The sequence below is a fragment of the Ochlerotatus camptorhynchus genome, unplaced genomic scaffold (genome assembly GCF_037179485.1).
Source record: "Ochlerotatus camptorhynchus isolate MF236.1 unplaced genomic scaffold, CSIRO-AGI_Acam_v1.1 ptg000357l, whole genome shotgun sequence".
Classification (NCBI taxonomy): Eukaryota; Metazoa; Arthropoda; class Insecta; order Diptera; family Culicidae; genus Ochlerotatus; species Ochlerotatus camptorhynchus.
Window position 1 is genome coordinate 5,972,793 of NW_027040845.1, and position 236,237 is coordinate 6,209,029.

At 39.8% G+C, this 236,237-nt stretch overlaps 4 protein-coding genes and 1 pseudogene across 4 annotated transcripts; 1 reads left to right on the forward strand and 4 right to left on the reverse strand.

Annotated features, from left to right (window-relative positions):
* Nucleotides 1-2,663: 2,663 nt before the first annotated feature.
* Nucleotides 2,664-3,468, reverse strand: LOC135709309 (protein DPCD). Its single transcript, XM_065231619.1, has 2 exons — nucleotides 2,868-3,468; nucleotides 2,664-2,805 (listed from the first exon to the last, which is right to left on the reverse strand). The coding sequence occupies exons 1-2, from the start codon at nucleotides 3,369-3,371 to the stop codon at nucleotides 2,680-2,682; spliced, it is 630 nt and encodes a 209-aa protein (XP_065087691.1). The 5' UTR covers nucleotides 3,372-3,468; the 3' UTR covers nucleotides 2,664-2,679.
* Nucleotides 3,469-4,171: 703 nt separating this feature from the next.
* On the forward strand, nucleotides 4,172-52,971 carry Cep164 (centrosomal protein 164). The gene is made up of 6 exons (XM_065231460.1): nucleotides 4,172-4,240; nucleotides 17,428-17,890; nucleotides 18,177-18,288; nucleotides 48,717-51,366; nucleotides 51,428-51,761; nucleotides 51,825-52,971. Exons 2-6 carry the CDS (start codon nucleotides 17,815-17,817, stop codon nucleotides 52,103-52,105), a joined length of 3,453 nt encoding a protein of 1,150 aa, XP_065087532.1. The 5' UTR covers nucleotides 4,172-4,240; nucleotides 17,428-17,814; the 3' UTR covers nucleotides 52,106-52,971.
* On the reverse strand, nucleotides 5,262-6,650 carry LOC135709314 (uncharacterized; annotated as a pseudogene).
* Nucleotides 52,972-89,122: 36,151 nt separating the features above from the next.
* On the reverse strand, nucleotides 89,123-190,073 carry l(1)G0289 (lethal (1) G0289). Its single transcript, XM_065231517.1, has 8 exons — nucleotides 189,547-190,073; nucleotides 118,699-119,360; nucleotides 104,424-104,616; nucleotides 104,139-104,348; nucleotides 103,914-104,068; nucleotides 103,776-103,848; nucleotides 103,338-103,711; nucleotides 89,123-90,846 (listed from the first exon to the last, which is right to left on the reverse strand). Exons 1-8 carry the CDS (start codon nucleotides 189,632-189,634, stop codon nucleotides 90,778-90,780), a joined length of 1,824 nt encoding a protein of 607 aa, XP_065087589.1. The 5' UTR covers nucleotides 189,635-190,073; the 3' UTR covers nucleotides 89,123-90,777.
* Nucleotides 190,074-208,355: 18,282 nt separating this feature from the next.
* Nucleotides 208,356-214,972, reverse strand: LOC135709315 (uncharacterized). The gene is made up of 3 exons (XM_065231624.1): nucleotides 211,346-214,972; nucleotides 209,732-210,391; nucleotides 208,356-208,994 (listed from the first exon to the last, which is right to left on the reverse strand). Exons 1-3 carry the CDS (start codon nucleotides 214,970-214,972, stop codon nucleotides 208,356-208,358), a joined length of 4,926 nt encoding a protein of 1,641 aa, XP_065087696.1.
* Nucleotides 214,973-236,237: the final 21,265 nt, after the last annotated feature.

Consider the following 236,237-nt stretch of genomic DNA (forward strand, 5'->3'; position numbering starts at 1 on the left):
TTGGTGAGCTCTACCGCATTGCGAATCACTTCTGCGTAAGCTCCATAGACGTAGGCGCGTTGATTCCGACAGCCGCGAAAAGTTAAACATGCATCAATACCACATAAGGAAAGATCGATTTTACGTATGGTTTAGTTCATAGATTAACATTGACTGCTGTTTACAAATGTAAGTACTTGAATACCAAGAAATAAGTTAACTCAAATGCTTTAACCGCATATATAAGAGATTTCGCGTATTGAGAGAATAATATAGTAATCGAGTACAACATACAACGAGTACAATACCTCCAAAAGTTTAAAAGCTATTAATTGTCACCTACCTCTACTTTTACTTATTTCCTAAACTATTCCTCTCCTTGTTAATCTGCTTAAGGCTATTGGTCTGCCTGCGTTTTTTTTTAAAGTTCAAGACTAAATAAGAAGATTTATTCTACAACTTTAAAGGTTAGTTGCCTCCCCAAGCGGACCCCCCGCATCCTAATTCTTTTGTTAATCTACTTAATGTCATTAGACTTTCTGAAGTTTCTTATTTAAGTTCATTTGATGATTATGATATCTCATTAGTCTAATTTAATAAATTATTAAAAGCTCTAATTCACCTAATCAATCATAACCCATGCTTTATTAAGTACCTGCACTTGTGCTTGTAATCTAAAATTAAACGTGTTTCAAGTACTTTTGATTTAAGCCTATGCCTATTTATTATATCTTAGTTCGACCCAGGTAACACCTTCATGTGACTAAAATGCTTCATTTTGAAATTAGTTTCCTAGCTGATTTTTAAATTATATAGGGTATATGTTCCAACTACGCTCTCACGTTTCCACTATGTCGCACCACAAAAATACATATGGGTATGTCACAATAGAAGCACACCACAGTGGAAATCCCGAGCCATAGTTCTAACACTTATCCCAAATCAAAATAAAGCACATATAAGATTAGTTACAATACCATGTACAAAAATGATGTTTAACATTGTTTCCTGAGAAATACTTCAATGAAAACAACAATGAAAGCTTGTCACGCAAATAGAATGAGCACCGTTAGGCACTTTCTGAAATATTTCAATTGTATAATTCCCTTGCAAACCCAAATAAATCTATCTGCGTAAAAATAAATAAAATAAGAGTGATTTGCGGCAAAACCAGCCAGTATCACACCCAACGTCAGTGCCTATACGTAAGCGTACTACGACGCGGCTCTCAATTAAAGGAGTAACAAGTGTGATACTATCACTGCTGGATTAGATCTTTGGTTCTCTCATGCAGTGGTTTATCAGAGAGGGGAAGCTTAGTAATCTCCATTGCCTGCCGTTGACGCCATTCTATCGCGGCATGAGTCAACAACGCCGACCATAAACCTACCGTCTCCAACACTTCACTATAAAGCATGAAATTAAGCCCGCCCACCAACTGCAAGGTGCAAAAACTAGCCAAGGGGAAAGAGGGCTGTTCTATCATTTGATTTCAGGACTATTTTGGCATTCTCATGCAATTTTTGCTATTTCAATGTCATTTTGGAAAATCTTGGATTTTTTTGAGCACACACCTCACCTCACTCGTGGCGCAGAATAGGCCTCATTATTCGAAGAAAAATTGAAGAACGTGGCATTTTATAGATGGGCCTAATGGATAAATACAAAGAAATTCCACAAGGAGTCTAGAATTGTGAACTAATTTTGAGGAGGAGGATTGCAAGTTAATTCTAAGGAGGATTCCAATGTTGTTAGTAGAATTCCAAGGCAACGAAGAGAAATCAAAGGAAATTCTGAAAGGATTTTTAAATGAAAATGGAACGGAATTTCTATAGGAGTGTAATTCTGTGGATAGTATGAAGGAAATTGCAAGAGAATTCAATTCCAAGAAAAAACCTGTTGAATGCTTATGTCTATACTGAAACTAGTCTATTAGAACACAAAACTGAAGAAGTCTGCACATTGTAGACAAAATATGCGTATCTGTCAAGGATAAGCAGTTGTGATAATGGAATTAATTGTAAGATACTAAATTCTATTTTTTTTTTTTCAATTACTAAATTTTGGGAAAACATTCAAGGAAATAAGGGACTGTTCATTAACTACGTAGACGGTTTTTTAGGATTATTGACCCTCCCCCTCCCTAGACAATTGTCCATACAATTTTAATTTTGTATGGGCCGTGGATCAAATAGAAAAGGAATCACCTTTATTTGTCGCGTGCTTCTCAAATTCAACTAGTTTTCAGAATCAAAAATAATATTCTAACTCTATTGATTATTTGATCTTTGTTGGTTAATTAATGGCTCCAACAAATGTGTAAAATATTGCTATGCACTGAATTATTATTTTGCACCGACATCGAATCGAAAAGTCATGTGAAGTGCTAGCTTCTAGCAAGGGTTGCAATATTATTCACATACAAAACCCTGCTACCGAATTGTATATTTTGTATTCTCCGCCCATCTCTTCCCTCTGAGTATTTCTAATGAACATAGGTGACTATAATACCTGTCCCATTTGAATAGGAAATCAAGCAAAGATGTGACTGTTTTGCTCTAATTGGCAGTATAGCACCCTCCTTAATCAAGCGTTACCTTATAAAATCAAGTAGGTATATCGGGAAGTTTCGGAAACAAGGTTGATCTGTACCAAAGGATCAATAAATCTAAAAAGATACCCACTTCTTAAAGCATATATTTACTGACCGATCAGTTCCTTCAGTAGATCCTCACATCGAATACCTTCGCACTCCATGGTTTCCACATTTTGCAGCTCCACCAAAACTGCTTTCTCCATTTCGACCAAAATGGGTGGTTTCTTATACTGAAATGATAGTAAATGCTTGATTCAAAGTAACACAACAAATTAAACTTATTCAAGTTTACCGATATGATCAACGTGTTGTGCTGATGCTTCACCGTCAAATCCTCCACCTTCGGCGGAAAGTTACACCTCTGAAACTCGTGAACGACAATCTTCTTGAAGTACTTCTTGTTGGAAGTCCGCACCGTGATGGTCCGGTCGTCACCCTCGCACGTAATCGCGTAGGTAGACAATGGGTAGGGCAAATTTCTGATTCGCCACTCGATGCAATTCCGCGTCACCCGTTTCGAGAGGACCGGTTCCGTTGGGGCTTCCTGCAGCACCAAGCCATCGTTCTTAATCGCCTTCGGTATCGGTTCACCGAGCTCGACTTCCCAGTCATCCTTCCGCAGTAAATCAATCCGCACTTTCCAGGCCCGTCGAAGGACACAACCCGTTTCGGTGCTGTACTCCTCGGCCATCTCGTTGCCATCAGCGAAGTTGTAGTGCACTTTCCGGACCGTGCCCTGGATTGCCGATGACTTATCGGCAGCACGAATCTTGGTCAACCACTCGACGTACGACATTTTGTTTCGCTGTCCGGATAATCGTTCCAAATTGTTCCAAACAGATTTTAGAACATTGCCATGGCGATAATGACGATTGACTTTTATGTACCACCAAGTTGTTTAACGCTTTGAAAACAAAACAACGTGTGGAAGCCACCGGTTTGTGTATATGAAACAATGTTGCCAAGATTAGCCAAAATTCGTGAAATGGATATTTTAATTTGTAATTTTAATAAAAACTTGTTTGTTATCGAACTAATACATCAAGCATAAGCCTAATATATGTCATTCTACAAAAATATACTAGCTAGTTATACTTTATTGTTTTCTGGAGTCCGTGTCGTCCGCGTACAAACATTATTAAAATTTACAAATTTGTTCGCAGTACATCAGACTGGCAACACGCGAACCACGTGCATTTCGGACGAGAGAGGAAACTTCCCGCAGAAAGGCATCAGAAGAGAGAACTGTCAAAAAAGTGCATCGCTGTTTGTTCGAGTTTCTCTGCGGTGGGAGAGAGATGAGAGGTCACAAGCTCAAACAAACCGCTTGCGAGAGTGAGTGCTCTCCTTTCCTGTTCCCAAGTTGCTCCTTTTGTTTTGCGTGGCCATGTGTAGTACGCGGAAAACGGCGATCGGAAGGGCAGATCCTGCCTGCGGAAATTGTCCACGGAAAACGAAGAAACATTGATCTAAAATATCATGCAGTGATTTATATGGGAAGTGCTTCTAGTGCTAGCGATGAAGAATATGTGTTGAAGTTGTGAAATGTGACGAAAATGAACGTTCTGCAGTTAAAAGTTTTCCCGGAGTGGGTGGTATGGCAACGGAACTCACTTCGTTTTTCTCACCCATCCTTGTGAGTGGGGTGTGTGAAAGCTCGCCGATGTAAGCTTAATATTAGTCCTCTCTGATGTGACAGTATACAGATGTGTATGTATGTATGTACGTTTCGATTCTGTTGTTGTTTTTGTTATGAGCTGCAATAGCCGAAGGGATGGTTGAACTTTCCGGGAAGAGCTTTCGATGGGGAAGTGCTCGTTGCGTCGGTTCAGGCTCGGTGATGGATATTGGCCTGTCGCCTTTTGTGGTCAACATTGGCCAGGGCAGGTGTTCAAATGGTACCTTAAAACTGTACCTACCTGTACAATTTTTGCATCAGTATAATTGCTTGGCAAGTACAATCCTACTCTTTGACCAGGGAAGCCGAGAAATTATCCAACCCGAAAAATCCTTAGGATCGGGAATCGAACCCAGCCACCACCAGCATGGTCTTGCTTTGTAGCTGTGCCTTTGCCGACTGAGCTAAGGGAGGCCCCTATCTTTACTCAACATCTATACAAGCAAATCTAGCGAACTTAGTCAGCTACTTATGGCTGTTGGGACGGTTGTGACAAGCTCTTATTGCAAATCCATTTACGCTTATATACAGCTGTTATTCTGCTGTTTAGTTACGTGTGCACTTGAAAGGCGCTCATTCAACTTGTTTACGAATTTCCAATAATCACTACACAGCTTTATCTTGAAACCGGTTTAAATATTCTTTGGATGAATTTATTGATTTTATTTTACTGCGAATCAAATCAATCGAAATTAATTATAAGCAACACCACCAAATTATTACCCTGCACCCAGAGGGTTGGTCACTCAGCACAGTATGCCAAAAACACAGTAGGGCACACCATGGCACACTCATTGGCACTGTTTGGCACCCATTGTAGGTAATTTTTATGATCTTTAAAATAACTCATGCTGAACATTGCATTAAGTCCTAAGTAACATTGACAGATTCGAAGAAGAAGAAGAAGCTTTTATCTAGCATCTGATATGACAAACACATTAAGAAACGGTTCCGTGATCAAGTTATTAACGAAAGAGAAAGTCGACGAAGAGAATCGATCAATGTTACTTAGGACCTAATGCAATGTTCAGCTTGAACTGGTATCACTTCACTATTTCTGTGCCTGCGCAGTGCGGATGGGTCAAAATTGGATTGTTGACACAAACAATTTTGGGTATCACCCTTACTGGCCATGATCCGCAACTGGAGAACGGAAGATGCCGACATCACGACGACGACCGGATGGTTCGTTTCCCAATCACGCTTTCGTCGCTGTTGTTCCTGCTGCCGCCTCTGACGGTTACTTTTGCCCGGCGAAGTGTATAGACTGGCGGTGCCACCAACGCAACCCGGTTGTCAGCAGCAGCACCACCAGCAGTATCTCACTATCTTCTACATCACAATTGTCTACTAGCAGTAATAAAGCTCCTGTTGTTGATTGTTGGCCAATCCAATCGCCATAGACCAGACTGATGTACGTTCCGTCCGGTTCCCTCAGAGACAGACTGGTGAGACCCGTGGAAAGAACATTCATCTCTCTGCCGGAGATATCGTCATCTAGATCAATCTCATAATCGTGCGACAGAGGACAAATATCATCCATGTGAGCATGCTCATCGTCATCTTCATCATCCAGGCTGTGCGGCTACGTCGACAGTCCCGTCTGGCTGGAGCATATTCGCATCTACGAAGCACTTCTACGGATTGGTTTCACGGTTCGCAGTGGTCGATTTTGGCAAAATTGAACTGTGACTAATCGATTTCCTGCTTCATACATTCCGTCTCTAGTAGCTCCTGGATGGTGACCGAGTTTTGGGATTCTTGCATAATAGCGAAAACACACGTACTCCAATTCTTTGCTGATTTCGTGCGGAATGATCAGTTCGAATTGCAGGATTTCCTCAACGTCCACGAATGGGTTCTTGAAGAACATAAACACGTACAGTGTTACACCGAGAGCCCACATTTTCAGTTCCAGGCCAGAGTAGTGCCAACACGTCCAGACTGCAGTACTCGGTAGAAAAAAGTTGCCCCGAAGGCAATCAGCTTGATATGGAAATTGTGATCGATGATAAAGTTCTCGTCTTTGATGTCCCGGTGCAGAATGTTCAACGAGTGCAGGAAATCAGCCGTATTAGCAAACTGTCGAAAAATTCAACAACCCAGCTCCGACATCACGGGTCTTCAATCGATAAGCTCGAACAGATCCATCCCGGAGCCGTTGATTTCCATCCCAACCTCGAAGAAATTGTCGTTTTCGGACCAATCGAACATGTTGACAATGTTCGGATGCTTCAAGTGCGTCAACAGGTACACTTCTGTCGAAATTTCCCGCTTCTCCTCGGTCTTAATCATAAACGGCGGCACGAGCTTCTCCTTCAGTATGAACTTCGATATCACCAGCGTGTAATTTTGGATGGACTCGCCATGGATCAAATCTACAGCGCACTGCGACATACGAGAGACGGATCTGGACGGACCTCCATCAATCAGGGAAGCGTCTGATTTGAATTGATTTGGTGTACAGTATGTCAATCACGTTGCCATCGAAGTGAATTGCTTCCCCGCGGTACTTCCCATCTGAATAGATCAACCTGTGCGCTCCACAAGGAATCGAAAGCGTTCTAACGGTCGAATGTCGTTTCTGTTGATCTGGCGTCGACAGCTCGTACGGTTTGACATACCAAAAACAAAACATTGGATGGCCAAACATACAATTATTTACAAACACTGAGAAAAACGTTGGCGCAAAATAAGTGTATAGTGTGACCACCCCTTGCCTGCACCAGAACCGATGTCAATCATACAAGGTTAGGAACAACAGGCAGTTTGCTCAACCGGTGGAAACTACGATTTTAAATTGGCTCACTACTTGACTAGCCTATTGGTACCAAGCAAATCGATTAACGTACCCCATTCTAGTCGATATTCTAGTACTACAATATGTTTGTTTTGATTCGCTATGAAAGTTTGACAGATAAAATGAGGGGCTCGTGGATTTTCCTATGTTTTGAGGGGTGCATCGATTAGCTTGGGACCGAAGAGAGTACCAGAGCTGAGCCAAAAAGTTGAGCACGTTTCTTCGGAACCTTCTAGTCTTAGAGTTACCTCTATGGTTTGCTGGTGTTAGAAGCAAAAATGTTGTAAAAATTGCTGAGCAAGCGAAAGACGATGTTACCAACAATCAATACGAAACTAACGATTTTAAATTGGCTCACCACTTTAGTAGCCTATTGGTCCCAAGCAAACGATTAACGTACCCTATTCTAGTTGAAATTCTATTACTACACTATGTTTGTTTTGATTCGCTATGAAAGTTTGACAGATAACATCAGGGGTGTGTGGATTCATGCAGAACATGCAGGGGTGAGTGAAATAGCTTGGGACTGCTTGGGACCGTTGTTCTGGTACTGAGTGAGCCAAAAATAATAATGATTTTCTTCGGGACCCAGTGGTCTTAGAGTTACCTCTATGATGTTACGGCATCACAACTGCCATACTGCGATTGGTAGAGGTGTTGTCACAGAAAACAGCTGTTTCGTGTAAAAAGATAAACATTGCGATGAAATACGAACACCACTAAACATTTCCACATTTCACTAATACCAATAAGCCGGATGGGCCGCACCAGAACGTGGACTCGAACTCGAGACGACCTTGGCAAACCTTGACACTACCAACCACAAACAAAGTGACAGACGGAGCTGCTCGAAAACTTTGGTGACTAACCTGCTATTGCAATTTTTCAGTGTACCACATGGCAACACTACTACTGGATTGTAATAGCATTTTCACCAAATGTGCTAGAATATTTTGGTTCTATCTCTCTCACCCTACACAAAACGGAAATGCATGAAAAATGACAAAATGATACACTCTTTGCACACTGTCAAAGATCATTGAACACAAAATCAACTTTGTTCAAATCAAAACAAAAATACTAGCCCATCTGGTGGCTGATGACACAAGCTTCTAAGAAGATTCTACTACAGCAAACCACATTATTTTAATTGATTTCTTCGCCAGTTAGTCGTCTGTCACTTCGTTTGTGCTACCAACTTAGCTACGCCAACACTTTAAACTGTCGTAAAAATATCTACAACAAGATTTCTGAGTAGAGGCTTAATAATAGTGCACATGAATCACTTTTCTCGACTAGTTAGTTCAGCTTTGTAAAGGAGCGTAAAATTGCACAAGTCTAACTGGGAAAAATATGGCTTATACAGCTGAAAATGTTAGTTGGGTATGCTCTCTCGATAGTCACAACAAGCAAGCACGTGATCGGTTGATTTCGGCCAAATCGGATCGGAAATTCGGATAAATTTTCAATAATTTTCTAATAACAAACTACTATAATCTTTATAAAAATGAATCTTACATCAAATCTGAATCCAATGGGGTGATAAAAATTGAAATCCATCCATAAATGGCTAAGTTATAAGCGTCTAAAACCTGACATAATTTCGTCACACCATTTTTTTGATTTGCACCCCAGTATATTCCACAAAGACGTAATCCTACGTAAAAAAAACAAACAAACTTCCATTAGCACTAGAGAGGGTCTAGTATAAGAGAGGAGCGGATTCAAAACAAACTGACTTGGCAGCCTATGCCTAGGTCATTTCTAGCAACACTGCCAATGCAATCAAGATAGTACGTTTGGCTCAAAACCAGCCAGTCCGCTCCTCTCTCATACTAGACCTTCTCTATAATTAGCACCACACAGGAAAATATCTGCACGGCGAATGAGAACGACTCAAATTTGAGTTTAGTTCACTCATAATCGCCAAAAGTGCAGGAACTCAGCGATGAGTAAATTTGCCTCATGTTTTCCCAGGTTTTTCCAGGATTTTCCAGGGAAAAATTCCTGAATTTGAGAAAAGTAAAGATTGCATTCACTCAGTCTATTGGTACTACTAGGAGACTGAATAAAATTTTCGTCAATTTCCTCATTTTCCGGCAGATTTTTTAGGTTTTCCACAGGAAACCATGAGACAAATTTTACTCAAAAAATATCGCTCGTTGATGTCCCGAAAGTGAAGCCTTTGAACAGTCCTTTCACAAATCGCTTCGATTTCTAAAAGCAGACTTTGATTCACGTTATGCCAAGTCCTGCGGCAACAAGCGTTTGTTTTTCCAAAAATATACAAAATGACTGGATTCCCACTTCAAAGTTCAGGACGATAGCCCAAAGAAAAATGTAGGTGGAAGACCAAAAAAATCTTTTTGTGAAGATAGTCAAAGAACAAGTTAAAAAGCCCAATCAAGTGCCAAACCAGAGATCGAACGATTTACAGCTGACGATGCTTTGCGATTTTTTGTGCGAAAATGATCTTACAATAAAAGAAGAGTTCAAGAAAATAGGACTGAGAATAAGTTAATCGTTGCCATCTGGAGGTAATTTAATTTTATCGTCTTGTTACCTTACATTACGAATACATTTTCATTTCATCAGGTAATAGTAATGATGGCAACAAAGCTAGAAGATTATTTCAGAATCCAGAAATAACGGCAAGAATTACAGGAATTGAGAAGGATATCCTTCGTTGATTCGTTACAATTCTGTGTGCGCTATCTAGCAAGCTTGAAATCGACGTAAAGGCATACGAAACCAACGCAGAAGAGACTAGAAGGTTGTTTGTCCATTACACAGGATCTTGGTGCATGGACCGAAAATCATAAGCCATTGTGATATTCCGATTGGTTTATTATCCAAAGAGGCGCAAGAGTGACAGTCGTCTTGCAAAAATCGAGGACGTATTCCATCGACTTTTGCTGACCTCTGACCCGGTGATGACAGTGCAGAGACAGTTTTCTCAAACCAAGAAAGAGCAATTTCCAGGACCCGTGCAAATGCTGTTGCAATAATCGACAATGCAAGATTACAGGTAGTTGTTAGAATTAAAGCACACATGTTCGAGAATGAACATGAACATGAAGAAGCTTTGTGCATACATTAGTACAGCGTTCGCCAACGTGCAGCTAGCGAAGCATAAGAGACATATTCCATCGTTTCCATCGCATGCAGCCAGTAAGCCGTGCGTTGGCGAACGCTGCTTGAATAAACATTGTAGTCTATGAATTCAGATATCTCAAATATGTAAAATTATATGTCCGGCAAACTTTCACCTTTGATTGATGATAAATGGTACATTTCAGAAAGTAAATTACTTTTTGCTAAAACTTGCTACTATTCGAGAAACCGGATTATGAAAATCATGGTAACTTTCACTTTTTTGGCTATTATTTCGCTTATATCGACCCAAAACATTGGGAATTCTTCCTTAAAACTTTCAAATTATCCGACTTAAAAGATACACGGCGTTAAAAATGAAGGGTTTGTCGTTTGTATGGAAAATAGTACAAAAAACGTAAATTTCAGAGAGAAGGATTAGTATTTTCCATTTAATTCCACTACTTTATTTGCTTATCCTTGACAGATACGCGTATTTCGTCTACAATGTGCAGACTTCTTCAGTGTCTTGTACTAATACTCGACTGCCAGTGTCTTGTACTAATACTCGACCAGTCGAGTATTAGTACAAGACACTGAAGAAGTCTGCACATTGTAGACGAAATACGCGTATCTGTCAAGGATAAGCAAATAAAGTAGTGGAATTAAATGGAAAATACTAATCCTTCTCTCTCTCATTATACAGGTATTCCACTAAGACGCCCACATTCATCAGGATTCGTAAATTTCAGTTAAATCACAGACAAACAGACATAACACATTGAATATTTATCACTGTAAAACATCGTTGCTAAAACATTACCGCCATCTGTTGAATACACTGTGGTGGGTAGTACGCTGAACAGATGGCGGTAGTGTGTAAACGTCAAGCGCAAGGGAATTGACTATGCACGCCACAGGTGGCGGTACTACCAACTACGATACTTTTAAATTTACCGTTAAATGCTTGTTCGATGAACAACTTGCGAGTGTTATGTCTGTTTGTCTGTGGTTAAATTTTACAATATTCACTATATCTTTGTTATTTGAAGACCTAAAAGTTTGAGTCCTCCGGCATTTTTTTTATATTTTTTAATGTTCTACAACTTTGCCCAAGACATAAAACCTCTAGCATGTGAAATAAGAAAGTTAGTATCGCAGCACCATCTATGCGGAGAAAATTGGAACTAATGTCCATTGCCAGATGAAGGCGCATGTTAAATCGAGAAACTTTGCCAAAGACACCATTTCAATATAATGCAAACCCAATGCGCTAGAGGTTTTGTCTTGCTAATTTCGGTTCCTGGCCCAGTGTGCAATGTCGCATTTATGGTCATTGTAGACAGCTTTAGTCCGGGAGTTAGAAGGTGATAGCTCTATTGCAGATTCAGCAACCCATTTCAGAATGTCTAGAGAGTCACGCCCATTTCGAGGTTACTTTCACTCACAATAAGCCCCGCAAGTATGCATCACCGTTATCAAATTGATATTGGTGATACATACATGCTTCTAGGTTCGAAAATATTCTTTTCAACCCTGGCATGTATTTAGTTTAATTTTGATATTTAATTTGTAAACAAACATTTGGACAGCTCTTACCATATTCTGCTCTTCCGCCGCCGTTAATTGCTTCCTTTGGAATCCCTTGAACTTGTTCTTTAACGCTTCGTATTTCATTCCGTGCTTCACCGGCAATTTCCTTCCGTAGATCGTCCTTGGTTGGTTGGTTCTAATATGATACCGCCTTTTTTGGTCGGTTCGATGTCCACCATATGTTATTGAATTGCCATGGTGATCTGGGACGAGGCTCACGTCCAAAGTCGCTGGTCCACCGAGCGCTCCGTGTGCGAAAGGAGAATGAAAGAAATACGAAAGGGATTAGTTTCAAGAAGTGACGTGAAGTGGGATCAGTTTCAAGAAGAAGTGAAGTGAAGTTAATCAGATTCCCCAACTAACCATACTCAAGCAAAGTAAGAATATACAAGCTATATTGTGACTATATCGTTACTTGGGTACTCATATGGCCGTCAGAATGGTTCATCGGTTGCGAAGTGAAGTATTTCTGAAAGTTATGCGTAATATTTCTCAATGTTTTGATTTTATCCTAACGTTACCTCAATGTTATATCACTGACAAGCAGACACAACACATTGAACATTTATCATTGTAAACCCTACCGCCATCTGTCGTATACACTATGATGGGAAATACACTCCACAGATGGTTGTAGTGTGTAAACGTCAAACGCTAAGGAATTGATTATGTGCACCACAAGTGTCAGTACTACTAAAGGAATACGGTGCGGATGAGGCGGACAGGAAATAACCAGGACAACACTTAACAATGAACAAGTTTTATTAACGATAAAGTTATCTTGGTATGACTGCTCTCTTCAGTGTCTTGATATGGAATGACGCTAGAAAATTGATTGGAGTGTTCAAGACAGCAATCCAACGCCTACTTTGTTAACACCCCCTCTCGTTTGGATACTCCTAGCTTCGTCCTTAATTCCTCGAATCGGCCAGCGTCCAAGGACTTGGTAAAGAAGTCAGCTAATTGGTTCTCACTTGCAATTGGTTCTATCTGCAGCTTCCCAGCGGTGACAAGATCCCGAAGAAAATGATGTTTGATATCAATATGCTTCACTCTCTTGCTCTCCACGTTCTTAGCCATGCCGATGCACCCCCGATTGTCTTCATATATGGCAACTGGCTCGATCTGCTTTTCACCCAAATCGCCTAGGACACCAATCAACCATATTGCTTCCGATGCTGCAGCGCTTAACGCCACATACTCTGCTTCACTTGATGAAGTGGCGACCGTCGTTTGTTTTTTACTAGACCAGGCAACAGTCGATCCAAACACCTGGAAGACAAATCCGCTCACTGACTTCCTGTCCTCGGTATCGGTAGCCCAGTCTGCATCCGCGAACCCAACTAGTGGTTTTGCTTGAACATCCCGGGTTAAAGTCAAGCAATGATCCATCGTCCCTCTCAGGTAACGCACTACTCGCTTGAGCGCGGTCCAGTGCTGTTGTCCGGGTTGAGCTTGGAATCTCCCCAGGTACCCGACAGGATAGCAAATGTCCGATCTCGTTGATATCATCACGTACATTAAACTTCCCAGTAGCTCACGATACGGTACTCCATTAGCTTCGGAAACTTGACGATAAAGCTGCAACCCTTTCTCCATCGGGGTCCTTGTAGGATTGCATTCCAACTTGCCAAACTTCTGGAAGATCTTTTCTAGGCTTGCTTCTTGAGACAGCATCATCTTTCCGTCTTGTCGATTGTAGCGTATCTTCATGCCAAGGAAATGGCTAAGCTCTCCACAGTCGGTCATGGCGAACATCCGGGATAATTCGTTCTTCAATTTCAAAATTGTTGACAGCTTCGCTCCCGCTATGAGAAGGTCATCAACATATAGTACGACGAAAATGGCATCTTCCCCCCTCTCGTCGGTACGGGTGTACAGGCAATAATGGTGCTTGGAACGAATAAAACCTAACTTCAGCAGCGCTTGATTGAACTTCTCGTTCCAGCAGCGAGGGGACTGCTTCAAGCCATACAGACTCTTTTTCAATTTGCACACCGTGCCAGCTCTCGCCTTGACGCCGTACGGAACCGCCATGAATATTTTCTCTTGCAGCTCACCGTGAAGAAACGCCGTCTTCACATCCATTTGGTGGAAATGGAACCCTTTTTGAACACCGACAGCCAGCACAATACGGATTGTCGTCAGCTTCGCCACAGGTGCGTAGATTTCGTTGTAGTCCAAACCGGCTTTCTGCAAGAAACCTTTGACGACCAACCTTGCTTTATAGCGCACAGGGTTTCCTTCTTCATCCTCTTTCGTGCGGAAGATCCACTTTGACTGCAGCGGTTTGACGCCGGTTGGGCATGGCACCAATTCCCATACCTTGTTGGCCTCCAGGGATTTCAGTTCTTCATCGATTGCATCCAGCCACAGTTTTTGGTCATTCCGCGCGTTGATTTCATCGTACGAATCCGGGAAATCTGGGAATGTTGAAATTTTTCCAGCAGACGTTGCTCTGAACCCAGTTAGAAAGTCAAGAAACTTACCTGGGAGCCTGCGCTCCCGTTCACCACGCCTAGTGTTTGACTCTGAACAGTCTTCACCTCTTGATTGTGAAGGGAGCGCCCCAGGTTTTTCAAGTTGCTCCTCAGGTTGTTCGTCTAGTTCAACCTCATCCTCGTCATCACTTAGCACAGGCATCGCGTCTTCGAACTCAACTTGCTGGTCATCTGGCTGCTCTTCCAATTAAGCTTGCTGGTCATCTTTGACGGCCGGATACAGCATTGGAATCACCAACGGTACCCTCGAATCTTGACTGTCTTCAAAAGCGTACGGTAATGAATTCTCGTCAAATTTGATGTCACGGGCTACGAGGATTTTTCTTGACGTTCTATCCCAAAAGCGGTATCCGTTGGGAGCATAGCCCACCATCACCGCCTCGCGACTCTTGTTGTCCAGCTTTTTCCGGAGTTGACCTGGCACCCATGCAAATGCTTTGCATCCGAAAATCCTCAATTTCGATAGATCAGGTTTCACACCGGTCCAATACTCAGCAGGCGTACGGTTGTCCGATAGAGCAGCAGTAGGGCAACGATTTAATATATACGTACCGGTAAGCACTGCTTCCGACCACATGTACTTGGGCATATTCGAGTCGATCAGCATTGTCCTTACCTTCTCAATTAGCGTTCGATTGAACCTCTCGGCAACTCCGTTCTGTTGCGGAGAATATGCTACGGTTGGCTGGATTTGAATCCCCTTTCGCTTGTAGAATGCTTCTTGTTCCTTAGAGCCGTACTCACGCCCTTGATCCACGGTTAGCTTGCTGATTCGTTTTTCGAACTGGGCGGTCACCATCGCTTCGTATTCTTGAAAACGACCAAAAACCTCGGACTTCTTCTTCATCACATAGATACACGCAAAGTGACTATAATCGTCGATGAATGAAACAAAATACTTCGATCCATCCCAGGCCGGAGGATTGATTGGTCCACCCACACACGTCCGAGTGAATCCGCTCTAGTAGACGACTAGCTCTTTCACGAGTTCCGTCGAAGGGTTCTCTGCATTGCTTACCGAGCACGCAAGTGTCACAGAACCCGATAGCATTGACCTTCGGACCAAATCCTTCCGCCACACTATACCGGGCCAACGTGTTCATCGTGGTCTGACTGGCGTGACCCAAACGACGATGCCAGAGTTTTCCAGCGTCCGATGCGCATAGATTTGCGGTAGCTCCTGACACGTCCAAGTTTAAATCCAATTCGTACAAATTACCTTGTAGATGCGCTACTCCAATTACTGAGTCATTCTTTTTCATCATCGCTTGATGCTTTCCACCACGGCTTGTGAATAGTACGTCGATTCCCGCTTGGGACATCTTCTTCACGGATAGCAGGTTTCCTCTCAGCTCGGGCACGAAAATCACATTTTTCATTTCAAACTTCACACCTTCTCTTGATAGTCCAGTAACTTCACCTTCGTAGTTTCCGATAATTGAAACACCATCTTTGGCTACATCGATCACGAACAGTTGTTTGAGTTTCCTCACCGACTGCATGCATTCCAAAGTGTTCACCAGATGGTCGCTGCATCCAGAATCCACAACGAAAACTGACCTCTTATGTTCCGTCTTCGTCGGCATCTTGTTCACCATGAATGAAACTGATTTGCTGTTAACGGCCGCATTCACCTTACCTTCTGGCTTCTTAACATAGCAATCTTTTTGCATATGTCCCACCTTTCCGCAACGATGGCATTTTCCGGTAAACTTTTTGGTCTTCTTATTTCGTCCTCCGACAAACGCTGCACTCCTATCTTCACAAGAATCTTCCATCCGATCAGACCGCTTGGATTCCTCCGCCAACAATCGTTGCTTCACGGTTTCCAACGTCAGGTCCTTTTCGTTTATATTCTCTAAAGCTGTTACCATGGAGTCGTAGCTGTCGGGAAGGGTCAAAAATAACTGTGATACCGTATCGTTCTCCTCCAATTTCGCACCAGCGGTCTTGAGCTGCCGTACGATGTCGTCGAACTGCTGGAAATGATGCCGCATTGAAGTACCCTCCTTCATCCGAAGTCTTGCCAGTTGCTTCCGTAACAGAGTCTGACTTGCCACAGACTTCTTCGCGAAGGTGTCTTCGAGTGCCTTCCACATATCGCGAGCCGTCTCCTTGTCCCGTACTATGCCAAGACATTCATCGGAAAGGAATCCGACCAGTAGTGACTTCGCTTTCCGATCTGTCTGCATAAACTTCGCTCTTCCAGCATCCGTTGCACCAGGAACTTGCCCCGTAAGCGCTTCTGAAACTTCCGCCGCAACCAGGTAGAGTTGAACGCGAAAACGCCAGTTCTCAAAGTTCGATCCGTTTAGCTGCGGAATTCCAGAGCCTTCCTTCGTAGACGAGCCCATAACCTAAAGGAATACGGTGCGGATGGGGCGGACAGGAAATAACCAGGACAACACTTAACAATGAACAAGTTTTATTAACGATAAAGTTATCTTGGTATGACTGCTCTCTTCAGTGTCTTGATATGGAATGACGCTAGAAAATTGATTGGAGTGTTCAAGAAAGCAATCCAACGCCTACTTTGTTAACAACTACCAACTAAGAAACATTTAAATTTACCGTTAAAACAATTTTGATGAATGTTTTAAGAGTGTTATGTCTGCTTGCCTGTGATCATACCTTCACTATCGCCACTTCGGGTAATCTGCGAAAGTACTTGCATTTTTCTCAGGCACTTTTGATCTAACTGCAATTAGTCTCTCATACTCGAAATGTGCCACGACCAAATTGGCACAACGACGCCCTATACGCTCTCTGACCGAAGCGCAGGGTACTAAACATTTTGGCAAAATTTGTTTAAAATTCATGACATCGACCTTAGGTGGTGTATACACTTGAGCTGGAATGACCCATATTTATATCAAGACCGGTTCGCTTAACATTCGCTGTAGTGAGAACGTTGAATATCTAATACAACCTAATGTTAAATTAGGAATGCTAACCCTGTAGAGGCCAAATATTGTAAGCCCTTTGAAATGATTTCTTGACGTAATGTTATGTGTTAATGGAAATTCTTCCATGAAAGCTCAACGGCTTCCCGAGAACCATTACCTTTTCTGTTGCTGTCCCATATGTTTCCGGCACATGCGCACCCATTTCGTTGGTTTTTGCGACGAGTGAACTCGAATATGTCCTCTATCCTACGTAAATTTTGCTCTGCTATTTTCTTCCGCAGCTTTCATAAATTCCTCAGCACTAGGCCAGACAGGGCACGCTTTTGGCACGTTCTATCCTTTCAGTAGGTACCTGCCTACAGCTAGACATTAAGAAAAAAGTTGGAGTGGAAAAAAGTGTAGAAAATTTGTATCATTTCGGTCTTTTCCAGTTTGACCAGTGTACTTTAGTGAAAATTGATTTTGTGAAGAAAATTTGTAGAAGTGGCAGGACTATTCAGTTAGAAGAAAGGGGTTGTGGCTCTTGAGCAGAAAAAAAGAAGTTCGATATGGAGTGCAGTGAAGTGTGAGAAGCGAAATTGACCCGAAAGTCGGCAATCGAAGTTGAAGAGCTCGGGAAAAGTGTGAAAGTGACTGCGGATCGTTCGAGGTCCTCTAGTAGGTGGATTATGTCTTCGCATCCTGCATACGACAGTGGCAACCCGGAGGAAGTTTTCTACTCAACCTATGAACCGTCAAAGGAAGGTACGAACGGTCACCAGCAGCGCCAGCTCAGTAGAGTGTTGGGCGAGAACCGAGAAAAGGATCTGCGGAAAAATCAATGACATAAGGATGCTTCTTTTGTGTGGCCTTTTTTCTGTTCGTCATTTCTGCCCTTTTGATGATGAGATTTTTCTGGTCTTTTCTGTGCGTTTGTCCTGCGGTGGAGGCTTTTTCTTGCCTATTTGTGATGAAAAATCTCAACATTCATTGTCTTGGTATTTTTTTGTCTTTTCGATTTCTCGCTGTGCTTTCGTGGATGAAAATGCAGAAATACTTGAGTATGCAGTCAAGATTGGCATCGATCCGGAGAAGGAAACCAACCTGATTTATCTCGCCCGACAGGGATTGCTGCATCCACTGCCGGAAAATTGGAAACCCTGGTAAGTATTGTTCTAGTTTTTTTTATGATTTTCAATCGCTTAATTTCGATTGAATCAATACTTTAGACAACGGGCTTTCCGGTCAGAAATCTCCATATACGAAGTCGGAAAAAACATAATCTAAACTTTTGCCATCCCCACGGAGATCGGCTGGCACCGGATGCATTGAAAATCTAAAATTGCCACCGGTCGTCACCTTCTCCACCGGAGAGATGCGAGAGAAGATGAGTTCATAAATGTCAGAGAGCCATTTGCCACCGCATCTTCCTTTCTCTAATGTGTCAAATAGTCTGCCAGAGGACGAGACTTGGACGGCAAGCAAGGATGATCTATTTGTTGCCAGTTGTTGTTGTTGTCCTCACACCCCGTTACCATAATTAGATTTATGATGAGTTTTCTTTATTTTTTTATTTTTTAAGATGGGAAACAGTAGCATCAGTAGTAGTGACAGATGGTGTATGGTAAAGACATTGAAAGGATGCGATTTTTTTTTATCACGCTCACGCTTTTGGATTTGACGGGACCGATATTTGTATTATGAGCTTTTTGCTACAATGTCATTCTTCAGAAGTGCTGCTGATGACGGTGAAATATTATATAATATTGGATCAAATGTACGATGGCAATTGGGGAAAGGAGATGAATGATTAGGTGATCTATCATTAACAAAATATCTTCTTCAAATAAGCAACTCTTTGCTATGGAGTATTTATAACTTATAAATATGTACGTATTAGCTTCGATAAAATCCTAAGGATTAGCCATGCCTTAAATTTCGATAATTTATAATGTTTCAGGAAAATTTGATTAAGTAAAAAATGATATGGAGTTCATAAACCACCATCCGTCATCGCAACTTATACTTTTTTTTTCTATTTAGCAAAAAAAAAACATTACCTGATCAAAAAGCTGAATAAGTTATTTTTAGCTGAATAAGCATATCCCAACTAACCAAACGTTCTGATCAGGCACGGAAAATCATTTACATTCATTTCATGCATTCATTTACATTCATTTGCCTCTAACTTTTTTCATCAACAGTATTCCGCAAAATGATGTATAAAGGGCGAACACGAAATTATTGCGACACCGAAAATGTCATGCCAATTTTCTTATAATGTTTAGAATCAAACCAAAATTTTAGGGTAGTTTTATACATATATTTACTTCAAAAATCAAAAGAAAAGTTAATCGATGGAGCCTTGAGTGTAAAATTGAACGCATTTTCGCTTGATGCCCTCCATCAAAGTCTTTACAGTGTCATCCGGTACCAGTTTCTCAGTTTTTTCCATTTTCTTAACATGTCCTTCTCGTCTTTGACTGTCTTCTTGCTCTTCCGAAGTTCCCGCTTCATTATTGCCCAGTACTGCTCCACCGGGCGCAGCTCCGGACAGTTTGGCGGATTCATGTCCTTTGGAACAAAATGGACAGAATTGGCCTCATACCACTCCAGGACACTTTTAGAATAGTGGCATGATGCCAAATCTGGCCAAAATAGCGGAGCTTCGTTGTGCTGCTGCAAGAACGGCAAAAGGCGCTTCTCGAGGCACTCAGATTTGTAGATCTCGCCATTTACTGTGCCCTTTGTCACGAAAGGCTCACTCCTCAGTCCGCAAGAGCAGATGGCCTGCCAAATGAGATATTTGGAGGCGAACTTCGACATTTTCTTCTTCTTAAATTTGTCGTCCACATCGAACTTGCTCTTGCCGGTGAAAAACTCCAACCCCGGAATTTGCTTAAAATCGGCTTTTATATATGTTTCGTCGTCCATCACACAGCAGCCATATTTTGTCAGCATCTTCTCGTAGAGCTTCCGTGCCCGAGTTTTAGCCGTCGATTGTTGCCGCTCATCGCGGTTTGGGAAGTTCTGTACCTTGTATGTATGTAGTCCAGCTCTCTTCTTTGCATTCTGGACGTAGCTCTGCGACATGCCGATCTTTTTAGCCAAATCACGGCTTGAGACGTTGGGATTTGCTTTAATCATCCGCTTCACCTTTCCCTCCGTCTTTTTGTTCTCCGGTCCCGGTTTTCTTCCAGCTCCTTTGCCGTGGTCCAACGTTTGGAAAGAATTTGTTCTCTCAACTCGCGTTGGTTCACCTCCATTTTCGTTGAATCGAACTATTTGAACTTTATGGAACTTGAAAGTTCTGTCAGAACTTTATTCGAACTTTTTGGAACTTGATGGTTCTGTCGAAACTTTATTTGAACTTGGGGGCGACCCCGGCGTAGTGGTTAACATCCATACCTCTCACGCCAAAGTCACGAGTTCAAATCTCACCCCCGGACAAGTCACGAATGACCCAAGAGTGTTAAAGTGACCATAATAAAAAAAAAAAAAAAAAGAAAAAAAATATTTGAACTTTATGGAACTTAAAAGTGAGTTTTATCCAAGGGGTAGGTCACTCCACACACCAATCTTGGATCATCCTTTTTGTCACTGTGCCGCAAGCAAGTGTGTCGATTGTGCCGGTCATAGAGCAAGCCACGATTGTTTGTAAAACATCCATCCCGGCAACGCGGTATTTCTGACACCTTGAATGTTTTGGTTTGAATCGCAAGGATAAATCGGATTGAGGATGACGCGGGAAGTGGCGGGTGTGTGAAATTTTGGTATTTTGTGTCGTAGGATAATATTTTTTTTTATTATAGTCACTTTAACACTCACGCGTGACTTGTCCGGGGGTGAGATTTGAACTCGTGACTTTTGCGTGAGAGGTATGGATGTTAACCACTACGCCGGGGTCGCCCCCATATTGAAGGATAATAAAAGTCCTGTGGTTTTTAATGCCCTCAAAGGCAGACTAGAAACCTAGCCTTTCGTGATGTGAAAAGCAACGGTCTATCAGCGACCGGAAAGAGTTGGAACCGGTGGGAAACATTGTAGGAGACCGACCATTGAGGATGATGAATAAACTTCTGTAATTTGTTTTGTATGAGTTGCAGCATTATTTGAATTAAGGGTACTAATGGGGTTTGATTAATTGCCTCTTTCTCTTGAGCTCCCTCTAGAACCTACATTTCGTATTTAGGTCTAGATGGTGAGCATGATGTCGCGCACACAAAATTTCTAGGTCCGAAAGGTTATTATAGAAGCCATTCATGTTCCATTGGATTGCCAGAGTAGATCCTTCGGGGCTTCCGAAAGTCGGGTGTCGAGTATTAAGTGATGAATAATCATCTTTTGGCGAAATGTTAGCAGTCGACGATTGTGCTGGACAGGGACTGGAATCAGCTCGCATACCGGAGGGAGGCATTAAAGAGAACTCGCATGCAATGGGATAGCCTTCTTGATTCGTGATCTGACTGATATTGGCGTCGGTGCTTTCAGCTTAGATGCGGACCCCAGTAGAGCTCCACTGGCAGAAGCAGTCGGTGGTGACCCCGCTGTCGGCAGAGATACCGCAGTCGCTAAGTAATGGGTAATGGTAATGATGAGCTGAGAAGTGAACTGCTGGTCTAAGTTCCTCTGGTATATTCAATTAGAGGATTTTCCTGAATGTACAGTCAATCAGCACGTAATTTGTATTTGTATTTGAATTTGTATTTAAAATAATTCTTGTCAGAGTCTTAATGAATAAAATTAAAGATAATTCAACACAGACCTAATCCGATTTGTAAAACGTCCAATTGGTTCATTGAACTCGAAAAGCTCTTTGACAGCCGTAAACGCACGAATACACACGAATACATAATGTTGTGAACAACTTCAATGACAGTTGTCTTGCAGTGCTACCATTTTATTTACAACAATCCAATGCATACGAGATTGTGCCGAAGGTGTGCCGATAGATGTGCCCAAGTTGTGCCGAATCTAATTTTGCACAATGTGCTGAGTGAATTACCCCTTGGTTTTATCGTTGAATGCGGAACTTTTGGTTGCTTGGGATGTTAATATGAATAAGCTACTATTCAGCTTCAGATCACAGTGGGCCGGAAAATAAATCTAGTACGATTACATTATTAACGCTCTGGAATTGCATGTAATTAAGTTGACGTCTTCAGCAACTTCAGCTTCTTGGCTTGATTTGAACTAAAATAAATTGGAGATAAAAAAGTTTTATTTTTGCCTCCGTATTTTCGACCGTGTGGTCGCAAGTTGCAACCAAAGCTAATGCACCTTTTTTCAACAGTTCTGGAAATAATTATAAGAAAATGTGGTTATAATAATTTCTATACTTCATCCAATCAAAATTTTGTATATTTCGATCTCTAGAGATTTGCCATCTTGGGCAAAGTTGTAGATCGTAAAAATTAATGAAAAGTTGCTGAAGACACTTGCTCTACGTTGTTCTCCTATTACTTTATTTATTAAGGCTCAAATATTTTAAAGGACTCGATTCCAATCGATTTTCCTTCCACAGCGCCAGCCGCTTGGCCGTCTCTTCGTCCTTTATCCGCTCCTTCTCGGTATAGACTTCTCTGACGGTTGTGAATTGCACATATATTAGTGCAGAACTTTGGGTATATTCAAAGGTTTTCTTGCACTAATACCTATAATTTACCCCGAGTTCTGCACTAATACTTGTGCATTTCACAAACGTCAGAGAAGTCTATAGCCCACTATCCCGAATCTGTAGAAATAATACGCGTAAAGGCCCAAGCGCAATGACAGCGGAAGCAAAAGAGTCCAATCTGAGTAAGCCTACTTGTCGGATTGAAAACTAGTTAGAACTATAGTCGCTATAGTTATAGTCTGGCGGGCAGAATTTCGTTCTATCAAAAAGTAGAATCAATTCAATATATTGTAGACCAACAACTGAAAATTTACTATCAACTTTTATATGCCAAAGTTTGAAAGTTCCTTTCTCGCCAACCGAACGCAAATTAACATCATCATCGGATAGGGGAAACTTTCCCCAACCCGATGATAGCATAGAGGTAACTCTAAGACCAGAAGGTCCCGAAGAAACGTGCTCAACTTTTTGGCTCAGCTCTGGTACTATCTTCGGCCCCAACCTAATCGATGCACCCCTCGAAACATAGGAAAATCCACGAACCCCTCATTTCATCTGTCAAACTTTCATAGCGAATCAAAACAAACATAGTATAGTACTAGAATTTCGACTAGAATGGGATACGTTAATCGATTTGATTGGGACCAATAGGCTAGTCAAGTAGTGAGCCAATTTTAAATCGTTAGTTTCCACCGGTTGATGATAGTGTTGGTTTGCGTAGACGAGCCCTTAGTCATGGGAACAGGGTTTCCAAAGTTTTGTTTGCTAAAGCAGATGGGCTCTTTTCTGTTGTTGATCGTGATATGCTCGATTGGTTCCGTTATTTGACAGCTCAATTGGTTCCCGAGATTCTATCCGCCAGACTATAAATATAGAGATTGCTAAAGTATGATTGTGTCAGTGATTTGTTTTTATCATTAAATTTTTTTCCCGATGAAAACAATTTGCGTATACGCATTCGTGACGTAGCTATAGTATTCGTATACGCATTCGTGTATATCGACTATAGTTAAAACCTGTCAAAACCAAATCGACTTTGGTTGGGCATCTTGAGGTCATTTGTGACAACTGTCAAACTTGCCGTTTCTGTTCCGCTTCCTTCCTCATTGCGTTTGGGCCAATATATTATAGGGGAAATTACTCTAATGTTGGCCTATGGATCTAAGCTTGGGCCGATCGCTAAAAATCTGCTATTTATCAATAAAATCTAGATGTACGCGTCATTGGGACGGTATTAATGGATGTTTTTGGTCGCTATTGAAAATTTAGTCGATTGCTGAATTTCTGTATGGGCCCAAATTAGGTGCATTTAGGCCGACATTACATCCATTTCCTCTATTAGCGATATTTTGTAGAAATGTTATAGAACAAAGGGCAAATTATTGGTATTTTAATAAAAATTTAATTTGACCATACATTCTCAAGTCGGTTTTTCCACCAGCCAAAACATTTGAAAACTGCTCGCTCTCAATTAGAAGCCAAATGCCGGGAATCCTCAGCTGACCAGTCAACCATTCAATAGATTTTGTCCATCTGAGCAACTTTGCCGAAAACAGTCACCATCTATGTATTTAATCAGATTTACGATATTGGTACGAGTTTACGGCGTCGAACGATGTGACAGTGTTCGAACTTAAACAAAACGTACAGGTACGCCATTTTATAACCTTTCAATCGGTTCGTCTCTCTCTATGTTCTTTCGATAGTCATAGCAAGCAAACACGTGATTGATTGCGGTAAACTAGTTTGATCAATTTCCAATAGTTTTCTAAGGATTTACTACTATATTCTTTATACCAAACGAATCTTACATAAAATCTGAATCAAATGGTGTGATAAAATTTGCAATCCATCAATAAATGGCGCAGTTATAAGCGTTTAAAACTTGACACTATTTCGTTACACATTTTTTTATATGCACCCTCAGTATAGTCCACAAATACGTAGTCCTAAGTCAAAAGTTACACTAGATGGAAGACGAGAAAAGAAAAAGTTGAAAATTGCCGTTTTTACCCTGGGAGATGTTCTCAAGCGGTTCCGTGATCGCAAGAGTGTGGTCTGGAAGGTTCAAAGCAAACATCGTGCTGGAACTTTGGATCGGCAGAAACCCAGGGCTCTCAGATGGGGGTCACAAAAAAAAAATACGGTGCCAGCCTTAGTAGAATCTAGTAGCTAGAACACGCGCCCGGAGGTTGTACGACCGGGTTTTTGATGAAGTACAGAGGGTGCCTTCTCATGGACGACGAAACCTATGTCAAGATGGATTACAGGCAGGTTCGCGGACAATCGGGGGTCACATTGCGCATCTCGAAACGAAAGACTTTTTGTACGATCGCTTATATGCAAAAGTTTTTCGTTTCGAGATGCGCAATGTGGCCCCGGTTTATCTGGCCAAAACTGAGGATCTGTCAAGGAATTTGCAGCTGCGGACTCAAAATCAAGCTTTTCATCACCAACAAAACGGTGGGCAGGATCAAATTTTTCGTCTTCCATATAGTACAACTTTTTTAAGACTGCACGTATCGAGACGAAACTTTCACCGCTGAAACACTTGCAATTTCAAAACAAATCACTGTGAAAATATTCCAAATCCATCCGAACACTAGAGGTGCTGCTATAGAATACGGATTCTAAAGGCTCAAGCGCAATGACAGCGGAAGCGGAACGGCAGTGGCAGTGGAAAATCCCGATCTGAGTAGGCCTACTTGTCGGATTGAAAACAAGTTAGAACCAAACCGACTTCGGTTAGGGATCTTGATGCCATTTGTGACAACTGTCAAACTTTCCGTTTCCGTTCCGCTTCCACCCACATTGCGTTTGGACCTTAAGTGTACCAGACTTTATAGAGCAATTTCAGGCAAAATTGCGAAAATGAATTTTTTTTTTGAATCAACCTTCTCCTATTTGCATGATTTTTTTCACAATTGTTTGTTATGGACAATAAATAACATTTTTGATAAAATTCGGCCATTTTGGATTTTGTAAAATGTCAAAATAACTTTTTAGATTTTTTTTTCAAAAAATTGTAGCATGGAAACGGCACTTTTGATTGAAATGACGCCTGAGACGAGGGGGGCGACTCTATCTACGATGCAAAAAAGATTGTGTTTTGCAGTGGCTAGCTGCGCGCACGCTGAGTAGATAAAAAGAAGATTGATGACGATTCTGAAGATTTCCTGCAAAAAGATGATGAGCGATGCAAGTAGATGCGACAAATGAAAGAAGATTTTTCGAAGATTGATTCGCTAGTGTGAGATTTGTTGAGCATCTAAACTTGAGATTTAGATGTGTCGCCCCCTCGGCCTGAGACAAAGTTTAAAAGAAAACAATGTTTTTTTTTGGAAAAATATACAAAAAAGATTGTGGTAATATTTAAAAAAAAAACACTCCCAGACTTAGAAATTCACAAGTTTGCCTCAGACGTCATTACGATCAGAAATGCCGTTTCCGTGCTACAATTTTTTTTAAAAATTTCAAGGACGTCATATTGAAAATTATACAAGATCCAAAATGGTAAGAATTGGAGTTCAGCAAAGTTTCAGCCAAATCGCTGAGACTGGAGTGGATCAACGCAGTTTAGCGCAGAACTCTCTTGCAGAGGGCCTATGACCAAAATGTAAACAAACAAGAAAATGAATTGTAAATTGTTTCGCCACCACTGTAATTCATGTATAGGAAAATTGAATGCATAATAATATTGTTCAGAATAACAATAATATCTGTATCTCTGTCCACAACATCGAAAATATCCGAAAAGTTTTCAAAAATACCTACATGAAAATCGATAACAATTTATTTTCATAAATTATAAATAAATTGTGAATCTTTCAATGGTTAGGCCCTTTTTGTTAAGCCGTTGTGCCTGTCATCAGAAATGGTAGCCCCTTTACTAAGCCTTTTCATGACGTCAAAATTTGATATTTAATAAATAATGCAAAATAAATCATCGGCCCTACCTCAACCACGAAGCAGCAGTAGGGCCTAGCTTTGATTAGAAAATTTTCAATCATCGGCCGTTATACGTCACTATGTTAGGCCGTTTTAGCGTGTGTATCAGGTGGACCATGAATGATTCGAAAAAATCATTGTTCGGCCGTTTTGAAAATCAAGATATTTTTAATGATTTTTAACGATAATGCGGAACATTCCTATTGGCGAATCGAAGCAAAGCTAAAAATGGCCATGCGACACCTAGTTTTAAGATCCACAATTACAAAAACGATGATGAACTAAAATAAAAAATGTCATGCAATTTGACATATATCAAAACGTCATTACCATTTTCACCCACTCGCCATCTGTGAGTCAATCGTCACTTTAATTCTTCAATGCTATTGGTAGCTGAGCGGTTCCATATCATTAAAGCAACGAGTAATTTTCATCTTTTTTGATTTGCATGAAACGTTGCATACAAGTTTTTGGGGAAGAAAAACGCCGTTTTGCATACTTGGTTCGCCATTTTGAATCTAGCCTTACTTATGAGAAGGGCCTATGAAAAATGCACATGATATCTTCAAAAAATTGTATCTCGGAAACGGTTTCTCCGATTGGTTTGGTGTCTTAGGCGAAGTTTTAGACAATTGTTGGTGTTATATGGAGAAAATATGCACGGTAAAAAAAAAGTTTGGTATTTGTGTTTTGAACTAAAATATAAATTTTCCCTTTAAAGTGACATGTCAATAATTTTTTTATTATCCTTATGTTATAGCTGACTGAAAATGCTATCTAGTGCACAGTAGGTTGTTCTGGAGAAAAATAGGTTACAATGAAAAAAAATTGTTTTTTAAAAAAATACAATTTTCAAAAAAGCTATTAAGAAAAGTCAAAAAAGTTTGTCACCCTAATTTTATGAAAGTACATCAAATTTGCAAACAAAAAGTACTTCGGTTACATTTTTCTAAGATACACCGTTTAGAAGATATTACTGATTTAATATTGTTTTTTTTTGATAACTTAATAAGTTTTGGCCCTTTTCGGATGTACTCCGTGTTTTTCCAGTTTCAAAAGTATTTTTTTCGGAAAGATTGAAAAATTTTGAGTTTAAATGACACTGACAGCTTAAAGATTCGAGTGAAATTCTCTGCCTTAAAAGTATTTTGAAAAACAAGTTACAAAATCCCACTATCAGGAACAATGATTTCTTCAAGTGATTTTTGGTGCGTTGTGCTGAAAATGTGCATTCAACTCTTGCATATCGCCTAACAGTTTAATCCATTTAAACTGGATGTGTTTATACTGTGCATATTTTCTCTCTATTGCCGAACATCGCCACAGACATCAAACCGATGAGACAACTCGATTTCGAGATACACCTGTTTGAGAACTGCAAATGTAAGCTCCTCAATTAGCAAGATTCAAAAGAGCGAATTAAGCTTATTTTTCAGGGATGGTGATTGTGCGCAATAAAAAATAACATTATATGTTGGATATCATCAGTTTATTTTTATTCCTGTATTTTTATAAAATTATTGTTTACACAACTTTCTTAACAATATTGAATATTTTGGCATCATTGTCAGGACAGTTTGAATAAAGCTTTGCCTTTATTGTATTTTCTGATAGAGGAAGAAATGAGTGGAATTTTAGAGTTCCTTGAATTGTTTTTGCATTATTATATTGATTATTTAGCTGCAAAGACATATTTTCGTATTCTTCTGTAGTAGAATAACAAAATGACAACTTTGTAAGTTCTTCTTCTTTTCGTTTGTTTGCCCAATTAAACAACTCTCTTGCAGTCTTTATCGGGTGTTCGCGTTCTTTGGCTAAACTTGCTCTGGTAGCCATGCGTTTTATCGTACCTCCAATAGCATCGCATGGTCCTTTTCCGTGCGATGTTGCGAAGAAATGCCATTCAGCGTCAATACCATACTTTGACTTAAATTTACAAAGGCTAGAAAAGTTTTTTCGGTTTTTATACTGTGAAGCAGCACCATCTGACATAAAATAATTTTTTTTTATGTTTTTATTTTGATCAATTTGTAAAAAGTTTATCATTTTATCAATAAACAAATTGACAGCGACTGAATCATGTCTTAGTTCTTCAGAAATTATAATGAAGCTAAAATGTTTAATTTGCATATTTTCAGTATAATATATTACGAAAGGATGGATTGTGGCCTGTTGCACGTTCCAATGGTGTGATTGAACTTCATCCTGCAAAACGAAGCTGTAATTTTCAGAAAAGTCACAAATAGCTAAAAATTCAACCATCTTGCAAGTTTTGTTTTGTAGTTTTCAAAAAATTGGATTGTTCGGTTTTTACAAAATCATGCGGAATCAAACTTTCTAATTTTGAGCTGAAAAATGAAACAAACTCATCGGTTTGCTTTACAATAGTTTCTAAATTACATCTGTCAGTGGTAGCCCATTGTTCGAATGAAAGCTTTTCAACAAAGTTTTCTTCCAGTTGTTTCAATAAACTGTCTTCTAAAACTGAGGTATCTGGGCAGTTTTTACATCTTCGTAGATGGCAATGAGTTGTCTTATTTTCGCAAAGTAATCTATTCGTCAATGTTTTTAGATCATTCAAGACATTGTATTTTTTTTAAGCTATGTAGAATTAAATTGACATTTTCATGCGTAGTGCAAACGCAAACATTATGTGTTCCTGTGATAGTCAATAGTTTACATTGCCTTGGCCGGAGGCTTGCAAATGATGAAAACCCTATTTTTACATTGACGTACATTTCATTAAAGCGATTAAAAGCTTCTCTCAATGTCATCATTAACAATCTTTTCTGAACAGCTAATCTCTTATTTCCTGTCTTTACGCTAACAAAATCTCTTTGGCCTGGCATTGCACGGCTTATATCATCGTCCTCAAAAAAATTCAAAACCAGTTCTTTTGTTTCATTACTCAAAGCTTTTCCAGAGCTTGAACCTTGAGATGAATCAAATACATTATCTCTTTCCTTTCTTGCATCTGATGCCATATTTCTACTGGTTTTAAATTCGTCTACAATTTTTTGTACTGACCATGATTTTGGCAACAATGATAAAATTGATAGTTTTTCTTGCCTTGTGGCTGAATTTAAAAATTTAATTTTCATATTTTCTATGACTTCATCAAACTCGTTTGCTTTTTCTGTTTTAGCGTCTAATTTAAAAAGATTTCTTCGTACACCTTCGACGATTTCAGCGCACTTTTTTTCAGGATAGTGAACATTTTTAACCTTACCTAAATCTATAGGCGAAACACGAATAGCTGCTATTCCTCGGTTGAATATTTCGACGTCTACAGGCATCGTGAAGTCTTCATTTGATTTAATTGTGCTTAGCGTTGACTCTGATGGTATCACCAAACTTTCATAGCTTTGCGAATCAGGTACATCAGGTATGGTCTGAACAATTGGCATCCTTGAGCCGCCGGCTACGCTTTGTTCCTCGTTTTGGGTGAGGTGAGCCCTTGAATCAATATGTAGACGGCAAGACGAACAAACACGAAAATCCTTGGTGTTCAGTGTGGATACCTTGGAAAATCCAATTGATTTTAGTTTTTGGATGATACCATCCGTGAGATATCGCAGCTCTTTCGAACACTGAATGTCTTTGAATGGGCGAATACATCTTATTTTACTCATTTTGTAATCTGTAACATAGAAAATATTTTCCAATTGTTAGTTTTGTACGAAAATATCACAAAACATATAATTAAAATGTGTATTTAAAACTTACCTTTGCACCAAAACGTGTTACACTTTCCTTTACAATTATTATGTTATCAAACAACACTGGATCTCGATCAAAAACACAGGATTATGAGCTGAAATTACTATAATCATTATGCTACTAGCAACCTTTCTGCATTTACTGTTTGGTTTTCCCTAGTAGATACTGGATGAATTCAGAACCGAGTCAGACATTATTATACAGCTCACGGGTAGAAATCATAGAATGCTGGGTAAAGACTGTTGGAAGATAGGTAGAGTTGAACGCTCAGGTATCGTCGAAACTTCAGGTACGAGTTTGGAGAGTTGGAGCGAGGTAGATTTGCTGGCGTAGGTATATTGTTATTGAAGAAGATTGTAAATTGTATATACCTGGAATGAATAAAGAGTGCGGCGGTTGTTGATTGAGGTATCAGTCGGCAGCCCTCTAGTTTGATGGAAGGTGACTACTGCGTTCTTTTTATTTATTATTAAGGAACGGTCAACGACGGAGCTAGCCTCGTTATGGCCAGCGTGGCCATGGTGGACTAGTTCCAACAAAGACCATGTTTACAATCACCAACTGTACGTAGTACAGCTAACTGGTATCTGATTACCTGTATCTTATACTTGTTAGCACGTTTTCAGCACAACGCACCAAAAATCATTTGAAGAAATCATTGTTGCTGATAGTGGGATTTTGTAACTTGTTTTTCAAAATACTTTTAAGGCAGAGAATTTCACTCGAATCTTTAAGCTGTCAGTGTCATTTAAACTCAAAATTTTCCAATCTTTCCGAAAAAAATACTTTTGAAACTGGAAAAACACGGAGTACATCCGAAAAGGGCCAAAACTTATTAAGTTATCAAAAAAAAACAATATTAAATCAGTAATATCTTCTAAACGGTGTATCTTAGAAAAATGTAACCGAAGTACTTTTTGTTTGCAAATTTGATGTACTTTCATAAAATTAGGGTGACAAACTTTTTTGACTTTTCTTAATAGCTTTTTTGAAAATTGTATTTTTTTAAAAAACATTTTTTTTCATTGTAACCTATTTTTCTCCAGAACAACCTACTGTGCACTAGATAGCATTTTCAGTCAGCTATAACATAAGGATAATAAAAAAATTATTGACATGTCACTTTAAAGGGAAAATTTATATTTTAGTTCAAAACACAAATACCAAACTTTTTTTTTACCGTGCATATTTTCTCCATATAACACCAACAATTGTCTAAAACTTCGCCCAAGACACCAAACCAATCGGACAAACCGTTTCCGAGATACAATTTTTTGAAAATATCATGTGCATTTTTCATAGGCCCTTCTCATAAGTAAGGCTAGATTCAAAATGGCGAACCAAGTATGCAAAACGGCGTTTTTCTTCCCCAAAAACTTTTATGTAAGGTTTCATGCAAATCAAAAAATACAAAAAATAAAAACTGGAAAAATTTCCCACTTGTTCGTGGAACCGCTCAGCTATTAAGCGATGCAATAGAATGGTATCAAAAAACGATTAGTTAGACCCTTTTCAAATGTTACGTGAGAACTGTATGATCTTTAATGCGACTTATGGAAATCATCCAGCACACAACTTTTCATTATTAGTCTTAAAAATCGCTGCTGGTGTATCGCTCTTTTCATAGCTCACATGCAGCTGCTGGTTGACTTGGCCGTTTGATGCTGCATTTAAAATGTATGCACCAATTTGTGATCGTTATATCTGTGTACGTGTACATTTGTTGCAGTTGAGTTCAGTATTTCCATTTTTTTTTTCATCTCCGGTATTCTGTTTGCTATGTACCTACTTTTCTTTTTTTGTGCTTTATTCGAAACCGGGTGTGCCCCTGTCAGAGTATAAATTGTGCCTTGGTCATACCCGTACACGGTGAATGAGAACGACCCAAATTTGAGTTTAGTTCACTCATAATGGCCAAAAGTGCAGGAACTGAGCGATGCGTAAATTTACCTCATGGTTTCCTGTGGAAAACCTCAAAAATCTGCCGGAAAATGAGGAAAATTGACGAAAATTTTAATCAGCCTAGGAGTAGTATCAATATACTGAGGGAACCCAATCTTTACTTTTCTCATATTCGGGAAGTTTTTTCTGGACAAACTTGGAAAAACACGAGGTAAATTTATTCCTCACAGAGTTCTTGCACTTTGTGATTTATGAGTTAACTAAACTCAAATTTGGGTCGTTCTCGTTCGCCATGTAGGGCCAAATTAGGGCAGTCAAGCAACTTTTCTGAAATCCCGATCAACTTTTGGAATTATAATGTGATACGAAAACGACAAAAAAAAGACCGGCCAACACTGAACAGAGTATTGATTACCTCCGGTTCATTACGTAGCACAACCACATAAAGTTGGATGACTTCTTCGCACGGCGTTTTCTACAGCGACCGAGAGAAAAACTGCCCTTAATATGTACAATGTACATGCTGCAACTAGGTGGAACGGGCAATTGAGTGTAAAGTCAATATTTGCTTTTGGAAGATCTCTCTCGAGTTTTCTTCTTCTACCAAGTTGGAAGGATCTGTTTACAACCGGCAGTACGGTACACCGGTTATATCTCTATCTATGATATTCAAACAGCTAGATCTCTTTATACAGCAGCTCACTGCCACTATAGGGTGAAATTCATATGGAGTAGATTATGCAATATGAAATGTGCCTCACTCGAAACATCTTCATCTCGTGGGGCCGTGGATACAAACACAACCTACTTTAGTAGAATTTAAAGGATAATGCGTCTCCATCAAGTCATAGGTGACTAATGCCGCGCCCGGCTATGTTGAGTAGGTATACGTATACAGAAGGGAGCAAACAAAATGAGAATGAGCTCACTTTGAAAAAAAAATGAAACTGTAATCTAAAACCTGTGCCACATTCCATTGTGTTGAATAAATAGGGGTGAGGCCTGAACGAAAGAAAAATAAAATGCATACGACCGGGCGTGACAAACCCTAATGGAGCGAAGAAAGGTCTCCACGGTATCGAATAACCGACCCCCCAACTCAGTCCAGTGATGATAGAAGGATGTGATGACGGTGGTGATGCAATAGAATGAGAAGTTTGTTGGGAAAAAAATTGCCTAAAAAAAGGAAAGCTCATGCAAATATGTAATCGCTAATTGAAAGTGAAAACAATGAAAATAACGGCACATGGGATTTTTTGATGCTGATAATGATATAATCTAATGATGCTTGCAAACCAAACTGTGCTGAACTAGACACATTTTCTAGAGTAAATATTCTCGTGCAAAATTTGCCTTATATCATTTTTCCTAGATCCAATATATTGGTGACCTTGATTCATAGATAATATTTACTAAAAATAATTGAAAAACAACAAAACTAGACAGTTTGCACAGACAAACAGACACTACTCTGTGAATATAATTGATTGTAATTAATACATTGTTTATAAAACACTATCAACAGACGGCTACCACACTGTGGAGTGCACTTCACTCAACAGATGGCGGTAGTGTTCAAACGTCTAACTCCATAACAGATAAATCTGCGCGCCACCGGTGGCTTCACTACCAACTAACAACAATTTGAAGTAACCATTAAGTCAGTAAACGACGAACATGTGCATGTGAAGTAGAGCAATGCAAAATTTGAAATCTTCGCTCCACAGTAACCAAACGGCTCCTAATCGGGTCGTGATCATCCTCCAAAATTTGTTTTTATTCAGTAAGTGCACAAACCATTTGAAGTCTATATGGCAATAACTATGGGAAAGCAAGATTTTTATTCATATACAGTTCGCCAAAATAATCTACAAAATTTGTTCATAAAGCTCGATTCACTTAAAATCTGGATGCACTGCTTATTTTTTTACAGCGGTCCTACACTGATAAATTGAACTATTCCCATTTTGCTTGAAATTTAATCAATTTGACATTCAACTCAGTTAAATCATATCGAATGATTAAAAATTAATCCTCTCTTTCTAAAAAATAAGCATCTGATATTAATCCCAGTTTAATCATGGTTGATTAGATTGTAGATAATCTTTTTTTTTTTAATAAATTTTAATCATTTTTGATTCTATTTTAATATTTTTTGATAGAATTTTAATTTATTTTGATGAGTCAGTATTGAAAAAGAATAAAATTTAATACTGGAAAGATTGTTTCGATTTTAATCATGCATGACTACTGCCGAAGTAATCATGGCTCGGAGCTTTTTTTATTTTAATTTATCTTTGAGTGTAGTGGTCAATTCTTGAATGTTTTGACAGCAGATTGTGTGGTAAGCTCTCCTCTTTTAGTGGAAAAAGTTTTGTTATGATTCATTAAGCTTTAAAAAAGGTGTGACAGATAGAAGCCGAAAGAAGGAAATTATTTTTGAACACCCACGTTGAAATTCCAACGTGGTTAGGTTAAAAAATTGCGAAATTTGGCTAAATCTACCGTGTGCAGCGTCCTCAAACGTTTCCGTGAGCGGAAAGCTATTCTTCGGAAGGGTCACATTAGGCTTTGTAGTGGAACTTACGCGATCGGGACTGATGGCGACATTGCCATAAAAACAAAAGCACCGTCCGGAGGATCCGTCTACGCGAAGGCTATCGTTCTTATCGTGCCAGTTAGCAGCCAAACCTCGGAGGTTATGTAGAAAGGTTCTCACAAGGAACCCAGGATGCATACTGATGGAAGACCAAACCTATGTAAAGATGGACTTTGGGCAGCTTCCCGGGCAAACATTTTATGTGGCCACAGCTCGAGGAGATGTTTCCAACAAATATGAATTCGTTTTCGCTGATAAGTTTGCTAGAACATTTCTGATTTGGCAATTTGCAGTTTTCGTTACAAATGAGTCTATGAACTCGAAGCTCTATAAAGAAGGATGCCTGAAAAACGCATTCTACCATTCATCACAGGACACAAAGGCCCTGTTAAGTTTTGGCTTAGAGAAATAATTATAATAGAGAGCTCATTTCGAAGGAAACTTCGCATCACTGAAACAGCGCCCCTTTCATTTATGATAGCCAATGGGTGAACTAATTCACAGCAAGCGTGCGCATTTTACATGTACGATGAACTGAAAGCTGTCAACATATCAAACAAGTAATTATTTATTGATATATTTGAAAACACTCCGGCTAAAATGGTCTACAAATGGTATGAAGTACGCGAATGTAAAATTGTTTCAACGAGACCATGCTCGAAATCTTTTTTCAAAATATTATTGAAAAACAGGTGTACTTTGATTTAGTTTACAGAATGAATGCGTTTCGAAGATTTTGTTTCTTCCAGCAGTACGAGAGATTTGGATGCATGGAAATCATAGATGGATGGATGCGTAGAACAATTTTCTTCCAAAAGCTACTTAGTGTTCTGATCATTTCTGCGATGAGGATTTTGCAAATCCTCTTAATAAGAGCCAAGGGTAGTATGTTGGAAACGCTATAAAACGATTAAAACAAAAAATACATGTCCTAAAAATATGCTTTTATAGACTCAGAACAACAGCATTTCCTTCATATCCCGTTAAAAATGCTTCTAATGCAGGAACAGGCACTATTTTTGATGTGGATACTCGAGAAGTTCCTGATATCGTTGGAGAAAATTTAGAGGGCCTCGGAGAAGTTGTAATCACAGAAACAACATGCGACCCCTAGGGGCATCCCACTCTAAACTTTGTATTTTCCTAATATACATATAAAAATCTTAGTGACATCTAAGATACCCAAAAATACTTAAAAATACTTAAGAAATATCTAGCGTTAGTTTATTTGCTTGGTTGCTATGTCAATGTGATTTGCTTGTTTATCCAATGTCAGGCGTTTTGTGTGGATATTGGTTAATTTGTTAAACAATTAGCATTAATTTGATTAGGAGCGTGAACAGCTAAAGGTGTTCCGGACCATTTTCGGTGTAATCTGTTCACCATGTACCAGAAAAAATTAATTCTGATAGGCATTGAAACCATTTGTTGTTATTCGTTCGAGTTCCATCATTTGTATAACCAATCCAATAGTGAATTTTGTGTTCTTTTTCCGCTCGGTTGTTGGCTGTGTGACTATGGCAATGCCTGATAAGAACATAATTGGATGTACGAAACCATGTGACCATACTATCACCCATATTCTCGTTTACGTCCGGACAGTATTTTAAACGAGAATATGGGCGTATTGCGGAAACGCAGATCTCGTAGCTTTCCACCTTCTAAACGCAGGACATGCTTATTACAGTAGATAATAAACCATAAAGGCCACTGGACACAGCATAAACAACAAAGTCAGAATTATTTAAATTAATGGGTTTAGTTTTCTTTATTTTCCTACGTACAATTTAAACAAGTAAAACGTTGTATTCAATGTCATATAATAATTGCATTAATTTTTCAAAATAATCAATATAGTAGTTTATTCAAAAGGAGAGTCAAAAGGGCCAAAAGCGTCCGGTCAGAAACGAATTACGATCATTCCCATTCAACACCCGGTAGATCGACAAACTTTTCTTCCTGCATTTGCTCAGGCCTGCAACACGTTTTCACGGCTTCAGATCCTCGAAACTGCAAAAACAAAATCGTAGTCAGATGATTCGCTGCTAGGTAGGTCAACGGTAATTAACATGTTTAGAAATAAGGTGAATTCCGTCCTGAGCGATGTTTCACGCGCAAGGCAAGATTTTGCGAAAGTACGAAAGGGGGAGAGAAAGGTACTAGTACTCATGCCAATACTCATGAAAAGTAGAAGTAACTCATGCCATCGCAAATTTTGCTCCGGTCAGCTAATGCACGCATATATCTGAATATACCAATACACATTATCGCAGGATCTTTGTGCACCGAGAGGGTATATGAGAACCAATACACACTTTGAGTTCAGTCGATCGGTAAATACCGTTAAACTTCTACTGAAAACATCATTATTTGTAACCAGCCATTGAAGCATTTTTACAAACTGAATCGCTAAAAATATAACTTAAATAATACTAATTTATACTCATAATGAAAATACTGAACACTCCTATTTGTATAAATACAAGACGACCGAAAACAACAAGTCAACAACAAACACATGCACTAGCAACCGGTCATCAAAAAATAAGTGTTACTTCGATGGAAATTTTTAGCCATGGTTTAAAATAATTAAAAATACCTAAGAATACTAACGGGGGATTTACAAATATTTTATTGATATTAGGTATGAAGTTTAGAGTGGGATGCCCCTAGTGCGACCCTGTGATTCCTCTTCAGCAGCGCAGAATCAACCAGAATAAAAAAAATGAACAGCATTGAGCATGATCATACTAATCTCGCAGACCCTGTGAGTTACGTACTTATGGCAGAATTGTGGAATTGAAAAAGCAAAATCTCAAGTTGAAGCAAGAATTGAGGAAGACTAAACAAAGCATGTGCAAAACCAGAACCATAGTAACCCACCTATGCAAGGAGCATGAAATGCTTAAGAAGATAACTGGATGCTCATCTAATACTCTAAGCGATCCTATTTTGGTAGATATTCCGATTAAATGAAAAATGCATTCAAACACACTTCAAGCTGAACATTGCATTAGGTCCTAAGTGACATTGACAGATTCTCTTCGTCGACTTTCTCTTTGCATCCTCACGGCCATGTCAAGACATTCCCAGCTATTTTCAGCTCACAGATCGATGAAAGAAGTTATTATCTATCTTCTAATACGACAAACATGACAAGAATGGTTCTATAACCAAGTTATTAACGAAAGTGAAAGTTGATGAAAAGAATCGATCAATGTTACTTAGGACCTAATGCAATGTTCAGCTTGACTTTATTACGTAGAAGCAAAGCTATTTTTGCATCAATAATTACCAAATAATTCTCGATGAACATTTCAAATGCTCCTATCTGCTTTGATAGATTCTCTTAATCGACTTTCTCTTTTGATAACCACTGCTCTGCAAACAGATTTCGCGCTAATTTCAACACATAATTTGATAAAGAAGGTTCTTACTAAAGTCCAAAACGTCAAATACAACAGGGAAAAGTTTTGCAGCAGAGTTATTAATGAAAGAGAAAGTCGATGAAGAGACTCGATCAATGCAGATAGGACCCTTTGACATGTTTATCTAGAATTAATCAAATAAGGAAACAGTCCAAAATTTAGGTTATTTTTAAAACTGTGGTATAGACCTTTTTGACGTTTAATCGTCTTTCTCTATCCAGCACACAGGGATTACTTGATGGTTTGCTGTGATGTTGCATTAGTGTGCGCTGATTAAACGTCAAATCGCTTTATATATGGACGATAAAATTTTTGTTACTTCCAGCTGATCGAGTTGTCATCTCGGTTTTCACTAGTGTTTTCATGGTCCAAGAAAATGCACCGGTAATTAATATGCGTGCCCACGGTACGAACACAAAATACACAGGGCAGGAACAAAAAGCTTTATCCGTTTATCAATAGATTGCGCTCATGACAGTGTTGAAATTATTTTGTTCGGGAAATGATTTACTGAGCTCTCTATTATAATTATTTCTCTAAGGTTTTGGCCATATTTGGTTAGCTGCATCTACAGTCGAGAGCCATTTCAATGGTACCGTGACAACAGGGTGGATTTCATCGAAAAAGACCTCAATCCACCCAATTTCCCTTAATTTCACCCAATCGAGAAATATCGGGTAATTGTTAAGTGGAAGCTGAAAAAAACTGAAAAAGTGACTCGGCATGCTGCAGAGATGAAGCCATGGAGGATTAAAATAACCACTCAAGTTGACGAATATTTAGGGTGTCCAAAAGATGATGCGAGGTATTTCAAGATAAGTTCTTCATTCCATCAAACGCAAATCGGAGTAAGACTTTTGATATTGTTTTTCAGAAAGTGCAATAAAAATCCTTTATTTTGACTGCTGTACTGTTTTATATCCTCGAAACAATCCCGAGATATAACTGATTTTTTGAGTTCAGATATTAAGTGAATCGAGCTGTAGCTATGCTTAATGAAATTGTATCTTTACTTTACTAAAGATATCTTTTCGATCAACTTGGTGATTAATTGCCTATAGCATCCAACTTTATGTTTGATATCACTGAGCTCTCCTGTTTCGTTAGAACAATAATGTTTACCTTATGTTACCCATACATATAATGATCCATCATCCAAGAAAAATTCTAGTAAACTTTCCCAGCTTAATGCCAAGAAGGAAAAGATACCCCCTATTGTGATAACCACTTCCGATTTCCATACTCTTCGCATGGAACTTTTGAACTTCGTGAAAGTTAAGTTTTCTCTACAAATTGAACGTCGGGGTGAATGCCGTGTATTGGCTGAAACCTTGGACGGATTTAAATGTCTTCTCAAGTATCTTACTGAGAAGAAGCACAAATTTTTTACTTACGACACCAAAACTGAACGTGTGTTCAAGGTTGTCGTGAAAGGACTGCCCAGTGGTGAATCCCTGGATCAGATCAAAGATGAACTGGCAAAATTACTTGGAGTTGTGCCACTCCAAGTAATCAAAATGAAAATAAAATCCCGTCCTGGCGATTCGCGCAACGGGATTTCTAATGATTTTTATTTAGTTCACTTCAAATCTAGTGAACTAAACAACCTTAAGGCCTTAGAAAAAGCTAGCCTTATGCTCCATGTCCGAGTGAAGTGGGAACACTTCAGGAAGACTGGAAAAAAAATTCCAAAACCTCACTCAGTGCCGTAAGTGCCAGGGATGGGGTCACGGAACTAAAAATTGCTACATGCCAGCTAAATGCATGAATTGTGGTGATTCCTCTCACGCAAAGGACGACTGTCCTGTGAAGGAAGATCCTAAGAAAATTAAATGTTCAAATTGTGGTGAAAACCACAAATCCAATTTTTGGGAATGTAAGACTCGCAAAGCGATCCTACAATCTCGTTCTAATCGACAGGTAAGAAACGCTCCACGTTTCCGACCAGGTACAAATTCCTCTGCTGTTAACAACGGTCAGCGAGGAACAAATTCTACATTCGTACCCGTAGGTACAAATATCACCCCTGCTTCAAATGTTTCATCTGTACCTACTCCCCTCGCTGCTAACAATGTTCAGCGAGTTAATGGAGCTACCTATGCTGCTATTACAGCGGGTAGAAATCAAAATACTAACCAACGTAATTCTAACGGAAATTTTGACAATTTTGACTTAGGAAGCATTACTGCCCCTAAAATGGAATTTTTACAGAAATCATTAATTGACATGATTTCTGATATGCTTAAATCTAACTCCATGTTTGATGCTATTCAAACTGGAGTAAAATTTGCAAATAATATTGTCATGACTTTAAAATTCAGTAATGTATTTTAAAGCATTAAATATTGTAAATTGGAATGCTATTTAACTTTTTGAGAGTTCATAACGTGCATATTGCCGTTATAACTGAAACGTTCCTTAAACCTGACCATAAGGTTAAGAAGGACGCAAATTACTTGATTTATAGAAATGATCGTCTTGATGGACCCTGTGGTGGCGTTGCCATCATTATTCATAGACGAATCAAACATAAAATTCTTTCTTCATTTGAAACCAAAGTTTTTGAAACTTTGGGAGTTTCTGTTGAAACAAAATTTGGACAACTTACGTTTATAGCTGCCTATTAGCCATTCCAATGCGTAGGCCAGAAAAAGAATTTTCTCAAGGGTGACCTCCAGAAACTTACCCGTCATAGGTCTAAATTCTTCATTATTGGTGATTTTAATTCAAAACACCGCTCATGGAATAATGCTCAAAGCAATTCCAATGGTAATATTCTGTTTGATGATTGTTCTGCAGGTTATTACACTATTCAATATCCAAACAGCCCAACATGCTTTTCTTCTGCAAGAAATCCCTCCACTATTGATTTGGTCTTAACTGATTCATGTCAACTTTGTAGCCAATTGGTTACCCATGCTGACTTCGGTTCTGATCACCTTCCAGTAACTTTTGAAATATCCCAAGAAATAATTTTTAATCCCAACAGCTCTACTTTCAATTACCATAGAGCTGATTGGGAGCAGTATCGAACATTTATGGAATATAACTTCGATCCAAACATTCCTTTGCAAACCAAAGATGAAATTAATTATGCTCTTGAATCTCTGACTACTTCTATAGTTGCAGCAAGAGCTGCCTCAGTACCAAAATGCGAGGTTAAATTCGATTCAATTATAATAGACGACGATCTTCAGCTCTTGATCCGTCTTAAAAATGTCCGTAGGAGACAATATCAAAGAACACGCGATCCTGCCATGAAGGTTATCTGGCGGGATTTGCAAAAACAAATTAAAAAGCGATGCTCTGCCCTGAGGAACAAAACTTTTGAAAATAATATTTCTAAATTAGACCCGAGTTCCAAACCCTTTTGGAAACTCACAAAAATTTTGAAAAAACCTCAAAAGCCTATTCCAGCGCTTAAAGAAGGTGGTAAAATTTTGATCACAAATTTGGAAAAAGCTCAGAAACTTGCTAAGCAATTCGAGAGTTCCCATAATTTCAGTTTGGGTCTTACTAGTCCTATTGAGAATCAGGTTGCTCGGGATTTTCTGAATATTTTCTCTCGGGAAAATATTTTTGATGATTCCTGGGGGACTGATTTGGACGAAGTAATGTCTATAACTAAAAAGTTTCAAAATATGAAAGCTCCAGGTGATGATGGAATTTTCTATATCCTCATCAAAAAACTCCCAGAGAGTACCTTGTCTTTCTTGGTAAAGTTATTTAACAGATGTTTCCATTTGGCATACTTTCTTGATAAATGGAAAAATGCAAAAGTTGTTCCAATTTTAAAACCGGATAAAAATCCAGCTGAAGCTTCTAGCTACCGTCCAATAAGTTTGCTTTCTTCAATAAGTAAACTTTTTGAAAAGATAATTTTAAATAGAATGATGCTTCACATCAATACGAACTCAATTTTTGCAGATGAGCAGTTTGGATTTCGCCATGGGCATTCAACTACTCATCAACTCTTGAGAGTTACCAATTTAATTCGTTCAAACAAATTGGAAGGCCACTCAACTGGAGTTGCTCTTCTAGACATAGAAAAAGCATTCGACAGTGTTTGGCATGAAGGTTTTATTGCTAAATTGAAAAAGTTTAATTTTCCACTTTATATTATGAAATTAGTTCAAAATTATTTAACTGACAGAACTCTGCAGGTAAATTATCAAAATTCCAAATCTAATCGACTACCTGTTAGAGCAGGAGTTCCTCAGGGTAGCATTCTTTTGCCTATATTGTATAACATTTTCACTTCGGACCTCCCTGATTTGCCTCAGGGTTGCCACAAATCTTTGTTCGCTGATGACACAGGCATTTCCGCTAAAGGAAGAAGTCTTCGTGTTATTTGCAGCAGACTTCAGAAAAGTTTAGATATTTTCTCTTCTTATTTACAAAAATGGAAGATTTCTCCCAACGCTTCCAAAACTCAACTTATAATATTTCCACACAAGCCTAGAGCTTCGTTTTTGAAACCTAGTAGTAGTCACATAGTCACTATGAACGGAGTTCCAATTTCCTGGTCAAACCAAGTGAAATATCTTGGATTAATACTTGACCAAAAATTAACTTTTAAAGATCACATTGAGGGCATTCAAGCTAAATGTAACAAATATATTAAATGTTTGTATCCTCTTATAAACAGGAAATCCAAACTTTGCCTGACGAATAAACTTCTAATATTTAAACAAGTTTTTAGACCGGCCATGCTTTACGCTGTGCCAATATGGTCTAGTTGTTGCACTACCAGGAAAAAAGCACTTCAAAGGATTCAGAACAAAGTTCTGAAAATGATTTTGAAGTTGCCTCCCTGGTACAGTACTACTGAGGTACATAGAATTTCGAATGTTGAGACTTTAGAACAAATGTCCAACAAAATAATGAATAATTTCAGGCAAAAATCGTTGCAATCCTCAATTGCAACGATTAATTCTCTTTATACTTAGATAAGATTTAGTTTTAGTTTTTAGTTTTAAGATATCAATTGTTATACTGACATGCAGGTATAAAAAAACCTGTTTAAAATACTTAATTGCCAAGACATGAACAATGTAAAAACACTTAGATATACATCATAACAATTAAGGCTGGTACGTTACTGCAGTAACTGGAGCACCTAAGTTAAAAATGAAATGTAATTTATTTTGAATTTGGAACAAATAAAGAGTTAAAAAAAAATGCAACCAAACATATCATGGTACCGCTGACAACGTTGCAGATGTTCGGTACGCAGCAAACTTAAGCGATATGACAGCCATTTCCATCCCCTGCGAAAACCTTAATTGCGATTAATGGGATTGTGAGAGTTATGTATGTTTATCTGTGCCCTCACAACGTCTGATTTTATCTATCTATCTATCTATCCGTCTATCTAGGTTTTTTTTTTAAATCCTTATTTGAGAAATTTTTAGCCGAAGGCTAGTTCATCTCTTCTATCTATCTAGGAATATATAATAAATGAATTTCTGTCTGTCTGTCTGTCTGTCTATCTGACCCTTATAGACTCCGAAACTACTGAACCGATCGGCGTGAAAATTTGTATGCAGGGGTTTTGGGGCCGGGAAAGGTTCTTATGATGGTTCGAGACCCCCTCTGTAAGAGGGGACAAATGAAACAGACATTTCTGCATAACTCGAGAACTAATCAAGCAACTGGACCTAAATTTGGCATGAGGAGGTATAAGGAGATGGTCATAGGGGGTAGCCCCTCAGATAAGAGGGGGGAGGGGGCTACGTACAATACAGCATGCTTTTTTTTAATCGGCACATAAATTCCAGCTAATATTGAATCTCGAGCAAGGCCGGGCACACTCAGCTAGTATTTAAATATTTAAATAAATATACAAAATTGTAATTTCTGACCGATTTTTGATTGCGGTCTTCTTGTTTTGATATGTTCCAGAAGAGCTGGAATTGGTCACTTTGTTCCGGCGTTATTCCAGATTTAAATGGGGTATATTTTTTTTTCCGGAAGTGGTGGATCACAATGATTTCTTGAAAACAAAGGCGTTCAATAATTTCATAGTATTTTAGAATAAAACGACAAAATAACCTGTCCAAAGATCATTGGGATCTTCTACTGCCTCTTAGCTCACATACTGGATTTTCCGAAATCCGGTTACGACACATCAATTGATGCTAATTTTCAATGCTGAGTACGGTAGTGTATCAGAGATCTCTCCTGGATATAATCTAGCCACAGTGCATAGTGGGCCAGGAATTAAATCTAGCAGGATCACTCTGAAATTGCATCCAATTAAGTTGACGTTCACAGTGAAGTTTTTTGGATTAATTAGGACTACAATTTGGCACAGAGAACAGACGTTGAGGCTCGAACAAAATTTCCATAAAAACTTGTGTAAAGGTTCCTATTTGACTTAAGCGCCACTAACGGCGACTTCCCCACTTAAAAACCTCTTTGGCAACATGATGGCGTTGGCGTTGCAAAACTTACACTAGACACTAAGTGCTGGTAGCGCCAAGTGGCAATTTTCAACAGATAATTTATCGATACTAGCGCCAAATTGGTCGAAAGTGATACATTTATAGAGGAAATCAGGAGATGCTAGCGCTAGGTAACGGCGACGTTTCCACTTAACTTTACACAAGTTTCTGACCGAGCTTGGACGTCTGTTCTCTGTGAATTTGGTAAATAAAAATAGTTCAAGTTTTTGCCACAAAGATGGCACAGCAATAAAAACTTTTTTATTTGGCAAGATAGAGGTTTGCTGCCCTGAGCAAAGTTGTAGAACAAAGAGTTTTATGAAAAGTTGTCCAAGACATAAAAGCTGTACATCTTTAAACAACTGAGGTTTACGAAGTTTTATAAAATTTGCCTGTAATTCACGTTTTTAGTATTACTTTTTGAACAGTCGTTAAAAGAATACTTTTTTATTATTTTTACTCGATCGGTACTGATCAATCCAATCTTTTCCATATTAATGTTTTAATTTTTAAAATACTAAAAATAGGGTAAATGTCGGCTTAGGCACCCATTGACTATTTTCGGCAACCGAAATTTAAACGTTAATTTCACTACGTTTTACCATCAACACACTTCCCGGAATGTATCCAAACGATTATTTAGTCTTTCAGTTCCAATCTGATTACATTTGTACGCCCTAGCAATCCTGTTATGCCAGATTTTTCTTCAAATGAAGCATACGTACTACAAAATGGGGCTGATTTCGAGTTGCCGATAATAGAACAGCTGGTTAACACGCAGTTTTATAGGGAAGGTTGCCGAAGAAAAAGAGACGGCCGACAATAGTCACACTCACCTGAGAAGTTTGGAGCGTTGTAAAAACGTTTTCAAACAGTTTTGAAGAATTCTGTCGATTGGAATGGATAGAGAAGCAAGCAGCAGATGAATTTAAACAAACAGACACGTCATATATGAGCATGACGCTGAGAAAATGCTAATAGAAGTGCGGAAGCTGCTTAGATTGACGAGAATGCGTAAATTCCCCTATATATTTCACAAGAAATTTGAAAAAAACACATGATTTCCGGAATGAATTTTCTAAAAAAATATATTCTTTGCCGAGGACTGCAAACCTTTATCTTGTGAAAAAAAAAAAAAAAAATTGTATCGCTGCGCCATCTTTGTGGTAAAAACATGAACTATTCACCAAAATACTTCACTGAAGACGTCAACTCAATTGGATGCAATACCAGAGCGTTATTTTTTTTTTCCTGCTAGATTTAATTCTTGGCCCACTGTGCAGTGGCCAGTATCGGGATCTTCCAAAATCCGGTTCCGAGGACCCTTGTTCTCCCCGCCAGAACATGAGCATGCGACGTCAATTACGCACAGTAGCTTGATCTTCCGAAATCCGTTCGATGGGGTACCCGAGAAACCTCTTTGACGTATTCTGGCCACAATTGCCTGTATCCGTATGTTCCATAAGCCGGTTCCGACGTCCAAATTTCAATGACGAGTACGATAGTGTACCAGAGATCTGTCTTGGATATAAACTAGTCACAGTGGCCAGTATCAGGTTCTTCCAAAATCTGGTTCCGATGACCCTTGTTCTCCCCGCCAGAACATGGGCTGCCACAGATCAATTTACGCAAAATTTCAAAAGAAAGTATGTGCCAGAAATCCCTCCTGTACGTAATCTGGCCACAGTGATCTGTATCCAGATCTTCTGAAAACCGGTTCCGAAGACCACTTTTCGCTCAGACATGGACATGTAATACATCAATTTACGTTAATTTTCAATGACAAATACGATGGAGCACCAGAGAATCTTCTTAGACGTAATCTGGCCTCAGTGGCCATCCACTAAAATAAAGCTACAATGTAACAGCATTCGATCCTCAAAGATTATTCAAAATGCGTAGCCGGCGCCGGTGGTGTAGTGGTAAGCCTGACTGCTTTCTCACCCCAATGGGTCTGGGTTCAATCACAGCCGAGGTCGGTGGGATTTTTTTGTGGCATAACAATCTCTGGTCACGTCGTCCCTACGGAAGGGAAGTAAAGCCGTTGGTCCCGGCTCATGTGTGTTGAATGGGCGTGATATACTACGCAGGTGTGGAAGCTGCCTTCCTGCACATTCGATTGCCGTCAATGGATGGCAATCGATGTCCGTCGGTGATTGGCACTAGATTGCGGAACAGAGACCGACGTTAAATAAAAGGAAGGAGAAGAAGAAGATTCAAAATGCGTAAACAGATAACCTTTTCTAAGATTATATCTTGGATTTTATCACAAAATTAATACGGCTCACAGATTTAACATTTCGTGAATTCATATTCATATAATTCTCCACGATGAAACGCAAATAAATCACAACACATTTCGACGCAATGCATCACACCAGCCAACCTCGGAAGTTGGCATGGAAGTCAATTTCTCGGCACATCCCGTCCCCGGAACGGAATGCAATTCATCTGGAAATGTTAATGAATTGCATTTGCCTGCTCACTGGTGCTGCTGTGCTGGTTGCCTACCTTCTACCTTCCGACAGTGTGTATCCTGTTTCGTCGCCGTCGACGTTGCCTCGTTGTTCTATTGGCATTTTCCCGGTGGCAAATTACAACGATATGTAGGTACCTAGCACACTATTCACTGGCCCTGGCGAGAACATCTCATCCCATTTGGTTGGTGTGTATGCAGTTGCATATTTTTGCCTTGTTCCACTTGGACTAGAGAAAATGCACGGGGATTATGTAAAAAATATGTATCGTCATACGAATGTAGGTTGGAGACATGCCAGTGCATTTGTGGGAATGGGCATGGAAAATATGTTGCCACTGGCGCACTGGTGATGGCTGCCATCAGGCTGAAGTACATGATGTTGACAGCATCCCACCGTACGTGAACAGTGGAGCACCGTCCCTTTCTCCACATCTTTGGAGCACTTGAGCCCACACAACAGGCTACAGCTATCGGAAAAGGATCAACCGTGTGTGGGTGGCTGTGGGTTGTCCTTCCTCTCTTACTACAGAAAATGTGTATATTTTTATAACGCTTAAATTATGTGAAGTGTGGGTGTTGCGGTTGAATTGAAATCGTCGATTAGTACCTTACTGTGCGTTCGGCAGATGAGATTTTATTTTTATTAAATTCTTGCGTTGACTATATAGAATTTTTAGTAAATCTGCCAAGGAATAGCATTCACTGTAACATTCAGAACATATTTTAATTTATATTTGTCATCTTGTCATCAATTTCCACAAGTCACTGTTCAGCACATGTGTTGTTGTGGCATGAAGCTCCGTATCGGTTGTAATCCTCTAAGGCTGTGAACCATTTGCCGAGTTAAATTTAACTCGTGGTTAAAAGTGACATTTCGAAAGTTATTTTTTATGTTCGAAAATCCCTGTGCTGTCGATCGACCGGTTTTCGAGCAGAACTTAGCCAAGGTTGTCAAAATTTAACTTCTTGTCTGTCAGAAATAACCACGCTCGGATAGCAGGGTTAATCGATAACTTTCCATCTGTCAAATTTTAACCAAAAGTTAAAATAATCCACCAAATGGTTCAGAGCCTAAGTAAAATTATCGACGACTGTCAAAAGTTGTTCCAATCGAACTGTCAAAATGCACTGCCTTACTCGATTGAAACAACTTTTTCAGTTTCAGTCGTCCATACTTTTAGTGGAGTGCGTTACCAAATAACAGTAAAGTGATCCGATTCCAGCGATGAGGTGGTGGATTCGCTAAATTATTAATATTTAAAATGAACGTTAAATGCGTGTACGACGATTGGGGAGAAAGAGTAACGTCTATTTGTCTGTGCTTATTAACTCATCTTCTATATAATAAGACTCCCAAAAAACTAATATCATACATTACGGAAAGCTTCTGCAATTTAACTTTTTCAGCCAAACAAATGAGTTTCTAACAAATGTTTCGTTTTCCCATTCCAGCTACAGCAAACAGGTCAAAGCGTACTACTACTACGACCGCTACACCCGAAAGTCCCAGTGGGAACATCCGATTGACGTCCTATATCGGCAAAAGGTGGTCGACGCTCGGAAGGCTCTGTCACTGGATCGATCGGACTCGACATCTTTGGCCGACTCCGGTTTCCGTAGCTTGAAATCGGCCGCCAGCAATAATAGCAACAACAGCAGTGGAAGTGGAAGTGCCGGCAGTGCCAGTGGATGTGAGAAGTGTGAAATCGAATCACCGGCACCGGCTGCGGTTGTTGAGGAAGAAGCTGATGGAAGCGACTGCGCTGCGGGCGCTATCAGAAAGGAGTCCTATGAACAGGATCGGATTTTTGGGATCGTGGGATCGGGATCGGTGGAGTCCGACCGGGAGAATAGTGTGAAGGAGGTTGAAATTAAGAAGGATCAGGCGGAAAAGGATCCGAGTGTTGTAGTGGAAGAAGAGGACGAGATCGAGGTGGGTGAAGAAGTTGGCAACGAGGAGGACGAAGAGGAAAGTGGAGATTCGAATAAGGAAAACAACAGTCAACGGTTGGAGTTGGCGGTTCCGGAGAGGAAGATTGATGAGGGTGGAGGAGCGATGGCGCTGTCACCGAAAATATCGTTTAATTTGGGTGCGAGCCTGAGGGATCGATCGGAGAACAGCTTGTCTCGCGGGTCTTTTCAGGGGTTCTCCATTACCGGTACGGGGTCACAGTTTTTGAAATCGAATAAAAAACCAGAGTTTGACAGTTTGGAATTTGGGAGGAAGGAGGAAGTGAAGGGAATTTTAAGGGACTCAAGTCTGACGTATATTAAGAGCAAAGGAACACCGAATGAGGATTCCTCGGATGAGAGGAAGAGTGTTCGGTTTGATATCGATTTGAATGCAGAGTTGAAATCGAATAAACTAGAAGCGGTGAGAGACGATTCCTTGATAAATTTTGAGGAGATTGCCGAGGGCTATGATAACGATGCTGAAGAAGAAGCGGAGGAGGAAGAAGCAGTGGAAGGTTCGGAGAAGAAGTCTCCAAGCTCAACGGAGTCATCCGAGGAAGAATCGGTTGCGAGCGCAGTGATAGACAGTAAGGCAGAGATGGTTAAGGACGTGGGAAGAAGATTTTCCGTTGAAAGGGTTAGTGATGATTCAATAAGACATCTAAAGGATTCAATTGCGGATGAGAAGGCGCGATATAAGGCGAAACTGGAGGAGGAGCTGCAGAGTCTGAGAGTTTTGGAGGAAGCGAACATACAGAATGAGTTGACAAAGGAAAAGAACTGTTTCGAAGAATTGTTGGCCAAAGAGAAGGACAAACTAAACGATTCTCATCAGAAGAATATTGAGGAGATTAAAGAGTTCTATCAGGTAAAACTTAATGAGATGAAGGCTGATTATGAGGAGGAAAATGAAAAAGAGTATCGGATCTATAGGGAAACGCTACAGGAAGAGTTCGACAGGAAGGTTAAAGAGGTTACTGATGAGCATAAAGCCACGATGGCAACTCTTCAGAAGAATCACGATGAAATTGTAGAAGAACTGGAGCGTGATTTGAAAATGGAAGAGGAGCTTCTCAAAAAAGAGCATGCTACCAACCTGACGGAGATGAAGATTAAGATGGCCCATGAATTGGAGGTCGAACGACAACGTATGCGGGAAACTGGCGAAGACCGGTTGTACGAGAAGATTCGCTGCGAGAAGCGACTGCTCGAAGACAAGTACAAATGTTTGAAAGAGAAATATACTCGTCTGAAGACAGACGTTAGGATTTCTCTCGAAAGGCGTAAGAAACGGCGTGAACAACAGCAGCAAAGTCTGCTCAGTAACAGTTACGAAACGGATGATCGCACCCACTCGAAGCCTACCTCTCATTATCCGTACGAAGCTAGGTCGAGCACCGCCGGACCTCCGTCTCTCATGATGAACTCGGAGAAATCTTCAATCAGCACTCCTCCTCCATCGGCTGCTTCGAAGCGTTTCCCGGTCAAGAACAATTATCTAGCCGAGAACAAGAACAAACTACTTCACTACAATGGTAACACCCATAAACAACAGGTGGCTTCTTCCGCTCCAACTGAACCTCGCAAACCATTTATCCTGAATAATAACCGAGTACAGAACACCGAAGATACAAGTCACAGCGAAACGACCTATTCTAAGAACTACTTCCAGATTCGTAGCATCTTTGCTAACGTTCGTGACGACAATTTCAGTTCGGATTCCGAGTTTGACAAGAACCACGATAAGAATAGCGTTCCGATGACTCGACAGAAGCGAAAGCTCTTCACGAAAACCAAATCGGCATCCACCTCGAAGCTGAACTCGTCCAAGCATGACCGAGAGCGGCCTTGCACTCCGGTGGAAAATCTACGAATCCAGCTCAAGAAGCTTGAGGAACTGGAGGATCAGATTCCGGACTGTAACATGGATACGCCCTACCATCTGCGGTACCCATTTAGTGACCTGGCAAACAACGGTGGCAGTACGGAGCTTGACTTCTTCAAGCACCGTATTTTGCTCGAACGGGACTCGGTAATGCGGGCCAAGGAGTCACTGCGGGCACAGAAGAATCTGTTCAAATCGAAACAGCGGGACATTTCGGTGAAGCACACGATGAAGAACAAGCACACCGTGGATCAGATCTTCAATGTAAGTCTTGACAATTTAGGTTCTGTTTAATGGACATTTGATAAATTATGCATATTTTCAGGAGGAGAAAGAGCTAACGGAGATGGAGGTGACATTGCATCGTACTCGTGCCCTCCTGGGCGAGAAGGTTATTCGGTTGCGCCATCTAGAGCGCTCGTTGCAAAAACTGTCGGAGAAGGATCGTCCCACACTAACGGAGAGTATCGAAATCAAAATGAAACCGAAGGAGGCGTTGAGTGATCTGTCGTCTTACTCGAGTTCCGGTTTCAGCAGCACTGATGTCCCCACGGAACATGGCAACATTCGACGGCCATTCGCTGGGCACGAATCGAACGAAACATTCAAATACCTGGAAAATTTGCACAGTGAGATTCAAGATATCTGGAATATTTTGAGTAAGTACGAGTGACGCTGCCGCTTAGGGGGCACCTATTGCAGTTGCATTATATCTCTTCTAGACCCCAATCATCAAGCAAGCGGATACGAGGAGCTAGACTACCTGAATAATCCTTCGCAGCACTTTTGCGATATCGTGATGTCCCCGAAGCCGGGAACCCTGGGCCTAGGAGGAAATACGTCTTCTCATCAGCAGGGACAGCAGCACCAATATCACCACCAGCAGCAGCAGCAGCACCATCAGTATACCGTAAATCTGCTGGAGAAGACACGGGATCTGAAGAATTGGCTACGGCAAGCAAAATCCGAACACGAGCTTCTGAAGAAGAAGTCCTTTGGGTAAGGTTTTAAAATTTTGAACGGTAATTTCAATACTGTTGTGATAGACTTCAATTTTGATTGAAGGTGTGCTTGTTTATGTTAGGTAAGTTTTGTGCTGTTTCAAATTATGATTTTAGCATTTATGGTTGAATTTTTATGTTGGGCGTGTACAAGTACCTGAGAAGATCGTCCACGTCGACCATGTCATTAAGCAATGCTTTGTTCTGCAACTCTAAGGTGGCCCCACTGTTTGCACAAAAATCATATATCGTAGTATATTGTAGTATATCCTTTCTCCTCATACGAGTAAAAAAAACTTCTATCGTCGTGTTATCACAAACGACAAACCGACATGACACTTCATTCTGACTTATGCCCGAAAATCGTAATCGGCCGATTTAAATGTGCAGGGATTCGAACTGTCAAAACCACAGGATTTATTGATCTAGATAAAAATAATTTGTCGAGAATAGATCAGACACGAACCAATTCATAACTTTTGCATGCGGGTTCATGGCTTAGCTAAATATTTCCCGCAAACACGGAGCCAGATGTCAGTAGTGTGCTTTGGTCAGAATTTTTATTGTTTTTGCTATGCTCATTCATGTCGGTTTGTCGGTGGTGTTATGATGCAAACACACTGATGATAGCTTTAAGCGTCTTGTTGGCCTCTACTTAACCTTTGCGTTATTGCTTTTAGGAAGCGGGTCATCTCTGCTAGAATATGTTAGGGAATAAGGAAGAATGCTTCAGAATGCTTTGTTCTGAACATAGCATAACGATAGATGTACCGAGTGAAAAGTAATTCCTATAGCCATAATTGGAACACATATAGAAGCGGTAGGTAGGTCATTTGGCATGATGCAGTTTGACATAATGGTCATCTGGCCTAATGGCCTAATGGCCTAATTAAAATGAAAACTTGACAAATCATAAAGGTTCCATTCGTAAAGATATAGGGGAAATGGTTCTTATGTTGGCCTATGGATCTAAAGATTGGGCCCATCGATAAAAATCTCCTTCTTAGAACAAAGTGCTAAAATTTTGCTGGTTTTTTATTGGTCCTAAATAACTCCTCTCTCTAGCAGTTGACTCCTTCAGAATGAACAGCTTTTAGATAGATAAAAACTATTGAGCAATCCTGAAAATACTTATAAACTATTTCCCCTTTGTTGGAGTTGACTCTTTCTTTAAAACATGAGCAGCACTTTGATAGATAAAGGTTATTGAGCAATGCAGCTGAAAATACTCAAATTAAACTTCGACAGTGAGCTTGCATAAGGGCCTAACTGCGATGATCGATTCTCTTCATTGATTTTCTCTTTAAATTGCTACAGCTAAGGGAAGAAATTTTCTGAAATTTAACCAATATAGTGCTGTAACAGGGTATATTGACCATCAAAAGCAACAACAAACGCACCGATAAATGTGAATCCAAGCGAAAAGCTAGAAGAAAAGCAGCAGTCATTGGGGGTTTCCTTTTTTAATGTCTTTAAGAAGAAGTAGAGATCTGAACGATTTGTACACGCCCGTTATATTACACTGATATCGCATTTATATACATTTATATGCCTTACTGCTCTTGAGTTACCTGTTTTTGTCACTTCTCTTTTATCGAAGACAACAAATCAAAAAGACTGTCAACTCTGTCTTAATCCAGAATCAGAATAAAGTCAGCAGAAATCTCACTTTCTGTTGAATCTACGTCGAATCCGACATCTTGCTGTCATCAAACACATTGCATATCTGATGTTTGTAATACAATTTTCAGCACTTATGAATTAGTAGATTTGCCAGCGTTCCCCAATTGGTCCATGTGTGTTGAATGGGTGCGATGAAGAAGAAGATCATTGATATCCCATGTTTTAATTACTCGATTAATAATCGATTACTTTCTGTTCGTTGTGCTGTCATTTGTCCAGCAATGAGAATGTAGAACATGCTTGAAACGATGGCTGATGATCCTGCCATAAATAATTGATTTTTTGGTTCGTTAATCGATCAATCGATTTTTCGAATATAAATTGGACACCACTACACGGAACGATAAAAGTACCTAATATTGAGTTCCATCCACCCAGGTCAAAGATTGCGTGCGGGAAGTTTTTTTTAACTTTATTATTTAGATTTTCATTCAGCTGGCTAGTTCATCTCATGCGTGCGAAAAGTTAATTTTGAGTTAAAAGGCTTGAAGTAGTTGTCATACGCGCACATGTAAACATACAACTTACTACTAAGTTGTTTTCACCCAACGTCAACTTCAAACTACTTAATATTAAGTTGTGCATCACTCACTTACTCACCTCGATGGTGAAACAAAAAGTTGAGTAGGCTGTGCGTTCGAACAAATATGACGTTCAATTTTTCTTCGGAATTTGTTTTCACATAGGATTTTCAGTTGCTGATCCGGTCAAAATTGCTGAAACTAATTTAATAACTGAAAGTTTAGAGAGAGTGATATACTTACGACGAGTGCTGCATACCGTCCCGAACGCATACTGGTTTTACGTCCTTGCGACTTGCCGTTGACAAGCGGTTTCGAAAGTGAGGAAGAACCTCCATCGGACGTCTCATCGTTCTACGTGTTCGCGTCAAGGAGATGCAAGATGCAAGTTGCAGTGCTGAACCTAAAACTTTGTCACTTACACCACTTGGAGCAATCGACTATTTCCGACCAGACGATTGATTCTCGATGATCGGCACTGCTAAACGTGACAGACCTGCTTGCTAGGGGTTCACTTGGACTTGTAACGATTCTGTTTGTTACGTTCAGTTGACGACTTAAGCGCCACCTTCTTTACTCAGAAGGACCGTCAGCTGTGATTTAATCCCGGCACGAGATTACTTCCACTCAGGGCAGGTTTACTGTACTTTAAGTACAATAAATCTAACAATCTGAACCGACCAACACGTGACCCTCAAAACTCATTATATTCCCCGATGATAATTCAATCACTGAAAACTACAAACTCAAGCATAATTTTTCAAAAGGACGTAAGTCGCAAAAATAAACAAATGGATATTTTGCATCTAACAGAATATAAAATACATGCTTTTCCTACGAGTTAATGAAAAACAAGGTTTGAAATTGTAATGCATTATGGAAAATATATTTAATGAACGCCCTATGTGACCTTCTTTCATTGTTTTTAAAATTGTGTTGATACACCCTTTTATTGTCAACATGACTTAACTGTTAAAATTTGATGATAACACAAAAACTGCAGATACGCTCACAGTGAAGCGTCGTATGTGAAAAAAACAAAGCAACCACTATCAATCAGCAAATGCGTCAAGTTTGTATGTTTGTTTTTGTATTTGCGTATTCTAATAAAATTGCATTTTAATCTTGACTTTAATATTGAGCTTCAGATACAAATCTCACCAGCGCTTTCTTAATACGAAAAACACAAAACGTATAACATCTGACAGCAGATAATGCGGTGACCCTCTCATCTCCGCTCGATTATTTCACAACTCTGGGTAGTTATGTAAATAAACCAACCAACCGACAATTCCTCAATGCTTTTCGAGCTGCCGACGTATCTTCACTGCAAAACAAAAACCGGTGTATCTGATTTGACGTATGTGAAAGCCCTTCTGTAAAATAGACGAATCATGCAGGGTGTATGTAAAAATCAAGGTGTGATACCGACGAATCAATCAGGGTGTATGTGAGTAGTACACAAGTAAAAGGTGTATGATTTTGTTTTATCAAAAGTCTTGTCCGTGTTTGCAAAACTCGACATTTTTCACAATTCTCTTAAACGCTATCGCTTTATCCAACTAATAGCAGAAACAGATTTAAAAAAATAGCATTAACTTTTAAATAGCATTTAATAATCTCATATAGACATTGCTATCCAATGTTTCTAATTTCCTATCCAATGTTACATACGTCCATTTGAAAAGTTCTGCTTGAACTCATCTAAACACATTCAAGTCGTCAATAAAAGTGTCTCGGCAAAACGCCACCCAATTCGTTCGTCACAAAAAAATATTCGAACGCGATCTTGGCACAGAGAATAGATGTTGAGGCTCGAACAAAATTTCTCTAAAAACTAGTGTAAAGATTCCTATTCGTCTAAAGCGCCACTAACGGTGACCTTCCCCACTTAAAAACCCTCTTTGACAACCTGATGGCGCTGGGGTTGCACAATTCACACTAGACACTAAGTGATGGTAGCGCCAAGTGGCAATTTTCAATTGATCTATTGTAGTATATCCCGTGTCCTTAGTTTAGTGAATGTCGTATTACTTCATCACTATTGAAAAATGATGAAGTATTCGGTTTTGATACAGCTGTCATTCTTGCCTTCATTGCAAGGAATCGATTCTAATTGAAAGGTCCCGCTATTTATACCCTTCGGAGTGTTGGAACACCCTCCTAAGGCGCGCCCCTTTGTCAGTCAAAATTGGATTCCTTAGCAACAAAATTAAAGAATGACACCGATAGTGACCATGCATCAGAACCCTAGTCTTGACCACTTCAAACTAGGGAACAACGAATAGAAGATTAGGAATCACATAGATGAAGACTAACTAACTAATTTTTTTCCTTGTTTCAATATCATCCTCGGTCCAGGAATCCCGAGGGACTTATCACTATCAACAAGGCATAAAAAGTAACAAGGACTAAGATTTGTTCCTTGGATTACTGAAAAATCCTGTACCCCTAGTTTGAAGTAGTCAAGACAAGGAATCGGTGGTAGATCTTACATCTTACATCTTATACCACGAAAAGGTCAACTACCCACGTTATGGGGTATGTTTCCACTTATCTTTACACATGTTTCTGACCGAAGTTGGACGTCTGTTCTCTGTGATCTTGGTGAAGCCTCAAACTAAATTGGAAGTAATTATTTCACTTTTTATGAGTTTAACAATAGTCTATTTGAGGATGCTAATAGTTGAAGAGGGTCGAATTTACTCAAAACATCCTATGAGAACAAACTCGAGTGTGACATCACGACTAATTCCAAAATTTAATATCTACGAGTTCTTCGTTTTTTCCTTCGAACAAGGGTGTTCAAATTGAAGCAAAATACGTATGGATCTGACCTTAATCAACGACGCAGCCCACGGTGTCCAACGAAGCTGTAGCTGTTGTCGATCTCGACTACACACGTGGTCGTACTGACGGAGAAGTAGTGCCGATGAACATTTCCGGCGACCAACTTCAGGGTAAATAAGTCCCCGGAAAGGATGGAGGGTAGAGCTCGATTGGTACTGCTCGACGTCGTGTACTGGCTTCAGAACTCAAGCGGTGGAAATCTAACGTACAGCTGCTCGAATTTCGTTGCATGCGCGGGGGCTGACTCAAAACAGCGTCACGTCCGCTAGCGCACAATACTCCCCGCCAAATGATCCGATACCAATGGATCGGTATAAACCGCCCACGCCGTTGATAGGCTGAGCCTAAACATCGTGATAATTTCATATCTGTAGGTCAAAATTGGCTAGCACTAATCTTATCTTAATTTGGTTAATGCTTTTGCACGAATTCAAGTGTTCTCTAAATCTCAAAATTTCCTACCCAACTCACAAAAAGAATTCAATAATAAAAAAAAACTTTTGAAATTAGTATTTCAGTATTTGTTGATATTACACTCGCGGAATTACTTCGAGTTTAGTTGGAAATAAATTCCTTTTTTCCAACAATGAATCACTTTTTCAACTTTTAAACTTGGAAGATCACTTCTGCTATAGATCGAAATTTGATCTACTCTCACTTCGAGCACTCCACCACTTATAATGAATCGATCCCGCATCAAATTGGGTCGGAGTTAAAACCAACTATGCAATTAAATCGGCATCCTGTGCGAGCTGAATATAAACTTTTCTGTGATTGGAAAATTCAAGGCCAGAGAGTTTTTCTAAAGTCATAATAGCTCGTTTGATCAATTCAAATATCATTTTATCAAATTAAATTGCGCATTCGAGTTTGGTCATGCGCCTAACATTATACTTACGACTATGCCAAGCTATTCGAAGCAATCTTATGTCGGAGCTTTTACACAGTTTCAGATTTTGACACACAGGTGGCTAAATTATCCATACACACATTATGGTCACAGAGAACAGACGTTCAAGCTCGGTCAGAAACTTGTGTAAAATAAGTGGGAGCGTCGCCGTTACGTGGTGTTAGCATCTCCTGATTTTCTCTATAAATTTTCCACTTTCGACCAATTTGGCGCTAGTATCGATAAATTTTCTGTTGAAAATTGCCACTTGGCGCTACTAGCACTTAGTGTCTAGTGTAATTTGTGCAACGCCAGCGCCATCATGTTGTCAAAGAGGGTTTTTTAAGTGGGGAAGTCGCCGTTAGTGCTTAAGTCAAATAGGAATCTTTACACAAGTTTTTAGAGAAATTTTGTTCGAGCCTCCATGTCTGTTCTCTGTGTTATGGTTACCAAATAAGTTGTATTGACCAGAGCGTAAAATTATTGACTGCTTAGGCTGAGTGTGAAAGCACTGCACTATTCAATCCATTGGCGTTGACGGCACCGTCGAAAAATTTGCTCTTCCAGCAAATTTAGACAGTTTCTTATGGGAATTTTCGGTGGAGTGAAAGGATAGTACAAAGTCCGCCATGTTTCACGCACAGTCTGACGTTTGCTTATGGATTTTCTCATAGGAGTAAAGAGCTACAGAGTCGCCGTCAACACCAATTGCTCTGTGCAGACCGTTTGTACCAAACGATAAAGGACGAGGCAATGAAAGCGCCAACAAAAACATTCAGTCACTCACGAACAGGCGACTCACACCGGTTGCCTTCGCTCACACAGCATGTAATTGAGGCATTTTTCCATAGAAAATGTACGCTCAGTCATTCAAAACAAGTATTTATTGGGTACCATCACGGAAGAATAAACGTGCGGACTGAGCTACTAACTGAGTGCTCGGCTGTCAGTAACTCGTTTACCTCTCAATCATTCAGACTCTCACGAGGCAGTGAATGATGAGGCAGATGGCAGTTCATATTCTTATGAAAATGACTCATTGAACCTGACGGATTTGTGCACTGGTATTGACTAGAGTCGGTGTATAATGAGTCACGCCAAGAGTGAAGCCAAGTCTACCTATTGAACTGTCAAACCGGCTACCTATCGTGCAAAGTAAATAAACATTACGATGCTATGAAAAGTCCACGAAAGGTATTGCAATAAAATATAAAATATAATCAAAGAAATGAGCATAAACACGCAGTGAGCGTTAAATTGTCATGGGATACGCTCGGTATTGATTAGTAATGTGAATTTCTACAATTTTTTGTTAAGATAATTTGACAAAATCACTGATATAATGATTTACTACAGCCGCAATATTTTTTCTCTCGCTAGAAGTCATTTGAAGTTGTTGTAGAAGTCCTCTGTTGCCAAGTGAAAAGAATGAGAATCTTTCGAAAACCGTGATGCGAGTTCAACTGTTTTTCTCTTGGCGTGACTCATTATACACCGACTCTAGTATTGACCTTTCTGACGTTTATTGATGAATTTACGCAAAGGTAAAACCTCGGGTAAAACTGGTCATGCGACACCTAGTTTTCAGATTTGCAATCACATTAACTGATGACGCCACTGGAACTATTTTAAATAAATGTGATTAGGGGTAAGAGGGGCATAGTGAACAGGTGGGGCATAGTGAGCATCCCGTGCACCAGCTTGGACTTCCGGCCGTTTAGAACAAATTGGTTGGTGGTAGGATCAACACCATGACACTTAATTTGACTCATGCCCGAAAATCATAAACGGCCGATTTAAATGAGCAGTGATCTGAACTGTCAAAACCATACGATTTTTTGATCTAGATAAAAATAATTTGTCCAGAATAGATCAGGCACGAACCAAGTCATAACTTTTGCATGCGGGTTTCTTGGGTTAGCTAAATATTTCCCGCGAACACGGAGCCAGATGTCAGTAGTGTGCTTTGATCAGAAATTTTATTGTTTTTGTTATGGTCATTCATGTCGGTTTGTCGGTGGGATCAATATCGTAATGGTATTGAACCTACTACCAGTTGATTTGTTTCATGCAGCTGAAGATTCAGAGCCAAACTGCGGGATGCTCACTATGCCCCACCTGTTCGCTGTGCCCCTCTTCCCCCTACATTAACAAAAATCACTATCTTAGCGCCGCTCGGTGGTACTTTGTATGGGAGCAAGCGGTCGATTTGTGAGTTTTGTGTCAAACAGTGAAGTGGTTATTTTGCTTTATATCTTGATTTACAAATCGAGATGGTAGCACAGAGAACAGACGTTCAAGCTCGGTTAGAAACTTGTGTAAAATAAGTGGGAACGTCGCCGTTGCGTGGTGTTAGCATCTCCTGATTTTCTCTATAAATTTTCCACTTTCGACCAATTTGGCGCTAGTATCGATAAATTTTCTGTTGAAAATTGCCACTTGGCGCTACTAGCACTTAGTGTCTAGTGTAATTTGTGCAACGCCAGCGCCATCATGTTGTCAAAGAGGATTTTTAAGTGGGGAAGTCGCCGTTAATGGCGCTTAAGTCAAATAGGAATCTTTACACAAGTTTTTAGAGAAATTTTGTTCCAGCCTCCATGTCTGTTCTCTGTGATGGTAGTAAGTGATCGAAACAAATATCGTTGTGCTCAGAAAACGAAGCTCCTTCAGATGATGTATAGTACCTAACTGATATATTTTTCAAAATTTAAAAACCTAATTTCTATGGTCGCATTGCCTGCTTAAGCGAATCCTGACCCTCTCCTACCCAACTTTCCAACTCCGTATGATCTATGGAGGGGTCGGTGAGTCGATGACCTCCCGTTAAGTAGATTTTACATCAACAATATCCTTTCCCCGTAACGGAGAAGATGGGCGTGACCGGCAATGGTAACTGTCATACTTCTCTCCCACATAGTTCTCCTCAAGCAATCAGAATCAGAACGTTAAAGTAGATGCATTACTGTTGCCAGTATGCAATCTACGAATTAATCCGTTATAAACGCAACGCAACTTCCTGCATCTAAAGAGCTCTAGTGAGTGGTTTTCTGTTACTTTTTTGACAACAAACGTGAGAGCGAATGAAAGGCACTATTCAATAGTAAGTTTAAAGAACTCAACCGTTGGGTAGTTTTGTTTTCTCATGTAGATAAATGTGAACCATCCTTTTGACATCCACCATTAATGTCAAATATACGAGCCGTTCATAAGTAATGAGATAATTCGAATGGGACCGGGGTTAATCACAAATGACGCCCCCACGGTAACTGAAAAAAAAACGTGTGCTGACCGGTAGAATTGCGCTTAAGCAAATATGAGCAAAAGTGAGCAAATACGCAAATCTTTCTTTCGAGGTTCGCAATTAAATTCGTTCGAAGCTAGTACCTTTAAATATTACATGAGAGATTGTGTCGACGTTTCTTCGAGAAAGCGTGAGAGTGAGCAGTCTTATTGATATGTTGTCTTCACCTTTATGTTATCATAATTGGAATATTTGGTGCTGATAAGTAGAACAGACACAAAAGTTGATACAATAAGTACGTAGCAAGAAACTAATGTTCGGTGAATAACTTGAGGTTCGAACACAACCGGAGCTTACGATCGATTGTGTTGGAATCATCGTTCTCCTTAAGGGAGAACACCTTTTGAGATCTCTAAAAAAAAAGGTGACGGCATCTGTCTGGTTGCAGGGCAAATTAATATTTCTGGCTGAAAATTTTCAATAATTAAGCTGAAATGTTCCTTAATAACATACTGAAAACCCGAAGTTATGACATTTATTCTAATGTTCTAAAAAATCTAACAAAACATACCCTTTTTTAGAGATCTCAACAGGTGTCCGTCCCCTCTTAAGTTATCCGCAATTCGATAAAAAAAATAGAAACCTTTTACGGAATGCTGTAAAACCATAAATTTTACAATCAAATAAAGCATTACAAAATAAAGCTAATAGATGCCCGCACTCTCAAAAATGTATGTAAACTAATCAACTATAGTGTGATATTAAATTTTAGATAAATTTGATGTTAGCAGTTTCGATTCTCGGAAGTTGGGATATGATTTGCGAAACAAAAAGTAACGGCACAAGTTTACGGAACTGAAGCAGAAACTGTGTATCCAAATGCAAATATTTTAGATAAAGATGCAAATTTAAAATTTGAGTTATGTTTTAAAAGCTCAAACTTAATAACTAAGAATGCATATTTTCTCCTTTCTTTAGTTTGCTATTTTATTCCATCGTAATTTCCATCAATTGAAGTCGTAAACTTTGAACCTAGATTTTAATGTAATTGTGATTTTCCTTGTCGTAGTGATATGTAAAAAGAGAATAAACGTATATTTAAATCCATCCAATACGTCAATAATTAATGATTTTCAATCATTTTACCAATTCGTCCCTAATTTTAATTTATCTGTTGTGTATGTTTGAGACATGAAGATTGCTGTAAACAAGAATATTTACTGATAAAAATAAATAAACTGTCTGGGTTAGGAACCGAACAAAAAAGTGAAAGCTGGTCCAAAAATTTTCGTCGAATGTTTTTTTATCGAAATAAAAAAAAAAACAAATAAAAAATATGCAATTATAAATATGACAATGATTATTTTAATGTTAGAAATTGGAATCATATATCCGTAAAAGCCTGAATCAAAAACGATCCAAAAATGATCTGTTCAAAATTAAATGCACAGTGTTTACGTAACGTAGATAAAGATAAAGATTTTTTTTAAGGACAAATTTTAACGAAGCCTCATCTGCTCCACCACCTCGCATTGTTAGGGACACAAATCTCATCCTCTATAAATCGGGTAGGTTTGAAAATTTAACTCTTAACTTGCTTATCTACAACAAACACTGAGTACCATTTGTAGCTTCGAACATTAGGCAGATCGTCAGTTGTGAACCCGATGCAATGCGATGTGGTTAAATAAATTGTATGCAAAAAGACTTCTTGAATCATGTCCTAAAACGTATCTTCACACCTAATACGCTGATATAATTGGATAGTTATTAATTCAATATTTAAAAAATCACAGATTTTCTGAACCGCAAACATGTTCCGTTTTACTTGATAACAATACTGTCCGCCAGTGAGACGTGAAGAAAAAAAAAAGCAACACGGTGACAAAAAAAAGGTGGAACACTAACCACTACAAACAAAACTGAAAATTGTCTAAACTAAATAATAACTAAACAAAACTGAAATGCAAAATAGAGTGAATGAAACAAAATTAATCTTCATAAAAAAAATGTTAAGAATTCCTAATGCGATACACACAAACTAACAAATGTTTTAAATACCCAACCAATTCGAATATAAACAGAGATACTACAAATAGAAGAACCCAGTTTCACGGAATAATGTTACAGGAAAATTTAAGTAAAATCTTCTCGGTTGCTTGCGAAAGAAATCCTTATACAATTGACTGAAATTGTTTCTTCTACATACAAATCGTGCACCATCAACATAAGTAGATCAATAAAACCACCAAATTGTTTTCAGTTATCCTGGTTAGTTCGTATTAGCAAACGAGCAGCTCCACTCCAAATGACAAATGGATCAGACTCGGCATTGTCCGATTTCCATGAAACTTTGCATAATTGTTTGGAAATCATTCGCATTTGTTCAAAAATTTGGCCATTTTGAATCTTCCCTTTTTCAAAATGGCAGATTTGACATTTTCCAATACATCGTAGCACAAAAACGTAAGTTCTAATCAAATTGATAAAGTTGCAGGGTAAAATAAATTCTTTCTAGGTAAAAGATACTCGGTAATTTTTTTTTGTAATTTGGAGTAAAACATAAAAAAAAATGTTGAAAACTTTAATTATAAGAAAATCCTTGTTCAGTTTTACTAACAATAAACCTTATGAAAAATTACATCTTATTAAAACATTGGAAACTTTGGAAATTAAAAAAAAAATAAAAAAAATCGAAGAACAACATCTTTAAAATTTGACCAAAAGCTGTTCTCATACGATTTTTGTCAATTTTAAAATGTCGAAAGTTTTCAAAATTATGAAATTTGCATTATTCATAAATTTTTTTTATAAAATTTTTCTAAAATTTACAAACAGAAATTTTTTGATTCTTAAGTTTGTAACATATTTTAGGATTTTTTCTACAAAATAAATACTACATTACCGTAGATATTTTTCTATGATATTGCCTCAAACGTCATTTCAAACGTCGACCAAGTAGAAGGTGACCTGTGGACCCTACGCAGACTACAAGGCTGGCGAAGTGTGGCCATGGATCGAGTTGAGTGGAAACGACTTCTTCGGACAGCAGAGGACAATAAGACCTTAGCCTGATTGGTAAGGTAGGTATGTCAAACGTCATTTCAAAAACATTTTCGAGCCAACATTTATTGAAATATGTCGAATACGCCATTGTGAAAAAAGTTATGACTCTAAATGGCCGAATTTTAGCACAAATCTCGATTCATTTTCGAATAGGTCCTTATATCAATTTGTCAATCAAATAATCAATTAACTGGATTTGCTTTCTAACGTGACCAGCGTGGTATTTTTGCAATAATGATACGTACAATCTTTAACTTGAACATTTGATTGTATGCCTCAATATTGCAAATCCACCGCTCAGGTCGCGGTAGAAAGCGAATCAATGTGTAATAGATTTTTTGATCCACACATGGATTTTTTTTTTAGCTCGTAACTACTTTAGACATGCCACTGGAGCATTTAGTTTGTCCGCAATTCGATTTGTCAAATGAGCGATTCGATCTGTCGAACGAGGTGAGAAGCAAACCAAGACAATATAAATTTCACGTGTGTTCGTGTCCTTGCTCACGATATGACGCGATCGGATAAGTAGATGGCGGTAGTGTTCAACGTATTTTGAATATGGCGTCTTAGGCAAGAATTTGATTGCAGCTTCTATGAGCTGTCATGTCGGTTCGTCGGTGGTGAATAGCATAGAGGTCTCTAGTCAAAGAATTTTGCACTTCTATTGAACAGAGCTGCAGTACAGAACAGAACAGTAAGTGCCCTAATAAAAAATATCACAAACCAACGATAACCCAAATAATAGAACTATTCTACAAATTGTTTGGATGATACCCCGATACCCTAGCAAAATAACCATAACAATTTTATTGTGGTGTTCCGATGTTTCGACTTCCTTGTCACAAAAATGACAAGAATCATCATCGCCTTTTTCAATTAAAGCTTTAGTCATTTAATATTTGGACATAAAAAACGGATGTATTTTGGAACCATCTTATTGGAATGAAAATGTTGAGTACTCAAAATGAAGGTAATTTATTGAAAAATAGCGAAAAAAAATTATTCCGATCTGGTTTTGATAAAATCTTGAACTTTTCTTCGAATACCACCCCTTATTCAGCGCCGCGAGTGAGGTGAGGTGACTCGTTATCACTAAAGGGTGATACGGTCAAAATTTGGTCAATATCAACTTGACGTATTTCTTTCAATTTTGCATTTAAAAAACCTGAACACCCCTCATTTTGAAGGTGTGTGTGTGTGTAGAATATTGCTCCTATTTTGGTTTTTGGAATTCACTCTTCAGTTGTCAAAATGCCGTCCAAGCAAGAAGAGCAGCGTATCAAAATTTTGCTCGCGCATCGGGAAAATCCGAGCTACTCGCACGCAAAGTTGGCAAAATCGCTAAAAGTTGCCAAATCAACCGTTACAAATGTAATTAAAGTGTTTGGGGAACGTTTGTCGACAGCCAGGAAGTCTGGATCGGGGGGAAATCGAAAACCGGAAGCCGCTGAGGCGACAAAGAGAGTTGCCGGTAGTTTCAAGCGAAACCCTAACCTCTCTCTCCGAGATGCCGCAAATAAGCTGGGTGTATCGTCTACAACCGTGCATCGAGCCAAAAAACGAGCCGGACTATCGACTTACAAGAAGGTAGTGACTCCAAATCGCGATGATAAACAAAATACGACGGCCAAAGCGCGATCCCGGAGGCTGTACACGACGATGCTGACGAAGTTTGACTGCGTGGTAATGAACGACGAAACCTACGTCAAAGCCGACTACAAGCAGCTTCCGGGACAGGAGTTTTATACGGCAAAAGGAAGGGGAAAGGTAGCAGATGTTTTCAAGCACATGAAACTGTCAAAGTTCGCAAAGAAATATCTGGTTTGGCAAGCCATCTGTACCTGGGGCTTGAAAAGCAGCATTTTCATAGCTTCCGGGACTGCAACCAAGAAATTTACGTGAAAGAGTGTTTGAATAAACGTCTGCTGCCTTTCCTGAAGAAACACGGTTGTTCCGTACTGTTTTGGCCGGATTTGGCATCTTGCCATTACGGTAAAAAGGCCATGGAGTGGTACGCCGCCAACAACGTGCAGGTGGTTCCCAAGGACAATAACCCTCCCAACACGCCAGAGCTCCGCCCAATTGAGAAATACTGGGCTATTGTTAAGCGGAACCTAAAGAAGACCAAAAAAACTGCTAAGGGCGAGCAGCAGTTCAAGGCAAACTGGCTTTCTGCGGCGAAGAAGGTGGACAAGGTGGCTGTACGAAATCTGATGGCAGGGGTCAAGCGTAAGGCCCGGCAATTCGGATTTGGAAAAGCGGAAGCCTAACTGAATATTTTTCCTGAATTTTATACTAATTGAACTTGAAAAAGAAATTTAATTTGATTTTTTAAATAAACGATTTCACCGATTTACACGCGTTTTCCCTTGACCAAATTTTGACCGTATCACCCTTTAGTGAGGTGACAACAGTCACCGCAAGTGAGCTGACTCTCCATTCATGGTGGGTATATAAATGGTGATACAGCTTTGTCACTATATAGGCGAGGAGGTCGCGGGGGGGGGGGGGGAGTGCGGTTTTAGAGCAAATTGAAAACAAACTCGGTCGCTGTCCCATACAAAAATCCAACAAGGCTGAATCATGAATTTGACACATTAGAACACCTATATGTAGTCACCTTGTCTCTATTTGGTTTGCATGGAGAGTCACCTCACTAGTGACAGCGAGTCAGCTCACCTCACTCACGGCGCAGAATAAGAAAGATTTTGGACACTCTGTTGGCTGACCTGAGCGGCCGTTTTTTTTTCACCATCTCTTCATCTCTGTCGCATCCCGAGTCACCTTTCTACTCTTCTTCAACTTCTGTTTGACAATTGCCCAATATGTCTCAATAGGGCTTTGGATTGATGTCCTTTTCGAATTAATCTTCCCTGATGTCTCGATACCACTGTATAAGTTCTCCGCTGTAGTGGCAGCTTTCCAAATCTACAGGTCGTTGTGAGCCTTAATGTACGGAAGAATACGTTTTTCAGGTACTCTTGCTTGTACATTTTGGAATGCATAGTCTTATTTGTCACGAAAACCTGGGTTTTTGTCCGCAGCTGCAGCTGCAAAAAACGAATTTGACCTTGCTAGGGACATCACAATATGAAGAAAGTATCATAATGGTTAATAATCATTAATTTACAGGCAACCTATTCGCGAAATATTCCACATAAAGTTGATGTTACAAAACCATCCATGGACCTTACTGGCTACCATAACCATTACCATTAAAATTATCAAGCCATAAGTAAAAAGGTTCTAATATAGTTTTCTTTCCGAAAATGTATGGAGAAAACAAAATTTTTGAATGGTAATGGTTCTTAACCCTCCGTTACTCGCGCTGTTGTACTTTGTACAACACACATGCGTTTTCCATTGCCATTTTGTTGCTGAGTTACCAATCGATCTGAAACCAACAAGTATTCCTCAAAAAACTTGTTTTTATCTATACAAGCTAAACATTGATTACAGTAAACACCTAAAAAAATGCGGATAATAGAGAAAATGTAAATGGAAACCGCGTAAACTTTACTGTGACCATACTACGTGGGATTTGACTTAATTGATTATTATTATTATTATTATTATTATTATTATTATTATTATTATTATTATTATTATTATTATTATTATAGTCCATCTGACTTGATCGTCTCAATGAAACACTTAAATCTAAATGTAGTCACTCATTAAAAATTTAAAATTGGCCAACAGCAAATGATGACGAAACATCGAGGCTCTGATGTCAAAGTCAAATAGGTCAGAGGCTTCGTTGAATTGATGAATCATGGCGACAAAGGAACTGTTTGCAGCATAGTTGGGGGGATTACAACATGGAATAGAATAGAAAGGTACTGTCTTCGGCATAGTTGTTCAGGAGGTCAAGGCTTTTTCGCAGGTGGCCAGTAGCTCAGAGTTTTCTCACTTTGCGGCGCTACTATACATATGAAACTTTTGCATATAAAATATCTCTAGAACCTGACCAGATAGAAAGTAAATATATTCGACAAAGTTTTTCAGGAAGTCAAGATCAGTTTAGTTCAGAATGTTCTCACTATGCGGCGCTGAAATACGTGCCCTTCTCACATATTCAATAGCTCAAGATCTTCATCAGCTAGAAAGTTGCTGTCTTCGGCAAAGTTGTTTAGGGGGTCAAGACTATTTGGCTGGTAAACAGTAGTTAAGAATTTTCTCACCACGCGGCGTTAGTATACATGTACACTTCTCGCATATGCTATATCTCGAGATCCTGATTAGAGAGAAAGTTACTGTCTACGACAGAGTTGTTCAAGACGTCAAGGTCTTCTGGCTGGTGGACTGTAGTTCAATTTTTTTTCACTTCATGGTGCTAGTACACATGTGAAATTCTCCCATATAAAATATCTCAAGTTCTTGACCAGAAAAAAAAATTACTGTCGTCGGCAAAGTTGTTCAGGATATCACAAATTTTTTGCTCGTGGACAGTTGTTCAAAATTTTCTCACTACGAGCGCTAGTGAAATGTGAAATTCTCGTCTGTGATATATCTCGAGATCCTGACCAGATAGAAAGTTACTGTCTTGAACAAAGTTGTTCAGGAGGTTAAAGCCTATCTGCACAAAGTTTCATAATTTTCTCACTACGTGGCGCTAGTATACATGTTAAATTGTCACGTATAAAATATCTCGAGATCCTGATCAAATAGAAAGTTACTGTCTTCGGCAAAGTGGTTCAGGAGGTCAAGGTCTTTTGGCTGGTGAACAGTAGTTCAAAATTTTCTCACTGCGTTGCGCCAGCAAACACGTGCAATCCTCATATATGCTACAGCTCGAGATCCCGAACAGCTAGAAAATTACTGTCTTCGGCAAAGTTGTTTAGGAGATCGAAGCTTTTTTACTGGTGAACAGTAAATAGTTCATAATATTTTCGGTATGCGACGCTAGTGTGTATGTAAAATATTTGTATATGCTATAACTTAAGGTCAGGAAGTAACTGTCATTGTCAAAGTTGTACATGCAGCAAAGTTCTTCCGGATGGTGAACATGCAAAGATGGTTTGTTCAAAGCTCTCTCATTTTACGTCTAATTTTTAATCTCCTTAGGTTATTTGAATGGCATGAATAGTATAGCATAAGGGTTCTACTAATACTTTTAATTTCATTTTTTTTTTCAAGTCGATTATGAGAAAATCAATCATGATTTTTCAGAGTAAATTTTGGAAAAATAGTGTAACTTTGGGTGAACCTTTGGTATACAAAATTTTAAAATGATATTGAGCAATTTGCCTCTTCGTATTTCCATTCAAAATCTTTCAAATGTTCTAAAAAGAACGAACATTGGAAGTTTTTAGGTTTTTAAACTTATGATCGGAAGTGTACGGTTTTATAAATTTCTCCATTCAACTCAGCAAAAGTGCCTCACTCTCTGAGTTAGTCTCGTTGTTTGTGCACACTTAAATACAGGGATTTTTTTTTTTGTTCTAGACCCCTCGATAAGACATTTTGAAATTAGCCTCGAATGAAAGGGAGACTCTAAACATTCATTTGGTGGAAGTTTCAGCGATATTGATCTTTTAAGATAATGTTTTCCATCTGAGATACGTTTTATCACTAATTTATCAGAGGTATACAAGTGGAAGACTCTCCCCAATTTATGTATCCACAAATTTGCATGAAAATCTTCACCAGTAAAAGAAATCTAGAATATATTTGTCTTATCCCACTTAGGATGAGGTAAATTGTATTTTTATTTTATGATATTTGATATGCGAGAATTGCCCGCCAAGTTTTGAGCTCGGCTGCAAAATGGCAATGGAAAACTTACACTGTTGTACAAAGTACAACGCGCGAGTACTCGTGTTACAAAAGTTGGCGCGAGTAACGGAGGGTTAACAAACCATTATTTGTAAGATTCACTTCCAAAAAACCATAATACATAAGGTTGAAACTTTATCACACAAACGTTCATGTAAAGTTCCATAACCATTTCAGTTAAAGTTTAGTAAGGATTATAAACAATTTTTAACCATTTTCGGTAAGGTCAAGACACAGGTCGGTTTGTCTGTGGTCAAGATATGGTTCACGTTTATGCAGGATCCCCGTTAATCTGAACGACACTTCGTGCATATTAATGAGGTTCATTTTTTATTTGAACTTCTAGTAGCCCTATGACCATCAGGAAAGCGAGTTTCTGGTAACCTTATATGCTGTTTTGTTTTGATTTTGCGTTCCGTTTCTGATCGTTCCCTTTCACTTTACTCCATTCCATGTGCTAAATGATGTTTGATCAAGCTTAAACTAAAAAGTGTTTAGATTAAAAACGGTTAGATTGCCGGGGGTCCACGGTTTTGCTCAAATATCACCAAATTTCGGAAATAGATTGAGAATACTATGTAGAATCACAAGACTGCAAATCGATTAGAGTTCTGAGAAAAATGTTATTATTTATTATATTAATTTAGACCTATTGCTACGCGCATACCTACAGGCGTGTATACGAGCTTGTAGGTACATGTGGAACGGTCTTAAGTGAAAGATTAGTAACTTATTGTGCAAAGATTCGTACAACAGTATTCATGTTTGGTACAACGGTACAACTTCGTCCAGTTTCGTCTTCGAACGTAACGTGGGTAAATCACCTTTTCTTGGTACGTTACGGGATATAAGATCTACCACCGATTCCTAGGCTGACTACTTTAAACTAGGGGAACAGGATTTTTCAGTAATCAAAGGAACACATCTAAGTCCATGTTACTTTTTATGCCTTGCTGATAGTGATAAGACTCAGCTTTGTCCACCGAAGATGATCTTGAAACAAGGAAAAATGTGTTAATTAGTCTTCATATATGTGATTCCTAATTTTCTATTCGTTGTTCCATAGTTTGAAGTGGTTAAGATTAGGCTTGATGCATGGTCATTATCGGTATCATTCCTTACTTTTGTTGCTAAAGAATACAATTTTGACTGACAAAGGGGCGCGCCTTTGGACGGTGTTTCAGCACTCCGAAGGGTATAAATAGCGGGACCTTTCAATTGGAGTCGGATCCTTGCGATAAATGCAAGAGTGGCTACTGTAAAAAAATCGAATACTTCATCATTTCTCAATAGTGATGGAGTAATACGACATGCACTAAACTAAGGACACGGTACTACAAAAGAAGAAACATTATAGAAGATATCAAAATGCTACACTCAATAGTTTCGTTGCAAATGACCATGTCCCACTATTTTTGATTTCGCCCCACTTATACAAATTTTCCTGATCTTCTTAAAGTTTCCTGAAGTTGTACTAAACATCATGAAGGTCTACGAAGTTCCTTGAAGTTGTACCTTTAAACCAGCGCACCTGGTACAACCATAGAGGTAACTCTAAGACTAGTAGGTCCCGAAGAAATGTGCTCAACTTTTTGGCTCAGCTCTGGTACTATCTTCGGTCCCAAGCTAATCGATTCACCCCTCGAAACATAGGAAAATCGAATAACCCCTCATTTTATCTGTCAAACTTTCATAGCGAATCAAAACAAACATTGTGTAGTACTAGAATTTTGACTAGAATGGGGTGCGTTAATCGATTTGCTTGGGACCAATAGGCTAGTCAAGTAGTGAGCCAATTTTTAAAATCGTTAGTTTCGTATTGATTGTTGGTACAACTTCAAGGTAGATCTTTATTAAGTTTCTTACAACTTCAGGAAACTTCTAAGAAGATAAGGAAACTTTCTATAAGTGCAGCCAATTTTTCGAAGTTCAGGCGATTTTGTAGAAGCTCAGTGAATTTTGCAGAAGTTTTGCGAATTTCGTAAAACTTAAGTGAACTTCTTGTAAATGCAGATAATTATGTAGAAGTTCTGAAATTTTTGTAAAAGTTCAGATAACTTTGTAGAACTTTATCAAACTTAGTTGAAATTTAGCAAACTTTTAATGAATTTCGAACAAATTTGGGGGAGTTCTAGTTAAGTTCAGGGATTTTAAATTTAACTTTAGAAACCTTTGTAGCCCTTCAGGGACTTAATCGATATTCAGGGAACATCCTAGTAATACAGAAAACATTACCGGGGAACTCGTATAGATTCAGATAATTTCCTTGAAATTCAAGAAACTTTTAAAAAATCAAGGAGCTTTGTAACAATCCGGTAAAACTTGGCAGAAGCTGGAACTTTTTAGAAGTTTGGGGAAATTCATAGAAATTAAGGGAACATTGTTTAACTTCAGGGAACTTCATAAAAGTGGAAGAAACCGAACGTAGTTTTTGCTGAGATCTCAGTAAAATGGGAAAATAAAACTGACTGTGTTGTTGAAGATGCTAATTTCAAATAACAGACTAAAGCGGTAATTTTTATACGATAGATGAGGAGATGAAAGTAGAATAATTGATAGTTCCGGCAGAGTACGGCAGTGTGAAAATGATCAAACCGATTTGTACCTTCCTAAAGTTGTCCTTGCTCGTTTTCTACTCTCTACACGAAACGAAAATCAATTATTTAATTCATGTTTTTCACTTATACATTATTGCCAAAGCATCAGCCTTATACATTCCATAAAACAAACCACATAGGTCCTATTAGAATGCATAAAAGGTATGTGTGACCGCTTATACATTTCATTTGACACATGATCTTTATTAACTTTTTGCAAGGCGTCTGTTTATTAGTTGACTTATACATTTTATGAATAATCAGCAATGGAAATTTGCCAAAAGGTATAAGGAGATTTCTATCCGTGTATGCAATTTTCACACTGCCGTTCTGACGGAACTATCAATTCTACACTGATAAAATTTCAAAGATTGTTTTTATGTGTCCCACACATGAATTTTTGCAATGTGATAAACAAATGATATATATGTGTCGGACACATACTTCTTATGTGAACACATAAAATTCATGTGTAACCACACATACTATTCATTTGACTCATAAATGTCATATGTACTTCTGAGTGGATTCTGTTAAAATGTAGAATTTTACATGGAAATTCTCCAATAAAAATGTGTCGAATTTTATGAGTGTATACTTTCATCTTCTCATCTATCGTATAAAAATTACCACTATAATATGTTATTTGAAATTAACATCTTCAACTCAGGCTCTTTAGTGCAATCCACACACATTCAAAACATTCAAATACACACAAGTTTTCACCTTTCCACATTAAATCCTTGGTTGTTATGCTTTGGTTGACAGACAGACAGTCAGGCAGTTAGCGCCAGTAGAAAGTTTGTTGTTGTTACAAGCGGAGCGAAAAAAAAAAGACGCGGACCTGGATACGCTGTACAAATTATTCCGTCAATCTCCTATAAATTAATTTGTTATTAAACAAGCTGCTTTTTGAAATAGATAATGTTATCTTCGCAAAATGGCAGCCATCGTCGATTCTGAAGCTTGGCGGGATTTCTTCGCAGCGTACCGAAATCTTCCCGAGTTATGGAATATCAATTGTGCGGATTACAAGAATCGAGACAAAAAACGCAAAAGTTGGCCTTTGCTGCTGGACAAATACAAGGCTATAGACAAGGATGCGACGCTTGATGGGTTAAAATCCAAACTGAACAACATCCGGTATTGCTACCGTCGTGAACTGCGTAAGGTAACAAAAAGTGAAAGAGCTGGAGCCAGTTTCGACGAGGTCCACGTACCAACTCTATGGTATTTCAACTTGCTGGACTTTGTTAAGGACCAGGAAATAGCATTTATAACCACAGAGTCTGATGACGATGATAGTACATCATTCAGCATACCACCATCGAAAAAGAAATGTCCTAATTTCAAGGAACAAATATTGCTACAGGAAATCGATCCATTAGATATACCACGAAACCAGCCAAGTCCAATCATCCCGCCAGCCAATACTCGGGATGACGCAGCTGTGTATGCGGAAGGATGGGCTTATACATACCGGAAGCTCTCTGTGGAACAGCAACTCAAGGCGAAGAAAGCTATCGACGAGATATTACTTCTAGGTATTCTTGGAAAGTTGACGTTCAATAGCGTTGATTTTTCCGCGGCACTATCCCCATGTGAACACAGTACGAGCCATATCGCTCAACCACAGCAAGTTGCTCGTCCATCTTCGTCGGCTTATTCAACCAACATCAGCCATCCCAAGTTAGAAATATATGATAACGGTGAACTACCGTGAGTAACAACACTGTTGCTTGTAATTGCGTGACAATTTAAATCTCAAAACGTCCTTTTCAGGACGGCCCAAATAGGTGTGGAAAGAGTTTTTGAATTGTTCTTAATAGGTATGTAATAAGGTTGCCTTCACAAAAAATATACATTTTATAGAAAAAATACACTAGTCTTGTAAATCGCTCGAAACATTAATGAAGGTAACCTAATCGTTCGGTTTTAGTGTGTATATATCGTAGCATCAATTTATTCTTATTCTAATTTTATTCATTATTTTAAACTTTGCCATTCATAATGTATATAATTAAAATTCAATCTATTTTTTGTACATTCATGCATAATAAATCGTCAATATTGAATTTACACAAGTTGTACGCAACACATGCTGTTCACGAACTCTGCCTTAATTAATAAACAGCCCCAAATTTTACCTCATCCAAGCGTGTGCATATTATTTACACAAAGCTGAAACTCCATTTCAAGCCATTTGCAGACTTGCCCATAATTGCTGCCACCAGCTGTCCAACCATTGTGCAACAGTTGTCAGTGAAGAAAAGAAAATGAATCATTCTGATACAAGCAACAAGTACCCCCGGTAATCTGCCACCTCTTTAAGGTGGTTCGTTTAAAAGGACGTTAACAAATGGAAGTACAGCCCGGTAATCCGATCGGTTTTAATTTGAACCCCGCGTGCAGATGCCATGCAAACTAAAAATGGTTCAAACATCATTTAGCTCATGGAATGGAGCAAAGTGAACATTGGCGTAGCTACCCCCTCCAGATTATCTAGCCCTCCCCCAGATTTTTTGGTGTTTTTTTTTTATTCACCGGTATTTAGTCAAGCTTGTCAAGTTCGTTGTTACACGTCAAGTCAATTCCTTAATGTTGACTAATTTCGAAGACAACAAATCAAATGTGTTGCTTCCACCTTCACTCAAGCGCAGCGCTAGTGTATCTGTCGCTTGAATTCTGGAAAAGTTGCCTGTCTTCTTGATATGATGATGTCTTCGCTAATTTTCTTATGTACTGGACTAGAAGAAACAATTTTGATAAATTATATTATATCGATATTTAATCGATGTCAAAATAAAACGTCGTCAGGCTCTATTCATAGGCCACGAGCCCAGGGATTTTTCCTTAACTTCTGGGAACTTCGTAAAACTTCAAGGACTTCTAAACATAACTTCTAAAGGGAACATCGTATAAATTGAGGAAACTTAGTAGAAATTCTGGGAAATTCATAGATCTTCAAAAAGATTCGTAGAAACAAGGAACTAGGAAAATTTCTGAAAACTGCGTAGAAGTGGAAAATTTATTGAAGTTTGAGGAGCTTCGTAGAAGTTAAGGGAACATTATTTTATTTCAGGGAAGCTCATTATTGATCGGGAGCCTCTATATAATTTCAGGGCTCGTTTTTGGAAGCCTCATGGACTTCCATAGTTGTAGAAATTACGTAAAAATTCAAGAAATTTCGTTCCTGTAACTTCGCGGAAAATCAACGAGGAACGTTGAAGTGCAGGAAACTTTGTAGAAGTTTTTCGAATTTTGTAGCATTTTGAGGAGCTGCGTATAACTTCATATAAGTGTAAGGAATTTTGTAAAAGTTCAGGAATTTTTGTAGAAGATCTAAAAATAGTTCAATCAACTTCTAAGAACTAGGATTTCCAGCTAATTGAATCTGATGGAATCTTGAATGAAGAATCTAGATTTTACGGACATGTTTGTACATTCTCTATAGGGAAGACCCGAGCCTTGATGATTTCGCTTAATTGTCAAGAATTAGCACTCCAGCAGCTGAATTCCGGGCATAAATCACAACGAAGAGATGGACATTTCTTCATATACATAGATGAAAGTTATGCCCGGAATTCAGCTGCAGTATATATGCTATAGTTTAAATGGCTTAGCACATAAAAAACTTGTTTTTTATTTGTATTTTTATATTAAATAAATTAAAAACACTTGTTAAGCTCTTACTCGTATAACGTACGTGTAAATAATAAATTGGTACCGAATGGGTTCAACCAAAACTAACTCGATTACAAAAATAAATATATCCCAATACTTTTTTTTTTAAATAAATTCAATTATTATTTAGTGACAATCATTCAAGTATCGAGTTCATTCTTTTCGATCAGAATTAAAGTTATATCTTGATTTTATATATGACTCCGAATGTTAGATAGTCCGGATGCATCGAATAAAAAAATGTTACGGATAAACTATTTTTATTATTATTATTATTATTATTATTATTATTATTATTATTATTATAGTCACTTTAATACTCTTGGGTCATTCTTGACTTGTCCGGGGGTGAGATTTGAACTCGTGACTTTGGCGTGAGAGGTATGGATGCTAACCACTACGCCGGGGTCACTCCCTTGTGTGTGTGTGTGTGTGTTTGTGTGTGTGTGTTTGTGTGTGTATGTGTGTGTGTGTGTGTGTGTGTGTGTGTGTGTGTGTGTGTGTGTGTGTGTGTGTGTGTGTGTGTGTGTGTGTGTGTGTGTGTGTGTGTGTGTGCGTGTGTGTGTGTGTATTCCCTCTAACCCCCATTGGCCGGCAGTGTTATTATGGAAGAACTCTCTCTACAATGTCGCATTTATGGTCATTGTAGACAACTTTAGTCCGGGAGTTAGAAGGTGATAGCTTTATTGCAGATCCAGCAACCCATTTAAGAATGTCTGGAGAGTCACGCCCATTCCGAGGTTACTTTCACTTACAATAAGCCCCGCGTGTAGTATTACCTCTAGCAATTGGATATTAGTATTACATACACACTTCCAGTTTCTTTTGAATCCTGGCACGTATTTAGTTTATTTATTTATTTTATTGTGAAAAGTATTTGGGCTGATCTCACCATGTTAATTTGATCCTCTAATCCATGGGTTCCATAGTTTTATTTTTCTCTACGCTTTGCATTTCATTTCGTGATTCACCTACGGAACTTGCAGAAACTCAAACGCAGCGTACGCCATCAGCGCCGCAACAGAAACACAAAAGGAAAATTAAATCCTTCCTCTAGTTGTCGCGGTCAAGTTATTAGTGTTGTGCTTTTTTCTATGGTGCATTTAATCTGGGGATGGGGAGTACTTCAAAGTGCGTGGGAGATGGTGCTGTCCACCCACCACTGTTTCCCTACTGTTTAATTTAGCTCATTTTATTTATTTTTTGCTCCGGTGGTGGTTAATCTTCTTCAATGCAAACTGCGGAAATTGGCAATTTAATCGCATCGACGATGATGAACCGTCCCAAAGTACCGTCAGTCGGGGTGACAGAAATTGATGCCGAACATTCAACATGTTTTAAAGATGATATAAAAGACAAACCCGAATTTATTGCAACGCACATAAACAGCTGTAACTTTTTAACCACGGTAACAAATGACTTGAAATTTCCAGAGAAGATTCTTAGGCGAATTTTTAGTATGACAACCCCAACAAACAATTCAGAGTCACAAATAAGCATATATATTGAATAAATGCTTTATAACAGTGTACAATGCTGAATAAAACGGGTTGTCAGAGAGATGGAGAGGTAACATTGGTCTCATGTAAAACAACTACATATGAATGAATTAATCATTTTCACTTCTCCTTGAACTAGCTAGAGTTACGGCTGGGAGTGCTGATAGGTATTCAGATTCAAGCTTTTATTGCTTATTTAGCTGCCCATATGATGTATTCTAGGATAGCTCAGATGGCAAGGCAAGCGGCTGGTGATCGGAAGGTCATGGTTCGAATCCCATCTAACAACATGTGTGTGTATGTATGTACACACTTAATTTTTTTCGCCGAGATTCCAACAGCCGAGCGATTCTGCAATTTATTTTGCTGAGATTGAGTAAAACAATTGCCGAGCCTCAGCTAACAAATAACATTTTGCTGAGATATCAGCTAACAAACAGATATTTTGCAGAGATATCAGGAAAATTAAATGCCGAGGTAATCGGCTGTTGGAGATTTTACCGAGCTAGATTAAGTGTGTATGCAATAAATTTTCTAGTATCTGTGTGGTGGGTGCGTGCTTCGACAGAAATAATGACACAACAATCACCAACGAGAACAACACAACCCTGCTCTGTGCCGTACTTATTTTCGGATTAATTATCCCGTAGTTGAATAATTGTTTAATAAATGTAAAATAGTGTCTAATTTAACATTATTTCATCAAGCGTCTATATATGTACTCCTTTTATACCATCGCTGTTTAAGGAAGTAATGATGTCTAATAGACGCAAAATAATCAAAAATTTGAACGAATAAAGCTCTGTTACAACTCTTGTAAGTCGAATAAGGCAATAATCAAGTCGTACGATAATACGATACGATAATAAAGTTCCGACAGAACCTTCAAGTTCCATAAAGTTCAAATTAAGTTCCGACAGCAGTTTCAAGTTCCATAAAGTTCAAATAAAGTTCAGACAGAACTTTCAAGTTCCATAAAGTTCAAATTAAGTTCCGACAGCAGTTTCAAGTTCCATAAAGTTCAAATAAAGTTCCGACAGAACCTTCAAGTTCCATAAAGTTCAAATTAAGTTCCGACAGCAGTTTCAAGTTCCATAAAGTTCAAATAAAGTTCAGACAGAACTTTCAAGTTCCATAAAGTTCAAATAAAGTTCCAACCAAGCCTTCAAGTTCCATAAAGTTCAAATAAAGTTCCGACAGAACTTTCAAGCCACATAAAGCAATCCGCACAAGTCTTTATTAGTAACAAAATTGTACGTAAATATTAAATGATCAGTGGCCCGAGAAATCATAATTCTTATACATCAACATAACATAAAAAAAAATTAAAAAGTAATTTCCTGGATTCGAACCCGTGTATTCGGGCATGCGATCTACTAACGCTAACCACTGCGCCACAAATGTGTTGGAATACCATGCGGGCAAATACCAATTTAAAATTCATCAAGGTGTTGTGTTTCGTATGCAAGTCAGTCAGCTGGCACTGAAAACTCCAACAGTAGGCGGGACAACAGCTCACTTTAATATATTTCAGATGACGCAGCGGTTCGTGCTGGGGCTCTCACGCAGAAGGACTAGGTTTAATTCTTCAAACAGCTCCAATTCTACTACTAATGCTGATAAATCAATACACATTAATACCTGCCTTTAGAACTTTCATAAAAGTGCGAACTAAACATAGAATTGGTGTAGAGGACAAACACCTTTTTTAATTTATTTTCTAAAAGTTCCGTTCAAGTTCCGCCAGAAGCTGCTTAGAATGCTCTTCAATGATGATACCGGAACTTTCAAGTTCTTATAACGACTTAAAAATGAGGCTGCTTAGAATTCTAAAGACCATCACCAACTAAGCTGCTTAAGCCACAAATGGCCTTTTATCAGAACTTTTGGTTACTTGGGGTGTAAGTCGAATAAGGCAATGCACCATTTTTATCCGTGGGTAAAAATTGATGAAAATCTGGGTATAACTAGTTTAGAGTGAATTGTTTACATGTGCAAAATTTCATAACAATCGGTTCTGTGGTTATTGAGATGTCATCGAAACAAGAAGAAAATTGCCGGAGAATTTTGCGCGCCGTCATGGCAAATCCGACAACTGGGAATCACCCATACAACTGTGTCTCGGGTGATAAAATCGTTTAAGGAGTCCCAGACGACCGAGCGGCGGGCTGGAAGTGGAAGAAAATCGAAGACAGCTGACCCTGTGAAGGTCCGGAAGGTGTTTGATTATTTCAAGCGTAAGCCGAACCTTTCGATTCGCGACGCGGTTCTGAAGGCAAAGTGTTCCGCTTGGTTCGTTCAGCAAACCATGAAACGAGCTGTTTAAGAACGAGTTGGAGTTGAAGAAAGAATGGATGAAAGTGACCAAAAAGGTCGGCTCCACCATTGCACAAAATGTAATGAGGGGTCTTAAGGGAAAGGTGCGGGCTTTCAGCGATGGAAAGGAAATTGAATAAAGTAATTATGCCGAAACATAATCCATATGTATTAGTTCATTCCCTGAAAGTTTCAAAAAAATCCGTCTTAAAATAAATTTTTCGCGAACACTTTTGTCTGGTGCATTTTTTTTCGAGTACAGGCCTTAATTAATTTTTTTAAAGCTTTATTAAAGAGATTTTTAGCCTTAGGCTGGTTCATCTCTAACAGGCCTTAAAAGCTTCTCGACATACCTTATTCAACACCAAATATTTCGATGTTGTGGTTGAATAAATTCTCCAGATTTGTGTGAACAAAGCCTGAACAGAAGTTATTATTCAAAATAGTACAAGTATTATTAAGCATCCAGTTGAATAAAATCGTCAAGAAGTCGTTTCTAAAGTCTGTTTGTTGGGAATAGACCAAGGTTCAATGTCAAACTAATACCCACTTTTCAATTAGGGAATGCAAAAGCTGTCTTTAAACTTTGTACAGTTGCGAAAAATTCCATCCTCAGAATTCCTTGAGGTTCTTTTGAAATTGTTCTCAGAAGTCCACTGGAATTATATTTATAATTCTTCATGATTTTTCTCAGAACACATTGGAATTGAATGAGCTAGATTTTTTTTTAAAACATTATTAGAGAGATTTTTAGCCGTTGGCTAGTTTATCTCTATAGATGAACAAGCTCTAATGAGCTAGAAATTATCCTCGGAATTCGCTTGAAATTTTGCTTAAAACTGGATTACACTCAAAATTGGATTTTCTCGGTATTCTTTTCGAAATTGTCTTGGAACTATCAGCAAAATGGACCAAAAAATATCCTTGAGATTCTTCTCGGAATATGTTAGAACTTTTTTTCTAAGTTTCAGAAGAATTTCCTCTGCATTCTCCAGAAAGTCTTCCCAGAATGAGCTTGAAATTATCCTCGGAACTCCATTGAAATGTTCAACAGAAAATGTCTCGATACTAGCGCCAAATTGGTCGAAAGTGGAACATTTATAGAAGAAATCAGGAGATGCTAGCGCCACGTAACGGTGATGTTCCCACTTATTTTACACAAGTTTCTGACTGAAGTTGGACGTCTGTTCTCTGTGATTAGGCCCTAAGTAACATTGATCGATTCTCTTAGTCGACTTTCTCTTTCATCAATAAGTTGAGCACATAACCGTTTCTTGTTGTGGTTCAAGCTCGGTCAGAAACTTGTGTAAAGTTAAGTGGAAACGTCGCCGTTACGTAGCGCTAGCATCTCCTGATTACCTCTATAAATTTTGCACTTTCGGCCAATTTGGTGCTAGTATCGATAAATTTTCTGTTGAAAATTGCCACTTGGCGCTACCAGCACTTAGTGTCTAGTGTAAGTTGTGCAACGCCAGCGCCATCAGGTTGTCAAAGAGGGGTTTTTAAGTGGGGAAATCGCCGTTAGCGGCGCTTAAGTCGAATAGGAATCTTTACACAAGTTTTTACAGAAATTTAGTTCGAGCCTCAACGTATGTTCTCTGTGACAAAACTGAAAAAAGCTGTTCCAATCGAGCAAAGCGGCGCATTTTGACGGTTCGGTTGGAATAACTTTTGACAGACGTCCATACACTGAAAATAACTTTGTTGTCAAAATTACCATATTAGAGGTTTGAATTGACTATCTAGCATCAACGATTTTGAACTGAAAATACTGGTAGTAGTGTTGCCATGTGGTACAATCCAGTAGTAGTGGTGTTGCCATGTGGTACACTGAAAAATAGAAATAGCAGGTTAGTCACCAAAGTTTTCGAGCCGCTCCGTCTGTCACTTCGTTTGTGGTTGTACCACTTTTAGTATTACTTTTCGAGAATAATTTCAAATGAAGAAAATGTTTTTCTGTAGAAGTATTGTCTTTTATTATTATTTTTCTCACTTTTTAAGTTAAGCTAAATACAAATGCTCATACAAAGTACTTCTTCAATCTATAAACTTATTTTCGCCTACCGTATAAAGGTGAATTGCTGGACCATCCAAATTATCAGCGTTAATTAGAACAAATTTTTCTTTGGAATTGCCAACTACAAATGCAGCAAAGTGGTTCGAGTATTCCACAACTTCCCATTCTTGGCAAACTATGAACAGTTCTTCGTTACTTATCAATAAATCTTGAATCTCATACAACTCCAAATGTTGCATGTTGATTGAAGATCGCGTCACAAAGTAACCTTTTTTGTAATCTACGCGTCTGTATTGGACTCTACTGACTGCTCTAAAAGATAATGTTAGTTGTGTACAGAGGGGTGCTTCTTGTTGGTAGAACTGTCGCGTGGATTATAGTACGTTATCTGCGATGACAAAGAAGACATACTTTAACATAAAATCATGAAAACTTTTATTTCCCGTACGGTAATCTCGGCTGGAAATCGATCGGTTATCAATTCAGCAAATCGTGCCATATCCGGTAAAGAAAAGTATAGCTGATTTGCAATGTAGTAATCCACGATTGTGTGAGCCAGAATCTTCCTGTGAGTTTTATCTAGATGCTGGTGCAGCTGATGATACTTGGATACGATTTTCCCTTTCTCATTGCGCTCCAAAATTGTGTCCAATAGTGCCTTTGTTACCGTAGTCGGAATTAGTTTTCGATGAGTCGTTTCAGGTACACCTACTTGGCCATTTCTCCTTTCAACATCAAATGGCCCGATTTCCGCAACTGTCTTCTGGAAAAGCACACTTTCCTCCCAAAACATAAGTTTTTGGCGAAGAGCGTATTTATGCCCTGTCCATTTCGCAACTGAGAAAACGTCATTTAACGCCTTCTCATCAAGTATCTTAAGATACTCTGCTGTGTATCCATGAGCTGAAATCAAGATGTGGGAAAATAGATATGATGAAAAAATAATTACACTACACCCTAATAAAAATTGTATGGTTAATTTGCTTAACGACGTGTTCTGGGTATCATCCAAACCATTTGTGGAATAGTTCAATGATTTGGGTTATCGTTCGTTTATGGTTATTTTTTATTAGGGCATACCGATCAAAATAGCATAAATAGCATAATCCAGCCTCCAAAATTCAGTTGAGTTGTCGAAGTCCGGGATTCTCGTCAGCTTCTACAAAAAAAAAAGAAGGAGAAAATAACAATATTCCGAATGTTTTGGCAGTTAAGTTAACGGTTTTATTTACTTACCATCAATGTATTCAGGATTGCGTCAACGATAATTTCTTCTTTAGAATCCATTAAATGTAATGTCCTTTAACAAAAATAATTTACAAAACCGCGGAGAAAAAACACGAGCGTCTGTTTACGCCGAACAAGCTTGTTTATGAAATGGTGGTTTTAGCATGAGCAAACACTGAACGAAATGACTATGATCATGTTATTGTTTTTACTGCATAATCCCTTCAGTCGAATTTCGTTGGTAGGATGATGTTAATAATACCATGTTCGTGGTAAATTTGAGAACAACAGTAATTAGAACCTACACAGTCTGCTAAAATAGAAAATTATCATGGTTAATTTTACTATGTTAGGATACTACAAGAACATTATTTTTAAGCACAGATCATAGTCAAATTCACCATGGGTTATTTTTCAGCGACATGGTAATTAGAACTATAATACAGTGATTATAATTGACAATGTAGTTATTTTGAGCAAATTTTAAAATAGTAAATTTAACCATCGTATTGTTGTCAATTTTGCAATGCTTTTAATTTCAGTGTAGTTTTACTGTAGGGCTTTACACTTAAAAAAAATCACACGTTTCCTCTATGTGTTCCACACTTCAATTTGCGCAAATCGCGAAACACATCCATTTCATCTGTGAATCTTGTAATATAAATTATACCCGAACACTATAAGTTCAATTGTGATACACTTGGATTTCATGTGTCTCTCATTTTGTTATCGACAGTCTGACACTTAATCATCAAATTTCCTTCTTTAAAAAGTTTATTCTCGAACATATCTGGTTCGTATATCTTACTTTTGATAATGGATCAAAACTTATCCCATCAATATTGCATTTCATTTAATGATTATTATTTTCATTAATAATACATAAACGATAAGTAAAAAAACACTACAGCTCTCTCCAATCGCGTCACTACACCAGGACCTAGGAGCCCCAGGATACTGTAAAAGACAGGTATGGAGATATAAAGTTTTTCACCTTTTGTCTTTCAATAGGATTTACTTACCATTCCTGATCAGTTTTATGTTTTAAAGATGATCCAGCCAAGGCCTGAAAATCTCTCTAATGAAGCCAAAAATAAAGTTTTCTGTCAGATAGAACTGACTAACTACTTCACACCGGCTGAAAAACTGATCGCTACTGGGAAAAATAATTATTGTCAGTAGATTAAAGCGTAAATTAATATTGTGTTGTACCTGGAAACTCCCGTAAGGGTCATAACTGTAGCAGCAACATACATGCGCATTGATTGTCACTTTGTTTAATACTTCTTTTGACACTCGTCCTGCTACTGATTAGATCCATGTGCCATGCACGTTAAATGCAATACATAGTAGAAAACAGTTGCGCAGATCCTATACTGAGATCCCATGAATTTCAATAAGTAAACAAACGAAATTGTGGTGTGGTTTGTTTTGATTTCACCGACAGCTGGGACGTATGATTTTTTAACATTGATAACATAAAATCCGAATGAAATTCACATGATATCATGGTGACTGCCAATTGGCAAAATTCATATTTGAAAACACATGAATGGAACGTGTGGATTTTTTTGAGTGTAGATTTTCCAGGTTTTTTTTTCTACACTCAAAAAACTACACACGTCTGATCTAACTGTTTGAACACTTGATATTTTATATGCACAATCACATTTATTTTAAGTGTATTTCACCATGGTTCAATGTGTTCTACACGTTAATTTCTTGTGTTTCAAACTTTGAAATGTTGACAATCTTTCTCTATAAATTCAAGTGTATTGCACATTGAATCGCACTACTGTTCAAAACAGATGGATTTGAAGTGTTTTGCATTTCAATGCGGTGTGAAATGCTTGTTCTGCAAGGTAAACATTGAAAACATGAGTTGTGACTTCATACTTGCCAACCAGCTTCATATATGAGAACAACCATGGACCAGTAAGATCGAATGAAGACAGCTGCAGCAGCACACCCCAACAGTTCAGGATCAATTCCCAAATCTGACCCATTAATTAAAAGGCATGTGTATGCTCTACCCTTTGGCAGTTTTGTTTATATATTTGTCGATTTAATATTGAGTCGGTAAAGTAGAAGTCGATAAAGTAGAATATTGTAGAGCATTGAACTATGATGTACAAAGCTATTGATATCATCATGTGAGGCACATAGAATCCAAGTGCGTCACAATTCGAACCAATAGTTTCGAGGCATGGTTCAAAGCATAAGATTCACACATGAAATGGATGTGTTTCACAATAAGCGCAAAATTAAGTGTGAGGCACATGATGATGACGTGTGAAATTTTTTGAGTGTACGCTCCTGTTGCATGGTGACTGTCTCCAAAACAAGAGCGTTTTATGAACTGAAAAAATACACTGCTATTGTTATTGTTGTTGTCAACAAATAGACGTCAAAAGCTTCCGAAAACGTCCATTAGAAACGCTGTAATAAGCAAAAGAGCTTGTTCCATTACGAAGTAGGCCATGGTTTATGGTTTTATGGGCAGTACACAGCAAAAAAAAATGTAAAATCGATCAATGTAATCCAAGCTGATGTATGAAATAATGATGTAATAGCAAAAAGCAGATACAATATTACAACAATGGATGTAAAATCGATGTACATCGTACAACGTTATATTACACAACCGATGGATTGACCTGGTTGCAGCAGTTTGGATGTAATATTCAACAACTTTTTTTTCTGTGTAAATTAGAATAAAAAAAATTAAACAAAGATGAAGAACCCTAGGGTAAATCAATTGAGAGGGTTACAGGGCTGGTAGTGAGTCACTTTTTAGTGAATTGTTCACTTTTTTCAAGCAAGTCACTAAAGTCACTTTTTTTTGTAATAAGGCACTTTTTTTTAACTTTTTCAAACGTGAAAAACGCCTATCTTCTGGATAGGCCTACATTTTGTTCTATTTTTGAACAATTCGAAGTTGACGACCTTGTATAGAGATTTTTTTCTCGTTTAATCGTTCTTCTCTATCTACAGGGTGTCAACTCATTTGGCTAAATAAAGTTCCCTGAGTTTTTCAGGTTTTTTCCATAATTTTAGCGGATAATTTCCAGGTTTATAATAAGAATGCTATTTATGAAATGCGTTAAAAATATGTTTTTAACGCAAACGTTTTTAAAGCATGAAAATCAGTTTTAAAGAAACATTTTGAAGTGAAACACTTACTTTATTTTTGTAACTCTAAGATCACAACATTTTTAATGTCTTGACGTTTCGTACTATCAAAAATGTGGAAACTCTAATGAAGTTCTATTGATCTCAGAAAAGCTAGATCTAGAGATCTTTGCGGAATTCCAGAGATCTTAAGAGGATGTTCCCGAAACTTTCAAATCGAAAACCTATAAGATGTTCTGAAAGAATCAGTACAGAGAATTTCAGAAAATTTATGAAAACTTCATAAATATTTCAAGAACTTCACAGAAATCCAGAGAATCCCAGGGAAGTTTAAAGGTGTTTACGAGAATTCCATTTATTTTAAAGTAGAACCGAGATTAGAGTTGAGAATTTTAGGGAAGCTCCGAGAACATAAAGACGGATCAGAGAATTAATGGGGCAGTTCAAAAAATTTCAAGGAAATTGCAGAAACCAGAATTTCCGGAAAGCTCGGTTTGCTCAGAGATAAAATCTGGAACGCAATAAAGATTGTATGAACATCCGGAAAATGTGAGAGTATTTCAAGGAAATAGATCTTGAACTGTAGAAAATTCGAAAATTTAGCTAAGTTTATTAAAGAACATCAACGAAGTACCATTAATTAAAAAAAGGAAACTTTTAGCAAGCACAGATATTTTCAAGAAATTCCAGGAACTTCTAAGAAATTTAGATATTTTTGATTGTTTCATTATATTCAGTTAAGTTCTGAGTACTTCGAGGACGATTAGATAACATCAGAAAAATCCCATTAATTTAAGGAAATTTGCAGCGACTTACAAGGAGTTCCGTGGAATTATGGAATATTCCAAGAATTCTATATGATTGATCCGGAAACTTAAGAAGCTTTAGGGAATTATAAATATATATATATAGTCTAAAACATCAAGCATTTATTTCGTATGCCATCAAAACGACTAATTTTCATCCCTTAGGTCACTTTTTTAAAACTATAAGTCACTATTTGGTCACTTATTTCTTCAACATGGTCACTAAAATCACTATTTTTGACAGCATTGATCGCTACCAGCCCTGGGGTTAGAAGGAAAGGGGTGTAAGCTAGGGTGTAAGTGACTTTAATCGATTCTCTTCATCGACTTTCTCTTTTGATAGCCACCGCTTTATAAACAGATTTTGCTCTATTTCTGCTACATTGTTTGATAAAGGAGGTTCCCATTTAGCATCCAGAATGGCACACGAATCACGGAATGTGTTTGCAGCTGAATTATTAACGAAAGAGAAAGTCGATGAAGAGGATGAATCAAAGTCAATTACATCCCTTTCCTTCTTACTCCCTCAATTGTAATGTAAAGTCATAATCAATGGGATATAAAATGTAATTTTACTACCACTAGTTGACGGCATTCTTGTGACAAATTTCGAAGCGAACGGAAAGCAACGGGTGAACTTGGAATTCAATGGACTAAATTTGGAAGGCAATGGACGAATTTGGCGGATTGGTTGCTGAGCGACCGATTTGTGTAGCCGTGGCGGAGACTGGAAACCTCGACCCGGTCAAGGCACCATTAAAACGATGAAATGCTCCTTAAAACTTCGGAAAACGCTTCTCTACTGCGTAGCTACTCAGATTTACTGCCCTGCCCGCCGTGTTTTGGAGGACGCACAAGCACCTAATAACTCCTTTTATAATCTTCTTAAGAAGCGTAATTTGCAATAATTTTTAGAAGCTTCTTTAAGAATTTTCTTTAAAAGCTTATTTTATGCTGTTTTGTGTTTAGGCCTCGGTTTAGGCTGCTTCGTGTACGGACTTCTTTCATCACTATTCATAAGATAAAATCAGATAAATGTTTACATTCCACCGTGTATCCGGCCTTAATTTTCACTTGTATCTATTTGATTCCCTCCATTTTCTAAAAGTAAATTTTCGGGAAATTACAATGTATGTGTATCTTCATGTTTGTTTGCATCTCGCTTTATGTACTTTCTCCGCTGCGTGGATCTGTGGCAAGTTGAAGTGAAACTGCGTTGTTTAATTTATTCATTCAGTATTTCTATGCATAATACACATTACTTCTTCCGCTAATGTTAATAGTGTATCTTTGTGAATGTGTCCTGTTTGTGTGTGTTGAGTCAAAGTTATCGATAAAAATAAGTAGATCAGTAATATTTTCCACATAACCGACGTTAATGGCGATCGCCTGTTGGTTTCTTTTTTATCCAATTTTTACACGACTAGCTACCGTGAAGTAAGTTGTGGTGCTTAATTCAAAATCCATAAAAAAAATAAAAATGAGGGAAAATAATCTCTCTATTATCGTAAGGCACTATCGAGAGTCGTTTGGGGGTGTGTTTAATTTTCCCTTCAGCTGGAGACGAAAGTTGGAAGAAAATTCTAAAATGAGCAAATCACTTAAAGTCGGTTCGGTTGTTTCGAGAAATAGCTTTTATTTTTCGTTGAAATATTTGAGGAAAAAGTGAAAAATGAAAAATATGTCTACAATCAGTGCATTTCCCTAACCTCTAAGCTATTGCTTGGCCCGTAAATTTTTGGGACGGACATTTCGTCATGCTCACTTTTTACTCACGCACATATAAGGTAGTCTTCTCCGTTGTTTTTGCATTGAGTATCATTCAGATCTATTACACACATACACATACACAGCGGTAGCAAAGTTTAAACTTTGTCTCCGTCCTAAGCGACTTGATTGCGTACAGATTTAGAAGATGAGTCACTATTGCGGTCAGCAAGCAGTTAGGCAGTCCGTGAGACGGACTTTATCTTCTACTATTTTTTTTTTTCGGTTTCGGTGCGAGACAATTAGGCTAAAGCAGATGCGGTTTATTTTATTTTTTTTGTTTTTAAATAGTTAAGTGTGCCCATACTGCCCCCTACTGTGTTTCTTAGGCTAAGCGATCAAAATTGCAGCTTGCGTGATTCGAATTTTGTTTCTCAAACGTTGTACAAGTGTCTGTCTACTTGATTTATATAATAATTAATATTTACTAGCGTTAGGTTTATCATCATTTTGCACATGTAGTCTTATCGTCTAGAACCTATAGGTTTGTTTTAGTTCTCTCTCTGTTTTGAAAATAGTTGATTATGCTGTTCACAAAATTTACAGGTTTTTAATGCGTTGTATGGTCAGTATACACTGTGGGAATATTTCCCAGAAACGAAGTCATGACCCTTACAAATTCGATACATTTTCCCACTGTTTCCAAAGGTGAAGGTGAAGGTGGTTGGTTTTGATGAAAAATTTAGGCTGCCAAATTTGAATCTTACATTTTTAAATGTCTTTAAAAGAGAATTAATTGGTATCACATCTTTCATGTTGCTCGGTTTTTTTTCGCTTCTTTCTCTTCAAAACAAAGTGAAATATATCGTTTCTACGTTATGGAAAAGTATTCGTAATTGGCGTGCTTCCTGGCTTAATCTTCACCACTTAAAAATGAACTTTTTTTTCTGATTTATTGGCCAATCTTTATTTAAAAATCGTTGTTGTTTTAGGTGGATCAAGTTTAGAAGAGGGGGATCACATTACTAGTGCTTTCTCCCTACGATTGTTTTTTTTTTCATTCGCAAGCAGAGGTGGTGACAGTTTTTGAGGGAAAATTAAAAAGAAAACACGAAGTTATAAGAAGGACAATTTGTTTTTCAATTATAACTTACCATTAAAACTGGACAGATTATCTTTTTAGCTAAATATAAGTGTAAATATCACTACAACTGATTGAAAGATAGATATTTAAAAAAAAAAACAAAATAAAAGAATAACCAATAATAATTGCCATTTTTACCAGGAATATAAAATGGGGTTCACCCCTGGACTTGCTCCTATCATCTTTAGAAGGGTTAAGTATTGTTTTCTGTGTAGATTTTTCATAAAATAGAAACATAACAAAGAAATGGATCTCATTCAATTCCTCGCTCACTCGCACACTCAGACATTCAGTCACCAAGTTCCGTTGTAAAAGTATAGTCGGCTACCTCCAGTCCAGCATCGCCGCCACAGGTTCCCCCGGTTTCGTCCAGTTGGTACAGATAGCTCAGCAGGCGTTCCTCATCGTTGCCAACCAGATTGCCCAGCATGCCGAGCGGCCGATGGTACTCGGGATGCTGCGGGTGGTGTAGCGGCTGCTGCTGCTGATGATGGTTAGTCTGATGATGCCGTCCTCACATGTGGATCGTGGCGGCCGTGTAGCGGGCCTCTCCTCGTCGCCAGGACCACTTGTTTGGTCGGTACTAGGGTGAAGAAAGATGTAAATGAATACTTAGAACCGTGAAGTTTGCTGAGGGATATTAGCAGTCAGTATAATCAGTGAAAGTTTGGGATGATTAAATCATAAACATGATTTAAAATTTATGAAAATATGAGATTTTACCCTGTCAAACCTCCCTGAATTCTGTTTGAATCCAACTTGTCTTCGATTTTGACGTTGTGGGACCATGTATCAGATACGATGTTTTGGTAGAGGCATATTCTGATTCCATGGAGAAATTAACAGATTGCTTGGATATTCCATCCATATGATGAATTCTACGCCTACTATTCACACAATATAGTATTGCGGATCTTAAGAAAAATTTCCGTTTGGCGGCTACCGAGTTGTGATGTGATAATAAATATAGGGCAGGAGGGGCATTTTTTTTCTCTGTTCGGGACCTAACACTACTGCGACCAGTAAATTGATCTATTGTAGTATATCCCGTGTCCTTAGTTTAGTGCATGTCGTATTACTCCATCGCTATTGAGAAATGATGAAGTATTCGATTTTTTTTACAGTTGTCACTCACTTTATCGCAAGGATCCGACTCTAATTGAAAGGTCCCGCTATTTATACCCTTCGGAGTGTTGAAACACCCTCCAAAGGCGCGCCCCTCTGTCAATCAAAATTGGATTCCTTAGCAACAAAATTAAGGTATGACACCGATAATGACCATGCATCAGAACCCTAGTCTTAACCACTTCAAACTAGGGAACAACGAATAGAAGATTAGGAATCACATAGATGAAGCCAACTAACTCATTTTTTCCTTGTTTATCATCCTCGGTAGACAAAGCCGAGTCTTGTCACTATCAACAAGGCGTAAAAAGTAACAAGGACTAAGATGTTACATCCCGTAACGTACCACGAAAAGGTGACCTACCCACATTACGGGGCAAGTGTGCATTCCGCACTTTGGCTCTGGATCTCCAGCTGCATGAAACAAATCAACTGGTAGTAGGTTCAATATCATTATGATATTGATCCTACCAACAACCAATTTGTTCCGAACGGCCGGAAGACCAAGCTGGGGCATGATATGCTCACTATGCCCCTCTTACCCTTATGTATATGTCCCTAACCTCGTTCTAATATACAGCCGTCGATTACGTTTTCAATCACAACTTATGGATTAATTTAGCTGAAAACGTTATTCTACTGCTAAACCCTGGGGGCAAGACGGCTGTACTCAGAGTTAATATTTTCACAGCGAGTAAATTTGAGTAACTCATATTTACTCAAAAGTGATCAAAGCAGTCTCATATTCATCCATAAATTAAAAATTAAATCAGTATAAACATACATTATCTGTCAGAGTGTCGGAGTGATCCTATCCGTATTTTATTTTGTATTCTTGCATCAAATACTCATTAATCCGTGTGTATTTCTTTTCAGTGTGAATTTTTACTCTTACTTACTCGTGGTCTCTACTAAAGGGTGTCCACGATGAAATTGCCACACTATGAATTTGCTCTAACTTTTTAACCGTTGGGTAGAATTTAATGAAAATTTGGGTGGATTTAGTTCATAGTGCATTATTTACATCCTGCAAGTTTTAAAGTCCTGTGATCAAAACTCGCGGAAATGGAGTCGAAAGAACAGCTCGTGCGTGATAAAATCTTGCCCATTCATCACGAGAACAAGGATCTCTCGCATCGTTCCATCGCTAAAACGTTGGGAATCGCGAATTCCACGGTGTCGCGCGTGATTAAGCGGTTCGAGGAACGGTTGACCACCGATCGGAAGCCCAGAAGTGAAGGAAAAAGTATTCCGTACAACACCAAAAATCACAACCGCGTAGTTGGGGCCTTCAACCGAAATCCGAACGCCTCCGTTAGGGATGTGGCTAAGAAACTGCACCTAAGCCGAAGTTTTGTCCAGAAGGCCAAAACTAAGGCTGGGCTTCGAACGTTCAAGGTACAAAAGGCCCCTAATCGCGACGAGAAGCAGAACAAGTCCGCCAAAACCCGTGCCAGGAAGTTGTACCTCAACATGCTGACGAAAGTTGAATGCTGCATCATGGACGACGAAACATATGTGAAGGCCGACTTCAAACAGATCCCCGGCAACCTGTTTTTCACGGCCAAGGATAAGTTCAGCGTTCCGGAGCATGTCCGCACTCAGAAGATGTCCAAATTTGCGAAGAAATTCCTGGTTTGGCAAGCCATCTGCACGTGCGGGAAGCGGAGTGCACCTTTCGTGACCCAGGACACGATGAAAGGACAGGTGTTCATAAAAGAGTGCCTCCAGAAGCGGCTGCTTCCTCTCCTGAAGGCCCACAACGTCCCAACAATCTTCTGGCCGGATTTGGCCTCATGCCACTACTCCAAGGACGTGCTGAAGTGGTATGCGGACAATAAGGTCAATTTCGTGCCGAAAATGTTCAACCCTCCCAACACTCCGGAGCTCCGTCCCATCGAGAAGTACTGGGCGATTATGAAGCAGCACCTTCTTAAACGACCTAAGGTAGTGAAGACAGTCGAGGAACTGAAGAAAGTATGGGTTTACATGCAAAAAACGGTTGATTCACAGGTTGTGCAGAATCTTATGGCCGGGGTTAAGGCCAAGGTGCGGGCATTTGCGTATGGACTGTAAATAAAATACGAGTAAAATGGTAAAATGAAGTTTAATAGTTATTTCTCAATCCCTGAAAATTTGATGGCAATCGGATGAAAACTCGAATTTTGCGAATCAATTTTGTGTGTGGCAATTTCATCGTGGACACCCTTTATGGTGGGACAATAAAGTTGAAAATCGTCAAAAGATATTTCTGATATGATCTCGAGAAACGAACCCGTTATTTGGCGTGATTTACGATGGGTTGCCAAGGATGTATTATTTCAATTGTTAATTTCAGCATCTTATATAAATAAGTTAAAATGAGTTGCGAATTCTAGTTTTAATTGTTCTGATAGAGCAGTAAATTTGTATATGTGACTAGACAATGATCTTTCCATCAACCCATGGAAAATTACAACTCACAGTCACGAGTAAAACGCGATGCGAAGGAAGACAAAAGTACTACCATCAAAAGCTACGGTTTTCATTCGTGGGCAATACAGTCCTGGAATTACAAAGTCGTAGTCTTTGATGCCACGTGAAGTGAAACTTTTATGGGACAATGAAACATTTTGAATCTTGTTGGTGGGTATGCAATCTGCCAAAATGTTCACAATTGAATGCCCTACCATGTGCATCAAGACGTTAAATTATGGTACAACGCCATGTTCACTTGAAAATCCAATAATTATAATCAGAGATGAACTAGCCTATGGCTAAAAATCTCTTAAATAAAGATTAAAAAAAAACAATAATTATAATCGTCAACCAATAATATGCATTCACAGATGTGCATGCTGAGACACAGGTTTTGTGGATGGCAATCCGGTGTATAATGTTGTTGAATGATGGACGTCGATTTTCCTCATCAAACGTCTTTGCTTGACAATCGTGGAATACACACAAAACAAACAGGTTGCTGTGTCACCGTGCATTGAATATTGAGCAACTCGAGTTACTCAGAGTTACTCAAAATTTACTCCAGTATGACTCATTATCAAAAGCTGTCTTACTCCTATGCTAAACCGTATGCCTAGATATGCTTATCATATAGTTTGCTAGTAAGTACCACGAAAAGTTGAAAAAATTTACTTTTATAAAACGAAAACTCTCCAGGGACATGGATGTAATATCGGCCTATTGTCCCCAAATTAGGTCTATCCATGGATGCAACTTCGTCCCATCCTGTTTGATCACCAAAAGAATACTCTTGCTAACGTTTTCTTTTGTTTTTTCAGTCACTATCACCATAGAGGTAACTCTAAGACTAGAAGGTCCCGAAGAAACGTGCTCAATTTTTTGGCTCAGCTCTGGTACTCTCTTCGGTCTCAAGCTAATCGATTCACCCCTCGAAACATAGGAAAATCCACTAACCCCTCATTTTATCTGTCAAACTTTCATAGCGAATCAAAACAAACATAGTGTAGTACTAGAATTTCGACTAGACTGGGGTACGTTAATCGTTTGGTTGGGACCAATAGGCTAGTCAAGTAGTGAGCCAATTTAAAATCGTTAGTTTCATATTGATTGTTGGTACTAGTCAACCGCGTTTATCGTAAATCCGAAATATCAAGTTTTTGAGTGTTCACTCGGCTGTCGACAAAAGCAGGCCACTCTCGATGTGTGCTACGCGATCGTCTGTTTTCTCAGCAGCAACCATTGTGTGGTCCTCCTCATTGTTCTTCATCAGCAGTTCTTTCGGTCGATGCGTCGTCGACTTTGGAAAGCAACCGTTTCGTGATGAGTGTGTGAGTGCTGACCACGTTTTGCGTCCATTGCTGCAATGGACGCGCTCTGACCCTCGTTGGCGTACAACAATTTGCCATACAATGAAACCACTGGAAGCGGCTTCAGTTCTGATGGAGGAGGCTTTTTGGATAGCGGAAGATAAAGTGTTTATTGTGTTGTACCTTTTGACTATAGTTTTAAGATGTATTGTATAGTGACCAAAAACCCTCGGCTCTGTAAAGTTAATTCGGTTGAGCCTTATCAAATAAATTAATAAACAAAAAAAAAACAATTTTTATACTCAGCCATTTTATGTTCCATTTTTTCTAGGTTATTGCGTCTCAACTGGATCTTAACAAACACTAAGTGGGATACTAGATGTTTACTAATTAAAGAAATTATAACTGAAACGTCTTTTAACTGAAAGTGCGGTGATAGAAACAAGTTTTATTTAAAAGGTATAGTATATGTGCTTTTCCAAACGTTAAGTTACTTTGTTCATCACACGAGGATAAAAATTGATATATTTTAAATGCAATTGAAGTCGTTACGACCCAAATTTGAGTTTAGTTTACTCATAATCGCAAAAAGTGCAGGAACTCCGCGATGAGTAAATTTGCCTTATTTTTAGTCTGTGCAAAAGCTAAAAAATCTGCGGTATAATGAGAAAAAATACGAAAATGTTACTCAGTGTAGGAGTAGTATCAATAGACTGAGTGAATCCAGTCATTACTTTTCTCATATTCGGGATTTTTTCCTGGACAAACCTGGAAAAACAGGAGGCAAATTTACTCACCGCTAAGCTCCTGCACTTTATGTGATTTACGAGTAAACTAAACTCAAATTTGGGTCGATCTAATTGGCCGTGTATATTTTGGAGGATACAGTCAAAATTCGCTGGTACACTGACGAGCAAATCCAAACCGTGAGATCCCAATGGATGACCCGGAAGCACGGCGGAAAGTCTTTCGGAACCAAACTATACCATATGTGCCAAAAGACCGAGGGGGGCGACTCTATCTACGATGCAGGAAAAATTGTGTTTTGCTGTTAGCTGCGCGCACGCTGAGTAGATATGAAGAAGATTGATGACGATTTCATGCAAAAAGATGATGCGCGATGCAAGTAGATGCGAGAAATGAAAGAAGATTTTTCGAAGTTTGATTCGCTAGTGTGAGATTTGTTGAGCATCTAGAATTGAGATTTAGATGTGTCGCCCCCCTCGCAAAAGACCGCATTCCGACAAATCTACCGCAGTGCCGTCCTATAGAGGATTTTTTCGGTCTATTGAGCTCCATGGTATACAAGGATAACCCTAATAAACAAATACCATAAACGAACTGTATCACGGATGGGTAAACTATCCCACAAATGGTTTGGATGATACCCCAAACACGTCGCTAAGCTCCCTTTTATGGTTATTTTTATTATGGAATTGGAAGGCCAAGGACATCAAGCAACATGATCAAAAGCTGCACCCGGAAAATCGATGTTGCATCCGTCCAACGTTCATGTTCTAATATCACGACTTAGCTGTGCCTCACGGCGGACCGCGGACCGAACCGTATGCCAATATTGCCAATATTGACTAAGTTCAGTTTGAAGACTTAAGGCCCAAACGCAATGTGGACGGAAGCGGAACGGAAACGGAAAGTTTGACAGTTGTCACAAATGACATCAAGAAGCCTAACCGATGTCGATATGGTTCTAACCTGGGTCTGGCGGACTCGTAATGGATTTCGAACCAATTTGAACTGTCAAAATCGAACAATTTTTTTACTGTTTTTATAAGAGCTCATATGGAAGAAACAGATAGAGTAATGAGTAAAACGTAGTTGTTATTATTTTTGGAAACATATTCATAGTTTTGATGAACTGGGGTTTCCGGATCAATCTCGCAAAAAATCAACCACGCGCGGCGCAAGAAACGATCCTTCGGAAAGCGAAATAAACTTCTCTTCGCCGGTGCACTTGCAGTGTAAAGGGTGATACGGTCAAAATTTGGTCAAGGGAAAACGCGTGTAAATCGGTGAAATCGTTTATTTAAAAAATCAAATTAAATTTCTTTTTCAAGTTCAATTAGTATAAAATTCAGGAAAAATATTCAGTTAGGCTTCCGCTTTTCCAAATCCGAATTGCCGGGCCTTACGCTTGACCCCTGCCATCAGATTTTGTACAGCCACCTTGTCCACCTTCTTCGCCGCAGAAAGCCAGTTTGCCTTGAACTGCTGCTCGCCCTTAGCAGTTTTTTAGGTCTTCTTTAGGTTCCGCTTGACAATAGCCCAGTATTTCTCAATTGGGCGGAGCTCTGGCGTGTTGGGAGGGTTCTTGTCCTTGGGAACCACCTGCACGTTGTTGGCGGCGTACCACTCCATGGCCTTTTTACCGTAATGGCAAGATGCCAAATCCGGCCAAAACAGTACGGAACAATCGTGTTCAGTAAAGGCAGCAGACGTTTATTCAAACACTCTTTCACGTAAATTTCTTGGTTGACAGTCCCGGAAGCTATGAAAATGCTGCTTTTCAAGCCACAGGTACAGATGGCTTGCCAAACCAGATATTTCTTTGCGAACTTTGACAGTTTCATGTGCTTGAAAACATCTGCTACCTTTCCCCTTCCTTTTGCCGTATAAAACTCCTGTCCCGGAAGCTGCTTGTAGTCGGCTTTGACGTAGGTTTCGTCGTCCATTACCACGCAGTCAAACTTCGTCAGCATCGTCGTGTACAGCCTCCGGGATCGCGCTTTGGCCGTCGTATTTTGTTTATCATCGCGATTTGGAGTCACTACCTTCTTGTAAGTCGATAGTCTGGCTCGGTTTTTGGCTCGATGCACGGTTGTAGACGATACACCCAGCTTATTTGCGGCATCTCGGAGAGAGAGGTTAGGGTTTCGCTTGAAACTACCGGCAACTCTCTTTGTCGTCTCAGCGGCTTCCGATTTTCGATTTCCCCCCGATCCAGACTTCCTGGCTGTCGACAAACGTTCCCCAAACACTTTAATTACATTTGTAACGGTCGATTTGGCAACTTTTAGCGATTTTGCCAACTTTGCGTGCGAGTAGTTCGGATTTTCGCGATGCGCGAGCAAAATTTTGATACGCTGCTCTTCTTGCTTGGACGGCATTTTGACAACTGAAGAGTGAATTCCAAAATCAAAATAGGAGCAACATTCTACACACACACACCTTCAAAATGAGGGGTGTTCAGGTTTTTTAAATGCAAAATTGAAAGAAATACGTCAAGTTGATATTGACCAAATTTTGACCGTATCACCCTTTAGCTGCAAAACTTTGCTTAACATTGCATTTTAACTGCTTAGGAACTTTTATGAAAACCAAATATTATTGATACAGTAGAAAACCGGAAAATTCGACACGCGCCAATCGATTTTACTCTCAATCTGTACATAAAACATAACGTCGGACATAGTGCGCTGTATTTGTACAATGATGCGCCATAATGCACACCATGTCCGACGCTTTGTTGTTGTACAGAACGAGAGTAAAATCGAAAGTCGGGTGTGGGGTTTTCCGGTGTCAAACGCGACCGACAATAACAACGAACTACAACAGACTACAACTACCAATCGATATTTCAAGAGAGTCACTCACAATCTTGCACACATTTGCTTTGTTTATCAATTTGACAACCGTTCGAACAGATTAAAGCTTGCTGCAATGCGTCTTGGATAGTGTCTGAAGCTGGCTGCGATTCGACTTCGCCAGACTCACACAGAAAAACAAAACTACCCACCGCTTGGGTTTTTTAAACTCAAATTTGAGTTATTTGACCTCTGCCCGTTTCATTTCCTCTCGCTATTGTTGTCAAAAATAGAACGAAAGATTCGACTCAACCGTCTAGTTCCGTCCGAGAAGCCAAAATTGAGTAATATGCGATATACCCAAATTTGAGTTAATTGAACTTAATTTTAGGTAGAAAAAATTGAAACTACTTTGAGCCGGTTTACCCAAATTTGGCTTATCGTACGGAACATGGGAGATGAGTGAAAAGAACTTAATTTTGGGTTGTTTTGAATTTCTGTGCAGGTTCTAACTAGTTTTCAATCCGACAAGTAGGCTTACTCAGATCAGGCGTTTCCGCTGCCGCTGCCGTTCCGCTTTCGCTGTCATTGCGTTTGGGCCTTTAAGTTAACCCTTTGTACGGAATAAATCAGTTTGAACTAAACCAAGCTTGCAAATGCTCATTACAGCTAAAATGCTATTTTTCGGATTTATGAAGCTATGAGATGTTTTAATGATAATTCTTATTTACAAGATGCAAAAAGAGAAGGTAAAGTGTGTGTATGACACATAAAACCTGTCAATTAAGCTTTCAGAGGGTCACAACAGCGATTAGCTGTAACGATTAGCAACGCGATGAGCGAGTAATCAGCGATCATAAAATCGCTAATTGTGACCTTCTGAAAGCAAAATCGACAAATTTTATACGTCATACACAAACTTTACCACGTCTTCTTGCTTCTTACAAATAACAATTATCATTATAGTATCTCATAGTTTCATAATTACGAAAACTAGCATTTTAGCTGTAATGATCAATTGCAAGCCTGAACTAAAGTTCACTGGTGTTTTTTTTCCCGACCCATTCTTTTCATTCTCACTTTTTAGTGGACACCCGTTATAAGCGAGAGTTAAAGATGTTCCGATATTTCAGGAAAGTGCAGAGACCTTAAGACAATTTATGAATCACAGAAGTCCACAGAATTTCAGGGAAGTTCATAGGTGTTTACGAGAATTCCATTTATTTCAGAGCAGAACCGATATGTTCAATTCAATTGAGAGCTTCAGGGATGCTCCGAGAGCATCAAGACAGATCAGAGAATCAAGGGGCAGCTCAAATAATTCAAAATATTCTACAGAAACCTTAAAGAAGTTTCGAGAAACTAAGGGAACTTCCGAAAAATTCAGCAAAGCTCCGAGAGAATTTCGCAATAAAAATAATATGAACATCCGGAAAAAGTGAGGGTATTTTAAGGGTGTTCCGAGTACTTCGAGGACGATCATATAACTTCAGAACAATCCCAAAACTTAAGGAAATTTGTAGTGACTTACAAGGAATTCCGTGGAATTACGGGATATTTCGAATATTCTATGATTGGTTTGAATACTTCAGAAGCGACAGAGAATTTTGAATATATGTCAGTGTTTTTTTCGGAGCATTAAACAAATTTTGAGAACATTAGGTAAGCATAGAAAATTTCAATGATGTTCAGATAGGTTCAGGGAAAATTCGTAATTTATGGCAAAGTTCCGTGAGAGTTTATAAAGTTTATAAAACTTTAGTAAAATTGTGGAAACTTCAAGGCAATTCAATTTAGTTCAGAAAAATTGCGGGTTCTTATAAAAGCTACTGAGCAATTCAGGGCAGTCTAGAAAACTTTAAGGAAATTCAGAAATCTTTTGGGTAGTTTTAATAACATCAAGAAAGTCTTGGCCATTGAAGAATTGAGGAATTAGTGTCAGTAAATTAAGGACAGTTCCATGAACTTCAGAAAAATCTTGAGAACTTCAGTGAAACTCATAGAACTATATAAAATATTATTACTATATGTAAGCCATGCCTAGATCTGAACCTTTTTTAAAAATTATTCTCTGTTCACACGTTAAACGAACAAGTTCTTTTTTTAATATTTGAAGATACAATATATTATGGGCCTATTCATCGTTTAAAGCCGAATTTCTGAAGTCAAGCAAGATCAAGTGGTAGTTCCGTGCAAGCAATTTCAAGTTTGCCTGGCATAGAGCGGTTATCCGGATGGGAGAACTGGGCTACGTGGAAGTTTGCAGTTCAAACATACCTCGAGCTGGAAGATCTCTGGGGATCCGTCGAACCGATGCTGAAAGCAGACGGGAATACCTGAAGCTGTGGATGCTGCGAAGGACCGGAAAGCAAGAACCAAGATCATTCTCCTCCTTGAACCAATGAATTACGTCCATGACAAGGAGGCGAAAATGGCGCAGGGAGTGTGGGGTAATTTGGTGAAGGCATTTTAAGATACCGGCCTAGCTAGGCAAATTTGACTTCTTTACAAGCTGGTGAAAATCGTTGATGAGCTGTTCGTCGATGTTCGAGTACGTAAATCTAGTGATTTCCATGGCTCACCAGTGGCGCCGGTGGTGTAGTGGTAAGCGTGATTACCTCTCACCCCAGCAGGCCTGGGTTCAATCCCAGTCGGCGCCGCCGGGATGTTCTGAGGCATAACATCTCAAGGGAAGTACAGCCGTTAGTCCCCGGTTCATGAACTGATGAATCGATGATAGGGTCCAGGCGTGGGAGCTGTCTCTCTGGCGTCGGTAGCATAGGTGCTTAGCACGGAAAACAAGATCGACGGAATCCTTTGAACCTTCGTTGAGATATGACCATGGCTCACCAACTCAACCGAATCGGATTCAACATTTCGGATGAATGGATTAATGCGCTGCTGCTTTGTGGTTTCCCGGAAGAATATAGGCCAATGATTATGGCCCTGAAAAATTCCGGAATCAAATTACTGACGACCCCATAAAGGTGAAGTTGCTGCAAGAAGTGCAAGTTCCGTCGGTTGATGCGGCGTTGTTATTGAAAGGTAAAAGGAACCATGGTAACATGGCAGTTCCAGTCGGAGGCGAGGTCGGATGGTATAATTTTTGTTTGGTTGTTGACTTTTAGACTAAAACTCGAAACACCGCTGTCACCTATGCTTTGTCTTCAGTCCATCTTATGAACGGATAGAGCCCAGATAGGAGGAAATGTGGACGGGACTACCGTCACGGGAGTCTGTGTGACGATTTTGATAACGGAGCTGGAGGATATCGTGAACCCGGAAGGGATGAGAACTTTGTCGAGGGTTATGGTGATAAACTATCTTGGATGAGCATTTTTTCCAGTAATGTTGGGATTGATTGCGGAGTGTTGCTGTGCAAGCGATTGCCTGATTTGTTCATGCTGGGTGGTCGGAATGTTTGTACGCAGTCCGGCGCGAAATGATGAACCTACTTCTTCGGACAGGCATTAGGATGTGCGCTGAAAATTCGACTTAGGAGAATCCATGGCGAGATTCACGGTTGTGGTTTGAAAAAAAATGGATTGTATTGTGGCAACACCAATAACAAATTTTGGCACATGCACACTGCGAAGGCGCAGAAAAGTTCAGTGTTGCCAGTATCGTTAAAAATAAGAAAAATGATAACCATTTGTGCCAAACAGTACCAATGACTGTGCCCAGATGTGCCCAAGCTTGTTTTTGGCACACTGTACACAATGACCATCCCCTTGCTGAAGATACAATAATTATTTCGTTTTGGTTCCAAAAAAATTGCGGGAGCCATAAGAAATTCCAGAATGTTATGAAAAACTTCGAAAACTTCACAGACGTGCAGAGCTCTTCAACTTAAAGGAAGATCCGAGAACTTCAGCAACTTTCATGAACATTAGTTAAATGCGGGAGCATTGCAAAGAAGTTTAGTAAGCTCCAAAAATCAGGCGGAGTTCAGTTCCATTAGTTTAGCGGAATTTTTAAGATGTTTCGAGATTTTCAGAGATCTTCAGAGCTCTAAAGCTATTGCTATTGCTATTGAAGTCTTCACATAAGCTCAGAAGTTCACGGATGCTTAAACATTTTTAGGACAGTTCAATTAAATTCAGGGCAGTAAAACATGCTTCGTGAGAATTGCAAACACTTTAGAGAAGTTTCGAGAACTTTAGAACAGAGAACCTCAGAGCAGTTCCGTTAACATTAGAGAAATTACATAAATTTTAAAGAAATTTCGGCAGTGAATTGTTAAAGCTTTAGAGAAGATCCATTATCGTTAGAAATATTTAGGAAACTTTAAGAAGTCCGAAGCAGTACGAAACATCTAATTGGCATGAGCCCAACAAATACAAAATTGAAATATTAATGATATTAGCCAGGACGAACACCTGCGCAATATAAAATCGACGAAATACGCCACACATTTGACTAGATGAAAATAGGTATGATACTTATGTGCAAATGAAAATAAAGTGATCTAAATCAAAATCAGAACATGATTTTTCTACGATCTTAAAAAGACCTCCCCATACCTTTTGCATCTTTTATTAGCATTGTGTCGAAAGAGGGTAGAGAGTAGAAAAGAATTGAATTATTCGTTTAGGATTCCAACCGGCGCGGGTTCACAGCACCCCGATAGCAATACTCACTCTGATCAACAGCTGACCGCTCTTGGTGTGTGGATTCCGGTATGCGTACAATACCCAGCATCCGCAGCATCCGAGCAGGATGCCGCAGGTGACCATCATCGACACCAGCAGACTACTGCTCGAAGTTTCCTGCTCCATGGCAGCATGGAATGCCGGAACCTTGTTCACTCCGTCCTCCGCACTGGACGGATGGGTTTCCGATTTGCTCTTGCTGCTGTTATTCTTGGTTGATGGCTGGATTTCGGTTTCGTGCCGATAGGTACCGTTGGTATCGTTACCTTCGGTACTGATCTCTATCGGTTCACCGTAGTTATTGCCCTTCTGACCAAGCGCCGGACAGACGGAAATCTCCATGATTTGCGTCTTGTCGCAACCTGGTGGAAATGAAGAGTAACGTTATACAAATAGAAATGGATTTTCTTTAGACGACAAATTTACCTTTCTGAATCCAGTCCTGCCGTTTGCGATCAACTCCCGTGGAACATCGGTTCAAAGAGGGACACCAGATACACTGTAAGAAATTAACCCGCAATTATTAGACTAAAGGTTATTGATTCTTCCTAAAACAACACGAACCTTGAACTCAGCACCTTCGTGGTTCATACAGGACTGGCAGTCCTTGAAGCTGTAACAGGTGGGCTGAGCGTACAGCGTAATCAGTGTATTGTTCAGCACATTCGAACGCCCAAAGTTGACTCTGTGATACTCGTAGATCGTTTTCTGCTTGGTACCTACAATGGCATCAATATGCTAGCACTCGCAAAAAAAAAAAACTGAAAGTATGCCATTATTCATACTTACGGAAAATGGTCTTATCGATGATGTAAGCGTCCGACAGTCCCACTTTGACCGGATGTTTGTCATCGTAAATTTGCTGGATGTCAATGGGAATCGTCTGATAAGCGAACACAATGTCACCGGATTTGTTCAGCGTGGCACTGAACGTGAAGGAACCGTTCTCGGGCCGATCCTGCAGCGAGACGTTCTCCCACACCACCGTGAAGGTTTCGCCTATTGTATTACATTGATGAATGTTGTAGTGTTGTAGTCAGACAGAACAAGAGGTACAAGACCGCGGCAACTTACCATCATCACGGAATTTGACAAACGAATTGGTTGATAGACTAGTATCGAAGTTGGCCATCAGCGGTGCGATGTACTGCGTCGAAGCAAGCCACGAGTGCACGTAATCGCCCGTGTACAGGAAGCCGCCGGTTGCGATGGTGATGTTCCGGATGGGATAGCCATAGTACGGGAAATCGAACGACAGCAGGACAGTCTAGAACGGAAATTTAGAAGAGCAATTGTTGGTTCATCAGTTCTAATAGCATGTTTGTCAAATAGGTTTAAAATTTTAATTTAAAATGTACTGTGATTGCCAAGTTTTTCGAAGTTGGTGAGCAGTATCCAGTTATCGCAATCAGATGCATTTTTTGTAATCAAGCGATAGAAGTCCATAATGGTGCCTTGCGGCCAATATGTGATATGGGGCTTTCCCTTAGACTGTTGCAAAATTTAGAACGTCTACTCTATAGGGCTTAAACGATTAAAAATGGGATCATCCTCACTTGATTGAAAGCTGACTTTGAAGGAACCATTTTGTTAATTTCAAAGTTTTGGCTCTTTAGTGCGCCCCACACGACAGAAGTTTCGTCAATATTTCCATCAATATGTTCATGTCTTTATTATCAACAATATGAAAAGAAGAGGCAAAAATGAAAGGAAATATTGGAACATGAAATCAAACTTTTTGATTTTGCGTCAATATGCTCATCAATATATTCGTCGTCAATATTTGCACCAATATGATTGTCAATATTTTTGAGTATTGACAATGTTTTTACTCGTGTGGTGCTTGCTTTTCACTTCAAGTCTTCTTACTTTATAGCGGTTCCATACCAATTGTATTGCCAATACGATTATTGTCAACTAAAGCAAAAAATTTCACTAGCGAATCAATCTACGAAAAATCTTTTTTCATCTCTTGCATCTAAACCCATCTACTCGCATCGCTCTCCACCTTTTTGCAGGAAATCTTCAAAATCATAATCAATCGTGTTTCTATACATTAAGCGCGAGTGCATCTCACAACCAGCGCTGCCAGGTCATTTTCAGAAAAATCAGGACCAGTTAAAATATAAAATCTGGAAAAATCTGGAATTCTGTAAAAAATCCTGTTTTTAACATAATTCTATTGAAATCAAATGGATGTGCCAATCCCAAGTAAAAATCGATGAGTATAATCATCTGGAATTTATTAAAGTACCAGAATGTTTATGAATTACATGTTTAAATAAATTATATAAAGCAAATAACTTGTAACTATCAAAAAGTAAAGAAAAGTATTGGCACAATGTACCCAAAAAGTTTAAATATCCATTAAACAGAATTTCAAAAATTGAGTTATATTTTGGGTAAAAAATTGCAGAAAATATGTTTAAACCACAGACAAACAGACATAACACTCGCAAGTTGTTCATCGAACAAGCATTTAACGGTCAATTTAAAAGTATCGTAGTTGGTAGTACCGCCACCTGTGGTGCGCATAGTCAATTCCCTTGCGTTTGACGTTTACACACTACCGCCATCTGTTCAGCGTACTACCCACCACAGTGTATTCAACAGATGGCGGTAATGTTTTAGCGACGATGTTTTACAGTGATAAATATTCAATGTGTTATGTCTGTTTGTCTGTGGTAAAACTGTGTTGCTTCTATCGATGGATCGAGAATCGATAGACGACATTGAGAAAAATTCTAAGAAGAGAAATAAATCAACTCTGTCAAATTCCATGAAAGTGAAAATAAGTATGCAAGAAAATTGCTGTTTCTTATAACAAAAGAAAATATACCCGGGGACACCGGGAAATGCCAGGGAGGGCCAATGGGATCGTGGGCTCTCAAAAAGACCATTACTGGCCGAGTTCAGCAGAATCATAAAGTTTGATATGTCGCATAACGTGTTTTGGTTCTTGTGGAGAATCAGCCACTTACCAGGGGAACATGCCCGGGAGGGCTAGTGTGACCGTCGAGTTTCATTAAGGCCATTGCCGGCCAAGATTTGTAAAATCATGAATTTTGATATGTCGCACGATGGGTTTTGGTTCTTGTTGAGAATTGGCCACTTCCCCGGGGGCACCGGAACATGTCTGGGAGGGCTAGTGTGACCATGGAAACTCAATAAGACCATTACTGGCCAAGATTTGTCAAATCATGAAGTTTGATATGTCGCACGATGGGTTTTGATTCTTGTTGAGAATTGGCCACTTCCCCGGGGGCACCAGAACATTCCAGGGAATGCTAGTGTGACCATGGACTCTCAATAAGGCTATTACTGGCCAAAATTTGTCAAATCATGAAATTTGATATGTCGCACGATGCGTTTTGGTTCTTGTTGAGAATTGGCCACTTCCCCGGGGATCCGGAACATTTCCGGGATGCCCAATGTGATCGTGGACCGTCGGTATAGCTGCCATTGGTCCAATTACATCATTTGAGAGAAAAAACATGATGTTCATCGTGTGTATACTTATTACAGAACAGTAAAGTCGAATGCCGACCAAAAGTGACCCCAACGGGAACCGGAATAATTCCAGAACCATGTATTGGTCCAAATATTTGCAGATGGATTCAAAAACTTCAATAGATTCCCGATAAAATGCAATTTGTTGTGAAGAAAAAGATTGAGAAATTATGTTTTTAGAGCTAATTGAATTTTGAAATCTATGCAAATTCAGACGTTAGGCACGCAAAGGTTAAGCACTATTTACTAACACAAATAATCGTTAATATGCATCTACTGGAAATTTCGTGATGTAATAATCACAAGTTGACTCACTAAAAGCACAGTTAACAATATTTCAACATACCACATACAAATTGATAGTTTTACACCTATTCAACGTAATCATCAAATCTTCTTCTTCTTCTTCTCATTTTCCTTTATTTAACGTCGGTCTCTGTTCCGCAATCTAGTGCCAATCACCGATGGACATCGATTGCCATCCATTGACGGCAACCGAATGTGCAGGAAGGCAACTTCCACACACCTGCGTAGGATATCGCACCCATTCACAACACACATGGGCCGGGACCAACGGCTTTACTTCCCTTCCGAAGGAAGACGTGACCAGAGCTTTTTATGCCTCAGAAAAATCCCACCGACCTCGGCTGGTTCAATCCCAGACCCATTGGGGTGTTAGAAAGCAGTCACGCTTACCACTACACCACCGGCGCCGGCTATATCAAATCTTCAAATTGTTTGCATTAAATAAGGTGATCCAAGAGACGTTTCTCAGTGGAACCATAGAGGTAACTCTAAGACCAGAAGGTTCCGAAGAAACGTGCTCAACTTTTTGGCTCAGCTCTGGTACTATCTTCGGTCCCAAGCTAATCGATTCATCCCTCGAAACATAGGAAAAACCTATAACCCCTCATTTTATTTGTCAAACTTTCATAGCTAATCAAAACAAACATAGTGTAGTAATAGAATTTCGACTAGAATGGGGCACGTTAATCGTTTGCTTGGGACCAATAGGCTAGTCAAGTAGTGAGTCAATTTAAAATCGTTAGTTTCGTATTGATTGTTTTTTTTTTTCGTGTTGGGTGTATTCATCACTGCGATCATTACTTTGATCTATTGTGATATTCCCCGTTTTTATATTGCTTTATCAGTTATGTCGTATCACTATTTTGTGAAGCGACCGACAGAGACTGACCAAAAGCATTTTCCCAGCCAGGTATTACATTTCGAATGAAATGTACTACTTTACTGGGACCTGCATTCCAAATATCAAAGGGTTCTGCCAGCCCCTTATCCAGAAAAATACGCCTTTTATTGAAGATTGCTGCACAAGAGCATAGCAGGTGTTCAGAGTCCTCCTTTTCTATACCACAGAATCGACACATATCCTCTTGAAGTTTTCCTATTAGCTTCAAATGATATTTACATGGACAATGTCCTGTTATCAAACCAGTATAGACAATGAGATCTGTCTTTGATAATTCAAGAATTTTGCTAGTCATTGAAATGTTCGGAATTATGAACCGTTTCGACTGCCTAGCAATGGAAGTGTTGTTCCAATTGGTCTCCACTTTCATTTTTTTCCATTTCTTGAACTCCATTTTAAGAGAACAAGTAGAAACTCCACAGAATGGTTCTGGTCCTATGAATTGCTGTGATGATCCTAGCCTGGCTAACGTATCGGCTATTTCATTCCCTTCAATTCCACAGTGGCCAGGAACCCAATATAATTTTATTTGTTTTTGACAGGCCAATTTCTGAAGTGACATTGCACATTCCCATACGAGTTTGGAATTGCATGTTGCTGATTTTAAAGCATTTAATGCTGCTTGACTATCAGACATAATGCAGATATTCGAATGTTTATAATTCCTGCGCAAGCATATTACAGAGCATTCAAGAATTGCTTGAATTTCTGCTTGGAACACGGTTGGCCAGTAACCCATGGATATTGAGAGATCAATCCCTGGACCAGTTACCCCTGCTCCCACACGATTGTTCAATCTTGAACCGTCTGTATAAAAAACAGTTGAACCTGGACGGATGTTTGGTCCCCCACTTTCCCAAACATTACGATCAAATTCTGCTGCATTGTATAAACGATCGAAATTATATTTTTTCTCCATCCAGTCTTCATTTTTTAATACAAGAGAATCAATATCAAACATTTTTAAAATGCTAAATGACACCTTCAAGGAAGTACTTTGTTCGTTGAATCCTTAAAGCGCTCCTTTCAGCTTCTAATTGGATAAATTGATGCAACGGAATCAGATAAAGTAGAGCATCTAGTGCCATACTTGGTGTGCTACTCATTGCACCAGTTATTGAGAGAGTAGCTAGTCTTTGCAGTTTCCCCAGCTTCTTCTGAGCCGATTTTTAATTAGTTTTCGGCCACCAAACTAATGATGTGTAGGATATTCTGGGTTTTACAATCGTCAAATAAATCCAGTGGATCATTTTTGGTTTTAGGCCCCATTTCCTACCAAATGTTTTTTTTTACTTATCCAAAGAGCATTTATTGCCTTATTAACAACCAAGAATTACTCCCAGATACTTGACTGTTCGTGAAAGTTCTAAAGAGGTTTCTTTCAATTTTAAGTTATTTATAGAAAATTTCCTTTTCCGTGTGAACGGTACAATAGTGGTCTTAGAAGGGTTTATATTCAACCCTTCTTTAGCGCATCACGAGGAAACATAATTTAAAGCAGTTTGCATTCTATTTGAAATGATATTATCAAATTTTTCTCGTACTATTATGACTATGTCATCAGCAAAGCCAATTATCTCGAAGCCCTTTGCTTCTAAGTTTTTGAGAAGTTCGTCAACAATAAAAGACCATAAAAGAGGTGAAAGCACACCTCCTTGAGGAAACCCTTTTACAGCTCTAACTGTTATGGATGAGCTTCCAAGATTTGCTGAGATTTCTCTTTTAGAAAGCATCTCATTAATCCACTCAACGATGCTTATTTTGTCGAATCCACGCTTCAACATATTGTTTTTCATGGAGTTATAAGATGCATTATCAAATGCTCCTTCTATATCAAAGAATGCTGATAGTGACATTTCTTTTGATTCAAAAGATTTTTCTAAATCTCCACTAACCTCGAGACAACCGCGAGTACTCGGTCCAGTTCCTTTAACTTTAAATTTAAGACAGTAATAATGTATAACGCAAAGGATAACTCGGCTCTGTAAAGTTTATTCGATTGAGCCTGTACAAATAAAGTAATTATAAAAAAAAAAAAAAAAGATTTTTCTAGTTGTGTAACAAGCGTGTGAAGAGCTGTTACTGTTGATTTACCAGCTTGATATGCACACTGATATTTACTCAAAGGAATTGTAATCAAGTACGTTGATTTTATATGCTGATCTATTATTTTCTCCATTATTTTTAGCATAATGGATGATAAACTGATCGGCCTGAAGGATTTAGAAGAAGTTTTATCCTTTTTATTAGCCTTCGGAATAAATATAACCTTTACTTGACGCCAAGTTATCGGAATATAACTTAATCTTAAGCATGCTCTAAACAAGCCTGTTAGAATGTGTGTCAAAGTTTCTTTTCCTTTCTGAAGTAGTACTGGAAAAATTCCGTCCCTACCTGGTGATTTGAAAGGAGCAAAAGAATCAATCGCCGATTCGACTCGTTTTTCTGTAAAAATTCTATTGGCCAGATTACGAGCGTCTTTCCTGGCAATCTCTAACCCACTCGATTCATTCATTGGTGTCTGAACTTCCGTCCTGACTTTTCCAGAGCCAGTTTGCGCTGCACGTGTATTTTGGTCTTCATTTATGTTGGTAATTGAACATGGAAAGTGTGTTTTCATCATTGTTTCTAATGTTTCTTCCACAGACTTAGTAAAAGTGCCGTCTTCATTTTTAAGAGTTCCTCAGCCATTTGAATGATCTTTTGAAAGGACTTTTTGCAATCTGGCAGCAACTGGAGTATTTTCAATGTTTTCACATGTATGCCTCCAGTCCTTCCTTTTAGATCTTCGGATTTCCTTATTATAACATGTGAGGGCTTCCCTGTATTGATCGCATTGTCTTGTTATTTTCGCCCGGTTAAATAGCTTCCGGGTTTTCTTCCGAAGTTTCTCTAAGGTTTTATTCCACCAAGGTACATCCCTATTCGTAGAGCGTTTCTTTGCAGAACAGCTGTCGTAATAAACTTGTTGGATTAAGCTTGAAAGCTCATGAGAATTTTTCTCAAGTTCATTGCATGTTTTTGAACATCCTCTCAAGTTATTAACTCCAACTATAAGCTTTGAGTTGTATTGCTCCCAGTTATTATTGATCGTTGGTGGAACTGACAGCTATAAATCAAGAGTGTGTGAGTGATCTGGTGTTAATCGTGCTGAATGTAAACATAAACAAAGCGGAAATTCATATGAGAGTGAACTGTCAGTTCTACTGTGATCATGCTTGGCATGCACAGTTGTACCAACAATCAATACGAAACTAACGATTTTAAATTGGCTCACCACTTTAGTAGCCTATTGGTCCCAAGCAAACGATTAACGTACCCTATTCTAGTTGAAATTCTATTACTGCACTATGTTTGTTTTGATTCGCTATGAAAGTTTGACAGATAACATCAGGGGTGTGTGGATTCATGCAGAACATGCAGGGGTGAGTGAAATAGCTTGGGACTGCTTGGGACCGTTGTTCTGGTACTGAGTGAGCCAAAAATAATAATGATTTTCTTCGGGACCCAGTGGTCTTAGAGTTACCTCTATGGTTGTACCATAGAGGTAACTCTAAAACTAGAAGGTCCCGAAGAAACGTGCTCAACTTTTTGGCTCAGCTCTGGTACTATCTTCGGTCCCAAGCTAATCGATTCACCCCTCGAAACATAAGAAAATCCACTAATTTTATCTGTCAAACTTTCATAACGAATCAAAACAAGCATTGTGTAGTACTAGAATTTCGACTAGAATGGGGTACGTTAATCCTTTGCTTGGGACCAATAGGCTAGTCAAGTAGTGAGCCAATTTAAAATCGTAGTTTCCACCGGTTGAGCAAACTGCCTGTTGTTCCTAACCTTGTATGATTGACATCGGTTCTGGGGCAGGCAACGGGTGGTCACACTATACACTTATTTATCTGGCATGGTAGAAAGCCAGACCTTAACCACTTGCGACTTTTCGGATGTAGTGGTTACGTATTGGTTCCCTCCGTGAAACGCAAGAAGCTAGACGTCAAAGCCTTAAAATGACGTTTGTTGGCTACTCATTGGAACATAAAGCGTACCGAATGCTGGATACTCGTACCGGGGAAATCAAGATCAGCCGTGACGTTCGATTTTTGGAATTTGGAGTTGGATCAAAGGAGGAGCAGTCGATTGAAAACAAACAGCAGTTAGTAAAACCGACAAGTCCTACTGGCAATGATAGCAACAATCAATACGAAACTAACGATTTAAAATTGGCTCACTACTTGACTAGCCTATTGGTCCCAAGCAAATCGATTAACGTACCCCATTCTAGAATAAATTCCAGTACTACACTATGTTTGTTTTGAGTCGCTATGAAAGTTTGACAGATAACATGAGGGGTTAGTGGATTTTCCTATGTTTCGAGGGGTGCATCGATTAGCTTGGGACCGAAGATAGTACCAGAGCTGAGCCAAAAAGTTGAGCTCGTTTCTTCGGGACCTTCTGGTCTTAGAGTTACCTCTATGCTGATAGCATCGAATGGAATATGCAGGATTTTTCTAAGCTACCGAATGTTCCAGAAGATGCAGAATCAGAAGATTTCTACGGTTTTGATAACGAGGAAGACGAATGGCCTGAAGGATTGTTCGAAGGTCATGGCATCGATCTACTACGTGGTCTTTGGGAAAGCGATGACGAAGAGAATTCTGTAGTGAGTGAAGAACCACAATTGCAACAAGTGCGTCGTTCAAGGAGAGCAACGGCAGGTGTTGCACCAGTGCGATATCCGGCAGGAGTGTATCTAGCGATGCAGAACATAGTAGAGCCAAGGTCATTTCGAGAAGCAGTGTCATGTCCGCAATGCGCTGAATGGAAATCTGCAATGGACGAAGAAATAATGTCGCATCGTGAGAATGGAACCTGGGAGTTAACGGAGCTTCCACTACATCGCAAGGCCATCGGTAGCAAGTGGATTTATAAATGCAAGGTTGATGAGAATGGTGAACTTGTGCGCCTCAAGGCACGCTTAGTAGCGCAAGGTTTCTGCCAAAAATACGGGTCTGATTATGACTTAGTATTTGCACCCGTGGTAAGACAGGTGACGTTCCGGGCGATGTTGACGTTAGCTAGGACGAGGAAAATGTTAGCCAAGCACGTCGACATAAAAACCGCCTACCTTTATGGGCAGCTTCAGGAGGAGATATATATGCGGCAACCCCCAGGATACGAAAGCGGAAACAAGGACGAAGTTTGTCGACTACGACGCAGCTTGTACGGGCTAAAACAAGCCGCTCGTGTTTGGAATCAGCGGATCGATGAGGTGTTGAAGTTCATGGGGTTCCATCAATCAAAGGCTGACCCGTGCCTCTACATAAAGGACACAGCAGGTACGTACACTTTCCTTTTGATTTACGTCGACGATATTATCGTAATTTGCGTGACTGAGGAAGAATTTGCCAATATCGCTAACGCCCTGAACGGACAGTTTAAAATCACTGCGATGGGAGACCTCAAGTTTTTCCTCGGGATCCAAGTTCGGCAGGAGACCGGTCAATATCGCGTCAATCAAAGGGTGTACTTAAGTCGTCTTTTGGAAAGATTCGGGATGAGCGAGGCCAAAACATCGAAAGTGCCTATGGATCCTGGTTTTCTCCAACAAAAGGAGGAGACGATTAAGAGACTTGAATCCGTTGAACAATATCAAAGTCTCATTGGAGCTTTGTTGTACGTAGCCGTGAGTACTAGACCAGACATTTCGATTGCAACCTCGATCTTGGGACGACGCGTTCAAGCGCCAACCGAAGGCGATTGGAATGAGGCTAAACGTGTATTGCGATATCTTAAGAACACGATCAACTTGGAGCTCTGCCTTGGGTGTGACAATACGCAACTGGAGTGCTTTGTTGACGCGGATTGGGCCGGTGATGTGTCCGACCGCAAATCAAGTTCCGGATACCTCTTCAAGTTTCACGGTGGCGTTATTGGATGGGGCTGTCGTAAGCAGAAGTGCGTCGCTATGTCAAGGACCGAGGCCGAATACATCGCACTAGCGGAGTGCCTCCAAGAATTACAATGGATTCGCAAGCTTATGGAAGACGTCGGAGAACAGCTGGATTACCCGATACCTGTCAAGGAAGACAATCAAAGCTGCATCGCCTTAACGAAAGTAGACCGGAACGAGAAGAAATCCAAGCATCTAGATACGAAGTACAGCTTTGCAAAGGATCTGGTTCAGGAAGGCATCGTGCAGCTGCAATACTACCCTACTGAATATATGGAAGCAGACTTACTGACCAAACCATTACAGGCAGTTAGGTTGAAGAATCTACGAAGGGCGATTGGTGTCAAACCGATCAGTGTTGAGGAGGAGTGTTGAACCCCCAGGTTCGACTTACAGCATTTACTTCACTGCGAATGCCGATCAGGCAACACTTCCCATTTGACAGTTGTTCAGTTCCACTGTAAACCGAAGACGACAATTGGCAAATCAAAGTTGGCACTCGTGGAGAATAGAAGAACTATGAAAGTGATGATGGTTTCAAAATTTTCCACGGGGAAGTATACGAGTGCAATCTTAAAATGCTTTTATTTTTAAAATGGAGCATTTTATTTAAATCTGGTTACTGCTACAGTGGTAGAAAAGCGGAAGTCTATGTTTACACCTAAAAATCTGAAAAGAAATTATATTTTCTGTATTATATGTCTATTGAGTAGTCCTGAAGTTTTCTACTAACGTAGCACTAACCAGAGTTAAATAAAATGCTCCATTCACAAAATAAAAGCATTTTAAGATTGCACTCGTATACTTCCCTGTGGAAAATTTTGAAACCATCATCACTTTCATAGTTCTTCTATTCTCCACGAGAGCCAACTTTGATTTGCCAATAAAATTCATTCCTTCTTGTTTTGAGCTAGAGAACACTAGCTAGCACTAGCACTTTTATTACTCCGAGCCCCTGTTCCAAGAACTGTGTCTGCTAACAATTCTATCTACTGCTTCAAAAAGAACTATGTTCCATCAACTGTGTGCAAAATTATTAGCAAATGAGCAGTTCGTGGGCAAAACTGTGTGTGCCAAGCATGACTGTGATCTGTCAAAAATTCTTGGTAAACAAAAAAGTCAGCTAATCACAACTGTCTCGTGGACAGCCTTAATATATTCAATTAACATAGTTTCCGTCATGAATCCAATGCAAACCAATAAGATCGAAGAGACGAAGAAATAATGCATCTGTAAATAGGCAATACTACTGCATAGCAACGCTCTTGATTGGCTTCCGACCGACTTGAAAATACTAGTTAAAAATCCTTTGAAAAGCCCCCTGTCGAGCTAGTCGAAAAAAGAATGCACACACGTCAAACTCCGTCAAGAATTTAAACAGCGGAGGAACAAAAGCGACGAAAAATTATCTGGGCCCCACCTGTTTACATCTCATTACGCATTACCGTAACTATTAACAATTCGCCTCTTCGGTCACTCTGTAGCTCTTCACTCCTATGGTAAAATCCCATAAGCAAACATCAGTCTGTGCGTGATACTTGGTGAACATTTCCTTACCCTTTCACTCCTATGAAAATCCCATATGATTCTGTCAATCTTTGCGTGAAGAAACGGCGGCTTGCTGGAGGAATGAAGAGATAAGACAAAGTCCGCTATATTTCATGCACAGATTGTCACATGCTTATGGGATTTTACCAGGAGTAAAGAGTTGCAAAGTCGCCGTCAACGTCAATGCTTACTTTCGTAAGCGTAAGGGCCCGAGATGTTTTTAAGACAGGTGGGCAGGAACTCACGGTCTCCCAGTGTTGGTGACTTCTTTGCCGTTAATGTTCACGAAAAATTCACTATTTTGCCATACACAAATTCTAAACAAAAATTTTTATCTGCGGATGTTTTTGACCTGTTTCATACGACCGGAAGGTGTATGCTGGTTACAAATGCCGTGCCAAACTGATTTCCTACGTAATTAATCAATCTTTGATGTAAATTTCGCTAATAAACACGAGGAGCATTTCTTATGGCAAAACTTGCCATAACAAAATGGGCGGTTCATTTTAGTAAACAAACTAACACTTCTTCCGACTGTGGCACCTCTCTTACTCGCCTAGGTAAGGGCCAATGCTGCAAACGTAAACAATTACTTTTTGTGTGAATTTCTCGAAAATGAAAACTCACTCAAGAAAATCAACACCATGATTGTGTAGAGAAAGAGTCCTCCTATCCGATAAAATTAGTGGCTTGCATGGTTTGACTTTGACCTACGAGATATTTACGAAAGAAGCCATTATTTATTTTGACTATATGTTTAGTATTACCATAGAGGTAACTCTAAGACCACTGGGTCCCGAAGAAAATCATTATTATTTTTGGCTCACTCAGTACCAGAACAACGGTCCCAAGCAGTCCCAAGCTATTTCACTCACCCCTGCATGTTCTGCATGAATCCACACACCCCTGATGTTATCTGTCAAACTTTCATAGTGAATCAAAACAAACATAGTGTAGTAATAGAATTTCAACTAGTATAGGGTACGTTAATCGTTTGCTTGGGACCAATAGGCTACTAAAGTGGTGAGCCAATTTAAAATCGTTAGTTTCGTATTGATTGTTGGTATTACCATAGAGGTAACTCTAAGAGCAGAAAGTCCCGAAGAAACGAGCTCAACTTTTTGGCTCAGCTCTGGTACTATCTTGGGTCCCAAGCTAATCGATTCACCCCTCGAAACATAAGAAAATCCACGAACCCCTCAATTTATCTGTCAAACTTTCATAGCGAATAAAAAACAAACATAGTGTAGTACTAGAATTTCGACAAGAATGGGGTACGTTAGTCGATTTGCTTGGGACCAATAGGCTAGTCAAGTAGTGAGCCAATTTAAAATCAGTAGTTTCGTATTGATTGTTGGTATTACTTCTGCGTGAAGTCAACGATTTACATAGTTGAAGATGCTAATTTCAAATAACAGACTGTAGTGGTAATTTTTATACGATAGATGGAGGAGATGAAAGTATAGAGTTGATAGTTCCGTTAGAGTACAGCAGTGTGAAAATTGCATATAGATAGTAGAATAGCGAGCTAGGACAACTTTTAAGGAAGGTATAAACCGGTTTTTTCAACTCTCTTTACCAAACTCCTCCTTTGGAGAGGGATGGTGAGGGGTGTCCCCCTCTTGCCACCACTGGCAAAAAGAGATGAAAACCGACCGCTCAAGTACCAACGATGTGTTTGAAACAGTTCTACCGATTTTTTACCGCCCTTCAGTTGTTATTTCAAGAAAGGCATCCAGTCGTAGGTTTGGAAATTGCAACTATTGTTTACCCCTACCGTTAAAGATACGCTTGTTTTATTACTTTACAATTTAATTTAAGGATAACATTTTGAGTGTTGATTCTAATACTTTATCCTTTGAACAAATCTGTTTAGAGGGTGTGAGCCTTGGTGTTGGTCCTGATCGTTGGATTTTTTCTGACAACCTTTTCGAATGACTCAGCACCACGTAGGTGAAAACCAATCTCGCTAGCTGTTCGTCAATGGCCGAGTATGTAAATCAGGTAATTTCAACGGTTCACCAACTCAACGGAATTGGATTTAAAATTTCGGAAAAGTGAATTGGTGCCCTACTGCTGTGTGGGCTTCCCGACATCTGTATTCACATCTAAGCGTGCGCTAGCGGCCCTAATAAACAAATACCATAAACGAACTGTATCCCGGATGGGTAAACTATCCCACAAATGGTTTGGATGATACCCCGAACACGTCGTTAAGCTCTCTTTTATGGTTATTTTTATTAGGGGGGCCGGAGCAAAATTTGCGTTGGTATGAGAGAGAGAGATAACTACCGTAGAACCCCGTTAGATTGAATTACAGATACCATATATTCCATAGATAAGCGGAGGTACAAAAAGTTGTTTAGGGAACCATGAATAATAAATGGCATTCGAGAAAAATGTTCATGCCATGTTTTGTTTTGTTATGTTTCGTGCGCAAAAGCTCAAAATTAAGTGCAAAGCAAATCTTTGCCACAATTAATCAAGGATTGGTTTTGGTTATACTCCCTTCTTCCGTTCGGAATATGGAGTGTGGAAAATGTTTTATGCTTTATTACAATACATGCAATATTACAATGCTCCCGCAATGATGACAACGTGCTCGTTTGGCTACACTAACTGACACCTCGTTTGGCTACATGGCTATGGAATCTATAGTATCTATAGTTTGAATAGCTAAAATGCCACTCATTTAGTTTGTGTTTGTTTAACCGGTACCCTGAGAAGATTTTAGGTTCTGCTCACGCAGAGTTGCCATCGCAGACCTGTGCAGTAGTCTTTGAAATCTCCGGCAGTTCCCTGAATTCGTCCTGGAAGTATGCTGAACTTTGTCCCAAAACTTTTGGACTACCCTACAAAATCTTCCCAATCTGCCCCACAACACTCTCCACGATTAAGATGATTCCTTGTAGAGTCCACAAATGGCCACAACGTAGGCTACACATGTACTTCCACTTCGAATCTCGGAAATTAGAGCCCAATTTTATCTGAAATTGCTACTACGTGGAGGTTAATTGTAGTACGTGTCGTGAAAGCCGATATTTGTGCGAAGTGGTCACGAGAATAAGGATTGTACAGCGATTTTGTAGTTAAGGAAATAAGCCAACGATAGATACATTATCGATATAACCTACCGTTGCCCTTCGGTGTGAATTCGACAGCAGGCTGCTCACATTCATATTGTCCAACCGCTTCCAGTAGGCATCGCTGGCATTCTTCTCGGTTGACCACATGCTGTTGTAGTACGTATGGTAATCCTCCTGCGTTTTGGTTATATTGTGATTCTGCAGGGTAGTGTTCAAGTCAGCCTCACTCCGTTCTACCGTATCGATATTGATGGCATCACTGAGCGGATCTGCCGTGGTCGTTGAAGTGGCATTGTTCGGACTGCTATTATTGCCGGCATTAGCGGTTGCAAGAATTTTCGATATCAGTCTGCTCTTGACATCACTTGCAACCGATTCGATCGAAGCGTTGCTACTGCTGGGAGCGGACACGCTCGGAACGGTAGTCGGCTCCACACCGGGTTTTATCGATACAATGGAGTAATCCTTCCGTTGACCAGTTCCGTTGGCTCCGAACACATGGTCTGTGTAGATGGTCCCGTTCAGGCTGGTGGCCACCTTTTTGCCGGTCAGATTTTCATTCAGCAGTTTCTGCTTCGCTGCACTGGTTTTGTTTTCGTTGATCTGAACTTTCTGGTCAACTGGTTGCGCCGGATCCACCGGTGGTGACTCGGCTAAAGACTTCTTCGATGGATCGGATTGTCGCCTCACGCGGACAGCTGTTACAGAATCTGCAAAAAATATAAATAAACACGAATATGAGTTATCATCGCACGTAATCTAGCTCAACAGAAAACGGAAAATGTTTATTCTGGTTGCATAAATCGGCCTTATCGGTCTGTTTTGGTAAATGTTATTCCCTTTAAAATGCGGGCATGAAGTGAGTAATTACTGCAACAGCAACAATCACAACGAATGGCGCCGCGAGACGAACGCCGGCGCCCAAGCAATCCGATGGGTCATACGGTCAATCAGCAACGACGAACCCTGTCTATCGCTCTCGGTGGTTGCTGTTTGTTGTCTAGAACTACATGTCTATCAAGGATCATTACACGCATCGTCAGCCGTACAAGTCACGCATTTATAAATAAAACCGGCTTCAATGATGCGGTTCATTATCGCTGAATCTCACAAAAGACGCTAGAAATTCCTCATCCGTTGGCTCTGTGCGGTTAATTGGAGGGATGTGGGTGGTTTGACAATGGACTGTAACATTTTGAGGGAGGTTAGGGAGAAGGAAGTTGTACCACAAAACATGCATTCATACATGATTCATCTACCTAAGGTATAGGCATTCTTTTCACGTAAACTGGCGAACCTCTAGTCCTCATTCATATAATAGCGCAAACGTTATTATGACATGTAGTTTAAAGCAAAAACTCGGCAAAACAATCATTTCGATCACTATTACGCAAAAACTTCACCTAACCTAACAATAAGATCGATAAATTCAGCAACAGTAACGACTCGATTATGTCAGCCCCTCCCCGCACATCAGACTATTATCTCTTAATAATTTCACATAGCCGTAATTCCAACTCTTGCTTATTCATCTTCAAGATGGATGTTTAAGGTATACTTTAGTGCAAAATCTGACAAAATCGGGTCATTACTGTACAGCCAAAAAAAAAAAAGACAAATTGCTCAATCCACACGCACATTGCTTCGTCTGCGCATTCACTCTCCGCCATAATTCAGCACAAGGCCACAGCACGGCAGCTTTTCCCAGCCACTTCATGATCTTCACTCAATAGTAGAAACCTACTTAGCGAGCAAAGTTTATTACAGCATGGTCTGTGGATCAATTTTTACGGAATAATTACCCGCCTTCCCACGTAGGAATTTGCTGCTGCGAGCTTTTCCAGCCAAAACATTCGATTAGCGTGAGATTCCAGACGGTGCCATGTGGGGATGCCACAGGTGCTATCAACAGCGAACGCTATCCAGTACTTCTGAAGAAAATCCAATCAAACCGAACAGTTTGGTCGATATCGGCTGATATCATTATTGGTAGGCAGCTGTTCGTTCGTGTCTCTTCATATGAATTATGAAAACTTTTTATTCGTTTCCATTTTGGGCGCAAAGGCTGGCGTGAGATTCGATTGTCGAGGTCAAAGTCAGTCAACCGACGACGTTTGTCCCTGAACTTCCGTGGTTCCGTTTTATTTTATTCTATTAAACGTTGGTCAAAGAGTAGGTTAATAAACAACAAACTTTCACCAACCAACAACGGTGACAAGGCTGATGAACTACTTTCGATCGACCAATGCTGCCTCGGACGGATTTTTCTGCAAATCAAATTAGGTTCTCACGACGCGCCGCGAAACAAATTGCTTACAGCTCAATATCAATTCAGTGTTCGTAGGTAGGCTTAAAACCAGAGATAGAGAGAGCAATGAAGCAGTTGATAAACAAAAGGAAACCACAACGTACTACCCACTTCTGGTTTGTAGAGCAAATTCATAAAGTTTACCATCTGCTTCCTGACAACGACGATGGCAAATACAATTCTACGCTTGCAGTTCGCAGTTTAGCAACTTTCGCATCTTCTTCATTGGGGCCTATAAATTCCCAGCGGAAACAATGGACCCCTCCCCCATTACCATTAAGATAGTTGTGGTAAAGTGCTGGCTTTTGACAGTACCTATCAGCCGGTACTGTTGGATGGTGGTGGTATATATCACGTGCAAAACTGGCGGGATCAGCGATTCCAGCTATACAGATTGTTATGGAATGATGCAGATTTTCGGACAATTGTATACAGATTACAGATTTTTTTTCAATATACAGATTTTGTAGAAAATCTACTGAATTATACAGATTTTTGAACCTGTACAAAAGATGGGTAGAGCTTTAAATATAGATGGAAAATTTGGCATCACTGGACGCATTGTGCCACTCACTTGATTGCAGTTTACAACTTATATCGGAACAATATAACTTTCGCAGAGGCTATCGAATGTGCACTGTCTCATGATCATCTGTATACTCTGGTTGGCATCTTCTGTTAAATAATAGCATTGTAATTATGATGAGTCATTATCACGGATATGCATTGGGGTGGATCAAGTTTTCAGTTTTACTTCAAAATACGTTGGGAAGCCGGAAGCAACAGGAACGGTTTAGATAATTCCAAGCGACAATGTATAGGGTAAATGTCGGTTTCTGCACCCATTGACCAGTTCGCTGAATGTATTCACACGGTTTCTTAGTCTTCTATCTTCAATTTGATTACATTTTTACGACTGAGCATTCCTGTTAGGCCACATGTTTCTACAAAATGCGTTCACCTCAGAGCTATTCTGAAGTTCTCCTCAAACAACTCTAGATAGACCTGGAATTGGGGCTTAACAGCTTTTGTAAACAATGACTTCTTTTGATGATTTCTAGAAATTTAAGGCTTGCCAACGCAAAACAACAATACCATCGGGTAGGAGAAGAGTTCCCCTACCCGACGGTTATGTTTGTTTGCGTGGGCGTGCCTTGAGTTCCTAGAAATCATCGATAGAACTTTGAATTTCTTCTCTGAAGTTCTCTTTAGAACAATTCTGAAGTTCTCCTTAGAACTACTATGAAGTTCTCCTCAGAGCTACTCTGAAGTCCTCATCAGAACTACTCTGAAGCTCTCCTCTGAACCATTCTGTAGCTCTCCTCAGAACTACTCTGAAGCTCTACTTAGAACTACTCCGAAGTTCTCCTCAGAACTACTCTGAATTTTTCATCGCAAATACTCTGAAATGCTCATCAGAAATACTCTGAAGTTCTCATCTGAACCATTCTGAAGCTCTCCTCAAAACTACTCTGAATTTCTCCGTAGAACTACTGTGAAGTTCTCATCTAAACCATTCTGAAGTTTTCATCAGAAATACTCTGAAGTTCTCCTCAGAACTACTCTGCAGTTCTCCTCAGAACTACTCTGAAGCTCTCCTCAGAACTACTATGTAGTTCTCCTCTGAACCATTCTGAAGCTCTCCTCAGAGCTACTCTGAAGCTGCACCTTAGAACTAGTCTGAAGTTCTCTTTAGAACTACTCTGAAGTTCTCTTTAGAACTACTCTGAAGTTCTCCTCAGAACTACTCTGAAGTTCTCGTCTGAACCATTCTGAAGTTCTCCTCAGAACTACTCTGCAGTTCTCCTCAGAACTACTCTGCAGCTCTCCTCAGAACTACTCTGAAGTTCTCATCTAAACCATTTTGAAGTTTTCCTCAGAAATACTCTGAAGTTCTCCTCAGAATTACTCTGCAGTTCTCCTCTGAACCATTCTGAAGCTCTCCTCAGAGCTACTCTGAAGCTGCACCTTAGAACTAGTCTGAAGTTCTCTTTAGAACTACTCTGAAGTTCTCTTTAGAACTACTCTGAAGTTCTCCTCAGAACTACTCTGAAGTTCTCGTCTGAACCATTCTGAAGTTCTCCTCAGAACTACTCTGCAGTTCTCCTCAGAACTACTCTGCAGCTCTCCTCAGAACTACTATGTAGTTCTCCTATGAACAATTCTGAAGCTCTCCTCAGAACTACTCTGAAGCTGCACCTTAGAACTAGTCTGAAGTTCTCCTTAGAACTACTCTGAAGTTCTCCTCACAGCTACTCTGAAGTTCATTCTCCTAAGAGCTACTCTGAAGTTCAGCTCAGAACAAATCTGAAGTCCTCCTCAGAACTACTCTGAAGTTCTCCTCTGAACCATTCTGAAGCTCTCCTCAGAACTACTTTGAAGCTCTCCTTAGAACTACTCTTAAGTTCTCCTTAGAACTACTCTGAAGTTCTCCTCAAAACTACTATGAAATTCTCCTCAGAAGTACTCTGAAGTTCTCGTCTGAACCAATCTGAAGTGCTTCTCAGAACTACTCTGAAGCTGCACCTTAGAACTAGTCTGAAGTTCTCCTTAGAACTACTCTGAAGTTCTCCTCAGAGCTACTCTGAAGTTCATTCTCCTCAGAGCTACTCTGAAGTTCACCTCAGAAATAATCTGAAGTGCTCCTCTGAACAATTCTGAACCTCTCCTCAGAACTACTCTGATGCTTCACCTTAGAACTACTCTTAAATTCTCGTCAGAACTACCCTGAAGTTCTCCTCGGAATTAATCTGAAGTTCTTCTCTGAACCATTCTGAAGCTCTCCTCAGAACTACTTTGAAGCTCTCCTCAGAACTACTCTGAAGTTCTCATCTAAACCATTCTGAAGTTTTCCTCAGAAATACTCTGAAGTTCTCCTCAGAATTACTCTGCAGTTCTCCTCTGAACAATTCTGAACCTCTCCTCAGAACTACTATGTAGTTCTCCTCTGAACCATTCTGAAGCTCTCCTCAGAGCTACTCTGAAGCTGCACCTTAGAACTAGTCTGAAGTTCTATTTAGAACTACTCTGAAGTTCTCTTTAGAACTACTCTGAAGTTCTCCTCAGAACTACTCTGAAGTTCTCGTCTGAACCATTCTGAAGTTCTCGTCTGAACCATTCTGAAGTTCGCCTCAGAAATAATCTGAAGTTCTCCTCAGAACTACTCTGCAGTTCTCCTCTGAACAATTCTGAACCTCTCCTCAGAACTACTATGTAGTTCTCCTCTGAACCATTCTGAAGCTCTCCTCAGAGCTACTCTGAAGCTGCACCTTAGAACTAGTCTGAAGTTCTCTTTACAACTACTCTGAAGTTCTCTTTAGAACTACTTTGAAGTTCTCCTCAGAACTACTCTGAAGTTCTCATCTAAACCATTCTGAAGTTTTCCTCAGAAATACTCTGAAGTTCTCCTCTGAACAATTCTGAACCTCTCCTCAGAACTACTATGTAGTTCTCCTCTGAACCATTCTGAAGCTCTCCTCAGAGCTACTCTGAAGCTGCACCTTAGAACTAGTCTGAAGTTCTATTTAGAACTACTCTGAAGTTCTCTTTAGAACTACTCTGAAGTTCTCCTCAGAACTACTCTGAAGTTCTCGTCTGAACCATTCTGAAGTTCTTGTCTGAACCATTCTGAAGTTCGCCTCAGAAATAATCTGAAGTTCTCCTCAGAACTACTCTGCAGTTCTCCTCTGAACAATTCTGAACCTCTCCTCAGAACTACTATGTAGTTCTCCTCTGAACCATTCTGAAGCTCTCCTCAGAGCTACTCTGAAGCTGCACCTTAGAACTAGTCTGAAGTTCTCTTTACAACTACTCTGAAGTTCTCTTTAGAACTACTTTGAAGTTCTCCTCACAACTACTCTGAAGTTCTCATCTAAACCATTCTGAAGTTTTCCTCAGAAATACTCTGAAGTTCTCCTCAGAACTACTCTGCAGTTCTCCTCTGAACAATTCTGAAGCTCTCCTCAGAACTACTCTGAAGCTGCACCTTAGAACTAGTCAGAAGTTCTCCTTAGAACTACTCTGAAGTTCTCCTCAGAGCTACTCTAAAGTTCATTCTCCTCAGAGCTACTCTGAAGTTCATCTCAGAACACATCTGAAGTCCTTCTCAGAACTACTCTGAAGTTCTCCTCTGAACCATTCTGAAGCTCTCCTCAGAACTACTTTGAAGCTCTCCTTAGAACTACTCTGAAATTCTCCTCAAAACTACTATGAAGTTCTCCTCAGAACTACTCTGAAGCTGCACCTTAGAACTACTCTGAAGTTCTCCTTAGAGCTACTCTGAAGTTCATTCTCCTCAGAGCTACTCTGAAGTTCACCTCAGAAATAATCTGAAGTGCTCCTCTGAACTACTCTGATGCTTCACCTTAGAACTACTTTTAAATTCTCGTCAGAACTACTCTGAAGTTCTCCTCGGAATTAATCTGAAGTTCTCCTCTGAACCATTCTGAAGCTCTTCTCAGAACTACTCTGAAGTTCTCCTTAGAACCTTTATGAAGCTCTCCTCAGATTGTACTACACTATGTTTGTTTTGATTCGCTATGAAAATTTGACAGATAAAAGGAGGGGTTCGTTGATTTTCCTACTCTGTAGTTCTCCTCTGAAAAATTCTGAAGCTCTCCTCAGAGCTACTCTGAAGCTCCACCTTAGAACTAATCTGAAGTTCTCTTTAGAACTACTCTGAATTTCTCCTCAGAATTAATCTGATATTCTCATCAGAACTACTTTGAAGTTTACCTCAGAACTAGTGGTAACTCTAAGACTAGTAGGTCCCGAAGAAACGTGCTCAACTTTTTGGCTCAGCTCTGGTACTCTCTTCGGTCCCAAGCTAATCGATGCACCCCTCGGAACATGGGAAAATCCATGAGCCCCTCATTTTATCTGTCAAACTTTCATAGAGAATCAAAACAAACATAGTGTAGTACTAGAATTCCAATTAGAATGGGATACGTTAAACGTTTGCTTGGGACCAATAGGCTAGTCAAGTAGTGAGCCAATTTCAAAACGAAAGATTCGTATTGATTGTTGGAACTACTCTGAGGCTCTCCTCAGAATACTCTGGAGTTCTCCTCAGAAATACTGTGAAGTTCTCCCCAGAACTACTCTGAAGTTCTCCTTGGAAATACTCTAGATCATGAAGTTTTCAACATTTTCCTTAAATGTACAGTCTATTTTGAAGTTATCTGAATATACTCTTGATGATCCGATAGTCGGGAATTCCTTAAAGTTATCTGGACTTCCCGGAAGTTCTTAGAACTTCCCAATACACTTTAACCAGTTGGTTACAATCCTTGGAATTTTCGTCTGTATGAGTTGTTGTTGTGTCTGAAATTCACGTTTTTTAGAATTATCACAGCAGCGAAAGGGTTAGAACCGCTGCCAAAACACTCGAACGATACTGAAGGGAGGAAAATCTTAGCTTTAAGCTAAAAATGGATGCACATATATGCTGAAAAGAGAATTGGAAAAATTGATTGATGATAGCCATGATAGATTTATAAGATTAGGAAAAAGTAATCAGGCGTCCATGTGACCAAGACCAGAAGATAATTGCCGTAACTACTATGAGAAAATCCAGACTGTGCGTGAAACATGGCGGACTTTGTACTATCATTTCACTCCACCGAAAATTCCCATAAGAAACTGTCTAAATTTGCTGGAAGAGCAAATTTTTCGACGATGCCGTCAACGTCAATAGACCTTTTTGACGTTTAATCGTCTTTCTCTATCCAGCACACAGGGACGAACGGTTGGTTTGTTTTCCCACTAATCTGTTTCTCTCTTGCTCACACTCCTTCAGTTTAAATGGTGCATTAGTGTGCGCCGCACACTGGGGCAGATCAGTGATTTTCTCGGAAAAAATTAATAACTTTTGAACAAAGCATCCAATCAGAATACTGTCTTCGGTAAAGTTGTTTGTATTAGTTAAGCGCTTCTTCTGAATAAATTAATTAGTTCGCAACTTGGTCGTAGAGATGGCGCGCGAATTTAACTTTTGAATAAAGCATCCTAGACGTATGGTGTTTTGAACAAAGTTTTTTATCTATTAAAATGAAGGAAAGTTGCAGAAGACATAAAACTTCCATAACCTTTAGTTTCGGAGATATAGGGTGTATTGAAAAATATGATGCCAAAATTCTTATTTGTTATTTTTTTGTATATTTTCATATGTTTGCTCTGGTTTCTGCATTTATTCCAACGAAAACAAACTAGGTGCAAATTTTCATTGCACTATTTGTGGAATTTATAGTGGTTTTAGTGAAATATTCTCGAAAGACATGATATTTTGCCTCTATTTTAGGTGGGTGGGATTCTCGTAGGGGCAGCTAAGGGCAGCTGGACTTTGTATCTTTTGCTAGCTCATGTCATTGTCTAACATATACCAGAAAACTGAAGACATGATATTCGATGATTTTTTTTAATTTCACCTTTTGTAAACCGTTACAAGTATCTCTAATAATAAGGAAACCTGTCAGTTATGTATAATTTTTATTCGTTAAACTTTTTAAATTGCAGAAGCAGTAATGGTTTAAAGATTAAACTATCTCTTAAGTTAAAGTATTTAGAAATCAGTTGTCCTTAATTGTCACTATTTGTCAAATGAATCCGGTGGTTGTAATAATGCCAATACCTCGCTATTTTTTTTTATTAATTGGGCTGAATTTTTCTTCGGTCTTTTTCGCAGACTTGTAATTAATGGATCTGGTTGTAAAAATAGTTTGATGTGCTTGTGTGATCTATTATCTTTACTAAAATTAATTTTGAGACACCACTAAACGAAATGCATGTTGAGCATATGGCATAGAATAAACAACTGTTGAAAATTTACATTGAAGAAGAATCCATTATAGCAACTTTGTGGATCATTGCTCAACACCGGAAATTGATCACTGAACTGAGACGAGAAAAAAATTCACGCTTATGGATACCAACTACTGAAACATTGACGCACATTAATAATTCTCGATTACTTTTTCGAAGAGATGTATCAGCTTTGTAAACAATGCATTTGATCGTCGGTTTGGCGTAACTGGTTGCTCGCTCACGTATACTAACACTACCATCAGATAGGGGAAATTTTCTCCTGCATGATAGTGGTGTTAGTATGCGTGGATGAGCTACCACTTACACCAAACCGACGATCAAATGCATTGTTTACAAAAGCTGATACGTCTCTTCGAAAAAGTAATCGATATTTGTACGTTGTCCACAGCAAAAAAATAATTTTGATATCACATCAAAGTGGATGCACTACAATCATGTCGAAAATTTCATGTAATTTTTATGACCACATAAATAAACAAATGCAGTAAAAGCAGCGTAATGTCAGTTCATGCATTGTATTAATGATAATTTTGTCCTTTTTAGCAAGTAATATTACACCATATTTTCGACATGATTGTAGTGCATCCACTTTGACGTGATATCAAAATTATTTTTTTGCTGTGTACACAATCACGTTGGCACAGCAGCACACAGCTTGTACGATGATGTCACATATACAACTTTACCTGGGTAATGCAGCTGATTGTGCTGACGTATACATGGTGGAAAGGGACGGATAATCGTGTAGTAAGCAGAGAGTCAAAAGCATATGATAGCATCAAAAACATGGCCGCCACAAGGCCCCTGGTTCGCTGGCAGCTCATAATAAGTAAACAATCTCAAAATTCAGCACAGCATTTAAAAATGGTGACATGTCAAAAATTTATATAATGTTTTTGATTATGTGAAACAGTTCATTTCAATGTAATGGATGTTTTTATCGGTATATATAAAGTGAAATTTAAAAAAATCATCGAATATCATGTCTTCAGTTTTCTGGTATATGTTAGACAATGACATGAGCTAGCAAAAGAGACGAAGTCCAGCTGTCCTTAGCTGCCCTTTCGAGAATCCCACCCACCTAAAATAGAGGCAAAATATCATGTTTTTTGAGAATATTTCACTAAAACCACTATAAATTCCACAAATAGTTCAATGAAAATTCGCACCTAGTTTGTTTTCGTTGGAATAAATGCAGAAACCAGAGCAAACATATGAAAATATACAAAAAAGTTAACAAATAAGAATTTTGACAACATATTTTTCAATATACCCTATATCTCCGAAACTAAAGGTTATGGAAGTTTTATGTCTTCTGCAACTTTCCTTCATTTTGATAGATAAAAAACTTTGTTCAAAACACCATACGTCTAGGATGCTTTATTCAAAAGTTAGATTCGCGCGCCATCTCTACGACCAAGTTGCGAACTAATTAATTTATTCAAAAGAAGCGCTTAACTAATACAAACAACTTTACCCAAGACAGTATTCTGATTGGATGCTTTGTTCAAAAGTTATTATTTTTTCCGAGAAAATCACTGATCTGCCCCAGTGTGCGCCGTTTAAACGTCAAAAAGTTCTATAGTGAAATGCAGTGCCCTTCTTTTAGGGGCTCGGGATGGAAAGACTGCCTTCGTTCAGGACCTCTTGTACATATTGTACCTTAGACCTTATTATTATACGGTCTCACGCGGTGGCTCGGAAGGCAAGATGGCTGCCGAGCCTAATTGCAAAAGAACCTTTGCCGTCTTCAAAGGGCAATCATAAAGGAGGGTACCTTCTCGGCTCGACCAAGGTGGCCAAGAAAGGATGACGCCTGCCAGCCAAACAAGCCAGCAACGCCTGCTGGGCCGTTCGTGGATGAAGATTATCCGCCATTCTCCAAATCCAACAACGAAACGCTGTTTGCAGCCGGCGCCGCATGTTTCCGGCCACACGCCGCGATGCCGAAGAGAATTCTACTGCATACAGCCTTTCCACAGTAAAACGATATAGGGTATTGGGCCTATCGCTAAAAATCTGCTATTTATCAATTTTAATTTATATGAACGCGTCATTGGGACGGTACTTATGGATACTTTTGGTCGCTATTGAAAATTTAGTCGATTGCTGAATTTATGTATGGGCCCAAATTAGGGGCACTTAGGCTGACTAAGAGATGAACTAGCCTCAGGCTAAAAATCTCTAAAATAAAGACAAAAAAAAAAAAAAAAAAAACTTAGGCTGACATTACATCCATTTCCCATAGTAGATCCGTATTTTTTTTATTTTGTCATTAGGGTTAAAAAAATCGATATATTTTTCAAAAATTCATAACTTTTGAACTACTAAGCTGATTTTAAAGATCATAATATAAAATGAAAGGTTATTAAAAATACTTTTTAAGACACATATAATAATATTTAAAAAACAAATGATTTTTTATGGTTTTCACGGTTTGTAGAAAGAGGCCGCAATATGTTTTTATATTTTCCTAGACAATTTAGCACAACATATCAAAAAATCAGCGATGCCTCCTCAGCTATTGTCCTGAAATGCCCATGAAATTCCGATAGAAATTCCTTTTTAGTTCTGCTCAGAATTCACATTAAGTCTTTGAAATACTACTCATAATTTCCATGGAACTTTTTGAATTTTATAAAAATTAATCATTTTATCAAGCTTCTGCATTCATGTTCCATCAGATGTCACTGCTGTTGTTTGCGGTGACATCTATCGGAAACTAGACACAATATATTTTCCTATAATTGTTCACAGAGGACACTGCAGTGCAAAACATGTCTGGCACCTCTATATATGCATTTAGATTATTATTCAAAGTCCCTCCTTTTTTACACATTCTGCACACAAAATAGCTCATCCCTCACAGAATTTCCCTCCGAATTTTACGTATGGGGTGGGGCATAAAGTATCTTTTGCGCAGAATATGTAAAAAAGGAGGGACTTCAAATGTTAAAGCAAATGCATATATAGATGTACCAGACATGTTTTGTAGTGTCAGGTACTCTATTTTGTAAACTGTGAATGGGAAATCACAAATCGAGTGTCAACAAAATACATGGAATTTTTTGGCTCTCTGGAGACTGGTAGTAAAGCAGGTAAAATTGTATGGGGAAAACTCATTTTTATTTAATTGCAGCTTGTTTAGCATTAATTTCCGGGAAAAAACTGAACATCAAAGCCCCTGACTAATTTCTTTAGGTTGTCGTACACTTTTTTTGACCTGAATATGCACCCAAAGTGAATTATTATCACTTCCTACCAGCGGAACAGCGCCATCTCTGTGGAAAATGGTCGAACAAAATGATTAATTATCCCGGAATATCCATGGAATACTCCTCGAATTCCTTTAAAATTATCCTCAAAATTATGTTGGAACTACCTTCAGAATTCGGAATGCAAATCCCTTAGAATTTTTCTTTAAATTTCTATATTTTTTCTTTAAAATTCTTTCGGAATACTCCTTAGAAATCAATTGGAATTATTTTCAGAATTTTCGTTGAATCCATTCCAGAATTCCCTTTGAATTTCTCCTAAGAATTCACTTGCAGTTCTCCTCAACATTGGTTTGGCATTTGAGTCATTCTCTCTATTGAAATATCTTTGAAGCTCATCTAGAATTATTCACAGATTTAATTATAAACCTTCTTTTAGCATCCTCCTAATACCCTGGACAGACTATGGCTTATATCATGTAATATAGGCTGTCTTGCAACGAGCACTCATACATAGGATTTCCAGTGAAAACTAGATGTATGAGTACTCATTGCAAGACAGCTTAGATTACATGATATAAGCCATAGTCTGTCCGGGTATAAGTATTCTCCGAAAATTCCCTTGAAATTATGCTCCAAATTATTTTTCTCGTAGGAACTTCTTGAAATCATACTCAGAATTCCTCGTATCTCGTATCTACTTGCATCGCGCATCATCTTTTTACATGAAATCTTCAAAATCGACATAAATCTTCCTTCTATCTACTCAGCGTGCGTGTAGCTAGCCACAGCAAAACACAACCTTTTCTGCATCGTAGATAGAGTCGTACCCCTCGTAATTTCCATGAACTTCTACTCAGAATCACCTTCGCATTCGCCTAAGGTTTCACATGGAATCTGGAGTTTCTCAAAACTAAGCACCTTGAATGCAGGTTTCACTTTTTCACTTTTGTATTTCTCACGTTCTTCCCAGAATGAGTTCCTTAGAAATTCGAATCAATTTCTACGAGCCTGGAAAATTTTGCTTGGTTGTTCAATGCCCAATATTATAAATATTCTAGATTCATGATGGTTCCTCTAATCTAATCTAATCTAATCAAACACCAACACAGCCAGTTCTTGAAAGTATCCTTGAAAATGATGGATATACCTCCATCATTTCTCTTGTCTATTTGATACATGTTTCACATCGAAGATGTGTCACACATATCAAAAGTGCCAGGCCTACTGTGCAGCATTTAAGGGGCAAGATGATTCAGAAAACATCGGTGCTTTAGAATCCAATGAATGGAAGAAACGTGGACATCTCGTACCGTACGTTCCGATTTTGGTAATTATATAATTGGTTGATCGTTGGAAGCATCAAAGCTAGAAAGGTTAAGTGATGCTCCATTTTCTTCTGACGGTTGGGGCATCAGCACTAACTCTTGTTCTAGCCTTTTATAGCTTATGGCTATAGCGCCATTACTCGCTTTCTGAAAAGATAAGAGGGAAAGGAATAGGAGAAGGACAAAGTGAAAAGGATTATGCAAACTCTATGAACATAAGCTATATTTTTGATTTGAATTATACAATATAGAAATGCATAACGGCGGTGGCCACTACCCGAGTCTTGTCACTATTATCAAGTCATAAAAAGTAACAAGAACTAAAATGTGATCCTTTTATTACTGGAAAATCCTGATTCCGTAGTTTGAAGTTGTCACAACTAGGGTTCGGTGGTAGATCTTATACCAGTAACGCACCACAAAAAGGTGATCCCCCAACGTTACTGGTTTGAAAAGATAAAAATTTACAAAGTGGAACGAACTCCCCAAGTTTAGCCAATTGAACCAAACGGTAGCTTGACATGTGATGTGTTGATCAACATAAACTAGTCCGGTTTATGTATTTGAGCGAAATGTCTTCCCTCGATTTGAGATAAAAAATGTTCGGATGTATGTAAAGGGTGTCCACGATGAAATTGCCACACTATGAAATTGCTCTAACTTTTTAACCGTTGGGTAGAATTTAATGAAAATTTGGGTGGATTTAGTTCATAGTGCATTATTTACATCCTGCAAGTTTTAAAGTCCTGTGATCAAAACTCGCGGAAATGGAGTCAAAAGAACAGCTCGTGCGTGATAAAATCTTGCGCATTCATCACGAGAACAAGGATCTCTCGCATCGTTCCATCACTAAAACGTTGGGAATCGCGAATTCCACGGTGTCGCGAGTGATTAAGCGGTTCGAGGAACGGTTGACCACCGATCGGAAGCCCAGAAGTGAAGGAAAAAGTATTCCGTACAACACCAAAAATCACAACCGCGTAGTTGGGGCCTTCAACCGAAATCCGAACGCCTCCGTTAGGGATGTGGCTAAGAAGCTGCACCTAAGCCGAAGTTTTGTCCAGAAGGGCAAAACTAAGGCTGGGCTTCGAACGTTCAAGGTACAAAAGGCCCCTAATCGCGATGAGAAGCAGAACAAGTCCGCCAAAACCCGTGCCAGGAAGTTGTACATCAACATGCTGACGAAAGTTGAATGCTGCATCATGGACGACGAAACATATGTGAAGGCCGACTTCAAACAGATCCCCGGCAACCTGTTTTTCACGGCCAAGGATAAGTTCAGTGTTCCGGAGCATGTCCGCACTCAGAAAATGTCCAAATTTGCGAAGAAATTCCTGGTTTGGCAAGCCATCTGCACGTGCGGGAAGCGGAGTGCACCTTTCGTGACCCAGGACACGATGAACGGACAGGTGTACATAAAAGAGTGCCTCCAGAAGCAGCTGCTTCCTCTCCTGAAGGCCCACAACGTCCCAACAATCTTCTGGCCGAATTTGGCCTCATGCCACTACTCCAAGGACGTGCTGAAGTGGTATGCGGACAATAAGGTCAATTTCGTGCCGAAAATGTTCAACCCTCCCAACACTCCGGAGCTCCGCCCCATCGAGAAGTACTGGGCGATTATGGAGCAGCACCTTCTTAAACGACCTAAGGTAGTGAAGACAGTCGAGGAACTGAAGAAAGTATGGGTTTACATGCAAAAAACGGTTGATTCACAGGTTGTGCAGAATCTTATGGCCGGGGTTAAAGCCAAGGTGTGGGCATTTGCGTATGGACTGTAAATAAAATACGAGTAAAATGGTAAAATGAAGTTTAATAGTTATTTCTCAATCCCTGAAAATTTGATGGCAATCGGATGAAAACTCGAATTTTGCGAATCAATTTTGTGTGTGGCAATTTCATCGTGGACACCTTTTAGTCGATTTTTGATGCACACTTAGAAATAACTAATTTACACGTGACGGAATCCATCTTTGACATAAAAAATGAGACGTAAACAAGCACGTCATGTAATATTACGCACCCCGAGACTGAAAACTTCGTTGCTCGACGAAAAGTACGTTTGATTGAGCTATATTTCGCGTCTGTTATGACTCAAATTTATGTCAAAATTGAGGCTTGTATACATCGCTCTCAGAGCACCTAAATTTATATTAATTTCTCTAAGTGTATGTGCTTTGGCAAGCCTTTTCGTGGCCAATTGTAAGGTTCAGCGCTGCGACTCAACGCTGAGACGAATGATGGAACTAATCGTGGGACGAACTAAAACTAGATACAATGAGATGCAGCTCTCGCAGGACTTCTTCTGTCTTAATGAACTCGCTGACAATCTAGAAATCGTCTCCTGGGCCTAGTTTTGACCAGATCAGTAACCGATTATGGATAAAAAAAAACTCTACGAAAAAAAACAAACGTCACGTTCGATCACACGCACAGTCTACTCCTTCTCAAACCGTGAGCACATGATCAACCTCAAACATGGATTCACGGAAACAAAGTCCAAACTGACAAAAAACGATAAACAAAAGAACGATCTCACCAAGTCTGCAACAAGTCGCTGTGCCACTTTTCAGCGTAGCAAACCCAATTGTAGATGATCCACTTCTTGACAGGAACCAACATATACCCTTCTGGTTCATCTGTCTGAAATTCGCCGAGCAATGTTCTCCTTTGATAGGTTCAGCGATCCGCAACACCTCCATCATAATATCACGTCACGAGTTCGTTTGAGGCTCCACCTTGGTTTCAAAGCCACTTGTAAAAATACACGCTGCCCGGGGCTCTGAAGCAGCCATTGCAGTACAGCCCTTATGAAAACGAACCACAAAAGAAATGTGGAACCAGCCAATTTGAGTATCACTGCTCAGACTTCATGGTTCAGATTCACACTTTACAAACTTCAGATCTCTATTAACTTGACTTTTAGTTGTAGAGCCAAAGTCTTGATATCCTCAAAAAAAAAAAAAATACTCGAGCAGCACCCAAATAGAGAAAAAAATTAGAACAGCAAAAATAAAAATAAACGTCATATTCTAGATTCATGATGGTTCCACGCATAAATTAAAAAAAAATGTTCAAGAATAAAATCACTTCATTTTAATATTTGTTTACTACTGAAGGTCCGGATTTATTAAGTTCAATGAGGTAAATAAAATATCGAGGAAAATTGTATTTTAAAAAATGTAGTCTTTTATAAAAATTCCTTAGTTAGTGATTTTTTTCCATTAAAAAACGTCAATGATTTTTAGTAATGCTACAAAGAAATCTTGAAAAATGTGTATGAGTATCCAGTTTTCTGGCAACCCTGCTCTGAATCGTGTAGATTTTATTCGCCACCATGGAATGAAGTAGTATAGATGTCCTTACGTTTGCGTTGGCAGGCAGTTTTTAGTTACTTTTTAAATAAAATAGCTTCAGTTTTCTACACTTTCGCTTGCGAACTTCCATCTATCTTGTTATTGTTTTGAAATGTTTTATGCGTTGTCATGCAAACAAGGTCTTCAAGGAAAGATTTTGGTTCAGTGCTCGACATTCCCAAAGGAGCTGTCAGTGGCTCTTGTCAAATATTACGCCAAATGCTAATTTTTCTCTGAATTGGCTATACTCAGATATTAACATTTGATAACAGGGTAAACTTTGCCCATTTTAATAGAAATTTAATGATATGACCGCTGCAGTGGTTCTATCAAACATAACCTTACCCGACTAGCTCCTCTAGCCTGTTATTGATTGTTGAGGTCGTATTGTCGGAAATATTTATTTTCTACTCATCAGAACAAAACTAGTTTACCCAGATCTTGACAACTCCTTGCTGGATACAAGATTGGGTGCCATCTACCCAGTCACGTGTAGGTGTTAACACAGATTCAACGAGCTTATTTCTAACACGGTTTAAAGTTGCGGAGAATTTCGGGAATGCCGGAAACTTACAGTACTTAAGTTTAGAACTCTTGGACAGAAACATAAACTTCCCGGGAGCTGAAGAAGTATTAAGAGTTTTTGCAGTTTCAGGAGTGTTACAAGGTTAGTCATTTGGTTTTACATTGCGTAGTTTTATTTTAAAACTCTATTGAAATAAAAAGCCTCTATACATCACGCGCTCACACATTATTGCAGTGTAAACAATTCCAGAATGTAGAGAGTGGGTTCAACTAATACTAAAGACAGGTCAACTTAATTATTTGTTGACTGTAATTTTCTGAAAAAATGGGGACGGGCCGGGCGAAGTGGTTAGCATTCATGTCTGTCACGCTGAAGGTCACGAGTTTAAAACTCATCCCCGAACAAGTCACGAATGACCTAAACTGTCTGAAAGTGAATTTCTTTCTGAAAAAAATTCAACGAGATCCTCTGAGCTTTAATTTTTTAATCTTCGATCATTTCAGTCAGTGGAACTTCCTGGATTTGCAGCCGGAAATCTCTTGATTAGACCCCGAGTTCTGTTTGGACATATGCATACGCCAACCCACAAGCAAACTGCATAAACTGGATTAAAAAAAAACTGTTATCTCATCTCCCTAACTCAATAGCAGGAAGTTCCATTTAAATTTTGCCTGGTTCTTTGTTTGCGACAAATGTTTCTACGCTTTGTCCTCCTAGAGCAATTAGAGAGGAACGGACCTGTGACCCCATCAATTAGCAATCTCTTCACCACGGCAAGACGCGTTGACGGCTGTGTCACCACCAGCGGGGTCGGTTTTCTCCAAATGCCATCCAAGGTTGCCATGATGACGCATCAGCTCGCTTCAAAAAGCTCCCCGGTTACTACTCTTCCACATTGAAACAACATCTCCGGCAAGGATGAATCGCGTGTGCCACCGGCTCTTGGTGGTAAAATCCCACATCTTAATAATCCGTGCACACCCCACGTTTCCTCCCCATGCACACTGCCCGACATGATCGGTGACTTGAGAAGTTGACTCGGTTTGTTTTTTTTTGCCTTGATTCGCAACGAATGAAGAAAGAAAAGGAAATTAAAGCCATCACCTGACGCTGACGGTGTCGACTTGTGATGTCATTGGCAACTGTACTTTTAGGGGCTTTCGGAGATCGGTAGATAAAGTTTACTCAGTTCACCATCTAACCTTATATGATAAAGTTAGAGCATGTTTTAGCTGCCAAACTTTATAACTTACTTCTTGCTAAAAATTACGAACCACCCCAGACAAATTTACATAACTATTGATTGGAGGTGCAATCGTATTTTAATGTCAATGTGGCTATTCGCTTCGTTGGAAATTTCCCCAGCCGTAAAACCGCGTGCGATGGATGCAACACGTCAGACACCACATTGACGGGTCAATCTAGGAGCCAACTGATAGCAGAGAGGGGAAAAAGTAGCGTCCTATCCCTATCTCTTTTGCATGGACATTGACACTGGCTGGGTGGTTTGGCGTACGGAGGGGAAGACTTGATGCATTTTAATGCACCACCACCACCACCACCACCACTGACCAGGAGACGTCATACGAAAACATTAAAAGCTGACGATGAGCAAATTGCCACAGCATCATCGTGACGGGTCGACCTTCTTATCGGATCTGTGGGCGATGGGTACACCCATCCGGGAAATGCAAGACTCGCTTACAGTTTTTTTTTTTTAATTACTTTATTTGTACAGGCTCAATCGAATAAACTTTATAGAGCCGAGTTATCATTTTCGTTATACATTATTGATGTCTTATATTTAAAGTTAAAGGAGCTGGACCGGATACTCGCGGTTGTCTCGAGGTTAGTGGAGATTTATATTTTTTTGGATGGGAAAAGGGAGAGGGAGGTCTGAAATGTGGTTTACGATACAAATATTTAATTAATTCTAAAACACGAACTAATTTCTATTCATCTTGAAAACAAACATAAAAAAACCCACACGTACAAAATACAAACTAAACACAAGGTTAATCAAACTTACAATCTAATGTTAATATTCTTAAAGTAAACATATATGAGTTTCATAAACTCCAGATCGCGTCTAGCCAAAATATCCCGAACTGGAACATTAGGTTGTCTACCTCGAGCCCGAAGGGAATCGTACAGCTCAGATCTGACTCCGCGATGCTCAGCACAAGACCAAAGGATATGATCGGCGTCTTGGTAACCTTGTCCACATTCACAGAGATTGCTGTCCCCCAGCCCAACACGGAACAAGTGAGCGTTTAACGAATAGTGATTGGACATGAGGCGAGACATACGAATGAAGTCTCGACCCACATCCAACCCCTTGAATCAAGGACTCTTCGACACCTTAGGGATGATCGAATATAGCCATCGTCCCAAGTTCCCTTCACTCCCCTTATTCTGCCAGCTGACGAGTGACTGTTGACGATAAATGAAGAAAAATTCATTGTAGGCGATTTGTCGATCGTAAATATCGCCTTCCATAGCGCCCACTAGACTGATGCAAAATTTGACTTTTTCGCTCCACAGTGCTTAAATGGTTTCAAATCGGGTCCTGATTGGCCTCCCAAAGTTACAACTCATTGGGTTAGAAACAGACATGTAAATTACAATGGGAAATCTCAACTTTTTGTTCATTGCCTTCTAGTCTTTTTCCGTATTGAGCTGCGAAACAGTTCGATAACCATTCTTATAGAGAATTTTTTCAGCTACAACTTTGCTGAAGATTGTTTCTATGTAAAACGAGACAGGAAAAAGTTATTAATTATTTAAGAGATTGATAAACTTATGACATGATCAAGCAGCTGCTCTGTAGGTAACACTGTATTTTGCAGTGTGACATAGTAGCCATGATTTTTGTGTCCTATTCAACGCCCCAGAAACACCAATGTTGCCTGCTAAGCAGTTGATTGAGCATGATCATAAGACATCAGCGCATTGAACCATTGATAACTTTCGATCCTTGCATTTAATCAAAAAGTGGTTTTAAGCAAAGTTGTAGCTGGGAAAATTTCCTGCAATTACAGTTGAAAGCCTTTGAAGCAGACAGATATGGTGAGTTATTATATAGACATGAACAAAAATCTTGGTTTTACCATAGTAATTCCCATACAAACTTCAAATGGTTTGTGCCATCTTAGTTTCTCACCAAATGGGTTCACATTTTGAGAGGTTAGTCAGGATCCGATTTGGAATCGTTTACACTGATAAAATTTCAAAGATTGTTTTTATGTGTTCCACACATGATTTTTTGCAATGTGATCAACAAATGATATCTATGTGTCGGACACATACTTAATATGTGTACACATAAAAGCCATGTGTAACCACACATACTATTCATTTGACTCATAAATTTCATGTGTGCTTCTGGGTGGATTCTGTTTATGTGTGGCCACATGAAAATCATGTGGAATTTCACATGGAAATTCGTCAATAAAAATGTGTGGAATTTTATTAGTGTAAGTATTGTGGAGCGAAAATTTCAAATTTTGCATCACTCTAGCGCCCACCTTAGCAAGTGAGTCAGCCATCTCATTGCCCGGAATCGAGCAATGAGATGGGACCCATGCAAAGGTGATGACAAAAGATCTTAAAGATAAAGCACTTAAAAGCTCTCGTATTTTCATGAGAAAATACGAGGAGTGCTTTACCGGCCTCATGGAGCGAATAGCCTCGACAGAACTGAGACTATCCGTAAAAATAAAATAGTGATCTGGTGGAATTGAGGCGATCGTTTCTAGCGTATAGTATATTGCCGCCAGCTCAGCAACATATCCGGAAAAAGGAGCTTGAAGCATTCGAGAGGCGCTATGAAATTCGTTAAAAATACCAAAACCAGCGGACGACTCTATTAGTGATCCATCTGTGAAGAACGATCTTGCGGAATCATACCAAGTAGACAAATTGTCTAAGGTATCCTGTAAGGGTCCTTGCAGGTCGGCCTCTCTGGGCCCTGTCATAGACACTACTCCGTCATCTGCAAGCTGTCTCAGCGTGCAGTTGTCACTTAGACAATTGTCAATTTCCCTGACGTAGAAATTATACAAAAGGGGACTTAAACATGAGCCCTGGGGGAGACCCATGTAACTAAATCGAGAAGATGTAGAGTTTCCATGAGAAAAGCTCATATGTTTCTCTGACAGCAAATTGTACAAAAAGTTATTAATTAATGGAGAAAGGCCACATGCGTGGAGTTTGTCTGAAAGGACTTCAACCGATACTGAATCAAAAGCCCCCTTAATATCCAAGAACACAGAAGCCATTTGCTCTTTTTTAGGGTCGTCGTTCGTTCCCTTGCGCCGACAGTCATTCGTTCCCTTGCCCTTACGAAAACCAAATTGAGTATCTGAGAGTAGGTGGTTCGTCTCAGCCCATTTGTCCAAGCGAAAAAGGATCATTTTCTGCAACAATTTTCGAATGCACGATAACATCGCGATGGGACGATACGAGTTATGATCTGACGCGGGTTTTCCAGGCTTTTTAATGGCTATAACTCTCACTTGCCTCCAATCATCCGGAACAATATTGAGCTCTAGGAACTGACAAAACAAGTTCAACATGCGCCTCTTAGCGACGTCTGGGAGGTGAACTTGATTCTATCAGCCCCCGGAGCCGAATTGCCACCGCGATGGGACGATACGAGTTATGATCTGACGCGGGTTTTCCAGGCTTTTTAATGGCTATAACTCTCACTTGCCTCCAATCATCCGGAACAATATTGAGCTCTAGGAACTGACAAAACAAGTTCAACATGCGCCTCTTAGCGACGTCTGGGAGTTGAACTTGATTCTATCAGCCCCCGGAGCCGAATTGCCACACGAAAGGAGCGCGAGTGAGAGCTCCAGCATTGAAAAAGGCTGGCTGATCTCGTCTACCGAATTCGTCGTTTCGCGAGGAATCATCCGTGCCGGCACGGAATCAGGACATACTTTTCGCGCGAACTTGAGAATCCAACGATCTGAGTACTCCTCGCTCTCGTTGTTCGAAGACCGGTTACGCATTCTTCGCGCCGCGTTCCAAAGCGTATTCATCGACGTTTCGCGCGATAATCCGTCCACGAATTGCCGCCAGTATCCGCGTTTCTTGGCTTTGATGAGGCTCTTGAGTTCGCGTTCAAGAGCCGAGTACGCTTCGAAATACACGGGTGTTCCACGTTTCCAGAAAAGCTTAAACGCGTCGGACTTTTTACGATAAACCTCTGTGCATTGGTGGTCCCACCAAGGGGAAGGAGGTTTCCTACGCAAAGACGTTCCAGGAACCGGCCGAGTTTGAGCTCGAAGCGCGCTGTCCAAGATCAGATTGGAGAGGAAGTTATATTCCTCCAATGGTGCCCTTCTACCGACGACACGGCTTCCTCTATCGCGGTCTTGAACGTTGTCCAATCGATATTACGGGTGAGGTCGTACGCGACGTTAACGGATTCCGACGGATTGAACCCACTGGCAATCGAAATTTTGATGCGCAAGTGATCACTACCGTGGGGATCCTGGATCACATTCCTCGTGCAATCCAACGATAATGAGTTAGAGCAAAGTGTGAGGTCTAATTTACTTCCATTCGAGGATGGTCCAGCCAAACGTGTTACTTCTCCATTGTTAAGAATTGTCATATTGAAGTTATCACAGAGGTCATATATAAAAGTAGAACGGTTGTCATCATACAGTTCCCCCCAGCCTGTACCGTGGGAATTGAAATCTCCCATGATCAACCGAGGAGCAGGAAGTACCGAACATCTATCTGAAAGTTGTTTTCGATTAACAACGGCTCTAGGAGGAATATAAACAGAAGAAATACAAAGGCTCTTACCTTTAATAATAGCCTGACATGCAACAACTTCAATACCTGGAAATTGTGGAAGATTCAGAAGGAATGGCACTTTTTAATCCCCAAAAGTACCCCTCCTCCACGCGAATCCTCACGATCCAGTCGAATAATGTTAAAATCATAAAAAGGAAGATCGATATCTGAAGAGAGCCAAGTTTCACAAACAGCAAATGCATCACAATCATTATTGTGAATTAAAAACTTAAAAGAGTCTAATTTAGGAATGAGACTTCGACAATTCCACTGTAGAACAGTGATCAAATCCCCGACCTCGTTTGGAAAATTATCCATCGAAGGAAATGATTGCTGCAATGAGGGGCCACTTCAATGTCAATTGCTTCAAGAGGGTCTTCACAGAAGGAAGCATTGCCAGAACAATGCTTTTGAGAGGATCAGAAATATTGAGGTACTTGAGAATATCGTCCACAATTTTATCAAATGAGAACAACCCGGATGAAGAAGGGGCTTCTGTTCTTAAAAATGGGCCATCAGGGGTTTTTGATGTCCCCGGGAGAGATGGAAAGTTCTGGTTATAGTCAGTTCTGCGGAAACCAGGAGGAGTTGAAACTTCCTTTTTTCCATCACTCCTTGATTTGGGCAAGCTGATTTGGGGTTCTTCATTCTCAACTTTCCACGAACGGATGCGTTTTCGTTTCCGTGCTGAAAACGGAAAGAAGTTCCCTCCTCAGCCAAGTCAGAGTCAGTCTCGTCATCTGACAAAAGAGAAAAGGGATTTTTGTCGTTGGTCTATGGCGTGGTCGTCTTAAGCATTTCTGCAAAAGACTGCCGGGAACGTTCCTTAAGTGAGCGTTGTAATTTCTCCCGCGTTGTTTGTACACCGGGCACGACGAGAGACCATGATGAGTTCCCTTACAGTACACGCATTTTGGTGCGGTAGCTGCACAGGTGTCATCCCCATGCTTCTCCCCGCATTTGGAACAGCGTGCCTTGCTGCCACAGTGGGAGGCCGTATGTCCCAACTGCTTACAGTTTTGGCAGTTCCCGGGGAAGGAACAAACGCACAGGTAGTCGAAGTTTTCCCAGCTCGATGTAGTGAGGAAGGGCTGAACCAAAAAAGGTCACACGGAACGAGTCTGTGGGGGTAAAACTCTTTTTACCCTCGCTGACAGATACTGAGCCCAGTTTTTGAACATCCAGTATCTTCACCGGGGGAAGCAAAGGGTTCTTGAAACGGCCAACCGCCTGCTTCTCCAAGATCTCGGGGGTCAGACTCGCTTCGGTGACCACACCTTCGATCTCCACATCACGAGCTGGGATGTAAACTCTGTACTCGAGCGTGAAGAGCTGGGAGGCAGCAATCTCGTTAGCCTGCTTCAGGTTAGAGACGGAGACACGAAGTTTATTGTGCCTAACCTTCGTGATTTCAGTCACGGCCGAGTATCGCTTCGTCAGATCATTAGTAATTTGCATTACATTCCAAGGTTTGTTTCTGGGCTGAAAGTAGACAACCCATGGGCCAGTCGAGTCATCTGGATAGGCTCGCAATCGGGGGTTTATCTGAGCCTGTCCTTTGCCAGACTGAGACGATGAACCAGGGATGACATCATCTGTCTTCTGAGATGACGTACGCTTTCGACCCTTCTTGCCATCGCGTGGCAAAGTGGTGTCATCTTCTGACAAAACGTCCATTTCGTCTTGCGACAAAATGTCCATTTTGCCGTACTAGTGGGTGCGAAAAACGCTCTACCACTGAAACGATAATCACTCGGACACAATACACAAAAAAACTACAGACACAGAACACAAACTTAAAATTTAACTGATGGGCGAAAGAGAGAAACAAGAACAAAAACTTATCTGATAATCCTATACTACTACCACCGAGCGTTTACACTGCAGCAGCGGAGCGACGGGAAGCGTGGATGATCTTCGATCAGCGTGTGCGGGCGGTCTTCGTTGGTGTGTGCTTGTATGACGGTCGGCACTCAGCTGAACACACGATGATAGATGAGCGGTGTAAATGCGGAGGCAGATGCTGACACTCGATGACGATGATCCGTGTGCAGGTATGCGTTACCACGCACCAATGTTGCGCAAAATGGTTGGCGAATTGGCAATCGTAAAAACAATTTTCCTTCCGATGATGCCGAAAACACACTTTCTTCTCAGAAAAAAAACTCACTTTTAGTTAATTGTTTAACTGGGGATTTAAGCGAGAAAAACTGATATTTTAAATCAAGCGAATAGCGAGAAAACTTCCAAAATAGCGGAGCGCGAACTAAGTCGACCGTACTTCTAGCTAGGATGCAGTGGAGTCTGCTTACAGTTTTGTAAAGCATGTGCACTAGACTGATGCAAAATTTTAAATTTTCGCTCCACAGTGTTCAATCGGTTTCAAATCGGGTCCTGATTAGCCTCCGAAAGTTTAAACTCATTTGATAAGAAAATGACTTTTCACAAACCATTTGAAGTTTATATGGAAATTAATATGGGAAATCAAAACTTTTTGTTCATTGTCTTTTAGCCTTTTTACATATTGTACTGTTAACAAATTCTATAGCTATTCTTATGGGAATTTTTATCAGCTACAACTTTGCAGAAAATCGTTTTTCAGCCAAACGTCAAATTAAATAGTTATTAACTGTTTAAGAGATTGATAATCTTATAGCAAGATTAAGTAACTGTATTGTGGGCAACACTGTATTCTGCAGTGTGACATAGTATCCATGATTTTTGTCCTCTATTCTACGCACCATAAACACCAATGTTGCCTGCTGAACAGTTGATTGAGCATAATCATAAGACATCAGTGACTTGAATCATTAATCATTTTTTGTTTCTTACATTTGATCGAAAAGTGGTCTTCAACAAAGTTTTAGCTGAGAAAATTTTCAACAAGCTCAGCTATCATTTTATAAAGTAGAGTGAACTAGTGAATTTTGAGATCGATATGAACCGAAATTATGGTTTCTCCAAAGTAATTCCTATATTAATTTCAAATGGTTTGTGCCAAGTCAGTTTCTCACTAAATGAGTTCAAATTTTGGGAGGCTAATCAGGGCCCGATTTGGAACCGTTTGAGCACCGTGCAATTTTGCATCAGTCTAATGTGCACACCAAAAATTGGTCATGGGAAAAAACCGATCCAAAAGATAATGCGACAGATTCATTCAGGTTCGAAAATCGTCAAGTAGAGCCTTGGAAGACTAATTTAGGTATAAACCTCGACTAATTTTGTTATCAGTTGTTATCATCAAAAAAAATTAAATGATGAAACATGATGTTATCAAGATGTTTTCAATTATAACTAAATCAGTTATTTTTGTGATATTCAAGGAGTATTCTTCCACGGAAAGGAATCTCCTTTTATCTTTTGGCAAATTTCTATTGTTGGTGTATAAGTCAACTAATGAGCAGATGCTTTGCAAAAAGTTAATGAAGATCATGTGTCAAATGAAATGTATCCAGCTTTCCATGCTCGGTAATGGCGGCCTGTTTGTATGAATACATACATTCACTGTGCTATCTAGAGGTTTGGATTTTGACCCCTCCATTTCCTTCTCCCAGGAACAGAAGAAAATAAACCAACAAACAACGATACATTTATTCATACAAACAGGCCACCAGAACCGAGCATCAGAACTTGTTATCAATCTGGTATAATCCATAACGAATGCCATAAGAACCACTTATGAATTTTAGCCGCAAGAAATCGATATGAATTTCATAGATTTGCCTTATGAAAAATAATGTCGACAAAAAAATAATTAAACAGAGCATACTGGAACCGAACCATGTACATTGAGATGACGAATCCTGTGTATGGGCCACTTGTCTGTCAACGCTTGGGAAAATGGAATGGCTAAAGGCGTATAAGAGCTACCTTATGTTAGACTAAAATCTTTCATAAGTCGCGCTTATGAAATTCATATGTGTCGTTCATAAGTCGAGCCTTATGAAATTCTTAAGTCTATTTGCCTCAGTGTATCTGTCAAAACCATAGAAATATTTTATCTAGATTAAAATAATTTGTCCGGAATAGATTAGAAACGAACCAACTCATAAAATTTGTACGCGTGTTCGTGGCTAGGATAAACATTTTCCACGAACACCGCGGCAGATGCCAGCTTTGTGCTTTGATCAGAAATTTCATTGTAATTTGTATGGTCATTCATGTCGGTTTGTCGGTCACCGATCTGACATGGTTTGTACTTCAACTATTCGCACACTAGAAATCCGGTAGATCATAACCACTAAGGCACTATTTACAATTTTCTCAACAAAAATATTCCTTGCAAAAACGATACAGAATTAAATGTTTCGACTGTAGACCAAGTTTTGGAGCATCTCGGATGAATCTATTTATGAAGAATAGTTAAAAAGTGTTCCACTTCCTATGTCTCACGGCAAAAAATTCTGCTCATAAAACTCTTTTAGACGTTCGCCTATTCATCACCAGAGGTTGAATCGATTGCTAAGTTTCGATTGCTCTACACTGATAAATTAAACTATTCCCATTTTGCTTGAAATTTAATCAATTTGACATTATACTCAGTTTAATCATATCGAATGATTAAAAATTGATCCTCTCTTTCTGAAAAATAAGCGTCTGATATTAATCCCAGTGTAATCATGGTTGAATAGATTGTAGATTATCATTTTTTGAATAAATTTTAATCATTTTTGATTCTATTTTAATAAATTGTGATTGAATTTTAATCTTTTTTGATTAAATATCAGTATTGAAAAAGAACAAAATTTAATACTGGAAAGATTATTTCGATTTTAATCATTCATGACTACTGCCGAAATAATCATGGCTTGGACTCAATAAGGTGAAGCGGAAATCTGCATACTTTTTAAGCTTTTTTGATTTAATTTATCTTTGAGTGTAATGTTGGCCTATGGATCTAAGATTGGGCCCATCGAAGTAAAGCCAATTGGCAAATCAAAGTTGCCACTCGTGGAGAATAGACGAACTATGGAAGTGATGATGGTTTCAAAATTTTCCACGGACAGGTATACGAGTGCAATCTTAAAATGCTTTTATTTTGAAAACTGAGCATTGAATTTAAATCTGGTTGTTGCTACAGTTGTAGAAAAGCTGAAATCTATGTGTACACCTAAAAATCTGAAAAGAAATGAATTTTTCTATATTATTTGTCTATTAAGTAGTCCTTAAGTTTTCTACTAACATAGCACCAACCAGATTTAAATAAAATGCTCCATTTGCAAAATAAAGGCATTTTAAGATTGAACTCGTATACCTCACCGTGTAAAATTTTGAAACCATCATCACTTTCATAGTTCATCTATTCTCCACGAGTGCCAACTTTGATTTGCCAATAAAAATATGGACGTCTGTCAAAAGATGTTCCAATCGAACCGTCAAAATGCACCGCTTTGCTCGATAGGCCTTTTTAATAGAAACTAAACGATCGATTCAACCTCTGGTGGTGAATAGGAGAACGTCAAAAAGAGTGTTGTGAGCATAAATGTTTGCCTTGAGACATAGGAAGCGGAACACTTTTTTACTTTTCCTGATAAATTGATTCATCTGAGATGCTGCAAAACTTAATCTACAGTTGAAAATTTTAATCCTGTAACGTTTTTGAAAAGATCCTACTGGTGTTCAGGAATATTTTTGTTGAGAAAAATGGAAAATTAGAGAAGTGCCTTAGTGGTTATGATCTTCCGGATTTCTTGTGTGTGAATAGTTAAGGTGCAAATCAGTTCAGATTTGTGGAAAATCGTACAATAAGACAATTACCGATGGAAATTGGCAAGATTTTGAATGAAAAATGCTGTTATTTGCGTTGGGGAAAATACTTATTCTGATGTAAACAAACGGTTTGGTTGACGTTTCTTCTCGAACTCGCGTGGCGCACTCTACATTGGTGGTGCATTAAAAAGGCGTATTTCCCCTAGAAGTCTGATTGGTAAAACGAACTCAGAAAAAGTTCGAGAACTCCGAAGTAAAACCAATAAAAGTATGGACGTCTGTCAAAAGATGTTCCAATCGAACCGTCAAAATGCACCGCTTTGCTCGATTGGAGCAGCTATTTTTCAGTTTTGTGGTGACAGTCGTCCATACTTTAACTAGAGGGCTTTACTCCGAAGTCACTACACGGTAAGAAAAAAGTACCCAACGGCCAGTTCACTTTTACCTACTTTTGACTAGTTTGTCTCCTTTTCTCCTTCTAATGTTGTCAAAAACGGAGGAGCAAAACCACCCAACAGGGGTAGTAAAGTGTGGGAACCCAACGTTGAGTATAATCATATTATCTACTGTTGGGTACAACTAACTTACTTTTGCGTTGAAAGCTAGTGGAAAATTCCATACGAATTGCACACAAGTAAATGAAAACTACTTTGACCCGCTTTACCTACTTTTGGGTTCCTGCACTATAGTGCCGAGATGAGTGAAAAAAACTTACTTTTGGATACTTTTTTCTAACCGTGTAGGTTATTTTTTAAAGATCAGGCATAACATTTGATAACGGCACAAAAGCATTTGTAAACAAACATTCTAAGGCCCTTTACAAGCGAACTAAAATACGCCCACGCAAACAAATACCACTTACGGAAAGGTGATAGTTGCCCCTATGCGATGATGTTGTTGGTTTGCGTGGGCGTACTTTGGTTCGCGTGTAAAGGGCCTAAGAAGGTTTGTTTACAAATGTTTTTGTGCCGTTATCAAATGTTATGCCTGAGATTTTCGATTCCAAACTATGAATTATGTTGTCAGGTGTTTCACCTCTGAAAAGTACAAATCAGAATGCATAAACAGGTTGAACAAAGTAAATAAAACAGAGTATAAAATTTGCAACCATAGACGAGTGCACGGGTGAACTTTTGTTCATCTACTTAAAAAAAATGACACAACAGCGGGGCCCTGTTTACTAAAAATTAACACATGAATAATGCTCGTGTAACATTTAAAAAGGGCCTATCAACTTTTGTAAATAATTTGCTAGGTCCTTTTCCTGAGAACCGAAGTACGTCCACGTAAACCAAGAGCACTATCGGGAAGGGGAGAATTTCCCCAACCCGATGGTGCTGTTAGTCTGCGTGGGAGTATTCGGTTCGCGCGAAAAAGGCTTAACAAGTTTTGTGTACAAAAGTTGGTAGGCCCGTTTCAAATGTTACGCGAGCATTATTCATGTGTTCATTTTTAATAAACATGGCCCCGCTGTTGTGTCACTTTTTGTCGAGTGAGTGAACTCAAATCCATCCGTGCACTCGTCTATAGTTTGAAATTGCAATCGAATTCCCGGTTATCCCTGTTTTCCCGGTTGAGTAGTCACACTGAATGTAAAATTTTGCACACCAACTCAGTTGCCATGGCAACCACAGTCCCAGCAACGTTGTTACACAGGCGCAAAATAAACCGGTCGATAAAACTGTGTGTTTTTTCAGTTTGCAAATCATCGCTGACATGACTCCAAATTCAAAGAAAATGCTCGAACCGCTACAGTAGGGCTTAAACAACAACAACAAAAAAAAAAACATTCTGGCATGGCTCTTTACAATGACACAAGTCCCGTACCGTCTACAGACAGTGGAGGGAGACACTCTGTTATTAAAATCATTTTAGCGAGCACAGAGCAAAAAATACGCGGCGCAATCATCTTATACCGATCTCCATCAGGGTTAATTGAGCGAGCGAACCAAACGCAAGCGGAGCATTGTTGCTGATGTTGGTGTTGTTTGTTGTTGCAGTTGTTGACGGGGAGGACGGTGATGACATCAGTGAAGGCGTATATGTAAGCCGTATCACGAATACAACCAACAACTGACAACAACGTGCTGTTCGCGTAACTCGCGTGCAGTGGGTCTGTGTGCCCGGTGAACGAAAAACTGACGTACGATGCACCAGCAAACGTAAACAAAGACACCAGCTGTCCGAGTACGCACACAAGAAGATAAAAAAATGCCAAGCTTGAAAGAAATGTTTTAATTGATTCGGGGAAGCTTAATTAGTTACTTGTTGCTGCAACACTGCAATGACACACACAGAAGCACACCATAACGATAACTTATGATGAATGTAGGACCCGAATTGACATTATGAGGAAGAAAGTAAAAGCAGTGTGGAACGGATGCATGCATTAGATCTCAGTCAGGCGGCAGTGTACTGCAGAGTGAGCATAAAGCGGAAAAATGTTGCCCGACTTGAGTGGGAGTGGGGTGGGTGGGAAGTATGAAACTGAAAAAGACGATTGCACGGTTGCTGCTAGGATAGGATGATGGAACAATGCCACACTAACACATAGCGTGAACAATAGAGTGAAAAGTTGTTGTAACTTCCTCAAGGTTTTTCTTGGTGTCTCAAATGCATGATGATTGTAATTTACAGTATGCGGCAGCGTGTTGCAAAGAATCTGCATTGAAACTGGAGGATTTTTTTTCAGGGGTTTGATATTGATATCTTATCGTCTATACGAATGCGGCTTGAGCTGCAGATAACCACAGTACCAGTACATTTTATTCATTTACGGTGATGTTGACGTAATAGGTTTAGTCATTATCGCAAAATGCAAGTCCCATTTCCCATTTGACGGTGGTGATGCAGTCATGTGCAGCGTTTTTGATGGTTGCACAATTTCTAATGGTTTGAAACGAATTAAAGCGAAATTAATTTATGGAACCATCACAATGAGCACCTATCTAAGTTTTTCGCTGTAAGTATATAACAATAAAGAGCCACGCACAATGCATCCGGATTTAATTCGTTGTGGAAAATCTGTCAGATAAACAATAGATTTAACTGTCGGTTTACCTGACCGGATCAAATCCGGATGCATTTCGCGCGGCTCTTACGCTGAAAACTTAGAAGAAAGTGGGGCAAAAATTCGTTTTGAGGTTTTCAAAGCCCGTGCAAAACGAAACTCAGAATTTTGGCACATTGGACTTTGAACGGTCTTGAAAGCGGAATGCTTAAATAAAACAGCAACAAAAGGTTATCTTCCTTTTAATTCCACTTAATTAATTTTGGTATCCATGACAAATACGTATTTCGACTACAATGTGCAGTCATCAGTGTCATTCACACTAAACACTAACCCCCTTACTTTAGTACTTTCTCATCTCCTAGGTAAAAATGTCAAGAACACAGGTATAAAAATAAAACTACAATCTGTAGAATCGGAACCTACCTAACTAATGATAACCATCATAATGAAGTAATGAAATTGGGTTCATTCAGTTCGCTTTCAGCTGAAGAAGCAGCAGCAGTTGTATTTTTCGGTGTCCATCGCTATGAAAAGTTTGTTTACTCGATTGAGTGATAGTTCTTTGCCTGCAACTCGATCGCTTCAATCGTTGCCCTTGGAAGCAAATAAGTGGTTTTGAAATTAAGAATACTGTCAAGTTTTGCATTGGGAATGGAATTGCTTATTTGATTACAGCACTGGATGCGGATCCCATTCAAATGGAAGTGACGTACTGGATAGCTGAGGAAAAATCCCTTTTCATAAAGTTTAAGTCCGACGATTCGATGCTCCATATTGCCGTTGAATTCGGAAGATCCAATTTTCCATTAAGCGAATGGAAAGGTCACAGACAAACAGACAGAACACATTGAATATTTCTCACTGTAGAACATCGTCGCTAAAACACAACCTTCATCTGTTGAGTAAACTGTGGTAGGTAGCACGCTGAAAAGATGGCGGTAGTGCGTAAACGTCAAACGCAAGGGAAAAGACTATGCGCGCCACAGGTGGCGATACTACCAACCAAGATACTTTTAAATTGACCGTTGAATGCTGGTTCGATGAAGAACTTGCGATTGTTATGTCTGTTTGTCTGTAGAAAGGCAGTGGATGTACGCACAACCTGTGAAAACTAACGATTTTAAATTGGCTCACTACTTGAGTAGCCTATTGGTCCCAAGCAAATCAATTAACGTACCCCATTCTAGTCGAAATTCTAGTACTACACTATGTTTGTTTGATCCACTATGCTAGTTTAACAGATTGAGGGGTTCGTGGATTTTCCTATGTTTCGAGAGGTGCATCGATTAGCTTGGGACCGAAGAGAGTACCAGAGCTGAACCAAAAAGTTGAGCACGTTTCTTCGGGACCTTCTGGTCTTAAAGTTACCTCTATGGTACGCATGTCACTTGTGGGGGATTATGTTCAATATGTGCGAGTTTATGATTTTCCACCACACAAATGGAAGTTCCCTTATGCCTTTTGACTTTTTTTTTATTGCTGATTACACTAGTTAACAGCATAAGAATCTCAATAGGATAGTTTTCTAGATACAGCTAAAAAATTAAATTTCACTTAAAAAAAAATGTTTTGACGTAGGACTACGTCTTTGTGGATTATACTGGATTAATCAAAAAATTTGTGTAACGTAATAGTGTCAGGTTTTAAACGCTTATATCTTGGCCATTTATTGATGGATTTCAATTCTTTGCACACCATTTGATTCAGATGTGATGTTTGGTATAAAGCTAATAGTAATTTATCATAAGTAAACTATTGAAAATTGATCAAGCCGAGCCGATTGTGAGGATATAAAAGAGCTTACCTGTACGTTTTGTTTCAGAAATCGCTTAGCATAGAGTGCTTGAGGATGGTCCTTTATCTTCCCTTCGACACAAGAATGTCAGACCTCCACCAAGAGGCAAACGTTCCAAAATTAGATTTTAAAATTACTGACATTTAAATAGGTTTGTGTAGAAATGCAACACATCAGAATATGCTGTGATAAGCAATTTTTATATAATAACTGTAGGTTAGTTGTAGTTGTAAATAGTAGTTATAAGTAGTCTCCTTTTTCCAATTTCAAACAAACCAATCCCACCAAGGCAAGGTGGACATTCTCTAAACAGTCTATGAGTATACTAGTACACGGCCAATGAGAATAACTCAAAATTGAGTCGCATTTGATTCAAAATTTCAAAACAAAAATTTAGTTACTCAGTGAATGAGTAAATTTTTCCAGAAAATACTTCTTGAATACGTACTCTACGGTATTTTTAGTGTTAATAGCATTTAATGGGATATCCTTTCCGCCATAGGTAGTACTGCTGCAGCGGCACTAAGTACTGCAGTCCCGGACCGAAGAAATGACTGGTTTGACGGCGAATGCAAACTGTTAGTAGAGGAGAAGAATGCAGCACGGGCGAGAATGCTGCAACACCGCACGAGATTGAATGTGGAGCGATACAGACAAGCGCGGAACAGACAAAACTCGGTTTTCCGAAAGAAGGAGCGTCAGCAGGAAGACCGAGATCGCGAGGCGATGGAAAATCTGTACCGCGTAAACGACACACGGAAGTTCTACGAGAATCTAAATAGTTCGCGCAAAGGCTACGTGTCGTAAGCCGATATGTGCAAGGACTCGGACGGTAACCTTCTCACGAACGAATGTGACGTGATTGAGAGGTGGAAGCAGTACTATGACGAGCACCTCAACGGTGAAGCAGCAGAAAACGAAGGTGGCACGGCAACATACCTTGGAGCACGCGCAGAGACGACAGGCTACCGGTCCCTGATCTTCAAGAAGTTGAGGAGGAGATCGGTTGGTTGAACAACAACAAAGCAACTGGTGTAGATCAACTACCAAGTGAGCTATTAAAATACAGTGGTGAAGCACTGGCTGGAGCGTTGCACTGAGTAATTGCCAAGATTTGGGAGGAGGAAATATTACCGGAGGAGTGGATGGAAGGTGTCGTATTGCCAATCTACAAAAAGGCCGACAAGTTTGATTGCTGCAACTACCGCGCGATCACACTGCTGAGCGCCACCTACAAGGTACTCTCTCAAATTCTATGCTGCCGCCTGTCACCATTTGCAAGAGAGTTCGTGGGGCAATACCAGGCGGGATTCATGGGTGCCCGCGCTACCACGGACCAAATTTTCGCGATTCGGCAGGTTCTGCAGAACTGCCGCGAATACAACGTGCCCACACATCATTTGTTCATCGATTTCAAATCCGCATACGACACTATCGATTGAGATCAGCTATGGCAGATTATGCACGAGTACGGATTTCCGGATAAACTGACACGATTGGTCCAGGCGACGATGGATCGAGTGATGTGCGTTGTTCGAGTATCGGGGACACTCTCGAGTCCCTTTCAATCTCGAAGGGGGTTACGACAAGGTGATGGACTTTCGTGTATGCTATTCAACATCGCGTTAGAAGGTGTGATCAGAAGAGCTGGGATAGACACGAGTGGCACGATCTTCAGGAAGTCCATCCAGCTTTTTGGCATCGCCGATGACATTGACATCATGGCACGGAACTTTGAGACGATGGCGGAAACGTATATCAGACTGAAGGCTGAAGCTAGGCGTATTGGACTTGCCATCAACGCATCAAAGACAAAACACATGAAAGGAAGAGGTTCTAGGGAAGACAGTGTTAGCCTCCCACCCCGAGTTCAGATTGACGGTGACGAAATCGAGGTGGTCGATGAGTTCGTGTATTTGGGCTCACTGGTGACCGCCGAAAATGATACCAGCAGAGAAATTCAAAGACGCATTATGGCAGGGAATCGTGCCTACTTTGGACTCCGGAGGACGCTCCGGTCGAATAAAATTCGCCGCCGCACGAAGTTGACTGTCTACAAGACGCTGATTAGACCGGTGGTCCTCTACGGCCACGAGACCTGGACTATGCTCGTGGAGGACCAACGCGCCCTTGGTGTTTTCGAACGGAAGGTGTTGCGTACCATCTACGGTGGAGTGCAGATGGATGACGGAACGTGGAGGAGGCGAATGAACCACGAATTGCATCGGCTGCTGGGAGAACCATCCATCGTCCATATTGCAAAAATTGGACGACTATGGTGGGCTGGGCACGTCATAAGAATGCCGCACGACGACCCAGTCAACATGGTTCTAGAAAGCGAACAAGAAGAAGAGGTGCGCAGCGGGAAAGGTGGATCGACCAAGTAGAAGGCGACCTGCGGGGACCCTTCGCAGACTACGAGGCTGGCGAAGTGTGGCCATGGATCGAGTAGAGTGGAGACGATTTCAGAGGACAGCAGAGAACAACAAGGCCTTAGCCTGATTGGTAAGGTAAGTAAGGATTTAAACGCAGTTTAATTTAAATTTGTTTAACGGGTGCTACAGTGCTCAATGGCGCTACGCAATTCAATCGGCCCAAACCAAATTTTATCGGCCGTGTAGATTGGGTTATTATTATTTCTAGCCTCGCTTTCTACGATTTTAAGTGAATTGTATAGTTATGTCATGGTGGTTAGAACTGGTGACCCTCCAGGGTAACCAGTTATTTAAAATAAACATTATTTATCTTCATTTACTACAAGGGCGCAAATGGAAATTCGAAATGAGTAACCTGTTCCAAATTTACCATGACTGGGTTGCGGTCTTCTCAAACGCTGTTCAGATGATGCTGATGCTGATGATAAGGCCGAGGATAAGGCCTATTATATAGCGAACAGTTTAGTTCACAATTCGTCTTTCAGGTGGCACAATATGCCATTTGTTTTCAAATTATTTGCTTAACTTGACATCTTGACTAGATAGATCGCCTCATCTATCGTATAAAAATTACCACTTTAGTCTGTTATTTGAAATTAGCATCTTCAACTATGTAAATCGTTGACTTCACGCAGAAGTAATACATAACATATAGGCAACGTAGATAGAAGGTTTCTGTCTTTGGAAAAGTTGTTCAAGTGAAAGAGATTTATTAGATGGTGTATACTTTCTAACATCTTATTCCTTTACCTTGTGACCTCGAATAGATAGCGGAAGATAGTGGGCTTGGACAAAATTGTTCTGATGAATAAGACCTAGTGGATGATGGTCAGCTCAGTTCAGAATTCACTCACCATGTGACGCTAGTGTGCAATTTGACATCTTATTGCTTTATTTAACTTAATAGTACGACTAGATAGAAGTTTACTGTCTTGAATAAAGTTGTTTTGAATGACAAGACCTATCATATCTCATTCGAAAAAAAACTCTAACCACTAGTGTCATTTGATTGGGAGATTGCCGTAAAAGCTCAACGCAGATGGCGCCACTGCATGATGATGATAATGTTGACAGACTGCATATAAAATTCGTGAAAATTAGCGTTAAATCATAATTTTCATCAAGCCTGTGTAAAATCCTTCCAATATGACATTCGAATTGAAGAGGAAAATGTTATTACGATAAGACTGATGTGCATCTTCGTTTTTTCCAGATGAACTTTCATAAGATATATTCATTTCATTTCGCGGCTCCATCAATGCTGCATCGTAAATATGATGTAAACAGAAGTAAATTGCTCAATTACTCAAAATAAAGATGATTTGTCATCTTGTTATCACTTTGAAAACCATCTAGCACCATTTTATAGTTAGGTGCGTGTTGAGTAAATCAAGTTCCGGTGCGTTTTCCGTCGAAAATTGTGAGTATAAATATGTTTGCTTAAAAAAGCCCAAAATCAAACATTTATTGAATATTGGCGTCCTATACAACCAATTCTCTATTACCACCAGCATGATACAACCTTTCCTAAGTAAATTCACTTAATTTCCACTTTCATCTTAGTGAAAATCGCACATATTCACCATTTTCCGAAAAATGCAGCTGCGCAGGAGGTAACCTCTCTCTGTGGGTGCAAACTTGTTATGCATAATTTGCCATGAAAACATCTCCGATCCATACCGAAATAATAAAAAATAGTTTTCAAACACGTTTTCTTACACGATTCAAGCAAAAGTTTCCACGGGAAATTATTAGTTTTTCTTTATGGACCGATTTACCCCAATAAGCGTCTGTTTTACTTGGAAAATTTGGAAACTATCCTCCTTCTAGTAGTTCTCACTTCGAAATGTAGGTGGCGAAAGCTTGGAAAAGTTTCACTGCAAGACGCCAATACTAATGGCTTGCTTAAGTCGACACTTGGACTAGATAGAAGGTTACTGTCAGTGCACAGGTTGCATAATGCCCAGCTCAGTTCTAATTCTCGCACCAGACGACGCGAGCATACGATTTGACTTATAATTAGTTGCTTTAACATGAAATCTCAACTAGATAGATGCTGTTTTTGGCAAAGTTGATCAGATTTATAATTCAGTTTAGTTGAAAATTTCTTCGCCAGGCGACACTAGTGTACGAAGTGACTTGCTGCCTTTGGCCAATTTTTTCAGATGCACAAGACCTATTGGATGGTGTACTGTTTAGTTCAGCATGCTGTCACCAGGGAAGTAAGTGTGCCTTTGAAATAGTGATTCTTTGAAAAAAATGTTGATAATACCTTCTTATTCTTCATAGTTATTACGTCCCAACTGGAACTTTTTTTAGTCCTCAACTTTCAATGCATCTGCTATTTTGCGACTGCTTTCATTAGCTGTGAAATGGAGATTACACGAATGTAACGTATTGATTTGTCAGTATTCGATTTGCAACTTTCATGGCATACATTAGCGAAAAAAAGCCGGACTAAGACTTATACAAATGGTACCATAATCTAGGGGGGGGGGGGGGGGGGGAATCGAACACAGCCACCTCTAGCATGGTATTGCTTTGTAGCTGCACCTTTACCGACTGAGCTAAGGGAGGCCCAATGACAGTTCTTACACAGGTCTTTTTTAAAGACTTTATTGAGGTGATTTTGTACGCAGATGTGGTAGCCACTATGACTTTGATTTGAACGTTTTAAAAAACGATAACGTACATCAATTAATTGTTCACCGTCCACAGTTCTTGACCATGATTTCTACCGTTTTAGCATACCACAGACAAACGATTGTTTTCGGAAAAATAAACCGGCCAGACTTAACAGCACAGTGCTAAATGATCCGGAAGATCACTATTATTTGTCGTCTGTACAATGTGTGTCCACAGCAAATTCTTAGAAGCTGGAATTGCGTAGCTTGCATCAACTAGCTGATGTAGATATCATCAAGCTTATCATGAGCACTTTTCATCGCACTTATTGTACGAGACTGTACATACATTATTTCGAAAGCTACTAAACTTGAGATTTTCTCATTCGCTGCTGCTTATCCGATTGCACGTTCGTATCCCAGATATGGCGGGGCTTGCCGCACTGTACCTACACTGATTTGTGAAGTCTTTTTCTCATGAATAATAAAACGATACCTCTTCCATACAAATACCACCAGCACCATCACCACCGCAGACCGTAAAGTAGCGGGTGCGATGATAGTCATCTTATAGACCTGAGCCTGAGCGGAGAAGCACGACATATATGACTATGTACAATCGTACGCCACCGATCAGATGATAATGAATTCAAGCTGGTGGTTTTCTGTTTTACGCTCATTTGAATCTCACTTGGCGCCAGCTTTGTACACATAGGGGGCGGTTCAAATTTGACGTCCACTCTTGAGGGAGTTCTAGAATTTGTGATAGTACGTGTAATAGGTATGGGGAAACTGGTTGATGTCGTATTTGAATCGCCCCTAAGTGGACGCCATTCGCTGTATCATCAACATCATCGACTGTCGTCGTCGTCGCAAGCATAGGTGATGTCGCATCGACTAAATCATACACCCAAGCAAGGGGCATGAAGTAGTTCGCCTCCTCGTGGTGTGCCCTGGAAACGTTAATTATCGAACCCAAGGGAGAGATATTGCGGCTAAACGAACTACCGCAGAGTAGGGACGCTGGAACCCCATCCAGCTCGTCCCAAGAGGTTGAGAAGCCCTGCACAAACCCTCGTTGTGCAAAGGCAGGAGTGACGCCGGGTTCTTAGAGTGCTTAGCACACGCAGCTGATAAGTGATCACATCTGTCCTAAGCTGCCCTGTTGGACAGTTGGCTGGCTATCACGTCTGCTCTAGAACTCAGGCGAACAACGAACAGCGAACAACAAGAGGAAGGCCCTGCACAGCTGCTCACTGTGCAGTAGCGAGTGTCGTCCGACACAACACCTTGTGATGCGCCATAGCGCAACCGGCCCCCTCCCATGACGTAATGCTTTCGGCGGTTCCGGGGAGGGCAAGGGCCTAGAGCACAGGGTAAGGTTTAGTGGGTCGGGAGAGCTATTTCTCCCATCCCCACACCCTGAGTTATGTTCTCAGGAGTCTAGGAGCAGATTCCCCCCTGCATAAAAAAAAAAAAAAAAACACCCAGCAAGAAATGCAATGTGATTGATTTTAATGACAATAATCGTTTGTCAATACATCCAATATTGACGTCAATTCGTCGATTTTGATAATATTTCTGCATTCACATCATCAATATTATTGTCAATAATTCCCATTCGCGTCAATATATTGATACGTGTGGGGTTCACTGAAGATTCTCTTTTAACCTATATGGTGTAGTAAATAGAAGAGAAATTTATGCTTCACTAGTGGCGGGAAATAGTACTAGACGATGGTGATAAATTTATGACAGCCGATTCAAATTCCAGAGTTTGAATGATAAATTATTGAAAAAAAAAAAGTTCAAAATAGTGAGATAGGGGAAATGGCTTTAATGTTGGCCTAATTGCTCCTAATTTGGGCCCATCCATACAGTCAGCAATCGACTAAATTTTTTAATAGCGACCAAAAATATCCATTAGTACCGTCCCTAAGACGCGTTCATGTAGATAAAATTGATAAATAGCAGATTTGCAGCGATGGGCCCAATCTTAGATCCATAGGCTAACATTACATCCATTTCCCCTACGATCATAATTATGGATGATACATCTAGGAAATTTGTCGAATAAGGGGCTGTTCATTAACTACATAGGCAGTTTTTTTTGGGATTATTGTTCCACTTCTCCCCTACGTAGACAATTGTTCATTCCTTTTTAAAATTTGTATGAGCCGTGGATAATTGCTAATCCCCCCTCCCTAAGCTGCCCTACGTAGTCTATGAACAGCCCCTAATGTAATGTTATGTTCATTTTCATTGCAATATCATTGAAAGATAATGAAAAAACGTTTTTTGATGCACCGATTTTATTTACGCTATGTTTGATTGCAGATTCCCATCCCGAAATCGACGTCCAAGTCAGTCTGCTGGATAAACTGGATTACGTTGGGGATTCCGTGCTAGCTGATTTAGAGACCTAGCATATGGTGTGCCAAGAGCAAAGCAAAAATTAAGGAGAATGGATTTGTGCTGCAAAGTTCCCATCCCGGGGAAGCAAGCTTTGGGACTTATATTCAACAAAATGATGGGAGCATATCCGATCTGCCCCTGCTCCGTAAACAGTGGCAACCTTTCTGCGCAAATTTGTTGCTCCCCGAGTTCGGAACCCGAAAAAGTGGAAATTTGTCCTCGTTGCATCCCGGGATAATGCAACGATCCTGCAACAAGCGGTGGAGCTTGGATTTACGAGGTCTAAAAATCAACCTTTAACCTGATTGCAAACAATTGTATTATTAAAGCCACTTACCATTCTGTAGAAGAACACTTTTCCTATAATTTGATAAGCTTTTTGATCACCAAAACGTACAGAAAAAGGCAAATTTTCAATTTCAAAAGTAAACTTTGTGATGCGAATCGCGTTTGACAGCCGTTTAATTTTTTTTATCACCGCTACACTGTACCAAACCACCGTCCTCTGTTCGAATGAAACCTCAGACCATTCAAATCGAAACATCAAAATCGCCTTTTCGAATGATTGCTGCAACCGGATGACGGTTGTTTTGAAATCAGATGATTTTCCCCTAGGGGCATCCCACTCTAAACTTTGTATTTCTATCGATATACCTATAGATACCTGGGAATATTTATAAATACTTAAGAAATATCTAGCGATGGTTTGTTTGCTCGGTTGCTATAATCCATCGACAAATTTCATTTGTTTGATTATCTGACGTTTGGATTCAAATCTTAACCGAATGGTAAAAGTTTTTTGTTGCGTATAATTTAAAGACGATAGGAAAAGAAACAGTGTTCAGTTTGCTCAGAAAGTTAATGGTCAATTTGTAGTCGATAGCCACACACTTAGAAAAATTGAAGTAAAATTAAGTGCTCTGAGACTGACATATACGAGTGTTGGTTTTGACATAACATTGAGTCCAAATAGAGGCGAAATTCAGCTCAATCAAACGTAATTTCAAGCTTTTCAGTCTCGGGACACTTAATTTTGCATTACATGTTTGTTTACGTGGCATCCTTTATGTCAAAGATGGATTCCGTCGCGTGTAAGATTAGGTATTTCTAATAGCGAATTCGTTTATTATTCAGTTCCAACCTGGATCGGGTATCAAGATTGGGTCTGCTTGTTTTCTGACAAACGTCAGTTTGCTCGTTTGTTTTTAAAACCTAGCTCAGGTTGAGGTTCGCACTGACAAAAAGTTCGGTTTCGCACTGGGTTGGAACTGGTTCCAACCCCGATAATAAACGAATTCGCTATAAGTGTGCAGTCATCTACACGTTTCGTGACGGGTGGCGATTGGACTCCCATAATGAAGAGGGCCACGATGGAACAGCGGATACAGCTAAACGCATAACGAAAGGGAGTTGCTGGGTGGTGGACGAGCTACGATGAAGAGGCGAGAACACCGACAAACCGACATGACACTTAATTCTGGCTTATGCCCGGAAATCGGAAACGGCTGATTTAAATGTGCAGTGCTTCGAACTGTCAAAACCATAGGATTTTTTGATCTAGATAAAAATAATTTGTCCAGAATAGATCCAATTCATAACTTTTGCATGCGGGTTCATGGCTTAGCTAAATATTTCCCACAAACACGGAGCCAGATGTCAGTAGGGTGCTTTGGTTGAAAATTTTATTGTTTTTGCTATGGTCATTGATGTCGGTTTGTCGGTGGCGAGAAGGTCAGTGAGTCTGGAGCTGTGGAACAGAGTGAATCTGGTGAAATTTGGATAGGATTCAGGGACGTGAGGCACGTTGTTAGAGTGCACTTTTGGAAGGTAGTGATACTGCGGTGATACTGTGCCTATCGGAGACCGAGATTCCAACTTCTGCGACAGCTAACGTCCGTGGTCTCCCAGGATTTGGGATCAGTCCACACTACAGCCGCCGATAGCCACGAGGCCGGTTTCTCTATTGCAGCAGCGTAAGTGTTTCACCTCCCGTCCGCCATTGGATCAATAAAACCATTAAATTAAAGCCTAAATTAACCTTTGAAGCTTGACATTCTCATAATTCCAAAAACGCCAACGCCTGGAGACCTGGGAGCGAAAGAGGCCTTTGATGCCCACCCCAACAACTGCCGACTGGCTTAGACCAGCAGTCAGGGATGTAGACACGATATTGATCCTGTGAAAATGACTACGGACATTTAAGCTGATGGGAGCTGAATCGGAACTTGTAGCATCCGGAGAGCCAAGTCTCATAGCTTCCGTAGCGTTATTGACTGCAGAAATGAACAACATTCCCATGGATTTCTCCCCATACGATACCCTTCTACTTGAAGCTCATAAAGGTCGCCAAGTTGGACAAGTTCAAATCGAAAAATCGGTTCAGAATAAAATTTAGAACGGTTATTAAAATTGACTATCATAACATTCAATTCACCTGTTATTTTTCTTACAGACGTTTACTTTGAACATTCCCATGTGGACATTATGGTCCTACAGGTTTAGTTTGAAGAAAATCTAGTATTCCAACCTAAAGAAACCAATAGAGTTGGAACCATTGAGTTGGAAAGCATGCATTAACTACTCCTCGCAAAAATGAGAGAAAATGTAAAGAATTAAAATACTTAAAAATACTTAGCGATACTTACGAGATATTTAAAAGTATTCAATAAGTATTGGAACTAAAGTTTAGAGTGGGATGCCCCTAGATTTTCCCTGAGTTCTGCGAACTCAGCCGAATTTATCATTCAAGTGAGCTAGAAAACATCTTGAAAATCTTCCGAAGTTTCAAATTGTTTTGCTGAAACAGCTCACGAAATTGTATATACGTGCTGTCAAATGAGCTCTTGGCTCTTCCTCCTCTGCTCCAGAAATAACGTATACATGGTGATGGGAGTGCACCTGCCCACAAAGCTCACATGACTCTTATAAAGTTTGATTACATTCTTGTTTCAGCAACCCAGTTTTGGCATTATTAATATTAAATAAAAACACTTTTTCGAGCATCACGCTCGTATTTGTTCTCTGTTTTGTGCGTGCGTTCGCTTTCATAGTATTCGGCTGCATTTGCCCGATTAGCGCTGGCACTCTGCCTCCCGGACAGTTATACGTGTGTGAGTGGTGGTTTTCTCGCTTTCCGAGAAGTTTTAGAATCGAGAAAGAAAACATGATTCATCATGTTTGCAAAATTGCAAGCATCAGAAGATTTGGCGCTGCGTGGTTTGATTGTTTCTCTCGGACCAGAAATTTGTGGCATCGTGAGTGAAAATTTTAATTTCAGTTTATGCGCTGCAAGGTGCGTGAAAGAGCTTGGCACGATCGGTGTTGATTGGGTGTGTCGAAATTCGCGGTTGTTTTCAGTGAAAATTCCGTATCCCAAATTTTCTCACCGAGTTCCCCTTTTTTTGCCGTTTGACGACATCGGGAATGCGCTCCCGGATATATTGATTTGGTGAGTACGTTCCAGTTGAGGATTGTTCTTGTACATTTTTCGATTGCATTTTCGAGGGAACGTGTCTGCTTTTGTGAGCATATTTTCAAAACATACAATTATGCATTATGCCATTTCATGGCACATAAAACAAAAAGTGTGTGTATAGGACCCAATAATCTAGGTTATTTGTATTTTGTAAAACATCTTTATTTTTTATTATATTTTTCATTCTACTACATATTTTATATACATTATATAACATGATTATATATAAATTCATAATGTAAATTACAATAAATACTGGGAGGGGAGGGAGCATCAGGGCATCATTGAAGTTGTAACTGGACAATGGAGTGGAGTGCCAACCGGAGTCTAGGAGGGAATGTGTACTGTCATTTTAGATAATTACATTTCACTCCAACAGTTGCAATGAATTTGACGCGCTCTTCTTTAACAAACCATCCCGTGGAAAGCTTAACATGTATTGCGAATTTCGTTATTCATTTTGTTGGATCATATTGTTGGAAGGAGATTCTTTTATTCCCGCGGGTTTCGCGTAAGTGCCTCTGCTTACGGGCCCGTCCAACCCTTTTTGGCCCTTCATACAGCAGTATGTTGAATTCAGAATGATGACGGAATTTGATCTTGCTGTTGAGTGGAGCCGCATGCAGGGCAAGACCCAAGCTAGGATGGTGGCTACTTACATACATACATACATACATACACTTTTTCGAGCATCACGCTCGATGATTTACATTATCCGCCTACTAAGGTTGATGCTTTCACAGTTTCATAATTATAATTCTTAATTTGTTTTCAGTAGGTGGCAAGACCTTTACTTGTGGTTAAAACAGTAACTACCTACGCTACCGTTCTACGCATATCTGTCCCATGTTACTTTTGAACGTTTTTCACTTTTGTTCATAAAACAGTACTTTTTTAGGTAAGCTTTCGAATGCAAATAGAAAAACATGTTATTTGTTTTGGGCTTATTTAAAAACAACATCAAGTCTAATTGTCCCATGTTGAAATTCTACGCATAACTGACCCACAAAAAAAATTATTACTTAATCTTTTATTAACGAATCGATTTGAGTGCACGAATGATTGAAACAGGGTTTATATGATCAAAAGAAACTCAATGAGTCATTTCGGGAAGTAGAAGCTTTATTTTATGATGTAAAACATGAAGAGAAACGGAAATTCATATTAAAACACCAGATTATAGTTCAGATTTCAAACTGTGTATTATTAGAGTAATAATAATCAGATAAGATGCAGTGTAATGATCTTAAAATAAACCAAAGACAAAATAACATGATTTAAAATTGAATTGTATGTAGCAACGACATCTTACAATAATTGGCATGATTAAAAAAGTACGTATTAATGTCTAAAACAACTCGAAGCATCGGAGTTAATAATGATGGCACTTTCTGTCACTTGATGTGTTCATTCATCTAGTTGATAGCTGCTACCAAATTTTGTAGTTAAAATAAGGTTCCTGTTGACTGATTCAGAATATCCGTTGTCGTATAGTCCTTTCGTAAATTTAGTCGTTAGAATGTTCTCAATATACTACCGTGGATGCATTTGGTTGACTTTAATGAAATCCTTACTGTGTATGTTAACTTTTCCAAAGTCTTTCTTGAAATCATCGAGATACACGTTCGACAATCTTATTGTGTTCTACACAGAGCATTCATCATTTGTTTCTCAAAATGCCCATACTTATAGGCTTTATAGATGTAGCAAACGACGATTGCAGTAATGTCAACTCACTTATTGTTGGTTTCAGTTAATGATGCAAACCTATGTAAACTATCCACTTTCAAAATTTCGCGGAGAACTCAAGCAGGCTCATGTAAACACAACCACAATCACAAGAGTAAAGACGTCAAACGCAACGTGGCCATCAAAGCAACCTGGAAAGTAATAGTTCCTAGTGGGACTGATATGCGTAGAATTTCCTACTTCATAGCAAATTTCTCGGCATAACAGTCCCACTGAATTGTTTTCGTATAAAAATAGGCTTGATTAATTAAATTGAAGGTAATTTCTGTAGTTTTCACTAAAACAGATTGATTCTATTAAAATGTGAACAATGCACTAACTTATTTTAACTTATATTTCTTTCAATGAGCAGAAATGGTTCTAAACATTATTCGCGATTTTCTCAGATGTTACTTTTAGAACATGGGACAGATATGCGTAGAAAGGCAGTACGTGACGTCTGAGCTCTTTTGAATGTTTGGCTCCCGTTTGATAGTTTGACTCGGCTCCCAGATGACAAGCATTTTGAGTTAGTTCGCAGTACTCAGGATTTTCCTCTCGAATGCAGGATGAACATTTATATGAAAAGGGATAGAAGCCTTCAGTTGGAACAACAATCAATACGAAACTAACGATTTTAAATTGGCTCACTTCTTGACTAGCTTATTGGTCCCAAGCAAATCGATTAACGTACCCCATTCTGGTATAAATTCCAGTACTACACTATGTTTGTTTTGATTCGCTATGAAAGTTTGACAGATAAAATGAGGGGTTAGTGGATTTTCCTATGTTTCGAGGGGTGCATCGATTAGCTTGGGACCGAAGATAGTACCAGAGCTGAGCCAAAAAGTTGAGCTCGTTTCTTCGGGACCTTCTGGTTTTAGAGTTACCTCTATGGTTGGAATGCGTAATGCTCTCTGCAGAATGATAGTCATCTTAAATTGAAATTAATTTGGTATTGGCTCAGCCCCTTAACGCAAATCATGTAAATAATTCTATCGAACGTCATTTTTTGCTCTGAGAAGACAAACGAGGTGGAAACATAGCCATCGCTATCAGAGGTGGTACGAGCATTAGTAAAGCGTGGAAACTGTAAATTGTCTATTTCGTGGTGGAAGAAGTTTCCTCTACCAACCAACAAGGAATTTTTGTATCCATGATGAATGGCTGTTCATGGCCGCAAGGCACTGTATGAAAGTCATTTGAAGCCACTCGAAGAAACATGGTTGCCAGTGACATTGCCAAAAGATCCCTCAAAAACCGTGTTGCTGTTTCGATAGAAATTTTCATTGCGCGTCTCTATCAACGTCTCTGTCGTACTCTAGAACAGAGAGGATTGTTGTGTTATAAAGCGTTATGAAGTCTCCCGGATGAGCACCCTACCATGTGCCGCAAAGTGAACGGAGAAAGTTGATCCTCTGCAGACATTTTTGCTTCAAATATGTAATGTGGATATTCCAAGTGCACTTTGAATCAAACCAGACCCCAAGGTACTTGAAAGACAATGATTGAGTAATGTTTCTGCCCAAAAATTTAAACTGGGGCTGAGGTTTCTGCGAGAACTCGATCCCTAGATTCCTAGCAAAACCAGGATTTGGTCAACCGTCCGAGAGTAGTATCTGAAGGGGTTCAGAAACCAGTTTCTTCGACATGGTCACTAAAGTCACTATTTTTGACAGCACTGATCACTACCAGCCCTGTGATCGACCTCAACACTAGTTCAGCTGCCGATCCAAAGTTACAGCATGACGTTTGCTTTGGTCCTTGCGGGCCACACTGTCACTGTCAAAACATTCCAAATCCAACCACTAGAGGCGCTGCTCTAGAATAAATAAAGTGTCCGGATTCTAAGTGGACCAGACTTTACTAATCATATTACGCGTTAAATGGCCAGAAAAGATAGTGTTGGTGAAGAAACTTTTCCCACTGCTTTACAGCCGTCGTTCGCCTAACGGTTAAACGAAACACATTCGCACAGAGGGACGATACTTTAATTCAACACCAAACACTTAACAAACTTTGTTTCTTATTTCTAGGACAGAGTATATTTGCGCGCAACTCGGTTTCTACTTGCAAACTCAGTGGTGGCTGATAGCAAACTAGGGTGGCCAATTTATTAATTAAACAATAAATATACGATGTACACACAATTGTTATACTTCAATCACAGACAAACAGACATAACACTCGCAAGTTGTGCATCGAACAAGCATTTAACGGTAAATTTAAAAGTATCGTAGTTGGTAGTACCACCACCTGTGGCGCGCATAGTCAATTCCCTTGCATCTGACGTTTACACACTACCGCCATCTGTTCTGCGTACTACCGACCATAGTGTACTCAACAGATGGCGGTAATGTTTTAGCGACGATGTTTTACAGTGAGAAATATTCAATGAGTTATGTCTGTTTGTCTGTGTTTCAATCTATAGCTTTCAACCTCTATTTTGATAGAAAAATCTTACACTGTAATAAAATTGCATACAATTTTAGAAAACTCATCCTTAATTGATAGGAACACTGTTCCAGTAGTTGTGGTAACTTTCCAGTAGTTGTGGTTGCTAACTTTGGTTCCTATAATAGTGGAATGCGTTGGTTTCTTATGGGTTCCACTATTATAGGAACACTACCGCAACTATAGGTGCAAAGGAGTGAAAATCATTTTTAGGCTAATTTTAAGTTTGAAATATGCAAATTTGCTTTATTTTAGGACAGCTACCGATGAAAAATAATCTTATCCCGGTCCTCCTCACTATTCCGGCACAACCTTTGTACCGCAACTATAGGTACACCACTATTATTGGAACACCTACCCTATATTAAACGTTTCTTATTCGATACCCTTTAAAATTTATCACTGCATCTGCCGTAGTATGCGGATTGTATTGGTGGCACCACCCATCGCGCAAATCGGGGATTCCTGTATTATTTTCTTACCGCAACTTGCAGCAAAAGCAAAAAAGCAAGTACGGGAACAAACCTATGTTGTGTGGAATTGCAATCAGTGAAAGCAAAAAACAGTAAGTTGCGTGGTTGAAAGGCAAGTACTTTTATCTCTTCATGGGAAACCCAACGGCTCGCCACGCCACGCCACCACTTGATAGAGCGTGCCGTGCGCCACCTCCAGCAAAGTTGAGCAAAACCCGAATCGCAAATTGTGATGATGAAGCAGTACAATCCCGTACCGGTGCATGTTTACTGCATTCGAGTTAAGTATGTAGGTACCGTAAAACGGGGTCGACTTGACCACTTATATTTTGCAACATTTTCATCCAGTGAAATACAGTCAACTCTCCCTAACTCGATTTAGGGAAGATGTCGAGTTTTGGGAGAAGAACTCGGTAAAATTATGTGGAAAAGTGGTTAAGTAGCCCGAGTTAGGAAGGTATCGAGGAATGCCTTGTTTGCACTAGAGGCCTTGTAACATGTTTAGGGATGGCAGAAAATCACGGCAAAAATGGAAAATTGAGTGGTCGAGAAATATGATAAACCGTTGCCTCCGAATCGCGCTTGGCTGTATGCACTCGACGCATACGATGAGCCTCGAAGTACTCGCGGGTGTTCTCCCACTGACAGATCGTTTCGCGGAACTGTCCTTCCGGTTTCTTATCCGTTGTGAAGTAATGAACCCATTGATAATAGAAAACTTTGAGAAGCTGCTCGACTGAAATCCTCAAACAAGATTCATGAGTTTGTACTATGAGTACATGACGCTGGAGGTTGGCCCTTCTTCATTAATCTCCAATCGTGATTGCTTTCAAGCCTTCTATAGTTCCTCTGTAAATTTTGATCTGACCATGATGCAAGAAATCCATGGAATACCAGATCACCATCGGTCGATGGTTGTTCCCTCAATTTTTGCAATCAAGTACCACCATGTAAGTAACGATAAAAGATTTTTCACAGATGGGTCAACCATACATGCTTCCACTGGATTTGGTGTATTTAATCAATTTCATAGCGCCTCTTTTAAACTGCAGAAACCATGCTCCGTATACGTTGCGGAACTCGCAGCTATATTTTACGCAGTAGAGCGAATTGCCTCACTACCTTCTGACCATTATTTCATTTTTACGGATAGTCTTAGCTCATTGGAGGCTATTCGTTCAATGAGGCCGATGAAGCACTCCTCGTATTTCCTGCCTGAAATACGATCTAAACTGAGTGCTTTATCTAACTGCTCCTATACTATCACCTTAGCTTGGGTCCCATCTCATTGCTCAATTCCGGGTAATGAGAAAGCGGACTCATTGGCTAAGGTGGGCGCTATGGAAGGCGATATTTTTGAGCGACAAATCGCCTTCAACGAATTTTTCTCCATTGCTCGCCAGCAAGTCCTCATCAGTTGGCAACAAAAATGGAATGATGGTGAATTGGGAAGATGGTTACATTCTATTCTCCCACAGGTGTCGAACAAACCATGGTTCAAAGGGTTGGACATGAGCCGCGACTTTATACGCGTTATATCAAGGCTTATGTCCAATCACTGCTCGTTAGACTCGCACTTCTATCGAATTGGGCTCTCAGACAGCAATTTATGTGCGTGTGGCAGTGGTTATCACGATATCGAGCATGTTGTTTGGTCGTGTACCCTACACCGTGTTGCCAGATCTGATTTATCCACATCCCTCAGGGCCCGATGAAAACAACCCGCGATACCCGTTAGAGATGTCTTGGCGAGCCGAGACCTCGACTATTTGAATTTAATTTATGTGTTTTTAAAACGGATAGATCTGAGGATTTAGTAGTTAGTGTCATCTTGTGTTCTCTCAAGTTGTTAGCTGCCCATCGGTGTACCCCCATGTTTGTCTTTTTCATCAGAGTGTCGCTTAGTTCGAGATCAACAGCACATTGCTCTCCAAACCTTGTGTTCACAATCCCTACCCTGCCATCTATTTGTTACAATTTGTCACCCCTAACCTCGAGATAGCCGCGAGTAATCGGCCCCCGCTTTACTAACGTTAGTTTTAAGTAATTTTGTAATCTAATCAATGAATATTGGCTCCGCAAACCTATAGCAAATGAGCCTGGAAAAATAAACGCATTATAAAAAAAAATATGATAAACAGAAGCCCCGTAACGTGGGTAGATCACCTTTTCGTGGTACGTTACGGGATGTAAGATCTACCACCGATTCCTAGTCCTGACTTCTTCAAACTAGGGGAACAGGTTTTTTTCAGTAATCAAAGGAACACATATTAGTCCTTGTTACTTTTTATGCCTTGTGTCGTGACCGGACCGAGGTTTCCAACCTCGGCCACGGCTACACGAATTAGCGATGCAGCTCCCACGGGTGCGGCTGCTTCTATTGCTGCTGCTGCTGCTGTTTCTGTTGCTGCTGGTGGTCCGTCACCTCCAAAATTAATTACAAGAATGACTTCAACGAGCTTAGGTACTTCATATTTATACCTGCTAACCTATCAAAATTCTCTATTCTATTCTATTCTATCAATGAGATTCTGTTTACATGCGAACTATCACGCTTCACGCTCACTTGATTCTACTCATTATTTATTCAACACTAACTCTATCTACTACATTCTTCCCCTCTTCTACTCTCCTTAATTGAGGAAGGGGGGCATTATATCCACCCATTTGAGGGAATTTTATCTACCCTCTCGAGGAACTTTCATCTACCATCTCAGAGATATTTCATCCATGAGGTCATGGCAATTCTAACTATTTGAAAATTTCCTCAGTCCATCCATCAAGTCATGGCAATTCTAACTATTTCTAAATTTCTTCAGTCCTTCCATCAGTTAATGGAAATTCTACCATCCGTCCCAGAATTACCAGGTCATGGTAATTCTATCTACCATCCATCAGGTCAAGGTATATCTATCTCCCATCCATCAGGTCAAGGTAATTCTATCTACCATCCATCAGGTCATGGTAATTCTTTCTACCATCCATCAGGTCATGGTAATTCTATCTACCATCCTTCAGGTCATGGTAACTCTATCTACTACACCTTGTTGATAGTGATAAGTCCTAGGGTTGCCTGGACCAAGGATGATCTTGAAACAAGGAAAAAATGAGTTAGTTAGTATTCACCTATGTATGTGATTCCTAATCTTCTATTCGTTGTTCCCTAGTTTGAAGTGGTTAAGACTAGGGTTCTGATGCATGGTCATTATCGGTTTCATAGCTTGTTTTTGTTGTTAAGGAATCCAATTTTGACTGACAAAGGGGCACGCCTTTGGAGGGTGTTTCAACACTCCGAAGGGTATAAATAGCGGAACCTTTCAGTTAGAATCGATTCCGTGCGATGAAGGCAAGAATGACAACTGTATCAAAACCGAATACTTCATCATTTCTCAATAGTGATGGAGTAAAACGACATGCACTAAACTAAGAACACGGGATATACTACAATAGATCAAAGTACTGGTCGCAGTGGTGTTATGTCCCGAATAGAGGAAAAAAAAATGATAAACAGAAATTTTCACTAAGATTTCGTACTAGATTTCGTAGCAGCATTTTAGTTTCCAAAATACTACCAAACATAAAATTTTCTTCAATCAAAACAATAAATTAAATGTTGTATTACCAATAAATATAGTATTTAACTTAATCTTATATTAGCAGATTTGTCAAAGTAATTTGTCTCAAAATGTTATTGTGGTTTGAGTTATATTAAATTTAATTGTAAACAAACCAATATTGCATATGTGTGCGTTCCTGAGAGAAAAAGGCTATAGAAAGATGACCGCTGCTTAGGTTGCCAAGAATGCGTAAATTCCCCTACCTGAGCTAATTTCAAGCAACTTTGTGCAAACAAACTTTCTTGTATTTCTTAAATTGATCGATTTAGAGCTGTTTTCTTGAATTGAGTTAGGGTGTCTCTAAAAAAAACAGCTCTAGTTTTCTTATTTCAAATTTCTCAGCAGAAGTGTCTTCGAATAACTTTTAGATCTTTAGAAGGCGCACATTTTTACTGCACAAAGCTTGTCAATATCTTACGCCGATCAAGGACGTTTTTCTACTAAAAATATGCCCTTTTCAAATGTTAATATCTCTGGTTGGGGCAATTTACGGAATTTAACGTTCTCATTTAAGAGTAATTTTTCGGAGTTGACTTAGGGAGTTGCTGAAAAAAAAAATAGTTTTTAGCACTAACTTTTTAATTTCAAATTTCTCATGAAAGCCATCTTCTATAGACTATTAAAACTCTTTAAGACGAATGTTTTATAGCGAAATTTGTTGTCTGTATCTCTTCTAATAAAAAAGATACACCCAAATATAGTAAAAAATATGAATAAATTCAAATTGATATAATACGAGTTTAAAAAATAACATACCTCTAATTTTTTTTCATATTATTGAGAAGGGCATATTTTTAGTAGAAAAACGTCAATAACTCTTGATCGGCGAAAGATATTGACAAGCTTTGTGCAGCAAAAATTTGCGCCTTCTAAAGATCTAAAAGTTATTTGAAGACACCTTTGCTTAGAAATTGGAAATAAGGAAACTAGAGCAAAACAACTGTTTTTTAAGAGACGCCCTAACTCAATTCAATAAAATAGCTCTAAATCTGTCAATTTAAGAGATACAAAATAGTTTTTTTTATACAAAATTGCTTGAAATTAGCTCAGCTATAACTTTGCCAAAGAATGTATACCTTAATATATTCAAACAAAAAAGTTAGTTTTCCTAATTTTAATGATAAAAAGAACCACCCTAGAATTCATTGCCATAAAAATGAGGGCCTAACTATAAGGAACAACTTTGTAGAAGAGACTTTTAGTCTAAAGTTTCAATTTCAGGCTTAAAACATATCATTCCACCTAAATCTGCATTCTGGACCACTGTGCAATGGCAGTGTTGCTAGAAGTCACCTAGGCATAGGTTGCCAAGGCAGTTTGTTTTGAATCCGCTCCTCTCTATTGCTTACTAGATTTTTCCATCGTCATATGGTGAATAATTTATTCTCTAATACTTTCAAGGGACCACCAACATAGAGAGCGATATAGATAGAGAAAACTGAATGTATTGGAATCTTAAGGGGCTGCTCAAAATTTGGAAAAATCTAATCATCGAGATAAAGGAATATCGAACATTGATATGAATTTTACCGTCATTCTGGAAAAACGATCATGACTTGAAACCTACAATACCAACGGTTTCACCCCGTCGCGGTTATTTCGGGACCTAAATAACCGTACACCTAAATAAATGAATTGAAACCCGTACACCTTAAACAAAGCATATTAATTGTGTATGACGTCTATGGCTTTCGATCCTGTACAGATTTGAAATATTAAGAAACTTCCATGATCAAGTGCACCCCCCTGGATCAACTCGTCCCCGTTTTACGGTACCTAGTTTACCATAAGAAAGCCAGTCACTAAAAACAAAAGAAAAAAGACCACGAAGGTGGGGAGGGGAATGATCTCACTACGGACAATCTCCAAAAAGGGGAAGCGGTGCTGCAGTAGGGAAGAAAAAATAACCTCAAGTCTTCACGAAATACGAAACGAATGACGAACTCATGCCCGGTTCGGATACAGTACCAGAGCAGGGCAGATATGGGGAAATGGGGGGGGGGGGGGGTATTGTAATGGGCAGTAAATGTGTTACACAAAAGCTGTGATGTAATAATCTTCCGCCCGTCGTCGGTCGAGTGGGTTCAGTTGAGTTGAGCAGCCAAGTCACCACCGCGCGGCACCGGATGATGTGACTGACTCGACGACCGAGCGATGAAGAAAGGTTTTGAAGGTGATGGAAAAAAAGAGTGGAATACTATACGACACACTGAGTGGCACGATTTGGTATAGATATGTACTTACATACATAGGTACAATAGACCAACAGACGCGACGCGACGGTGTGGCAGTTTGTTTTGTTTTGGATCGAGGATAGCAAAATAATGCACAAAATGTGCTGATGGTGTAAGAGCTAATCGGGCTTTAGGGGTACCGTTTGGTACAGACAGACAGACGGGACAGCCTGGTCAACATTGTTGTGGACACGTGGTTTGTCTCCTTGGTACACGAAGATGAAAAACTACTCAATATTAAGTAATTTTCCCTCAATAACCCAAATTTGAGTAAATCACATATAGTAGTTTTCATTTAAAACCAGCAAAAAAAGATTACTCACTTTTAAGTAAATTCTACCCAAAATTACGTTTAATTCAGAATATGCAATTTACTCAAAATTAACTTATTGGGCTGAACTATATCGCTGGGTCGAGTCGTTCGTTCCTTTTTTGACAACAATCATGAGTGCAAGTGAGAGGCTCATCCTAAAATTAAGTAAAAAGAACTCAAATTTTGAGTAGAATTTTTCTCCGTGTAAAGCGATTATATGTATATGCACCTTCCTATGATTGGCTCTGTACAATCATAGGTGATAGATTGACACATACCGAAATCCGGAGTCAAATTGGTCTCTACTGGGGTGAAATTGACCAAAATACCTTACATGTTGAGATTTTTTTTTCCTTTGGTTTTTTTTTTCCGTCGATCTTGTTTTCCGTGCTGAACACCAATGCTACCGACGTGCCAGGAAGGCAGCTCCCACACCTGGACCCTACCTATCGACCCATCAACTCATGAACCGGGGACCAACGGCTTTACTTCCCATCCGAAGGAAGGCGTGATCAGAGATGTTATGCCTCAGAACATCCCGGCGGCGCCGACTGGCATTGAACCCAGGCCTGCTGGGGTGAGAGGCAATCACGCTTACCACTACACCACCGGCGCCGTTAATTACATGTTGAGATGACCCGTACCAAATTTTCGTTAATAGATATCAAGAGAAATCTTGATAGTATTTCATCAAGGGACACTAATGACAATTTGATAGCAGAGTGAAAGTTGACTGATCAGGTTGAAGGGCAAACAGGGAGAGATTTTATGATACGCTCAACAGCTCAACGCTAGCGGCGCCGATGGTGTAGTGGTCAAGGTGGCCAGTGAATTTTTATTTTGAAATTCCCGGTTATTTCCCGGTTCAAATCTTTAAAAACTCCCGGTTGTTAATATTCAACAAAACAAAAAACGAAATTGAACGCAATTTTAGGAACGTGCTCAAAGGTATTTACTTAAAGGATAAAAAATGTGATTTAAGAAGATTCCCAAGATTCTGGGGCTTTAAAATTTGAGTAGTGTTTGAAACTAGAACTTTTTTTTTCAAAATTTGTGATTAATAACAATCTTCGTGATGCAAGATTTGGAGTAAAAATAATTAAAATGTGAGATTTTGAAAAAAATTCAAGATCACAGATTTGAAAAAAAAAATCATACTTATGAGTCATGGAGTCATAACTGTCACGCTCTGAGACTTGGAAGCATTTTAAGGGTTATAACAAATTACATATAAATCATTCTATAGACTAGCGGACAAACCCTGGAATTTTTAGTAAAATTTAAAAGAATTCAAAGTGTTGATTTCAAACAAATATTGAGAAGGATTCCCACACAGTTTTCGAAGGAAAAGTTCTGAGCAGATTTCCAGAACTATTCTGACATGAACACCCTAGACATTTAATACTGGAATGTTATTATCTACATCTCAAATTGGCCAAGGAGTATCCAATTAAATTCCAGGAGTTTCTGTCTAGGGCCAAGGTAGCAGAGGAGTGCGAATCGGATAGGAAGCGGAAGCTGCAAGATAGGAAGCTGCAAGATAGGAAGCTGAACAGACTACGACAGGAGTCTCAACGGAGACGGACGACACACCGAACGGGTGAGCAGATTCCATCAGCCATCACCACGACGCCGAGGGTTCACTCCATTGATAGGTTGGTTGTCAACCGATCGACGACCGCATTCACGGAAGAACAATTGACACACCTCAACAAGGGCCTAGGATACTCGGTTACAACCAAGCCAGACGTGGAGCAGATCATCATTGACGTAGAAACAGCGATTACCAAGACACTTCCAACATCACAGAATACGGTTAGGACTATCACATCGAACATAATCACATAATCAAGGACGGACAGGAACAAAGTCGCGCCATCGAAAAAGAAATTCGGATTGTAAAGGAGCTGAAAAGTAAAGCAGTATACTGTAACCGTTTGGTCACAAGTTCATAGGTTTTTGTCATTTATGTTATATATTCAGAACCTTCACGTTTCTTGTGCAAGAACAGTAGTATACCACAGAAGTGATAGAGTTCTGTACCGCTGTGAAAATGTTGTACCGTTACGTTAAGTCCACCATAGAGCTACAAACAACTATACAAAACAAGGATGACGGGATGAAGGAAAATTGGAAGAAAGAACGGCCATTGCCCAAAATCGGCTCTTTTAATATCAGGCGTCCGTGTGCTAAGACGCATTTTAATTAGCTAAGTGCAGTGGTTGCTGTTTTTGAACGTGAACCAGGACCCCCCCCCCCCCTAGCAACAGCTAGTGTGCGCTAGGGAAATTTAACGTTCAGGACCTCTTTTTATATTGGACCTTAAAAAGGTCATCCGTCAGCACACGGCCGGCTCGAGAAATATTGGAAACAGTTTCCGAGCCTAACTGTTAAGCACCGAAACACTACTATCTGGCCAAACGTAGGCTATAATCGCTAAGGAGTTTTCCCTTCTCGGCTTGACCAAGGTGGCCTTGCCACGGTCGGCCGATCGTGCCAACGAAGGACGACGCCTGCCATCCCACCGTCCAGCAACGCCCGCTGGCCTTTCATCCGCTCGCTTCGCCAATCTGGCGAGAGTTCCGGCCGAACAGTAGGACAGGAGTCACTGTGTCGGCCATCCCGATTCACCATCAACGGCAGCAGCGGTATGTACCGGTACAGTAAACAACGCGATTAGGCTACACGACACATATTACACGAAATTATGAACACAGAACAACACGCACATAATACAGAAAGTGGCAAATAAATGCGTTTAAAGAAAAGTGAAAGTTCTTCGTTTTTGTATCGCAAAACCCTCTGATTAACCGGTAGCTAGCCGACCCTGGGTGTTCCGGAGCTTGCTCTTGTCGCCTGAGTCGACCGGGTGCTGTATGTTTGATCTCCGAGTAGGTAGTTGGTGAGTGCTAAGTTCTTACATCAGTTATAATACTACGTGAAAGCAGACAAGGGAAACGCGATCGTTATCATGGACAAGGACGATTACGACAATCAGATGACAACGAAGATTAACAACGGACCGTATAGACAGCTTCGAACATAGTGGAACGCGTGGAGAAAGCACTGAAGGAGTGCAAATCGATATTAGGAGATGGAGCAGGTCGTTTACGGGAACCCAATCCCATTCTACCCAGGATCAAAGGTCTCCCCAAAGTCCACAAACCGGGAAATGAAATGCGAAAGATAGTGTCTGCAGTTGGTTCCCCCACTCACAAACAAGCGAAGTGGCTAGTCACAGAGTTCCAGAGTATGCCGAATCAGTTCCAGAGTAAAGCAGTTAGTAACACCCAGGAATTCGCTCAGCAACTACAATCTTCTGGAGACATCAACGAGGACGAGATTATGGTATCTTTCGACGTCACAGCTCTTTTCCCCAGCGTACCGGTCAAGGAAGCGATCAACCATTTGGAGGACTGGCTATTAACACAACGAGAGGATGCAGCATGGAGAAACAAGGTTCGGACGTACCTTAAGCTGACCCGCCTTTGTATGGAAGAGAACTACTTCTCTTTCCGATGTAACTTCTACAAGCAGACGAAAGGAGCCCCAATGGGAAACCCCCTATCCCCCTTCTTGTGTGAACTTTTCATGGCCAACTTGAAGACAATCCTGAAGGAGAAAGGACTCTTACTAAACCGTTGGTGGAGGTTGGTTGACGATATCTTCAGCGTAGTCAAACGGGAAGCCCTTCCACAAATTTTAGATGAGATCAACAGAATTCACAAGGATATCAAATTCACTCACGAGGTAGAAAAAGACGTGAAACTCGCATTTCTCGATCTTCTAGTCATCAGGGAATCGTCATCATCTTCCTCGCTTGAATACGAAATTTACAGGAAACCAACAAGCACCAAAAGAGTTATCCCCTATACTTCCAACCATTCGTTCCAGCAGAAAATGGCCGCCTTTCACCAAATGATTCATCGAATGCAGACTCTTCCACTCAGCGATACAGGAAAGGTTTTTAAGGAATTACAGTACATCTTCGAAACAACAAGACTCAACGGATACAAGGAGACCACAATCCAGGCAATCATCGATAAAAAAGCGAGAATTCTACAAAGGAGATTACTTACAACTTGATCAAGATATTACTTGTAAGCTAAGACCACAGTTAAAACAATTCGGATTAGGTTTAGTTTTCACCAGTAGACATAACCAGTTGAAATCATTGTTAGGATCCACTAAAGACCCAGTTAATGTTTTAGGTAAAGCAGGTGTATATAAAATAAGCTGTACTCATTGTAACAAAGTATATGTAAGACAAACCAAGAGAACTTTAGCAACTAGATTTGAAGAACATATAGCGGAGGTTAATAAGGCCAAAAAGCAAGAAGAAAAAGGCCTAACATATGATTTCAAATCAAAGGTTGCAGAACACATCTTCACAGAGGACCACCAACTATCGACGAAGGACATCACGATTTTACGGAGCGTATCTACACCATGGAAATTTGATGTTGCAGAAAGCCTCGAGATCAACAAACAACGCAATTCAACTTTACTCAACAGGGATCAAGAAAACGGACACACATGGCTTTTCAAGTTACTACCTAGGACACATCAACGAGTAAGCAGCGGAGTACCTGTTTCTAAGTGAAAATGTACCCGTGTTAATATATATTCGGTAAATGCGATGTTTTTCTTCAGTCGAGTATTAGTACAAGACACTGAAGAAGTCTGCACATTGTAGACGAAATACGTTTATCTGTCAAGGTTAAGCAAATAAGGTAGTGGAATTAAATGGAAATTACTAATCCTTCTCTCTCTCTCATTATACAGGTATTCCACTAAGACGCCCACATTCATCAGGACCCGAGACATTGTTAGATAAATTTGGAATGATTTCTGTGGAGAAGAATGTAAGTTCTAAATTAAATTGTTAGGTAGTTTTAGAAGTCGTGAAAAACAAAACTTTGCGGAAAATTTCTACGTGATTCTGATGAGATTTGTATGGGTTTCGAGAGGAAAATGACAGATCAATTTTAAGAAGAATTCTAAGAGAATTATGATCAGATTTCAACAGAAACCAGAGTTCTTAGAATGTTATGGCAGTAGTTTCAACCCTAAAATGAAAGATTCATCACAGAATTTCAACAAAATTGATTGCAACAAATTTGCTGATATTTAGAAAGAAATTCTCTAAATAAAATTTTGTAAGATTTCTGCTGTTAAAAAAAAAATTTTGAAAAGATTTTCAAAGAAATCAAAGTCTCCGGTTAGGCTCAAGGGAATTCTAAAAAGGATTCCAATTGAATTCTTAGAAAGGGTTGCAAGGAAATTCCAAAAAGAATTCAACGGTAATTAATACGCAGAGTGCTTTCTGGTTTATTTCAGAACAATTTCAAAATAATTCAAAGCAGAATTCCAAGTTAATTATGGAATTCATCATGAGAATTTTGAACAACAAAAAATTAAAACCCCGGAAAAGAATAATTCAGTTTCGGTTTTTACAAAAATAATTGTTTCCAAAGTCCAGCATCTTCAATATTTTCTTTTAAGGACCATGCACTTTACATCTGAAATTGAGACGACAAAAATCAATTTGCAATATTTCTGAGTGATTAAATTCTAAAAACAATAAGATGGGAAACAAATAGAGCAATACATTCATTTGGTAAAGAATCACCCTGTTTTATGGTTTATTCTGAAATTCTGGTGTAAAAATTTGTTCCTATGGTATGGTAAATTTATTTTTCTCGGTTCTCTCATCGAATTCCCGGGTTTTTCCCGATTTTCCAGGTTACTTTTAAAATTCCCGGATATTTCCCGGTTTTCCCGGTTTGCTGGCCACCCTGAGTGGTAAGCGTGATTACCTCTCACCCCAGCAGGCCTGGGTTCAATCCCAGTTGGCGTCGCCGGGATATTCTGCGGCATAAAACCTCTGATCACGCCTTCCTTCGGAAGGGAAGTAAAGCCGTTGGTCCCCAGTTCATGAGTTGATGGGTCGATAGGTAAGCTCCAGGTGTAGGAGCTGCCTCCCTGGCGTCGGTAGCATTGGTGCTCAGCAAGGAAAACCAGATCGACGGAAAACAAATCAAGGAAAAAAATATGCGTTGATCTTCCGTACTGAACGCTTCCAGTTACAATTGAATAGTAGTAGGGGAAATGGCTATATTTAATATTGACCTATGGATCTAAGATTGGGCCCATCGCTAAAAATCTGCTATTTATCAATTGTATCTAGATGGGATGGTACTAATGGATATTTTTTGCCGCTATTGAAAATTTAGTTGATTGCTACATTTATGTATGGGCCCAAATTAGGGGCAATTTATTTGTTTTAGTTTGTAGCATAATTGCAGTTAATTTATGCTCCTGGTGTCTGTGAATGAACTTTTGGCATTCTTCAGGCTTCAGGCTATTTCTAGGTTAACATCTAAAATAGGCAGAAAAACCATCTGTAAAACAACGGCCCAAAACGCAAAACTCCTCAAGCCTCAAAACACTCCCACAAAGTAGGGCCTAGCTTTGATTTGAAAACTTTAAATCATCGTCACTAGACTTATCAGTTGAACGAAATGGAACGAAACATATATATATATATATATATATATATATATATATATATATATATATATATATATATATGTTAGGTCGTTTTAGCATGAATGATTCGCGAAAAATTCAAAGATGGGTCGTTTTGAAAATCAAGTTTTTTAAAAAGATTTTTATCGAAAATGCGGAACACTCCTATACGACTGGTTGCTTTTTAGCGCTGCTATAGAATGTGTGTGTGTATTCCCTCTAACCCCCACTGGCCAACAGTGTTATTATGGAAAAACTCTCTCTACAATGTCACATTTACGGTCATTGTAGGCAGCTTTAGTCCGGGAGTTAGAAAGTGATAGCTCTATTGCAGATCCAGCAACTCATTTCAGAATGTCTGGAGAGTCACGCCCATTCCGAGGTTACTTTCACTCACGATAAGCCCCGCATGTATGTATCACCGTTATCAAATGGATATTGGTATTACATACACGCTTCCAGGTTCGAAAATATTCTTTCCGAACCTGGCACGGATTTAGTTTATATATTTTTTTAAATGTAAAATGTATTTGGACTGGTCTCACCATGTTAATTTGATACTCCAATCCATGGGTTCCGTAATTTTGATTTTCTCTAAGCTTTGCATCTCATTTCGTGATGCACCTTTGTCGTAATACTTCCATACAACGAACACAATTGTCTTGCATTGCCATGGTCATCTGGGAGGAGGTTCGCGTCTAGTGCTTTCCCCAGGAACAGTTCGCGGCCACCAACTATCCACCCGTCCAGTCTTGGGCGTATCTAGCAAGACATTTTTCATATTGCTCGCAATCTCCAACACCGGCGAGAGACCAGCAGCTGGGCACATTTGCAAGCGGAAAACTTGCTGATGCACGGCAACTTCGGCCATCGAATCACCACCAAAACTCGCGACGGACACATTATCAACACGTTCCCGGGCTAATTCACTAACCGGACCGATCTATCAATAGAACTACACGCAATGAAAACCAACACCGAACAATGGAACTGAAGCTGCGTCGTATATTTTGGAGGTTAGATTCAAGGTTAACCGAGTCACTCAAGGCAAACACAGGCAAAACACGATACTAAATGATACTTTAGGAACACTTGAAACTAAATTTCAGCACACAAAGTAACAAATTTAAGCAACAAATGTATAATTCGCTGACGAAAAATACGCTGCAAAAGAAGAACACGTCAGCTTTCAAGCGCGGCCTACTGCGATTTGATTCATTTAGCGCTGCTATAGAATGGTATAAAAAAAACGATTTGTTTACATTTTGATCATAGGCCCTTTTCAAATGTTACGCGAGATTTCATTACAAAGTTACAGCCAAGGGGTGAGACAGGTTTACTCTGAGTTGCTTTTTTGTAGCGAGTAACTCAATGTACCTCAATATTTAATCGACGTTCATCGATTTTTTTTCTCTGCTTACTCCGTTTACTCCAATGAGCTTTATACAAAGGTGAGGAAATCCGCACTAATACACACAAATAGATCAGCTGATTAGTGTTGTTTACTTTTTCCTCTCGCGTTGCCTACGTCACCATTTGTGTTTACGTTTTGATACTAGCAGTTTTTTCATCGCTGCTCGGTGTAAGTTAGCTGTTTAAATCGTTTCAGCCAGTGAATCTCTCGTTAATAATGCCGAAGTGTGCAGTGAATGTGTGCTTGTTTTCTTCTGCGGAAGCTGAAATAAGTGAAAGAACCGTGAGCTTCCATGTGTTGCCGAAGGACGGTAAAGCGCGGTCCCAATGGGTCCAATTTTGTGGACTCAACAGTGACCCGGGAAAAACCCTGTATATTTGCTCGCAGCATTTTTCCAATGAGTGCTTTAAAAATAATGCCACCATCCAAAATATGGTGATGCCAGCAAGCAAGGCACGAAACATACTAGTAAAGAATGGTAAGTTTTTTTAAGTTTTTACGTCACTCGTATCAATATTTATTAGCTTTTGTTGTAGCGTGTCCCACTATCCGGAAACCATGTGTACCGGTATCCCATGCATCCGGTCGTGAAAAACGACGTTCATTGAAAGAAAGGAAAAAGATGGTAGAAGCGCTTCTCGAGGTACACGAAAAACAACATCCGGTTGACCAGCAGTTCGAGGATTCATGTTCACAGGAGCCTTCTGAATGTTTTGTTCCAATGTCGGATGCAACTGAACAGACTGAAACTGTCGCTGTCAGCTCCGGATCAAACCTTGATGTCCTTCTGGAAGCAATCGAATTATCGGGAGGAGTACATGATTCTGGATTTTTCGACGCCGATGCAAGTCCGGTTGATTCGATTCACGTTCGTGCCGATTTAGAATCCACCCGCATTGAGCATTCCTCTAGCACCCCCGCTGCAACCAGTGCTACAAAAGATGGAAATCATGTTGCAAGATTAAACAGCCAAGTACGGCGCTTGAAAAGTACGGTCCAAGCACGAAACGATAAGATCAAAAAAATTACATTTTTCAGCCTATTCTTTTTTTTACTTACGTGGTAAGATGATCAGTATGGGGCAAAATGATCACATGTACAACTGTAAGGAAAAATGTGTCCTTCAAATCCAAATTAAGTAACGTCAAAGGAAGTACGCACTTCGAAACTAATCAAAACCTGAATTTATTCACCAATGGTGTGATCTGGTTATAAGATTATAAGGCAGATTCATAGCACTTTCCCCAGGGTAAACACGTACTCTAATAAACAAATAGGTATCATAAACGACCGGCAACCCCGATGATAGAACTATCCCACAAATGGTTTATTTGAAAATTGCTGCTCTGGAACCATTGCAAAATTTTGAGTGATATTCAATCACATTAAATTGAATAACTAACAGCAAACACGATTTTCTTCCTAAAAACTGAATATCCAGTTTCAAATAGTGACGTCACCAAACCTGTCCTCACATTGTTTTCGTTTTGTTTCCCTACTAACACTATGGCAATATGCGTTGCTCCCCACCTTGTATTTACCTCATTGCGTTTACTCCCTTTAAGAATATGCTTCTCATATTAAACGTCAGTTTTGTTTGTAAACAAAGTAAGCCCAAGTCCAGAACAACATGTGAAAAGGGCATATAAGCTTTTTGTAAACAAACCTTCTTATGCCCTTTTCTCGCCACCCATATGACACCAACGCAAACCTTTAACATCACCGGGTAGGGGACACTTTCCCCTTCCCGATGATATTGCTGGTTTGCGTGGGCAACCCTCGGTTGGCGATAAAAGGGCCTACAAAGGTTTGTTTACAAAAAGCTTGTATGCCCTTTTCACATGTGGCTCTTGAAGTGTATCCTGAGGCTTTCGGATAGCTTGAATATTATGGAAGAACCTTCGTACTACCAGCAATTGTTCTTCCTCCTCAGCAGCTAGTCCCAGTTGTCGCTTAAAAAGGATCATCGCTGATCAAACAAGCTCTCCAAACAGCTATTCTTCTAAACATCTGGAATTTCACCTATAATGCAACGATCCCATCAGCACGAATGATCCAGTTGTCGTAACAGCAGTTCAGTCACGATTCTGAACTTTCGGTCCTAAATTTTCTTCGATTTCCAGCTTCCGGGATCGCTCCTCGAATGGCCTACGGATTAAAAAAACGACGGACTAAAATCGACTCGTTTTTCTTGGCTGTTGGATTTTATCGTACTGACGAAAACGGGACTGGATGACCGGATCTATGCAACTTCGGATCACTTTATTCCGTCATCAAGAGACCGATCTCCCCAGCACAGTCAAAAATCGCACGGTGAAGGCGTTCTGGCTGCTGTCTCAACAAGACTAACCAGCTACCTAAGAAGCTCGCCCATTTCCATTCTGCTGGAACAGCTCTGGATTGTCGTGGAATTTCCACAAAACATTATCAGTATTGGCGCTGTCTACCTGCAGACTGCACGATCATCCGTGAGCATCATTGTTAGGTCTCGATTGAGTCCCCGCTCTCCCGCACTACTATTTGGCGACTACAACCAAGCTGGCTTACAGTGGCGCTTTACCGACAGCGGCACACCATTCATTGACCCACTGCTATCGCATATGCCGGTGGCTTGCTGTACTCTTTTGGACGGATTTAACTTAAACGGGTTTAGTCAAGTAAACACTTTTCTCAACCGATACAGACGTTTGCTAGATCTTGTCCTGGCAAATGATTTCGCATAACCGGCCCCTGATCAGTCTATATGCTGACCATCCCACTCTCGTCGTGTCGTTCAGGTTACCTACTCCGAATTCAAATTGGTCTATCTACATTCTTTCAATTCTCTGATCGACTCTCTTTTTCGTAAATAACTCAGCTACAAAAAAATTTCCTGTCGTCTTTGTCGTATAAGATGCTAGATTGTTGCATCTTCCATTGATCTGGGTGTCCAAAATATCCGGAAATATCTTAACACAGCCGTGACGATCCAAAGAGAAAGTCGATGAAGAGCAGAAAGGGCCTATTGAAAAGTGACGCTCGAATTTTATTTTGTTTACAAACAAGACTGACGCCTAATATATCGACAGTGAGCATGCATAAGGGCGTAAACGCGATGATCGATTCTCTTCGTCGATTTTCTCTTTTGTTAATAACTCGCTAGAATTAACGTTTCTCGGTGCGTTTGCTGTTGCTTTTGATGGCCAATACAACCTATTACAACTTTGCATTGAACAAATTCTAGAAAATTTGTAGCAATGCAAAAAGAAAATCGATGAAGAGAATCGATCATCTAGTATACGCCCTTATGCATGCTCACTGTCGATATGAAGGCGGTCAACGGAGTAAGCCGAGGAGTAAAAAGACAGTAAATCGATGAAAGTCGATTAAATTTTGAGGTACATTGAGCTACTCGCGAGTTACTCGCAGCTACGCGGAACTCAGAGTAAAGCTGTCTCACCCCTTGTGTCTGTTTGTCTGTGCTGTTATGTCAGATTTTTCTTTAAATGAAATATACACACTACCAAATGCGGCTGATTTCGAGATGCCAATAATTGACGAGCAGGTTTACATGCAGTTCAAATGGAAAGGTTGTCGAAAGAAAAGAGGTGGCCGACAATAGTCACACTCACCTGAGATGTTTGGGGCGTTGAAAATCGTTTTCAAACAATGTTGGACAATTCTGTCGATTGGAAAGGATACAGCAGCAAGCAGCAGGTAAATGTAAACAAACAAACACGTCATATGTGTGCGTGACGCTGAGATAATGCTAATAGAAACAGATTCATGGAGTCTATGGGCATTAATTACGATCCATTTGCTTTATATATAAGATGATCTAAAGGGTGATACGGTCAAAATTTGGTCAAGGGAAAACGCGTGTAAATCGGTGAAATCGTTTATTTAAAAAATCAAATTAAATTTCTTTTTCAAGTTCAATTAGTATAAAATTCAGGAAAAATATTCAGTTAGGCTTCCGCTTTTCCAAATCCGAATTGCCGGGCCTTACGCTTGACCCCTGCCATCAGATTTTGTACAGCCACCTTGTCCACCTTCTTCGCCGCAGAAAGCCAGTTTGCCTTGAACTGCTGCTCGCCCTTAGCAGTTTTTTGGTCTTCTTTAGGTTCCGCTTGACAATAGCCCAGTATTTCTCAATTGGGCGGAGCTCTGGCGTGTTGGGAGGGTTCTTGTCCTTGGGAACCACCTGCACGTTGTTGGCGGCGTACCACTCCATGGCCTTTTTACCGTAATGGCAAGACGCCAAATCCGGCCAAAACAGTACGGAACAACCGTGTTTCTTCAGGAAAGGCAGCAGACGTTTATTCAAACACTCTTTCACGTAATTTTCTTGGTTGACAGTCCCGGAAGCTATGAAAATGCTGCTTTTCAAGCCACAGGTACAGATGGCTTGCCAAACCAGATATTTCTTTGCGAACTTTGACAGTTTCATGTGCTTGAAAACATCTGCTACCTTTCCCCTTCCTTTTGCCGTATAAAACTCCTGTCCCGGAAGCTGCTTGTAGTCGGCTTTGACGTAGGTTTCGTCGTCCATTACCACGCAGTCAAACTTCGTCAGCCTCCGGGATCGCGGTTTGGCCGTCGTATTTTGTTTATCATCGCGATTTGGAGTCACTACCTTCTTGTAAGTCGATAGTCCGGCTCGTTTTTTGGCTCGATGCACGGTTGTAGACGATACACCCAGCTTATTTGCGGCATCTCGGAGAGAGAGGATAGGGTTTCGCTTGAAACTACCGGCAACTCTCTTTGTCGTCTCAGCGGCTTCCGGTTTTCGATTTCCCTCCGATTCAGACTTGTCGACAAACGTTCCCCAAACACTTTAATTACATTTGTAACGGTTGGTTTGGCAACTTTTAGCGATTTTGCCAACTTTGCGTGCGAGTAGCTCGGATTTTCGCGATGCGCGAGCAAAATTTTGATACGCTGCTCTTCTTGCTTGGACGGCATTTTGACAACTGAAGAGTGAATTCCAAAATCAAAATAGGAGCAACATTCTACACACACACACCTTCAAAATGAGGGGTGTTCAGGTTTTTTAAATGCAAAATTGAAAGAAATACGTCAAGTTGATATTGACCAAATTTTGACCGTATCACCCTTTAGACTCTCAAAGACCTGGAGATCAGATCGTTCGACGAATAAAATGTCTTCAACATGCGAAACACGTCCATGCTGATTTATGAGATTTATACGTTCGATTTACGATTCATTTCCATGTATTTGTAACAGATGTTTTAGGATCTTAAAATCGTTTTGTAGTTCATATAAAAAATCAAGACTGAGACAAAATCGTTTGCAACAGAACATTCATTAAGATTGGATTCCATGGATGAAATATGTCCAGGGAATTCCAAAACTCGTCATCAACGTCAGATCAAATATCAAGAGCAAATTTTCACTATGTCGAAAGTAACATTCGCACCGATCCGAGAAAAATAAAGTTTTGTTTTGATAACTGAAAAGTTATGCCTATTTTTAATTAAACACATATAATCTCATAGTGATAGCAATGTTTAACATATTAAGCAGGATTTTAATCATTTAAAGCAGGTCGCTAGCTGTCATGCTGAAAATTCTGGTTTTTGAGTCAAAAGTTATTATACGTCGTTTGGTGGTCCCTAATGTTACTTAAGTCAAAGTGTATTTACCACGATATTCGGGAGAATTATCAACCACGTCTCCTTACGTGCAGCTCATTCATCATTTTAAGACTACCGAAATCATCTTAGCAACAAACAGTTCGATTTATTCACTTTAATAATGAGAAAGCAAAACGACGAACGTACACTTTTCACAGGTTTCTCTGCGGTGTTACTCAAGACAAACGGCATCTTCATAGAAATCGGGTGACTTAAGTAACATCGAAAAATATTTTGATCGGAAGGTGGTTACGTCAAAAAGCAATTTGACTGGTAAATAAATTTAATAGTGGGATGTGATCCTATATTCGGACAGTATATAGTGTGATAGCAGGAGCATCGATTGACACTTATAGCTCAACTTTGTTTACCTTTGTTACTTTCGACGTAATGAAAATTTGCTCTTGGTATGATCTAGTCATCATATGATCGGTTGAGACAATATCAATGAACCATTCAATGTGTACTGGATTATCCAGATTTATCTGTACGCTTGGCGTAGACCGTCTATGGAGAGAATCTTTTTCAGGTCCAACATGACTCCACCTTACACCGTCAAGGGGTAACAACAGGTGAATTCCATCCGCACCATTACTGCTATTAGTAGACCTTGCGGAGTGGCATATGTTTACTCAACTTAAAATTATTCCTTCAAATCCGCCATTTCGGAAACAATAAACTACGATTCATTGGCAGTGCTCTTCCATTGAATTATCTGTGTTCTCGAGTGTTCTCTCGTGCGAAAAGTACTATTTCTCATCTTCTTGATTAGAACTCAGCCGGCAGACGATTCCATTGAATATATAGTCTTTGTTTATATTTTTATTCCGGATTTGTGTATCATCAAAGAATCCGGTTACAGTGCGATTGTTTGCCAATGATTCTTTAATGTGGGCCTATGGGTTTTTTTTCAATTAGAACTGATCATTTACTAGAAAGCATCTATGCTATCTATGGATTCATTAAGCTACTCATCAATAAAAATAGCAGCTCTCTTTCAGAACAGTAGTTTTTATAACCAGTTCATCTGGTTAGCGATCTACCGTTTACGTTATGCGGACATAGTAGTTCAATGTCTGAGAAATGTGCCCTGGAAGCCGGGGCGAATACTGTACACGTATGTATAGATCAACATTGAGGCGAGTGAATACCCGTGGCATGGCCCACCACCGATGCCTTGACTGGCTGAGGTCTGTCAAACACCTAGCCATTATTTGTCGATACAGTGATGGTATGCGGTAGCAGCAGGTCGATAGTGTTCGCGAGTCAGTTAGTGTGGTGGTATCGTGAATCCATTACCGCAACTATTTCGCATGTGTGTATGGCGGAGCGTAGAAGGCTCGTTCAACTATAAGTTAGTCCTGTCTCACTCTATCGCTTTTGTATTGCGATATTCATCTGTTAAGCTCCTCTCTTTCGGCAAATAACGAAAGCAGCAGCAACAACAACAACAACAACACCAACCAGAAACTGGTGCAAAGAAGGCAAAGAAAATCTTCCACTTCTTATATTTTAAGAACATTTTCACCACGCAAAAAAAAAGAAAAGAAAAAACCGTGGTTCGGACAAAAAAAAAGACAAAGCAGAAGATCAAACTGCACTTGCACTGCTTTTCACTTCCGGAACTGTTCTGTGACGGGGTTGCGTCGTTTTGGGTAACTCACCTTCCGCATAGTTCACACGACAATCGGCCAGCAAAATCATCAGAAAAAGTGCACTTTTGAACACAACACCATGGACATTCGCCATCATTTTCAATCACACACGGACAGACGGAAAAACTGACATACAACTTTTTCTCCACCTTCCTCTTCGCTTATCCACAGGGTCGTCACTACTTTTGCTTTGGTTATTCCTTATTTTACGGACACTTTTCCGATTCGGACCACTATTGGTTCACCACACGGCACTGGAAATCCCCGAAAAACGATTCCAAATACGCAGAATGGATTCCAAAAAACTATGATCTAGATACCGACGAAGACGACGACGACGACGACGGCGACGGTGTACAGGTATTGAGAGACCTTAGCTCAGCTCAGTAGGCCAGAACTAGCGCGAGACGCATGAGGACGGGTTCACTACTTCGCACAACGCAGAACGAAACGTCTTGGCTTCGATTCGATGATGTTACTGACTCGTCTACTCGGACACCTTCGCGACTACTAACTAAATCGACTAGACGACAGACATAAGGAGTTTGCTGCCTTTCTTCCTACTCGTCGCCATTTGATGCGCGTTAGTAGTTGTGTAATCGTGGAGCTGCCTGTCAGTTTGACGGAAGATTTGACGTTTCCCAAGTGTGGTCGGAGCTGATGGAGTTAGAGAGAAAGGTGTGAATGCAGCTGGTTATAGACTTCTCTGACGTTTGCTCATTTGGGTTAATTATATTCTGATGGTTAAGAACCATTTGCACTGTTTAATTACTATAACAGAAGACTTATCTCGTATCGTTAATATATCAGTAATCGTTTTTATTTAATAATAATATCAGATTATATCTTCAAAAGATTGCTATACATAATTGAATATTGATAGTGCTGCAAACAATTAAAAAACGTCATATGTTCGGTCATAATTATATGTTTTCGAAACAAGGAGCATGTCAAATCAAGAGCAAATTTTCATTACCTCGAAAGCAACAAATGTAACCAGATCGAGTTATCAGTGTCTATATACCTACACTTTTAAATGTAGAATTTAAAAAATCCGAATTCTGATATCTACACTCAAAAAATTTCACACGTTTGATCGAAGTGTTTAAACACTTGATTTTTTAAATGCACAATCACATTTACTTTAAGTGTGTTTCACCTTAGTTCAATGTGTTATACACGTTAATTTCTAGTGTTTCAAACTTTGAAAAGTTGAAAATCTTTCACTATCTGTTCAAGTGTATTGCACATTGAATCACACTACTGTTCAAAACAGATGGATTTAAAGTGTTTTACATTTCAATACGATGTGAATCGCTTGCTCAGAAAGGTGAACATCGAAAACAAGAGTTGTGACTTTATCCTATCGGCTTGCCTCATATATGAGAACAACCGTGGCACAGTGAGATCGAACGAAGACTCCAACAGCAGCACACCCCAACAGTCCATGATGGAATCCCAAGTCAGGCCCATTAAAAAGATATGTGTGAAAGCTCTGGCCTCTGAAATTTGTTTATATATTTGTCGATTCATTTTTAGAGTCGGTAAAGTAGAAGTCGATAAAGTAGAATATTGTAGAATATTGAACTATGATGTGCAAAGCTATTGATATCACCATATGAGGCACATAGAATCCAAGTGTGTCACAATTTAAATCCATAGTGTTCAGGCATGGTTCATAGCTTAAGATTCACACATGAAATGGATGTGTTTCACAATAAGCGCAAAATTAAGTGTTAGACACATGATGATGACGTGTGCAATTTTTTGAGTGTAAGAAAAACCTGGAAATACTTAAGAAATATTAAGCGTTAGTTACCACCGTTGCTATACAAATTAAATTTGTTTGTTTATCTAATATCGCCTAGCATTTTTCAAGAAATATTTTATAAGTAGGGTAGAGCGCTATTTCGTCGTAATCGTCCATTTCCGTGCTATCGCACAGAAAACAGCAGTATAATCAATGATTTCACCGTGCACAAATCAGTAATACGTTTGTACCGATGCGTTAGTTCACAAGCTACAACACAAAGCCTATTAGCACAAACGAAGTGACAGAAAACTAACTGGCGAAGAAATCCATTAAAATAATGTGGTTCACTGTAATAGAATTTTCTTGGAAGCTTGTGCCATCATCCACCAGATGGGTTTGTTTTTTTGTTTTGATTTGAACAAAGTTGATTTTGTGTATAATGATTCTTTGACAGTGTGCGAAGAGTGTATCATTTTGTCATTTTTTATGCATTTCAGTTTTGAGTAGAGTGAAAGAGATAGAACCAAAACATTCTAATACATTTGTTGAAATTGCTAGTACAATCCAGTAGTAGTGTTGCCATGTGGTACAATCCAGTAGTAGTGGTGCTGCCATGTGGTACACTGAAAAATTGAAATAGCAGGTTAGTCACCAAAGTTTTCGAGCCGCTCCGTCTGTCACTTCGTTTGTGATTTAGTTCTTTTAATTGATCAATTATCTACTATCTCAACTCTTTCCGTTTTTGAATTGTAGGCGTACCAAATTTGTAGTAATCTTTTTAAAGAGAAAGTTAATTAAGAGAATCAATCAAAATCACTTGCACCCCTGCTTCCAAGTTTAGTTACAAGATAACAACTCTGGAGAGCATTTTGTGTGGTCGTTGGGGGCTCTTGTGGTTCTGAATATGGAGAAACAAGCACAGATAAATTCTATTCCAACTCTTTACTGATGTAAGCTTGATGGCCATGAAAAGGGCCGTTTTTTGAAGAGGACATCCATGGCCACTTACGCTTGGCGTGTTTAGTGTAGGTGACAGCATCACGGACCTCATTTTCCAGGAACACCTTCAGCACACCTTGTAGATCAGACCGGAGATACGTTTGACACCACCACGGCGAGCCAGACGACCGATGGCGGTTATCTCGAAGAACTTTGCGATGACGCTTGGCGCCTCCTTTACCAGACCGTTTCCTCCTTTGCCACGACCAGTCATTTGTTACTTGTTATGTGTGAAAGAGTGGACTAGCCACCACCTTCCTACTGCTGCTATTGATGTTCACCACGCCGTCCGCAATAAATTTTCGGAAAGAGAACTATATTAGAACCTTTTTACTTATGGTTCGAGAACTTTAATGGTAATGGTTATGGTAGTCAGTAAGGTCCATGGATGATATTGTATTATCGGTCAACTTAACGAGAAATATATCGCGAATTGGTAATCATTAGTTTACAGGCAACCAATTCGCGATGTATTCCACATAAAGTTGATCAATGTTACAAAACCATCCATGGACCTTACTGACGACCATAAGCATTAACATTAAATTTCTTAAATAATAAATAATAAGGTTTTAATCTCGGTTTTAATATAATTCCTTTTTCGAAAATGTATGGAGAAAACAAGAATTTGGAATGGTAATGGTTCCTAACAACCCATTATTTGTATTGTTCACTTCTAAAAAACCACAATACAAAAGTTTAAAACTTTATCACACAAACGTTCATGTAAAGTTCCATAACCATTTCGGTTAAAGTTTAGCAGGGATTATACATAATTTTTAACTTTTTATGATAAGGTCAAGTAATGGTTCGCATTTATGCGGGTTCCTACTGTATGTTATAAGATTACATTTTTTAATATTCACTTTCAATAAACTGTTACCACAGACAAACAGACATAAAACTCGCAAGTTGTGCATCGAACAAGCATTTAATAAAGCCCTACAGTAAAAGTATGGACGTCTGTCAAAAGTTGTTCCAATCGTTGAACCGTCAAAATGCACCGCTTTGCCAATTTAAAAGTATCGTAGTTGGTAGTACCGCCACCTATGGCGCGCATAGTCAATTTCCTTGCGTTTGACGTTTACACACTACCGTCATCTGTTCAGCGTACTACCCACCACACTGTACTCAACAGATGGCGGTAATGTTATAGCGACGATGTTTTACAATGAGAAATATGCAATGTGTTATGTCTGTTTGTCTGTGCTTTTACTACACCATCTCTACAAAACATGTATTTCATTCGAGGGGGACGACTCTATCTACAATGCAGGAAATATTGTGTTTTGCTGTGGCTAGCTGCGCGTACGCTGAGTAGATATAAAGAAGATTTATGACGATTTTGAAGATTTCCTGCAAAAATATGATGCGCGATGCGAGTAGATGCGAGAAATGAAAGAAGAGTTTTCGAAGATTTATTCGCTAGTGTGAGATTTGTTGAGCATCTAGAACTGAGATTTAGATGTGTTGCCCCCCTCTATTTCATTCTCAAACACATTCATATCGTTATCGCTTCCTATTTCATGTCATCAGCATATATAAGTACTCTGATATTAAAAAAAGAGAGATGTCATTAATGTACAAAATAAAAAGAAGGGAACCTAGGTGCGAGCCCTGGGGAACCCCTGACGTGACTTTAATTAAGTTAGATATTTTTCTCGTTGAATCTTACAATTTGCTGGCGATCAACTAAATACAACTTAATCCATGTGAGGAGCTTCATCTCAATTCCCATTTTTTTCTAATTCAAAAATCAGAATTGGGATATCAATTCTGTCAAATGCTTTGCTGAAGTCCGTATATAGAGCTTCTACTTGGCTACCTCTGTCCATCCGTCAGCTGATAGTCGTGGGAATCTTCCATCCGTTCCTCGTTGAATTGAATTCCATCATTGTATAAAAGGTGAAAATTAGGCTATTGACACTAACACTAACTGCAGTAATTTAGGCTGATCAGAGCTGAATTAGAAGTTGTGTACACGAAACGAAAATCAATTATTTTATTCATGTGTTTCACTTATACATTTTTGCCAAAACATCAGCCTTATACATTCCATAAGACAAACCACATAGGTCCTATAAGAATACATAAAAGGTATGTGTGACCGCTTATACATTTCATGTGACACATGATTTTCACGAGGGGGCAAAAGTAATCCATTCTAAAATTTGCTTCATAAATTGGATTTTTGTGGATTTTTACGATTCGTAAAGAATAATAACATGCGTTTGCCGATACCATCCGATTTCATCCGCTATTAATCGATAATCTTGAAGGAGTCAGAATTATACAACTGTTATATCATTTAATTTTTAATGTGTATCACGGGTTGACTGTCTGTTACTTTATTTTTTTACTGCACCTTGGACCACTCATGTTTAGCTAGCCAGCAGCAACTGCTTTTTATATTTCCGGAAAACTTCGAGATTTGGCGTAATTGCTATTGTAAACAAATAGGTCAATCGCTGATTTCTTGCGAATAGAAGCTCAATCTTGCGAACAAACTATTCCAAATGACAGAGGAATCATTCCTACATGAGTGTGTTTTTAGTTTTCCAGGCTGAGTTTTTATTCGCGAGAAATCGGTGATTGAAGTGTTTGTTTACAAAAGCAATTACGCCCAAATCTCAAATCACTCCGGATTTTCAAAAAGTTGTGCGAAAACAACATTAACCCAATGACAAAATCAGGGTTGCTTCCAATCACTTGCTATAAAAAAATATTTTTCGGAATTAAGCAATCATTATATGATATAATGATTTGTTGGACTTGTAAGTAACAAGAAGAGGGTGTAAATTATATGTTTGATTCATAAAACCTGACAATTTTGCTTTCAGGGCGTCACAATCAGCGATCTTATGATTCGTGAGCGTTCACTCAGAGTGAGCGCTCACGAGTCGTAAAATCGCTGATTGTGACGCACTAAAAGCAACATTGACAGATTTGATTCTAATTATCTTTATTCCATCTCATGATTTCATTATTCCGAAAAACATTTTTTATAGCGAGTGAGTGGAAGTAACCCTGGGCATAATGCAATAAAATACGAACACCACTAAGCACATTTCACTAACACCAACCAGACCTTATATAAACGTCATTGACATTAACCCACCCAAATTCTACGTTCCCCCAACCATCTACAGTAGAAGAACACTCTGAAGCTCATCGTATGAAGCTCCCAACAAACGAATTTCTTTCATACACTCATAAAATAAATCACATGACCAGTGGAAAATATCCATGTGAATTTCACATAACTTTCATGTGATCCCATAATTGGAAATTGCATCACTAAATCACATGAACTTTATGTGTCCAATGAAATCTATATGATTTCTCATATAGAATTTCTTATGCTATGTGATATTCAGATAAAAATAATTATTTTTGTTGTTGGAAAAATATTATGTGCGTTCCTAATAGAAACTAAGTGAAAACTTTTTTCAGTGTATGATCTGGACCTCCATTCCTCACAGAATACTTCTGAAATCCAGCCTTCAGCCGAAATTCGTTTGCCTTCGCAACCACTTCCGCCTTCGCGTTGCAACTTTGAACACCTCCTAACCGTGACATCCTTTGATGGTTTCTTCGCCCTTACGACCACCAATGTGATGTAAACAGGGGAGGCAATGTGAATGTTCTCGTGCTACACGAGAAAAAGGCCTATGGCCTATCATTGTTGATCGATTCTCTTCATCGACTTTCTCTTTCGCTAATAACCCGAATGCAAATTAATTTCCCATTGAGTATGTTGTTTCAGGCGCAAGCTAACATTATCTTCTGTCGAACTGTGCTGATAGCATAGTGAGAAATTCGTTTAGGTTGCCGTGGTAAACCAAAGAGAAAGTCGATGAAGGGAATCGATCAACGAGGATAGGCCCTTTTCAAATATTACGCGTGGTTTCTCTATCCCACACTAAAAAAAAATGACACGTTCCATTTATGTGTTTTGGAATATGAAGACCGTTCATTACTTGTCACCATAGAATCATGTGCTTTTCACACGGATGTCATGAGATTTACACACACAAATAATATGTTTTTGTTGCTTATGAAATCAATACTACCACACATTGATTTCATGTGTTAACTTATCGAAATCAAAGAGATCCCCATATAATTATGCGCTACTGTTTCCTACTAGTGTATTTAACGTGTATGACACATGAATTGCAATGGATCTCACTATAAACCCTAATAAAAAATAACCATAAACGAACGATAGCCCAAATCATTGAACTATTCCACAAATGGTTTGGATGATACCCAGAACACGTCGTTAAGCAAATTAACCATACAATTTTTATTAGGGAAGGCCGGCGCATAATAGATACGTTTTCGGGTTTTTTGACAAATAATGCATGGGCTAACTGTCAAAAAACCTGAAAACGTATCTATTGTGCGCCGGCCTTAAGGATGAGAAGAGTACCTAAAGTGTCAAAACAAACATGGAAGGCAACAGCTAGCAGAGAAGACTTGTTAGTGGAGTTAGGTTTTCCTAACAAAATCCTCGAAATTATTAACCGTGAGTATGTGAGTATTCTTTGTAGGAAATTATATGTTTAAATAAAGGGATCACTATACACACTTAGAAATAACTAATTTTACACGTGACAGAATCCGTCTTTGACATAAAAGTAGAGACGTAAACAAACATGTCATCTAATGTTTAGTGCTCCGAGACTGAAAAATTTTGTTGCTCGACGAAAAGTAAGTTTGATTGAGCTATATTTCAAGTCTGATATGGCTCGAATTTATGTCAAAATTGACGCTCGTATGTCACTCTCAGAGCACCTAAATTTATATGATTTTAATTCTAGAACGAAATGAATTCTTTTGGACATCCGATTCTATACTGCTACGTATACAGAAAAAAGTACAACTTTATTCACGAAGACAGCGATATTTGATTTGATAGGTTAAGCTATCTACTACGATTAATCTACTGTACACACAATATGAAAATATAAATCAATATATCTAAAATGAAATATATCGTGTTTATCATTTTTACATACTGAAACCCGTTCAATAATTATCTTTTAAGAGGACCGTAGTAATGTATTAAATTTCAAAGGTATCGGATAACATTTTTTCTGTTTGTACGGTTCTATTGGAATGCAGTATGCATGACTACGATTTGCTTAAATTAAATTCCACTATCTTTTTCACAGCAACAAATCAAATCTAAAACCAATAGTTATACTATTAGATTGCTACAAGGTCTTTCATGAAATTCATGTGCATCACGCTTAAATTTAGCATGTCTGGTACAACATATTTATATGCAAAACATTTTATGATTAGAAGTCAAGCACATGACGTTGACATTTAAATCAAATGAAATTCATGTGTGCTGTAAGTGAATGAAGCATGGGTAAGGTATGACTGATTTCATAAGTTATACATTTGAAATTAATGTGTTTGCCACATTGCGCCAATTTTAATGTGAAACACATGAACGGCACGTGTAGATTTTTTTTAAGTGTGGGAGAATGAAAGAGACGACAAAATCACAATGTTTACATCGCCGAGACGCTCCTTCGCGGCGTCCTCAAATACCGTAATCTATCATGAGATAGTTAAAGATGTGACCCGATATTATGGAGATGTGATCGATAAAAAACGATATTATTAATTTTGGAGATTATATCAGATAAAGTGGATTTATTCAGACATGAATCGATTCACTAAAAAAAAAGATAAGTTTTTCATAATAGGGTTAACTACCCCATTTCCGGCCTATTAAGCATAAGCCGCACTTAGTCTTTCTTAATCTAGCGCAGTTTAGCACCAAACGGAATGCTATTATTACTGATGGCTTCCAAATTTATTTACCTTACCGTACGTACCAAAAGATATGATAAAGAGAAACCAATCGTTGATATATTGTCAAAAGTCTAACACTGCTTCTTGACGCCAAACTCGGCATACGGATTCTAAACTCGGCCTAACGCATTGAAACGCCATTGAAACGCCAATGAATTCACTTCGGCCTATCGGATGAAGATAAAAATTGATTCGGTCTTTTGTTTTTGGGAATAATGGGTGCAAACATTCATATCACGCGTTCTCATTGGCTTCGTTCGGAAGCTTATTAACTAAAGTATCGTACCAAACGCATAATTGACTTGTTAACTCTGAAATCATGGATTTATTTGAAGTTTTCTGCTCGATAGGCCCAAAAGGGGCGATTAGGCCGAAGTAGTTCCTACCCTACTAGAATAAATCTGGAAGTTTCGTCCCCCTTGAATTTTCATTAACTTTTTACAAGGCGTTTGCTTATTAGTTGCCTTATACATTTTATGAATAATCAGCAATCGAAATTTGTCGAAAGGTATAAGGAGATTTCTATCCGTGTAGGCTTTCCACACCATTCGCACCTTACTTTTAGCATTCCGAGAATCATATCTCATATTTGGCTTCCCGCCGAATGTTTTTATCTAAAAGTGGACAATTTTCATTTCATCGTGTCGAACGAATCATCTGGTTGCCTCTATAAAATATAAAGGTAACGAAGCGAGTGTTTTGCAATCCTCAATCATCAGCTTATCATTGTCGGTTCCAAAACCTAAAAGCACGAAATCTATGTAGAATTAAAACAAAAATCATTTACTACTAGCACAGAGAACAGACGTTGAGGCTCGAACTAAATTTCTGTAAAAAACTTGTGTAAAGATTCCTATTCGATTTAAGCGCCATCAACGCCGACTTCCCCACTTAAAAACCCTACACTAGACACTAAGTGCTGGTAGCGCCAAGTGGCAATTTTCAACAGATAATTTATCGATACTAGTGCCAAATTGGTCGAACGTGATAAATTTATAGAGGAAATCAGGAGATGCTAGCGCTACTAACGGCGACGTTTCCACTTAACTTTACCTAAGTTTCTGACCGAACTTGGACGTCTGTTCTTTGTGGTTTTAGTGTGACTTTCTACCAGCAATTTCACAAAACTGGACCAACTGATTTCTATTTTTTATGAAACGCACAAATGTTGGCTACTTTTCTCGTGGTTCTCGTGTTTTATTTAGCATTCCGCTAACAACCCAATTTCATTACTTCATCAAAATAATGGTTTATTTCAAAGTTCGAGTGGTAGTAAACGTCATTTTAACTGCTCGAATGAAGTGGTTAATTTAGACCTACGACGGGTGAAAAATTCTTTTGCTGGCTGTCGGCTTGTCGGTGTTATGATCTCTCAAAAAGTTGAATAGGGTAGAGTACTACTTCGGCCTAATCGCCCATTTTGGACCTATCGAGCAGACAACTTCAAATAAATCCATGATTTCAGAGTTAACAAGTCAATTATGCGATTGGTACGATACTGTAGTTAATAAGCTACCGAACGAAGTCAATGAGAACGCGTGATATGAATGTTTGCACCCATTATTTCAAAAAACAAAAGAAGCGCTCTGATCGAATCAATTTTTATCTTCATTCGATAGGCCGAAGTGAATTCATTGGCGTTTCAATGCGCTAGGCCGAGTTTTGAATCCGTAGGCCGAGTTTGGCGTCAAGAAGCAGTGGTAGACTTTTGACAATATTTCAACGATTATGATTTCAAATCTTGTACCGTAAGGAAAGGTAAATACATTTGGAAGCCATCAGTAATAATAACATTCCGTTTGGTGCTAAACTGCGCTAAATAAAGAAGGACTAAATACGGGTTGTACTTAGTAGGCCGAAAATGGGGTAGTTAACCCTAGCTCGTCCTCATTATTTTTAAGCGATCGAGCATTCCAATTCAAAATATTTAATGATTTAAAATCCATTATTGAGTTTTAAAGTCATGACGATATTTTTCGAAAATTAAACTCCAGTTTGAATAGCATCAACCATGGAGATAGTTTTTAGCTTATCAGTAATGATGTCGATTAGGTTATTGTTGTTAGGATTGTTAACAGCAGAGGAATTAGTACCTGGTCGGGAACGTGGAGCGTTTCCTACCTGTCGCTTAGAACGAGACTGTAGGATCGCTTTGCGAGTTTTACATTCCCAAAAATTGATTAGTGGTTTTCACCACAATTTGAACAATTAAATTTCTTAGGATCTTCCTTCACAGGACAGTCGTCCTTTGCGTGAGAGAAATCACCACAATTCATGCATTTATCTGGCATGTAGCATCCCTGGCACTTACGGCACTGGGTGAGGTTAGGGAAATTTCCTTCAGTCTTCCTGAAGTGTTCCCACTTCACTCGGACATGGAGCATAAGGATAGCTTTTTCTAAGGCCTTAAGGTTGTTTAGTTCACTAGACTTGAAGTGAACTAAATAAAAGTCATTAGAAATCCCGTTGCGCGAATCGCGAATCGCTAGGACGGGATTTAATGTTCATTTAGATTACTTGGATTAGCTCAGCTCCAAGCAATTTTGTCAATTCATCTTTGATCACATTCATGGATTCACCACTGGGCAGACCTTTCAAGACAACCTTGAATTGTGCTGCTTCTCAGTAAGGTACTTGAGAAGACGTTGGAATCCGTCCAAGGTTTCAGCCAATACACGGAACTCACCCCGACGACCACTTGATATTGAACGAAGTGGTTATCATAATAGGGGGGACCTTTTCTTTCTTGACATTAAGCCAGGAAACATTACTGGAATTTTGCCTGTATGGTGGATCATTCTAATTATCCGTGAGCAAATTAAATTGATTCCTCAAATAAATTTCATCAGAAAGGGGATCAAGAGATTGCCCTTTTCGCTGTAATTATAAAATTATAATTGAACGTTAAATACGTGTTAAACGATTGAGGAGAAAGAGTTACGTCTATTTGTTTGTGGCTTCAGGAAAGTCCGGACAAATTCAGGAAAATTTACTTCAATGAAGACTACCGAGCTTGAGTGCAGTTCCATTAACTTCAGGAGAACTGCGGGATTTTTTCAGTAATCTTCAGACCAGTTACATGTTTTAATGAAAATAGCGGGAACCTTCAAGATGTTCCGATAATTTAAGGATGGTCCAAAAAACTTCTTTGAAGTTTAATGAACTTTAAAAATATCGGGAACTTCTCAGAAGATCCAAGCTATTCGCGGAGAATCTCCGACTGCAAAGAAGTTTAAGAATATTTTTGGCAGTTCCATTTATTTTAGGGTAATTCCAGGAACATGATCAGGAGGGGGATGTAACCCTAATAAAATTGTTATGGTTATTTTGATTAACGGCGTATTCCGTGTATCAACCAAACAATTTGTGGAATAGTTCTATTATTTGGGTTATCGTTCGTTTATGGTTATTTTTATTAGGGAAGTCTACCCTTAGCTAGGCCAGTAAAGGCGCAGCTATAAAGCTGGGTTCGATTCGATTTTGATAACTTCAGGGAAACATCAATAATGTTAACCTTTGAGCACTCGCGCTGTTGTACATAAACTGTTTTGCCTACTCACAATAAAGTAGGAACGCTAAAAAGAAAACATTAATATTTATTGCACAAAACAATATAAGTTTCACTAAATTTTCAACAATAAGTTATCGTTTTCATCATCTGAAAGAGCTTCGTTTTCGGAAAAATTTTTTCGAGCTCCTAGACTTTTACATCGATGACTGTAATTAAAATTTAATGGAATAACTAAAATAATAACTTCACTGTTTGCCACTAAACTAACAAAACTGACAGTTCGCTCTAATGCAAAGTCCCACAGAGGGACGCTAAGGGTGGAATTTTCGGATATCGGTTCTATTTTTAATGCAGATTACGAATATGCATCTACCTCAATACCCTTAAAGAACCTAATTAAATTGTAGGGGTTCATGGCACACGATGAAAGCATTTATTATGTCATCAACATGGGCATAAACCAGCTCACTAGATCACAAATAATGAAGGTCAGCTGCAGGTAGTCCACTTGAACGCAGTTGATGGTGCTATTCAACAACGCAGTGATCGATTGGCCTACTGTCACCGACAACTCAATCACATTCGTTCTCTCTATCCGGTGGGGTACCTAGTAGGGGGTCAACAAACCACCCTGTCGAACTCGTCACAACACACCGTCGACAGATAGCGTCAACAGCTAGACTGAACCTCAGAAGCCAAAGTAGGTAGGAATCGGTGATTAATGTCGACGTTAAAACCACTCGACTTCTTACTGACTCCACTCGCTGTCCACGCCCTAGCAGGCGGGCAATCCTATATGCATTGCCCTTTAGCTGCATGTGGCTTGGTAAAGAAAACAGAAACCCTCCCAGTGCCAGTGATTGCACTTGAAAGTTGCAGTCGTGTACCGCAAGAACTGGTGCATGGTGGGTATGATGATTTTGTAATGTAACATTTCTTAAATTTCACGGTTGCCGGAAGCCAATGAACATTTTGATGAGACGTAAACTCATAAGAAGATTGATCATATTCGTAACCATTACTAGATGTGTTTACACATGGAAACCAATTTCCGATAGTGATTACAAATTATGTTATTGTATTTATATTTTATTGATCCCACTGTGAATCGATTAAAAGTTAAATTTTGTACGTATTAACCTCCTTCTTTGTAAACAACTGCTAAATGAACATATCACACACGATATAGTGTATAGATGTGGTTCATACATAGGGAACTGTAGAGTCAAACCGGCTCCATGCCAGCTCGCTCATACTGTATTTTGGTGCAGGCGCTAAGGTGGTCAAATTTACTATTGTTATTTAGATGAACTTTTCAAAGGGTCCTATCTGCATTGATCGCTTATGTTCATCGATTTTCTCTTTCATTAATAACTCAACAAACAAAAAAAATCTTCTTTGTTTGACGAGCTGTTCACTAGATAATAACTTAAAACTATGTATCCTTCTCATTATCATGATAGAAAAGATAGATGATTAGAAATTATGAATCCTACTGAGAAAACAGCAAACTTAACCCCGAATAACTTAATCTAGATACAGAATATGCCCTTTCAAATTCGAATAATTTTTAGCAAAATGGATAGTTTCAAGTGGTTTGAAGCCCTATTAACATCATGAATGCAAATTGAATATTAAAAGTAAACTTTTGAACCGCAAGGTTCTAGGACAATTTTTACTGTGTGGTCACTTTATCGGTCAATCCAGATTATTCGTAGAACCAGGATATGGCCTCTTTTCAGAATATAATTCCCATGTTAATTATGCTTTGATCTCGGGCTTCTGAATAGAATAAAAAAAATCCTCCAGGTTTTAGGATTTTTTTAAAAATATGGCCACTTTTTCGTTCAATTCAGTTAACTAGTAGTTAACCCTATGGTAATGCAAACTTAATTCAGGCATTAAGTTTGCATTGCCATAGGGTTAACTACCCCATTTGTCGCTATGATTTGTGGACGCTGGATCGTATCACATGAACCCCAAAATATCAATGCCATATTATTTAAAAACGCATGGATCTCGTGATTTTGAACAACATAGAACAAATCGCAAAGTTCTAGGACAATTTTTATAATGTGACCACTTTATCGATCAATCCAGATTATTCGAAAATCACAATTAGAGGTGCCAATGAACGTAAGGAGAAAAATAACCAACAAATTTCAAAAAGATACCCCCTAACAAATGTGTATTGCCTCGACTCTTTGCTAAATTTGAGCTCAATCGGACTTGATTTAGGGGTGGCGCAAAGCGGTCAAAATTTTACCTTTTTCACTCTCGAAATTTTATATAGGGGAAATGTTAGCTTCGGCAATACCTTAACCTATTATCATCTGAGGGTAAATAAAGCCTTATAGCACTCAAACTTGGCCAATAGATGCTATGAAACACAATGTATCCACATGCCAAAATTGAGCTCTCAATGATGTTGTTTACCCCCTTACGATAATAGGTTAGGGTATCGCCGAAGCCAACATTGTAAGACACTGAAGAAGTCTGCACATTGTAGATGAAATACGCGTATCTGTCAAGGATAAGCAAATAAGGTAGTGGAATTAAATGGAAATTATTAATCCTTCTCTCTCTCTCTCTTTCTCTCTCTCTCTCTTTACGCGTTTCTAGTATTATATCTATGAAAGTCACTTCCTCTTTCAATTCGATCACACAACCATAGAGGTAACTCTAAGACCAGAAGGTCCCGAAGAAATGTGCTCAACTTTTTGGCTCAGCTCTGGTACTCTCTTCGTTTCCAAGCTTATCGATTCACCCTTCGAAACATAGGAAAAACCAATAACCCCTCATTTTACCTGTCAAACTTTCATAGCGAATCAAAACAAACATTGCGTAGTACTAGAATTTCGACTAGAATGGGGTACGTTAATCGTTTGCTTGGGACCAATAGGCTAGTCAAGTAGTGTGCCAATTTAAAATCGTTAGTTTCGTATTGATTGTTGACACAACTATCGAGGGAGCAAACCGTTAACTACTTTAAAAATGAACACCATAGTCAAATTTATATACAATTATTTGCTTCACCGACAACCATTGTAAGGCGTCTAGCATCAAAGTTGAGGAAGTGAATCTATTACATCTCAAAATCAAACGCATTATGAAAGTTGAACTTAAAGTTGTCATCAACAATCACGCCAAGATATTTAATCTCCCGAACACGATCAATAGTCTCATCATCAATTACAACAGAGACGTTCTCATTTAATCGATTCTGCGAATTACCATAAATTTAGTTTTACTTGTATTGAATTTCAACTGCTTATACTACAACCAACAATCAATACGAAACTAATGATTTTAAATTGGCTCACTACTTGATTAGCCTATTGGTCTCAAGCAAACGATTAACGTACCCCATTCTAGTCGAAATTCTAGTACTACGCAATGTTTGTTTTGATTCGATATGAAAGTTTGACAGATAAAATGAGTGGATTTTCCTATGTTTCGAGGGGTGAATCGATTAATTGGGACCGAAGATAGTACCAGAGCTGAACCAAAAAGTTGAGCATGTTACTTCGGGACCTACTAGTCTTAGAGTTACCTCTATGCTACAACCATCTACTTAGAGAACGCAAATCTTCATTCAAGTGTAAAACGGCATCATCTAAATCCTTAGCTGCAATGAATAATACAGTATCATCTGGAAAAAAAAATTAATGTCGCAAAATCGTAAAACACGTCGCAAGTCATTAATATATATAATAAATAACAAAGGCCCTAATACACTTCCTTGGGGCACTCCAAGGTTATTCCCCACGGGACTGGAAGCAGAATCATCAAAACAGTCCGTTGAGTTCTGTCAACCCATTTATATGCAGCACTCGTAATTCTAAAGTGGTTGATTGATCTTAACAACATGGGCCTAGAAATTGTTTCAAAAGCGCGTTTAAGATCCAAAAAATAGCAACAATCGTACACTCCTAGTTATTTTCCACTTCTTTAATACCAAATATAACGCGGTTTCACAAGAATGACCTTCCCGATATCCTGATTGTTCAGTTATCAACAAACAAACTATTACTATTTAAATCCTACAATAGCTGGCATTTAACAACAAGTTCTACAATTTTCTCTAACGTGTACAACATGTTGATGGGACGAAACTCTTCGGCTTTAATCGCTCCAGCAATTTTTGGAATAGGGACCACTAAGGATTCCTTCAAAATGTGTGGCACATGTCCAGTTTGCAATGATTCATTAATAAGGTCCAGCAAGATGTGGCCAATGACACGAAAGCAATCTTGAATAACTCTAGCATTAACATTGTCAACTCCAGCCGATTTTCCTAATGAAAAACAAATAACTCTAAGATCATCTAACGTAATTGGATAAAAACCTTAAAATCTACAACTACTTTTAACTGGCTGTTTTATTTCGTCAGGTTTATCGACCAATTCAATTGATTGATTAATCAATGAAACTCTGTAGACAAAATAATCATTAAACTTAGATGCAATTCAATCCTTTAAATTTGTCGAACCTCTTAACGGAATCCCTTTATGAAGAGCTTTGAGTGGGTTGGTTTATTTCCTTTCAATTCCGATATAATTGCTTATCTTTTGACAGATACGCGTATTTCGTCTACTACTTGCAAACTTCATCAGTGCCAAGTACTCAACACCACTCCCACCCCACTAAGCGGTGTTGAGTACTTGGCACAGTACTTCTTCTGACTGTTCTAATGTGCCATTAAAAGCGATGGACCGCAGTTTGCAATTACTAGGTTTTAATAAAGATTTCAAAATTTTCCATAACTCTTTGCCGTTGTTTTGTTTTTCGAGTTTTTCAAAGAAACAAACTTTTGCTCAACTAGTTGATTGGTACACGATTTTAAATCGTTATTAAGAACAGCTGTAGATTCATCTAAGTTATCGGAAAATCCACGCTCCTCTCAACAAGATTCGAAACAGCCTGTTTCGAATATTTCCTCCAGCTCTTCAATTTTACAAAATTATCGTTATCGTTAAAATGGTCTAAGACATTTAGTGATTAATGTCGTAGACCATGTTAACGATAACGATAATTCTAATAATCGGTTATTTTAAATCAGTATCCGTAACTGAACAAATGGAATCAAAATTGGAATAAACGTGGTAAAAGTTCTACCAACCGATGGAAACTAACGATTTTAAATTGGCTCACTACTTGACTAGCCAATTGGTCCCAAGCAAATCGATTAACGTGCCCCATTCTAGTCAAAAGTCTAGTACTAAACAATGTTTGTTTTGATTCGGTATGAAAGTTTGACAGATAAAATGAGGGGTTAGTGGATTTTCCTATGTTTCGAAGGGTGAATCGATTAGCTTGGAACCGAAGATAGTACCAGAGCTGAGCCAAAAAGTTGAGCATGTTTCTTCGGGACCTAATAATCTTAGAGTTACCTCTATGGTTCTACTGTGCCTGGAAATACGCGTATATTCCGTATATCTATATATATATCGTATATCTACCGTTTGTTTCAAATCAGATAAACGCTTCAAATGATTCGAATTATAGTTATCACGCCAATAAATATTAAAATCACCAGCCAATATATTTAATGTACTAGAATAAAGGAGTGTATCGAGCCAGTTCTCTAAAACTTCAACAAAACGCTGGTCACTAGAACTGAGAGAATGATACAAAACACCATAATTACCCATCTTCATGTCACGTACAACTGTAATACACAAGAACCAGTTGCCATCAATAACTTCGTTGGTACGAAGGATGAATTGAACTGATTATTTGACATAAATAGCAACACCGCCAGTGTGTATAGAATGTGATAAATAAGCAGCAACAATATATCCCGGAATACGATACTGATCAAAAGCTTCAGTTTCTACAAAATGAGATTCAGCTAATAAAACTAAAAGAGGACGCTTTTCCTCAACAATCTGACGTAATGCTACGTAGTTTTTTGAAAACTCCGCAATATTAAAATTAAAAAAAAATCGAACTAACATAAACTTTCATTATTTGAGCCTACATCAGGGTGGTTCATATTAGAGAGGGTCTAGTATAAGAGAGGACCGAATTCAAAACAAACTGCTTTGGCAAACTATGCCTAGGTGATTTTTAGCAACACTGCCAATGCAATTCAGATAGGCGCTGATCGATTGGCTCTGGCTTTGACACTTCGTTTGGCCAAAATTTGCCAGTCCGCTCCTCTCTTATACTGGACCCTCTCTAGTTCATATTATTTTCATTAGGTAGGTCCTTTCAGTACTGAAAGATAAAATAAAAGCAGAAATATAAATCGCAGAGTGTTCGCGCCCGTCGCGGGAAATCTTTCGGACACACATAAAAGAATTCGCGGTTTACATACAAACACCTTTTATTACGCGAACACAAAAATACATTTATTAGAGTACGAAATTACTAAGGAGATGTTTCCTCCGCGACGGTTTATTGTAACTGATATTTTCTATTTCTACGTACCTATGTGCCACACAGCTGACCCGATGGTTAGCGATCGATCGTCAGCTGTATGTACATAGGGATCAAGAGCGGACCGGCGGGAGAGATTCGCTTTCATACTTAGTTTTCTAGGGATGCACATGTGAAACTGTGTCATCGATACTTTTATCTTCTCGCTCTAACATATGCCGGCCGCCTTGAAATATTTGATTTCAATTAACTATCCTACTCTAACATTAACTAACATTAACATCTAACAACTACATACAAATAAACACAAAACAATATTGATCATCTCTGCTGCTGCTACTGTGCTATATACTTCGATTGTGTTGGCTGACCCAAATTTGCTTCTGCTTTCGATTGGCGATGACCTTGGCCTACATTTGGATCAGCTGTTCTCGTATGCGATCGTACTGCTGCATTTCTGTAGCTGTTGTTCCTTTGGTGCTGTTGAACTGGTGATGTTTTCGCTTGCTGCTGTTGTTGTTTTGATGAAACTGTGATGCTGTTCTGAAGAATCCGCTGGATTTCCGCCGTTATGAAGTTATCGGTCGTTGCAGGTAGGTATAGTGTACCTCGGAATGGTGGAAACGAAAATGGAGTATCCAGGAGTAGAAAGTAGTAAACCGGAACAACATACCTGGCAAACTGCTTGATGTGATGACAGTACAGGAGCAGGAGTTGTCCGTAGGCTGGTACTTCCATTCTGTCCGGTTTCAACGATTTCTGACTGATTACATTCGGAACGGTTTCCATCGATTCGACTGATTGCTGATTTCTTTCCAGGTTCTTGCTTCGATTTTTGATGCTGCATGTTTTGGACTGGCTCTGATGTCGATGTCGGACGTGGACTGTGGTGAACTCAGTGGACCTGGACGACCGATTGTCGTCGGAGAGGTCGACGTTTCGATGTTCTTCGATGGTGGTGTGGCTGCAGAGTCGCTGTAAGAAATGAGAGGGTGCTTTTTTACCATTTTAACCACAATAAAAAGCGACTTGCCTGGAGCGGAGGCCACCGTGACCTCCGCGGGTGCCCGTTGGCACCGATGATCCTCTACTTCTCGCTCTGATGACGATTTACTAGCTGTTTCGATGATATCCGAGGGCTGCGAGATGCTGTTACAATGCTGCTGCTACTAGTTGTGAACGTTGGACAAGCTGGCCATGCTTGCTGACGCACACTGGTAGTGCAACGAGGACGAAGTGCGCACTTCTCCTTCTCGATGATGCAGATGCAGTTTACCTCGAATAATCAAATTTGATATGCAAATAAATGTCCGAACTGACTGGGCGCTGAAGCGCTGGCGTTGGACGCCGCTGACGATGTTCATGCTCGAACGAACCGAAAACAATGCATGCAACCATTGACCACCACCGAAACTATACGGATTACCTCGAGTGAAGGGGAACGGCTCGATTTTCTATCGACTAAGACTGTTCCGGGGAATCGAAACCAAGGGCGAATCGTGACTGGGAAAAATGAGCGGGGTTATTTTTACGAAAAATACAATATACGATTAACTTAACTGGTGTGCGGAGGCCTTTCAACCTCCGCCGTTGGAGGAGTCCTAGTTCTCCCCGTTATGTGCATTGACGTTATCTCGAATCGGTAGTACGCAAATCTTTGAGATTGCTCTGCGGTAACTACCGTCCGTTGTTTTGACGGTCACGACTCGAACATTCCCATCACGACCTGCGTGGACCTCTGTCACACGCCCCAGTAGCCACTTCAGTGGCGGCTGATTCTCCTCCTTCAGGACCACCATGGTTCCAATTACCACGTTGTTTCTTCTCACTGTCCACTTGGTCCGATTGTGGAGGTCTGACAAATACAGATGCGACCATTTCTTCCACAATTGCTGCGTGAACCGCTGCGCTTTCTGCCAGGCTGACAGACGATTTTCAGGAATCCCATCCAGATCGGGTTCCGGTATTGCCATAAGAGGCCGCTGAATCAGGAAATGACCGGGAGTCAACGCTTCGTAGTCGTCCGGGTCGTTGCTGAGCGGCGTGAGTGGTCGCGAGTTCAATACTGCTTCCACTTGAGTCAGGATCGTCTGCATCTCGTCGTACAGGAGAGTGTGCACGCCAATCGTTCGTTTGAGAAGCAGCTTGAACGATTTGACTGCCGATTCCCACAGTCCACCGAAGTTTGGCGAACGCGCTGGAATAAACCGGAACTGAATCTGGTCTTCAGCCGAACTTCTGATGACGGATGCCTGGAACTGCTGGTTGTTGAACAGGCGACGTAATTCGTCCAACTGTCGTCTCGCACCTACGAAGTTTCTTCCGTTGTCGCACATTATGATCTCCGGCTTGCCTCGCCGGGAAGAGAAACGCTTCAGGGTCGCAATAAATCCCTGAGCGGACAGGTCTGACGCTAGTTCCAGGTGAACGGCCTTGGTTACTAGACAAACGTAGACGGCAACGAAGATTTTCACCGGGCGATTGCGCCGGTACGGATACGACACTTGGAACGGGCCACAGTAATCCACACCTACACGCTGGAATGGTGGACACGGGGTGACTCTTTCGGGGGGAAGATCCGCCATGAGCTGGTCCTGAATCTTGGGCTTCACTCTGAAACATGGTACACACTCGTGGATGACCTTTCGCACTAGGTTCCGGGCGTTTGTTGGCCAGAACCGCTCTCTAACGGACGAAACCATGAGCTGTTGTCCACCATGCAACATCTTTCGATGGTAGTGAACGACGACCATGTACGTAAATGGATGACGGTGATCCAGGATATACGGGTGCTTGCGACGGGTCGCAATCGATGCATGGCGAAGTCGGCCGCCAACGCAGAGTATTCCGTTTTTGAGCTCCGGGTGTAATGACGAAATCTTCGACGACTCTCGAACTTCTCTACCGTTTCTCAAATCAGCTAACTCCAGCGAGAAGCTTTCTTGTTGGGAGAGCCTGACCAACGCATGCAAAGCATCTTCCAGTTCGAGCGTTGTGAGAGGACCACACCGTCGATTGTCACGGTTCGCCGGTTGCGAATTTAAGCGGAATCTGAGAAGCCAAGCAGTCAGTCGTACGAGATGTGTATACGATGATCTGAGGCTGAAGATATCGCTTGGAGTTACCACTGCAAGTGCTGTCGCCATGCTTTTGGCTTCGAGATCCAAGGGATCGAAGTCTTCTTCATCTATCTGATGAGCAGATGGCCAGTTGTGCTCGTCCAACTTTAGCCAATGCGGACCGTTGAACCAAAGCGATTCATATTGTAGCTGCGCTGGGATCATTCCACGGGAAATTATGTCAGCTGGATTCTCTAGTCCAGCTACGTGGTTCCAAACGCCTTGTTTCGTGATGTGCTGAATCTCCGAAACCCTATTTGCTACAAACTGCTTCCATCTTGACGGTGACGAAGAAATCCAACACTTGACAATCGTGGAGTCCGTCCAGAAAAAGCCTTTCGCTTTGATGCCGAGACTGCTTGTGACCTTCTCGTAAAGGTGTGCCAACAACAAGGCTGACGACAGTTCTAGGCGTGGAGTGGAGAGCCGCTTGTTTCCTTTCTTCAAGTTGTCAAGCGGTGCAACGCGTGACTTCGCTGTTAACAACCTCACACACACCTCCCCCGTTTCGGAGATTGTTCGTACGTAGAAACAGGCGCCGTATGCCTTATTCGACGCGTCGCAGAAACCGTGAAGCTCCGTGGTGACGATGTGACTTCCGGTTCCTACCCATCGGGGAACGGTAAGGTTTTCTAGCGCTGCTAGATTCCGCCGATATTCCTTCCACTGCGCTTGAAGTTCTTGGTTAAGTGGTTCATCCCAGCCGCAGTTTTGCTTCCACAGTTCCTGGATGAAGATCTTTGCCTGGATGATAACTGGGCCAACCAGACCAAGCGGGTCAAACAACCGCGAAACATCAGAGACGACCAAGCGTTTTGTCATCGTTGCTGACCAGTTGAACGATGGGAACGTGAAACGGAAAACGTCTGAACTAGGTTCCCACACTAAACCCAATGTCTTGATGGAAGTTTCAGACGAATCGAGATCCAGGATTGAGCGTTCATCCCTCAAGCTTTCCGGAACGCATTCGAGAAGCTCCTTGTTGTTTGAGTTCCATTTTCGAAGTGTGAAACCCGCTGAATCCAACAGCTCGATGACTTCTTGAACCAACTGTTTACCTTCTTCTACGGTGTCTACCCCTGAGAGCATGTCGTCAACGTAGAAGTCCTTCTTGACCACCTTGGACGCTACAGGATGCGTTAACGCTCCGTCATCTGCTAAACGCTGCAGGCATTTGGTAGCAAGATATGGTGCGGATGAAGTACCGTACGTGACAGTGGTCAATTCGTACGTGCGGTATGGATCGGAAGGGGCAAATCTCCACTTGATGCTCAGCAACGGATGATCACGACGTTGAACTTTAACCATGCGATACATCTTGGCAACATCAGCGTTGACTGCGATACGGTACATGCGGAAACGTAGCGAGATACTAGGCAGGTCATCTTGTACTACTGGACCAACCATGAGGGCGTCATTCAGCGAAACTCCGGTAGACGTTTGACAGGAAGCGTCGAAAACTACGCGCAGCTTCGTAGTCGTGCTGTCTGGCTTAAGAACAGCGTGATGTGGTAGATAGTACCTTTTTACTCCTACCTCTCCGACCTCCTCGGTGACGTCCTTCATGTGTCCAAGTGCAAGATATTCGCGAATGAATTCGTCGTACATCGTCTTCAGCGCTGGATTTGCAGCGAAACGGCGTTCCATGCCCATCAACCGTTTTATCGCTGTGGTCTCCGAATGACCTAACCGATTAATTACGGCTTCCTTCTTCGGCATCGTCACAATAAATCTGCCGGTCTCGTCTCTGATCGTTGTCCGGGCGAAATGTTCTTCACACGCTGACTCCTCTAAAGAATGCGTACTAAGGTTTCGGCATGTCTCTAGGTCCCAGAACTTTGCGAGTTGATCTTGGAGCTCGGTGGTAGAACACACGAGAGTCAGAGATTGACATCCACTAGGTGAATGCTCGGGAACCTTTCCGGAAACTATCCAGCCAAAATTTGTATTCTGCAGTGTGGGTCCGTCTTCAGTCGCCTTTTGCTGTTCGCTCCTCAGGAGGTCCATGTAGTATTCCGCCCCGATAATGACGTCAACAGGACCAGGTTCATAGAAGCGTGGATCAGCTAAAGATGACGATTCCGGAAGCGTCCAGCCGCTGATATCGCAGGTTGCAGTCGGTAGCGACACAGTCAACCGTGGGAGAACGTGGAACTGCATCTCTTGCACGAACGATGAAATGCGATCTAACCTCGGCCTTACTACAGCACTGACGAGTTTTGTTGAAGTGCTCGTAGATGAGCCGATCCCTTGGACAGACAGATATGATGGCGATTCGTGAAACTGAAGTTTGCTTGAGAACTCTTTCGTCATCAGGCAATGCTGCGAACACGAGTCCAGCAGCGCTCGTGCCAGCATGGAATTGCCGTGACGGTCCTTAACTTTGACTAGAGCGGTTGATAACATGATGTTCTGTGTAGGTGTGATTGGGAGTGCGATGTGTGTTTGACTTGTGGAGGGTGTGGCTGTATCTGTGGCTAGTGGTGGAGTGGCTGTTGATTGAGTGCTTTGTCCTTGCAATGTGGTGGATGTATTGGTACTAGCGTTGTGTGTATGTTGGTTCGAGTTTGTTGGCTTGGATTGTGGCTGCCGTCTGGTTTGTGTCGGAGAATTTGACTGCGACTGTGGAACGGAGGATCTAGCTGATGCACCATGCAGCAGGGAGTGGTGCTTCTGTTGGCAGTGACGACAGACACCCTTCTCGCAGTTTCGTGCGATGTGGCCAGGACTCAAACAATTCAGGCACAACCTTGCTTTGAACGCAGCTTCACTGCGCTCGGGAACTTGAAGACGTTGGAATTTGCTGCAGACGAATGCAGAATGCCACGATCCACTGCAGAATGGGCACTTGCTTGAAGATCTCACGGTAGTGTGACACACGGATGACTTCGACGATCGTTGATCAGACTGGCTCGCCGGTTTCGTTGGAGCGACGGATTGCAGCACTGCACAATGACTTCGAAGGAAACTGATCAGGTTTTCATACGTCGGTACACCCTTTGAATTGTGGTGTGTTTCCCACTGCCGTAGAGTGGCATGATCCAGCCGGGAATACACCATGTATGCGAGAATCGTACTCCATGCAGCAGTTTCTTCGCCGATCTTCTTTAGCATTTGCAGGTTCTTCTCGAAAGCGCTGATGAGATTGCTCAGTCCGTCGTAGCTTTCTCGCTTCAAGCCTTCCACGGCAAAAAGGGAATCCAGATGTGCCTTTACAATCAGCTTCTTGTTCTCGTAGCGGGACTCAAGCGCCTTCCATGCTACGCTGTAATTCACTGCCGAAAGCTCCACCGACTCGATCTCTTGCAGGGCCTCTCCTGACAGGGCTGACTTCAGATAGCTGAACCTGTCCATATCAGTTAGGTGCTTGTTTTCGTGGATCAGGCTGCGGAAGCTATCCCGGAACGTAACCCACTCCTTAATCCTCCCACCGAACGAAGGAAGGCGAATTTCTGGAAGTTTCACCTTCGAGAATGATGCTTCGGATCGGTCACCAAGTTGACCATTTCCGACAGACATCGATGTAGATGATGGTGGGGTCTGCTTCGACAACAAACTGGCCTTTACGGAGTAATATCGCTCCTCGAAACTACTCAAAGCTAGCAGATTTTCCTTCTCCTCGTCCGCATCAGCATCATCAACATCATCCATCAACAGTTCAATTCGTTCCCGAACCTCGTAGAACTCCTTGCTAACTGACGCTAGCGTTTCCAGTCGTACGCTGACTTGGCACTCGTCTCTAGCAGGAATATATTTCGTCGCGAAATTCTCCAGTCCAGCCAACGTATTCAGAACGCGCCGCTCACGCTTACTAAGGGCCCTCAAATCAGCCATTGGTAGTAATTTACAGCACTACACTGCACTTTGACTAACTACGAAAGGCGCAATTAATCAGTAAATTGTACACTGCACAGCACTTTCACCAAAACACTCCCGATCGACTCGACGTTCCACAAATTCGCGACCTCAAGAGACAGATTGACTTCTCAAACGACAGCAGTGAGGGGAAACCAACCTGAGAGGACAAACAAGCCGACAAATCCAGCAGACTTCGAGACCAAAACAAACTAGCGGACACCACAGGGCTATGTACCAAAGAAAAAAGGACTCACATGCACTATCAACCAATTTATTAATTAATTGCCACGGGTAGCCACATGCAACAAGCCACCGTACAACATGCACTACTTCCCAAATTATGCTGCAACAGTATGTCCGCCGTTGATCCTGGCTGTTTACGTCTCGTTCCTGGCGCGTCGAGATCCTCCAAATGGCCGCAGCTTCCCGCCGTACGTGATCGCGATCTCTATCGCGATGGCGCCGTGAAACGCACAATTGGGATTGCTCACAAAGAATTGCGCCAATAGCCTTGCTATGGCGCCGAGAGTCTTTCACACTGTGACGTATTGTCCACTCAATATAGTGGTTCCGTGGGGAAATTTCACTATTTTCCGAGCCGATAACGTGCAATTAAATTGCCGTCGGCTTTCGCGCACTGATAGTTCTTTTTTTTTTTGGGTTTGTTTGCTGCTCCGACTAACAGCAGCCCACACAAACTGTTCGTACTGAGGATTCGTGACTTATCCTCGCATATAGCACCACACACCACACAAAGTGTCCGAAAATTCACAAATCCGGCTCGAAGGGCCAAATGTTCGCGCCCGTCGCGGGAAATCTTTCGGACACACGAGAAATGTACGGTTTTACACAACGAAAATACACTTTATTACGCGAACACAAAATTACATTTATTACGGTAAAGGACGGAACAAACGAAGTGTCTTCCGCGACGGTTTATTGTAACTGATATTTTCTATTTCTACGTACCTATGTGCCACACAGCTGACCCGATGGTAAGCGATCGATCGTCAGCTGTATGTACATAGGGATCAAGAGCGGACCGGCGGGAGAGATTCGCTCTCATACTTAGTTTTCTAGGGATGCACATGTGAAACTGTGTCATCGATACTTTTATCTTCTCGCTCTAACACAGAGTAATTCCAAAAAATGTGCAGTCCCAACCATTTCTAACGTAAACAAATCAAACATTACTGTTAGTGATGATATACCATTAAAAGCAGAAGTGTTCCTCACTTAATATACGCAGAAATCAAACTAAAACCTAATGATTCACAATTTTCTTGAAATCGTTATTGCTAATTTCAGCCTTCCTTCTTCCTTCTTATCAAAATCTAACCCCCTTAAGTACTCATCCCCTTTAGTTTACTTAAATCTTTGGTTTTTATTAGTTAGGTAGGTTCCGATTCAACACATTGTAGTTTCATTTTTATACCTATGATCTTGTCTTTTTTTACCTAGGGGATGAGTACTTGTGGGGGTTAAATTTTGATAAGATCTTTAGTGGGAATGACACAGATGAAGACTGCACATTGTAGCCGAAATACGTATCTGTCATGGATACCAAAATTAATTAAGTGGAATTAAATGAAAGATAACCTTTTTTGCTGTTTTTAAAAATATTTGTAATTGGTTATATCATGCCGATATAATTATTATCTTCTTCAGGATCATCACCCATCGTTTCAAACATATGCTGCACTCTCATTGATGGAAAAATGACAGCACAGCGAACAAAACATAATCGATTGATTGTTAATCGAGTAATTAAAAATGGGACATCTCTGATTTTGGTTTGATTGTTTTGATAAAAAAAAGAGCGCCGAGGGGGCAGCAAAACCACCAAATTTACCTCTCATACGGGGTATGAAAGGGACCGTGAAAGAGGACACTCAAATATAAAGTTTTTCTTCCGACAGTTTCATCTTAGTATTATTCTTTTTTTTTTAATGCAGCCAGACGGCTGCTGTCACGCACATTGGGAGCCAAGCAATTTTATGATGCTTTTCTTACAGTTGAACAAGAGTACACAAGGCGGTATTAAAATCTTGCGTAAAGTAATTTATGACTAACTACCATGTCCAGCTATTTTATGCTATGGGACACCATTTCTGTTTAATTCATTCAAAATACACAAAAAATAATATTGAAAGATACCAAGGTTTTGTCAAAACACCTGGTGGCATAATAAAATACCAAACAGAAAAGTACAGTTTCTGAATGCACACTGAACAATCTCAAACAATCACTACACGCTCAAAGCAAAACACGCTATTTTGCTATGCCTGTTTTGATTTGATTTCAATGGCACAAATTTTCATGACAAGAAGAACAAGTGTATAATGAATTCCGTGTGTGCTATCTGCTTCTCCCACCCAGGAGTACACTATATCAACAATAATTTTTATTTAATTTAATTATTACAATTAAATAAGTGTTTCCTACTTACTTACTTACTTAAGGGTCCTGTGCACCACCAGCGGTGCAAAGGGCCAACGTGAAAGACTTCCATCCTGGGCGGCTGCTCGCTTTTGCCTTCACACTTAGAATTTTTTACAGAATTCGGTAAACAAAAACACCGAAATTGATCTGTAAAATGTATCTTACAGATTGTTCGGTAAAACTTAGGTATTTTTCATCAATTTGTCTCAGACTTACCGAAATACTGTAAATAAAAACAAATACTGAACGATCTGTAATGTTTTTTACTGAATTATCTGTAACACATGGCAATTTACCATAAATCGGTAATAATTTCACCGAACTTCTGTAAGCACCCTGTGCAGCCATCTTGTCAAATCTGAAAAGCAAAACAATTCATACGTGCTTGACGCGCTGGAAGTAACAGTATCGGAAAAAGCGCGAAAATGGACAATCTCTTGGACAAATTGCATGGACAGGACGCAAGGATCATCAGTATTTTCCGTAAGTAATATAAAACACTTATTTTATTATGAACTTTTGTTCTCGTCTTCTATAATCTGCTTTTTTGCTATGCCCAAGTTCCCGACTACGTTGCTGGCTTGCACCGCCATGTAAACAGCCATTGTTTATCGCAGGGGCTGCAATGGTGGTTGAAAAGTTCAGCACAACGGGCACCAAGTTTTTGCTCAGCATTTAATAGTTTGATTGGAATGGATTAGTATTCATTGAAATCTACTTAATTAAAAAGAAAAGTAAAATAGGGGAATTTACGTATTCTCGGCAACCTAAGCAGCGACCTTCTTTCTATAGCCTTTTTCTCTATGGAACGCACACATATGCAGTATTGGTTTGTTGACAATCTTTTGCTGCCAGCTGCTCTAACAATTTCAGTCGAAAGAATTGTCAAAAACTGTTTTGAAACGCTTTTACAAAGCTCCAATCTTCTCTAGTGAGAGCGAGTATTGTCGGCAACCAGTTTTTCTTCGGTAACCGTTCCATTTGAACTGCATGTAAATCTGCTGTTCTATTATCGGCAACTCGAAATCAGCTACAATGTGTAGTGCGTGTGTTTCATTTCAAGAAAACCCTGCTAGATTGCTTTTTCTCAGTGGTAAAAATATAGTCAAATTGAAGCTGAAAGCATAAAGAATCGTTTGCATGCATTCAGCGAAGTGTTTTCGTAAGAAAATCCAGTGAAAATAGTGTTTCAATTTGGGTTGCCGAAAATAGTCTGTCATGCCGAAGCCGTCATTTCCCCTATATGTGCAAGAACTAAAAAATCTCAAAATCGAATTTTACATGGTCATGTCGAAAAAACACCTGTAAAAAAGTAGCTTTAATAATAATTAAATAATTAAAAGCATGGGTTTTACAGATTATCCCCAAAAAATCACAGAAAGGTTCGGTAAAACAAAAATTTATTCTTCCAAAATTTTACCGAAGAATTTGTAAAAAAAAATACCGGTCGGTTCGGTAATTGCAAAAAATCAATTACAGATTTTTCGGTAATCCAAAAAATCACCGAACACATTACAGTTCAGCTGTTGAGATTTCGGTAAAATTTTACAGATTTCTGTAAAAAAAATCTAAGTGTGTTGACCTGGGCCCAGGTCAGATTTCTATCGACTTGCTTAATTTCCTTATTGAGGCTCCGCCGCCATGAGCCCCTGGGTCTGCCTCTGCTGCGATGTCCTGCTGGATTCCAATCCAGCGCTTGCTTGCAGATTTCGTTTCCGCCCCGTCAAAGTGTATGGCCGACCCACCTCCACTTTCGCTCTCGAATTTCTGTTGCTATCGGCTTCTGATGATATCGACGATGGAGCTCGGCATTCGAGATCCAGTTGTGAGGCCACCAGGCACGAATTATATACCGCAGGCATCGGTTGATGAAGACCTGCAGCTTTTGAGTGTTCTCCGCTAATACACACCACGTCTCGCTGGCGTATAACAACACAGATTTCACGTTCGAGTTGAAAATTCGGATTTTGGTGCGTTGACTTGTCTGGTTGGATCTCCATACGTTTCGTAAACTCGCAAAGGCAGCCCTAGCCTTCTTGATTCGTGCACCTATGTCGCTCTTGGTCCCACCGTCCGACGCTATTTGGCTGCCAAGATATTGGAAACTTTCGACCTTCTCCACTGCTTGCCCCGCTACCGTAAAGTTGGAAGGGTTGCCCGTGTTGATATCCAACGATTTGGTCTTGTTGACGTTGATGGTGAGACCCGCCGCAGAGGAGCGTTCGGCTAGGTCATTGAGCTTACTCTGCATGTCAGAGCGCCGTTGTGCTAGTAGAGCAACATCATCAGCCAAATCAAAGTCGTTGAGATGCTCCATGGTGATAGGCTGCCAAAGCAGCCCACGGTTCGGTACACGGTTAATTGCACCTACCATGATCTCGTTGATTACGATGAGAAACAGTAGCGGTGATAGTATACATCCTTGTCTCACACCAGCGACTACCCGGATAGGGTCGGACAAGGCTCCGTTATGCAGAACTCTGCACGTGAAAGCCTCATAATGCGCTTCGATGAGGTTGACGATTTTATCCGGGACTCCCTTGCGTCTCAGGGCGCCCCACAGATTCTCGTGATTGAGACGGTCGAAAGCTTTTTCGTAGTCAATGAATACCAAATAAAGGGACTCTTGGAATTCATTGACCTACTCCAGGATGATGCCGAGCGTGACAATATGATCCGCACAAGATCTTCCGGCACGGAATCCTGCCTGCTACCGTCGGAGAGTCGCGTCGATCTTCTCCTGTATCCGATTCAGGATAACTTTGCACAGAACTTTGAGAACAATACACAGTAACATGATGCCTCGCCAATTGTCGCACACAGTCAGATCCCCCTTCTTTGGGACCTTCACTAAGATGCCCTGCATCCAGTCGGCCGGAAAAGTCGCGGTGTCCCATATATTACAGAATAGTTGATGCAACATTTGTGCGGATAGCATGGGGTCAGCTTTGAGCATCTCTGCTGATATGCGATCGACCCCTGGAGCCTTGTTGGATTTCATGCTTCGGATAGTTGCTTCAATCTCCTGCAGTGATGGGGCCTCGGAATTGACGCGAGTGATGCGCCGCACCCTAGGCGGATCATGCCGAGATGTTGATGGCTGGTTGGCCGTCGAAACTTGAAGAAGTTTTTCGAAGTGCTCAAACCAGCGTTTCAGCTGGTCAGTGGGGTCGGTAAGCAATTGTCCAGTCGTGTCCTTCACTGGCATCCTCGGGTTCATCCTTGCTCCACTCAGGCGTCGTGAGATATCGTAGAGGAGGCGTATATCACCAGTGTTTGCGGCTTTTTCCCCTTCGTCGGCCAGGGAGTTCACCCACGCTCGCTTGTCCCGTCTGCAAGAGCGCTTGACTTCCTTCTCTAGAGCCGAGTACCGTTGACGGGCTTCGTTCTTGGCTCATCTGGTTCTCGCCCGCTCTATCGCGGCTTTTGCTTCTCTACGCTCCTCAATCTTCCGCCAGGTTTCATCTGTGATCCACTCTTTCCTCTGGGTGCGCAGCTCACCCAAGTTGTTCTCGCTTGTTTCTATAAAGGCATTCTTGATGGCCGTCCATTGTTCTTCTACGCTGCCACCTTCTGGAACGTCTGCAGCTCGAGTCTCAAGTTCTTCAACAAAAGAGCTTTTTACCGCTGGATCTTCAAGTCGGCGTGTGTTGAACCGCCGCCCGAGTCTCTCCTCCCGTCGCTGAATCCGCGCCATGCGTAGGCGGATTTCACCGATTAGAAGGTGATGGTCAGACGCGATGTCGGCGCTGCGTTTATTCCGGACATCAAGAAGGCTCCGTCTCCATTTTCGGCTGATGCAGATGTGGTCGATCTGATTCTCGGTATGTCAATCACGGGAAACCCACGTGACTTTGTGCAATGGCCGATGGGGGAAGAGCGAGCCCCCGATCACCATGTCGTTATTGCCACAAAATTCTGCAAACAGCTCGCCATTCTCGCTCATTTCGCCGAGACCATGGCGTCCCATGACACGCTCATAGACCGTGTTGTCGGAGCCGATCTTCGCATTGCAGTCGCCAGTGTAGATCTTGATGTCACCCTTTGGAAACTTATCCACGACGGCATTCAGTTCACTGTAAACATTCTCCTTGTCCTGTAGCTCGGCAGCATCGGTTGGCGCATAACATTGGATTATGGTAAGGTTTATTACGATTATCCTCTCATTAACAGGCTCCCACTTGATGAGCGCAGCACTTGCCTGGACGCTAAGTAGAAGACGAACTCCACGATGGCGGGGAGCGTTTTCACCTCGAATACCAGAGTATAGTAGTACCTGTCCCGACGGCAGTTTGTGTTCTCCAAAGTTTGGCCAACGAACTTCACTCAGTCCCAGGATTTCTAGCTTCATGCGTCGCGCCTCGTTGGCGAGTTGTGCCAGTTTACCCTGCTGGGCTAACGTCAATACATTCCATGATCCAATTCGTGTCCGTTGATTTGTGCTAAAAGTCGTTGCCGTTAAATCAGTTCGATGCCTTTCTCTGTTGGTTTCTGTAACAATTGTAAAGGTCAGAGACAGCAGGTGGTTGGCCTAAGGTCTCCTATCCGCCGTGATGGGGCTGCCATCTTAGGTGTAGCTTCCGGGGAAGAGCATTTCTTATTCAGCCGCTGGATGCCAGTCAGACGCTGTTTGAGCCGCATCTCCATGGTGAACAGACGCTCGGGTTGGCGAAGCATTTCCTCTATCACCGTGCTATGGTTACCGCGCCAGTGTTCGCGTCGCACCTCCTCACTCTGCTATTGTCGGATTGACAACATTGCCCAGGCTACGCCAACCAGTTGTGTCCATGTTTCAGCTGGCAGTCTTTTGTGATCATATGACTCGTGGAGGCGTGATGTAGGAACTTGTGAGGACCGGAGCTAGGTATATCGCTCCTTCCAAATTGTCACTCACCATTTTATTCATGTATTTCACTTATACATTTTGTCAAAATATCAGCCTTATACAATCCATAAGACAAACCACATAGGTCCTATGAGAATGCATAAAAGGTATGTGTGACCGCTTATACATTTCATTTGTGTAGGTAATGCAAACATATATGTCAACGTATCAAACAAATGTAATATTTTGATGCATATTTCACTTGAAATGAATGAACTCCTCTCAACTAGTGTAATTGCCTTGCTCTCTCTTTAAAAATCAAGACCTTTTTGACCACTATTTCAAGAACTTTCAAGACATTCAAGCATTAAGCCTGCAACAGTTTTTTTATGTAAAATATGTTCAAATTTAAAATTTATTTTTAACCGGTGTTCCACATTGTCCCATTGGCTAAATTGCCCCACTTTCCCCTATACGCACCACACCATCATCCATAACGAACGTTCGGTTCATAGTCTCTTGAGCAGCGCTCTTTTTTATTCGTTTTATTCTTAGAGACAGGTTTTCGAGGGATTAATTGTTTATTGGGTTTTGCACCTTTCGTCACACAACGAGCGACTGGAACTGCACTGTGAGGCAGGTTACCGGCAACCGGCGACGACGACGGTCGGTGACTGATTCAATAAATGTACGCAATTGATATGGAGTAATACAGCGGTTCTCAAACTGTTGTTGATTACGACCCACTTCGAGAAATTCACACACACACACACACACACACACACAAATATTGAATTCAAATCTAGACCAACAATTGATATAGGCGGAACAAACATTACCAAACGTAAACATTGACTTTAAACGCAATTTTCTCGAGAATCAGAACACATTCACGCAAACTAACAATGCCATTCGATAAACGAAGTTTGCTCTATCAGATGCTGGAGGTGTTTTTATTCTCGAGAAATGTGCGTTTAAAGTCATTGTTTACATTTGGTTGTTCCGCCTATTTCAAGTGTTGCTCTAGAAATGTTCTATGGTCAAAATGACCTTGAACACTCCAAAAGGGCTATAAAATGTAAAAAAAAATCTGCAAGATTGCCTGCAAAACAACATGGCATTTAAGGTATTTCACGCATGGAGGAAATTAAGGTATTTGTAAATCAAACGTAATGTCAAACGAAAAACCGCCAAAAATAACAAATCTAGCCTAGCCTGGAATTACTCAAATTGCTTTAAAACGCTAAAAAGGCCTTGAATAGTTTATAAAAGCCAAAATGACCTTGAATCCCTAAAACGGCTTGACAATTGTAAAAATCATCTTGGAAACGAAAGCTCCCATTATAATTGTTAAATGTCATAATGGTCCTAAAGACGCAAACAATTAAATGTCAAAATGGCCTTAAAATTCCTCAATTATTTAACCTGAAAACAACAAAACAATCCAGAAATTAAATTATGGGACAGTCCTGAAAAAGCCGAAATAATTAACCCATTAATCGCTAAAAGGGCATTGAAATCCGTGGATGACAAGACACCAAAATATTAAAAGAAGTAAGCTTCAAATATAAAATAAATATAAGAAAATGTCAATGCTTCTGACGAAGTTGTCTGAAATTCCATGACCCACCTAAGGGCAGCTCGCGACCCACCGGAGGGTCACGGCCCATAGATTGAGAAACGCTGGCCTAATATATCTCCATATGAGTATGCACGTGAGTCGCACAGCCACGCCAGCATGAACATATGTTTTGTTTTGACGGTAAATCAAATTGCGACCACACCCAGTTGAGTGCCGACTATCTTTCCTTTCGACTGGCATTGGCGTAAATGTATCCCGAGAGCTGAACAATGCCCCTTATTAACTATTATGAAACGAATTCTAGAAAGAAAAAACAAGAACGATCTAATCAATGCTGCATAATCTTATCACAGAGTGACACAACATATGTACGAACTACTCTTGATAAAAATCTATCAAAGAGTTCGCCGCTTGCCATCCTCTGCAAGTCACTCACGATCGATTACCGTCGCGTTTGTTGGCAAGGAGCTACTATATGGGCGTAAATAAAAGTCGTAGGATTCGTTCTCATTGCCATCGGAGTAATTTTTTCAAAGCTTAGCCGATTAGAACCTAAATTGCAATTTAATTGCACTAATCGACTTATTTGTGCTGCTGGAGGAGTGCAGTGAAAACGTACTTTATCGTTACTTGTTAGTTGTATACAGTATACACCGTAAGTGGGGGTGACATCGGGTCAAAAAAATCAAAAAAGGTTCGTTCCCTGCCTTACAACATTCACATTTTAGCAATGACAACAATTTTAAGCATTTGCAAATATATTATATTAGGTATCGAATTCTCCACGGAGAAAACTGAGTTGGTCGTTTTTTCTAGGAAGCATAGCCCAGCACAACCAAAGCTTCAACTTTTGGGTAAGCCGATCACGCATTCTATGTCTTTCAAATATCTTGGGGTCTGGTTCGATTCCAAATGCACCTGGAGATCCCACATTGAGTATCTGAGACGAAAATGCCAACAAAGAATCAATTTTCTCCGAACAATTACCGGAACGTGGTGGGGAGCTCATCCGCAAGATCTTCTAACGTTGTACCGGACAACGATTTTATCGGTTTTAGAGTACGGTAGTTTTTGCTTCCAGTCGGCGGCTAAAACTCACATCATCAAACTGGAACGTATCCAGTATCGTTGTCTTCGTATCGCGTTAGGATGCATGCACTCGACTCATACGATGAGTCTCGAAGTGTTGGCGGGCATGTTGCCACTATCGGATCGGTTCTCGGAATTGTCCCTCAGGCTCCTCACCCGTTGCGAAGTTATGAACCCACTGGTAATCGAAAACTTTGAAAAGCTTCTTGAGCTGAACCCTCAAACTCGTTTTATGTCATTGTACTACGTGTACATAACACAGGATGTCAGCCCTTCACAGCATAATCCTCATCGTGTATGCTTCTCCGACTTCGGCAATTCAGTTAGTTTTGATTTATCTATAACGCGGGAGATTCGTGGGATCCCAGAACATCATCGTTCCATGATTGTTCCGTCAATTTACGCTGCAAAGTTTGGCCAAGTTGATTCCGCAAGATCGTACTTCACAGATGGATCACTAATAGAGTCGTCCGCTGGTTTTGGTATTTTTAACGAATTTCATAGCGCCTCTCGAATGCTTCAAGCTCCATGTTCCGTATATGTTGCTGAGCTGGCGGCAATACATTATACGCTAGAAACGATCGCCTCACTTGCACCAGATCATTATTTTATTTTTACGGATAGTCTCAGTTCTGTCGAGGCTATTCGCTCTATGAGGCCGGTAAAGCACTCCTCGTATTTTCTCATGAAAATACGAGAGCTTTTAAGTGCTTTATCTTTAAGATCTTTTGTCATCACCTTTGCATGGGTCCCATCTCATTGCTCGATTCCGGGCAATGAGATGGCTGACTCACTTGCTAAGGTGGGCGCTATGGAAGGCGATATTTACGATCGACAAATCGCCTACGATGAATTTTTCTTCATTTATCGTCAACAGTCACTCGTCAGCTGGCAGAATAAGTGGAGTGAAGGGAGTTTGGGACGATGGCTATATTCGATCATCCCTAAGGTGTCGAAGAGTTCTTGGTTCAAGGGGTTGGATGTGGGTCGAGACTTCATTCGTATGATGTCTCGCCTCATGTCCAATCACTACTCGTTAAACGCTCACTTGTTCCGTGTTGGGCTGAAGGACAGCAATCTCTGTGAATGTGGACAAGGTTACCAGGACGCTGATCACATCCTTTGGTCTTGTGTGGAGTATCGTGGAGTCAGATCACATTTTTATGATTCCCTTCGGGCTCGAGGTAGACAACCTAATGTTCCAGTTCGGGATATTTTGGCTAGACGCGATCTGGAGTTTATGAAACTCATATATGTTTACTTTAAGAATATTAACATTAGATTGTAAGTTTTATTAACCTTGTGTTTAGTTTGTATTTTGTACGTGTGGGTTTTTTTTTATGTTTGTTTTCAAGATGAATAGAAATTAGTTCATGTTTTAGGATTAATTAAATATTTGTATCGTAAACCACATTTCAAACCTCCCTTTCCCTTTTCCCATCCAAAAAAAATTGTAAATCTCCACTAACCTCGAGACAACCGCGAGTATCCGGTCCAGCTCCTTTAACTTTAAATATAAGAAATCAATAATGTATAACAAAAATGATAACTCGGCTCTGTAAAGTTTATTCGATTGAGCCTGTACAAATAAAGTAATTAATAAAAAAAAAAAAAGAATTATTTACATCATCGTTATGAATGATTTGTGGTAAGGGGCTGAGCCAATACCAAATTAATTTCAATTTAAGATGGCTATCATTCTGCAGAGAGCATTACGCATTCCAACTGAAGGCCCTATGCCTTTTTATAACAATGTTCATCCTGTATTCGAGAGGAAAATCATATGATTTCAAAACAACCGTCATCCGGTTGCAGCTATCATTCGAAAAGGCGATTTCGATTTGAATAGTCTGAGGACGAACAGAGGACGGTGGTTTGGTACAGTGTATGCATCACAGGTTCAAATCAGGTTCGAATCATTATATAAAACATAAATTTTAATATGCATTTAAATACATATACAAAAGGAAAGCCCGTAACGTTGGGAAATCACCTTTTCGTGGAACGTTACGGGATGTAAGATCTAGCACCGATTCCTAGTCCTGACAACAACATAGCACCTCTAAGTGTACGTCAACTGTATTGAAATGCGTTAATTGTTTAAAAGCTAATAAGGAGCGTAAATTAAATCGGGACGTAAACCACGCAGCATTTAGTTCAAATTCGTTTTGTGTATAAAAAACTATATGATCAGAAAAAAAGCAGCTTACATTTCAATAAATAGCAACCAAGTTCCAGTAGTAATGTGAGTAAATTAGAGATTTTGTATTTGAATATTGCGGGATTATCTACAAACTACGTAGATTGTAGAAGAAAATCGTCCACTTTTGGTTTTATTAGCAGAAACACATATTGTAGAAATTGAATCTTTTGATCAGTATAGCATTCCGGGATATAAAGCTGCTGCTTGTTTGTCACATTCGAGGCACACTGGCGGTGTTGCTATTTATATCAAAGAATCAGTTCAATTCAATCTTCGCCAAAACGAAGTTATTGATGGCAATTGGTTCTTAGGCATTACAGTTGAACGTGGCATGAAGATGGGTAAGTATGGTGTTTTGTATCATTCTCCCAGTTCAAGTAATCAGCGTTTTATTGAAATTTTAGAGAACTGGTTCGAGACATTTTTAGATTCTAGTAAATTAAATATACTTGCGGGTGATTTTAACATTAATTGGCATGATACTAGCAACTCGAACCATCTGAAGCAATAAGCTGATTTCTTTAATTTAAAACAATTAGTAAGTGAATATACACGTATTTCCCGGCACAGTAGAACTTTGATTGACCATGTTTATTCTAATTTTGATTCTGTCAGTTCAGTTACTCAAGCTGATTTGAAAATAACCGATCATGAAGCTTTAGTAATTAATGTCTTAGACCGTGTTAACGATAACGATAATTTTGTAAAATTGACGTGCTGGAGGAAATATTCGAAGTAAGCTGTTTCGAATCTTGTTGAAAGAAGTGTGGATTTTCCATTAGTTACCGGAACTTTAAATGAAGATGCAGCTGTTCTTACTAACGTTTTGAAAAGTTGTACCAATAAATTAGTTGAACAAAAGTTTGTTTCTTTGAAAAACTCGAACAGCTGGTACAATTTGGATCTTTTGCGTCTTAAACGTAAGAGGGACAAATGGTACAAAAAGTTTTGTAGATCTAATAGTGATAATCATTGGAATAGGTACACGGTCGCGCGTAATAAATATTCACAATCGATTTAGAAAACTCGATGTGAATATATTCAGAGGAAAATTGATCAGCATCAAAACAACAGCAAAGAGTTATGGAAAATTTTGAAATCTTTGATGAAGCCTAGTAATTGTAAATCGTGGACCATAACTTTTGATGGCATATTAGAACAGTCAGAACCAGTAATTGCTTCTAAGTTTAATGACTATTTCGTCGAGAGCGTTTCACTGATCAATCAATCTATTGAACTGATCAATGAAACGGACAAAATAAAACAGCCGATTAATAGTAATTGTAGATTTAATGGTTTTCACCCAACTACATTAGATGAACTTAAAAATATTTGCTTTTCATTAGGAAAAACGGCTGGAGTAGATAATGTTAATGCTAGAGTTATTCAAGATTGCTTTCATGTCATTCGACACACTCTGCGGGACCTTACAATCTGGGCACGTGCCGCATATTTGGAAAGAATTTTTAGTTGTTCCTATACAAAAAGTTGCTGGGACGATTAAAGCCGAAGAGTTTCGTCCCATCAACATGTTGCACACATTAGAGAAAATTTTAGAACTTTTTGTAAAAGGCCAGCTGTTAGAATATTTAAATAGTAACTGTTTGTTGATACCGGAACAATCGGGATACCGGGAAGGCAATTCTTGTGAAACTGCGTTAAACTTAGTGTTAGCTAAATGGAAAGAAAATTGGGAGCATAAAGATACGATTGTTGCTGTGTTTTTGGATCAAAAACGCGCTTTTGAGACAATTTCTTGGCCCTTATTGTTGAGAACAATCAAGCGCTTTGGAATTTCGGGTTCTGCATACATATGGTTTGAAAGCTATTTATCTGATAGAACACAAAGGACTGTTTTTAATGATTTTGTATCTTGTCCCGTTGACAATGACCTTGGAGTTCCCCAGGGAAGTGTATTAGGACCCCTTTTATTTATTATGTATATTAATGACATGCGACGAGTTTTACGGTTTTGTGATGTTAATCTTTTTGCTGACGATACTGTGTTATTCATTGCAGCTAAAGATTTAGAAGAAGCCGTTTCACGCTTGAAGATTTGCGTTCTCTAAGTAGATGGTTGAAGTATAAACAATTGAAATTGAATATAAGTACAACTAAATTGATGGTAATTTCGCGGAATCGTGTAGATGATGATGTCTCTGTTGTTATTGATGATGAGACAATTGATCGCGTTCAGGAAATTAAATATCTTGGCGTGATTATTGATGAGAAACTCAAGTTCAATTCTCATATTGACAATGTCTTCAAGAAAATTGCCAAGAAGTATGGAATTCTATGTCGCTTGAAAAACGATTTAACTATTGGTAGTAAAATACAGTTATACAAATCAATCATCTCCCCTCATCTAGACTTTTGCCCTTCCATTTTATTTTTGACCGATGAAACACAAATATCGAGATTACAGCGTTTGCAGAATAAAGTAATGCGTTTGATTTTAAGATGTAATAGATTCACTTCCTCAACTTTTATGCTGGACGCTTTGCAAAGGCTGTCAGTGAAGCAAAGAATTGTGTTTTTGACTATGGTGTTCATTTTTAAAGTAGTTAACGGTTTGCTGCCTCGATATTTGTGTGATCGGATTGAAAGAGGAAGTGATTTTCATAGTTATAACACTAGAAACGCGGATGAAGTAAGAACACCACATCTTTTGAATAATGCTTCACAAAATTCATTATTTTTCAAAGGTATAAATGTTTTCAATTCGATGCCTAGACACATCAAGCGTGCAACTACACTTACAGAATTTAAGAGACACTGCATTTCCCATGTAAAAGCTGTTTATTGAGCAGTTAAATTTTTATGAATGGATAAATCATGCATTTTGACAAAGTTATCTCTAACGGATTATTTTGTATGGAGACTGTAGCATATACAAAAAACTACATTGTTTGTCTTGATGGTGATGATGGATTTTTAGTTTTTTGATTTTGTAGTAGTAATAGTAAAAATAGCTTTGAGTAGTCTACAATGGTTTGAGCCTCGCGCGCGGAATACAGGTATAAATGACTAATACGTGGAAATTGTGGCAAAAACCTTGAATTAGTTAAGGGTTGGCTGGAAGTCGTTTCCTTGGATATAGTCCTGGCACTGCGGAAGCTTAAACGTGTAAATCCCAGGTCACGTGTAAATGGAAGTATTGTCGAGGACTATACTTGGACTTTTGATAACTAGTTACACCTTTGAATGTTTTTGGTTGATGCCTATAGCATATTTAACAGGACATTTATATCTGTAATTGTAACCAGCTCGATTTTGTTTGCAAACCTGGTTAAAATGTTTATATTTAATTATCTTAAAGATATCTCGTCCCGCTCAAACCTTTGTAGGGGTAAGAGGTGGGACCATCATCATCATCATTTCACGTATATCCTAGCGCCGCGTTGTGAGAAAATTAGGTCGACCAATGAAAAAGTTTTGATCTCCTGAACAACTTTGCCGATGACAGTTTAGCAGGTCTCGAAATATATCTAATGCGAGAATTGCACGTGTATACAAGCGCAATGATGTGAAAAAAAAATTGAATTTTTGTGCACCAGCCAAAAGGCCTTGGCTCCCTGAACAACTTTGCGGAAGACAGTAACATTCTATTTGGTCAGGATCCCGATTTTCACATATAAAATTCACGTGTATACTAGAGCCGCTTAGGAAATTCTCAACTATTGTACATCAAACAATAGGCTTTGACCTTTTGAACAACTTTGTCGAAGACAGTAATTTTCTACCTGTTCAGAATCTCGAGCTATAGCATACGCGAGAATTGTACACGTTTACTAGCGCCACGTGGTGAGAATATTCTAGGCTACTGTCCACCAGCCAAAAAGTCTTGAGCCCCTGAACAAGTTTGCCGAAAACAGTAACTTTCTATCTGCTCAGGATCTCGAGCTATTGTATATGCGGGAATTGCATGTGTATACTAGCACCGAGTAGTGAGAAACTTCTGAACAACTGTCCACCAACGAAAAGATCTTGACTTCCTGAACAACTTTGCCAAAGACATTTGCTCTCTATCTGTTAAGGATCTATCACGTGCGAGAACTTAACATGTATACGAGCACTGCCTAGTGAGTAGATTCTGAACTACTGTTCACCAGCAAAAAGACCTTGACCTCCTGAACAACTTTGCCGAAGACAGTAACTTTCTATTTGGTCAGGATCTCGAGATATTTTATACGTGAAAATTTCACGTGTATACTAGCGCCGCGTAGTGAGAAAATTCTGAAACATTGTGCACCAAGAAATAGGCTTTGATCTCATCAACAACTTTGTCAAAGACAGTAACTTTCTATCTGGTCATGATCTCGAGATATATCACATGCGAGAAGTTCACATGAATTCTAGCGCTACGTAGTGAGAAAATTCTGAACTACTCTCCACCAGCAAAAAGGTTATGATCTCTAGAACAACTTTTCCGAAGAGAGTTACTTTCTATCTGGTCAGGATCTCGAAATTTTCCATGTTGTAACCAATTAAGTTAAATCCCACGTAGTACGGACACCGTTCACGCGGCTTCCATTCACATTTTCTCTATTAAAGGGTGATACGGTCAAAATTTGGTCAAGGGAAAACGCGTGTAAATCGGTGAAATCGTTAATTTTAAAAATCAAATTAAATTTCTTTTTCAAGTTCAATTAGTATAAAATTCAGGAAAAATATTCAGTTAGGCTTCCGCTTTTCCAAATCCGAATTGCCGGGCCTTACGCTTGACCCCTGCCATCAGATTTTGTACAGCCACCTTGTCCACCTTCTTCGCCGCAGAAAGCCAGTTTGCCTTGAACTGCTGCTCGCCCTTAGCAGTTTTTTTGGTCTTTTTTAGGTTCCGCTTGACAATAGCGCAGTATTTCTCAATTGGGCGGAGCTCTGGCGTTTTGGGAGGGTTCTTGTCCTTGGGAACCACCTGCACGTTGTTGGCGGCGTACCACTCCATGGCCTTTTTACCGTAATGGCAAGATGCCAAATCCGGCCAAAACAGTACGGAACAACCGTGTTTCTTCAGGAAAGGCAGCAGACGTTTATTCAAACACTCTTTCATGTAAATTTCTTGGTTGACAGTCCCGGAAGCTATGAAAATGCTGCTTTTCAAGCCACAGGTACAGATGGCTTGCCAAACCAGATATTTCTTTGCGAACTTTGACAGTTTCATGTGCTTGAAAACATCTGCTACCTTTCCCCTTCCTTTTGCCGTATAAAACTCCTGTCCCGGAAGCTGCTTGTAGTCGGCTTTGACGTAGGTTTCGTCGTCCATTACCACGCAGTCAAACTTCGTCAGCATCGTCGTGTACAGCCTCCGGGATCGCGCTTTGGCCGTCGTATTTTGTTTATCATCGCGATTTGGAGTCACTACCTTCTTGTAAGTCGATAGTCCGGCTCGTTTTTTGGCTCGATGCACGATTGTAGACGATACACCCAGCTTATTTGCGGCATCTCGGAGAGAGAGGTTAGGGTTTCGCTTGAAACTACCGGCAACTTTCTTTGTCGTCTCAGCGGCTTCCGGTTTTCGATTTCCCCCCGATCCAGACTTCCTGGCTGTCGACAAACGTTCCCCAAACACTTTAATTACATTTGTAACGGTTGATTTGGCAACTTTTAGCGATTTTGCCAACTTTGCGTGCGAGTAGCTCGGATTTTCGCGATGCGCGAGCAAAATTTTGATACGCTACTCTTCTTGCTTGGACGGCATTTTGACAACTGAAGAGTGAATTCCAAAATCAAAATAGGAGCAACATTCTACACACACACACCTTCAAAATGAGGGGTGTTCAGTTTTTTTAAATGCAAAATTGAAAGAAATACGTCAAGTTGATATTGACCAAATTTTGACCGTATCACCCTTTATCCGCATATTTTGGGGGTTAACTGTGATAAAAGTTTAGCTTGTTTAGTTAAAAATAAGTTTTTTAAGGAATACCTGTTTGTTTCATATCGATTGGTAGCTCGGCTGCAAAATGCCAATGGAAAACTCACACTGTTGTACTGTTGTACAAAGACTAACGAGCGAATTGAGGCTCGAATATGAAAGTGACAGACAGTCACACCGTAATACACACTAAAAATAATATGAGCGAACAGTTAGATAATTCTGATTCATTCAAGATTATCGATGAAAAGTGGATGAAATCGGATGATATCGGCAAGCGCGTGTTATTATTCATTACAAATTTAAATTATTCAAATAAATCGAAATTATGATTCAAATTTTATTAAAATCCGTTCAATGAAATGGAGAATGGATTACTTTCATCCCCCTCGATTGTGCACTATAAATTACTCTACTGTTCTTCTCTTTCTTCCTTTTTGTTGACGTTCCTCGGGATCGATGTCACTATGTTGACAGCTGACGCAGCGCCGTTGTGTAAAGTGTCGCCGCTATGAGGGGTCCCGTCGTAACAGCTATTATTTATGACACATAACTTTACAGCACTATTTAAATAAAACAACTGGTTAATGTTATTAACACACACAAGGGGTCGACCCCGGTGTAGTGGTTAGTATCCATACCTCTCACACCAAAGTCATGATTTCAAATCTCACCCCCGGATAAAGGGTGTCCCACATCAAATTGCATCACGGAAAAAATGCTGTAGAACATTACCCATTGGGTATTCTCTCTGAAAATTTGGGTAGAAGTAGTTTAGAGTGTATTGTTTACAATGGCGTCACCCGAAGAGCAACGTCGCGAATTGATTTTGCGCAAGCACCTGGAATATCCTCAACTCTCTCATCGGGACATCGGAAAACAACACGGAATCGTGCAGTCAACGGTGAGTCGTGTAATTAAACGTTACTACGAAACTCTGAGCATCGAACGGAAGGAGAAATGCGGTCAGAATGGATGTTCTATGAGTGATCAGGATCACAAGCGTGTCGTGAAAGCGTTTAAGCGGAATCCCAATGCTTCGGTCAGGGATGTGGCCAAACCTTTGAATCTGTCCAAGTCTTTCGTTCAGAGAGCCAAGGACCGTGAGGGACTGCACGCGTACAAAGTACAGAAGGCCACAAATCGTGACGAACGGTAAAATACGGTGGGAAAGTCACGGGCCCGGAAACACCCAGATGCTGACGAAGCCTCATTGTCTCATCATGGATGATGAGACTTACGTCAAGGCGGTCTAATATATCTCCGGCAGCTTCCGAGGCTACTGTTCTTCACCGCCCAGCACAAGTTTGATGTTCCGGAGGAAGTAAGGAAGCAGAAACTTTCAAAGTTTGCCATGAAATCCCAAGTGACTACCGGGACTGTAAACGGCGAGGTCTACGTCAAGGAGTGTCTACAGAAGCGTCTGCTTCCTCTGTTGAAGCTACACGAGGGTCATACGATCTTCTGGCAAATGTTGTTCTGGGGGGTACGAAGCCAACGGGGTCACTTTCGTACCCAAGGACATGAACCCCCCCAATGCACCGGAACTAAGGCCCTTCGAAATATACTGGGCTATTATGAAGCAGGCACTATGGAAGCATCCCAAGGAGGTCAAATCAGAGGAAGACATGAAGAAAAAGTGGGTTTCCGTACAGAAGAATGGGTTATATTTTATTGTCTGAAAGTTTGAAAAGGATCGGGCAACTAGGTAATTTTCTTCAGCGTTTTTTCCGTGATGCAATTTGATGTGGGACACCCTTTAAGTCAAGAATGGCCCAAAAGCGTTAAAGTGACTATAATAAAAAAAAATACACTTTACTCCATTAATTCAAGACATACTCTAGTCAGCATTTTCGGTATATTCAAGATATTTGCATCAGTAAACTTTTTTTTTAATTTTAGCCCAATGTCGTCCCATTTTACGGTACCATAAAGGGTGATACGGTCAAAATTTGGTCAATATCAACTTGACGTATTTCTTTCAATTTTGCATTTAAAAAACCTGAACACCCCTCATTTTGAAGGTGTGTGTGTGTAGAATGTTGCTCCTATTTTGATTTTGGAATTCACTCTTCAGTTGTCAAAATGCCGTCCAAGCAAGAAGAGCAGCGTATCAAAATTTTGCTCGCGCATCGCGAAAATCCAAGCTACTCGCACGCAAAGTTGGCAAAATCGCTAAAAGTTGCCAAATCAACCGTTACAAATGTAATTAAAGTGTTTGGGGAACGTTTGTCAACAGCCAGGAAGTCTGGATCGGGGGGAAATCGAAAACCGGAAGCCGCTGAGACGACAAAGAGAGTTGCCGGTAGTTTCAAGCGAAACCCTAACCTCTCTCTCCGAGATGCCGCAAATAAGCTGGGTGTATCGTCTACAACCGTGCATCGAGCCAAAAAACGAGCCGGACTATCGACTTACAAGAAGGTAGTGACTCCAAATCGCGATGATAAACAAAATACGACGGCCAAAGCGCGATCCCGGAGGTTGTACACGACGATGCTGACGAAGTTTGACTGCGTGGTAATGGACGACGAAACCTACGTCAAAGCCGACTACAAGCAGCTTCCGGGACAGGAGTTTTATACGGCAAAAGGAAGGGGAAAGGTAGCAGATGTTTTCAAGCACATGAAACTGTCAAAGTTCGCAAAGAAATATCTGGTTTGGCAAGCCATCTGTACCTGTGGCTTGAAAAGCAGCATTTTCATAGCTTCCGGGACTGTCAACCAAGAAATTTACGTGAAAGAGTGTTTGAATAAACGTCTGCTGCCTTTCCTGAAGAAACACGGTTGTTCCGTACTGTTTTGGCCGGATTTGGCATCTTGCCATTACGGTAAAAAGGCCATGGAGTGGTACGCCGCCAACAACGTGCAGGTGGTTCCCAAGGACAAGAACCCTCCCAACACGCCAGAGCTCCGCCCAATTGAGAAATACTGGGCTATTGTCAAGCGGAACCTAAAGAAGACCAAAAAAACTGCTAAGGGCGAGTAGCAGTTCAAGGCAAACTGGCTTTCTGCGGCGAAGAAGGTGGACAAGGTGGCTGTACAAAATCTGATGGCAGGGGTCAAGCGTAAGGCCCGGCAATTCGGATTTGGAAAAGCGGAAGCCTAACTGAATATTTTTCCTGAATTTTATACTAATTGAACTTGAAAAAGAAATTTAATTTGATTTTTTAAATAAACGATTTCACCGATTTACACGCGTTTTCCCTTGACCAAATTTTGACCGTAT

Excerpts from the sequence above, each read along its gene's own strand:
- LOC135709315 (XM_065231624.1), bottom strand. The coding sequence starts at position 214,972 with ATGGCTGATTTGAGGGCCCTTAGTAAGCGTGAGCGGCGCGTTCTGAAT. Across the intron at positions 210,392-211,345 it reads AACAAGGCGTTTGGAACCAC|CGTTTCTCTTCCCGGCGAGG; the intron begins GTAGCTGGACTA and ends GCGACCCTGAAG. Across the intron at positions 208,995-209,731 it reads ACGCAGGTCGTGATGGGAAT|CGACTCTGCAGCCACACCAC; the intron begins GTTCGAGTCGTG and ends CATTTCTTACAG.
- LOC135709309 (XM_065231619.1), bottom strand. The coding sequence starts at position 3,371 with ATGTCGTACGTCGAGTGGTTGACCAAGATTCGTGCTGCCGATAAGTCA. Across the intron at positions 2,806-2,867 it reads ACAACACGTTGATCATATCG|TATAAGAAACCACCCATTTT; the intron begins GTAAACTTGAAT and ends CTATCATTTCAG.
- Cep164 (XM_065231460.1), top strand. The coding sequence starts at position 17,815 with ATGTCTTCGCATCCTGCATACGACAGTGGCAACCCGGAGGAAGTTTTC. Across the intron at positions 18,289-48,716 it reads CCGGAAAATTGGAAACCCTG|CTACAGCAAACAGGTCAAAG; the intron begins GTAAGTATTGTT and ends TTCCCATTCCAG. Across the intron at positions 51,367-51,427 it reads CCGTGGATCAGATCTTCAAT|GAGGAGAAAGAGCTAACGGA; the intron begins GTAAGTCTTGAC and ends GCATATTTTCAG.